The following is a 288,358-nucleotide window of genomic DNA, read 5'->3' as shown; positions in this document are numbered from 1 at the left end:
TGATGGTATCCTATAGGGCCTGAAGGCTTTCTTCATCCTTTCTCATTCTTTTTCCTTTGTTCTCCTCTGACTGGATAATTTCAAAAGTCCTGTCTTCTAATTCACAGATTTTTCTTCTTCTGATCCATACTTTTTGTTGATGTTCTCTATTGCACTTTTCGTTTTATTCACTGTATTCTTTAGCTTTCTGTTCTTTTTTTAATGATTTTTATCTTTTTTAAACTTCTCATTTTATTCATGTACTGTTTTCCTGATTTTGTTCCATTGTCTTTTTCTTGTACCTCATTGAACTTACTTAAAACAACTATTTTGAATTCTTTGAGTTTAATTGAAGATCTCCATGCCTTTGGGAGTTGCTTTCTGGAAGAGTATTATGATTCTTTGGTGTTGTCATGTTTCTTTGATTTTTCATGTTCCTTAAAGTTTTGTGTTGCTGTCTTCACATTTGAAGTAGCTGTCACCTCCTCCAGTTTTTTATTAACTGACTTTGGGAGAAAAACCTTCCATCAGCCCTTTTAGGGATTCTGAGGCTTTCCTCACCTTCTATGGATACACCTGCTTCACACATCTTGCTCCCTCTTATGACAAAATTCTGAAGCTTGTATGTCTTCTCTGGATCCTGCAAGGCACCAGGCCTCATACTGACGGCCTTCCTGTTGCTTTCTTAAGGGCAGAGATAAAGCTCAATTTTGTGCTCTCTCTGTAGCCCACATATTTCACTGGTTTTCTGCTTGTGTTCACTAGTCATCTGCCTAAGCCCACTCTCCCCATTGTCAGAGTGTTCTCAGAGAGCTGGCCATAGGGTGTGTGTGTGTGTGTGTGTGTGTGTGTGTGTGTGTGTGTGTGTGTGTGTTAGTGAGGTATGCAGAGTGCTGGAACTGTCCCATTGGTCAGCTGAGGTGATCCTTGGGTAAGGCATCCTAGTAGCTCATGGGTGATTTTCTTGATGGAGTCCATGATGCAGTCAGTAGGATCTATTTTCCTTTAATACTCTTCAAGAGTCCCAGCTGCTACACTCTCAGCATCTTCCCACCCATGACTCATTATTCTAGATGGGATGAGAGAAAGCCTCTAAGGCAGCATCCCACACAGCTTCCACTTTCCCCAGTGGGAGAAATCATGGGCTGAGAAGATTTATTTTGGCATTCAGCTATGAACTAAGGGATAATGTGAGTAAAGTCAAACAGTTCCTCTTACCCTCTCCAATACACCCAAACTTGTATATTTTTGCTCCAGTGCTGTGCTGGAAGTTTTCCCCTGGAAACCTGGATCTCCATAAAGCTTCTCCCATCTGTGGGTGGCTCTCTAAGACAGCATTCTCTAGGGACTTTCAGACCATGGCCAAGAGATGGTGGAGCCAGTTCATGGGCCACTTTATTGTCCAGAGCCAAGACCAAGGTCTGTATGCTTATTACTCAAGGCATGGGTGGATGAGACTTCTCTGAGGTCCCTTATTGTATGGTGCTGGATCCCACAGCTTCCACAAAGGCACTTTTGCCCACAGATGGATGCCAAATTGTTGTTGAGAGGGGAATACAATGAGGAACATCTTATTCAGCCATGTAGCCAACATTACTCCTTTAATTCCTCATTTTTAAGTAATTTCAAATAATAGAATGTCTTTGGTGCTTGGGCTGTTATAACAAAATACTATAGAAAGGGTAGTTTAAATAACAAATGTTTATTTCTCAAAGTTCTGAAGGATAAGGGGTCCAAGATCAAGGTGCTGGCAGATTCAGTAACTAACGAGAGCCCTCTTTGTGGTTAGCAGAAGGCTGCTTTTTTGCTGTATTTTTACATGTTGGAGACTGAAAGGGCTCTGGTCTCTTCCTCTTCTAATAAGGGCACTAATCCCATCATCAGAGTTAAACCCTCATGACCTTATCTAAACCCAATTACTTATCAAAGGCCCCAGCTCCAAATACCACTTTGCGGATTAGGGCTTCAACATATGAATAATGTGGAACACAAACATTCAGTCCACTACACAGGAAAAAAATATCGGCCATCACCATTCATTTAGAATGCTTTCTAGAAGATACACTGTGTTTTCTTACCGAGGAGACTTCGTTGGTCTACTTCATTTTAGACCTCTGAAGCACATGAGACTGCTAACTAAGGTCACCTGAATATGAGAAAGTGTTTTAGCAGGGTTAGGATGAACAGGGCGGGAGTCAGAAACTAAAAAAGGCAGTCTCATTGGCAAGTGGGTGGCTTCACTAGCAGATGTACTCTTTCCTGCTGGTGTTACTCTTTGCTCCTCCTTTTTGTGAGTACTATACATTGTGTATCAGTTACATATTGTTAAATGCTATTTAACAAACCATTCTAAAACTCAAATGTGGCATAAAACAAAAATAATCTGTTATTCCTCATAGTACTGCAGGTAAGCTGGGGATCAGCTAATCTAGATTGGACCCAACTATGTGGCTCTGCTTCAAGCTGTAGGTCTGGCTGGCTTGGTTCACTCAGTTCATTCTGACTGATAGGGCAGCAGGGATGCTCTTTTCACGGAGATGGCAGTTATATAAAGAGGGCTGTATAAAAGTAATAATGCCACTTCAGGTCCAGGCTCAGAATAAGCACACTGTCACTATTCTCCACAAGCAAGTGGACAATATAAGATACATGGCTAAAGTCAAAATCAAGGCATAGGAAAGAACAGTATGCTCCAGATAAGGTCATGACAAGAATATGGGTGTGGAAAGGAATGAAGAATTGGATACAAAATTTCAATCTATCATAATCTATACTCTGGCCACAATTATTCATTTGTGACCCCTCCCCCCAGGCAAAAACCAAAAAAACAGAAACAAACAAAAATCTCACCCTCTTCCCAGAGTCATTAAAAGTCTCATACCACATGACATTAGGCTCAAAGTTCAGGATCTTATAATCAACATCAGTCCAGATGAGGTCCTTTTTGATCTGGAAATCTATGAACTAAAATGGCAAGTCGTTTCCCCCAAACACAACACACACCACTGGAAGAGTGAAAGAATAGTTGCAATAAGCACTCCCATTTGAAAGGAGGAAGAGAGAATAATGAGACACAGGTACATAGTAGGCATTGGGCTATAATTTTGAAAACCCATTGGGAAAATGTTGCCAGGAAACCCCTTTTTAGAGATAGGGAGTGGTCTTAGATAAGATCCTAATTGTGCTTGCAGGAAGTGGTTCCCCAGTCAATCACTCTCCTGGTTTGTTGTTCTACCCTCTTGAATGTCCTTTTCTCCCAATTATCTTCTTTGGCCATTTCTGAAAAGAACTTTGTCACAGATAACCTTTGTGGAAGCTGAGCAACTTTCTCAGACTGTTCCCTGCTGTAGACAGCTGTGGGCTCAGAGGTCTTACAATTCCAGCAGGCCCAGTTCTCTCAGTCCTGGATTTCATCATTTTGCCAACCAAATATCTCAAGAATATTGTGTATCTTCTCTATATTTTTCAATGTATTTCATGGGCCCCCAAACAGCCACAATTTTCTTGAATGTGCACTTTTTTCCCTGCTCTTAATCTTGGACACAGTAGGCTTCTGTGGACTATGCCAGTAGTCTCACATTTCTCAATGTAACTATCTTCATATGTAGAAAATGCTTTATTTTGTGATGAAAAATAATTGTTCCTGAGTATCAAAACCCAAAGTATCTACCAATAATAAAATATTTAATCTTCTGGAAATATATAACCTGATTCTTTTATATAATTCAAAATGAATATGTGAAAAATTAAGCTTGCCTGATTTGTATAAAATTATTATCAGTGTTTTTATATGCTATTAAAAAACAGTTAAAAAAACCAATGGCCTCTTTTATCCAGAAAGCCTTTCTACAGATGCCCTTTTTTAGGGCTGGAAGAGATTTACTAGGCACCACCTTAATTTTTTCAGAGACCTTAACAAATGGTGCGAGAGCCAAACTCTGATTTGTTCTATGCCCCCAGGCTGTATGCTAATATTGATTTTATCTTTGCTCCCATCTTGTATCTTAATCTTCTACTGGCTGGAAAGCTGAGGAGGAGGAACAGTTTAATTTTCAAATCCAATAATTTCTGGGTTTATAACATTCTGCTTACAAACTGATAAATTATTTTCTGATATCATTTCTTTCTTGTAGAAATACATTCTATGCAGGTGAAAGAGATCAGCTCACACTTTTTATATTTTGCTTATAAACTATCTTGCCCAAGTCTACAATTTGGTGTGGTACATTTTTATCTTCCACCTGTTCCATATAACAGGTGAAAGTTTAAAAGTTTTTGCCTCTTCCCAATATGTTGTTATTTTTCCATATATATATATATATATATATATATAATTTTATTAAAATATAGCTGATTTACAATGTTGTTAATATCTGCTATACAGCAAAATGACTCAGTAATACATATATATATTCTTTTTCATATTCTTTTCCATTATGTTTTATCATAGGACATTGAATATATTTCCCTGTTCTATACAGTAGGACCTTGCTGTTTATCCATCCTATATGCAATAGTTTGCATCTACTAATCTCAAACTCCCAATCCTTTCTTCCCCCACTCCCCACCTTGGCAACCACAAGTCTGTTCTCTATATCTGTGAGTCCTGTTTCTGTTTTGTAGGTATGTTCATTTGTGTTGTATTTTAGATTCCACATGTAAGTGATATCATATGGTATTTATCTTTCACTTTCTGACTTACTTTGCTTAGTATGATAATCTCTAGTTGCATCCATGTTGCTGCAAATGACATTATTTCATTCTTATTTATGGCCGAGTAGTACTCCATTGTATTTTTGTACCACATCTTCTTTATCCATTCATCTGTCAAATGGACATTTAGGTTGCTTCCATGTTTTGGCTATTGTGAATAGTACTGCTCTGAACATAGGGGGGCATGTATCTTTTCAAGTTATAGTTTTGTCTGGGTATATGCCCAGGAGTGGGATTGCTAGATTATATGGCAACACAATTTTTAGTTTTTTGAGGAACCAACATACTATTCTCCATAGTGACTGCACCAATTTACATTCCCACCAACATTGTAAGAGGGTTCCCTTTTCTCCACACCCTCTCCACATTTGTTATTTGTAGACTTTTTAATGATGGCCATTCTGACCACTGTGAGGTGATACCTCATTATAGTTTTGATTTGCATTTCTTTAACAATTAGTGATGACAAGCATCTTTTCATGTGCCTGTTGGTCATCTGTATGTCTTCTTTGGAGACATGTCTATTTAGGTCTTCTGCCCATTTTTCAATTGCATTGTTTGGTTTTCGTTATTGAATTCTATGAGTTGTTTGTATATTTTGGAAATTAAGCCCTTGTCCGCCACATCATTTGTAAATATTTTCTCCCATTCTGTAGGTTGCTTTTCATTTTGTTTATATTTTCCTTTGCTGTGCAAAAACTGTAAGTTTGACTAGGTCCCATTTGTTTATTTTTGCTTTTATTTCTATTGTCTTGGGAGACTGACCTAAGAAAAAAAATTGGTAGGATTTATGTCAGAGAATGTTTTTCCTATGCTCTCTTCTAAGGGTTTTATGATGTCTTGTCTTACGTTAAATTTTTAAGCCATTTTGAGTTTATTTTTGTGTATGGTATGAGGGTGTGTTCTAACTTCACTGATTTACATGCAGCTTCCCAACTTTCCCAACACCACTTGCTGAAGAGACTTTTTCCCATTGTATATTCTTGCCTCCTTTGTTGAGTATTAGTTGTCCATAGGTGTGTGGGTTTATTTCTGGGCTCTCTGTTCTGTTCCATTTCTCCGTATGTCTGTTTTTGTGCCATTGCCATGCTGTTTTAATTACTGTAGCTTTGTAGTATTGTCTAAAGTCTGGGAGGGCTATGCCTCTGACTGTTCTTTTCCCTTAGGGTTGCTTTGGCAATTCTGGGTCTTTTATAGTTCCATACAAACTTTAGGATCATTTGTTCTAGTTATGTGAAAAATGTCATAGGTAATTTGATAGGGATCTCATTAAATCCGTAGACTGCTTTGGGTAGTATGGTCATTTTAACAATATTAATTTTTCCAGTCCAAGAGTGTGGTATATCTTTCTTTTCCTTTGAATCACCTTCAATTTCCTTTGTTAATGTTTTATAGATCTCATCATATAAGTCTTTCACCTCCTTGGTGAGGTTTATTCCTAAGTTTTCTTTTTAAAAAAAATAAATTTATTTATATTTTTGGCTGCATTGGGTCTTCATTGCTGCACACAGGCTTTCTCCAGTTGTGGTGAGCGGGGCCCACTCTTCACTGTGGTGCGTGAGCCTCTCACTGCAGTGGCCTCTCCCACTGCAGAGCACAGGCTCCAGGCACACGGGCTTCAGCAGTTGTGGCTCACAGGCTCTAGAGTGCAGGCTCAGCAGTTGTGGCACACAGACTTAGTTGCTCTGCAGCATGTGGGATCTTCCTGGACCGGGGCTCAAATCCATGTCCTCTGCATTGGCAGGCAGACTCTCAACCACTGAGCCACCAGGGAAGCCCACTGTTTTTTTTATGTGATTTTAAAATAGATTGTTTGTTTGCATTCCCTTTCTGATATTTCATTGTTAGTGTAAAGAAATGCAACTGATTTCTGTATGTTAATCTCGTATCCTGCTACCTTGCTGAATTCGTTTATCAGTTCTAGTTTTGTGTGTGGAGTCTTTAGTGTTTTCTGTATATATAGTACATCATCTGCGTGTAATGACAGTTGTACCTCTTCCCTACCAATTTGAATACTTTTTATTTCCTTTTCTTGTCTGATTGCTGTGGCTAGGACTTACAATACTATATTGAAGAGAAATGGTGAGAGTGGGCATCGTTGTCTTGCTCCAGATTTTAGCAGGAAGGCTTTTTCAGCTTTTCACTGAAAAGCTGAAATATAATTGAGTATTATAATGGTTGTGGGTTTGTCATAAATAGCTTTTATTATGTTTAGAGATGTTCTCTCTATACCCACTTTCATAAGTTTGTTTTTTTTTTATCATGAATGGGTGCTGAATTTTATCAAGTGTTTTCTCTGTATCTATTTAGATGATCATGTGGCTTTTGCCTTGTCTTTTGTTGTGGTGTATTATATTGATTTTGCATATGTTGAACCATCCTTGTGACCCTGGAATGAATCCAATTTGGTCGTGTTGTATGATCGTTTTTATGTGTTGTTGGAGTTTATTTGCTGATATTTTGTTGAGAATTTTTACATCTATATTCATCAAAGGTATTGGCCTGCAATTTTTTTTTTTTTTTTTTTTTGGTAGTGTCTTTGATTTTGGTATCAGGGTGATGGTGGCTTCATAGAACATCTTTGAGAGTGCTTCTTCCTCTTCAGTATTTTGGAGGAGTTTGAGAAGGATCACTGTAAATTCTTCTTCCTGTGTTTTGTAGAATTCCCCAGTGAAGCCATCTGGTCCTGGACTTTTGTTTGTAGAGAGTTTTTTATTACAGATACTATTTCACTTCTATTGATTGGTCTGTTCAAGTTATCTGTTCATTCTTGATTCAGTTTTGGTAGGCTGTATGTTTCTAGAGAATTGTCCCTTTCTTCTAGGTTGTCAAATTTGTTAACATATAATTGTTCATAGTATTCTCTCTCTTTTTTTGTATTTCTGCAGTATCAGTTGTGATTTCTCTTCTTTCATTTCTTAAATATTTTGTTTATTTGGGTCTTCTCTCTTTTCTTCTTGGTGAGCCTGATCAGAGGTTTGTCAATTTTGTTTCAAAGAACCAGCTCTTGGTTTTATTGATTTTTTTCTATTTTCTTTTATTTATTTCCACTCTGATCTTTATTATCTCCTTCCTTCTGCTGAACTGAGGTTTTATTTGTTCTCTTTTTTCTAATTCTTTTAGGTGGTGGGTTAGGTTTTCTTGAGGTTTCTCTTGTTTCTTAAAGAAGGCCTGTATCACTATAAACCTCCCTCTAAGAACAGTTTTGCTGTATCCCATAGATTTTGTGTGGTTGTGTTTTTATTGTCATTTGCCTCAAGGTATTTTTAAGTTTTTTCTTTGATTTCATCACTGACCCATTGGTTTTTTTAGTAGCATGTTGTTTAGTCTCCATGTAATTGTTTTTTTCTCATTTCTTTTCCTGTGGTTGATTTCTAGTTTCATGCCATTGTGGTCAGAAAAGATGCCTGAAATAGAACTCTTAAATTGGTTGAGGCTTGTTTTGTGCCCTAGTATGTGGTCAATCCTAGAGACTATTTCATGTGCACTTGAAAAGAATGTGTATTCTCTTTTTATTTGGATCAAATGTCCAGAAAATATCAATTATGTCTAACTGCTCTATTGTATCATTTAGGATCTCTGTTGCCTTATTGATTTTCTGTCTCAAAGATCTGTCCACTGATGTGAGTGGGGTATTAAAGTCTCCTACTATTACTGTATTCCCATCATTTCTCCCTTTATTTCTGTTAGTATTTTTTTATGTATTTGGGTGCTCCTATATTGGGTGCATATATGTTGACAAGTGTAATATCTTCTCCTTGTATTGATCCTTTTATCATTATATAGTGTCCTTATTTATCTTTATTTATAGCTTTTGTTTTAAAGTCTATTTTGTCTGATATGAGTATTGTGAACCCCACTTTCTTGTCATTTCCATTTGCATGAAATACCTTTTTCCATCTCCTCACTTTCAATCTATGTGTGTCCTTTGCCCTAAAGTGAGTATCTTGTAGACAGCATAATGTAGGCTCTTGTTTCTTTATCCAGTCTGCCACTCTGTGTCTTTTGATTGGAGCACTTAGTCCATTGACATTTAAGGTAATTATTGGTATATGTATTTATTGTCATTTTAGACCTTGTTTTCACTTGGTTTTATGTTTCTTCTTTGTCCCTTTTTTCTCTTTGTTTTTCCTTTTGTGGTTTGATGTTGTTCTTTTGTATCATCCTTATGTTCTCTTCTTTTTGTTTTTTGTGAATATACTGTAAGTTTTTGATTTGTGGTTGCCCTGTTTTTCAAGTAGGTTAACCCCTTCCTATATCTACTTGCTTTAGACTGGTAGTCATATAAGCTCAAACACATTGTAAGAAAACAATCTATATTTTCTTACTCCTCTCTCCCACACTTTATGATTTTGATGTCCTCTTTTACATCTTCATGTTCATCCTTTTGCTGTTCATTGTGATTATCATTGCTTTCACAGAACTTTTTTGATTTTTTTTTTAATCTGTGTACTGGCTTATTTAAGTGATTTACTTTCCAATTGTGATTTTCTCTTTCCTATAGATTCTTCTTTTCCATTTAGAGAAGACCTTTCAAATTTCCTTTAGGATAGGTTTAATACTGCTGTATTCTTTTAGTTTTGCTTGTCTGAGAAATTCTTTATCTCTCCTCCCATTCTAAATGATAATTTTGCTGGATAGATTATACTAAGTTGCAGATTTTTCCCTTTCAGGACTTTGAATATATCTTGCCACCCGCTTCTGGCCTGCAAAGTTTCTGTAGAGAAATCAGCTGATAGACTTATGGGGGTTCCCTTGTAATTAACTCTTTGTTTTTCTCTTGCTGCCTTTAGAATCATCTCTTTATCTTTAACTTTTGCCACTTTAATTATATATCTTAGTGTAGGTCTGTTTGGGTTTATCTTGTTTGGGACTCTCTGTACTTCCTGTACCTAGACATCTGTTTCCTTCCTTCCTTAGGTTTTGGAAGTTTTCAGCCATAATTTCTTCAAATACATTTTCAATCCCTTTTTCTCTTTCTTCTTCTTCTGGGATCCCTATTATGCATAGATTGACATGTTTTGTATTATCCCATAGGTCTCTTGTATTGCTTTAAAAAAATTTTTTTTTTGGTTTCTATTTGCTGTTCTAATTGGGTGATTTCCATTATTCTATCTTCCAGATCACTTATTCATTCTTCTGCATTATTCATTCTGATATTCATTGCCTTTAGTTCAGCTTTCATCTCTGCAAATGAATTTTCTAATTTTTCTTAACTCCTTCTTATATTTTCTGCTTCCTTTTTACAGTAATCTGCATGTCTGTCAATAGCTTTTCTTAATTCCTTCAGTATTTGCATTATATCCTTTTTGAACTGGATATCTATTAGACGGAATAGGTCTGTTTCATTGTTTGGTCTTCCAGGGGAATTCTCTTGATGTTTTAATTGGAAGTGTTTCCTCTGATTCTTTTTTTACTTATATTTCTCTTGCTCTATGAGTTTAGGAGAAACAATTATCTACTGTGGTCTTGGAGAGCTATTTTTATGTGGGAACATCGCTGCATAGCCTGCGTGGGTTTAATGTTTCTGGTGCAAGGGCTGTTTTTATTTTGGATGTCTGCTGCCTCTTTCCTCAGTGTATGCTGTCCATTATCCTCCTGATAAGAGGTGTGAATGGTGTTGTGGTGACCAGAGCCACATTGGATATTGAGCAGGGTCTCCTCTTTGCTCTGTGGTTGTCACTGCCCTCTCAGTGGCAGGGTCTGCTCCCTAGTTGTTCAGTGTAAGCCCACAGATGTTTCTGAGCAGTGGTGTAAAGTAGGCAGGATTTCAGTGCTCCCACTGGGAGAGGAGCCACTGAGTAGTCCTCCACCAGAGGTGTTCACTGGTGAGTGTGCTCTGTTGTGTAACATGTCACCCTTTATGTGGGCTCACAAAGTACACTGTTGTTGGCACTGCCCTCAGCCCCATCTCAACTGTGGGAATGCCAGCATTCGGCTCTGGTGTCCCTCAGGCATTGTTTTCACAAGGCCACCAGAGCAGATCCATTGAAATCAGGTCCCAGGACTACAGTAGTCATGCACCTGGAACTGCTGTTGGAGCTATGGAGGCAGCTCAGACCCTGGCATGTCCCAGCCCCCTGAATGCACATGCTCACAAAGCCCACAGCTGCTAAGGGCAGACCCATCCCAGCTGAGGGAGCACCCATTGTTTGTTTGGATGTCCCCCAGGTGCTGAATTCACAAAGCCAATGGCAAAAGTGTAAGTCTGTGGCTCATGCAGCCATGGGGAAAGATTTCAGCCCTGTTTCACAAGTCATGCGGCCCCTGGGGCTCAGATGTGGCCTCAGCCCTGCCTCTGCACATGGGCAACCTGCTGGTGTCTGCTCCCAGAGCCCACCAAGGTGAAGTGGTGATCACTGTGTGTAGAAAGAGGCTGCAATGGCAGTCCTGCCCTCTGAGTGCCACTAAACAGTGGCAGCTCCCTTCTATGGTGGCCCAGGCTTCTTCTGTGAACACTCCCAGTTGTGGTTGTACCACACTCCAATCCCTTCAGGCTGTGTTCATGCAGCCAACACCAGTTCTCTCCCTGGATCTGTCCTCTAAACCCCAAGTTTCAGCACCCAGCCCCTGCCTGTACCAGCAGACATACATCTCAGGCTGGGGAGTGTGGAGCAGTGGCATAGACCATCTGTGTAAGTCTCTGTTCTGCCTGCCACTAACCAGTTGTTGCATTCTCCTCTGAGCATTTGAAGCTGCCTTTCTGTCCAAGCTGATCTCTCCACCAGTGAGGGGGCTTCCCAGGATGCTGAAGTTCCCTCCCTGGGACGCAGATCCTGTCCTGCTTCCTTTTTATTCTCCTTTCATCCTACCTGATTACAGAGATCTTTCTTGACCTTTCATGTGTTTGAGGTCTTCTGCTAGTGTTCAGAAGGAATTGTTTCACTTGTAGATGTATTTTTGATGCATTTGTGGGAAGAGGTGAGTTCTATGTCCTTCTCCTCTACCATTTTGATTAGAGCTCCCCCAGATATTTTTCAATTTCCGTACCGTTTTCCCAGTCTTCACCCACGACTCAGTCCCAAATCCAATGGCATGTATTTCATGTTTTACTTACATCTGCTCTCTACTTCAGTACCAAGTTTGTATCAGTTAATTGTTGCTGCAGTGTGGCTGCTGAACAAACAACCTCAACTCAGAAGCTTAAAACAAGTTAATCATTTATTCTCAGAAATGTGAGGTAGGGCATGGCCTGGTGGTTTCTGCATTAAGCTGCAGGTCTAGCTAATCCTGATGCATCATTCAGGCCTACTCCAGGGCTCTGGCTGAAGGAATAATAGGTACCTAGGGAAACCTTTCTTAGGATGGTGGCAGAGGTACAAGGAGAATAGTGCAAACACTTGAGGCCCTTACCACCTACTCTTGGAACTGGCACTTTGTTACATTTCCCCCACCTGCCATTGACTAAGGAAGACCCTTAATTAAGCCTAAAGTCCCATAACAAAAAAATATAAACCACCCTTGATGAGACCATGGCAGAATATTCATGCAGGGGAGGATTGGAGTCAATTTTATATACTACACTTTCAGAGACCTGAATAGCCCTGAGTGCCACCAAGAATTATAAGTAGGGCCAGCACAAAGAGTATCTGCTTCTTTATTGCTAAATCCTTAATACTAGAATTATAATCAATTAGTCCATCATTATTCTATAGCTTCTAGTTTGACCCTGGTAAACAAGTATATGTTGTCAATTCATGCTGAAAAATACCTTCCATTACTTACCCATTTTCATGCTGGAAACTTTCATTTGAATGAACAAAATACTAACTTTCATCATAAGTCTTATCACCTCCTTTCTTCTCATTGTCATACTACTAGAACTGTCACTAGATTCTCAAAATGCACATCTTATCTGCATCACTTAGAAGCTTATATTTAGTCCCATGTCATCCTTCATAAATGCCCACAGATTTTGAGATGATGAAGTACTATGTGTTCCCATTGCTCTTGAAATTTCCACCAGACTTGATCTGAGAACCCCACTTTTTAGGCCAATCATTGTGTTAGCAATCTTGACAATCTTAGCTGAACGCCTATGGAACCAATTTTCTCATTGCTTCCATTAGTATTTGATAATTTTTACTCTGCCATCTAACACCAAAATCCAGTGACTCACTAAGAAATAACTCAAGACATTCTAAATTTGGAGTACTCTTTAATGATGTATTCTAATGTACTTATTCAGGGTACAATGATCTACATTTATCTATATTTTGGTTAGTATATTTATATTACCATAACAGGTTGCAAAGGGGTTACCCAACTTGAAAATTTTGCCATTAGTAAGTAGCTTTTATCTAGTCAAGTTCTGTCACCGTGTGTTTTGTTACATTATTACAATTTACCTAATTCTGGGACTTCCCTGGTGGCGCAGTGGTTAAGAATCTGCCTGCCAATGCAGGGGACATGGCTTTGACCCCTGGTCTGGGAAGATCCCACATGCTGCAGAGCAACTAAGCCCATGTGCCACAACTACTGAGCCCACGTGCCAAACCTACTGAAGCCCACGTGCCTGTAACCTGTGCTCCACAACAAGAGAAGACGCCGCAGTGAGAAGCCCGCACACCGCAACAAAGAGTAACCCCAGCTCACTGCAACTAGAGAAAGCCTGTGCATAGCAACGAAGATCCAACACAGCCATAAATAAATAAACAAACAAAAATTTAATTAATTAATTAAAATGAGCAAGAGTGTCACAATAACTTAAAAAAAACTTACCTAATTCCTTGGACTTGGAAGGGTAATTCATATAAGAATAAAATACTTGAATAAATTTAACAAAAGATGTGTAAATCCTCTATACTTAAAAATAAAAGTTGAGAGAAAGTAAAGGAGATGGAAACAGATGGAGAAACATAACAGATTTATAGACTGAAAGAATCAATATTCCTAAGATGTCAAATTTTCCCAAATGGATCAATATATTCAGTGTAATCCCAATCACAATTCTAACAAGATTTTGTGGAAAACAACAAACTGATTCACAGAGTACGATGCTAAAATGTGTGGTAGTATAGAATATTGGTTCAGGACTCAGATCCTAGACTCAAACTCTTGGCTGTACCATCTTCTATGTGTGACCTTTAACCAAATAAAGTTTCACAATTCACTGTGATATTTAATTTGTCTGAAATTTGGTGTGTCCCCTCACTTTGTAAACAACATTTATGATTTTCTATAAACTGATGTGTTGGTAGTTTTCAAATGGGCCATGAACTATGTTCCAGTAACACAGAGACAATATGAAACTCAGCTATCTCTGAACTTTTATTCTCTCATTTATATAGACAATAGCAATAGTAACCCACCTCATGGAATTTCTGTGAAGATTAAGTGAGATAATGCAAGCTAATTGGCAAAGTCCTGGCACACAACAGAGATTCAATAAATATGGATTACCTAAAGGGAAAAAAAGATAATAGATGAATGAGAGTTGGACGCAAACAGTGCTTTTATAACTCACACTACATTTGCTGTGGAATGATTAAACGAGACTAGTTCTTGAGCCTCAGATATAAAAAAAAAAAAGTCATCTTTTCAAATTAAAAAAAATACTTTTTCCCAAAATAGTAAGCCAGTTACGTATGGCATATCAGTTGAAGCAAGAAGGACCACTATGAGAGATAAGGAATAAGGGATTTATGATAGAACTGACTGAATTGTGGGAGCTGGTAATGGCACCTACGGAAAGACATTCTGTGTCTAAAGAGGGCTGAAGTCATGAATGTAAGCAGGGCACACATCTAAGATTAAAAGCTGGGCATGAAATGAGTGAAAGCAAAGGCAAATTGGAATCTAAATGAATAAACAGGAACCCAGAAGACAAACTGGAAACTGCTCACAGCTAGCTCTCATTGCATTTAAATCTGACCACACAGTGACCTGTATATTTTAAAGCTGGCACACTAGACCTCATAGCTGTGTAGGTGTCTGGCCCAGGTCTCAGAGAAGCTGAGAATATCCAGTGAGAGGCAAAGAAGCTGCAGATCCAGCTGCTGCAGGACATCAACAAAGTGTATCTGAAGATCAGCTACAACATGCGTAAGCTGCAGCTGTGTTTGAGGTCCTGCACAAACCTTCTGATCATAATTAGTGCTGCTTCACTTCCATCTTTCAAATCTTACATAAATTTTCTTGTAGGCAACCCTAACTTGGAACCATACAGGGAAGAGAATTCTGGAAAATGTATTTCTCAATAAGACCATTTCTCAACCCCTATGGTAAATTACCATGTCCTGTTTTTATCACTGAATATTAAATCCTGCTATAAATATATAAGAATAAATGCATGAGTATGATATTAAGAACAATCATATATTGATAAATGCATAAAAGAAATTAACTTTCTTTGAATACTCATTATGTATCAGGGATATTTCTCAACACATTTCACATTACCATAATAATCCTCACAACTGCATAGTAGTGTATTCTCTAATTTACCATGATTTCATTTAAAAAGTAGGCTCAGAGGTGAAATAAATACCAAAGAACACAGAATTTATGGCAAAACATGAATCTGAACATGGGTCTTTAAAGTCAAAGTAGAGATGCATTTTCTACAGAACTACAGTAAAAACAAAACAAAACAAAACAAAAACAAAACAAAAAACAAACAAAAAAAAACCCATCATGGTTAAAACTATTAAGAAAAAATACCAAACATTTTCAATGAGCTTGAACACAATAGTGGCAATTAGATGAAAGGAATGATGATTAGGTGGCTTGAAATAACTCATTTTAAAAAGGTATTACATCCAGAGAAGAGGAAGTTGAAAGGTAGAATGGTCTTCACATATATGAAAGATTCTTACTTATAGGATTGCATGGTTGTCAAAAATTTGATGATTCTGTGATTGACAGGAAGACACCAACACATATAGGCAAAGGATATGAGCTCTCTTTTGTGTGTGTGTATGTATGTGTATATATTATAGTTCAGTTTTACCCACTTTTTGTTTATTGGTATATAATTGCTTTACAATATTGTGTTAGACGCTGCTGTACAATGAAGTGAATCAACTATATGTATTCCTCCCTCTTGCACTTCCCTCTCACCCACTCCCCCCATTCCACCCATCTGGGTCATCACAGAGCACCAAGCTGAGCACCCTGTGCTTTATAGCTGGTTCTCACTAGCTATCTGTTTTACACATGGTACTGTATATATGTCAATCCTAATCTCCCAATTCATCCCATCCTCCCCTTCCCCACCCTCCATCCCCATGTCCACATGTCTGTTCTCTACATCTGCATCTCGATTCCAGCCCTGGAAGTAGGTTCATCTGTACCATTTTTCTAGATTCCACATATATGTGTTGATATATGATATTTGTTTTTCTCTTTCTGACTTACCTCCCTCTGTATGACAAACTCTAGGTCCATCCACATCTCTACAAAAGACCCAGTTTTATTCCTTTTTATGGCTGAGTAATATTCCATTGTATATATGTACCACATCTCTATCCATTCATCTGTTGTTGGATATTTAGGTTGTTTCCATGTCCTGGCTATTGTAAACAGTGCTGCAAGGAATATTGGGGTACATGTGTCCTTTGAATTGTGATTTTCTCAGGGTATATGCCCAGTAGAGGGATTGCTGGGTTATATGGTAGTTCCATATTTAGATTTTTAAGGAGTCTCCATACTGTTCTCCACAGTGGGTGTATCAATTTACATTCCTACCAACAGTGCAAGAGGGTTCCCTTTTCTCCACACCCTCTCCAGCATTTATTGTTTGTAGATTTTTCAATGATGGTCATTCTGACCAGTGTGAGGTGATACCTCAATGTAGTTTTGATTTGCATTTCTCTAATAATAAGTGATGTTGAGCATCTTTTCATGTGTCTCTTGGCCATCTGCATGTCTTCTTTGGATAGATGTCTATTTAGATCTTCCACTCACTTTTTGATTGTTTTTTTGATATTGAGCTGCATGAACTGTTTGTATATTTTGGGGATTAATCCTTTGTCCATTGCTTCATTTGCAAATATTTTCTCCCCTTCTGAGGGTTCTCTTTTTGTCTGGTTTATGGTTTCCTTTGCTGTGCAAAAGGTTTTAAGTTTCATTAGGTCCCATTTGTTTTTATTTTCACTACTCTAGGAGGTGGGTCAAAGAAGATTTTGCTGTGGTTTATGTCAAAGAGTGTTTTTCCTATGTTTTCTTCTAAGAGTCTTATAATGTTCAGTTGTACATTTAGGTCTTTAATCCATTTTAAGTTTATTTTTGTGTATGGTGCTAGGTAGTGTTCTAATTTCATTCTTTTACATGTAGCTGTCCAGTTTTCCCAGCACCACTTATTGAAGAGGCTGTCTTTTCTCCACTGTATGTCCTTGCCTCCTTTGTCATAGATTAGGTGACCATAGGTGTGTGGGTTTATCTCTGATTTTTCTAACCTGTACCATTGATGTATATTTCTGTTTTGTGCCAGTACCATACTGTCTTGATTACTGTAGCTTTGTATTATATTTTGAAGTTAGAGAGCCTGATTCCTCCAGTTCTCCTTTTCTTTCTCAAGATTGTTTTGGCTATTCAGGATCTTTTGTGTATCCATACAAGCTGTAAAATTTTTTGTTCTAATTCTGTAAAGAATGTCATTTGTAATTCGTTAGGGATTTCATTGAATCTGTAGATTGCTTTGGGTAGTATAGTCATTTTCACAGTATTGATTCTTCCAATCCAAGAACATGGTATATCTTTCCATCTGTGTGTTATCTTGATTTCTTTCACCAGCGTCTTATAGTTTTCTGAGTACAGGTCTTTTGCCTCCTTAGGTAGGTTTACCTGTAGGTATTTTATCCTTTATGATGTGATGGCAAATAGGATTGTTTCCTTGTTTTCTCTTTCTGATCTTTCATTGTTAGTGCACAGGAATGCAAGAGATTTCTCTGTATTAATTTTGTATCCTGGCAACTTTGCCAAGTTCATTGATGAGCTCTAGTAGTTTTCTGGTAGCGTCTCTAGGATTTTCTATGTATAGTATCATGTCATCTGCGAACAGTGACAGTTTTATTTGTTCTTTTCCAATTTGTATTCCTTTTATTTCTTTTACTTCTCTGATTGCTGTGGCTAGGACTTCCAAAACTATGTTCAATAAGAGTAGCGAGAGTGGACATCCTCATCTTATTCCTGATCTTAGAGGAAATGCTTTCAGTTTTTCACCATTGAGAATGATGTTTGCTGTGGGTTTGTCATACATGGCCTTTGTCATGTTAAGGTAGGTTCCCTCTATGCCCATTTTCTTGAGAGTTTTCATCAAAAATCGCTGTTGAATTGTGTCAAATGCCTTTTCTGCATCTATTGAGATGATCATTTGCTTTTTATCCTTCAATTTGTTAATATCATGTATCACATTGATTAGTGTATGTTGAAGAATCCTTTCATCCCTAGGATAAATCCCACTTGATCACTGTGCACAATCCTTTTAATATGTTGTTGGATTCTGTTTGCTAGTATTTTGTTGAGGATTTTTGCATCTATGTTCATCAGTGACATTAGCCTGTAATTTTCTTTTTTTGTGATATCTTTGTGTGGCTTTGGTATCAGTGTGGTAGTGGCTTCATAGAATGAATTTGGTACTGTTCCTCCCTCTGCAACATTTTGGAAGATTTTGAGAAAGATAGGTGTTAGCTCTTCTCTAAATGTTTGATAGAATTCACCTGTGAAGCCATCTGGTCCTGGGCTTTTGTTTGTTGGAAGATTTTTAATTACAGTTTCAATTTCATTAGTTGTGATTTGTCTGTTTATATTTTCTAATTCTTCCTGGTTCAGTCTTGGAAAATTGCACCTTTCTAAGAATTTGTTGCTTCCAGGTTGTCCAATTTATTGGCATATAGTTGCTTATAGTAGTCTCTTATGATCCTTTCTATTTCTACAGTGTCAGTTGTAATTTCTCCTTTTTTCATTACTAATTTTTTTTTTCTTTTTTTTTTTTCGGTATGCGGGCCTCTCACTGTTGTGGCCTCCCCCGTTGCGGAGCACAGGCTCCGGACGCGCAGGCCCAGCGGCCATGGCTCACGGGCCCAGCCGCTCCGCGGCATATGGGATCCTCCCAGACCGGGGCACGAACCCGTATCCCCTGCATCGGCAGGCGGACTCTCAACCACTGCGCCACCAGGGAGGCCCATTCATTACTAATTTTATTGATTTGCATCCTCTCCCTTTTTTTCTTGATGAGTCTGGCTAAAGGTTTATCAATTTTGTTTCTCTTCTCAAAGAACCAACTTTTAGTTTTATTGATCTTTGCTATTGTTTTCTTTATTTCTATTTAATTTATTTCTACCCTTAATGATTTCTTTACTTCTACTGACTTTGGGTTTTCTTTGTTCTTTGGGTTTTCTTTGTTCTTCTTTCTTTAGTTGCTTTAGGTATAAGGTTAGGTTGTTTATTTGAGATTTTTCTTGTTTCTTGAGGTGAGATTGAATTGTTATAAACTTCCCTCTTAGAACTGCTTTTGCTGTGTCCCATAGGTTTTGGATCATTGTGTTTTCATCGTCATTTGTTTCTGTGTATTTTTTGATTTCCTCTTTGATTTCTTCAGTGATATCTTGGTTATTAGCAGCACACTGTTTAACCTCCCTGTGTTTGTGTTTTTTACAGGTTTTTTTCCTATAATTTATTTCTAATCTCATAGTATTGTCATCAGAAAAGATGCTTGATACAATTTCAATTTTCTTAAATTTTCCAAGGCTTGATTTGTGACCCAAGATGTGATCTATCCTGGAGAATGTTCCATGTGCACTTGAGAAGAAAGTGTATTCTGCCACTTCTGGGTGGAATAACCTATAAATATAAAATCTATCTGGCCTACTGTGTCATTTAAAGTTTGTGTTTCCTTATTTATTTTCTGTCTGTATGATCTGACCATTGGTGTAACTGGAAGTTAAAGCCCCCCACTATTATTGTGTTACTATCAATTTCCCCTTTTATGGCCATTAGCATTTTCCTGATGGATTGAGGTGCTCCTATGTTGGGTGCATAAATATGTATAATTGTTATATCTTCTTCTTGGATTGATCCCTTGATCATTATGTAGTGTCCTTCGTTATCTCTTGTAACAGTCTTTATTTTAAAGTCTACTTTGTCTGATATGAGTATTGCTAATCCAGTTTTCTTTTGATTTCCATTTGCATGGAATATCTTTTTCCATCCCCCACTGTCAGTCTGTATGTGTCCCTAGGTCTGTAGTGGATCTCTTGTAGACAGCATATATATGGGTCTTTTCAACCATTCTGTGTCTTTGGTTGGAGCATTTAATCTGTTTACATTTAAGGTAATTATCAATATATATGTTCCTATCATTACCATTTTCTTAATTGTTTTGTGCTTGTTTTTGTGGGTCTTTTTCTTCTCTTGTGTTTCCTTCTTAGTGAAGTTCCTTTAACATTTGTAAAGCTGGTTTGTTGGTGCTGAATTCTCTTAGCTTTTGCTTGTCTGTGAAGCATTTGATTTCTCCGTCAAATCTGAATGATATCCTGCTGGGTAGAGTAATCTTGGTTGTAGTTTTTTTTCCCTTTCATCACTTTAAATACATCCTACCACTCCCTTCTGGCCTGCAGAGTTTCTGCCAGAAAACCACCGTATGAGAATTCCCTTGTATGTTTTTTTGCTTTTCCCTTGCTGCTTTAATATTTTTCCTTTGAATTTAATTTTTGTTTGATTAATACGTGTCTTGGTGTGTTTCTCCTAGGGTTTATCCAGTATGGGGCGCTCTGTGCTTTCTGGACTTGGGTGGCTATTTCCTTTCCCATGTTAGGGAAGTTTTTTACTATAATCTCTTCAAATATTTTCTCAGACCATTTCTTTTTCACTTCTTATTATGGGACCCCTGTAATTTGAATGTTGGTGTGTTTAGCTCTGTCCCAGAGGTCTCTGAGACTGTCTTCAATCCTTTTCATTCTTTTTTCTTTATTCTGCTCCTCAGCAATTATTTCCACTATCCTATCTTCCAGTGCACTTATTCATTCTTCTGCCTCAATTATTCTGCTATTGATTCCTTCTAGTGTATTTTTCATTTCAGTTACTATGTTGTTCATCTCTGTTTGTTTGTTCTTTAGTTCTTCTAGGTCTTTGTTATACATTTCTTGTATTTTCTCGATCCATGCCTCCATTCTATTTCTGAGATTTTGGATCATCTTTACTATCATTACTCTGAATTCTCTTTCAGGTAGGTTGCCTATTTCCTCTTCATTTATTTGGTCTTCTAGGTTTTTACATTACTCCTTTGTCTGTAACATATTTTTTTGTTGTCTCATTTTTTTTTTTGATGGGTGGGACTATGTTCCTCTCTTACTGGTTGTTTGGCCTGAGGCTTCCAACACTGGAGTTTGCAGGCAGTTATGTATAGCTGGGTCTTTGTGCCTAGATGAGGACCTCTGGGAGACCTCACTCTGATTAATACTCACTGGAGTCTGAGGTTCTCTATTAGTCCAGCAGTTCAGACTTGGTACTCCCACCACATGAGCTCAGGCCTGACCCCCAGCCCATGAACCCAGATCCTGCAAACTGTGCAGCAAAAGAAAAAAGAAAAAGAATAATAACAAGGAATAAAAAATAAAATTAGAAAACAGATATATTAGAAAAAATGAAAATATAAATGAAACAACAATTGGAATGTAAAACAGAACCACAATAACAACAAAAAAAGGGGGGTGCTGAAAAAGGCCTTGGCTGTGGGGGAATGGAGCTTAGGCAGGTGTGGGGTTTGGGGGGGAGGTGGGGTCTAGGCTCAGTGAAGCCAGAGAAGGTCTCAGTTTGCCTCCAGCCTTGGAGGGAGGAGAACCAGGCCCGGGACCCCAGAAGGCTCCCTGGGGCCCAAGTGGGCAGGGGAAACACTAGCCATGTTCCTTCCCTGATCCTCTGATTCCTGAGGGTCCCTCTCCATTCACCTCTACTCTTCCTCTTCCCCCCTACACGTTGCCAGAGAGGGCCTCAGAGGGCAGAGGACTAGGCCCGGGATGCCAGCAGGCTCCTTGGGGCCCGAATGGGCAGGGAAAATGCTAGCCACATTCCTCTCCAATCCTCAACCCCTGAGGGTTTTCTCCCTGTCCCTGTTGATCCCCTCATGGTGAGTGGGCCTCTCCAGGTGTGGGAACCCCTCCCCTCTCACAGCTGCCTCTCAGGGATGCTGGTCCCATCCCACCCCCACTTCTTATACCCCCACACTCCCCCCCCCATATCCTACCCAGTTGCTTGGGGGTTCCTCCTGTTCCCTTGAGTGTTGAGGTCTCCCACCAGCATCTGGTAGATGCCCTAGTTGTGAGGAGACACAAACTCTGTGTCCTCCTACTCCACCATCTTGACTCCGCCCCCCACCCCGAGGGGCAGAGTCAAGATACATATTTATCTCTTAATGCAGGTAAAATATATATATAATTCACTACAAACAGACAGCTATACAATCCAGGCAAAACACCAGCACATCCAGACAGAAAGGCAAGGCAAGCTCCTTTACCCTTCAAGTCTTCCCAAAGCAGTCTTTCTACTGGGATACTACTTAATCAGAGTGAGAATTCTGTCCCATCTTTCGAACAGACTTGACTTATCATTCTCAAAGGTTTTGTAACTCCTGGCTATTTCTAGCTGTTGAAACTCTGGCTATGTGCTTGACTCCTCGCCAGGTTCAAGAAATTTGTAAAAACCTCCACATGTGCATGAGTTGAATTTTTCCAGGCATAGCACACCACTAGCTTACCCAGACTTTAGGTTTGCCTATGATCCATTCTGCTAAGAGAGTTTTCTTATCCAAAAATGAATGGGTGGAAAAGAGGAAATGATCTTAAGCTCTGAAACTAGAGGTCTAATTTAGGTACAAAACGATATTTTATGATAGTGGGACTTTAAGAGACTGGAATGAGGACTACAGAACCCCTATGAGTTAAGTTTTTTTTTTTTAAATAGGTCCTTTTCTTTCTGGTTTGCTCTAATTGTGATTCTAGATGTCTCAAAATACTTCCCAAAATTTTATTCAATTTTATTCAATCAAATTTTATTTAATCATTCATTTAGAAAATATTTTTTGAGCACCCACCATATACCAGGTACTGCCTAGAATGTCAAAAAATGGAAGACTTGACTATCTAGGTTTTAAAAAGAGATTACAAAAACCCTTCCTGATGTACACCAAATAAAGTTATCAGACTTCTACACACTGTTCTATCAGAACAAATCCATAATTTAATACTTCCTCTTCTTAAGTGACATATCTGTTTTCTATAAGTAATTAAAAAAATATATATGTGTCAGGTGTACAGCATTACAGTTCAACATCTGTATACACAGCAGATACACTACAGAGAGATCATCACCACAAGTCTAGTTACCAACCATCACCATACAGTTGACCCCCTTCACCCATTTTCCCTATCCCCAATCCCCTTCCCCTCTGGAAACTACTGGTCTGTTCTCTATATCTATGAATTTATTTTTGTTTTGTTTGTTTTGGTTTTTGTTTTTTAAATTCTATATGAGTGAAATCATGCAGTAGGTGTCCTTCCTCATCCAACTTATTGTCTTTTTTTTTTTAACTTTCCTTTCTCTATGTACTGCTCTCTTGTCAAGGATTCCTAGTTTCATGGACCCCAGATCTGCCTCCTACTTTGCTTATACCCTTCTTTTGAAACACAGATTCTAGTAACTTCCTGAGAAAGAGTAAATGGGAGGCAAATTTTTGAGACCTTGCATGTCTGATGTTGTCTTTATTACCCTTATATTTGATTGAGAGTTCAGCTGGGTATGAGAATCCCATGTAGGGAGTTTTGAAGGCATTTCTTCTTCTTTTCTATTTTCCAGAGTTAGTATTGAGAAGTCTGATGCTATTATAATTCCCAATCCTTTTAAGAAACTTGTGTCTTGTTTTTCCTTATAAAGTTTTTGAATCATCTTTTTGGACCCAGTTGTGCTCTGGACTCTTCTTAATTGTCCTTTCCAGTCAGAAAACTATCTCTAAATTCTGGAAAATGTTTTAAAATAATTTATTCATTAATTTTCTTTCCTTAATTTTTTTTCCATTGTGCCTTTTTTAAATTTCTATTTTTTGAATGTTAATCTCCTACAGTGAACTCCTAATTTTATTATCTTTCTCCCTCCTTTCTATATCTTTTCCCACTTTTGGGGAGATTTGCTCAACTTCATAATTTAATACTTCAGATGAATGCTTTGTCCCTGCAGTTATTTCCAAGAGCACCATTATGTTCTTTCTTCTTTTTTACAGCCTCCTTTTCTTATTTCAAGGTTGCAGCAGCTTCACTATTTATTTGAAGACATTAATCATAATTTTTTAAACTTTTTTTGCTCTCTGAGTTGTTTAAAAATTCTTCAAAGTTCTTTTGTCTTTGCTTTATGTGTGTTCTATCTCCCATGTTATGGGACAGTTTTTTCTCATGATTGTCCATTCATATTTCAGTTGAAGTGCTAAGAAACTGCTAGGGTGCTCTGTGTCCATGGGCTGGGCTTATTTACTGGTTCTCTGCAATATAATGTGATAAAGCTGAACCACTTTACCAGGAGTTCTGAAATTCTTAATACCTCTAGGGTATCTTCTACCAAAAGGTATGCTTTACTTTCCTACATGGGATTTATAGTCTGGCTGCCACTGTTCTTTTTTTTTTTCAAGATGTTGGGGGTAGGAGTTTATTAATTTATTTATTTATTTTTGCTGTGTTGGGTCTTCGTTTCTGTGCGAGGGCTTTCTCTAGTTGTGGCAAGTGGGGGCCACTCTTCATCGCGGTGTGCGGGCCTCTCACTATCGTGGCCTCTCTTGTTGTGGAGCACAGGCTCCAGACGCGCAGGCTCAGTAGTTGTGGCTCACGGGCCTAGTTGCTCCGTGGCATGTGGGATCCTCCTAGACCAGGGCTCGAACCCGTGTTCCCTGCATTAGCAGACAGATTCTCAACCACTGCGCCACCAGGGAAGCCCCGCCACTGTTCTTAGATTCAAGTAGGGAAGGTATCTCGCTATTCAGAATGTAGATTTTCATGTAATCCCACTGTTTTCAGTATAAAACTCTCCACCTTCAGCTGTGTTTCTTTTGTACAAACTCATCAGAGATTAAAACTCCGATTTTCAACCAGTCTCGTGGATCATGTGACTTGGCTTCTAGGATGTAAAATGTGCTACAACTCTTGTAGCAGAAACACCCTGTCCAGGGGCTTTCCTGGTGGCACAGTTGTTGAGAGTCCACCTGCCAATGCAGGGGACACGGGTTCATGCCCGGTCTGGGAAGATCCCACATGCTGTGGAGTGGCTGGGCCCGTGAGCCATGGCTGCTGAGCATGCACGTCTGGAGCCTGTGCTCCACAACAGGAGAGACCACAACGGTGAGAGGCCCGCGTACCACAAAAAAAAAAAAAAAAAAAAAAAAAGAAGAAACACCCTGTCCACATAGGAGCAAGGTATTTTTGAGCAGAATTACAATTGACTCAATCTATCCACTGGGAAATAATGTCCTTAAACAGCTCTACATGGACAATTATAAGTCCTTACAGAATATGTTAGAAAGTTGCTAAATTAATATAAAATAATATCAGCAAATTCTATAACTACATAATGCAATGGACATCAAGTCACAAAAATACCACATTCTTTAAAAATTATTCTAAATCCCTCATCATGCCTCCTAACTCTGTTTCCATGAACTCTGTAATCCTACATCACCTGCGTTCTTGGTTCCTACAACTTCACTGGTTTTAGAGCTTCCTACTGGGTCTTTCCTGTTGGGTCCTTTGGTCTCCCTCTTAGTTATTGCTTTCTCTTAATCTCCAGGCAATGTCAACTCTCTCTCTCATAACTTCCATCTTAATGAAATATTTATTCACCTTCTGTCCATATCATAGTATTTATTAATATATTTAAAACAGAAAAATCTAATAGTATTCCTAGAAACAGGACAAAAATCCCTCTCAGTTGCAAGATAGGACAACATGCACACTAGATCCACATTTTCCTTTGCTGGTGAGGTTAGTTGTGTTTTATGATCATCTAAAATTCCCGTTCTTTGGAAGCCTTCAAGCAGAGGGGTGGGCCAAACTTTAACCTATCTCTTCTCTTAAAATCTCTATTCTAGAGTTGGTTTCCTGATCCATTTGAAGGTCCAGAGTTGTGAGGCAGGTAACTGCCAACATACACCATGGCTTTTGGTATTCTTTCAGACCATTTAAAATGCCACCTTAAGAAAGACCCTGAGTTCAAATCCTGCATATAGATACGACTCACAAATGTAGAGGACTGATTGGGAAAGAAAACAGGAAGATCTCCTCTCTCTCTCTCTCCCTCCCTCCCCCCTTCTCTCTCTCTCTCTCTCTCTCTCTCTCACACACACACACACACACACACACCCTCTGCCTTTGGCAGTTAAAAATTATGACCAAATGTTTCTCAGTAGCTCTCAGTTGTTATGAGTGTATAAAGGAAGACAGCTGATCTCTAAGATAACAAGGTAAGATAAGATAATAATAATATTATTATTTTAATAAAGCCTTATAAGGTCAACACTTAATTTACAATGGAATCATATCCTGGACTGGCTGTGAAGTGCAGGTGTTCCATACTTTCTATGACCAACAGCCATAGCCAAACAGGTTGTAATTAGAGCATGATAGTTCAACACTTCCAGCCAAACCCTCACTTTGGTCTCCTGATAAAGCTTTGCCTGAAATTGTAAATGTTTGAAATATAAGAGAAATTCAGACAGAAAATAAGGGGTCCTTGAGAAAGAGACTTCCATTTGTACCTGGGCTAGTGGGTCGGGAGTCAGGGTCATGCCCTTTCCTGATGTGTCTCTAAATAGAACTAAGGCCCTGATGCTAAACTTTTCATAAATGATAGGGTTTGTGGTGGTTTCCTTTCAGCAACATATTTCTTGCTATGCAGGATACAGTTATAAATAACTTATTATTCTGCACACTTATGTCCTTCTTTTTCTTTCTCTCCCTCCTCATTCATTCTTTCCATATCTTCAATCTCCTTCCCACTCGAATGCCCCATCTCCCATGGCAGAAATACAAGCACATAGTGAGAAAAACACAGAATTTAATGACCTCAGAAATGTCTACATTTAAGCTCAATTTTTAGAATCTAATTTTTAGGTTGGAGTCTCTTCTTCTAATCCACATGGAATTCAGAAAATATCAGGCCCAGAAATATTGAATACTAACCACATTTTGTTGGTGATAATAATTATGATAGCAAATAGCATGAAAATGCATTTTAATTACCAATTCTTTCATTTAATTCATCAAAAAGGATATTAATTATAACAGCCAACATTACTTGGGTGCTTACTATGTTCCAGGCAGTGTTCTAAGTGACTGATGTGTATTATCTCATTAAATCACTGTAACGGTCCTATGAGGGATACTTCCCACTTTATGGATGAAGAAAGGAAAACCCAGAAGAGCACTGACCTGATTGACAAGCAACAGGGCCAGAGTTGGAACACAGACATCGACCCCCCCAAGTCTGGATTCATAAGGAGTAGACTATAAGACCTCTCCACGTGACTGTGTACTGTATACTGAAAGAATCGTTAATCAGGGAAAGTTAGAATGAAAGGAGCTAAGAAACCCACTAGTCTACCCTCCCCACACATGGAGAAATGGAGGCGGCCTACAACATCCCTGAGAGGTTGCACCCAGCTTCTGTCGAGCTGACATGTTTGAAATTCAGCTGCTCTTCTATTTGGTCAGCCTGAGCCAGCTCTGGGTAGTATCAAAACAAGGTGGAAGAGGTTTCCTGGCAACTAGAACAGTAACCTTGGCCTAACAGCCCCAGTGCTCAGTTTTTCTTTCCCTCAATTCACTCAGACATGTCTTCCCTTTCTTTTTCAAATATCTTCTTCCTGCTTTCTACAAGATAAAAAAAGAATTAAACTTGTTTCATGAGGTCAGAAATGAATTACCTTTAGAATTTGATATTCAATTATTGTTATTTTTTTAAATGTTATTTTTTGAATTTCTACCCCTCCACTTCTTAACAGATATAGGCTGCATGTTTTTAAAAAGTAAATTAAAAATTGTATTCTTTTCTGTTTATCCTTTTGGAAAACGCGGGCATTCCCTTTGAGAAAAACTATTTTTCTGAAGCTCAGGTCAAAGGTTCCCATTCTAAGGTCTACTTCAGCTGGAGGGCTGTGATCCCACTTCACTGGGTTAGTCCGCAGCGCCCAAGGTGAGTAAAAATGGAGTCAAACATCAAGGACAAAAGAGGCACCTTAGTCCTGGTGCTGTTTTTCTTCCAGGTAAAATGAGAAATCAAATCCTCCCCTCTTCAGGCAGCACTGTCCTCTGAACATGACGTTAACTTCCACAAACGAGCCTGGTGGTAAAGGGGGTGATTAGCTAGATAGGTCTTAACAGCTGGGCTCCCGGAGCAGGCAGCGGGGTGGGGGAGGGGCATTACCAGGCACCAGGGCTTGTAGTTCTATCCGCAGCAGCGGCAGCAGCAGCAGATGAGAAGCTTCTAGAGGTGGGGGCAGGGGAAAGCCCAGACTGTAAACATCTCTTTCCTGTTGCCTAGAAGCAGTGGCAGCAAACAATCCAAAGACTGCTCCCAGATTTTCAACATTTCCTTTATACACAGGGCTCTGTTTCTTTTTAAGATATGCGGCCATTTCATAAGGTCATCAGCACACATGTGACATGTGTGTCTATTTTAATCACTTCCTAGCCACCCCGGGGACTTGCTTACCTAAAGTGGTCAATTATTGTTTAGTAAAACCTTGTTAATGTTAGTATATTAATTCTGGGGCTTTTATAAGCCTTTTAATGACTACTCTCTATTAGGCACTCATATCAGTAAGAATCAACAGAAACTTAAAAATATACTGCTTTGTTTAGAGGGAAAATTGAGAGTTCCTTATTAATAGTTTTCTGAAACAAGCTGTGATGAAGGGCAGGAGTTATGTATTATAAAGTTGTTGAAAATGTGATAACAGTAATGCTATAGACTGTCTTGCAGAAGTGAACTATGAAATATCTCACACACACACACATACACAGCAAGAAAAGGGCAGGGTAGTAATAGTGGAAGATTTTAATTACCTATGTATAGGACAGGATTACATCAAGTGGAGGAAGTAGGGCTGGATCTGGTGCAAAGCTGCTTTCTAATTTAATGTGTACATCAACCTGAAAAGGGAGGAAAGAATGTCAGGTCTATGATTAAATAATATTTAGGACTCAAAGGAAAGAGAATGTGGAAAACAGTGATTAAACCTCATTAAGCATAGGATTTAATCTCAGATACAAGGTAGAGGTGTTTAGAGACAACATGGAATTTTAGGAAGACAGAAAATTAAATACAGCATATAATCATTAACTCAGAAAGAGACATGCCACTGAATTAAGGTCAGGGTAAATAGCGGGGAAATGGTTTTTAAAAACACAGCATCACCCAGAATGCCAGTCCCACTAATAAGTGGTAAATTTGTTTAGCCTTTTACAAGATCACAGTGGAAAAGTAATGTTTCTAGAATGATGCAGCAAAGAAAAGGCTCCCCTACCCTTTTCCAAGATCCAGAAATCTTAAATAGAAAATCAAATCCTCTATACTTGGAAGGGAACTCTAAAAGGACCCAGGGGAGAAAAAAGAGGCAAAAAAATTACCAACTCAGAAGACAAACTTCTTTTATGACATTAAAAGCACACAACCCAGCAAGGCATCCATAGGGCCATTAAGGGGATGAGTGGGAAGTCAGTGACAGATGAGGCTGCCTTTGCTGAGAGCCTGAATGAATTCTCTGCCTGCGTATTTACCAAAGAAGCTGAAGGTCACATCCCGGAAATCGGGATACATTTTCTTGAGGGGAAAAGTGAAATGTTAAAAGGATTTTATGATCACACAAGAGCAGATAGCTGGACAATTAGAACTATTAAAAGTTGGCAGGTCACAAGACCCAGATTAAGTATGTCATAGAAATCGGAGAAAAGTGCAAAGGAAACAGGAAATGCCTTCAGCAGTGTTTCTTGATAGCTTGCTCAAAGGAGCCTGAAGAATTGAGCTGGGAGCTATTCTAGGACTAGGTGTTTTAAAGAAATCCTGGGACTCTTTAGAAATCTAGCCAACAATAATCTGAGTCATGGTTACAAAGCAGATAGGCCCACCCTCATTTTGCAGTTTTTAGAAATACATAATCTGGTGAAGAGTTAACATTAGCTTTATAAATCACAAACAATTGGTATTTTCACAGAAATGGGGCATTTATGCACTATTCCACACAGGTAAAAATGGAATTCACTTAACTGCGTCTAAATTTCCTAAATTATTTCTCATAATTTCATCTGTAGTCTGTCTGCATTAAATGCAGTAGTATGAGAGTAAATCCAAACTATCCCTAGACTCAAGGGAATGTGTATATGTGAAATGGAAAGGAAAGCTTTTGGAAATTACTGTTCGTTGTCACTTTCATCATCACCATCACTCTGCGATCATTAAACACATACTTGTGTACAATACTATAGCAAGGGAGTGGCTTGAAGGGGAGTCATTCTCTGTCTCAGGGTTTGGATCTCACAGTGATTCATCTATGCTTTTGGTCATTGTCTTACCAACTATCATGTCATCATATTATTTTAAAAAACAAAAAGATAAGAACAGTCCACTTTCTGAGGATGTGCTCAGAGTGGACGACTGCTCCGTGCGTCAGCCTCCAGCTGTGTTTCCATGAACCCATAAAAATAATGTAAATAGTCACAGAACTGTGAAGTTAAAATCGGAAGGGCAGGTGGCATTACTTAGTGTTCATTAATCACTTAAAAACTGCATTTTCTTTTCCTTTTGCCCTTCCTCCTTTCCGTCTGCCTACCTTTCTTTCTACCCTCCCTCCTTCCTTCCTGTCTGCAAATGTTTATTGAATCTCCTAGGCCAGACTGTAATATTTAACAATAACAACATGCAAACATGTATTACTGCCCTCAAATAATTCCCAGAGTAGTGACAATATTGACAGTGTGATAGAGGCTAAAAGAGTAAAAACCCAAAGTGTCCAGAATTATATAAGAGAGTACATAACACAGCCACGGGCTAGTCAAGGAAAAAGTGGGCTATAGAAGGAAACAAGAGGAGTTAAGTGAAGGAGAGGTGAGAAAGGATGCTGCAAACATAGAGTATATTTACAAAGGTTTAGAGAGGAGACAACACAGTGAACTGCAAAATGATGTGACCAGATTATTATCTCATTTTGTATTTTTATATTTTTTCTACCAAACTCTACCACACTAACTGCATTTATTTATTTATTTTTAAATCAGTTTACTGTTTTTATTTTTTTTTAATATGTATGTATGTATGTATTTATTTATTGGCTGTGTTGGGTCTTCATTGCTGCGTGCAGGCTTTCTCTAGTTGTGGCGAGCGGGGGCTACTCTTTGTTGCTGTGCGCTGGTTTCTAATTGCGGTGGCTTCTCTTGTTGCGGAGCACAGGCTCTAGGCGCACGGGCTTCAGTAGTTGTGGCACACAGGCTCGGTGGTTGTGGCTCGCGGGCTCTAGAGCACAGGCTCAGTAGTTGTGGCACATGGGCTTAGTTGCTCTGTGGCATGTGGGATCTTCCTGGACCAGGGATCGAACCATGTCCCCTGCACTGGCAGGTGGATTCTTAACCACTGAGCCACCAGGGAAATCCCACAGTATTTATTATTGAATTTAATTTCTTATATTTTCTTAAGAAGAAATTAGCAAAAGCAGAAAATAGAACAAAGTGAGTAGAGAGCTGAGTGATTTAGAAAAAGGATATCAAAAGTGTTCATAAATTTCAGAAATACATGTACTTTGTTTAACCTTTTCATTAATGACCAGGAAGGGTCTACTGCAAAAGTGCAATTTTGGTGGCTTACCAATAAGGATGATGCTGAGAGGTGGTGACACTGACATGATTGAATACATCAGGCTCTGTGGACCTAAAAAGAGCAAGAACAGTTTATGCAAGAAAGAGGAAAATCACATAGCAAGGGCTACTTATACGCATATGGAATAAAGAGAGCACAGTGGAAAATACGGACCAGGGTAATACAGTGAAGTTATGATCAACATGAAAATAATACCTCCTAATTTTTCCTAACAAGCCATCCCATTAGAAACTGGTGAAATCATTCTTGCAGAAGTACTGAAAAATCACTCTTGTAAATCACTCCCTTCTAGCTCTAAAGCTGTATTGCAGTTCAAGACCTGAACACACACCCACTGTTCCTCTTCCTGTGCCTACCGCAGAGCTCAAGCCAGGAAACTGGCTTTGCACTGATCACGTTAACTTTCTCCTTTACCATCTTCATTGGAATCTACAGTCACTGTACTACTCACATTCCTCAATCTTAGTGAACGCCAGCAAGCAGAACTCTCAGAATATGCGAAGTATTTTATACCCCCAAGTCTCCCTTTCCATCTTTCACGTTTTGCTTAATATTTCTCTAGTTTCCCTACTACAATGTAGCAAACCCTGTGTTTTGAAAAATACCTCTAATAATCATTTAACCATAGTGTATGGTATGCCAGCTTTACCTAGGTTATTCCCATTAAGTCATCACTAATTACAGAAGACAAATCTTTATTCCAAATGAGAGGAATTTTAAAAGCAAGCTAAGCAAATGATGGATATTTGCCTGGAAGAAGTAGGGAGAGGAAAGGGGACGCCATGGAACTTATTAGAGGCCTTGTAAATATGACGTTAAACATAAAAACTCCAATATCTCACTGGCCGTAATGCTGGAGCAGTATCCAGGACACATTGGCCAATGTTTATTTTTTAGTTGCTGGGTCACAGGGTAGCCATGTTTGTAAATCAAACTTATTTCATCTATCTTACCCAGAAAGTAGTCTCTCTACTGCAAAGAACATAGCCGGCATGCAAAAAAACAGTTTTTTGGTTTTTTTTTTTTTTATTTCCCTGATTTCAAAGCCAGAAGTGGGTTATACCAAATAGTATTGAAGTTTTAAAAAATGATATATGTCAGATGATTAATTGATTGATGATTTGCAAATAAAAACATGGTCTACGTGTCACTTTAATTCTTAAGGAGGTAGTGGAGGAGTAAAATATGTCAGCTGATCAATACATATAGATGATTAAGAACACTGAGCTGATTTCAGCAGATTGGAGCTCTGGGCCAAGAACTGCCTTTGACTTGCTTTCTGACCTCTGGCAAATCAATTAAAACTCATCTCTACACACTTGCCGCACTTTTAAAAATAGAAATAAAAAGATTCTCTGCCTACTCACCCAAACATTTGCTGCTGCAAAATAAGAGATGAACCTTAAAAATAACCTTGCAGTAAGTACCATGTGATGGGTATCACTTTAAAGCAGTGACACATACGGCAGAGGAGAACCCTGTAAATATTTGTGAAACAAGTATAAATTTCTGGAAACAGTACTTGAATAAATTTAAAAAGAATCTCTTGGAAGGAATGGAAACCTAAAGTCAAACTACTAGAGTAAAAATACTGGAGATGTTGCCACATATTTAGGCATGGTTTCTGAAGGAAAAGTTTCCATTATGAGGGACAACTTTTCACTTATTTTCAACCTCTCTTTCATACATCTCCCTTGTTTGCACTCCTGGCGATCACTGCTGCTGATAAGGCAGGATGCAGGATGATGCTTGAGTATTTGTATGTTCATTTCTTCAAAATATGGTTTTCCAGCAAGTACCATAAGCTTTGGTCATTTAATATCTCTTCCAAATTTATACTTTATTTACATAGACATTGGACACACTTTACTCTGATTTTATAAAGAAACAATAATTCATTTTCAGGTACTGAATGATATGTGTACATTACAAAAAAGAAATGATGTACTCAAAGCCTAAATGCAGTTAAAGTTGCTTTAGAAATATTTTAAAAACAATTTTATAAATTCTCCATAATTTTTAGCATCTGGATATATATAGATAGTCCATTTCAACTTATATTCCAAATGTCAATTGTGTTTATGAAAACTCGTATATAATTTACAGACATTTCTCAGAATTCAAAGAGTAATATTAGAAAAATAATTCATAACCGTATTCTAGAAAATAGCTAGGAATAATATGTGAGAGATGGAAAAAATAAAAGGCCAGAGTGGACAGTAAGCCTATTAATGTGAACAAAAGTTGCTTGTATTTATTTATTTTTTTTTAATTTTAAATTTTATATTGGAGTATAGTTGATTAACAATGTTGTGTTTCAGGTGTAGAGCAGAGTGATTCAGTTATACATATACATGTGTTTGTTATTTTTCAAGTTCTTTTTCCATTTAGGTTATTACAGAATATTGAGCAGAGTTCCCTGTGCTATACAGTAGGTCCTTGTTGGTTATCTGTTTTAGATATGGCAGTGTGTATATGTCAATCCCAAACTCCCAATCTATCCCTCACCCCCACCCTTACCCCAGGAACCATAAGTTTGTTCTCTAAGTCTGTGGCTCTGTTTCTGTTTTGTAAATAAGTTAATTTGCCTCATTTTTTTTAAGATTCCACATATAAGTGATATCATATGATATTTGTCTTTCTCTGTCTGACTTACTTCACTTAGTATGAAAATCTCCAGGTCCATCCATATTGCTGCAAATAACATTATTTCATTCTTTTTAATGGTTGAGTAATACTTCATTGTGTATATATATATATATATATATAGATATAGATATAGATATAGATACATCTTCTTTACCCATTCATCTGTTGTTGGACATTTAGGTTGCTTCCATGTCTTGACTATTTTAAATAACACTGCAATGAACATTGGGGTGCATGTATCCTATCGAACCATGTTTTTCTCCAGATATATGCCAAGGAGTGGGATTGCTGGATCATATGGTAGCTCTAGTTTTAGCTTTTTTAAGGAACCTCCATACTGTTCTCCATAACAGCTGTACCAATTTACACACCCACCAATAGTGCAGGAGGGTTCCCTTTTCTCTACACCCTCTCCAGTATTTATTGTTTGTAGACTTTTTCATGATGCCCATTCTGACTGGTGTGAGGTGATACCTCATTGTAATTTTGATTTGCATTTCTCTAATAATGAGTGATGTGGAACATTTTTTCATGTACTTTTCATGAGGTTTTGACATAGCAGTCTATATATAAACAAGGTCTTTTCAAGTTGCTGGTCTTTTAATTTCAAATGCATTTTCAATATCCTGCATTTGTGCTCTCCTCTTCTCACAGTTGCTGGTTTTGATATCATATTTGTGTGTGGATGATTTCCTACCTTTACTGTATGTTTGCCTTTACTGGTGAGTTTTTCCATTTGTAATTTTCTTGCTTCTAGTTGTACTCATTAGCAGACTACAGGAGGGCTCATGCCAATGAGTATTCCCCAGAACTACCACTGCCAGTGTCTTAGTCCCCACAGTGAGCCATAGCTGCCCCCTGCCTCTGCAGGAGACCCTCAAATACTAGCAGGTAGGCCTGGCCCAGGGTCTTACGAGGTCACTGCTTTTTTCCCTGGGCTCTGGTATGCACGAGATCTTGTGTGTGCCCTCCAAGAATAGAGCTTCTCTTTCCCCCCATCCTGCGGGATTCCTGTGATCAAACCCCACTGGCCTTCAAAGCCAGATTCTCTGGGGGGCTTCTCCTCCCATTGCCAGACCTCCAGGCTGGGGAGCCTGTTGTGGGGTTCAGGACTTTCAGTCCTGTGGGAGAACTTCTGTAGTATAATTATTTTCCAGTTTGTGGGTTGCCCACCTGGTGGTTATGGGATTTGATATTTTTTGCTTTTGAGCCCCTCCTACCTTCTTGTTGTGGCTTCTTCTTTGTCTTTGGATACAGGGTATCTTTTTTTGGTAGGTTCCAGCGTTTTTTTTGGTCAACGGTTGTTCAGCAGTTAGTTGTTATTGTGGTGTTTTCATAAGAAGAGGTGAGCTCACATCCTTCTACTCTGCCATCTTGTCTCCCCAACAGTTGATTTTAAAGTCCATTGATACCCACCTCCTTACATACATGCACACGCACACACACATGGATCATTTGGGTTGCATGCTATGTTATTTTAAATTTCATTCTACTTGTATGTGATACGGTTTTAAGAGCAGCTTTAAAATTAAGCAAAGTATATGTTGCTAATGTAGTATAGTTAAATAAATGCAGAACATAATGAGTCAACTGTGTTTAGATATAATACTTACAAGTATTTTGTAAGGCTCCATGGGATTGACTTTGTAAACCCCAAATTCAAAAAGTTACAACAAATTTTTCTTTCTTTTTTTTTTTTTTTGCGCTACGTGGGCCTCTTATTGTTGTGGCCTCTCCCATTGTGGAGCACAGGCTCCGGACATGCAGGCTCAGCGGCCATGGCTCACAGGCCCAGCCACTCCGCGGCATGTGGGGTCTTCCCGGACCGGGGCATGAACCCGTGTCCCCTGCATCGGCAGGCGGACTCTCAACCACTGCGCCACCAGGGAAGCCCACAACAAATTTTTCAAACTATGTCACTCTCTCATATTGTTAGAGAATGTTTAAGTCCTTAAAAAATATTCTACCACATAGGAAGTTAATTTTCACATTTATCTGGTCTTAGAAAGACCCCAGTGTAAGGAAAGGTCAAGGAAGAGGTTAAGATAAGTTGTGGGAAAGATGGCACATTTTCTTGCTCTAGACATAGGTCTCTATTTGAGTGAATGGAGGATCTTTCTTAATTGGCCAAACCTGGATGAAGGGCACAGAATTAGCAACTGATCTCAAAAACAAGGTAGAGAATGCCATTACATAATATCTATTAACATGGAAAGACATTTACAGTGTATTGTTAAAAAGAGAGGCAAATTATAAAACAATATTTACAGCAATTAATCATTCCTATGAGCAAGGAATAAAAAGGAAAATAAGTAGATATAAGAATGAATTCATAATGATTATCTCTACGTTATGGAATTGTGGAAGTTTTTTTGCTTTATCTGAAATTTCTAATATTACTCAATGAACAAGTACTATTCTGCCATAAAAGAAATGGTATTTTAAAATTTTAAACAGGGCTTCCCGGGTGGCGCAGTGGTTAAGAGTGCACCTGCCAATGCAGGGGACACGGGTTCATGCGCCGGTCCAGGAAGATCCCACATGCCGCGGAGCGACTGAGCCCGTGAGCCATGGCCGCTGAGCCTGTGCGTCCAGAGCCTGTGCTCCGCAACGGGAGAGGCCACAAGAGTGACAGGCCCGCGTATTGCAAAACAAACAAAAACAAACAAACAAAAAAAAAATTTAAACAAAAAATTAATTCTTGTTTTCTGAGATATTGTCTCAGATTTGATATTCTGATTTTGATTCATACATATTTGACATTTAGACATAAATTTTCCTTCATGTTACATGCATATTTGCATATAATCTATACATTACATAGATAAATGCATCTAGTAATTAATAACAGATTTAAGTTTATATAAAATTAACAAGACCTTTTAACCTAATTATTCAATGGTAACAAATTTTGCTGAGACTTTTAAGTTAATTTATTACATGTTAACAATAGGAATATATTTTGACTTATAAAATTAATAGGGTCATGTAGAATTAATAGTTACTGGTTTGTTTCCCCAGTTACATGTAGAGAGTCTTGGGATCATATAATGGTTTAGGGCTGCAAGGAATCATTCAGCTTAACCCATTAATTTTATAGATAAGGATGCTGAGGTTCAAAGAGACTAAGATATTACCCAAGGTCACTTGTTTAGTTCATGGCAGTGAGTATTATGACCAAGTCTTCAGATGTTGAGTCCATCTAAGTTCATAGTGTATACAAAAGAATGTATACAGATAGAATTTACTTCTTTCTTCTGAAATTCTTTGCTTTACTGTATTTGAAATTCTAAAGTTGCCTTTATTTAATTTTAAAGTACATAGTTTATCTCTTTAGAACTTGTCTTTTAATATTAATAAACTTAGATTTATTTGAAGCAATTTTAGTCACTCATAGTTGCAAAAATATACATTGAATATAAAAGTATGGCTTAAAAAAGTTTTGACTTTAAATCCTGATTCCACTTTGCTGATTTGTTGAATTTTCAAGAGCAGTTTTAAATATTTCAATTTACTGGTCAAGTAGTGTAAACTCACATGTGTCTGACAGTAATCCATATGAATGGTTCAAAAATACCTTAGTGTTACACATATACACACACATACACACATATACATTTAGTTCATTTTGATAAAACAATATTGAGTATGAAAATCTATTTTAACTAATATTTCATATGAGGAATCATTTAAAACATTAATCACATTTAGGAAGCAACATGGCACAGAGGAAGAGCTTTGGCATCTTTGTTGTTGTTGTTTTTATTTTGTTTTGGCTTTGGAGTCTTAAACACCAAAGTGGAGTTCCAATCAACCTACCAACATTCAGACCTTGAGGCAAATTGTTCAACCTTTCTGAGTCTGTTTTCTTATCTGAAAGTAGGATTTAAAACTTCGTAGAAGTATTTTTTGAATGATAAGAAATGTTATGTAAAGCACCTAAATTACTGAAGGACACAGAAAACATTCAGTACATTGTACCTTATTTTTAAATTAGAATTTATATAAAGAATGCATGAGCAATGCCCTTTTTAAACTCCAGTTAATCTATAATTTCCTTCCATTCATACTCATCCAGTGGCTCACTGTTACGGTAATAGGTTATAGTCTCATCTTATTCCACAGCTCAGCAGACCATGAAAGAGTAGATTCCGGGGAAAACTTGCTCTCCTCTGAGGAGAATAGGAACTTTTAGAAAGAGGATACAGTATTTATTTTATTTTTCTGGGATCATCTTTCTAAAAATTATTATTAGAGTATAGTTGATTTACACTGCAGCATTAGTTTCAGGTGCACAGCAAAGTGATTCAGTTACACATAGACAAATATCCATTATTTTTCAGATTCTTTTCCCATATAGGCCTTTACAGTGTATTGTGTAGAGTTCCCTGTGCTATACAGGTCCTTATCAGTTATCTATTTTATATACAGTAGTGTGTCTATGTCAACCCCACAATGTATATTTTATATTTAAGAAGTTCAATCATCTTATTCCATGTAGAGAAACAACCAGATTGTAAACAATTTCAAAAATCTCAGATTTATACGATTTCTTAAAAATTTTTGTTACTCATCAGACCTTCACATGATTGCAAACAATATATGTTACTGAGGATATAGTTGTTAACTGTCTGTATCTCTGGAAAAGAGCAAACAGCAGACCGTGGTAGACACAGCATCTACCTTCAACTATTTGAATGGCTTTTGTGCTGTATCAGCCAGGGTTGCTAGCTGCAAGAAACAGAAATGGATTTTGAATTGTTTAAGCAGAAAAGTAAATTGTGGAGTAGTTCACAAAATCACTGGTAAGGCTATAGAATCAGGCTTGGAAATAGGCACGAACAAAGAAGGTTTAGTAGCAGCCAGGATCCCATCCCAAATCATCCCACAAAACCAGCACAGTAAGCACATAGTGCTGCCACCCCACTGGACATGTGATCTCATGGCTTGTATTGCTGTCACCCTGGCTCTGAACCCTGGACACCACTGATGGTCTTCTGCACTACTGCCCCTAGAAACAAAATCCTTCAAGCTCTCTTGCCACTGCTTGCTGCTACAGTGCATTGTCTTTGGTCTGTTTTTTTCTTGGGTCACTAACACCAGATTTAAAGTTGAGCGAAGGAAGACTGGAAATAAATATTTCTGCTTTTGCCTCTCCCCACCCCCACTACCAGATTCACAAATTAATGAACTCTCTAAACAGAGGAAAGTTTCAACTGTTGGGCAGCCAAGGAAATATACAAAGTATCCACTCTCTAAGTGGAAGAGCAGACAGAGTTTTTCTGAGTTGCCACAACAGAAAGCAGGACTAAGAAAGAAGATGTCAGGGGAAGGGGAGGTTTGGTGTTTGCAGATTTAAACATGATAAGAAACTTTCCACAAAATAAAATTGTTAAAGAATGAGATAACTGCTCTAAAAAGTTGGGAGCTTCCTGCTACTACTGAAATTTAAGTAAATGATATATGGCCATCAGAAAAGAGAGCTATAGAAAAAAATCCACAACGTTTCTATGATTCTATCCTTCTGTTGAGATTGGGATTCTGCCTCAGATTATGTTTTTTTGTATGTTTCCACCATATTCTGTGTTATGGTCCTGTTGCAAATATTGCCAGGGCCTGGGACAGACAGAACTCCCCACCGACCTGTGCATCTCAATCAACTTAGTGAACTCCCAACTGATCCCAGTGAGCTGAAAAAATAGTATTTTTAATATCTGCTGTGACATGGATATGGTTGGGAAGCTGACTCTGAGGAGATAAAGATAATTATTTTTACAAATTTAACAATATATATTTCTGTGGTCAATATCTCTCTCTATATATATCATATATAATACATATGTTATATGATGTGATATCCATGATACTTGATATCCGATATAATCTATCTATCTATATATATATATGTATAATATTTTCTACTTAAAAGTAAAAGTGATAGTGGGAGTAGAACTGCAAATAGACAGTATAGGTTATAAATAATAACAGTAAAGCTAATAGATTGCCTACTGATATTTATACAAAATGTACAATCAGACCCCTGGCTTTTAGATGTGACTTTTATTTACAAGGTTTTGTAATTACATTTACTTCTGAATTTTATTAATTATAATAATGGTACGTTGATAATAATATAATTATTGTGCTGTTAAGTGCTTAAGTATATCAGCTAATTTAAACCTCACGGCAACACAATAAGTTTGTTATCCTCATTATCAGATGAAGACACAGCCTCAAGGTTGTCACTTATGTTGTCGAACTTTGCAACACTGGCTGGTGATAGAATCTGGGATGGAACCAATGCCAGTCTGACTGTAGCAACCCTGCTCTTAGCTGCTGCCTCTCCAGTCACCAATGCTTTTGCATGGTCAATGATAAATGTATCCCTACTCTTTTTGCTTTTTCCTCTCAGCCACCATTAGCTGCTCTATTTTTTGATGTATAAATTCAGTATGTGCTCAGTGTATTTCTGATGTCCACCTGCTTGCATCTATGTAACAAATAAATATTCAGTTTTGTAGTGATCATTTACCTATTTGTACAGATCTCTCCCAACAGAAAACAGTGCAATAAGCCTCCCATAATTTTGGGAGATCAGCTGGGCTCTAGATCCTCAGAGTTGGAAGTCCTGATGTTCAACACAATCCAGAGACAGGGCGGATGCAACATCTCATGAGGCTCCTGGGGTGTCAAAGTTGAACCTTAGGAACCCATGAGGAGAGGTTTTAGAGGAAATCAGGATGTTTAGTAACAGAAGAGAGAACCCTTAGCAGTAGCACACGATTTTGCAAAGATTAGATGCAATTATGGTGGTTTTAAAATGAATGTTGTCTTTAGAGAAGAGCTAACACCTATCCTTCTCAAACTCTTCCAAAATATAGTAGGGGGAGCAACACTCCCAAACTCATTCTGCGAGGCCACCATCACCCGGATACCAAAACCAGACAAAGATGTCACAAAAAAAGAAAACTACAGACCAATATCACTGATGAACATAAATGCAAAAATCTTCAACAAAATACTAGCAAACAGAATCCAACAGCATATTAAAAGGATCATACACCATGACCAAGTGCAGTTTATCCCAGGAATGCAAGGATTCTTCAATATATACAAATCAATAAATGACACACACCATATTAACAAACTGAAGGATAAAAAGCATATGATCATGTCAATAGATTCAGAAAAAGCTTTCAACAAAATTCAACACCAATTTATGAAAAAAACCCTCCAGAAAGTAGGCATAGAGGGAACTTACCTCAACATAATAAAGGCCATATATGACAAATCCACAGCCAACATCATTCTCAATGGTGAAAAACTGAAACAATTTCCACTAAGATCAGGTACAAGACAAGGTTGCCAACTCTCACCACTATTATTCAACATAGTTTTGGAAGTTTTAGCCACAGCAATCAGAGAAGAAAAAGAAATAAAAGCAATCCAAATTGGAAAAGAAGAAGTAAAGCTGTCACTGGTCACAGATGACATGATACTATACATAGAAAATCCTAAGGACATTACCAGAAAACTACTAGAGCTAATCAATGAATTTGGTAAAGTAGCAGGATACAAAATTAATGCACAGAAATCTCTTGTATTGCTATACACTAACAATGAATAATCTGAAAGAGAAATTAAGGAAACACTCCCATTTACAACTGCAACAAAAAGAATAAAATACCTAGGAATAAACCTACCTAAAGAAAAAAAACACCTGTATGCAGAAAACTATAAGACATTGATGAAAGAAATTAAAGGTGAAACAAACAGATGGAGAGATATACCATGTTCTTGGATTGGAAAAATCAACATTGTGAAAATGACTATACTACCGAAAGCAATCTAGGGATTCAGTGTAATCCCTATCAAACTACCAATGGCATTTTTCACAGGACTAGAACAAAAAAATTCACAATTTGTATGGAAATACAAAAGACCCTGAATAGCCAAAGCAATCTTGAGAAAGAAAATTGAGCTGGAATCAGACTCCCTGACTTCAGACTATACTACAAAGCTACAGTAATCAAGACAGTATGGTACTGGCACTAAAACAGAAATATAGATCAATGGAACAGGATATAAAGCCCAGAGATAAACCAACACACATATGGTAACCTTATTTTTGATAAAGGAGGCAAGAATATACAGTGGAGAAAATACAGTCTTTTCAATAAGTGGTGCTGGGAAAACTGGACAGCTACATGTAAAAGAATGAAGTTAGAATACTCCCTAACACCATACACAAAAATAAACTCAAAATGGATTAAAGACATAAATGTAAGGACAGACACTATAAAACTCTTAGAGGAAAACATAGGCAGAACACACTGTAACACAAATCACAGCAAGATCCTTTTTGACCCACCTCCTAGAGAAATGGAAATAAAAACAAAAATAAACAAATGGGATCTAATGAAACTTAAAAGCTTTTGCACAGCAAAGGAAACCATAAACAAGACGAAAAGACAACACTCAGAATGGGAGAAAATATTTGCAAATGAAGCAATGGACAAAGGATTAATCTCCAAAATGTATAAGCAGCTCATGCAGCTCAATATCAAAAAAAACAAACAACCCAATCCCAAAATGGGCAGAAGACCTAAACAGACATTTCTCCAAAGAAGACATGCAGATGGCCAAGAGGCACATGAAAAGCTGCTCAACATCACTAATTATTAGAGAAATGCAAATCAAAACTACAATGAGGTATTACCTCACACCAGTTAGAATGGGCATCATAAGAAAAATCTACAAACAACAAATGCTGGAGAGGGTGTGGAGAAAAGAGAACCCTCTTGCACTGTTGGGGGGAATGTAAATTGATATAGCCACTATGGAGAACAGTATGGAGGTTATTTCAAAAACTAAAAATAGAACTATCATATGTCCCAGCAATCCCACTGCTGGGCATACACCCTGAAAAAACCATAATTCAAAAAGAGTCATGTACCACAATATTCATTGCAGCACTATTTACAATAGCCAGGACATGGAAGCAACCTAAGTGTCTATTGACAGATGAATGGATAAAGAAGATGTTGTACATATATACAATGGAATATTACTCAGCCATAAAAAGAAATGAAATTGAGTTATTTGTAGTGTGGTGGATGAACCTAGAGTCTGTCATACACAGTGAAGCAAGTCAGAAAGAGAAAAACAAATACCATATACTAACACATATATATGGAATCTAAGAAAAAAAAGGTCCTGAAGAACCTAGGGGCAGGACAGGAATAAAGACGCAGATGTAGAGAATGGACTTGAGGACATGGGGAGGGGGAAGGGTAATCTGGGACGAGGTGAGAGGGTAGCATGGACATATATACACTACCAAATGTAAAATAAATAGCTAGTGGGAAGCAGCCACATAGCACAGGTAGATCAGCTCGGTGCTTTGTGACCACCTAGAGGGTTTGGATAGGGAGGGTGGGCGGGAGACATGAGAGGGAGGAGATATGGGGATATATGTAGATGTATGTGTATAGCTGATTCACTTTGTTATAAAGCAGAAACTAACACACCACACCATTGTAAAGTAATTATACTCCAATAAAGTTGTTAAATAAATACATAATAAAGAAGTAAAATGAATGTTGTCAAGTGTCATAGACCCCACAAGTAGGGCATACCCTACCCATAGGATTATCTCTTTCCACCTGAAGCAAAAACATCCTCTGCAACACCCATGACAGATGGTTCTTCACCTCTGCGTGAACACTTTTGGAAATGGAGAACTCTAGCTTATTTGGTGTTGAATAAATAGCTTCTTGTTGCTGCTGGCACTAAGTTTTTCAGGCCTAGAAATGTGAATTCATCAGCTCAGCAGGGAGTTTCAGAAAACAGAACCATATGCCTGCTGTTCTGGGCACCTTTCATTATCAAGGTATCTGGAAACTAAATGAATAATCAGAAGGATGCTTTCTAAATTTAGAATAATAGAAAATAAAATTACATATTATTATGAAATTTTCCCCTCAAGTCATGGAAAAAGCCTCATTAATTATTCCTGTCCAGCCACAGAGAGAGCATTTCTGATAAGTGGAATGTACAAGGTCTCTCTCTCTTTCTCTCTTTCCAGAAGAATGCTGAATAAATTCAATCCGATTTCTCAAATAACCAGTTTTTGTCAGCCACAAATCCATCACCTCATGCCAGAATTTTACTACGGTGATAAAGAACATGCTGGTGAGGATGGGTATTAGCACATTGAATATCTGGTAGTGGCCATCTTTTGCAGGCTGGTACTAGTAGTAGGAGATGCTGTTACAAAACTGGGCTCCCTAGTAGCAAGGGGGATGATGGGAACTAGAATAGCAGAGACTAGGGGCAGCACTTAACTTCAGAAGCAGAGTGGACAGAATTACTTTAAATGGAAGCAAAGTAAAAGGGTACTTTATTTTAAAAGAGCAGTACCTGGAATGGCAGTTGGGGGTGGGGTGGGGGGCTGCTGACCTCAGAAATCTATTGAGGTGGCTTATAGGGCATGATGTTTCTAAAGGTAAGAAAGATGAGAACTGCCTAACATATAATTAAAAGAGATCAAGAATGAATGCGCAGAAGACTGAGATCAGGTGACCTCATGAAAAGTCACGATCCTTCACTCAGTTTCCAGATTTATACCAGTTCTAAGACCACAAACCTGTCAACCAAAGAAGAGGCAAGATCTTCATGAAGAAGGACCCTGAAATACTATAGCATATATTTAGAAGTGTTTTCTCCTTTTTTTCTTGAAGGGATCTATGGCCATTTACTCAAGAAACCGTACCCAGGGCAAAGAGCCTGAGCTCAGCTCATGAGTGTCATGGTGTGGGGTAGAAGCAGAAAAGGGACTGCTGTTGCACTATCGGCCCTACTCAAGAATAACCTCAAGTGACAGCAGTGGAGACTTATCCTCCCAAAGAGCAGACTTTTGAGCTATACATCTGTTCACTTTCTTCTAGTGGAATGAAAAGTTGCCTGAGGTTACAGTCTCATGGGCAGTGGTGAATGACTTAACTTGCTGGTCAGGGCCGTTGAGAGGAACAAGATTCCAAGACCAGAAAAAGGCAGTTCAAGGAAATAAGTAAGTGGCTGGACTTATGGTTAAAAGCAAAGAGTATTAGGATCTTTGTGTTACACATTAATGTTCATAAAAGACATACACTGAAAAAGAGGCATGGAATAACCAAGCCACAGGATGATTTGGCCAGTAGGTGTCAGCCAGCCCCTCTCCTTGCCCATTTCAGTGCTTATACAATAGGTTTATGAATAAGGTAAGCATGGGGGAAAAGATGAAGCTATTTATGATCCCAAGAGCACAAGCTTCTTTTCACAAGGGCTGATTTACTTCTCATGAATGTCCAACCTGCCAGTAACAGAATTCAATATTGAATTCCCCATATGGTACCAAAGAAAACACTGAAGAAAAGTTGATTACATTAGGCCCTTTATATCCTAGAAAGGGCAATGTTCCATCATGACCTTGACTGACATGTATCTGCATATGAGTCTGTCTTCCTGCATAGAGTGCCACTACCAGAACCCTCCAAAGACTCACAGAGTATATGAGAAATTGGCATAGGGTCTATCATAATATCATCTTAAATTGGGGAACTCATTTTATGGCAAAGGAAGCATGGCATTGGACACATGACCATGACATGCACTGGTCCTAATCACATACCATAACCTTCAGAAGCTGCCTCCTGAAGGCTTTCCTGAGGCACAGCTAAGAGGTAACATCCTTCAAGGATAAGGAGGTATTCTTCAAGATATGGCATATACTTTAAACCAATGGTCATTTTATGGTACCATATACCCAATAAATAGAATATATGGATCCATGAAACAAAGAGTGGAAGCAGGAGTGGTGCTGCTTACCATTAATCCACTTAGTTACTTTGGAAAATTTGTTTCCTGTCTCTTCAACTTTAGGCTCTGTAAGTCTAAGTTTCCTGATTCCAAGGGAAGGGATGCTTCCACTGAACTTTTATGTTGTAGCTACCATCTTAACACTTTATGCTCCTTGTGCCAGTAAACTAGTATTGAAAGAAAAAAGTATTATCTCTGGCAGGTATAATTGATCCTGATCATCATGAGGAAGTAGGACTAATCTTACATAATCAGGATGGAAAGAAATATATTTGACACTCAGGTCATCCACTGGAGAGCATTCATTGTTATGCCCATGCCCAGTTGTAATCTGAGAAGGTAACCAGATCTTAGACCCATCAGGGTCAAATGTCTGGGTCAACCTACCAGGCAAGCCACCTAGACCAGCAGAAGAGGAAGATGATGAGTAGTAGTCTTACACTCAGGACCAACAGAGCAGTGAGAACTATAGTTTTTCTACTAACTCTTCTTATAAGCTTTCCCAGAAAATGTGACTAATCAGAAAATCTTGAGAAGCTGTGCCTGAATTGAGTAAACTGAATTAAGAAGCAAGTGGATCTGAGTGTTTCAAGGTGGGGACAATTGTAAATGCTGTTGATGACTCACTCTTCTTCATTAGCCACAGCTCCCATTCCGCATATGATATCATCTGATAGCTGCTCTGAGTGTTGGCTAATGACAACTCACAGCTGTCCATTCAGAGAATGATTCTTGGTCAAACAGAAGCTACCACATCCTGGACCTATGACCCACATGGGGGAGGACAAACTTTTGCCAATGATTGACATTACTGATGTACTGAATTAGTTTTGTCAATTTGTACAAGTCAAGTAGAGGTCTTCCTTTGAAATGTCATTGGTTAGGACTATTGTCCCAGATACCTACAAGAGCTTCCTAGCTTGTTGACATTTCCATAGTACCATTCCCCTCCAGCTCATCTTGCAAACTATGTCAGATGCATCTCCCTAAACCACATTTTTGTCATGTCAGCCTGCCCTTCAATAATCTATAATGATCGTTTAATTTTACCACATTAAGACTACTTATCACTACAGGTAAATTTAACAAATATTAGTTGAATATAGGCACTAAAGACACAAAAATGAATATGAAATGGTACTTACCTTCACATTTTCACAATCTGCTAGGGAAAAATATACTGCTTGTGTCTTAGAGGAGGACCAAGCTTTGCCAATATTGGTATCTTAGCTCATAGAAGACAGTGCTGCCTGAGAAACTTGGGGATGGTCTCAAGAAGGAGACGACAATTGACCCTTATCTTAGAGAATGTAAGAATAAGAGTTTTTCTTATGTAGACTGTGGTGTTGAGAAGTGTTTTCAATGAAGAGATTCCAGTGTGAGCCTGGGTGCAGAGAAAAGGGAATGCAGTGAGTTCCTGAGTGACTGGAGCAGCAGCTGTCACTCTACTGCAGACACACTGAAAGGTTGGGTGACAATCATTTGTGAGGTGTGATGTAACTTGTTACTAATAATATTTATTGATACATGCTGAGGTTTGTGACTGACTCACCTATTGAAATAAATTAGAGAGAATTCAAAGCTCTCCCTCAGTACTTTATTCCATTCTGACGTTTTGTGTAGTAAAGATTTGGGTTTGTCCCAAAGAGTAGTCTGGCCATCGTTCCTAGCCCCTGGGAAGTAATCTCTCTATTCTGTGTCACTCTATTTCTGAATGAGAGGAGTGTCTTTGTTATTCATGGTGGGCTTCTCAGACAAAATCTGACAGGTTTATTCTAACAAGGGGATTCCTGGTAAACCCTTTGGGTCACGTGATATCTGCCCAACCTCTAGTGGAACTGAGGGTGGTTGAAGACAGAGTTTAACTATTTGGACCATTAATCAAACAATCATGCTTACACTATGAAGTCTCAATAAAAACTCTGGGTACCAAAGCATGAATGAGCTTTTTAGGTTGGCAGTACTCTCTGTGTATTATTGCTCATTGATGCCAGGAGGGTGACACATCCTAAGGACACTGAAAGCTTTGCATTTGGGACCCTCCCCATGTGCCTCTTCCTTTGGCTGATTCTAATTTGTACCTTCCTTATAATAAGCCATAACTGTGAATACAATAGGATCCATTGAGTTCTGTAAGTCTTTCAAGTGGATTACCAAATGTGAGAGTCATTTTGGGAAACCCAATGTCAGAGGTGAGGGTTGTGTGGAATCTTCCGTCTAACTTTGTAGTTGGACCCTAACTACTTGCACTGTGTCAAAAGGCTTGGCCAGACTTGGAATCTGGAGGATTATACCTTTAATCCCATGGTTTGGCTCACTCTGGGTACTTTCTTAATTGGAACAGAAGAGGATAAAGTCAGTGTGTCAACTGATAATTATACATAACCCTGGGTCACTCATGAGCATGCCGTCCATCCTGTGTGCCCGGCCCAAAAAGTATGTGTGTGAGTAGATGTGGCAGAAAATGAGGTTACCAAAGGAGGTATTGTCTAAACCAGTAATTCTTATTTCATATAATAGTATTTGAAGTGGACAATCACATAGTCTGGTAAAAATGTATAATCTAGAAAATCCTGATTGTTTACTGGAAATAAAATGGTATTTGAAATCAGAGACCTACATGCTCTTTCTAGCTATGTGGGTTTTAGCTTCTTATTTAGTAACTGACTTTGTTTCTTTATATATAAATGAGGGTAAAGTAAGGCATAATTTAGAGAATTATGCAGTTTGGATAGAAAATTCACAGCATATGAAAGTGCTTAAAATGTTGATGATGTTAGTAAATAAGAAGGGTTTTGCTCCTCTTCTTCCATCAACTAGTCATATGACAAAATTTTAACTTTCTTCATGCTTAGTTTCCTGATATGTTAAAATGATAAGATCACTTCCACTTCTCTGAGTTCAACTTAGAGGAAGATGCTTTCATTATAATCTTTCTTTTAGGTATCAAAATTCTGATGTATTTTCTTTTTTTCTTTTAGAAAAGTAACTTCCTCTGAAGCCCAATATTCCTGATAGAGAGGAGCAATCGTAATGGAAAATTGATCATTAGGTTTATAACCCTCTATTTGCCAAGACAAGCATCATAATCTGGGCCAAAAACGTACTCAGTAGTAAGAGATATATGTTGCCTAAAGGAGTGAAAAGTAATATAAAACTTTGCCAAGCAAGAACTTTCTAATTAACTATTAGGGGAAATATTAATTAACAAATTATATTCATATAAGAATTATATAATTTCACACATCATTTGTTGTATTTTAAAGAAATGTAAGTAATGAAATTGATACAATTTCAGTTCCTTGTTTCCTTAATTTCTTCATGGGAGCCAAATTGTTGCATTTTCAGGGAACAACAGGTTGTGGTGGAGAGAGTCTGCAATTGATGATTAGTGATTCTGAGAACAAGATAAATTCATTCTTCCACTTAGCATCTCTTATATTTATTGTAGCTGGATACTGTTTTGAGATAAAATGTCTTTCCCTCTATTTTCCCCTTTCCTTTCTCCTAATTCAAACATGTGAGACACTGCTTATTGCAATGAGGAATGTTTGTGGCAGAGTGGAAAGCAGCAAAAGCAGTGTTTGTTTCCCAAACCTAAGGCCCAGGAGGGATAGGGAGTTATAGGTAGAGGCAAATGTCTTTAAGAAGCTTAAAAGACAAAGAATTCTTTCAAGCTAAAAAGGGATTCTGTCTGTTGAGAGGATGAGGGGACAAGAGAGATGCATTGGCTTGGTCTGGCTAGGGCCTGGGGTGGGAGGGGCACCCTGGCTTCCTGGTAGCCAGCAAGGCTCAGGTGGGAATAGTTGTGCATGATCAGGGGTCTCAAGTCTGTACCAAGATTCCTGTTCCCCAAGCTTGGCACAGAAACAGCAGAAGTTGGAACTGAATGGCCCATTAGGCAGGGGAAATAGATGCCTGCATGACAAACTGTAAGACCAGATACAAGATTAAAAGTCTTCCCTGCACAAACCCCAGTATGTTACCACTGAATATGATCCTGGAAGTGTGATACAACTACGGTGAAGCCCCAAGGTTATTGCTACTGGGGACTTAAGTCACACCAGACCAGCAGGAATTGAATTTGAAATATTTTTAAATACTTCAAGAGATGCATTATTTCAAGTGCACCTGGGTCTGTACTCAATATGATGAATAAATGTGCTCAATTTTAAACATTTCAGAAGTAATCAATAAATTTAAACCCCCAAATATTTGTCCAAATCAAGCCCTTAGAAAAAAACTGATTAACTAATTTCAAATTTTCCTGTTTTATTTTTCCCTTAGCATCACTTATATTCTGTTGTATAAGAAAGAGTAAAATTATCAAAATCTGGGCAGCAGTAGGGAGAAGGTGAGGAAGACAAAGACCTAGAGAATGAATAATCTAGATGTCCCTGAGTAAATTAAAATTAATTGGTAGCTTAAATGTTGAAGCAAAGGCTACTTTTTGGTAGAAATTGGTTTTGTGCTTTTTTTTCATTTGCATATAGGCATTGATACATTTTATGTATACAGATTTATATTTTATCATTCACTTAATGAAAATATCATCTTTCCATGCCTTTTCTTCAGTTTTTACAGGCACATGCCTACAAACTTTCTTCCAGGAAACATCAAGGCACTCACAGCCACTCTGCCAGTCCTATGACCTAGAAAGATTCTATTTTTTTAGCTTGAAGTTTCAAATAAGAGAGAGAGAGAGAGACTAAAATAGAAAGTGAATTTCAAAACTGGTATGAATACTAATATGAAATGACCTCTCTTTTCTTCCTCCCTACACTATAATGCCTCATTTTAAAATATATTCTCTCTTTTTCAGTCCTTTATTGTTTACTGAATCCCAGCTAACTGCCAGACACTATACTATGATCCAGGAATACAAATCTGGAAAAACCAGGATGCCTGCCCTCAAAGAATTCAAGTCTAGAGAGTGAGCAAAACTGTGTACACAACTACTTGTATCGACATAGAGCAATCTGGAAATTTATATGATAGAAAGATGTTCAAACTGCTGGGGGACCCCAGAAAAGGGCATGTTTGCTTCTTCCCAGAAAAAATAAGTAACAAGAGGGCATCAGAAGGAGATTCATTCATATAGTGGTTGTTGTCTGGGCTGGTCCTTGAAGAATGCAATGTGGGAGTCGGTTGTGGTTATGGGGAAAAGTATTCCAGGTGTAAAAATGTGCATAGCAAAAAGGCAAGGACACAGATGTGAAGATGAATATATTTGGGGAATGTTGACGAAACAGGACATTTATGTGACCCAGAGAAAGCAGGTAGGGCAAGACAGATGAATGAGGCAATACAAGGCTGGAAAGACAGAGTCTGGGTTTAAAATTATTTTGTTTCATTTCCAACATTTATTTCTCACTGTATGTTTCCATATATTAGAGCAGTTGACAAATTTTAGGTAAACAGGAATGCCTAGTTTAAAATTATTTAGGTCAATTTTTCTCACTTGTCATACTTCCTCTTTGGGCACTTTCAGAGGTCTGGCAAGGCAGGGACAAAATTTTCCTTAGACCTTCTTCAGTATTGATTTGGGAAAGCACCACACATTTGAAACCTGGTCACTGTTTTGTTTTGTGTTTTTTTGAAGTATAGTTAATTTCCAATGTTGTGTTCATTACTGCTATACAGCAAAGTGACTCAGTTATATATATATACACATTCTTTTTTCAGATTCTTTTCCATTATGGTTTATCACATGATGTTGAATATAGCTCCCTGTCTATACAGTAAGACCTTGTTGTTTATTCATTCTATGTATATCAGTTTGCATCTGCTAATCCTGAACTCCCAATCCATCCCTCTCCTACACCTTCCCCCTTGGCAACCATAAGTCTATTCTCTATGTCTGTGATTCTGTTTCTGTTTCACAGATAGGTTCATTTGTGTCATATTTTAGATTCCACATATAAGTGGTATTGTGTTATTTGTCTTTCTCTATCTGACTTAACTTCACTTAGTATGATAATCTCTAGATCTGTCCATGTTGCTGCAAATGGCATTATTTTTTTATGGCTGAGTAATAGTCCATTGTACATATGTACATTTTCTTTATCCATTCATCTGTCAATGGACATTTAGGTTGTTCCCATGTCTTGGCTACTGTGAATGGTGCTGCTATGAACATTGGGTGCATGTATCTTTCTGAATTATAGTTTTGTCTGGATATATGCTCAGGAGTGGGATTGCTGGACCATATGGTAGTTCTACCTTTAGTTTTCTGAGGAACCTCCATACTGTTCTCCATAGTGGCTGCACCAATTTACATTCCCACAAACGGTGTAGAAGGGTTCCCTTTTCTCCACACCCTCTCTAGCATTTGTTATTTGAAGACTTTTAATGACGGCCATTCTAACCTCTGTGAGGTGGTCCCTCATTGTAGTTTTGAATTGCATTTCTCTATTAGCGATGTTGAGCATCTTTTCATGTGCCTATTGGCCATCTGTATTTCTTCTTTGGAAAAATATATATTTAGGTCTTCTGCCCATTTCTTGATTGGGTTGTATGTTTTTTGTTGTTGTTCAGTTGTATGAGCTGTTTGTATATTTTGGAAATTAAGCCCTTGTCAGTCGCATTGTTTGGAAATATTTTCTCCCATTGTCTTTTCATCTTGTTTATGGTTTCCTTTGCTGTGCAAAACCTCATAAGTTTGATTAGGTCCCATTTGTTTATTTTTGTTTTTATTTCTGTTGCCTTGGAGGACTGAAGAAGCCTGGTCACTGTTAAAAATGACTGTCATTTGTTAAATCTTATCAATTTTGTTTTGATATGGCATTTCTGTTTCTATTCTTATCAAACACACATATCCCCCTCTCCATAATCGAGGCCATCTGTAATTCAAATATCATGGCTGAAATGGCTTTGGAAAGAATTTCCTGATATAGGAAGCTCTTGCCTTTCATTCTGTGCTACTCTAGCTTTTAGAAAAGACTAACAGTTATGTCTGTCTTATATCAGAAAATTGCTTATACACACACACACACACACACACGTCAGTACCACACCATTTTTTTTTTGTATTTTTCATTCCATTGAACTTGCAGTCATTCTGTCTTTACCACTGAATTGTAACCTCTGTAAAGATGAGTCTCACTTTACATTTGAGTCGGCTCCAGGGTGCCTAGAACAGCACCAGACAGACAGGGTTTCCAAAATATGTATGCTGATTGATTACTTGATCCTTACCCACTCTTCCTGTCTTCTATTTCTTGTTTATTTTAACAAACGCATGCAAGGAAAGATAAGTAGATTTAATATGGGTACAGGTTCGTTCAGGCAGTTTAGCTTTTTACTTTTTATTGTTTTTTGTTATTCCTCCCCCAACCCTGAAAGTAAACACTTAAAAATAGAGGCTGAGAGAGATGTGCAGGTAATGGTATGAAAATTGATATAGGAGAAATTCTGGATTCCTATTCTTCTGTCTGGGAAAAAGTCAAATAGCCTTACTTTACTTATTTATGCACATACTAACTTAAAGTTCAAGTAAAGGAAAAATGTACTGGGCTTTTCACATTCTCATTGGGATTTGAAACCCCAAAGAAATTCCCCACAACACTCAGCAGGTTTGCTGTGTCTGGCCTGGTTTGGAATGTTATTAAGTGCTTGACTCTTTCCGTGTGCTCTGCAATAATTTATAAACCGCTTTTTGCAAAATCCTAAGGGAAAGGGAAGACGTACTCTGGCTATTTTTTAAATTGCCAGAGAAGAAGGAAAGTCAGAGGAAAGAGAAAGAAACTTACGTTTGGGGTGCCTCCTGCCTTCCCTCATTTTTTTCTTCTGTGACTTTCCATTTCCCTCTTGGTTCATGACTTTTGAGAACATAAGTGCATATTAACGTACAAACTACATGCGGGAAGGAAAAATCACAAACATGTCTCCCAGGTGCTCAGAGTGGCACAGGTTTTAAGGTGGCACACCCCATCCTAACCTTCCTTGTCATCTCTGCTCTCTAAACTACAGGCACTCAGAGACTGGATTCTGGAACTGTGGAGTCTCTGATCCAGCCTCTCTGCACTCGCCAAGTCAAGGTCTCCGACCTCCTTTTATTCTTTGGAAAAAGAGTGTTCCTTCCTGACCCTCCTTTGACTCTGGCTGAAGCTGTTCCTGCTGTGTCGTCTGTCTCCTCACATCAGCTGGGCGGAGTGCCTTGGGGGCTTTGCGTTCCCACCTGGCTCCCCTCTTCCACCTTGATTGGACTCCTCTGGGAGCCAGCTTTGTGGACTGCTCCCTCCTGGTGAAGTGTCTGCACTCTCAAATCTCTCTGCTCTTTCTCTTTCCTTTCTCTTGGAAGCTGGCTTTCTGAAAAGCTCACATAGGACTTTAATTCTCACGTGTCTGTCATACCACTCCTTGCTTGGGGAGTTCTCATGGTCTTTCTATAAACATATAAAATATCAAAGCCCTACATGGCCATTTTACCTCATTCACACACTCCCCTTTATCTGAGATTATCCCTCCATCCAGACTCACAGTTTACTTACTGACCTGTCATATTCCCTCCCATTTTAGAACCAAAATAATCATTGATTTGTTAAGATAGGTATATTGTTCTCTTTAATAAAGAGAAGAACCATCTCTTGCTAACTAATCCCAGTGAGAATTTTGGGAATTTCATTTTGGGAATTCCATTTCCCACCAAAAGTGGGGCAGAGTGGTCATAAAGGGAAATCACTTCCTATCCTAAGTGTCGGGGTTTATACAGGAAACAGGAATTACCTCTGCTTTCCTTTTCTCCCTTATACTCTGTTGCTCTCAGGACATAAAATAGGCTGCTTTTGTACCTGAGCTTAGGTCTAGATTAAGGAATGAATCACTACAGACACTGCAGTTTTCCAGGACCTTGTGGTGCCACTAGGCATGACTGGATCACGTCATTTGGCTTCGATTTTACTAGCCAATGAACAGCCTCAAACAGCAGCACGATTTGCAGCTCAGATTAGCACTTTGCCCCGATCTTTTCCTACTTATTAAATTACATCCTTACTGAATCACCTGTAATTTTGAAATGTTTTCATGCATGTGCATTCATTCAACTACAAACATATTATCAAGTACTGTGGTAGATTAAATTCGTGGTCTTAATTTTTCACACCATTATAATATATAATGCATCCTTATCCTTTTCATGGCCTAATGGTGAGAGGAGTGTGTTTTTACTCCCCCTGACTTTTGGCTTGGCCACGCTTCTTGCTTTAGACAACAGGATACAGTGGTCATGATTTAACTAGTGCTTGTACTGCTGCCACTTCTACGAAAAGAATAACCACTGTTTCTCTATCCAGTGGACCTCAGAATTTGGTATATGGGGGAGGGTGTGTGTGTGTGTGTGTGTGTGTGTATGTATTATTCAGCCATGAGAAAGAAGGTCACCCTGCTTTTTGTGAGAACATGGATGGAGTGACTGTATCTTATATTCTTTTTTCTAAAAATTTTAATTTTATATTGGAGTATAGTTGATTAACAACATTGAGTTAGTTTCAGGTATATAGCAAAGTGATTCAGTTATGCATATGCATGCATCTACTCTTTTTCAAGTTCTTTTCCCATTTAGGTTATTACAGTACATTAAGCAGAGTTCCCTGTGCTATACGGTAGGTCCTTGTTGGTTATCTGTTTTAAATATAGCAGTGTGTATATGTCAGTCCCAAACTCCCTATCTATCCCTCCCCTGACTCTTCTCCCCACCATGTAACCATAAGTTCGTTCTCTAAGTCTGTGAGTCTGTTTCTGTTTTGTAAGTAAGTTCATTTGTATCTTTTTTTAAGAGTACACATATAAGTGATATCATATGATATTTGTCTTTCTCTGTCTAACTTACTTCACTTAGTATGAAAATCTCCAGCTCCATCCATGTTGCTGCAAATGGCATTATTTCATTCTTTTTAATAGCTGAGTAATATTTCATTGTATATATGTACCACATCTTCTTTATCCATCTGTCAATGGACATTTAGATTGCTTCCGTGTCTTGGCTATTGTAAATATCACTGCAATAAAAATTAGGGTGCATGTATCCTTTCGAACCATGGTTTTCTCTGGATATATGCCCAGAGGTGGGATAGTTGGATCCTGTGGTAGCTCTATTTTCAGCTTTTTAAGGAACCTACATACTTTTCTCCACAGTGGCTGCACCAATTTTCATTCCCACCAAAAGTGTAGGAGGGTTCCCTTTTCTCCACACCCTCTCCAGCACTTATTGTTTGTAGACTTTTTGATGATGGCCATTCTGACTAGTGTGAGGTTATATCTCATTGTAGTTTTGATTTGCATTTCTCTAATTGTGATGTTGAGCATCTTTTCATGTGCCTCTTGGCAATCTGGATATTTTCTTTGGAGAAATATCTATTTAGGTCTTCTGCCCATTTTTTGATTGGGTTGGGTTGTTTGTTTGTTTTTTGAGGGTTTTTTTTTTTTTTTTTGTATATTGAGCCACATGAGCTCTTTTTAAATTTTGGAGATTAATCCTTCATTGGTTGCATTGTTTGCAAATATTTTCTCCCATTCTGTGGGTTGTCTTTTCATTTTGTTTAGGGTTTCCTTTGCTGTGCAAAAGCTTTGGAGTTTAATTAGGTTCCATTTGTTTATTTTCACTTTTATTTTCATTACTCTAGAAGGCAGATTGAAAAAGATATTGCTGCAATTTATGTCAAAATCTGTTCTGCCTATATTTTCCTCTAAGAGTTTTTATAGTATCCAGTCTTACATTTAGGTCTTTAATCCACTTTAAGTTTATTTTTCTGTATGGTGTTAGAAAGTGTTCTAATTTCATTCTTTTACATGTAGCTGTCCATTTTTGCCAGCACCACTTATTGAAGAGACTGTATTTTCTCCATTGTATATCCTTGCCTCCTTTGTTGTAGATTAATTGACCATAGATGCCCGGGTTTATTTCTGGGCTTTCTATTCTGTTCCAATGATCTATATTTCTGTTTTGGTGCCAGTACCATACTTTTTGATGACTGTAGCTTTGTAGTATAGTCTGAAATCAGGGAACCTGATTCCTCCAGCTCTGTTTTTCTTTCTCAAGATTGCTTTGGCTATTCAGGGTCTTTTGTGTTTCCATACAAATTAAAAAAAAATTTTGTTTCAGTTCTGTGAAAAATGCTATTGGTAATTTGATAGGGATTGCATTAAATCTGTAGATTACCTTGGTAGTACAGTCATTTTGACAATATTGGTTCTTCCAATTCAAGAACATGATATATTTTTCCATCTGTTTGTGTCATCTTCGATTTCTTTCATCAGCATCTTCCAGTTTTCTGCATACAGGTCTTTTGCTTCCTTAGGTAGGTTTATTCCTAAGTATTTTATTATTTTTGTTGCAGTGGTAAATGGGAGTGTTTCCTTGATTCCTCATTCTGATTTTTCATTGTTAGTGTATAGGAATGCAAGAGATTTCTGTGTGTTAATGTTATATCCTGCAACTTTACCAAATTCATTGATGAGCTCTAGTAGTTTTCTGGTAGGATCTTTAGGATTTTCTATGTATAATATCATGTCATCTGTGAACAGTGACAGTTTTACTTCTTCTTTTCCAATCTGGATTCATTTTATTTCTTTTTCTTCTCTGACTGCCATGGCTAGGACTTCCAGAATTATGTTGAATAAAAGTGGTGAGAGAGGATATTCTTGTCTTGTTCCTGATCTTAGAGGAAATGCATTCTGCTTTTCCCTCATTGACTATGATGCTAGATGTAGGTTTGTCACATATGGCCTTTATTACGTTGAGGTATGTTCTCTCAATGCCCACTTTCTGGAGAGTTTTTATCATAAATGGGTATTGAATTTTGTCAAAAGCCTTTTCTGCATCTATTGAGATGACCATGTGGTTTTTATTCTTCAATTTGTTGATGTGGTGTATCCCACTGATTGATTTTCAGATACTGAAAACTCCTTGCATCGCTGGCATAAATCCCACTTGATCATGGTGTATGATCCTTTTATTGTATTGTTGGATTTTGTTTCCTAGTATTTGTTGAGGATTTTTGTGTCTATGTTCATCAGTGATATTGGCCTGTAATTTTTTTGTGTGGTATCTTTGTCTGGTTTGGGTATCAGGGTAATGTTGGCCTCATAGAATGAGTATGGGAGTGTTGCTTCTTCTGAAATTTTTTGGAATGGTATTTCAGGATAGAACTCTTCTCTAAATGTTTGATAGAATTCACCTGTGAAGCCTTCTGGTCCTGGGCTTTTGTTGTTGGAAGATTTTTAATTACAGTTTCCATTTCAGTACTTGTGATTGTTCTGTTCACATTTTCTATTTCTTCCTGGTTCACTCTTGGGAGATTGTACTTTTCTAAGAATTTGTACATTTCTTCCAGGTTGTCCACTTTATAGTAGCATATACAAGCATATGGTTGCTTGTAGTAGTCTCTCATGATCCTTTGTATTCTGTGGTGTCCATTGCAACTTATTTTTCATTTCTAATTTTATTGATTTGAGCCGTCTCCCATTTTTTCTTGATGAGTCTGACTAAAAGTTTATCAATCTTGTTTATCTTTACAAAGAACCAACTTTTAGTTTCATTGACCTTTTCTATTGTTTTCTTCATGTCTATTTCATTTATTTCTGCTCTGACATTTATGATTTCTTTCCTTCTACTAACTTTGGGTTATGTTTGTTCTTCTTACTCTAGTTTCTATAGGTGTAAGAATAAGTTGTTTATTTGAGATTTTTCTTGTTTCCTGAGGTAAGATTTTATTGTTATAAACTGCCCTTTTAGACTACTTTTGCTGTGTCCCATTGGTTATGGATGGTTGTGCTTTCATCTTCATTTGTCTCTAGGTATTTTTTGATATCCTCTTTGATTTCTTCAGTGATCCATTGGGTGGTTAGTAGCATATTGTTTAACCTCCATGGGTTTGTGGGGTTTCTTTTACAGTTTTTTTCTTGTAGTTGATGTCTAATCTCATAGCGCTGTGGTCAGAAAAGATGCTTGATATGATTTCAATTTTCTTATATTTACTGAGGCTCTCTTTGTGGTCCAGCATGTGATCAATCCTGGAGAATGTTCCATGTGCACTTGAGAAGAATGTGTATTCTGCTGCTTTTGGATGGAATGCTCTATAAATATCAATTTAATCCATCTGATCTAATGTGTCATTTAACATGTGTGTTTCCTTATTGATTCCCTGTCTGGATGATTTGTCCATTGATGAAAGTGGGATGTTAAAAAGTTCCCCAATATTATTGTGTTACTGTTGATTTCTCCTTTTATGGCTGTTAGCATTTGCCTTGTATACTGAGGTGCTCCTATGTTGGGTGCATAAATATTTACAATTGTTATATCTTCTTCTTGGATTGATCCCTTGATCAGTATGTAATGTCCTTCTTTTTCTCTTGTACCAGTCTTTATTTTAAAGTCTGTTTTTTCTGATATGAGTATTCCTACTTTAGCTTTGTTTTGATTACCATGTGCATGGAATACATTTTTCCATGTCCTCACTTGTAGTCTGTATGTGTCCCTAGGTCTGAAGTGGGTCCTTTATAGACAGCATATATAAAGGTTTTGTTTTTGTATCCATTCAGCCAGTCTATGTCTTTTGGTTGGAGAATTTAATCTGTTTACATTTAAGGTAATCATTGATATTTATGTTCCATTTTGTTAATTGTTTTGGATTTGTTTTTGTAGGTATTTTTTCTTCACTTCCTCTTTTATTCTCTTGTGATTTGATGACTAACTTTAGTGTTGTTTTTGGATTCCTTTTTCTTTTTTGTGTGTGTATCTATCGTAGATTTTTGGTTTGTGGTTACCATGGGGTTTTGATACAGCAATCTATATATAAACAAGATCATTTTAAGTTGCTGGTCTTTTAATTTCAAATGCATTTCCAATATCATTCATTTGTACCCTCCTCTTCTCACGATTGCTGGTTTTTTATATCATATTTTTATGTGGATGATTTCCTAGTTTACTTTATGTTTGCCTTTACTGGTGAACTTTTCTATTTGTAATTCTCTTGTTTCTAGTTGTGGCCTTTTCTTTTCTGCCTAGAGAACTTCCTTTAGCATTTGTTGCAAAGCTGGTCTGGTGGTGACGAATTCTGTTAGCTTTTGCTTTTCTGTAAAGTGTTCGATTTCTCCACTGAATCTGAATGAGAGCCTTGCTATGTAGAGTATTCTTGGTTGAAGGTTCTTCCCCTTCGTCACTTTAAATACATTGTGCCACTTCTTCCTGGCCTGTGTAGTTCCTGCTGAGAGATCAGCTGATAACCTTATGGGAATCCCTTGTATGTTATTTGTTGCTTTTCCCCTGTTACTTTTAATATTTTGTCTTTAATTTTCGTCAATTTGATTACTATGTGTCTCAGCATATTTCTCTTTGGGTTTATCCTTCCTGGGACTCTATGCTTTCTGGAATCAGTTGACTGTTTTCTTTCCCATATTAGGGAAGTTTTCAGCTATTATCTCTTCAAATATTTTCTCAGGTCCTTTTTCTCTCTCTTCTCCTTCTGGGACCACTACAATGTGAATGTTGGCATGTTTAATGTTGTCCTAGAAGTCTCTAAGCTTTTCCTCATTTCTTTTCATTCTTTTTTTTTTTTTAATTCTGTTCCATGGTAGTGATTCCACCACTCTGTCTTCCAGCTCACTTATCTGTTCTTCAGCCTTAGTTATTCTGCTATTGATTCCTTCTAGTGTATTTTTCATTTCAGTTATTGTATTGTTCATCTCTGTTTGTTCTTTAGTTCTTCTAGATCTTTGTTAAACATTTCTTGTATCTTCTCATTCTGTGCCTCTGTTCTTTTTCTGAGATCTTGGATCATCTTTACTATCATTCCTCTGAATTCTTTTTTGTTGTGTGTGTAGATTGCCTATCTCCACTTCACTTAGTTGTTCTTCTGGGTTTTTATCTTGTTCCTTCATCTGGGACATATGCCTCTGCTGTCTCATTTTATCCAACTTTCTGTGATTGTGGTTTCTGTTCTGCAGGCTGTAATGTTATAGTTTTTCTTTCTTCTGCTGTCTGCCCCCCACTGGGTTAGGCTGAAGGAGAGGCTTGTGCAGGCTTTCTGGTGGAAGGGACTGGTTTCTGCCCGCTGGTGGGCAGAGCTGGGTCTTGTTCCTCTGGTGGGCAGGGCCAGGATTAGGGGTGTGTTTAGCAATCAGCCATGTGCTCAGGAAGACTTTAATCATCCTGTCTGCTGATGGATGGGTCTGTGTTCCCACCCTGTTGATTGTTTGGCCTGAGGCATCTTAGCACTGGAACCTACTTGCTGTTGGGTGGGGCCAGGTCTTGGTGAGAAAATGGCAGCCTCCAGGAGGGCTTATGACAATGAGTACTCCCCAGAACTACCACCGCCTGTGTCTTTGTACCTGCAATGAGCCATAGCCACCCCCCACAGGAGATCCTCCAATACTAGCAGGTAGGTCTGGCCAAGGCACTTCTGAGGTTGCTGCTTTTTTCCCTTGTTCCTGGTGTGCCTGAGACTTTCTGTGTACCCTCCAAGAGTGGAGTTTCAATTTCCCCCATTCCTATGGAATTCCTGGGATCAAACATCACTGGCCTTCAAAGCCAGATTCTCTGGGGATTCCTCCTCCTGTTGCCAGACCCCCAGGCTTGAGATACTGATGTGGGGCTCAGGACTTTCATTCCTGTGGGAGAACTTCTGTGGTATAATTATTTTACAGTTTGTGGGTTGCCCACCTAGTAGGTATGGGATTTGATTTGATCACTATTGCACGCATCCTACCATCTCATTGTGGTTTCTTTGTCTGTGGGTGTAAGATATCTTTTTTGGTAGGTTCCACATTTTTTTTGGTCAGTGGTGTTCAGCAGTTGTTATTTTGGTGTTTTCATAAGAAGAGTTGAGCTCACATCCTTCTACTCCACCATCTTGTCAAATCCAACCTGGAGTGAGGGCATTATGCTACATGAGATAAGTCAGATAGAGAAAGACATATACTGTATGATATCACTTATATGTGGAATCTAAAGAAGCTGAACTTATTAAAATAGAGACTAGAATGGTGATTACCTGGGGCTGGAGAGTGGGAGGAATGGAGAGATGTTGGTCAAAGGGTACAAATGTTCAGTTATAAGATGAGTAAATTCTAGGGGTATAATGTACAGAATGGTGAGTAGAGTTAACAATATAGTATTAGATACTTGAAAGTTGCTAAGAGAGTAGATTTTAACTCATTATTGACCAGGGGATTTTTGCAGAAACTAATGCACGTGGCTGGTGATTTGTCATGTAAATCAATATTGAAACATTTCTGGTCAATAGCATTTGGGTAACAAAAGATGTATTAATATGTCTCTGGTCAACAGGTAAATAATTTGTTAAATGATCTCACCACCAAAAAGAAATGGCAATTACGTGATGTGATGCTACTGTTATGGTGGTAATCATTTCCCAATATATAAGTGTATCAAGTCAGTACATTGTATATCTTAAACCTACACAGTGTTATATGTCAATTATATCTCAATAAACCAGAAAAAATTTTACATTAAAAAAATTAAAGAATATGGTAATACAGTACAGAGATGCCCTAGCCAATCCACAGACCTGCAGATTAAAGCAGCACCCTCCCAGCTGGTCCACAGATGCATAAATAAAAAATAAATATTTATTATTACAGCCACTGAGTTTTGAGATGTTTATTATGCCATATAGCATCATTTTGGCACTAGTTGACTGACAAAGACTAAAAGCTAGAGCCATAAGACACGAAACCAAATATGTGGATTTTAACTTCCCCAGGTTCACAGTTTATTAACAAAGATATATATATATATATATATATATATATATATATATAATATAAAATATATATATAATATATATATATAATATATTATATATATATATAATATATATCTCATAGCAATAAAGTAATTTTTCAAAGAGGTATGAAAAAGCACATGGGAACACAGAGTTTAGAATACTTAATTCTGTTAAGAAGTTGGAGGAAAGCTGTCCATAGGAGAAAACAACATTGGACCATTTGGATAAAGCAGGGAGAGGAAGAGTGAAGATATTCCAGGCAGGAGAATATAGGCAGGACAGGGAGCCACTGGTTAAATTAGGCACATGCAGATCATAGAGAATCCAAGGAAACTTATCAGAGCTATAGTAAGGTGTGCTTTTGAGTATTGCTCTAAAAAGGGTGCTGAAACAGGTCAAGAATTCATAAGAAATAAAGGGATAGCTAACAAGAGTGAGGGAGTCCTCATATAACTGGGAAAATATAAATTGATCTCATTGGTGCCAATATAGACAGGGACCTCAAGCGGGAAAATAAATCCTTGCAGCATTGACCTTATAGACCTTGGCTGTACTGAATACATGTTGAACAATTTTTGAAGATTATCACTTTGAAGGACTGCCAAATCATTTGGCAAGGAGAGATGCCAAGTCTTGGCCTGGCCTTGGTTCTTAGAGATTATCTAACTCAACCTTTTTATCTTATGGATGGGAAAACTATGACTCCGAAGATAGAAATTTACTCAAAGTAAAAAACCTGAAGTCAGAACCCCAGTCTGATTAATCACTCCTGACTTCTTTCCATCATACTATACTTCCTGCCATAAATTAGCTATAGCATGCAGAGGACTGGGAAGTCTGCACTAATGGAAGAATCAGAGTTGAAGCTCAAGCATATGTATCACTTAAGAAAGAATTAGGAGATTTAAGAGAACAGAGAAGTTATACATGCATGGAGACATCCATAATATCATGGCATATTTATTAGGGATAAAAAGGGATGGGGCAGAAATTGATAGGTGCAGCTCCAAAGGAGCTAACTAGGAAGAAGCTATGGAACTAAGCTCTTACCTGGTTCTAACAGAGCAGTAGGCAGTAAGATGCCTTCTAGTAAGACACACAAAGAAGAAAACTGGACAAAATAAATGGAAACAACCTGGAAATAGTATCCTTCTGGAAAAATACAGAAGATGTAAGGTACTACCCTATGCTTTTCTCCTCTTGAAAACATCCAGTATCTTCTGTAAGGTTAAGTATTTTAGCAAAGGAACCAGAGCCCTCTTTTATAGCATGATAGAATATTATCTAATCTTACAGATGGTTTTAGATCCCTTCAGAGAATCCTTGGGAACAGAGAACAGGTTTTCCTAAGCCATAAAATCCCCATGGTATATATTATAGTGAGGTCCACTAGATGAGCAACAAATAAGCGTTAACTGAGAAAAAGTGCCCCCAAGATGGGGCATATGTCTTCCTGTTGCTGTGACCTGTTCACTTCACATTGTCATAAGGTAGATTCCTTGTCTTTACCACTCACGTCCAGTGGAGCTTGTGCAGGTTCTGAACCCTCATCTCAAAATGAAAGCTGAAGTTTCAATAAGTTCAGTCTGCAAAAAAGCCAAGTCTAGTTCATTCCAAGAGAAATGACCTTAGCTTTGAGTGAGTTAAATCAAAATAGAAAATTATGAAGAACTGTTGTCAGTACACTAGAATGTTGACTTTTTAAAAAATGGTCTTTTCCCAGAAAATAAAGTTTGAGTGAAAGCGTTTATTGGTTAAAAATAAAGTGGAGGCAAGCAGGAGTACTTAAATAATAGATATTGATCAGGAGCATACAGATCCAGGCATATCTTTAAGACTAAACTTCTGCTATGTGTTCCTTATGAGCCTGGTGAACCCCCGTAGGTAAGCTGTTATATTTTAAACTTACTTATCCCTGAAACGACCACAGAAAGGTTCACTCACATCCTCCTTTTGTATCTAACTTTTGACCTCAATGTTCTGTTCTAATTAAACTTGCTTCACCAGGTGTGGTTTTCTCAGCTTTATCTCATCCTTCTGTTAAAAAAAAAAAAAAGACTCACAGGTCTACCTCAACAGGGCCAATCTTTCTGATGCTGCTCTGAATCTCTCTGTGATCATTCCACCACCAAGTCAAATACAATGCATTCTACAAATAACAAGATGGTGGACTTTCTTCTCCCCCATGGCAGCTCCCAGCATGATTTCCTTAGAAAGGTTCCATATCCTTCTGTCCTTTACCTGGCACTACCTCTTCATGGCTCTCCTTCTAGTTCATGTCTTCATGTTTTCTTGACCTCTTCTTACCCTCTCAAGTTTATTATTCTCCATCTTTGTCCTTAAATTTATTTTGCTTCTCTTTACATTTTCTTCTTGACATTCCTTGACAGTCTAATGACTTCAATTCCATGTATTTGGTAATTAGATTAATATCTTCAGACTTTTCCTCTCTCCTAAGTTTTTGACCCACATTTCCAGTAATCTGCTAAATATCACTACTTGGCTATTCCACTTACACATGAAACTCAATAAGCCAAAATGGAACTTGTTTTTCTACACAAACTTTATCCTCACTGTTTCTGTCAATGTTTCATGCATTTGAAACGTCAGCACCCTCACAGTGATTGTTTTCTTTCCCTTGCTCCATGAACCCGACAATCCAATCCAGCCATTTTCTTAGCACTTTTGAATCTACATTTTTAATATTTCCCTCATCCACCCTCTTCTCTCCAATCTCATTGCCTATATCCTAGTTCAGGTCCTTATTATTTCTCTCAAGTTATTGTAAGAACCTCCTAACGGAATCCTCCATTTATACTAACTCATTTAAAATATGGTCAAAATATTTCTAAATAATGCACTTCTCTAATACTGTCATTCCTTCCTCTTCCCTCCAATCTCTCAGTGTGGCTCCTTTACATTACTTAGTCTAACATTTAAAGCATTAAGTCTCTACATGACCTCATTCCCAAGCTTATTTCCCACTAAGTCTCCTCATATAACCACAAGATAAACTAAACTTAACCACTGGATTGTTATTTGTTAGGATATAAAGCTGAAAGTTAAATGCTATTTTTTTTAACAATATTCTTTTTTCTTTTTTTTAAACCCCACATATGTTTATTTATTTATTTTTGTCTGTGTTGGGTCTTCGTTTCCGTGCCAGGGCTTTCCCTAGTTGTGGCAAGTGGGGGTCACTCTACATCATGGTGTGCGGGCCTCTCACTATCGCAGCCTCTCTTGTAGCGGAGCACAGGCTCCAGACGTGCAGGCTCAGTACTTGTGGCTCACGGGCCTAGTTGCTCTGCGGCATGCGGGATCCTCCCAGACCAGGGCTCGAACCCACGTCCCCCTGCATTAGCAGGTAGATTCTCAACCACTGCGGCAACAGGGAAGCGCAAATGTAATTTAGTTTTTATTTTTAAACATCTTTATTGGACTATAATTGCTTTACAATGATGCATTAGTTTCTGCTTCATAAAAAAGTGAATCAGTTATACATATACATGTGTTCCCATATCTCTTCCCTCTTGCATCTCCCTCCGTCCCACCCTCCCTATCCCACACTTCTAGGTGGTCACAAAGCACCAAGCTGATCTCCCTGTGCTATGCGGCTGCTTCCCACTAGCTATCTATATTACATTTGGTAGTGTATATACGTCCATGCCACTCTCTCACTTTTTCACAGCTTACCCTTCCCCTACCCATATCCTCAAGTCCATTCTCTAGTAGCTCTGTGTCTTTATTCCCGTCTTACCCTAGGTTCTTCATGACATTTTTTTTTCTTAAATTCCATATATATGTGTCAGCATACAGTATTTGTCTTTCTCTTTCTGACTTACTTCACTCTGTATGACAGACTCTAGGTCCATCCACCTCACTACAAATAACTCAATTTCGTTTCTTTTTATGGCTGAGTAATATTCCATTGTACATATATGCCACATCTTCTTTACCCATTCATCTGATGATGGACACTTAGGTCGCTTCCATCTCCTGGCTGTTGTAAATAGAGCTGCAATGAACATTTTGGTACATGACACTTTTTGAATTGTGGTTTTCTCAGGGTATATGCTCAGTAGTGGGATTGCTGGGTTGTATGGTAGTTCTATTTGTAGTTCTTTAAGGAATGTCCATACCATTCTCCATAGTGGCTGTATCAATTTACATTACCACCAACAGTGCAAGAGTGTTCCCTTTTCTCCACAACCTCTCCAGCATTTATTGTTTCTAGATTTTTTGATGATGTCCATTCTGACTAGTGTGAGATGATATCTCATTGTAGTTTTGATTTGCATTTCTCTAATGATTAATAATGCTGAGCATTCTTTCATGAGTTTGTTGGCAATCTGTATATCTTCTTTGGAGAAATGTCTATTTAGGTCTTCTGCCCATTTTTGGATTGGGTTGTTTGTTTTTTTGTTATTGAGCTGCATGAGCTGCTTGTAAATTTTGGAGATTAAACCTTTGTTAGTTGCTTCATTTGCAAATATTTTCTCCCATTATGAAGGTTGTCTTTTGGTCTTGATTATGTTTTCCTTTGCTGTGCAAAAGCTTTTAAGTTTCATTAGGTCCCATTTGTTTATTTTTGTTTTTATTTCCATTTCTCCAGGAGGTGGGTCCAAAAGGATCTCGCTGTGATTTATGTCATAGAGTGTTCTCCCTATGTTTTCCTCTAAGATTTTGATAGTATCTGGGCTTATATTTAGGTCCTTAATCCATTTTGAGCTTATTTTTGTGTATGGTGTTATGGAGTGTTCTAATCTCATACTTTTACATGTAGCTGTCCAGTTTTCCCAGCACCACTTATTGAAAAGGCTGTCTTTTCTCCACTGTAAATTCTTGCCTCCTTTATCAAAGGTAAGGTGACCATATGTGCATGGGTTTATCTCTGGGTTTTCTATCCTGTTCCATTGATCTATATTTTTGTTTTTGTGCCAGTACTATACTGTCATGATTACTGTAGCTTTGTAGTATAGTCTGAAGTCAGTGTGCCTGATTCCTCCAGCTCCGTTTTTCGTTCTCAAGATTGCTTTGGCTATTCGGAGTCTTTTGTGTTTCCATACAAATTGTGAAATTTTTTGTTCTAGTTCTGTGAAAAATACCAGTGGTAGTTTGATAGGGATTGCATTGAATCTGTAGATTGCTTGGGTAGTAGAGTCATTTTCACAATGTTGATTCTTCCAATCCAAGAATATGGTATATCTCTCTATCTATTTGTATCATCTTTAATTTCTTTCATCAGTGTCCTATAATTTTCTGCATACAGTCTTTTACCCCCTTAGGTAAGTTTATTCCTAGATATTTTATTCTTTTTGTTGCAATAGTAAATGGGAGTGTTTTCTTAATTTCACTTTCAGATTTTTCATCATTCGTGTATAGGAATGCCAGAGATTTCTGTGCATTACTTTTGTATCCTGCAACTTTACCAAATTCATTGATTAGCTCTTGTAGTTTTCTGGTAGCATCTTTAGGATTCTCTATGTATAGTATCATGTCATCTGCAAACAGTGACAGCTTTACTTCTTTTTGAATTTGGATTCTTTTATTTCCTTTTCTTCTCTGATTGCTGTGGCTAAAACTTCCAAAACTATGTTGAATAAGAGTGGTGAGAGTGGGCAACCTTGTCTTGCTCCTGATCTTAGTGGAAACGGTTTCAGTTTTTCACCATTGAGGACAATGTTGGCTGTGGGTTTGTCATATATGGCCTTTATTATGTTGAGGAAAGTTCCCTCTATGCCTACTTTCTGCAGGGTTTTTATCATAAATGGGTGTTGAATTTTGTTGAAAGCTTTCTCTGCATCTATTGAGATGATCATATGGTTTTTCTCCTTCAATTTGTTAATATGGTGTATCACGTTGATTGATTTGCATATATTGAAGAATCCTTGCATTCCTGGAATAAACCCCACTTGATCATGGTGTATGATCCTTTTAATGTGCTGTTGGATTCTGTTTGCTAGTATTTTGTTGAGGATTTTTGCATCTATGTTCATCAGTGATATTGGCCTGTAAATTTCTTTCTTTGTGACATTTTTGCCTGTTTTGGTATCAGGGTGATGGTGGCCTCGTAGAATGAGTTTCGGAGTGTTACTCCCTCTGCTACATTTTGGAAGAGTTTGAGAAGGATAGGTGTTAGCTCTTCTCTAAATGTTTGATAGAATTCGCCTGTGAAGCCCTCTGGTCCTGGGCTTTTGTTTGTTGGAAGATTTTTAATCACAGTTTGAATTTCAGTGTTTGTGATTGGTCTGTTTATATTTTCCATTTCTTCCTGATTCAGTCTTGGCAGGTTGTGCATTTCTAAGAATTTGTCTATTTCTTCCAGGTTGTCCATTTTATTGGCATAGAGTTGCTTGTTGTAATCTCTTATGATCTTTTGTATTTCTGCACTGTCAGTTGTTACTTCTCCTTTTTCATTTCTAATTGTATTGATTTGAGTCTTCTCCCTTATTTTCTTGATGAATCTGGCTAACAGTTTATCAATTTTTTTATCTTCTCAAAGAACCAGCTTTTAGTTTTATTGATCTTTGCTATCTTTCCTTCATTTCTTTTTCATTTATTTCTGATCTGATCTTTATGATTTCTTTCCTTCTGCTAACTTTGGGGATTTTTTGTTCTTCTTTCTCTAATTGCTTTAGGTGCAAGGTTAGGTTGTTTATTCGAGATGTTTCCTGTTTCTTAAGGTAGGATTGTGTTGCTATAACCTTCCCTCTTAGAACTGCTTTTGCTGCATCCCATAGGTGTTGGGTCGTCATGTCTTCATTGTCATTTGTTTCTAGGTACTTTTTGATTTCTTCAGTGATCACTTCGTTATTGAGTTGTGTATTGTTTAGCCTCCATGTGTTTGTATGTTTTACAGATTTTTTCCTGTAATTGATATCCAGTTTCATAGCATTGTGGTTGGAAAAGATACTTGATACAATTTCAATTTTCTTAAATTTACCAAGGCTTGATTTGTGACCCAAGATATAATCTATCCTGGAGAATGTTCCATGAGCACTTGAGAAAAATGTGTATTCTGTTGTTTTTGGATGGAATGTCCTATAAATATCAATTAAGTCCATCTTGTTTAATGTATCATTTAAAGCTTGTGTTTCCTTATTTATTTTCATTTTGGATGATCTGTCCATAGGTGAAAGTGGGGTGTTAAAGTCCCCTACTATGAATGTGTTACTATCGATTTCCCCTTTTATGGCTGTTAGTATTTGCCTTATGTATTGAGGTACTCCTGATTTTGGTGCATAAATATTTACAATTGTTATTTCTTCTTGGATTGATCCCTTGGTCATTATGTAGCGTCCTTCCTTGTCTCTTGTAATAATCTTTATTTTAAAGTCTATTTGTCTGATATGAGAATTGCTACTCCAAGTTTCTTTTGATTTCCATTTGCATGGAATATCTTTTTCCATCCCCTCATTTTCAGTCTGTATGTGTCCCTAGGTCTGAATTGGGTCTCTTGTAGACAGCATATATATGGGCATATATATGGGTCTTATTTTTGTATCCATTCAGCCAGTCTGTGCCTTTTTGTGGGAGCATTTAATCCATTTACATTTAAGGTAATTATCAATATGTATGTTCCTATTCCCATTTTCTTAATTGTTTGTGTTTGTTATTGTAGGTCTTTTCCTTCTCTTGTTTTTATTGCCTAGAGAAGTTCCTTTAGCATTTGTTGTAAAGCTGGTTTGGTGGTGCTGAACTCTCTCAGCTTTTGCTTCTCTGTAAAGGTTTTAATTTCTCCATCAAATCTGAATGAGATCCTTGCTGGGTAGAGTAATCTTGGTTGCAAATTTTTCTCCTTCATCACTTTAAATATGACCTGCCACTCCCTTCTGGCTCGCAGAGTTTCTGCTGAAAGATCAGCTGTTAACCTGATGGGGATTCCCTTGTGTGTTATTTGTTGTTTTTCCCTTGCTGCTCTCAATATGTTTTCTTTGTATTTCATTTTTGATAGTGTGATTAATATATATCTTGACATGTTTCTCTTTGGATTTATTCTGTATGGGGCTCTCTGTGCTTCCTGGTCTTGATTAACTATTTCCTTTCACATATTAGGGAAGTTTTCACCTAAAATCTCTTCAAATATTTTCTAAGTCCCTTTCTTTTTCTCTTCTTCTTCTGGGACCCCTATAATTCGAATGTGGGTGCATTTAATGTTGTCCCAGAGGTCTCTGAGCATCTCCTCAGTTCTTTTCATTCTTTTTTCTTTCTTCTGCTCTGCTGTAGTTATTTCCACTATTTTATCTTCCACCTCACTTATCCGTTCTTCTGCCTCAGTTATTCTGCTATTGATCCCTTCTAGAGTACTTTTTGTTGTTGTTGTTGTTGTTGTTGTACGTGGGCCTCTCACTGTTGTGGCCTCTCCCTTTGTGGAGCACAGGCTCTGGAAGCACAGGCTCAGCAGCCATGGCTCACAGCCCCAGCCACTCCATGGCATGTGGGATCCTCCTGGACTAGGGCACGAACCCGTGTCCCCTGCATCGGCAGGTGGACTCTCAACCACTGCGCCACCAGGGAAGCCCTAGAGTATTTTTAATTTCATTTATTGTGCTGTTCATCGTTGATTGTTTCCTCTTTAGTTCTTTTAGGACCTTGTAAATGTTTCTTTCCTTTTTTTTTTTTTTTGTGGTACGTGGGCCTCTCACTTTTGTGGTCTCTCCTGTTGCGGAGCACAGGCTCTGGACACACAGGCTCAGTGGCCATGGCTCATGGGCCCAGCTGCTCTACGGCATGTTGGATTCTTCTTGACTGGGGCATGAACCTGCATCCCCTGCATCGGCAGGCGGGCTCTCAACCACTGCGCCACCAGGGAAGCCTGTTAAATGTTTCTTGAATTTTCTCTATTCTATTTCCAAGATTTTGGATCATGTTTACTATCATTATTCTGAATTCTTGTTCAGGCTGACTGCCTATTTCCTTTCATTTGTTAGGTCTGGTGGGTTTTTACCTTGCTCCTTCACCTGCTGTGTGTTTTTCTGTCTTCTCATTTTGCTTATCTTACTGTGTTTGGGGTCTCCTTTTTGCAGGCTGCAGGTTCGAAGTTCCCGTTGTTTTTGGTTTCTGCCCCCAGTGGCTAAGGTTGGTTCAGTGGTTTGTGTAGGCTTCCTGGTGGAGGGGAGTAGTGCCTGTGTTCTGGTGGATGAGGCTGGATCTTTTCTTTCTGTTGGGAAGGTCCATGTCTGATGGTGTGTTTTGCGGTGTCTGTGGCCTTATTATGATTTTAGGCAGCCTCTCTGCTAATAGATGGGGCTGTGTTCCTGGCTTTCTAGTTGTTTGGCATAGGGTGTCCAGCACTGTAGCTTGCTGGTCGTTGAGTGAACCTGGGTGTTGGTGTTGAGATGGAGATCTCTGGGAGATTTTAGCCATTTGATATTACATGGAGCTTGGAGGTCTCTTGTGGACCAGTGTCCTGAAGTTGGCTCTCCCGCCTCAGAGGCACAGCACTGACTCCTGGCTGCAGCACAAAGAGCCTTTCATCCACATGGCTCAGAATAAAAGGGAGAAAAAGTAGAAAGAAAGAAGAAAAAATATAATAAAGTAAGATAAAAAATAAAGTTATTAAAATAAAAAATAGTTATTAAGAAAAAAAGTTATTTTAAAGTAAAAAAAAAAAAAAAAAGGACGGACAGAACCCTAGGACAAATGGTGAAAGCAAAGCTATACAGACAAAATCTCATACAGAAGCATACACATACACACTCACAAAATGAGGAAAAGGGGAAAAATAATATATCTTGTTCTCAAAGTCCACCTCCTCAGTTTGGGATGATTCGTTGTCTATTCAGGTATTCCACAGATGCAGCATACATAAAATTGATTGTGGAGATTTAATCTGCTGCTCCTGAGGCTGCTGGCAGAAATTTCCCTTTCTCTTCTTTGTTCACACAGTTCCCAGGGTTAAGCTTTAGATTTGGACCCGCCTCTACTTGTAGGTCGCCTGAGGGCGTCTGTTCTTCACTCAGACAGGACGGGGTTAAAGGAGCAGCTGCTTCGGGGGCTGTGGTTCACTCAGGCCTGGGGGAGGGAGGGGCACAGAGTGCGGGGCGAGCCTGCGGCGGCAGAGGCTGGCCTGATGTTGCACCGGCCCGAGGCACACCGTGTGCTCTCCCGGGGAAGTTGTCCCTGGATCACGGGACCTTGGCAGTGGCAGGCTGCACAGGCTCCCTGGAAGGGGGGTGTGGAGAGTGACCTGTGCTCGCACACAGGCTTCTTGGCCACGGCAGCAGCCTTAGCAACTCATGGCCGTCTTTGGGGTCTGTGCTGATGGCCGCGGCTCGCTCCCATCTCCGGAGCTCCTTTAAGCAGCGCTCTTAATCCCCTCTCCTCGCGCACCAGGAAACAAAGAGGCAAGAAAAAGTCTCTTGCCTCTTCGGCAGCTCCATACTTTTCCCGGACTCCCTCCAGGCTAGCCGTGGCAAACTAACCCCCTGCAGGCTATGTTCACGCCACCAACCCCAGTCCTCTCCCTGCGATCCGAACGAAGCCCGAGCCTCAGCTCCCAGCCCTGCCCACCCCGGCGGCCGAGCAGACAAGCCTCTTGGGCTGGTGAGTGCCGGTCAGCACCGATCCTCTGTGTGGGAATCTCTCCGCTTTGCCCTCCGCACCCCTGTGGCCGCACTCTCCTCCGCGGCTCCAAAGCTTCACCCCTCCGCCACCCCCAGTCTCCGCCCTCGAAGGGGCTTCTAGTGTGTGGAAACCTTTCCTCCTTCATGGCTCCCTCCCACTGGTGCAGGTCCCATCCCTATCCTTTTGTCTCTGTTTGTTCTTTTTTCTTTTGTCCTACCCAGGTACGTGGGGAGTTTCTTGCCTTTTGGGAGCTCTGAGGTCTTCTGCCAGCATTCAGTGGGTGTTCTGTAGGAGTTGTTCCACGTGTAGATGTATTTCTGATGTATCTGTAGGGAGGAAGGTGATCTCCGCGTCTTACTCTTTCGCCATCTTCCTTCTCCCCGCCAAACGTTATTATTGTATTGGTCATTCTGTTACACATGTTCTGTCCCATCATCTTTCCATATCCTGATACCAATAATTCAGCAGGGCCCAACTCATTTGCTTCCTTCTTTGTAAATGCTTCCCACAACTGGAAATAACTCCCACCCCAAAATTCAACAGTGTTTTTCTGTCCCCCTGTTTTGTATATTTGGTTTATCAAGTGTATCTCTCCTAGACCATAGGCTCCTAAGAATAGAACTACTTCTAGTGAGCAATGCATTCCTCAGAGAAAATACTCCAGCACCAGTAATTCGATGTTCCTGCCAATAGCAAGAATACAATAAATGTTTGCTTGCTTAATGTACAAATGAATAATCATAGCTAACTCTTTTTGGAGGAGTGGACCCATGCTATTTCATGGAAGTGTGACTTTTATTTTTTCTTAAGAAATTGGACAGCAAAAACCCTGAAGTTCAAAGTGGTTAAGTAACTTGTATAAGGTCACACATTAAATGTCAAGACTAGACTCTCAAAATCATACTTCTAGCATAGACCTCTCCTTGAGCTCCAGTTCCATATATTCAACTGCCTTCTCTATATTTCCACTTGAGTGGTATGTTTGGTATAGACTATCATGGACTCATATCAAGACTACTGATTTTGTTTAATAACTGGTCCCTTTACTCCATAGTTTTATTCAACTTGTCCTACATTTATCTTTCTAAATCACCACCTGTAATATTGCCGCCAAGCTGCTCCAATATTTTCAGTGGCTCCTTATGATGAAAATAAACCCCATCTTCTCTCTCTGGCAACCCACAAATTGGTCTCAGCTGTGTCTCCAATAAATGTCTCCAAATACTCCCCAACTTGTAGCCTCCATACCAAACAAACTAGTCTCTTCATTTCATTTGAATATACCATGTGTATTTTTGCCTTTTTTCAGGAATTATATACAAGGTTCTACTTCAGTGGAACACACTTCTTATTCTGATCCACTTATTAGAACCTAAAGTGACTGTACAATTTATCTTCCAAACGGGAACACTTTGGTGGGGTTGGAGTGAGGCACGTAGGAAGAGAAGTGATTACTCAGGGACCATCTCAGGTAAACCAGCATGTATAATTAACCTATTAATATCTATGTATATTTTCATATCTATATCAAACGATATTTATATCTATATCAAATCTCACCTTTCCGGAAAAGCTTTTAGACTCCCTGGGCTTAAGTAATCATTTTCCCTTTTTAGAGCACTTTGCACATACAAGTCAGAACCCAAAGATGAAGACCTGAACCCCAGTTCCTCTACTCATTAACTGTGTGATCAGGAGCAGGCCACTTAAACTCTTTGGATTTCTGTCCTCATTTGTAAGTAGGACTATTGTCTTCATTTCTTTTCCTCCCCGTAGTAGGATGATACATCCACATCCTTTGCCTTGTGACTTTGCATTGCTTGCCACTGTGGGTGGAATACAGTTCCTCTTCCCACTGATGTTGGCCTTGGCCATGTTACTTGATTTGGCTGATGGAAGGTTAAGAGACATGACATGAGCAGATACTTTAAGCGTGCTTCCATGGTTCTGTTTGCCTTCCTTTGTGCTCCTATGATCCACTCTGTGGATAACATGCCCCAGGAAGCTATAACTTTATCCTGGGCCTCAGAATGAAGACAAATGAAGCTGAACCAAACCGAAATGGAAGGCTGCAGTCGAGAGTAACCCACTCAAAGCCAGGCAAGCCCACATGACATCAGAGAACCAAAACCAACCCACAGATCAAATGTCAAGAGAAAAAATGCTTGAGGTGTAAGCCATTGACATTTGAGGATTGGCACGTAGCCTAGTTTCAGCCAAAACTGAATAATATAACCATCTTACATACTTTTATAAAATAATATATTTATGTGAAGACAATTTTAGAAATTGAAAATCACAATTCAAATGTTATTTATCATCATTGCTCCTCAGTATTATGAATTATTTTATATATATACTTCTCATCTCCACATTCTAAACTGTAAAATATTAGAGATAAGACCATTTTATATAAAAATAAAATAATTACATAGATGTATATATTACATAAGAATAACAACTATGTGAGAATTATATAAGAAATATAATTATTTCATATATTTGCCAAGGTACCCTGCACAGGGCCTTACATGTTGAGCATACTGGGAAGTGTTACATGGCTACTGTTGCTGCTGCTCCTCCTAAGTATGTTTGTTTGTGTCTTTGTTTTTGCTCTTTTAGACCTTTATTTTTTTATATTTTCACAAGACAGTATAAGATATGAAAGGGGTAGATTATCAAACCAAACAGGTGGATTTGAGACCTGCCTCGATGGCACCTTGGGCAAGTTGCTTAAACCCTCAAAGCTTTAACTTCTTTGTTTATAAACCAAATAATAATAGTAGTAGTAGTAGTAATACATTTCTGAATTAAAATTACAATAATTTAACACAGTGATTGTCACATCTTAAAGCACCAAGTAAATAGTAGTTTTTATTATATCATCCATATACACTCCTTTCTCATCTCCAGAAATTTCAAAGCAGAATTCTCAGACAATCCTACATTCTCTAGACAGGTGTAATTCTCTTTATTCTAGACAGACAGACATGTAGACACACACCCCCAGAACTCACAAGATTTTCCATAATTAGGTGGGGGAAAGGTGACAGGAAAAAGATGTCTTGAAAGTCCTGTGTTCTCTCTTTGCTTTGTGGCCTTGTTCCTGATATTTCCAATGCCCTGAAATAATTCACATTTCTATTTACCTAACTAGCACTTAATCAATCTTCTGAGTTCAAAAAAAGAAAAAATCTTCTGAGCTCTGCTTAGAGGACTCTGCCGAGTCTAGGTTAGGCATCTCTCTTATAAAACAACATCTCTCTTATAAAATCCTGGTAGAGGCAATGCAGGGGGTGCGGGTTCGATTCCTGGGCAGGGAGCTAAGATCCCACATGCCTTGTGGCCGAAAAACCAAAACATAAAACAGAAGCAATATTGTAACAAATTCAATAAAGACTAAAAATGGTCCACATTAAAAAAATATATATATAAAAAAAAAAAAAAAAAAAAAAAAAAAAAAAGATTATCCTAAAATCCTGGTAGAGGGCCCTTAAGCAAGGAATTGAAATTGCTTTTTTTTTTTTTTTGAATTTATTTTATTTATTTATTTTTGGCTGTGTTGGATCTTTATTGCTGAGTACGGGCTTTCTCTAGTTGCAGCGAGGGGTGGGGTTGCTCTTCATTGCGGTGCGTGTGCTTCTTATTGTGGTGGCTTCTCTTGTTGCAGAGCACAGGCTCTAGGCACGTGGTTCTCTGTAGTTGAAGCATGTGGGTTCAGTAGTTGTGGCTCAAGGGCTCCAGAGAGCAGGCTCAGTAGTTGTGGCACATGGGCTTAGTTGCTCCGTGGCATGTGGGATCTTCCTGGACCAGGGAATCAAACCCATGTCCCCAGCATTGGCAGGCGGATTCTGCCAACTGAACCACCAGGGAAGTCCAAAATTGCTTTTTGACTTGTCAGTCTTCTCAACTGTACTATAAGGTCTTTGAGGGCACAGGCCATGTCATTACTTTTCACCAGCACCTAGCACAGTCTTGACACATGCTAAGTGCTTAAAGACATGAGGTAAAAGAAAAAATGGAAGAAAGGAAGTGTTGAAAGGATAGAAAGAGAGAGACAGAGGCAAGAAAGAAAGGAGGAATGAAATAAAAGGTTATTTTTATTTTCATTCTTCCCTGAAAAGAATGTTCAAAGAACAAGACAGTTACTACAGCATCATCAAAACTCATTTCCACCCAAATGTACATTTTGCATCAAATCCCATGTCAGTGTGTTCTGTTCCTCTCATCAGAGTAATAGGGTGTTTTTAAAATGTCAACTCATCATAAAACCTATTTGGGGCAAAATGGACTCCAGGGACATTGACTGAAATTCCCATTCTTCTCCTCCTGGCTCTCCTTCTGCTTCCTGTTCATTTTAGGAAAAGGCTCTGATCTGTTAAAAAAAAAAAAAAAAAAAAAAGGTTGGCAGGGAACCTCTAGCAAGAGACACATATAGAACATGTGTTTCATCTGCTTTTTAATATTAAGTACAGGAAATTTTCAGCTTCATTCATTTAAAATACTTGTGCTTCACATTTATGGCTAGGTATTAGAGATGAGAAGCCCAGATCTGGTTAGTAATGGGGGAAAAAGATTAAAAATAGAGCCATAGAAAAAGAAAGATGATCCAATGGAAAGAAGAAATAGAAGTCGTCGTCTTAGAGTAATGTTTGTTCAGAGCTCTTCAGCTGTTTTAATCCTAAACTCTAAATGCTCCCTCTGAACATGAACAGAACAATCCAAATGATTCTCAGGTATGAGCTGGTACTGAGGAGTGGGACTGGAGTGATATCCCTCTGGAATTTGATGAAATCAAGTTGAAATTAAGATATGGTTATCAAACCAGCAATTGACATCTTTGGCTAAGGGTATGTTAATCAATAACATAAAGTAACAGGCTTCACTGTTCTTAATTTGACAAGTATTAGATAAGACTTCTCTGTGCTGCCTTTCTATTCTAAGTTTTTAAATAAGCATCTTCAAAACTGATTCAAAGAATTCAAAGAAAAAGGAGTAGCAAAAACAGTTGGGGTAAAAAGGAAGAGCTCAGCAATTTTAATTGTCCACATGGGTCATAAAAAATGGATTTTTCTAAGGGACAGCTATCCAGTGCATTGGCCACAAAATACACAGATACCCCTAGTGATGCTATGTCAATGTACATTAACTTCTGGTATATAGATGGACTCAGTTCTCTTCACATACTTACTTCTCTGGTGTGTGCCTGACAGACAGAAGTCTCTCAACAAATGTTAGTAAATGAATAAACACAAGACTGAATTAGTGATCTGCTTATTTATCATTAGGGCCAGGGCTGTTGCTGAATCCACAATTTGTACTCATAGTTGATTCCTCTGATAGAGGTAAAACTTAATGAAGACAACCTCACAGAGGAGGAGAGAGAGTTCCTCCCTGCTACCTGACAAGCTAAGCCACTTGTCTAAACCAATTCTGCAGCAACAAGTGCCCAGTGGATGAGGAAGACAGACGTACAGATGGCTGCCTGGATGCATCACGGGATGGGATTGCCACTACAGCCCATTGTTACATTTATTGCTGACAGTGTAATTAATTGGCTGACTCCTTGTTTTTCAATTGGTCACCCTCAATGGACAGCTGCACTGGGGGTTGTACTAATCGTGCCTGGGACGAGAGTATGCTCTGCGGGTGGGCCCAGCTCTGCAGCAAGGGCTTTGTGATGTCAACCCGGGACTGCTGTACAGAAGCCCGTGCTTCACTCTCCCAGGGCCCTGAACAGGCGTCCTCATGCCCAGGAAACACAGCATTTTTTTCTGAGTGTTCCTCTTTCTGAAGTATGATACAATGGAAACAAAACAAAACACTTCTTAGTTTCCTTTTCCAGTAAGTATTTCTTGAATATAGACTGAAATATCAGCTTTAATAATCACTGTAGAAAAAGATTACAGTAACTTCGTTAGATTTTATCCAAATTATCAAGTAAAAAGAGAAGCTAGAGTTCATGTGGAGGCATCAAAAAGCTCTTTTAACTCATCTTTGTGTCCAGCAATCATGTATATATTTTGATTTTTATACTGTGGAAAATGATCTTTATTTTGTGTGCAGTATGATGAGGATTAAATAACACTCGCAGGATCTTTTCATCAAAGAATTCTAAGGGTATTTTTACAGTGAGAAAGCCTCATATATCAAGCACAGGCTCATCAGGTATTAACACAAGACTGGAGTCATGGCTCAGGCAACAGTCTTTCCACTGGTCTCCTGCCCCTCTTTCTTCACCTGTAAAACAAGTCATTGCACTTCACTGACCTTACTTCCACCTGACTAACTTCCAGAAAGTCATGTGGCAGCTCTGTTCCCTAGGGTTTAATCTGTAAAATCAGAGAACTGAACTCAGTGAAGCTCTAACATTCTGTGACCTTACCTGGATATTGAGACAAATAGAAATTTCAATATATTCCACAAATTAATAAAAATATGTGCATATACATGATAAGGGCATGCATTAACTAAAAATGCAAGTAATTCTTGACTTCTTTTTTAATCACAAATATCAGTGTCCATGAGTTGACAGCTTGCTTATGAAAAAGTCCCTTACATGTTCCTTTTTATGGTTTGCTAATTTTCCATTCTGTATTCCAAGGCAGACCAATAATTGCAATGAAATCAGGTTAAACATTGATCTTCCACCCTGACATTGCATTAACTTTTCTAATAAACATCTTCACTGTGTCAGCCAGCACTGTGTTTACATATTGAGTCCAGCAACCAATTGTCTTGCTTCTTTTAGATGCTTTTGAATTCTGGAAGGAGTCTTCTCTGAAAGACTAGAATTATGCATCTGCCATGCCTTTCAATTTTGTATTTCGGATTAACTGCTCCTTTTCCTCCATGTTCTGAAGGTCTTCTAAGAAATTTCCTTCCCAGTTCATCTGGTAAGTGCCTGCTCTGGCTGTTACTCTTTAGTGAATTCATGTCTTTTTTCCTATGTTTCTTGTGCCACCCTTGTTATCTGGAATCAGGATTCTGAGCTCTGACCTCCTTCCTTGTCCTGCTGCCCAGGAGAATCGAAGGCAGACCCTCAGACCTCTAATATTCTAGATTTTTGAAGATCCAGCTTTGGCTGGGATGAGGCCAGGATTGGGGTGGAAATAAGCACTGAGTTTTTTTTTTTTTTTATTTATAGCCTTCTGAAAATTAATTAACTATTTCTGTTCAGATTCAGGGGCTGAGCAAAAGTATTAACCAGTAGATGTGCCTAAAGGTCCCTGATCAAACACTCTATTTTTAATGTTGTGAAGAATACATGCTTAGGGAATACTTTTCCTAGCAAATTGAGCCAATGCTGCTTGCTTCACTAGAACTACAGGCAAAAGATGATTACCAGAGAGGCTGGGGAGAAATTGCCCCATGATGTGAAGCAAAGCCTTCATTCATGAATGATTTCTTGTCTCTGAATGTGGAAAAACTAGATCATAAAGTGTGGGGCTGGGATTCTAAAGGATATTTAATACCTCATTCCTGGAGATATGGTCTAAAATTTAAAGACTGTAATCACTGGTCAGATGAGAAAAGATGCTCCAAGATTCCCCTTATTTTAATATGTATTTATTAATTTATTTATTTGGCTGCACCATGTCCTGGTTGCAACATGCAGAATCTTTGTTGCCGTGTGCAGGATCTTTTAGTTGCAGCATGAGGGATTCCTTAGTTGCAGCATGAGGGCTCTTAGTTGCAGCATGCAATGTCTAGTTCCCTGACCAGGGATCGAACCCAGGCCCCCTGCATTGGAGTACATAGTCTGAACCACTGGACCACAAGGGAAGTCCCTTCTCTTATTTTAACAAGAGTATCTAAGAATATCTGCCAATATCATGGATCTCTGGGAAAACATCCTATCCAGACCCACAGAATCAGATCAACCACCCACAAATCAGAATAGCTATAATGAAAAATTCATTAGACTAACTCGCACCACTTGCCAAGAGGGTATTTACACCAGGCACTGTACTAAGTGCTTAACATATCTCATGTGTGATCCTAATAAAGCTCTATCAGGTACACATGGATATTCCTATTTTATGGACAGGAAAGAAAGTCTCCGATGGACTAAGTAACTTCTCCAAAGTCACACATCTACCACAATTACCAGGATTAAGCCCAAATCTGCACGACTCCAAAAGTTCCTAGCCATTCTATGCTCCTGCAGAATAGCCACGCCAGTGGAGAGCAGGGCAGAATAGGGGTGCAGACACAATGGGAGTCTTATCATAGCATCCCATATAGGCAAAGGTTCCTTATTCCAAGTGAGCTTTGCTCCTGCCCTCATAGCACCTTGCATAGACTTATGTCAATACTTGCAACTCATGGTATTGTGGTTTATAGTTTGGGGGCTGGAGAGAGAGAAAAATGAAAGAATGGATTTCTAAATTTTGGTTCTCTTATTTTATTAGCTTGCCTTGAACAAGTTACTGAATCTCTCTCATCCTAATATTTTAACTACAAATGGGAATAAAACTACTCCTCAGTGTGTGCTTATAAAAAGATAATAAAATCAAAGGACTTTAGACTAATCCCTTTGCACATATAGGCACTTCTTTAATGGCCCCCTTCTTACATTTCAATCTTGCCCAATGTCCCATGACCTCTTCAGAGCAGGGACCATAGAGTATCCACATGCATGTCTCCAGATAAAATGCTTAGCACATATTTGGTGCTCAGTGACTTAAAATGATTGGTATATATTGAGAATTAGTTTGTTTGCAACTCTAAGGGCTGTTGTAAAACTTTAGGTTTTAGTGTATATATTTATTGATTTTTTTTAAATGCATTCTTCACATTCTCCCTTATATATTATGGTCAGTCTCTTGGGCTCTCTAGAAGAGAGCATTTTCCAGCTTTCTTCGAGTGTCAAGTCAAGAGAATTAGAACACCCCATAAAAATAACACAGGCATCTCTGACAAAGAACCTGCTTCTGCCAATAGGTTGATTTTGCATTTAACAACTAATTTCACATATCAGTTTATACTAAATCATTTATTCATCCATTCATTCACTAAACACCCATCCATTGATGTCTATATTATCCTAGTGATAAAAATGTAAACAGGACTAATCTCTGCCCTGGAAATGTTTATAGTTTAGTGATATGAAACACATATGAACAAGTCATTTAAAATTGAGTAAGGTCATTTCCACAACATATATGAAAAAAGGATTATGAGAGAAAAGGGCATATGGTAACACCTTCAGACTTTGTTTCACTTCTGTTACTGAAAGTTACTTTTTCATCCCAGAATTACATTTCTATTCTTCCCCCTGCCTCCATATTTTTCAGTAAACTTTTGATAATTCTCTTTTTAAAATAACTTATATGTAAGGATTTTTTTTCTTCTTTTTGTGCTTTTTCTCTTTAAATAACATAGAAAATTTGGCTTTTATCAAGTATCACTAAACTCTTCTATTTCTTTGCACATTAGGTATGCAACTGCACTGTGAAGAGATGCTTTCCAAAATTTTATCTCCTTTACTTTCAAATACCTAAAATGAAAAAATCTGTATCCTGTATGAGGATATTTTATTTAACTAGGATACATATATTAGCCAGGTATTTATCTTAAATTCCCTTTGCCATTGTCAGCCTAATATGTTTACTTCTATACTGGACTTTGTTTACCAAGTTCACACCCTGGTCAACTATTTCCATCACATATATATTTATATATCAACTGCTGCATAGAAACCTACCCCAAAACTTAGGGTCTTAACATTCTCTCACCATTCTGTGAGTAGACTGGACTCAGTTGGATGGTTTATCCACATGACATCAACTAGGGCTATAGTCATATGGGGGCTTGAATGCGCTACAATATCCAAGGTTGCTCCCTCACATGACTGGCAGCTGTTGCTAGCTGTTGGCTGAGAACTGCTGGCAAGTAGGTCTCTTAAGTTTTCCTCCATGTGACCTCTCCATGTTTCTGGCTTCTGAAAGGGAGTAGCCTAAGTGTGAACTTTTCAAGGGTAGAGAAGCAGAAACTGATGATCTCTTAATGCCTCCTTTTCTGCACTCTGTTGATCAAAAGCCATCCCAGATTCAAGGGGTGGAGAAATAAATGCTCCTCTTAACATGATATGCGGTTCATGGAGAGGAGGGAGTGGTTGGTCATTTTAAGATTGACTAGTATATCTATATACTAGTTAGTTTCTAGTATTTTCTTCAAAAATGATTCCCTTCTCCATTTTCCTTCTGTACATTTTCCTTCTATATGTGAGAATTTAAAATCAGTTATCTCTTTCTCTGTACTAACCTAAACATATAGTTGATTGTGTTTGTTTTATGTCTTTGATGAATATATTATGTTTTACATTTAGAATTCTAAGCTCTAACTCCCTCTTTATCTTCTGCTCTGTAATTAAAGAGAAGCCTTCAGACCTGAAATATACCAAAGGCTGCAATGGGCGGTATGGTAGGTGGATGGTGAGAATTTCTTGTAAGTATTACTTTTCTTTTTCAGTTCATATATTTTAAATTCTTAAAAAAAGATATAAAATGCTTTATTACATTTCTATTATAGTCTCAATTGTAAAAATAAATATCCAAACTCTAACAAATTTGGCTAAGTAAAATATTACATAACATTAATGCACAGGGGGTGGGGAGAAGGAGTACATTCTGGACTTCCCTTCTCTTTAAATTTTTTGAAAGGGAACACTGCCTGAAAGTCTGGGTGACCAAAGCATGGACTTCATTGGAGTAAACCAGTAAGCAAGATGTATAAAAAATGCTATCAAGATAATCAGATAAACTTATTAAAGAGGAAAAAAGATATTTTGTATCTCATTTGCATAGAGAAACATCTTAAATAAGCCCTCTGAAGCCTGAGAACCCCTAGGTGAGGAGAATATGCATTATTCCAGATCAGAACTAAAGAGTCAAGCAAGGAAGATGACCTCATGTGGCTTTCCTGTCTAGAGATATGTAAAAACAAATGTTACAACTATGAATTTGACATTAATCATGGGGAAATTTAACAAATAAAAATTACACATTACTGATGGATCTCTTTGTAAAACTTGTTGGATTTCCATGCCATTTTTTCATTCACTGATCATACAGTAAGGATACTGGGTCATTAATTATAGACATACACAACAAGCAGTGTTTCTACTGTGTAAGCTCTTACATGCTTTTTTTTCTTTTTTTTTCTAATGGGTAAGTTATACCTAGATATTATTTAAATTGCAAATCTGTGTTAGTGTATTGAAGCAACATTATGTCTGTTACCAGTATGGTAGTTATAATTAGAATTTTGTTACAAGTGGACAAGAAGGAAATATACATTATCATTATATTTAGACATGCAACCTATACAATAAGAAAGACAGTGATCATGGTAACTACATACTGCTTAGCATTGATTTCTTATTTGCTGCAAGGAGGGAAATCCAGAGGGGACTTAGAGATGGAACCTGGGAGATAAGAAGCCCACACAGTAAAAGATGAGAGCTTGAGATGAGGAGACTAGTCATTCAGCATTTGCTTTTACTAGACTACTTTAGAAAAGGCATGATACTACTGGTGGGAACAAATATAGCATAGTAATTTAGGGCACTGGTTCTGGAGACTACCAAATCACTTATTAACTCTCAATGCCTCTTTGAATGTCTATAAGATGGAGATAAAAATTTGGACCTCAAATTTTACATGATGTAAGGTGTATGAACAAAAATTGCCAAGACATTTACTATTTTAAAATAAGAACTGTAGAATCACAAATATTTCTGTGTAACATATCAACTTTAAAGAGAGAAAATCTTGAAAGAAGCCAGAGGAGAGGAAAAAAAAGAAACCTTCCTTACAAAGGAACAAGAGTAAGAATATATAGCAAATTTCTTCAGAAACCATGCAGGCAAGAGAGTGGGGTATTTTTTTTTTTAATTTAAAATGTTGAAAGAAAAAAATCACTAACCTAAAATTCTACATCCAGTAAACTTATTTTCCAAAAGTGAAGTAACATCTTTCCCAAATAAACAAAAATTGAGGTAATTCCTCTCCAGCAGAAGAATAGTGCTTACCTCATATTGTATGGGAACCAGAGGGAGTTGACATGTATTGGAAGATGTGCTAGAAGACTATTTTAGGAGAAGAGAGTGACATAGGCAAGAATCTCAACTCTACATAAAGAAAGGATAAAAGAGAAGAAATAATGAAGGTAAAATAATTATTTTCTCAATTGAGCTACAAAAAACTTTATTAAAGTAATAATAGCAATAATGTTTTGGGTAATTATAGCCTGTAAATAAATAAAAACAGCAATATCACAAGGAATGGGAGGGAGGAATTGTGAATACTCTGAAAGTTACTTGTACTATACTTGAAGCAGTATAGTGTTATTTGAAAGTGGAATTAGATTGGTTAAAAACCAATATACAAATATGCTAATAGAGGAGAGAAAATGGAACCATATATAATGTTCAATTAAAACAAGAAAAAGGCAGAAAAAGAGAGGAAAAAAAGAATGAATGTAACAAATAGAAAATAATTATAATCATGGCAAATATTTATCCAACTATATCAGTATTACTTTAAATGTGAATGGTCTAATAACACCAATTAAAAGACAGATTTTTAGAATATATAAAAAATAACCTATTTACCATCACATCAAAAAGAATAAAATACATAGGAATAAGGCTACCTAAGGAGGCAAAAGACCTATACTCAGAAAACTATAAGGCACTGATAAAAGAAATAAAGGATGACACAAATGGAGAGATATACCATGTTCTTGGATTGGACTATACTTGGACTATACTACCCAAAGCAATCTACAGATTCAATGCAATCCCTATCAAATTACCAATGGCATTTTTCACAGAATTAGAACAAAAATGTTTTAAAATTTATGGAAACACAAAAGACCACAAATGGCCAAAGCAATCTTGAGAAAGAAAAGCAGCTGGAGGATTCAGGCTCCCTGACTTCAGACTATACTACAAAGCTACAGGCATCAAAACAGTATGGTACTAGCACAAAAAAACCCAGAAATATAGATCAGGGGAACAGGATAGAAAGCCCAGAGATAAACCCATGAACTATGGTCACCTAATATATGATAAAGGAGGCAAGATTATACAACTAAGAAAAGACAGTCTCTTCAATAAGTGATGCTGGGAAAACTGTACAGCTACATGTAAATGAATGAAATTAGAACATTCCCTGACACCATACACAAAAATAAACTCAAAATGGATTAAAGACCTAAATGTAAGACCAGATACTGTAAAAGTCTTAGAGGAAAACATAGGCAGAATACCCTTTGACATAAATCACAGCAAGATCTATATCCAGTAAACTTATTTTCCAAAAAAAAGTAAAAACAAAAATAAACAAATGAAACCTAATTAAACTCAAAAGTTTTTGCACAGCAAAGGAGACCATAAACAAAACAAAAATACAGCCCTTGGAATGGGAGAAAATATCTGCAAATGAAGCAGCCAACCAGGGATTAATCTCCAAAATATACAAAGAGCTCATGCAGCTCGATAAAAAAAAAAAAACCAATCCAAAAATGGACAAGAGATCTAAATAGACATTTCTCCAAAGACATACAGATGGCCAAAAAGCATATAATTAGTGATGTTGAGCATCTTTTCATCAGAGAAATGCAAATCAAAACTACAATGAGGTATCACCTCACACAGGTCCAAATGGCTATTATCAAAAAATCTACAAACAATAAATGTGGGAGAGGGTGTGGAGAAAAAGGAACCCTTTTGCACTGTTGGTAGGAATGTAAATTGATACAGCCACTATGGAGAACAGTATGGAGGTTCCTTAAAAAACTAAAAATAGAGCTAACATTTGATCCAGCAATCCCACTCTTGGGCATATATCCAGAGAAAACCATACTTTGAAAAGATACATGCACCCCAATGTTCATTGCAGCACTATTTACAATAGCCAGGACATGGAAGCAACATAAATGTCCACCAACAGAGGAATGGATAAAGAAGATGCAGTACATATATACAATGGAATATTACACAGCAATAAAAAGGAATGAAATAATGCCATATGCAGCAACATGGATGGACATAGAGATTCTCATACTAAGTGAAGTAACTCAGAGAAAGACAAATATGATATTCTTATATGTGGAATCTAAAAAAAAAAAAAAGAAGGGTACAAATGAACTTATCCACAAAGCAGAAATAGAGTTAGAGATGTAGAAAACAAACTTATGTTTACCAGGGGATAAGGGGAGGGAGGGATAAATTGGGAGATTGGGATTGACATATACACACTACTATATATAAAATAGATAACTAATAAGGATCAACTACATAGCACAGGGAAGTCTACTCAAATCTCTGTAATGACCTATATGGGAAAAGAATCTAAAGAAAGAGTTGATACATGTATATGTATAACTGATTCACTTTGCTGTACAGAAGAAACTAACACAACATTGTAAATCAACTATACTCCAGTTAAAAAAAAAAAAAAAAAACACCTGTATGTCTTTACAAGAAACACACTTTAAATATAAACACTCATGTAAATTAAAAGTAAAGGAATGAAGAATGATACATCACCTTAACACTACTAAAGAGAAAGCTGGAGTATCTGTTTTAATTTCAGACAAAGCAAATCTCAGATCAAGAAAAGTTATCAAGGATAAAGAGAGACACTACATACCAATAAAAGCATCTCCAAGAAGATATAACAATTTTTGCTGTGTATGCACCTAACAACAGAACATCAAACTATGAAGGAAAACTAATAGAACTGAAAGTAGAAATACACAAATCCACTATTGTATTTGGAGACTTCATCACCTCTCAGTAATTGATAAGATACCACAGGCAGAGAAACCAATAAGAGCACTGTTGATCTAAGCAACACTATCAGTAAATTTGATCTAACTGACATTCATAGAAAACTCTACCCAGTAAGAGCAGAATACACATTTTTGTCAAGCTCACATGGATCAGTAAGATAGACCACATTCTAGGCCGTGAAATGCACCTTATTAAAGTTAAAGGCATAAGACTCATACAAAGTATGTTCTCAGATGACAATAGAATTATAAATCAATAACAAAAAATTCTCAAACATTGGAGATTAAATATATTTCTAAATAGCACATGGATCAGAAAGTCTCTAGAGGAATTAAAAAACATTTTGAACTAAATGAAAATAAAAAATACAACTTATCAAAATTTATGGGATTCAGTGAAAGTAATGTTTAGAGGGAAATTTATAACATCAAATGCATATATCAGAAAAGAAGAATGATATAAAATCAATAATATAAATTTTCACATTAGAAAACTAGAGAAAGAAGAGGAATTTAACCTAAGACAAGCATAAGAAAAGAAACCATAAAAATAAAAACAGAAACTATTGAAATATTAAAGAAAAACATTAGATAAAACCAATCAACCCCAAATCTGAAAAGGTTAATAGAATTGATAAAACTCTAGCCAGGCTAACAAAGAAAAAAGGAGAAAAGATGCAAATTATCACTACTAGAAATGAAAGAGAAATCACTAGTGATCTCATGGACAATAAAAGGATAACATGAATATTATGAACAATTCTATGCCCATAAATTTAATAACTTAATGAAATGAACTAATTCCTTGACAACACAAACTACCAAAACCTACACAAGAAAAAGCAAATAATATAAATATTTATATTAAATAAATTGAATAGTTAATAATATTTCAAAAAAGATAACACCGGTCCTAGAGTGTTTCACTGGTGAGCTCTAATAAACATTTAAGAAAGAAATGATTCCAATTCTCCACAATCTTTTCAAGAAAAAAGGAGAGCAAACATTTCCTAAATCATTCTATGAGACCAACATTACCCTAATACCAAAACCAGATAAACACATTATAAGAAAGGAAAACCACAGAATGATATCTCTCATGAACATAGATGCAAAAATCCTCAACAAAATTCTAGAAAATTGAATCCAACAATGTATAAAAAACTAAGTACTATGACCAAATGGGATTTATTTTGGGTATGCAAGCCTTGTTCAACACTCAAAAATCAGCCAGTACAATCCACTGTATCAACAGGCTTAAGAAAATTCATATGATTATCTTAATTGTTGCAGAAAAAGCATTTGACAAAATCTAACATCCATTCATGATTAAAAAAAAAAAAACCCTCAGCAAACTGGAAATAGAGAGGAACTTTCTCAGTTTGATAAGGAACATTTATAGAAAAACTAGTATCATACTTAAAGGTGAAAAACTGGATGCCTTCCCACTGAGATCAGGAACAAGACAAAGCTGTCCTTTCTCACTACTCCTATTCAACATCGTAGTGGAAGTTGCAGCTGGTGCAATAAGATAAGAAAGTGAAATAAAGATCTATAGATTGAAAAGTATGTAATAAAATTGTATTTGTTAATAGATAGCATTATTGTCTATGTAGAAAGTCTCAAAGAATCTACAAAAAAATTCCTGGATTAATGAGTATAGAAAGGTTACAGGATACAAGGTCAATATACGAAAGTTAATTGCTTTTTTATATTCTAAAAATTAACATTTAAAATTATATATATATGAAAGAAAGTATTAATTACCAGTATCAGGAAAAAATAGATGGATTTCTTTTACAGATTTTATTATAAAAGATAGAAACCTTGCAATAAACAACTTTGTTCTATATTTATTCAACAAATTGAAATTGAAACTAAAATCTTCCAATAATAACAAAGAAATGTAAGAACCAGACAAATTTATAACGATTTCTTTCAATTATTTTAAGAAAAATAACAACTATCCATACAGACTAGTCCAGAGAAATAATCAAAAAAAAAAAAAAAAGAAAGAAAGAAAGAAAGAAACAGTTCACAAGTCACTTTTTAAGGCTGATGAAATCTTGATACCAAATAATTAGTTCATTTTTAAGAATGAAAATTTACAAACTAATATCTTACATGAACAATGCAAAACCTGAAAAAAAATGAGCAAATCAAATTCAAATGTATATTAAAATTATATTACAACAGTTATATTTATTCCAAAAAGCAAGGTTGTTTTAGGATTCTAAAATTAAAATAATTAACTGCATTAACAGAATAAAGAAGAAAACTCATATGATGATCTCAATAGCAGCAAAAGAGGCATGTGAAATAATTAAACACCAAAATTAAAATACCTCAGAAAACTATAATTAGAAGAAAACTTACTTACGTGATACAGAGTATTTATAAAATTGTATCTACAGCAAACCTTGTATTAATGCTATATAGTATTAAAAGTTTTCCCCCTGAGACTAGGATGAGATAACATGTACACTATCACCCCTTATATTCTCCTCATGTTGTAGGTCCCTACTAGTATAATAAAGGCAAAAACAAAACAAGAGAAAAAAGGAAGGGAGGGAGGAAAGAAGGAAAGGAGGGAAGAGGAGAGGGAGGAAGAGAAGAAGGAAAGAAGGGAAATGCTCATGAATGGAAAATGAAGAAATAAAACTCATTCACAGTTTACATGATAGAACATTTAGAAAATCTAAAATGATATATAGCTAAATTATTAAATAAGAGACTTTAGCAATGCCTTTGCACAGAAGAACAATATAAAAAAAGCAAAAGGATTTATATGTATTGTACCACCAATTAGAAAATGAAACTAAAAATTGACATTTTAAATAGTATCAAAAACTCAAACAACAAAGAAATAGGACAAAATATGTAAAATTTCTCAACACATAAATCAATAAAATATTGTGAAAAGTATTAAAATGATCTAGAAAACTGAGAGGTTATGTCAAGTTTTTGGATTAGAAGACAGTATTTATAGGTTTCAATTTTCTTCAAATTGATTTCCCTATTTTATGCAGATCCTGTACAAATTCCAACAGATACTTTGTTTTTTTTAAAAAAAGGACAATCGGTTTCAATGTTAATGGAAATGTAAAGAGCCACAAATAGCCAAATTTGGAAGAACAAAGTTCGAAGGCTTACACTGCTACCTTAATTGAAGGAATATGATATTGACATTTAGACAATGAAAGCAAGGGAGCAAAAAAAATCCAGAAACAGATTTTCACCTACACCAACACTTGACTAGGGCAAAGATGACACAGCGCTGTGGAGAAAGGATGGCTCTTCAATAAACAATTCTGGGTTACCTGCATGTTCAGAAGAAAAAATGATTCTTGCACAATTCACACCACCCACGAAAACCACTTTTAGTTGGATTATAGATATAAATTTATGAGAGAAAATATAGCTTCTGGAAGATAAGAAAATAGCTTTATAATTTATTAGAAGCCAAATATTTCTTTGACAGAACACAAAATGTAGTATTAGAAAATTATTTATAAATTGTATTACATTAGAATTTTTTGAATTACATAAAATTATTTTAAAAATTACATAAAAATTAAAAAGCTAAGCTCATTAAAGACACCATTCAAAGGCAAGTAAATAAGGGGGAGAAAATATTTGCAATACATACAACGGATAAAGGATTATGTCAAGAATATTTTTTAAAACCTCACAAATTAATAAGAAAAAGACAACACAGTAAAAAAAAATAGGCAAGACTTGAAGAATCTTCTCATTAAATAAGTTATTGAAATGTCTGTTAATCACATGAGAAGGTGTTCTTCCTAATTAGTCATCAGTAAAATATAATTTAAAGCCACAATGTATTGATGATGTTCTGTTTATCGATGTGGATGGTGATTACAAATGGTGTGTTCATTTTTTGAAAATTCATCAAACTGTACATTTATGATTTGTGCACTTTTATATGTATATCATATTTCAATAGAAATGTTTATTTCTACAAGGGATAAGTGGATGTGGTAATAAGGGGAATTTGTCTGGTAGAAGGCAAAAGAAAAAAAGCTGAATGGTACTTAACCTCATATTTTCCACACTGTTCCCTTTTCTCATCCTTCCTCTTTTCTTTTTAACACACAGTCTATATTGGCAATGCTTCAGTAGAAGTGTCAGCTATGGCAATTAAGATCAGGATTAAAGAAGCAGAATGGAGTTTACTTCCACCTCTCCACCCATTTCCTCACATTTTAATTCTATGTTCCCTTCTGCATAATTAATACTAGAGCAGAAGGAGCTGGAGGATTACAAGTGGGAGCTTAAAGTGGAAGGACCAAACTTTTCTTTTATTCTATCCAAACCTCATCAATTATTCTTGCTCCTAGATGAACATTGGGATAGATAAGAAGCAGGATTTTGGTTTGGGGAATCACAGGCTGTTACAGGATCCACTGACTAGAAGGGGAAGAGTTAGAAAATACCTGGTAGTGGCAGTAAGGAAATGAAACACCTGTGGACACATCTGTGTTGTACATAATGGAAACAGGATAGCCCAACAGTGAAGATCATGGGCACCGGAGACAAACAGACTGGTGTGTGAATTCTGCCTCACACATTTACTATCTGATTTTGGACAAGTTACTTATTCTCCCTAAGCCTCAGTTTTCTCATCTGTAGTTTGTATAAAATACCAATGCCTATTTCATAAGATTGTTGTGCTGGTCAAATAAAAATTATTCACAGAAAATGCTTAATGGTGCCTGTTGCAGAGCAGGCACTCAGTACATGTTAACAAGGATGATGATGATATTGGTGTGTTAGAAACCTCCATCAGCAGTCTTCCATTTTATGACCTTTTTAAGTTAGCTTAGCTCTAACGCCAGCAATGTCTTCTTGGTTAAATATAACTCAGTCTCCTCTAATAGAGGTCTCTTCAGCAGAAGTATACATTCATGAGGTTCATAAGGTATGACCTGTTCTAGGTATCCAGTAATAAGACAGTTCCACTGATGGTAACTAATATTTCACCATTTAACATGTCAAAGTCTTTATCAGAAGCCTGCCCTGATTCCTTGCTTCATTGGTATGCTGTAGTACTTCTTCTAAACGTTAATTTCTTAGGCAACTAGTATTGAGCACCTATTATCTACCAGGTACTCTATTAAGCCTTGATAATTCAGAGTTAAAAGATAAATTTGGTGTTCTCTGGTAAGACAGATAAGCTAAGCCATGAATGCAATATTGGATGATAATGTCTTATGACAGACAAAAGTACACAGGAAGGATATCCAAAATCAACTAGCTGAATTGGGCAGAAGAATATTAAAGAAGGATGCCTGGAAAATGTGATGGCCAAGATGAGTTTTAACAGATGAACAGGAATTAGCCAAACTAGAACAAGGAGAGAGATCTTTCTAGGGAGCTTGTGTGGAGGCAAAGTGGTATGAGAGAACAGTCTGCATCTAGGAAACGCAAGTATTTCAACAAAGCCACCTACTTGCATTTTAAATAATGGATGCTTAAATTTTTTCAAATTTAATATTTTACATCCAAAGTATGACATGTCCATTTGCAGAGTTAAAACTGCATATGCTCTTATTGACCTATCATCAATAAAAGAGAGAATTGATAGCACATACATGATTTATCAGACCAACTAAATTCCATTGTGAACAGGAAGTGGAATGTTTTTAAACCTTACTTTTGCATTTTGCCTGGTAACCACACTCCTAATCAGTTGAGATATCCTGGGAGGCTAGGTGAGGAATATTTAGATTGCACTTTAGGAAATGCAGCAATTAGCTCTTAGGCCCACTCTGTCAAAGTGGTATCATATTAAACTTTTAATTCTGTCCCCCACAAAAATGATACCGTTGGGATGGAGAGTTAAGGAGCAGACCTAGGGCCAAGTTATTTCTGTCATTATTTTGTTCTGTGACACATGCATTTTCAGAAAGAACAGAAATTTCATCCTGGGAAACTGAGTGATTTTAGGTACAAAAACCATAGACTACAGCCTGTTTTATCCTATGCATTCAAGGATTATGTGAAACCCACCCAGAAAATAATAAACTTTATTCCATTCAAACACCATTCAGCCTGAGTAATTGTTACCTGTTTTGCAAATCTAAGCACCTGAATCCTAAGTGTAATTTTTAGTGTGAGTTTATGCAATTTAAAAACTCTCCTTATACATACCTACTTTTTAAACCCTTTTTTTAATCAGGATTTTTTTTTCTTAAATCCTCAAAATTACATGAGAATGAATAATTCCACAACACAAAATACAAATTATAAAAACTACATACAGGCCTTCCCTGGTAGCAAAATGGTTGAGAGTCTGCCTGCCAATGCAGGGGACACAGCTTTGAGCCCTGGTCTGGGAAGATCCCACATGCCGCGGAGCAACTAGGCCCATGAGACACAATAACTGAGCCTGTGCTTCTGGAGCTTATGCTCTGCAACAAGAGAGGCCACGACAGTGAGAGGCCCATGCACTGCGATGAAGAGTGCCCCCCACTTGCCACAACTAGAGAAAGCCCTCACACAGAAACAAAGACCCAACAAAGCCAAAAATAAATAAATTAATAAATTAATTAATTAAAAATAAAACTACATACAACTTATTAGGAGTGATAGATTTTCAAAAATTATTTGGCTGTATTTTCAAGAACTAGGAATAGTATGCAGAGTGATTCTGCATTAACTTCCAGGCTGTCCACATTAGGGAACTGTATTCTAAACCAGTTTTGTCTGAATGTTTACATTCTGAGTCTATATGTGTGTACCATGCCAATCTATACTGAACGTTGCCTAATTTCAGTCTCTCTGACAGAAAGATCTCAAACTTCAGATTTCACCAACAGTATTTCTATAGTTCTATGCCTGGTCCATGTCATCCTGAAATGTAAGGTATACTTTATTTCAATATGCTCTGCAAAATGCCAACCATAACTGCTTATTTCCTGGGGAATGACATCTTTTGTGCATTTTCTAATCTGTTCTATGGCGTTGAGTACGTGTTCACATAAGCACCTGGAGTTTTGGCAGAGAGACGGTACCAGATTGGCAATATAACACCTGAAAATAGCTGTCAAAAATTTTGGACTCCATGATGCTTCGTCTGTAACACTATCAAAGATACACTTTCACTACCATCTCTTCCTACTCCAAACTCTGCCATGTAATAGTTCCAAAGTTTAATGTCTAAACTTTCATGCCTGCTGAGCAGAATTCACTACAACTGTATAAACTCTGTATTTACTAATCAAAGATAAAACAGTTAAAATACCATATCTCAAAAGAAAATTACATAAACCAATAACGTGTAATTTGCAAAGTTGCCCAAATTAGAAGAAATAAAATAGGTAGTTATAAATCAAAGATGTCATTTTGTATAGTTCAGCTAATTTGAGAAATATGAATGTCCGTGAATAAGGATGCTGATTTTTTTATTCCATTAGCAAAATTTGTGACTTATATTATCCTTGCCCTAATCTACATTTGGACTGTCAAAACATCCTTCTGATCTGATCACACACCCTAGGACAGATGGAGACAATGATATTTTTATGAGTTTGTAGACAGAGAAAGGAAGGTGTTTGTTTATTTTGTTTTAAAGTGGAAAGGAGGCCTTTTAACACTGCAAATCCCTTCAGCCTAGTGAGGATAATTTGCATTGTTTACTTTTATTGGCCTCATCAATAGACCCAACTGTATTTCTGTTTAGCCCCTTTATTTTTCTTACTCACTTTCACCTTCCTTATCCGGTCCTTACTGATTTCATTTCAGTTTTTAACAATTACCTTATCTCTGTGATTAAAAACTAAAAAATTTCTGAGTGACAACTGTATAGTGTTAAAATCAATTGTTAAAAAGATGTACAATTAACATTTGTATCTCCAGTCAGACAATTTTAAGTATGCACGATGATAGCTGTTATCTACATAACCAAATCGTAAGATTCATCACTTTAAGGCCCTCTGCAAAATGCAAATGTATTAATAGTTATATGTTATCTATCTTTCTATGATTCTGTTTTTGGGGGATACATACTTCATACTGCTTAAATCCTGCATGTGTGGACATAAACCAGAATAAAAGGAGGGAATGCATATAAATTTAGATAGCTGATCCTTCAGTCTAGAGCAAAAGGCCACCTTCATGTCTTTTCAGGAAGGGAGCAAGAGCTAGTCCATGAAAACATCTCTGTAGCCATCCTCCCACCCTGAGCATGAAATACTAAGGTAGGTTCAGGGAATGATCAGAACATGTCATTATTTTGCTTTCAAATCACAAATTTTGCCACTTTATAGCCACAGAGGCAATCAGTACAGCTGAGCATAACTTCAGGAAGGCTGGCATAAAGCATTTAAAAAATCACTTTCTAGTCTGTATTAAATTCTATGAGAACACTTATGAAGAAACAGGAAGTAACTTTCCATCCTTCCTCAAGAACTGGCTCATGAGAAAAGGTAAAATATACAACTTGGGGTGTTCTAAAAATCTTTATACTCTGACCAAACAAACAATAAATAAATCACCTTCCTGGTAATATAATTTTCACTTTAGGGTTTCTTTAACCCTTAAGAGTCTCTTATTAACAGCACACTTTCTTCAGTTTTCTTTTATCTTAATTTTTCCATGATTAGTCTGTTTATTATCTTAATTTTCTATGACTAGTCTGCTTATTCTAACTCCAAGTTTATAGAACAAACCAACAAAAATCTTGGAATAAATCTCTGAAGCAAGGCCCTCTTTACACTAGGGACCAAGTCTCTCTGACTAATTTTGGGATTACTGATGGCCGTACACCCACTTCTCTATCCAACTCCAGCTCTTGGTCTTTCCAGTCCTACACACAGGAATATGCACACCCTGGCCTGCTTGTTCAAGCTCCATTCACACCTATGGCAACAGTTACTCAAGGGCCAAGGGGTGTGGTGCACACTGGACCAGGTCTTGAAGAAAGGGGTCTCATGGGACGTGGAAGATGGCTTGGGAAACTTGAGCATGAAAGTCCAGGGTCCTATGTAGTGAAATGTGATCAAGAAAGCAGTGCTCACAGCAAAGGAAACCATAAACAAAATGAAAAAACAACCTATGGAATGGGAGAAAATATTTGCAAACAATGCAATGGACAAGGGCTTAATTTCCAAAATATATAAACAGCTCATGCAACTGAACAACAACAAACAAAAAACCTAATTGAAAACTGGGCAGAAGGCCTAAGTAGACATTTCTCCAAAGAAGACATACAGATGGCCAACAGGCACATGAAAAGATGCTCAACATCGCTAATTATTAGAGAAATGCTAATCAAAACTACAATGAGATACCACCTCACACAGGTGAGAATGGCAATCATTAAAAAGTCTACAAATAACAAGTGCTGGAGAGGGTGTGGAGAAAAGGGAACCCTCCTACACTCTTGGTGGGAAGGTGAGTTGGTGCAGCCACTGTGTAAAACATTATGGAAGTTCCTCAGAAAATTAAAAATAGAATTACCATATCATCCCACTCCTGGGCATATATCCATACAAAACTATAATTCAAAAAGATACATGCACACCTATGTTCATGGCAGCACTATTCACAATGGCCAACACATGGAAACAACCTAAATGTCCATCAATAGAGGAATGGATAAAGAAGATGTGGTACATATACAATGGACTATTACTCAGCCATAAAAATGAACAAAATAATGTCATTTGCAGCAACATGGATGGACCTAGAGATTATCATACTAAGTGAAGTAAGTCAGAAAGAGAAAGACAGATACCATATGATATCACTTATATGTGGAATCTAAGCTATGACACAGAATAATTTCTTTGAATGAGGGGTTATTTGGACATACAAAGAAATACTAAGGGCTCATGTTCATAAAGGGACATTTACGTGAGGACACAGCAAAAAGGTGGCCATTGGAAAGACAAAGAAAGAGGACTGAGAAGAAGAAAACGTGCTGGCATCTTGAGCTTGGATTTCCAGCTCCCAGAACTGACCTCTCAATTCCCTCTTTTGAGCCTGAATGGATTTCTTCCTAGGGTTTTTTCCCTTGAAAGCAGACTTCACCTACAGATACACCAGAAATACATCTACACATGGAACAACTCCTACAGAACACCTGCTGAACACTGGCAGAAGACCTCAGAACTCCCAAAAAGCAAGAAACTCCCCATGTACCTGGGTAGGGCAAAAGAAAAAAGAATAAACAAAGACAAAAGAATAAGGATGGGACCTGCACCAGTGGGAGGGAGCCATGAAAGAGGAAAGGTTTCCACACACTAGGAAGCCCTTTCACGGGCAGAGACTGTGGGTGGCGGATGGGGGAAGCTTTGGAGCCGCGGAGGAGAGCGCAGCAACGGAGTGAAGAGGGCAAAGTGGAGAGATTCCCGCACAGAGGATCGGTGCTGACCAGCACTCACCAGCCCGAGGCTTGTCTGCTCACTCGTTGGGGCGGGCGGGGCTGGGAGCTGAGTCTTGGGCTTCGGTCGGATCGCAGGGAGAGGACTGGGGTTGGCGGCGTGAACACAGACTGCAGGGGGTTAGTGCACCACGGCTAGTTGGGAGGGAGTCCGGGGAAAAGTCTGGACCAGCCGAAGAGGCAAGAGACTTTTTCTTCCCTCTTTATTTCTTAGTGCGCGAGGAGAGGGGATTAAGAGCACTGCTTAAAGGAGCTCCAGAGACGGGCGCGAGCAGCGGCTATCAGCACAGACCACAGAGAAGGGCGTGAGACGCTAAGGCTGCTGTAGCCACCATGAAGCCTGTGTGCAAGCACAGGTCACTATCCACACCTCCCCTTCCGGGAAGCCTGTGCAGCCTGCCACTGCCAGGGTCCCGGGATCCAGGGACATCTTCCCAGGTAGAGCGCACGGCGCACCTCATGCTGGTGCAACGTCACACTGGCCTCTGCCTCCGCAGGCTTGCCCCGCATCTGTACCCCTCCCTCGCCCTGGCCTGAGTGAACCAGAGCCCCTGAAGCAGCTACTCCTTTAACCCCATCATGTCTGAGCTAAGAACAGATGCCCTCAGGTGACCTACACCCAGAGGCAGGACCAAATCCAAAGCTGAGCCCCGGGAGCTGTGCAAACAAAGAAGAGAAAGGGAAATCTCTCCCAGCAGCCTCAGAAGCAGTGGATTAAAGCTCCACAATCAACTTGATGTACCCTGCATCTGTGAAACACTTGAATAGACAACAAATCATCCCAAGTTGAGGACGTGGACTTTGAGAGCAAGATTTATTATTTTCTCCCCTTTTCCTCTTTTTGTGAGTGTGTATGTGTATGCTTCTGTGTGAGATTTTGTCTGTATAGATTTGCTTTCACCATTTGTCTTAGGGTTCTATCCGTCAATTTTGTTTTTTTTATTTTTTCTTAATAATTATTTTTTATTTTAATAACTTTATTTTATCCTTTCTTCCTTCCTTCCTTCCTTCCTTTCTTTCTTTCTTTTCTTTTCTTTCTTTCTTCTTCTCACTTTTATTCTGAACCGTGTGGATGAAAGCCTCTTGGTGCTGCAGCCAGGAGTCAGTGCTCTGTCTCTGAGTTGGGAGAGCCAACTTCAGGACACTGGTCCACAAGAGACCTCCCAGCTCCACATAAAATCAAGTGGAAAAATCCCCCAGAGATCTCCACCTCAACAACAGCACCCAGCTGCACTCAATGAGCAGCAAGCTACATTGCTGGACACCCTATGCCAAACAACTAGCAAGACAGGAACACAACACCACCCATTAGTAGAGAGGCTGCCTAAAATCATAATAAGGCCACAGACAACCCAAAACACACCACCAGACGTGGATCTGCCCACCAGAAAGACAAGATCCAGCCTCATCCACCAGAACACAGGCACTAGTCCCCTCCACCAGGAAGCCTACACAACCCACTGAACCAATTTTAGCCACTGGGGACAGACACCCAAAACAATGGGAACTATGAACCTGCAGCCTGCAAACAGGAGACCCCAAACACAGTAAGATAAGCAAAATGAGAAGACAGGAAAACATACAGCAGATGAAGGAGCAGGATAAAAACCCACCAGACCTAACAAATGAAGAGGAAATAGGCAGTCTACCTGAAAAAGAATTCAGAATAATGATAGTAAAAATGATCCAAAATCTTGGAAATAGAATAGAGAAAATGCAAGAAACATTTAACAAGGACCTAGAAGAAGTAAGATGAAACAAGCAATGATGAACAACACAATAAATGAAATTAAAAATACTCTAGATGGGATCAATAGCAAAATAACTGAGGCAGAAGAACGGATAAGAGACCTGGAAGATAAAATAGTGGAAATAACTACTGCAGAGCAGAAGAAAGAAAAAAGAATGAAAAGAACTAAGGAAACTCTCAGAGACCTCTGGGACAACATTAAATGCACCAATATTCGAATTATAGGGGTCCCAGAAGAAGAAGAGAAAACGAAAGGGACTGAGAAAATATTTGAAGACATTATAGTTGAAAACTTCCCTAAAATGGGAAAGGAAACATTTAATCAACTCCAAGAATCACAGAAAGCCCCATACAGGATAAATCCAAGGAGAAACACGCAAAGACACATATTAAACAAACTATCAAAAATTAAATACAAAGAAAACATATTAAAAGCAGCAAGGGAAAAATAACAAATAACACACAAGGGAATCCCCATAAGGTTAACAGCTGAACTTTCAGCAGAAACTCTGCAAGCCAGAAGGGAGTGCCAGGACATATTTAAAGTGATGAAGAAGAAAAACCTACAACAAAGATTATGCTACCCAGCAAAGATCTCATTCATATTTGATGGAGAAATTAAAACCTTTACAAAAAAGCAAAAGTTGAGAGAGTTCGGCATCACCAAACCATCTTTACAACAAATGCTAAAGGAACTTCTCTAGGCAGGAAACACAACAGAAGGAAAAGACCTACAATAACAAACACAAACAATTAAGAAAATGGGAATAGGAACATACATATCAATAATTACCTTAAATGTAAATGGATTAAATGCTCTCACCAAAAGACACAAATTGGCTGAATGAATACAAAAACAAGACCCATATATATGCTGGCTACAAGAGACCCACTTCAGATCTAGAGACACATACACACTGAAAGTAAGGGGATGGAAAAAGATATTCCATGCAAATGGAAACCAAAAGAAAGCTGGAGTAGCAATTCTCATATCAGACACAAAAGACTTTAAAATAAAGACTATTAGAAGAGACAAAGAACGACACTACATAATGATCAAGGGATCGATCCAAGAAGAAGATATAACAATTGTAAATATTTATGCACCCAACATAGGAGCACCTCAATACATAAGGCAAATACTAACAGCCATAAAAGGGGAAATCGACAGTAACACATTCATAGTAGGGGACTTTAACACCCCACTTTCACCAATGGACAGATCATCCAAAATGAAAATAAATAAGGAAACACAAGCTTTAAATGATACATTAAACAAGATGGACTTAATTGATATTTATAGGACATTCCATCCAAAAACAACACAATACACATTTTTCTCAAGTGCTCATGGATCATTCTCCAGGATAGATCACAACTTGGGTTACAAATCAAGCCTTGGTAAAGTTAAGAAAATTGAAATTGTATTAAGTATCTTTTCCGACCACAACGCTATGAGACTAGATATTAATTACAGGAAAAGATCTGTAAAAAATACAAACACATGGAGGCTAAACAATACACTACTTAATCATGAAGTGATCTCTGAAGGAATCAAAAAGTACGTAGAAACAAATGACAATGAAGACATGACGAACCAAAACCTATGGGATGCAGCAAAAGCAGTTCTAAGAGGGAATTTTATAGCAATACAATCCTACCTTAAGAAACAGGAAACATCTCGAATAAAAGACCTATCCTTGCACCTAAAGCAATTAGAGAAAGAAGAACAAAAAAAAAAAACCCAAAGTTAGCAGAAGGAAAGAAATCATAAAGATCAGATCAGAAATAAATGAAAAAAAATGAAGGAAATGATAGCAAAGATCAATAAAACTAAAAGCTGGTTCTTTGAGAAGATAAACAAAATTGATAAACCATTAGCCAGACTCATCAAGAAAAAAAGGGAGAAGACTCAAATCAATAGAATTAGAAATGAAAAAGGAGAAGTAACAACTGACACTGCAGAAATACAAAAGAACTTGAGAGATTACTAGAAGCAACTCTATGCCAATAAAATGGACAACCGGGAAGAAATGGACAAATTCTTAGAAATGCACAACCTGCCAAGACTGAATCAGGAAGAAATAGCAAATATGAACAGACCAATTACAAGCACTGAAATTGAAACTGTGATAAAAAATCTTCCAACAAACAAAAGCCCAGGACCAGATGGATTCACAGTCAAATTCTATCAAACATTTGGAAAGGAGATAACACCTATCCTTCTCAAACGCTTCTAAAATATAGCAGGAGGAGGAACACTCCCAAACTCATCTACGAGGCCACCATCAACCTGATACCAAAACCAGACAAGGATGTCACAAAGAAAGAAAACTACAGGCCAATATCACTGATGAACATAGATGCAAAAATCCTCAACAAAATACTAGCAAACAGAATCCAACAGCACATTAACAGGATCATACATCATGATCAAGTGGGGTTTATTCCAGGAATGCAAGGATTCTTCAATATATGCAAATCACTCAACGTGATACACTTTATTAACAAATTGAAGGAGAAAACCCATATGATCATCTCAATAGATGCAGAGAAAGCTTTCGACAAAATTCAACACTCATTTATGATTAAAAACCCTGCAGAAAGTAGGCATAGAGGGAACTTTCCTCAACATAATAAAGGCCATATATGACAAACCCACAGCCAACATTGTCCTCAATGTTGAAAAACTGAAACCATTTCCACTAAGATCAGGAAAAAGACAAGGTTGCCCACTCTCACCACTCCTTTTTTTTTTTTTTTTTTTTTTTTTTTTTGTGCCTTGCGGGCCTCTCACTATTGTGGCCTCTCCTGTTCTGGAGCACAGGCTCCGGACACGCCGGCTCAGCAGCCATGGCTCACGGGCCCAGCCACTTTGCGACATGTGGGATCTTCCTGGTCCGGGACATGAACCCGTGTCCCCTGCATTGGCAGGTTGACTCTCAACCACTATGCCACCAGGGAAGCCCCATCACCACTCTTATTCAAAAGAGTTTTGGAAGTTTTAGCCACAGCAATCAGAGAAGAAAAGTAAATAAAAGGAATCCATCAGAAAAGAAGAAGTAAAGCTGTCTCTGTTTGCAGATGACATGATACTATACATAGAAAATCCTAAAGATGTTACCAGAAAACTACAAGAGCTAATCAACGAATTTGGTAAAGTAGCAGGATACAAAATTAATGCACAGAAATCTCTGGCATTCCTATACACTAATGATGAAAAATCTGAAAGTGAAATTAAGAAAACATTCCCATTTACCATTGCAACAAAAAGAATAATATATCTAGGAATAAACCTACCTAAGGAGACAAAAGACCTGTATGCAGAAAATTATAAGACAGTGATGAAAGAAATTAAGGATGATACAAATAGATGGAGAGATATACCATGTTCTTGGATTGGAAGAATCAACATTGTGAAAATGACTCTACTACCGAAAGCAATCTACAGATTCAATGCAATACCTATCAAACTACCACTGGTATTTTTCACAGAACTAGAACAAAATATTTCACAATTTGTATGGAAAAACAAAAGACCCTGAATAGCCAAAGCAATCTTGAGATCGAAAAATGGAGCTGGAGGAATCAGGCTCCCTGACTTCAGACTATACTACAAAGCTACAGTAATCAAGACAGTATGGTACTGGCACAAAAACAGAAATATAAATCAATGGAACAGGATAGAAAGCCCAGAGATAAACCCATGCACATATGGTCACCTTATCTTTGATAAAGGAGGCAGGAATATACAGTGGAGAAAAGACAGCCTCTTCAATAAGTGGTGATGGGAAAACTGGACAGGGACATGTAAAAGTATGAGATTAGAACACTCCATAACACCATACACAAAAATAAGCTCAAAATGGATTAAAGACTTAAATGTAAGGCCAGAAACTATCAAACTCTTAGAGGAGAACACTCTATGACATAAATCACAGCAAGATCCTTTTTTGACCCACCTCCTAGAGAAAAGGAAATAAAAACAAAAATAAACAAATGGGACCTAATGAAACTTCAAAGCTTTTGCACAACAAAGTAAACCATAAACAAGACCAAAAGACTAGCCTCAGAATGGGAGAAAATATTTGCAAATGAAGCAACTGACAAAGGATTAATCTCCAAAATTTACAAGCAGCTTATGCAGCTCAATAACAAAAAAACCAAACAACCCAATCCAAAAATGGGCAGAAGATCTAAATAGACATTTCTCCAAAGAAGATATACAGACTGCCAACAAACACATGAAAGGATGCTCAACATCTTTACTTATTAGAGAAATGCAAATCAAAACTACAATGAGATATCATCTCACACCAGTCAGAATGGCCATCATCAAAAAATCTAGAAACAATAAATGCTGGAGAGGTTGTGGAGAAAAGGGAACACTCTTTCACTGCTGGTGTGAATGTGAATTGGTATAGCCACTATGGAGAAAAGTATGGAGGTCCCTTTAAAAACTACAAATAGAACTACCATATGACCCAAGGCATATACCTTGAGAAAACCATAATTCAAAATGAGTCATGTACCAAAATGTTCATTGCAGCTCTATTTACAATAGCCAGGAGATGGAAACAACCTAAGTGTCCATCATCGGATGAATGCATAAAGAAGATGTGGCACATATGTACAATGGAATATTACTCAGCCATAAAAAGAAATGAAATTGAGTTATTTGTAGTGAGGTGGATGGACCTAGAGTCTGTCATACAGAGTGAAGTAAGTCAGAAAGAGAAAGACAAATACCGTATGCTAACACATATATACAGAATCTAAGGAAAAGAAAATGTCATGAAGAACCTAGGGGTAAGACGGGAATATAGACGCAGACCTACTAGAGAATGGCCTTGTGGATATGGGGAGGGGGAAGGGTAAGCTGTGACAAAGTGAGAGAGTGGCATGGACATATATACACCACCGAACGTAAAATAGATAACTAGTGGGAAGCAGCCGCATAGCACAGGGAGATCAGCTCGGTGCTTTGTGACCACCTGGTTGGGTGGGAAAGGGAGGGTGGGAGGTAGGGAGATGCAAGAGGGAGGAGATATGGGAACATATGTATATGTATAACTGATTCACTTTGTTATAAAGCAGAAACTAACACACCATTGTAAAGCAATTATACTCCAATAACGATGTTAAAAAATAAAATAAAAGAAATAAACTATGACACAGATGAGCCTATCTACAAAACAGAAACAGACTCACAGACATAGAGAACAGACATGTGGTTGCCAAGTGGGAGGTGGAGGGGGGAAGGTTGGAGGGAGAGGTGGGAAGTTTGGAGTGAGAGGTTGGTGTTAGTAGTTGTAAGCCACTATATATAGAACGGATTACAATGTCATACTGTATAGCACAGGGGACTATATTCAGTATCCCATGATAAACCTTAATGGAAAGGAATATTAAAAAAAAGAATGTAGATATATGTTTAACTGAGTCACTTTGCTGTACAGAAGAAATTAACACATTGTAAATCCACTATACTTAAATAATAAAAAAAGTGAAAATATGCACAAAGAAAGCAGTGCTCAGGTGTGAGTGAGCACATCCCCTTGACCTCATGCACTCTGATCCCATAGATGAGGTCAGCAGAGAGGCAGGGTGCAGACCTCTAAGTGCAGGGCTCAGAGCTGGGCCCAGTGTCCCAGGTCACAAGGTAATACTGGGGAGAAGACTGATGGATACTATACATGTTAGAGAATAATCAATATTAGAAATAGGCTTATTCCTCGTTATGAAGGACAACACTAGGCAGCCCATATTTAATTATAAATGTGGAGTCAGAAAGGCAAATATGCATTTCATAAGCAATCATAAGCTAAGGAAAAATGAAATGAATGTAAAGAAAAAATGTAATGACAGTCCAAGAAAAAATGTAACAAGAAAAAAAATGTAATAAGACAGTCCAAGAAAAAAGTGATACTTTCATGACAATGAAGATGCTTTGAGAATTTTAAGCTAGTATTCACTCATTCTGTGAATATTTTGTAGGTTAACTATTATGTCTGAAATGCTGTACTAGGTACTAGAGATAGAGCAATGAATGAATGTAACAAAGTTCCTGTCCTCATGCAGTTTTCATTCTAGTGAGAGACAAACGTTAAAAATATATTTAAGGGGCTTCCCTGGTGGTGCAGTGGTTGAGAGTCTGCCTGCCGGTGCAGGGGACACGGGTTCGAGCCCTGGTCTGGGAGGACCCCACATGCCGCGGAGCAACTGGGCCCGTGAGCCACAACTACTGAGCCTGCGCATCTGGAGCCTGTGCCCCGCGACGGGAGAGGCTGCGACAGTGAGAGGCCTGCACACCGCGATGAAGAGTGGCCCCCGCTCGCCGCAACTGGAGAAAGCCCTCGCACAGAAACGAAGACCCAACACAGCCAAAAATAAATAAATAAATTTATTTTTTAAATGTATTTAAAAAGCAATCATGTGTATTATTGAAGTAATTAGAAATATCAATAAGTTCAAAAAATAATCAGTGGAAGATGAGCATTCGAGGCAGGGACAAGTCAGTGCACAGGTTCTTTGGCGGGAAATGGCTTTTCATGAAACAGTAAGAGAGGAGGTTGGAGGCAAGTGTATTCAGTACCTTGGAAACTAAGGATATGGGCTTTATTCCAGGAAGCATAAGAAGTCATTACACGATTTTAGGCAGGAAAGTTCTACCATGTGATTCACAATTTTGAAAAGATGGCTCAGGCTGTGAGGGGAGAGTGGCAGGGAGACTGGAGGCTCATCATCCTTGAGGAATGAGAGTCAAGAAAGTCATCATAGAGAACAGAACACAACAATTTATTCAAGAGTCTTACTAAGACAACATAGCATGTTTTTGGATGCTGCCATTTAAGTACCAGATCTTAAAACTCCGCATGAGCATTTCGCAATTGTGTTCATGTGCTGTTTGTGCGCATAGAATGTGCTTGTAGGAAAAAAGGCCAAGAACAAGTTAGCCTTCCTTCTCAGCCTCTGCCAATATGGCTTGTCAGCTGGAGAAGTGACAGGATTAGAGGGGTAAGACGGAGTGAGCTGAGTGGATTTAAACCAAGCCTCTATGTACAGAGTTTCTATGATCGCACTTTCAAACCCACCTAAAATAGCTGTGTTGGGACACAGATTTCAGCCAAATAAACAGACAAAGCTAGGATGAGAAGAACAGAACACAAGGCCAAATGTGCAAATTGTTTCAGATCTAGCTGATCCCAAGTTCCCTTAATTTTTTATGCTCCAACACCTGTTCCTCCTACCATCTCTTTTTATTCATTTTCCTGCCGTTATTTTCTGAATCTGTGATATTACCTGTTCTAGCTTGGTCCATCCTGGGTCAGTGCTTCAATTTCACTGGACTCCAGCTATTTGCAAAGCACTATAGCTTTTCCATGAAATCCCTACCTGGGCCTTCTCTTTTCCTTTTCTTCAATTTGAATGCAGACATTTCTGTTAAACTGTTTGTTAATTCAATTACAGGTAGTGAAAGAAGCCCAGGGAACAAACTACAAGCTGCCTTGTTTCAGCAAAGTCTCCTAATAGCATCCTCAACTCTAGAAAACTGTCAGTTTCAACTGAGGGTGCTATGACACGTACAAAAGAGTAACGCTAGAGCAGCTGAGAATGTGACAGTGAAAAAATACAGTATTTCCACTCACTGAGAAAAATAATTATTAACGTGTACCCCATAGCCACTGTCGACAGTATTATGTACTATGGAGGATGCAGCAGTAAATGATCTAGTGTCTGTTCTCATCCCATTTGCCCTGAGAACACAGCCTCATTAATTCCAGAAGACCCCATTACAAAGGTGGCAATGTTCTGTAACCTTGTTTCCTCACCCATTAACCACAGTGCCCTGACCACAAGATGGTCTTTTTCATGTAGGATTACATGACACCACTCTGACTTGCCCAAACATAGCTCACGTCATATAATAAGAAACCACTGGCTTTGGCCAAATGAGGCTTAGCTGTCTCTAGCCTGAGTGACACTCCTTCTTGTCACTAGGGAGTGATGATCTAGTTGGGGAACCAAAAAAAAAAAAAAAAAAAGTACTTACATGAAATACTCACTGAACAATTCCAGGTAACATAAAAATAAGACCTCTTTGTCCATTAATTTAGGCTATGAGAAGGACGTCTCAAGTGAACTCTTATTCTTTCTAGGCTCATCACATGCTGCTAATCAAGTTGAAACAGTTCAAAAACTGTTTCATTCCTTAGGTCAAGTCCCCATTTTTTTCCCTTGAGGAAAGTCTAGAAAGATGCTGCTAGTAAAGCTCTCAGGACAGCTGGAGACCAGACCTCCATTACTCATTGTACTGTTCTTCCAAACACAACCTTGATTCACCGTGGATAAGTGAACACAGAGGCAGCCAGGTTAGGGAGTGAAACTTTGAAATTAGATATGATCATTGCCAATAAATCTATTTTGGCAACTTAACCTCTAATATAACCCTCTCACAAAGACAGATGCTGTAGATAGAGATGTAAAGAGAGGCATAGATATAGATGCAGAGATACGGATTAGATACAGATATAGTGCCTACCACACATACAAAGCTTTGAAGCTCCAACAGGGAATAGAAGAGGCACACTTCCTGCCCATTCTGTGAGGGGAAACAGGCATTAAGTAAATAAACATACAATTAAGTATATAATTAATATTATGTGCCTTGAAGAAGAAATACAGGTGCTTTGAAAATGTATAATGGTGGGCTTCCCTGGTGGCACAGTGGTTGAGAATCTGCCTGCTAATGCAGGGGACATGGGTTCGAGCCCTGGTCTGGGAGGATCCCACATGCCGTGGAGCAACTAGGCCCATGAGCCACAACTACTGAGCCTGTGCGTCTGGAGCCTGTGCTCCGCAACAAGAGAGGCCGCGATAGTGAGAGGCCTGCACACCTTGATGAAGAGTGGCCCCCACTTGCCACAACTAGAGAAAGCCCTCGCACAGAAACGAAGACCCAACACAGCAAAAATAAATTAATTAATTAATAAACTCCTACCCCCAACATCTTAAAAAAAAAAAAAAGAAAATGTATAATGGTGTTTTGATCTAGTCTTGGGGACCTGAATTAGCTGTTAGGATTGAGTTTCGGCACCAATGAATGAACTTCTCATCACTCACCTGGAATTATTCTGCCTCTCTGCCTGGTGATGACTCCTCTAGCCTACACATTGGCTACAGAGGAGCTCTGCCAGGCTTCTGTAGGACTTTCACATACCATCTTCTGAGCAACTGGGGGAGACTGGTCACCAGAGGGAGTATAATCAGGACCGTCAGCCTCATACCTCACCTTATCAGTTTACCTGACTCAGCAGAACCAGCCCAAATCTCACAAGTTATTTATCATTATAAGGACACTTGTCCCTATCTGGTTCTGTACATTCCCTAAAATCTGACCCAGTCTTCCTCTCCTCCCTAAATCCTTGGCTAGTGCCTTCCAGAAATGAGTCTGTTATCAGCTAAGCTCTGTATCTGCAGCCTCTGCTGAGCATCCACACTTCTGCACTCTCACTGAAACTTGACCCTCCCTAAGGTCACAGCTTCCTCTGAAGCTTTCTCAAGTGGCATCTCTTTTCTCTCCAACACCTCATGTCTTGCTGGGCCTTGCTCTTTATTGCTCATTCCTGGATGATCCCTGATAAAAAACATGCTTACACGCTTACACACACACACACACACACACACACGCACACACACACACTCTGAAAATCCCACCTCACAGTTTATTCCACAAGCTAATAGCACTTATATATTGATTACTCTTTGCCAGGCGTTGATCTGATTTAATCCTTACAACAAAGCTGTGAGTTATGTATATGTTGCTTTCCTTATTTTACAGATGCATTTGAGGTAACTGGGATGTTAAGTTAGCTGTCCACAGTCAAACAGCTAGAAAATGTTAGAGCCAGGATTTGAACACTGGCAGTTGGCCTCCAGAGTCCATTCTCTTAATAACTGTGTCATATTGCCTCCCATCACTTGGTGCCATTATCTTCTGTCTTTCAAGTCACTGCCACTCATTCAGTGAAGATTTTAACTCCTAGCTCACTGTTTGTTTGTTTTTTCCCTTGCATTATTAGTCCTGTTATCAGTCTTGGTGATTGCAATAGATATGGGAAAGATCCATTCAGTACCAAGGCCTCACAGTTCCTTGATGCCATCCCCTCTACCATGCACCTCTTTGAGTGCCCACTAGATTTTGTCATTACCAGTAACTGCCCCATATTCCCAATCTGTTTCAAATGTCCCACAGTGTAATCACTACCTCTCATCTTTCCATTTCAAAGTTCTAGGACCTCCACTCCCACAATTTTTCTACCACACCACTGCCCTACTTTCTTCTTATTTGCTGGGATTCCATGCATTATTATTACAATTGCTCCCCTGAATACACCCTCTATTTCCTTGCCCCTTTCATTCTCAGTCTTTCTTGCGTGACACAATTCTAATCCCAGTTGAATCTAGTTCTTCACCTACGCTTACAAGCCTGTGAAGCTGAACCTGAAGCAAATATGTAGTCGGGCTTACTTTAAATGAAGGCAAACCTCAGCACTGTCTAGTAGTTCTACATTTTACTAATCAGTTCTCTCTACCAGTTCAAGATAATGATTTCATTGACTTTCCTCCCTCCACAAACCTGAAATATCACCTACTTCATCCTGCATGGGTGATAATCTTGCCTCTTGTTTCCTGAACAGTAAGAATCCATAAAAATAGACCATCCTCACCCTTCTACCTGCAAACCTCCAACCTATTTGCATCCCTGCACACTACTCTGCCTCTATTCCTTTCAAAAGGGATGGCAATCTAAGCCCACTTCCAACCACATTTTTTCTATTTCACAATATAATTAACTCTCAATATCATTTAGAAATCCAACTATATATCCTAAAAATTTAAACAAAATAAAACCAAATGAACCTATATCCAATGTTTTTTTTTTAAATTTTCAGCTGTTACTGTTTTCCTCTCAAGATCTATCCCAGTAGTTTTATTCTCCCCAAAGTAACTGTGCACCTATCAGCACAATTGATTGCAGAAATAAGTAATAGACATAACATCTTCACTTTCTTATTGGATTCCCATAATAAATTCTGCATTTCTCAGCATATTGAGTTTTAAATTATTAATCATGTACGTAGTCCAAAACCACATCCATAACATACAACATATAATATAGAGAGAACAAACTGTACCCTGGTGTCCAATGTTTCCGGTGGCAAGACAAACCAGAAGAGGAAAGCTAGAGCTGTCTGCACATGTCACCCAAGATTAAAAGATGAGAAGAATATTTAAAAAGTAAGTGATCTTATGCAAACTTTTATGCATATTTACCTTCTGGATAGTTTGCTATGATCAATAACAAATAATTTCTTTCATTTTTCCATCTCATTCTTATAAAAGGAAGCATTAGTTTAGTTCTTCTAGAATGATGGTCTATGGCTATTTAAATTAATATTAACACCAGTGTGTGATCAGACCACCCAAGATGGCTTTTTACTTTCTCTCGGTACATCCCCGGCCCAACCTATACCTACACCCCACTCACAGGACTGACCTCTCCCCTAGGGCCTAATCAGTTAATGCCTACATACTTGTCCCCGGGTCCCAGCCAATGATTGTTTTAGTCTTTAGATCAGAATGATAGTTTAACAAAGGGAAGACCTCCACCCCATGAAGTCACTTAGCCTGAGGAGCTAGGAGGGCCGTGCCCCTCTGCTGGTTTCCCTGGTAACTAATGAGCCAACCTGAGGTAATTCCCCTTATAACTGGAAATCTCCCCTTCCCTCTGGGAGGGAAGACTGCTGATGCATCCTGCCTGCCATCCGCATGTCCAAGGTGGGTTGCCTGCTTTCGTGACAGATGCGTGAGATCTCCTTTCTGTCTAATAAGGTCAGTATCCTCATAACCATACGAAAATCTATGTTTTCTGAGCCTTTATAACTCTTTTTTCTCACTTAAGGAGCATTCTTCACCACTTCTGCCTCTTAAATTTCAGCCTGTCCTTCAAGGCCCAGCTAAGACCCACTATCACCATGTTAGCTTCCTATTTGCATCCCTTGTTTCCCTCTCCTCTGTGCTCCTGTGACACCCATGGCCTGTACCACATAGATGAGCACATGTCCACCAAACTTATTCAAAAGCTCATTCAACCATTTTCGTTCCTCCAATTATCCATTCCTAAGAGGCAGGAACTATATTTTATACAGATTTCATTGCACCTGCTCAGTAATGAATACATAGCAGGAATTTATAGACAGACACCTAGGATATTTATAGACCCTCTCTGTGCTGATTTATGTTTCCTAAAAAGCATACATTTAAATAAGTTAGTATAAAAACATTTATCTATTGTTTAATATAATTTCAGTATGTTATTACACATGAGTATGTAATATAAAACAAATTTATAGTCTTTATTTAAAGGATCTTTCTGGAACTCTCAAAAGAATCTAATAAGCACTTAAAGTGATAATTTCTCTTCTCTTTTTCTTTCTGTATTAAAAATCTTAGCAGTATCCTGGATTCAGTACTAAGAGCAAAAGCTAAGGGAGGTATTTATTATGTGGCCTCTAGATAACAGAAAATGTACTGCACTGAAAACTTATGATTTACTTTGCGTCTTAGACAAAGCCAGACAGGTAAGATTTTCTCTATCATTGTCCCTAGCACAGGCCTGGGGGTGTAAGTGCTCAATAACTTCTTGTTAATTGATTGAATTTTTGATCATTCACTCAATAGAAGATTCCATTTCTGAAATATGCTCATAATATCTTCAGGAATTAGATCTAGGTGGTATTTCCCAAGACAATTCCTCATTCTAACTTTGAGAAGTGATGTGATTAATGGGAAAGTGATATTCTAATTTCCCATTTTTAGATTTGACTATTACCTTGAGAGGTAGCAGGTCAAGAATCTTGCTGCCACACTTCCAGTAATTTTCCTTGGGTGGCAAAAAGTTTTAGAGCTGGAAAGAGTTTTAGAAACCATGTATTCTAACCTATTCACTCTTTGGATGAGGATGCAGACCCAGAGAAAACATAGATCAGGTCATATAGAGAAGCCAAGGCAGGAATCAAGCTCTCTTAATCCAGCAACTACCTTATCTTCATATAAATAATGAAGGATGGCAAAATACCATCAAATCCTGGAACTGAATACAACTTACAGATGGTTCATTATTCTTTGCTTTAGCACTTCCAATAATTGGCAAACAGCTCTTTCTACAATGAAATGCCTCTAAAAATTAGAAACGTTCTTTGAAAGAGTAATTCTCAGTGTCTTATATTGAGTCAAAATTTGCCTTTCCACAACTCTGTAGCAATAGTCCTAGCCTTGTATTCTCGAACAGAAACAACGATCCACTCTCCCTTCCATGGGGCAGATGCTTCTAAACAACACATGTGACTTAAGTTTCCCTCTTCTCGAGTTCTTCTAAACTTTCTTCGTATGGCATGGCCTTCCTCTGTTCTGACAATAATCTTAGAATTTTGCCCTTGGATTTGTTAGAATGATTTCAGTTAAAGGTGACTAAAAAACAAACAAACAAAATACAACAGCTCAATCTGGCTTAAAGAATAACTAAAAACTCCAGCCTCAGGGCAATTTAGGCGTAGTTTGGTCAGAGCTCTGAGTCCATTTTCCATTGCTTTGCTCTTCTCTGCCTTTATCTCTGTGTTTGTGAACTTTCTCCTCAGACTGATGACTTCCCTCATAGTTGTTGGATGCCTGACAGCAGCAATCAGTGCTGCCTGATTCCTCATTCAGCAGGACGGGCAGGTTGCTTCCCGTTAACTGCTGGGAAAAAGAAAACACTGAGATTTACATCAATTGGCCACCCCTGAACCAATCCTTAAAATCAGGCAAATGCCACACACTGATAAGCTTAGGCTTGGATTAATTAAACTAATTACAGTGCAAAGGAAGATGGAATTTTCCTTATTGGCCTTCGCTGGATATTGCCTACCCTTGAAGCTGGAGTGAGGTCAAGTCCACTCAAACTTTACTGCTGGTATCAACAAGGCAGGTGGAATGGACATTGAGGAAATAGCCATATCTTGCATCTGTAACTGTATGTGATACTCAAGATGAGTCTGACCAGAGTCCAAGTTCATTGAAATATTCGAAATCAGTCTTATTGCCACTCCCCTCATTTGGAAACTGTTCCTCTATTAATACAGTCTTAGCTTGAATTCACTTTTGTTTAAGCAGGTACAACTGTTGGATTTTGTGGTTAACAAAAGGACCTAGAGTTTCCTTTTGCTTTGTATTGCTTTTGAGATGAACTTTAAAAAGCTCTTAGGTAACTGATTTTCAAAGCCAAAACTTTACCTGCATTTCTGTTGCTAAATCTCAAAGTCCAGATTTTTATGTGTTGTTCTAAGGCATTTTTGAATTCTATCAGTCAATATATGAACTTCCTCCTTCCAGACTGTCTCTTCAATCAGATTAGTTTTAAAAATGAGACCAAAACAAGGCCAAGGACAAAGCCATGAAACACAGCCTGAGTAATTTCCCTGCGAGCTAACCCCAAATTATTAATTACACGCAGTGTTCAACCAACTACATATCCGCCTATCCCTACTGACATATTTATATACCACTCCACAAGGAGGACATTCTGAATGATTTCATCAAAATCCTTAATTAGATACAAATAGTGCAACCTCCCAACCTCCTGAAATCTCCCAGGTAACTCAACCTATGGAAAACTGATGGATCCTACAGGTAGTTTCATTAGTTTCTAAATACTCACAATTCCTTGTTAGAGTAATCCATTCTAGAATGCTATTAAAGATCAACGCTGCTGATCTAATAGTTTCTAGAATCTACTGTTTTACCTTTGAGAGAATTGGTGTGACATTCACTCAGATCACATCTCCTGGCAACACTCCCTTCCTCCATGATTTCTGTAGATTGCTGGAAATCATTCTGTGATTACATCTGTAAGCCCTTTCAAAACTTTGGGATGTAATTTATCTATGGCTACAAGTTAGAATTCATTTAAAATGTCTGGGTGACTTGATAATCTATTTTTTCTGGGACTGCAATTCACTTTTAATGGTGTTTTTCTTTTCATTCTAGTTTGATAATAACTTTTCCATAATGACAAGGACAGATGCAAAATAGGAGTGGAATGATTCTGCCTCCTGTCTGTATTTGCTAGCATCTCACCATCTTTTCTAAGCAGTGGGAAGATCTATTGTATATTCATAATTATGATTCCTAGCCTTTACATAAATCCTCTTCATTGGGACCACTCTTCTTGTTCTCAACCTTCTTGTTATCTTTTATTCATCCCTCAGACCTTAGAAATAATCTCCTTGAGAGGGCTTCATTGATCCTCCAAACCTAAACTAAGCACCTCTCCTACATCCTACATTCCCTCATGATAGCCTTCTGTGAAATTTAGCACACTGTATTGTAATTGCCTGTTATCGTATCTGCATTCCCCATTTAACAATAAGACATTAGAAGGCAAGGGCTTTAACTTATTTTTTTTTTCTGCAGAGACTTTCAGTGCTTAGCACTTAAGAGGTACTTAATATTAACAATTACTAAATTAATTGAAAATGTAAAGGTCCTTGTTAATGTTAGCATTTTTTCCAATTCTTATATTTTTTCCCAAGATTTATTTTATGGCCATGTCACCATGAACAATATTCCTTGGTGATCAAAACTAAATCCAGTGTAACATTTTTTTCAGAGCTTTTCCCAATAAAAGGGTACTTGTTGGGCCTCTAAGGTGTTTATCAAAATAATATTTCTTATGAAAAAAGAAAGGAAAAAATCTAGTATCCATACCTAGTCAATCAGAAAGCCATGACTCATTATAAATTCCTTTTTGAGGCATGTGAAGTGTATCCTTACAAATGGGAACATATGAAAACAAAAGTGAGGTAACTATTTTTGCAAAGACAAAAATGAAACAAATCTCCTGGTTTAGAATTTTTTAAAACACTTTTCAGACATTAAGACAAATTTAATATTTGAAAGCTTGAAAAATACATTTTTTAATCAAATGCTCTTGGTAAATTTTACATAGTCTTTAGTTTTCCTATTTTACCGAGGGTATTTCTTACTGATACACTTTTCTTACAACAATAAACCTCCTTAGCTTATCCAATTTGTCACCTGTTCACTAGTTTATAAAATTTTAAAGCTAACGGTATAACAAACTCAAATAATGATATTTCATATTTATAAGTGCATCCTGGGATGAATAAATAATAAAAACACAGTCAGTTTCTATTAAAAGTGTAGGGTGTGAATGTTTAAGAAGTTATCTACCAACAGGAAAGTGGAATAGTCCTGATTTCATCTGATTTTAAAATTTAAGTAGACTTCAGCCAGATTGGTTCTTGAACAATTGATAAAAATATCCTGTTTGGATACTTTTTTTTTTTTTTTTTTTTTCTGTTCAACACTGGCATACAGCAATTGTCTTGATCTACTGCCACAGATCACTTGCTCCAGTATCTTTTCAAACTATCTTGGGCTATGTCTACATGCTTGATGACAACTTGCCTGGCTATACTTATCAGTCAAAGGCCATTTACAAGCAACTACAATTGACTGAGATCCAGAAGTATGTTTCTCTGATTAGGGTTACGAGAGAAAAATTGTTGCTGATTAGTACAATTGAAAGTTATTGTACAAATTATTCTGCAACAATTCTTTAGCCAAGTGTAATGACAAATCCCAAAAGAGAAGACAAAAAAGTTGTCTTTAATTTTTTAAGTATTACTAATATATTTACAATTCATTTTGTACCTCGTACTAATACAACCATGAATTATCTGGACAATCTGGGGCAAATCAACCTCTCTAAGTCTCAATTTTTCCATATAAAACATTAGGCTCTCCAAAAGTTGCAATTTATGAACTTTGTAGTAGGGAGTCCTTGAGTTATTTTTAATACGTCAACAAACTCTTAGCAACCTTCTACTTAACCACAATAGAGATTTACAAGCCAGAATAGTTTCTGATACATTAAAACCACTCCATAATTAATGAATTCAGGAATGAATAGGAGAATGAATGAAAAAAGTAAATGAATGAATTAAAAAAAATAGAACATTGGCTTTTGTCTACATCAACCCTGTAGTCTATTGTTAATTTTTTGCTGATCTGATGTCCAATTATGTATGCCTTTGACTATGGAAAAGTGAATTGAGTTTTTCTTAAGTTTGAGGAATAAAATATTTTTTTTTTTTTTTTTTTTTTTTTTTTTTTTTTTTTTTTCTTTTTGCGGTATGCGGGCCTCTCACTGCCGTGGCCTCTCCCGTTGCGGAGCACAGGCTCCGGACGCGCAGGCCCAGCGGCCACGGCTCACGGGCCCAGCCGCTCCGCGGCACATGGGATCCCCCCAGACCGGGACACGAACCCGCATCCCCTGCATCGGCAGGCGGACTCTCAACCACTGCACCACCAGGGAGGCCCAATAAAATATTTTTAATACACAAAGTTGTGGGTATTAATAATAAAAAATGATCCTCAGTAGCAAATTAGAAACTACCAAAAGAGAGGAAATATTTCCACCTATACAAGTACTGTTAATCCTTTTCATTGTCTCTATTACACCTATGAATTCTTAAACCTTTTCACAGGGATCTTTGTCTATTACTTTCATCACCTTGTGACTTTGATCCTATTTATAACTCCTGCTTAACCTAAAATCTCAACTGATCCTTGAAGAAAATCAATAAAAAAAATATTTACATACTGGTTACAACTAATATAAGCTCAATGTTACTTCATTTAAAGCAACATTTTCCTCAACAGTCCATTCATTCATAATGATAGAATCCGAAAGCGAGGCATAATTCTTCTCTCCACAACAAAAGGATCTAATTAAATGAGGAAAAGGTAGAAAGTTTTCTGTCCCTCTTTTTTTTTTTTTTTTTTTTTTGAGGTACGCGGGTCTCTCACTGTTGTGGCCTCTCCCGTTGTGCGGCACAGGCTCCGGACGCGCAGGCTCAACGGCCATTGCTCACGGGCCCAGCCGCTCCGTGGCATGTGGGATCTTCCCGGATCGGGGCATGAACCCGTGTCCCCTGCATCGGCAGGCAGACTCCCAACCACTGCGCCACCAGGGAAGCCCCCCTCTTTTACTTAGGTCAAATTATTTGACGTTCTTTTTATGTAAAAAAAAATTTTAAACATTTTTTTATTGTTCTTTGAAGTTATAAACTTTTAAAGATTAGTACTCTGTGTTCTAACTTGTCCCTAGATATGTTCCTGAATCCATAACTCTACACACTCTATTTTTATTATAGCTGAGTGGGTAATAGGCTCCAATTTTGTTGTAATTTACCTACATTCTATGTCAAGGGCCTTCATTAAACTGTTTTCTGTTTTGTGTTTTTTGACTCATAGAATTTATTTCCTAGTGTGTCTGATATTTTTTACTACATTCTAGACACTGTATTTGAAAAATTATTTGGGAAATATTTTGAAGACTACAATAATGGTACTTTCCTCCAAGGAGAGCTTGTGTTTGCTTGGGGGTACTGCCAGTTCAAGTCCAGAGATTGCATAAAAACTCATGACCTGGGCTGTGACTTACCACAGGCTGTGTTATTCCAATGAATCTCACCCTGAGGTGTGGCACTTCGACACTTCAGCTCACTGTAGAGAGAGTCTCTTGTTTGACTCTGAATTTTATCAGAGATCTAAGCTTTGCTTTTGAGTGCTTTATTTCCTAAGCATCTTATAACAAAGGTTTTCACATTCTGGGAAAATTCAAATGCAGTTGGATCAAAACACACTTCTATTAACAAGCTTTTGCACTAAATGAACAAATAGTACAATACCCATTTAGAAACAAAGGTTTTTGTATGTTATCTGATCTTAAGTAGATGCCTTTGGTGTATATTTGTACAAACTATAAACGGTTTTTAAAATTTTTGTACAAGTGAATTGACTAGTATCCTAGTCAGTTCAGGCTGCTATAACAGGTTGTCTATGTACCATAGACTAGGTAGCTTATAAATAACATAAATTTGTTTCTCACAGTTATGGAGACTGGAGGTCCAAGATCAAGTTGTCAGTATGGTCAGGTTCTGGTGAGAACCCCGTTGTGGATTGCAGACTGCTGACTTCTCCTTGTATCCTCACATGGGCAAAAGAGAACTAGAAAGCTTTCTGGGGTCTCTTTCATAAGGAACTTATCCCATTCATGAGGGCTCCACTCTCATGCCCTTACTCCCCACAAAGCCCCACCTCCCAATACCATCACATTGGGGGTTAGGATTTCAACATGTGAATTTGGGGGGGTACAAAAACATTTAGTCCATAACACCTAGGATAGTGGTCCTGTTTTAAGAATCTGAGTGCCATGAAATTTAAGCTCTGAGCAGGTCTAAATCCTGTTTAAAATAATTTTTTAAATTATTTGTGTTTAGAAGTACATGCATTATAATAGACTAAAAAAAGACTATCCAACATAATCCTGTTTTCTTAGTTTATAATTAAAAGTGAGAATTTACTGTCCTGTCAAAAAATATTAATTTAGCCCCTAAAGTAAATCAAAATAGCATGAATGAGATTGACACAACCTTATCATCTATGTTTTCTATTGTCTAGCACTCCAAGCCAGATTGATCAATGCACTGACCTCAGTTGTGAAACTTAAATCTTTGCAGGTCAATTTACTTTTAAGAGTGAAGTTGAAAAATACTAGTTTTCATTCATAATCTCAGAGTAGAAGCAGAGATAAAATTCAAGTACAAAAGAAAATCCAATCAATAACGAACATCAAGTCAACAAACTGTAAACACATGATAGGCAATATGGAGTTTTCATCCTAAAAATTATTTGGTTCCATTGCTTTTGTTTCATTCTTCTGAGGGTGAAAGTAGAGTTGTAGAGCAGTCCAGCAACAACCCAGATCCACAGTTTAGTCAATCTTCCTAAACAGTAGTATTAAATTCCTTCACTATATGGCCCAAACTGAGAGTAGCCTTTGGAAAAATTCCAAAATAATAAAAGCCTTTCTACTAGAAACTAAGCAGCACATTTTCTGTGATAAGCAGCAATAGAGTGGACTCCTTCTAAACAGCTTAATGAGATAAAATTATACCATAATATCCACTCATTTAAAGTTCAATGGTTTTTTAGTTTATTTACTGAGTTATGCAATCATCACTATAATCTAATTTTAGGATATTTCCATTACCTCAAAAAGAAATCTATGTCCATTAGCATTCACTTCCCATTTGCCCTTATTCAACCTCCCCACCGCCAACCCCAGACAACCACTAATCTGCTTTTTGTCTTTATAGAATTGTCTAGTCTAGACATTTCATATAAATGGGATCATGCCCTCTACGGTCTTTTTTTTTTTTTTTTTTTTTTTGCGGTACGTGGGCCTCTCACTGTTGTGGCCTCTCCTGTTGCGGAGCACAGGCTCCGGACGCTCAGGCTTAGCAGCCATGGCTCATGGGCCTAGCCACTCCGCGGCATGTGGGATCTTCCCAGAATGGGGCATGAACCCGTGTCCCCTGCATTGGCAGGCAGACTCTCAACCACTACACCACCAGGGAAGCCCCCTCTATGGTCTTTAATGACTGGCTTTCTTTACTTAGCATACTGTTTTCAGGTTCATTCAATAGTAGCAGTTATCAGTACGCCATTCCTTTTCATTGCCTAATAACATTCCACTGAAGAGATATGCCACATTTTGTTTATTCCTTCAGCAGTTGTTGGAAATTTGGGTTGTTTCCCCTTTTGGGCTATTATGCATAATGCTCCTGTGAACATCTGTGTACAAATTTTGATGTAGACATGTGTTTCTTATGAGTAAATATTTAAGAGTGGATTTGTAGATCATATGGTAACTCTATATATAACATTTTGAGGAACTGCCACACTGTTTTCCAATGTAGCTGCACCAGTTAACATTCCCACCAGCAATGTTTGAGAGTTTCAATTTCTTCACATCCTCACCAAATTTTTACTGTCAGTTTTTTTTTTCTACAGCTATTATAGTGAGTTGTGAAGTGGTATCTCACTGTGACTTTGATTGGCATTCCTGTGATGATTAATAATGCTGAACATCTTTAATGTACTTATTAGATGTTCCTGCATCTTTATGAATATTTTCCATTCCTTTTTTGTTAATGAGTTTCATATATTCTGAATACAGGTTTCATTGAAAACAGGATTTGCAAATATTTTCTCCTTTCAATATTTTGATGATGTCATTTTGAAGCACAAAAATCTAAAATTTTGATGCTATTCAGTTAATCACTTTTTCATTTTTTTGCTTGTGCTTTTCATCTCATAGCTAAAAAAAATCATTGTATAATCCAAAGTCACAAAGATTTATACATGTGTTTTCTTCTACAAACTTTATAATTTTGACTCTTACATTTAGGTCTTTGACCCATTTTGTGTTAAATTTTGTGTATGATGTGAATTAAGCATCCAGATTCAATATTTTGCATCTTGATATCTAGTTGTCCCACCACTACTGATTGAAAAGACTACTCCTTCCCCATTGAATTGCCTTGGCATCTTTGTTAGAATCAATTGACCACAGATGTAAGTTGTAAGTGTTAGTTTCTGGACCCTCATTTCTGTTTCATTGATGTATATGTCTATGATAGTACCACACCTTTTGATTACTGTAGCTTTGTAAATAAGTTTTAGAACTGAGTTCTACAACTTTTTTCTTCCATTTCAAGATTGCTTTGTTATTTTTGGTCTCTTGAATTTACATGTGGATTTCAGAATCAGCTGATGAACTCCTCTAGAGCAACATTTATGTGTTAGCTCACATAAATTCAATTTCAGTGCCATACCTTTTTCAAAATGTTTTCTAATCAAATGTTTCATTTATTCAACCTCCACCTTTCCATTGGCCTCTTCTTTTTTTTTTTTTTTGCTGTACGCGGGCCTCTCACTGTTGTGGCCTCTCCCGTTGCGGAGCACAGGCTCCGGACGCACAGGCTCAGCAGCCATGGCTCACGGGCCCAGCCGCTCCGCGGCATATGGGATCCTCCCAGACCGGGGCACGAACCCGTATCCCCTGCATCGGCAGGCGGACTCTCAACCACTGCGCCACCAGGGAGGCCCTTTTGGCCTCTTCTTATTCTCCTAACTTCCATAACTAATCATGCTTAGTTATCCCCATTCTTGAAAAAAGATCATTTCTTGACATTGTCTCACTCTTCACAGTCCAAATTCTTCAAAGAGCAGTCTCTAGTTTTACTTTTAAGTCTCTCTTAAAGCTGTATGAAGAAAAGTTATCAATGACATTCTAATTGCCATGCAGAACAGCACATTTTCAATCCTTATTGCAACATTTTATAGCAACAACCTTATATTTTTCATCCTTTTCTCATTTGTTTTTATGATACTACCGTAGTCTCCTCTTATCTAGTTCTATTTCCTCTTGTCTATGTCTATTTTGCTCAACTCTTGCTTCTACTCCTTACATGTTGTTTTTACCCAGGATTTTTCCCTCAGCTTTCATCTTTTCTCATTTTATAAAATTTTACCAATCTCTAAACTCTAATCACAGACTCCCTTTTACAGGTTTTATTTATCTTCACATGGTTATTCAATATGTATCTCAAAAATGCAAAGTTGAACTCAATATCTTTCTTGTCAAAACTTGTTCCTCATTCTTCCTTCCATATATCAATAAATAAGCAACCTAAATTTAAAAACGAAGGATTTTGAAGTCATTTCTAACTCTTCCCCCTGCCCTTTCTCACATGTAAATGGTAAACTTGTCTTGTAAATTGTATCTCTAAAATTTCTCTCTCATTCATCCACTCCTCTTTATTCTCTAACTCAGCTCAATTCCTCATCATTTTTTCTTTGGACTCCAATAAAAACTTGCATGCTATCTTTCATGGTTCCAACAATTTTGCTATAAAATATAGAACTTATCACATCACTCCTATTCTTAAAAAGCCTTCACTGACTTCCCATTACCTGGAGAGTAACTGAATCTACTTAGTTTAGTGTTAATGATGCTGCAAAACTCAGTCCAGCTTAATTTTTCAATCTTATGCCCAGTGACACAATTGTTCCTTTAACAATCTCTACCTTTTCTCTGTTGTTTCATTTCCCAGATATACCACCAAATATACACACGGCTGTTTTAGGCATAAAAGACTTGCTCACTGTAAACCTCACACATTGCTCATATGTTTATATGAAAGGGAAGCAGGAGAGGGAAGAGAAGAAAGCCAAACAAGAGTATAATCTCAAAGACCTGTAGAGCATAGCTTCAGCCTGATCCTACAGAGGAACTCTGAAGTTACACTTCTCAGATGTCTAAGGCAAGGAAACTAAGCTGTCATACTCCTGTATCTGTCAGCCACTGGGCAAGGGCTATACAAAAAGGGACTATATCCCCAGAGACTTCTAGATTTCTGCATGTGTGGACAAAGAACCTCAGTAGAAAAGTGGAGTTCCTAAAGTAGAGGCATATTTCAAACTTGCCAGATTTTAGTCAAAATAGCTTTTGTACTTGCTTACTTCTCTTGGTTCTTATTTTCCCTTCAATTTTGGCTTGTTCTTATCAACTCTGGGAATATAAAAATAATTTTAATATGTAATGCATTTTTTAGTTGTCTACAATGAGAGGCTTGGTTCTAATAACCTAATACATTTTTTTTGTAATTTTAAGCCCCATTTTTATTCTCACTTTTCACTATCTTTTATTTGAAGTGTTTCTTTTATATTTTGTATATTGTTGGATGATGTTTTTCTAATTCATTCTAAAGATCTGTTTTGTCAGTGAATTTAACACATTTACATTTATTACAACTGTTGCTAGCACTCATTTCTCTCTTCATATTGTATTGATTTCTTTCTATTACATATTTTCTATATATTAATTCTCCTTTCACACCTTCCATTGGACATTATCAAGTTTCTTCTTATTGTATAGAAGTTGACATTGCATTCAATTTCTTATGTTGGTTACCATGAAAATGACATATGTCAGCATTAATTTTTTTACTTTCTACCCATTTGTTATGCCTATCAATATCTATATCATCTAAAGTCTCTCATGACATGCTCTCCTCACTCCCACCACCAAGTTTGTATTTTTTACATTTTAAACTCTGAGATTTATGGATCTTTTATGGATTTTAGGTTTGTTTTAGCAACAAGAAAACTTACTAAGTTATTTCCTCACCTCTACATTCCATAGAGAGTAGATCTTTCCAGGTTTATTTGACAACTTACTGGTACACTTCTGAAAGAGTTTTCAAAAGAGCCATTTGCTTAATGAAACTTGAGTTGTTTGTCTAAGAATGTGTCAGTATATTTCCTTTACATTTAAACTACTATTAGTTGAATATGGTAGTCTAGATTTAAAGTTCCTTTATTCTGACTCTTTAACAATGTTACCCCTCTTATCCACAAAACAAAATATTATATGCATTTTGCATATAAGATTTACATTGAGAAGTATGTTACTGTCCATTTTTTGTGTTTTTTTAAAATAATCTGCTCTTTCTATTGGGGGCTTTAAGAGAGATCTTTGATGTTTTAAAATTCTCTCTAATATGTTTGTATTTTTTGTTGTCCTAAAGCTGTGATACTATGAAACTTGTCAATGTTTACTATGAAACTTGTCAATGTTTATCTCTCTTTAATTCTTAGAAATTCTAGGTCATTATTTCTTCAAATATATCCTTCCTGCCATTTTTTTTTCCAATTGGTTTTCTGGAAAACCTTTAATGTGGAAGTTAACACTTGCACACCCTTCCTTCACATCCCTAATTTGTTTTACTATTTTTTTTCTTGTCCCTTCCTGATAACTTTTTTGAATTCCTCAACTTAATGTCTAAAGTCACTAATTTGTTAACCAGTTGTACTCATTCTCATGTTTTAATGAGAATTAAACTTCTACTGAGTACTTTATTTTATTTTTTCCTTTAAAATGTTATTCTGCTTCTCTTTTCCAATATTCTCCTTTATGTCTTTGAGAATGCTAATTATGCTTGCCTCATACTTAACTTTTTGTTTATATTAAGTTTTTGGTCCACTAACTCTCCATTATGTGGTATTAGGTGGAGGGATTCACCTCAAGTTTGTGATTTTCTAACTTTACAATCTGAGCTGAACCACTCTTTGCATATCTCTCCCCACAGTCAGCAACTCCACTCTTGGGGGATCCTCCTTTCCTCCTGTCTGGTCCTGGCAGGGATAGTGGGGAAGAGGGGATTCTCAGGAGCCAGCCAAAATGCCTGAGAATCTGTTGTTATTCACCTTCTACCCCAGCTAAGCACGAATTCCATTCTGCTATTTTCCCACCATCTGTCACTGGTGCTGGGCTGGTGGTGCTATTTTTTTTTTTCTTACTGTAGACAATAATCCATGCAGCATAATGTGAGTACAGGTAGGAATTACAACTTAAAATTCCTCCTCAAAATTCTGTTATCCTTCTACCCGGCTCTTTTCATATCTAGGTTGTCTTTCCATACATGAAAAAAAATCAGCTTATGTCTTCATCAGAATTCTCAGTCTGTTAATTTTAGTTTCTCAGAATCAACCAAACATTCACTTCTGTCACACCTACAGAATTATATCTAGAGGAAAGGATCCAGCAATACCCATTCAGTTATCAAAAACTAGGGGAGGTTTTCCAATTATTCTATATTTTACCCTTATAACAAAGATCAACTTTGCTACTGTATCTCCCTCTTCAACATTCCATTTTTGGCTATCTATTACAAACGAATTCAGTTCCACAAGATTCTATGTACCTAGCACAGTGCATTGGGCAAAAGTGTGTATTATGATCCCAAACTTCTAAGAGAATTTTCTATTTTGCTGGAGAGGTCAATTTATCAAGACTTATATAAATCTCTGAGGAATAACAAAGTTGTCGAAGTTGTAAGTTAAATAGTCCTGAACTTAATATGATAAAACCCCTCAGTATTACACATTCAGGTAACAAGGAGACAAGAAATAAGTAAAGAGCTTAACCAATGCATCCTATGAATGTATAGGAGCAGATAAGTGAGGAAGATAGAGTATCATGAGTCTTCTAGCATCTCAGTATCACACAAGTGCTGTGAAGCAGTTCATGGTTTGGCAGTATCTTCTCTGAAAGAGAAGAACAACCTCAACACTGACCTTGAACTTCTTTCTAATTCTCCAGAGTACATTATAAAATGAACTTAAATAAGTTGAAAATTGCTTCTCTATCTCTCAGGAAGATTAATACAGATAAAGTATTCCTTTTAAATCAGATTTATTTATATATATTTACCAATGCCCATTTTTAAATCATCCCAGAAAATTTTACTTTTTACCTTTATGATCCCTATGTCATGGCAGAGCTGTATCTGTTGATATTAACAGTAATTAACTTGAAGAACTGTTGTAAATTACCTCTCCCATTCAGAAGTCTGTAACACCTCTAAAATGAGATTGTCTTCCTCCTACATGCAGTGTTATTTCTTTTAGCTCCTCAATACTTTAAAGCCATCTATTTGGCCACTGAAGATCTTCGAGGATTAATTGAACAAACAATTTAGTGAAGACTTCTGGCAAATTACCACAAAAGACAAATCATAGTAGGTGGTTGCAACAGCAGAAACACTCTTTTAAGAAAAGACTTTCAGGGACTTCCCAGGTGGCACAGTGCTTAAGAATCCACCTGCCAATGCAGGGGACACGAGTTCGAGCCCTGGCCCAGGAAGATTCCACATGCCGCGGAGCATCTAAGCTCTTGCACAACAACTTACTGAGCCTGCACTCTAGAGCCTGTGAGCCACAACTACTGAGCCCGTGAGCCACAACTACTGAAGCCCACGTGCCTAAAGCCTGTGCTCTGCTACAAGAGAAACCACTGCAATGAGAAGCCCACGCACTGCAAGGAAGAGTAGCCCCTGCTCACCACAATTAGAGAAAGCCCACGCACAGCAACAAAGACCCAATGCAGCCAAAAATGAAAGAACGAAAGAAAGAAAGAAAGAAAGAAAGAAAGAAAGAAAGAAAGAAAGAAAGAAAGAAAGAAAGAAAAGCCTTTCTGCAGACTCTAAGAGTCAGAAAGAGTCAGAGTCAGAAAGAAAAGCCTTTCTGCAGACTCTAAGAGTCAGAATCTCCTACCAGTTTTGCAAATAGCAGCTCTGGTTGCAAATCAAAGGCCCGACTGTCGGTACACAGAGCTCAGCTCAGGTGGTAACTGGAACAAAGGATCAGCCCTAAATGAAACTGTGAAGTAAGTGATTCGTTTCAGTGCACACAGTGGTATCTTCCTCCTTCACCTCTCTTCCTCTGAAAACTTTCTCAATGCTTGAAGCTTTCCCCTTCTCTGACTACACAAACTCATTTAATCATGTATTCATTTAATGAACAAGTTGTAAGTGTCAAGTGCCAGATGCTAGACTTATTAAGACACATAAGGCATAAAGTATAAACTTAAAAGCTCATAGTCTAATGGGGAGAAAGATACAACGTAACTGATACAATAAATACAATACTTAGAGTTTGATACTACGCATAAACATGAGTCATAGAAGAAAGATATCAACTTCACTGAGAAGATTCAGAGAAGGTTTTAAATGGGAAAAGACACTTAAACCAGGTCTTGAACGATTAGGTATGGGAGAAAGAGTATTCCATGAAAATTAACTGAATGTTCAAAACAGAAAAAGTTATAGCAAACTGTTTCACATTGAGGTGTGAAATTGCTAGGATAAAAGGCAAAATTTTAGGTCCAAGGAATAAATCCCTAAAGTATGAACTTATAGAACCTGATAAATTAAGAATATTATTTGGCTTTGGAGGGGAAACCTGTCTAGAAACCCAGGCAAATGATCATTATCAGTCTTCACAGTTTGTGTGTCTGTCTCTCCCTCATCTCCATCTCTCTGTTTTTCTATCTCTATCTCCATTTTAGAACATACTCACATATACACACACTCATTCTCACTCACACACATGCATAGTATTCAACACCTGAAGTGGACAGAGTACTATAGAATATGTCATTCTACCAGGTTGAAAAGAGTGGTCAGACCATTTGTTTGCCACCATGCTGATGGCAAAAAGTCTAATCAGATTGTTTTCCTGCTTTGATTCTTGGACAGAGTTAGGGAAAGGCCAGAAAAAATCTAGGGAAGAAATGTTTTGAGCAGCCTGAAAATAGCAGGCATGACTGAACGCTCTCAGTAAGTCCTAAAGATGCTGAGAATCGGGTCTGTGGCTTCTCTCATTTAGGGCCCTGTTATGCAGACATGTCCCCTCCCACCAGCTATCCAGAAATGTTCCCTCACACCAGGTCTGGGCTGCTTTTAAGATTTTTAACAACTACTGTCACATGTACCAATTTATACTTTGTTATAACTTCCTCTCTGTTTTGCTGTTAAAGACACATAAGCTAATGGTATGATTTTGCAAGTCTTTTTCTTTCTATCTACAGCCATATTTTATCATCTCCTCTGAAGACCATATCCTTTATGAAGTTCTGGTTAATGCACTCTTCATTGGCTGGTTCATTGTGGATCTTAGAAAACACAGAAAAATAGTCCAATTACAGAGTGTTTAGTATAAAAGTAAGCGAATCACTTCTTTATTTCACTGCAACGTTTAGCAGTTTGTATTGAGCCACATGTGCTTTGACAGAAATTTGTTGACCTGTGCATTAGGCAGATAGACCAAAAGACAATCCATTTGCACTGGAAACTAAATTGATTATGCTGCTGAATCAAGAGTAAGTTCAGAACATATCACTGTTCAAGACAACCAGATATCAAGGAGTCTGCTAGTTTTTCATTTAAAAACACATGGTGTATATTTCCCACATTAGCAAGTATCAATCTTAAAAAATTATTTAATGGTTAATTAGCATTCCATCATATGCTGTTCATACTTATTTATATATATATTATATAAATAAGTATATTGCGCATATGTGTGTTATTGCCCGTTATTTTTTACAGGCAAAATAAACAATGTTTTTTATTTAGTAGGTATTCAGTTAGTGTAGATCAATCGTAAAAATGGTTACAATAATGTTTTCTACCAAAAGAGGGGATAAGCCAGTGGATTTAATTATTGGTATTGTAAAACTTCAATTTTATACTGATAATTCTCTTTTACTAAATGTTCAATTCAAAATGACTCCATTAGGAACTGTTACCTGATGCTGTTATTCAGAATTGTGGAACTGAGACTGAAATGTAAATTTCATAATATTTTTCCTAATAAGGTCTTAATAGGGTTAAGGGTTGATAAATATTAGATCTCACAATAATGCACCATTTCACAATGTAGAATATTCAGCAGTATCCATAACAACCATGATTTTTTAAAAATATTTTAATTGCAACATTCTTTGGAATTGTTGATGGTTTACTGTGACAAAATGAAGACAACTTATTTATTGATAATGGGTTTCTAACCAAGATGATGGAGAATAAGCTTTATATTCTGCTTTTCTGACAAGGCAATGGTTGTATCTGAAAGGAAAGAGATGTAAGACATTGCTTCTATGCTATCTATTTGAGTAAAAGAATTATGTCAAGCATATGAAATAAAAAGAATGTCACCTTCATGCCCCAAACAATTGAATCTAGGAAACCTTAAATTTAAATATACATATATTGATCAATCAGCCAGAAAACAAAACACTATAAAAAATCAAAATCATTTCAGATTAGAATTTTAACACTGGTTTCTTTTGTTGGTTAACATGGCATTGCACAACACAACTAAATGTGGCCAAAAATTACTCCCATATTCAAAACAACAATATTATTTTTCTGTGCATGACAGAATGTATATAGGTCATCTAATTAACACTAATTAAAGTTCTATTTTTTTTAATATACTCTGAATCATTGGGTAAGTGTAACTGATAGACAAGTCACAAAAGTACTGGGAATAGGGATATAGCTTAAGGAAAAGATGCTAAGGAGTCTACTGGAAGCCTTAAAAAATTCATAAAGAAAGAATAAGATAGTAGAAATGGAGGGAAATACTCTGTTTAGGGGTATGGATGAAGGATGAGTAGAAAGGAGACGGAAAAATCAAGTATGAGGAGTAATTCAGGATACTAAGATCACTGAAGCTAGAAGATAAAATAAATACAGTTTATTGTTAGTTTTCTTATGTGAAACTAAGAAAAAAAAACTATAAAAAGGTGACTGACATCTGTGTACAAAATAATATCATGTAAAAATCCAGACTCTCCTACTGAGCAGTTTGTTATAATGTGTATCTCTACCAATATGAAAACACTTCCTCCTAGACATTGCCAGTGTTGTTGGCAGTCACCTTATATCAATGTGCCTGAGATCTAAAATTCCATGGTAAAGAATTCATGAAAAAATGTACTTTGGGAAGAATATCACCAAAATCTGTGCTAAATGTAATCACCTGATGTAAACTTTATCAACATTTTTCCCTGATCAATAAGAATTCCCCAAAACTATCTTGGTAAATGATTTTTATTTCTATATAAAAATTTATTTTCAGGGGCTTCCCTGGTGGTGCAGTGGTTGAGAGTCCGCCTGCTGATGCAGGGGACACGGGTTCGTACCCCGGTCCGGGAAGATTCCACATGCCGCGGAGCGGCTAGGCCCGTGAGCCATGGCCTCTGGGCCTGTGCGTCCAGAGCCTGTGCTCTGCAATAGGAGAGGCCACAACAGTGAGATGCCCACGTACCACACACACACACACAGAAATATATATATATATATATATATATATATATTTATTTATTTATTTATTTTCAGTTTCTAGGAAGTAAATTTGCTTCAAACAATTTCATTATTATTGGTGCAGCCATAAGATAGAAACTTCATTTTGCGTGGTTCCTTGAGTATTCATTTTAGCATATAGTTCACGTTTCACCCTTTGTGGCCGACTGGCTAGACGTTATCAGTCCTGCTTCCTCCCCTGGCACATAGAAAGACTCTGTTGCCCAAAGTCCCTTGCGTTCAGGGTAGGGTTGTGCTCCTGCCTCCTGTTGGAAGAACATGAGTGGAAGTATTCTATACCTCTTCCAGGGCTGACCAAGAACTCCACTCACTCACTCTTTGCTCGTTGCCAGTTCATAGCAGAGAAACCTATGGAGAATTTTGAAGAAGGCCTAGAAGACAGCAGTGCCACAGATGGAAAGGGCTAGGATCCTTTAATCATCATGCAAAAGGCTACACATCAAATATCCAAACTGTGATATAATCCAGAAATAAACACTTACTTTACTAAGTTACTGAGATTTGGGGGTTCTTATGGCAGCTAACATTGATCATCCCTGAATAACAAACCTGCCCTTAAAAGTTTTTCTGTTGACATTACTGATTTTGTGTTTTAAGTGTTAGGTTTGGTAGTTTGAGGAGCATTTTGTGCCGATTGTTCTCTGTAGGAATTTAGGAGATTTTATTATTGAGTTCAAAAGAAATAACTAAAATAATAAATGGGTTGCTCACACCATATTATTAACTGAACTACCTTGTAATCAATGAAAGACTCTACATATTTATTCCTCCTAAATATCAGTTCTCTAAACTACCTCAAAACTTGAATATTCTGAAATATGTTGCTTCATTCAGTTCACAGCTAAGTGATGCTAATACTCACTAGTGCTTTGATTACTCATCAAAGCCAGCAGCTTTACGGAATAGAGAGAACTGCTTTCCTTTTTTTTTTTTTTTTTTAATGGTCAAATACTGTATAAAAGAACTGTAGATATTTTGGAATTGGAGTGAACCTTAAAGACTATAGAATTATGACACTTTTCAGATGAGCAAACTGTGCTTTATGACAGGTTAAGAGATTTGCATAAGGACTCAGAGCTGGTTGGCAGCAGAGCTGAGATTAGGACTATCATCTCCTGAATGCTCAATTACATTCTACCTGCAACTGTTTTTTGACAGCAGTGTTAATCACAGGACTTCCAACACTCACAATCCATTCTAAGGGATACCGGCCAGCCCACAGACAAATCTTGTTCAATTTGACTCACTGGCACTACACTCCTTTCCTATTCGTCCCAGCTGAGTAGTCAAAGGGTGGACCCCAACACAAGAACAGCCAATCTATATATTGACCAGCAATTTATTTAGATTGAGATCTGGTATATAAAGATTAAGTGGGTCATGGTCTTTGGAATCTGAATAGGCAAACATGGAGAGCTTCAGTCAGCAAATGTGAACAGTCTATATAAAGAGAGAGAGAATGAAGTAAGTGGAGGTCATGTGGGATCATGACGAGGCCAAGTTATAGGGGGGAATTTATACTTGGAGATACTTGAAATTCCACCAGAGGGAGATGCTAGAACCAGCGGATTGCCAGAGCTCCCTACATTCCTGATGTCTCCTTTGACCCATTCTAGTACCAGTCAATAAACCCTCTGTATCTCATGGTGACCTAGATGAGAAACTGTCTTTACAACTGAAAAACAAAAAAAGTTATATATGAATGAGAAACACTTAAATACATCCTTCAACTAAATGCTTGTGAAAAAATATATAATTCTATGTGGAAATAAATCACAAAATAAAATATCAAAATAAACATTTACATTTTTAAATTTAATGCATAGCAAAAATATAAATAAAATTTAAGGGCATACAAATTGAGTATGAATATTTACTAAAATCATATCACAAAAAAGGTAAATAACTTTACTGTGTAAAGAGAACATACATATGGATAAGAAAAATACTAATGCTGCAATGAGATAATATGAAAAGATAATGGACTAATAGTTCATAAAAGATATAGAAAAATCTGACTAGCATATGAAAATATGCTTTAACCTCACTAATAAGGAAATGAGAAATAAGTCAATTAGGAAATATTTTTACTTATAAAATTATCAAATATTTATCAAATGTTAATAATATGCTAATAGTGGTTTGGTGAGAAATGTGATCTTAACACACTCCCAATGCATTCGTGAATTGAGAGAATCATTCTGGAAAACCATTAGGCAGCACACAGCTAAAGTCTTCAAAATGTTTTTTCACACTGACCCAATAATACATGATTAGAAATGTAAACATAGATTTATATCAACATTATGTTAGCAATTATCATACTTTATTGTACTTGTTTGTGTTTATAGGTTATCCTCCTCGTTTATTCACTTTGGTACCTCCAAAGCCCAGCTTTAAGGCTAGCACAGTGCCTGGCATAAGGTACCTGACACATAAAATGTGTTTGATAACAATTTGTAGAAAGAACAAATAAAGAGGAGGGAAGACAGTTGCCACAGTACTATTTTAAACAATAAAGAATTAGGGGAAAAAAAGTATCCTATGAATGGTTCAATAATTTATAGTACACAAAATATATAAGCATCAAAATTATGTTTTATGAAGTTCTTAATACAAGAAATTATTTAAAAGTAAAGGGAAATGAAAAAGTAAAATATAACACTTTATGTATCATATGTTCTCAACTATGCTAAAACATGCATGTTTATATGAAGAAGAATAGAAATGTACTAATACATAAATACTCATCAAATTTTGGTCAAATATTATAAATAATGGTCAAATATAAGTGAGAGTCTTCTGGATGACTTTTACTTTCTTCTTTATGCTTCTCAATATTTTCCAGTTTTTTATACTATTATATATTACTTTCTTAATTAGAACATAGTTATAAAATTTATTTTTAAACTGCTTGTAAGGCAGTGCCAGCCCTATTCAACCAATTTAACAGAATGTTCACACTGGCACTTTTTCTGTGAATATTTGGTAAGTGCTAATTGGTGATGATGGTCATTAAAAAAAATTTTTTTTTGGTATGTTCAAAATGACAGACTTTAAAATTACAGGGACTTTCAGCGCAGCTTAAAGGGCAAAGAAGACTTTATCAGGTGATACTTCAGAGCAGCTTTAAGGCTAGTGTAGGAATAAAGCGTTAAAATGGCTTTTTTATGTATTAAGATAGAATATGTAGAATACATGACAAAGTGTAGCACACAGCATACATTTAATATATATCAATCTTGTTTCCTTATTTGCCCTCTTGCTAATCAATTTAGTTCCAGTTTGATCCAGGACTCTCACTGGTCTCATTGACCTTCTCCCTATACCTCCCACCCTTTTACCTCCCAGATACCAAGTCTTGCACAAAGATATGTATATAAGGCAGTGCCACATCTATTCAACCAATTTAACAGAATGCTCAGAAGTGTACTCTTTCTGTGACTTATTGATTATGCTAATCGATAATGATAGTTATTAAAATGGCCTTTTCTTGGTATGTATGTCAGTATGCTCAAAATGAGAGACAAAAATATTCCATGGACTTTCAGCACAGAGGGATATAATATATCCCTCCAGAACCAGGCACTGGGAACTCTGGAAGATGGTTGGTCAGAATCATGGTGCTCAGATTTGGATTGCGGATATTATCCTTCAACATGGTACCTCTGTAGGAACCTGCATTTCCCTTACCATTGTGTGTGTGTCCTTTTGCAAATTAGCTGCTACCCATAGTGTTCAGCTTTTTAGCTATGTAGGTGTGATACCTCACTCCAATTATCCCACCCCTATATATTTGACTACATTTCTTCTGCATAATCTGTTACTTTGTTTCCAAGGCCTCTAACTTCATCTACTCACAGATTTATACTAGGTTGAATGTACCATTACTTTTCTCCTGTTGTGTGTCAGATATTCCATGTGAATGTCTATAAATAATCTCTGTTCGATAGACTTCTTTTAGAAAGAAAATGTCTCATTTCTTCCTAATGCATTAATGGAAAAAATAATCATGATTAATGACACAGATGTCCCAAATATTCAACATACCAGTGGTATCTGATGCCATCTGTGTCTATTCACCCAACTTGAAGCATGTAACCATGACCAGTTGCCTTACCTTCATCATTCTAGATTGCACCCTTAATTGAAATTCAGTACAAAATGACAGTTGTTTTATCAATATGGAAAAAAACACAAATAAGCACTTGAATACTATTCATCATGGATGACATTGTCATCATGCCACCTCTATCTACTTCCCATTCTATCTGCCTGTCCCCATAAATTTGACTGTTCATGTTGTCACTTGTATACATTTGCATTGTTTAGCATACCAAATTTCTTTCCTTCTTACAATATTTCAGCTATGGTATATTGTCTTCTTGGTAAATGGTAAGTGTTATTATTTTAAAATCATGATAAAAGTCTACAAATTTCTTCTCCAGGCTTTGCGTACAGCACAGCCTTTATCCTTTTGTTTCTCTCTCTCTGGATTCCCTCCATTCCCTTCCATTACCACATCTTTTATTACCTGGCTTGAGAAGTTGAAGTGACATCACTGAGATCCTAGGCTTAGAAGAAATGGCAGTACCCATTGCATACTTCTTCATTAGTACAAGGAAGAAGGGTATATGTGCCCCTAGGGGAAGGCCCTCATCACCAACTCACAGAACATTTCAATTACTTAACCCTAATCCTGTAACCCCAGTTAATTATATCCCAAATGCTTGCCACTGTTCAAAATAAAGATACTCCAAAGGGAGTGTATAGACAAGGGAGAAATGCCTATGTAGCCAAGAAGGAGGGAAGAATCCTCCTAGAGTTCTATCATCAAGAGCTTCCTGTCTATCAAGAGTGGTAGGTGTCACTGCCAGAATCCCTCACATACAAAGGAAACTTCCACATGTAGTTGGATCATCACATATGCAATATATCCTACTAGGAAAATTGTAAAGCATGGTTCATGAGTATCCTCAACATAAAATGCCTACTCAGTCAAAGCTTAAATAACCCATAAATAGGCATATTTGGCTCTCCCTGAAGCATTTCTCTGCTGTTGTTATGACTCCTTGAGCATGAGAAGAATTGCTTCCCCTAGGTTGAGTTCTGGGAGGGTTAAGTATCTATCCACTGATTTATTGTGGCTTATATCAGAAGACTGAACTTTTGGTAGATTATATTCAAGTAGACACTGCCTGCTGAAAATTTAACAGCCAAGCAATAGATTGGTCTGTGGTCAAGGCCTTAGAAAAGTGACTGGTGGCCTTGTAGAGATGCAAGCCACTTAATCAATAAATAAAGCTCCAGAAAGCCAAACAGGAGACAGCTGGCACCTTGACATTCTATTTTGATAGTAGTTTCATTAAATTGTGGAAAATGCATACTTGACTTAAGCATTAGTTGTTGAGTGTTGAATGAAAGAGGCAAACACACTATGTTTGCTGTGTGCTAAAAAAAGTATGTCTGGTGAAATACCTGATTCTGTAATAATAACCACAGTGTACACCCAGACGTGAAAATGAGTAGTTAGATTTATAGGTTAATGATAAATATATGCAGAGAAATTAGGATACTCAGCCCACACATCATTTTCTTTTAACTAACAGGGCACTTGCTGAAACTCCTGCAAGCATGTTTCCTTGAGTTCTTATTGAAAATAATTTGGTTCATTTTCTAATTTACTTTTCTCACAAGTCAGAGGAAATTTACCTTGCTAAGGAAATCATACTTACCATGCTAAAAAAATTACAATGTATAGGATAAACTGAATAATCACCTATTCTTTAGTAAAAGAGAGAGCTTTACTAAATAGGATCAAACCAATGTACTTTTCAACCAAACATTATATTTATAATATTAAGAATATGAATATGCATGAAATCTATAGGTAACTAAAGATTGTCCACAGTTGCTAATATGTTTTGACAGGACTATAAGTTTGCTATTCCTTGACAAGAGTTAGGGGTAGTCATGAAGTACAAACTGTGTGTTGGCTACTTAATATGTTGTACAAAGAAAAATAGAAAGCAGAACAATCTCATTGAATCATGATGAAAAAGCATAGATTAAGCGTATTTAGTCCTTAGAAATGAGCTAGTTCTCAAAAACACTTTAAAAAACTGAAAATAGAGCTAATTCTAATTATTCATATGAATGAAGAAAAATTAATAGTTAAGGTAAATCGTAACAGTTAGTAGATATGCATAATTATGTATGTCTTGTATTGATTTCTATATGCTCTTATGAATGCAGACAAGAACATGCAGGGTTCATTTCTCTTGCTAAGTAAAGTTGATTACATAGTTACTGGTATTTTTAAATTATCTCACTTTCATATTAAAAATCAGTGTAGTTTTCCTTTTTTTAATCATAAAAATAATACATACAAGTGAAAGTAGTTAGAATATATATACAATATGAGTACAGTTGTTTATCATCACACTAAAATCTTATTTTTGCACCAGGATCTCTTAGAATGAGAATATTCCTGAGTTACATAAGGGTTAAAAGATGGAAATACTCTTAACAAATCTCTATTCCCCCCCCCCTTTCTCTCTGAAGTAATCAGAAAACTTATCACCTGTCAAAATAAACATGTAAGGTTAGAAAGGATAGCATTGACCAGTGATATACATTTCTTTTTCTGGACTAAACAACTTTAAAGACATACTTAAATTCTTGGCCATTATTCAATTCACCTTGGTACTGACTTATTCTCATATAAAAGGACCTACTTGACAGTTGCACCATTGTATAAAAACATGAAAACTGCTACTACTACGAATAGCTAATATTTGAAAATGTAGCCTATGTCACGTACTCTTACATACTCTACATATGTCTTGTTTACTCAGCCAAACACACTATGAGGCGGCACTCTTATTATCCCCAATTTGTATATGAAAATATTTAAAATATAGAGTCTAAATAACTATCACAATGTTACTCGACAGAATCTAGTTAGAACCTAGTCTTGGAAATTCACACAGTCCAAGGGACTCCAGGATCACACTTTTAACTACTGTGCTACCATGTGGTAGATAAAATATGCTGCAGATACAATATTTAAATGTAAAAAAGCATTCACTTAAGGAATAAGCTGCACTGAAGTTGTTTTCGGATATGATGAAATTAAGAATGATGAGACCTAGGACTTCCCTGGTGGTCCAGTGGTTAAGACTCCGCACTTCCACTGCAGAGAACACAGGTTCAATCCCTGGTCGGGGAACTAGGATCCCACATGCTGTACAGCAAGGCCAAAAAAAAAAAAAAAGGAGTAATGAGACCTCAAATCATGGAATCTTAGAGTATTAGGGTCTGGAGAGGTAACCAAGACCAACAAAGTTTTACTGATTCTCTGTCATGGGTCAGACATTGTCCTAGGAGTGAGTGGTAGTGATTAAAACAAAGTTCTGCTCTCATGAATCTAATACTGTAGTTAGAAAACAAGTAAGTAGAATGGATGATTTCAGGGAGTGATCATGGTTATGGGGAAAAGTAAAATAAAGATAAATTACAATGACAAGAGAGAGTTCCTTTGGTTTGAGTAAGGCCTCTGTTAGAAGGTGACATTTAAGTTGATGCTAAATAACAATCAGGAGTCAGCAGTGGGAGCATTAGGGGTCAAAGCCAGCACAAAGGTCTGAAATTGGGAAGGAGTCTGGCATATTCCTAGAGAAGAATAATGGCCAGTATGGCGGGAACACATGGAACAACAGGGAAGAGGAGGGCAAAAGGTAGTAGGCAGGGACTGTGTCATTTAGGGCCTTGGAGGCAAGGTAAAAGAACTTGAATTTTATACTTTCATACTAAGTAAGAAGATACTAGAACGGGTTTAGGCAGAAAATGCACAACATGATTTTGTTTTTAAAAATATCTCTCTGGGGCTTCCCTGGTGGCCCAGTGGTTGAGAGTCCACCTGCCGATGCAGGGGACACAGGTTCGTGCCCCGGTATGGCAAGATCCCACGTGCCATGGAGCGGCTGGGCCCGTGAGCCATGGCCGCTGAGCCTGCGCGTCCGGAGCCTGTGCTCCGCAACGGGAGAGGCCACAACAGTGAGAGGCCCGCATACCACAAAAAAAAAAAAAAAAAAAAAAAACTCTCTGGCTGCTCTTTAGAGGGTGGATTAGAGTGACAAAAAGAGTAGAAGCAGAAAGACCAGACCAGGAAGTTTACTGATGCAGTTGGTGTGAGTGATGGTGGTGTCTTGGCCTGGGGAAGGGAAGTGGAAAGAGCAGAATATGCAGTAAAAGTTGAGTCAATAGGATTTACTTCCTTAAATTGAGTTACGAGGGTCTCCACATAATCTTCACCCACTGACTCGGTCTGGACCTCTAAGGAAATGCAGAATAGATTTAATCCCTTCAAGTATGGAAAAGCAGTACACACGACCTTCCTGAAATCTTTCCATATTGAAGAGCCCTCCAACTATCTTCTGATATCTTTTTAATACTCCTGAATAACCTGAACACCTTCTACTGGTTACTTCTTTTTTGACAATGTCCCCTTTAAAAAGTGGTGCCAGCACTGACTGAAGCACTTCTTTTGGGTGTTCCCTGACCACTGTAGAGGACAGTAAGGCTACTTCCTCCCGATGTACTGCATTTCTTTTAACAGATCCTAATGCACATGAATTGCATGCATAGTGAAGAAAAGAGGTGAGGGATATAGCTTGAAGGGTCAGAACCAGGACCTTCTCTTGTCATCCTGTTGTTGCAGAATACCTGTGAAAGTGATTCCTGTAGATAAAGGGAACAGAGCTGGGGAGATGATGGTTTTCTTGGCAGATGATCATCTTAAGAGAAGGTGCTAAACTGATAATTAAATGAAGCTGATGTTAAAAAGATCTGCTGGGTGTGGGGTACAGTGAGGAGAGCAGATAGAGAAGCAGGATAGGAAAGAGAGCAAAGCAAGGTTAATCGTGAGAAAGCATTCTGAGGTTTTCTGTTCAAGGAATAGGGTGAGTGAAGTGGAAATTTCAGGTGAACAGAGAACAATGTTTTTAAGTTGGAAGCAATGGTAAACATGATTTTTGGAGTACAGTTCTCTGGGCTCTTTAACGACCTTAATTGGTTTGACTCCTTGTTTTTCATGAATCACAAATATAAGGTGAACCAAATTTTAATCAATCACTACAAAGGAGGTGTCTTAACTCTGTTTCAGCTAACTTGTTTCCTTATCAGTTCTTTCTGTACCAGGGTGCCACAGGACATACATTAAGTCTATTAACTTTGCAGCCGTCTTAGAATATGATAATTTGTGCCATATTAGAACTGCCTCCCAAATGCCAGATCTGATTTTTCATCTTTGTTACATTTCATTTTTTTTATTCCATGCAGAATATTGTCCTATTCTGTGAATGAGCATCTGAAATTAGGGGAACACCATGAGATGGTGGAGAGGGACATTTTGAAGAGGAAATTAACTTAATCCTTAAGAGGAAATGTGCCATATTCAATGAATGAAAATACGTCATTCCATTTATCCTCCTCATTCAGGAAGGGGGACATTATGAACACAATTCTCTTCTTGGTAAGAAAAGGGATGAGAAGGAAAAATAAAATCATAACAGTTAATATTGAACTCTTGTATTTCTTATAATTCATGTTGAGAATGTTGAGTTGGAGGTAGAAATAAATAGGAAGGCCACAATCAGGGCTTCCAAAACAGTCCTCTTTTGAGACCAAATAATCCTTTTGATATTCACAATCTAGATTATAGAATACAATCCAAGAACCAAAAGACATATCACTACAAGAACCAAACAACAGCTGAATCTCATTTTTAAAATGTTTTCTAGGATTACTAAAGATTTTACAGAAATTAATGCATTCATTTTTACAGCTTCCTGAAGAGTAAATTTAAACAAAACGAATAGTTATAAAGGCTAGCATCTATTAAGAACTTACTATGTGCTAACCTCTGTGCCTAGTGAATTGCCCTGATGCTTTACAGACCACTGTAATCCATCCTTAATCCACCACTTAATCCACTGTAATCAGACCTAAAGAGACAATATTTCAAAACATTTATATAAAAAAAATCATCTAAATTCCTTGATAGGATACCCACGTACCACATTTCATTGGACTTCCTGAATAACCAAAGCATCTATTTGTTAAATTCTACAGCTTTACCATGCCACATCAATTCAATGTCTGTAAGGAGACTTTATTATTGGCTAAAGCTTTACAGATGTTAAAGGGTAAAACTAGGCTCTTATATGAGGGAAAAAAACATTGAGTTTAATGTAGTTAAATATTCAAAGTATTTTTGGCAAAGCTCTTCCCCAAAGGTTAAGAGTACTATTATACAGATCAGAAACTAGTTGAGATTTACAAAATAAAGAGTAGTTAAAGACTTTTGTTGGGACTTCCCTGGTGGTCCAATGCAGGGGGTGCAGGTTCCATCGATCCCTGGTGGGGGAACTAAGATCCTGCATGCATGCTGCACAGCACGGCCAAAAATATAAATAAAATAAAAATAAAGACTTTTGTTATTTAACCTGAACTGGGACAATTTTTATTTAACCTTTTATAAATTAACTGGAGGGAGCTCATGAGTTACAGATAACACTAAGCTCGTCTAGTTAGTGGTGAAAGAAACAGATGGGAATATGTTGTAGCAAGATAACGTGAGACTGTGAGATGGCATAAAAATGGTAGCCAAGCTCCTATGGGAGCAATTGCAAAGCAATGCATTAGCCATCAGTTACATCCTTTTAAAAATACTAGACCTGAGTATATGTGTAGAATACTCAAGACATTGGAACATGGTTAAAAAAGTAAAATCAAAGAGCAAATATTATTTTACCCATTTATAAAGTAAGACCTATCCTTTACTGAAATGGTATACAAGGCAATAAGTAACTATTGTTCTACTGAAAATAAAGCCAATGCGTTACTTGGAAGTAGGATATGTGGTTTCCAGTCCTGGCTCAATTGCTTATTCTTTTACTCAATAAATCATTCATTTAGTCATTCATTCAAAGCAAGATTTATTAAGTATTTACTATGAGTCAGATACTCTGCTGGGTATAAGGAAGTGATGTGTAGATGATGAAATTACATTCCCTAAACTGAAAGATCTCATAATCTAATAGGAGAGATACACAAAATAGCAAACAATTATAGTGATATATTAAGTGATTAAACATAAATTTATGGAGCAAAAGTAATGTACAAGATGAAATTATTTCAGATGAGGGTAGGAAAGGTTTTGCTAGTAGTTCAGTGTGGTCAAAATTTAAGGCGGGAGCAGACTGGAATAGTCTTGATAAAACTGAGATAAAGCAGGGAAGAGCTGGATTATGAACAACTTACTGTGTTAGGCTAAAGTGTTTGCTTATGTGTTCTAACAACTGTAAGGCAAGCAAAAGTCAGAAAAAGGTAAGGAGAGATGGGTGAAAGGCAATTGTTAAACTTATGTTTCAAATAGATCAATAATGTTATGGAGACTAAATTGGATGAAATTTAAACCTGGAGACAGGAAATATTAGAATACTACTGAAAAATCAGGGTAAGAAATAAGAAAGACTGTTTATGGTGATGAAGAGAAAATTGGTGGATTTGATGACCTATTGGAATGGGAGATAAGTAAGGAAGGATAAGTAAGGAACCACATATTTCTGGATTGGGCAACTGGGTAGATAATGAAAATAATACTCATCAAAATAAGAGGAGTAGATCTGTTATAAATAATTTGGAGACCTATTAAATTTGAAGAGCCCACACCTCCAAGAGAAGAAGTGCAATAAATATTTGAGTGTACACAAAACCCTGGACATAAAATAGATATCTATCCTGCAGAGACAGGTTTTACAGTTCTCAAAATGTATATGATAGATGTAGCCAGGAGTCTGCATAAGAATGAGAATAGAAGATTGTCTGGTGATGGAACCTTGAGAGTCCTCAACATTCTACCAACAATAGCACCATAATATAGATACAAATGTATTTATACACACATTTTACAATTCCACATTGGAAATTCATACAAAGTATGTTCTCAGATCATTATGGAACTAAAGAAGCAGTCAATAACAGGAAGATACATAGAAAATTCTAAAGTATTTGGAAATTAAAAAATATAATTCTATGTAACACATGGGTCAAAGAAGAAATCTCAAGAGAAATTAGAATATATTTTGAACTGACTGAAAATGAAAACACAACATAGCAAAACTTGCAGGCTGCAGCTAAAACAATACCTACAGGGAACTTTATAGTATTAAATACTATATTAGAAAAGTAGAAAGTTCTCAGTCAGTAATCTAAGTTTCTACTTTAAGAAAGTAGAAAAAAGAGGAGCATGTTAACCACAAATTAAGCAGAAGGAAGTAAATATTAAAGTTAGTAGCAGAAATCAATGAAATTTATAAAAATAGAAAAAAGAACAATGAAAACAAAAATTAATACTGTAAAAATCAATAAAACTGATAAACCTGTAACCAGACTTTTAAAGGGAAAAAAGAGAGAGAAAATAAAAATTACAAATATCAGAAGTAAAGAGGTGATATTATTACAGACTCCATAGACCTTAAAAGAGAATACTAGAAACATCTATATGCACACATTCAAAAACATAAATAAAATAGGCCAATTTCTTTAAAGATACCAACAATCAAAACTCACTTGAGAAGAAATAGATAACTTTTTCTACTGAAGTTTAAAATCTTAAGAAAAAGAAAAGAGCAAGATCCAGAACATGCTTTCACCACTGAATTCTACTAAACATTTAAGGAACAAATAATTACAATTCTGTACAATCTCTTCCAGAAAATAGGAGATAACAACTCACAACTCATTTTGTGAGGCAAGCATACCCTAATTCCTGAACCAAACAGGCATAACAGGAAAAGAAAACTGTAGACCAATAAACCTTATAAATACAGGCATTAGCAAATTAAATCCAATAATATATAAAAAGGATAATATATCATGGCCAAGTAGGTACTTTTTCCAGGAATGTAAACCTGGTACAATATTTAAAAATCAAACACCATAATTCATCGTATTAAGAGACTAAAAGAAAAAATACATATGATCATCTTTATACATGGAGAAAAAGGTTTTAATAAATTTCAACATCTATTTGTGATAAAAGTCTCAGCTAACTAGGAATAGAGGGAATATTCTTAACCTGAAAAAGCCTACCTTGAAAAAAAAAAGTTACCATGATACATATGAAAAACTTAATGTATTCTTCTTAAGATCTGCAACAAGGTAAGGATGTCTTCTCTTATCATGCCTATTCAATAACACACTGGAAGTCTTAGCCAGTACAAAAAGGCAAGGAAAAGAAACAAAAGATATACAGCCTGAAAAGATGAAATAAAATCTGTCTCTTTTTGTAGATAACTTCTCAAAGAATCTATACAAAAGCTCCTAGTAAATGAGCTTAGAAAAATTGCAGGACACAAGTTCAATATACAAAATCAACTTTATTTCTGTATGCTTGCAATGAATTTGAAATTTTTCAAAATACCATTTACAGTAGCACTGAAAAATAAAATTTTAGAAATCTAAAAACATAATCTCAAGGTCTGCATGCTACAAGTTATAAACACTGATGAAATAAATCATAGACCTAAGTAAGTGGAGAAAAATACTGTATTCATGTGTTAGAACACTGAATACTATTCTACTTAATTTAATCCATAGACTTAACACAATACAAATGAAAATTGTAGTAGACTTTTTGTAGATACCAACAAGTTGATTCTAAAGAAACTAGAATAGCTAAACAATTCTGAAAAAGAAGAACTAAATTCTGGGAATCACACTATCCAATTTCAGGACTTACTATAAAGTTACATTAATCAAGAAAGTATGGTATTGGTGAAGGATAGTCATATAGATCAATGGAACAAAATAGAGAGCCCAGAAATAGGCCCTCACAAATAGTTAATTCATTTGTGACAAATATGTAAAGGCAATTCAATTGAGAAAGATTAATCTTTTCAATAAATGGTGTTAGAATAATTGGATATCAACAGGAAATCCATACCTCACATCTTACACAAAAATTAATGTAAAACATATCATTGGCCTAAATGTAAATATAAAACTTTAAAACTTCTGAAAGAAAATATGAGAAGATCTGAATGACCTTGGTTTTGTTGATAGACCTTTTAGATATACCACTAATAGCACAGTTTGTAAATGAAAATATTGATAAATTGAGTTTTATCTAATTAAAATCGTTTGCTCTGCTAAATATACTGTTAAAAGAATGAAAGGGAGAGAACATTTGCAAATCACATTTCTGACAAAGAATTTGTGTTTATACTATAAAACAAATTCTCCAAACACAACAGTAATAAAACAAACAGCCCAATAAAACAAATTGGCAAAAGATCTGAACAGGCACCTCACCAAAGAGAATATGTGAATGGCAAATAAGCGGTTAAATAAGGAAATGCAAATTAAAACTATGTGATACCACCCATTCTTATTAAAAAGGAAAATAGCACTACGAAATTCTGACAAAGATGTATAAAAACTGGAGTGCTCATACATTGCTGGTGGAAATTTAAAATGAACTATCACTTTATTTTTTTTTATTAGCTTCTGCTTTATAACAAAATGAATCAGTCATACATATACATCTGTTCCCACATCCCTTCCCTCATGCATCTCCCTCCCTCCCACCCTCCCCATCCCACCCCTCCAGGCGGTCACAAAGCACCGAGCTGATCTCTCTGTGCTATGCGGCTGCTTCCCACTAGCTATCTACCTTACGTTTGGTAGTGTATATATGTCCATGCCTCTCTTTCGCTTTGTCACAGCTTACCCTTCCCCCTCCCCATATCCTCAAGTCCATTCTCAAGTAGGTCTGTGTCTTTATTCCCGTTTTACCCCTAGGTTCTTCATGACATTTTTTTTTTAATTCCGTATATATGTGTTAGCATACGGTATTTCTCTTTCTCTTTCTGACTTACTTCACTCTGTATGACAGACTCTAGTTCTATCCACCTCATTACAAATAGCTCAGTTTCATTTCTTTTTATGGCTGAGTAATATTCCATTGTATATATGTGACACATCTTCTTTATTCATTCATCTGATAATGGACACCTAGGTTGTTTCCATCTCTGGGCTACTGTGAATAGAGCTGCAATGAACAATTTGGTACATGTCTCTTTTTGCATTATGGTTTTCTCAGGGTATATGCCTAGTAGTGGGATTGCTGGGTCATATGGTAGTTCTATTTTTAGTTTTTTAAGGAACCTCCATACCGTTCTCCATAGTGACTACCAATTCACATTCCCACCAGCAGTGCAAGAGTGTTCCCTTTTCTCCACACCCTCTCCAGCATTTATTGTTTCTAGACTTCTTGATGATGGCCATTCTGACCGGTGTGAGATGATATCTCATTGTAGTTTTGATTTGCATTTCTCTAATGATTAATGATGTTGAGCATTCTTTCATGTGTTTGTTGGCAGTCTGTATATCTTCTTTGGAGAAATGCCTATTTAAGTCTTCTGCCCATTTTTGGATTGGGTTGTTTGTTTTTTTGCTATTGAGCTGCATGAGCTGTTTATAAATTTTGGAGATTAATCCTTTGTCAGTTGCTTCATTTGCAAATATTTTCTCCCATTCTGAGGGTTGTCTTTTGGTCTTGCTTATGGTTTCCTTTGCTGTGCAAAAACTTTGAAGTTTCATTAGGTCCCATTTGTTTATCTTTGTTTTTATTTCCATTTCCCTAGGAGGTGGGTCAAAAAAGGATCTTGCTGTGATTTATGTCATAGAGTGTTCTGCCTATGTTTTCCTCTAAGAGTTTGATAGTTTCTGGCCTTACATTTAGGTCTTTAATCCATTTTGAGCTTATTTTTGTGTATGGTGTTAGGGAATGATCTAATCTCAAACTTTTACATGTCCCTGTCCCATGTCCCAGCACCACTTATTGAAGAGGCTGTCCTTTATCCACTGTACATTCCTGCCTCCTTTATCAAAGATAAGTTGGCCATATGTGCATGGGTTTATCTCTGGGATTTCTATCCTGATCCACTGATCTATCTTTCTGTTTTTATGCCAGTACCACACTGTCTTAATTACTGTAGCTTTGTAGTATAGTCTGAAGTCAGGGAGCCTGATTCCTCCAGCTCCGTTTTTCGTTCTCAAGATTGCTTTGGCTATTCGGGGTCTTTTGTTTTTCCAAACAAATTGTGAAATTTTTTGTTCTAGTTCTGTGAAAAATGCCAGCGGTAGTTTGATAGGGATTGCATTGAATCTGTAGATTGCTTTGGGTAGTAGAGTCATTTTCACAATATTGATTCTTCCAATCCAGGAGCATGGTATATCTCTCCATCTATTTGTATCATCTTTAATGTTTTTCATCAGTGTCTTATAATTTTCTGCATACAGGTCTTTTGTCTCCTTAGGTAGGTTTATTCCTAGATATTTTATTCTTTTTGTTGCAATGGTAAATGGGAGTGTTTTCTTGATTTCATTTTCAGATTTTTCATCATTAGTGTACAGGAATGCCAGAGATTTCTGTACATTAATTTTGTATCCTGCTACTTTACCAAATTCATTGATTAGCTCTAGTAGTTTTTCGGTAGCATCTTTAGGATTCTCTATGTATAGTATCATGTCATCTGCAAACAGTGACAGCTTTACTTCTTCTTTTCCAATTTGGATTCCTTTTATTTCCTTTTCTTCTCTGATTGCTGTGGCTAAAACTTCCAAAACTAAGTTGAATAAGAGTGGTGAGAGTGGGCAGCCTTGTCTTGCTCCTGATCTTAGTGGAAATGGTTTCAGTTTTTCACCATTGAGGACAATGTTGGCTGTGGGTTTGTCCTATATGGCCTTTATTATGTTGAGGAAAGTTCCCTCTATGCCTACTTTCTGCAGGGTTTTTATCATAAATGGGTGTTGAATTTTGTCGAAAGCTTTCTCTGCATCTATTGAGATGATCATATGGTTTTTCTCCTTCAACTTGTTAATATGGTGTATCGCATTGATTGATTTGCGTATATTGAATAATCCTTGCATTCCTGGAATAAACCCCACTTGATCATGGTGTATGATCCTGTTAATGTGCTGTTGGATTCTGTTTGCTAGTATTTTGTTGAAGATTTTTGCATCTATGTTCATCAGTGATATTGGCCTGTAGTTTTCTTTCTTTGTGACATCCTTGCCTGGTTTTGGTATCAGGTTGATGGTGGCCTCGTAGAATGAGTTTGGGAGTGTTCCCTCCTCTGATATTGTTTGGAAGCGTTTGAGAAGGATGGGTGTTAGCTCTTCTCTAAATGTTTGATAGACTTCACCTGTGAAGCCATCTGGTCCTGGGCTTTTGTTTGATGGAAGATTTTTAATCACAGTTTCAATTTCAGTGCTTGTGATTGGTCTATTCATATTTTCTATTTCTTCCTGAGTCAGTCTTGGCAGGTTGTGCATTTCTAAGAATTTGTCCATATCTTCCAGGTTGTCCATTTTATTGGCATAGAGTTTCTTGTAGTAATCTCTCATGATCTTTTGTATTTCTGCAGTGTCAGTTGTTACTTCTCCTTTTTCATTTCTAATTCTATTGATTTGAGTCTTCTCCCTTTTTTTCTTGATGAGTCTGGCTAATGGTTTGTCAATTTTGTTTATCTTCTCAAAGAACCAGCTTTTAGTTTGGTTGATCTTTGCTATCGTTTCCTTCATTTCTTTTTCATTTATTTCTGATCTGATCTTTATGATTTCTTTCCTTCTGCTAGCTTTGGGGGTTTTTTGTTCTTCTTTCTCTAATTGCTTTAGGTGCAGGGTCAGGTTGTTTACTCGAAATGTTTCCTGTTTCTTAAGGTGGGATTGTATTGCTATAAACTTCCCCCTTAGAACTGCTTTTGCTGCGTCCCATAGGTTTTGGGTCGTCGTGTCTCCATTGTCATTTGTTTCTAGGTATTTTTAAATTTCCTCTTTGATTTCTTCAGTGGTCACTTCATTATTGAGTAGTGTATTGTTTAGCCTCCATGTGTTTGTATTTTTTACAGATCTTTTCCTGTAATTTATGTCTAGTCTCATAGCACTGTGGTCAGAAAAGATACTTGATACAATTTCAATTTTCTTAAATTTACCAAGGCTTGATTTGTGACCCAAGATATGATCTATCCTGGAGAATGTTCCATGAGCACTTGAGAAAAATGTGTATTCCGTTGTTTTTGGATGGAATGTCCTATAAATATCAATTAAGTCCATCTTGTTTAATGTATCATTTAAAGCTTGTGTTTCCTTATTTATTTTCATTTTGGATGATCTGTCCATTGGTGAAAGTGGGGTGTTAAAGTCCCCTACTATGAGTGTGTTACTGTCGATTTCCCCTTTTATGGCTGTTAGTATTTGCCTTATATATTGAGGTGCTCCTATGTTGGGTACATAAATATTTACAATTGTTATATCTTCTTCTTGGATCGATCCCTTTATTGTTATGTAGTGTCCTTCTTTGTCTCTTCTAATAGTCTTTATTTTAAAGTCTATTTTGTCTGATATAAGAATTGCTACTCCAGCTTTCTTTTGATTTCCATTTGCATGGAATATCTTTTTCCATCCCCTTACTTTCAATCTGTATGTGTCTCTAGGTCTGAAGTGGGTTTTTTGTCGACAGCATATACATGGGTCTTGTTTTTGTATCCATTCAGCCAATCTGTGTCTTTTGGTGGGAGCATTTAGTCCATTTACATTTAAGGTAATTATTGATATGTATGTTCCTATTCCCATTTCCTTAATTGCTTTGGGTTCATTATTGTAGGTATATTCCTTCTGTTGTGTTTCTTGCCTAGAGAAGTTCCTTTAGCATTTGTTGTAAAGCTGGTTTGGTGGTGCTGAACTCTCTCAGCTTTTGCTTGTCTGTAAACCTTTTAATTTCTCCATCAAATCTGAATGAGATCCTTGCTGGGTAGAGTAATCTTGGTTGCAGGTTTCTCTCCTTCATCACTTTAATTATGTCCTGCCACTCCCTTCTGGCTTGTAGAGTTTCTGCTGAGAGATCAGCTGTTATCCTGATGGGGATTCCCTTGTGTGTTATTTGTTGTTTTTCCCTTGCTGCTTTTAATATGATTTCTTTGTGTTTAATTTTTGACAGTTTGATTAATATGTGTCTTGGTGTATTTCTCCTTGGATTTATTCTGTATGGGACTCTCTGTGCCTCCTGGACTTGGTTAACTATTTCCTTTCCCATATTAGGGAAGTTTTCAACTATAATCTCTTCAAATATTTTCTCAGCCCCTTTCTTTTTCTCTTCTTCTTCTGGAACCCCTATAATTCGAATGTTGGTGCGTTTAATGTTGTCCCTGAGGTCTCTGAGACTGTCCTTTGTTCTTTTCATTCTTTTTTCTTTATTTTGCTCTGCAGCAGTTATTTCCACTATTTTATCTTCCACCTCACTTATCCGTTCTTCTGCCTCAGTTATTCTGCTATTGATCCCATCTAGAGTATTTTTCATTTCATTTATTCTGTTTTTAATCAATGATTGATTCATCTTTAGTTCTTCTAGGTCCTTGTTAACTGTTTCTTGCATTTTGTCTATTCTATTTCCAAGATTATGGATCTTGGAAATAGAATCTTGGATCATCTTTACTATCATTATTCTGAATTCTTTTTCAGGTAGACTGCCTATTACCTCTTCATTTGTTAGGTCTGGTAGGTTTTTATCTTGCTCCTTCACCTGCTGTGTCTTTTTCTGTCTTCTCATTTTACTTATGTTACTGTGTTTGGGGTCTCCTTTTTGCAGGCTGCAGATTCGTAGTTCCCGTTGTTTTTGGTGTCTGTCCCCAGTGGCTAAGGTTGTTTCAGTAGGTTGTGTAGGCTTCCTGGTGGGGGGGACTAATGCCTGTGTTCTGGTGGTTGAGGCTCGATCTTGTCTTTCTGGTGTACAGGTCCACATCTGTTGGTGTGTTTTGGGGCGCCTATGGCCTTATTATGTTTTTAGGTAGCCTCTCTGCTAATGGGTGGGGTTGTGTTCCTGTCTTGCTAGTTGCTTGGCATAGGGTGACCAGCACTGTAGCTTGCTGGTCGTTGACTGAAGCTGGGTGCTGGTGTTGAGATGGAGATCTCTGGGAGATTTTCGCTGCTTGATATTATGTGGAGCTGGGAGGTCTCTTGTGGACCCGTGTCCTGAAGTTGGCTCTCCCACTTCAGAGGCACAGCACTGACTCCTGGCTGCAGCACCAAGAGCCTTTCATCCACCCGCAACTCGGCTCTCTCTCCAGTTACCTCAGGACTGCCTGAACTATCACTTTAAAAGTCAGTGTGGCAGTTTTCTTATAAAGTTAAACATATATATACCATATGACCCAGCAATCTCACTTCTAGGTATTAACTTAAGAGAAATAGAAACAGTTTCACACAAAAACCTGTATATAGATTTTTTAGCAGCTTTTTTCATTATAGCAGCTTTTGAAAGACATAATCATCCATATGTCTTGCAAATGATAAATGGATAAACAAAATGTCATACATCCATACAATGGAATACTGCTCAGCAATAAAAGGGAACAAACATGCAACATGGATGAATCATAAGTTCATTTTACCAAGTGAAAGATACCAGACCCCGAAGACTATAAACTGAATGATTCCATTTATATGACACACTGGATAAAGCAAAAATACAGATACAGAAAAGAAGTAAGTTGGGAATGGGGAAGGTACTGCATATTAGTTACAAAGAGGCAACAAAAGAATTTGGGGGTGATGGAACTCCTCTGTAAGAAAACGTTGTGTCAGATACCTGACTCTATGTCACACAGGGAACTCTACTCAATACTCTGTAATGACCTATGTGGGAAAATAATCTTAAAAAGAGTACACATATGGGGCTTCCCTGGTGGCGCAGTGGTTGAGAATCTGCCTGCCAATGCAGGGGACACGGGTTCGATCCCTGGTCTGGGAAGATCCCTCATGCCACGGAGCAACTAGGCCTGTGAGCCATAACTACTGAGCCTGCGCATCTGGAGCCAGTGCTCCACAACGGGAGGGGCCGCGATAGTGAGAGGCCCGTGCACCGTGATGAAAAGTGGCCCCCGCTTGCCACAACTGGAGAAGACCCTCATACAGAAATGAAGACCCAACACAGCAAAAATAAAGTAAATAAATTAATAAAGTTATGAAGGCTACCAATATAAGAATAATTATAGTAATAATAAAAAAGAAAATAAACAACAATAGTACTGGATTTTAACTCATAAAAGAAATATCCATGAGTTCATACTAATATAAATAAAAATGTGAATATGTGAGATAAAAGGTATAATGTTTCCTTATAAAAATTACAAGTAATAAATAAGGAAAATTCAAAATCACCATTAGAAGAGCATGGTACAAATTATGCAGGCAGGATTCACTTATGGATGTGAAAAGTCATGGTGAAAATTTAAACATGGTATTTGCAGATTCTCAAAGCATCTTCCTCCATATGTTTATGAATCAAAAAGGGGAAAACAATAAGCTTACAATGAAGAAACTGGCACACACTTTAACCAAATGGTCAAAGTTATCATCAAGATGAATGTATTTCAACATCATTAACCTGATTTGATGTCCTGAGAAGGGAACATCATCCCTGCAGCTTTCTTCCCAAGAATGCATAACCTTGATCTAATTATGAAGACATATTTGAGAAACACAAATAAAAGGATATTCTACATATGAATCCACCAGTACCTTTTAAATATGACGATCATGAAAGACAAGGTCACCAAGTAAAGGAGAAACTAAGGAGACATGACACCTAAGTGTATTGTGGGACCTTGGATTGGATCCTGGAACACAAAAGGGACATTAATAGAAGGGCAAGTAAGGCCTAGTGAAATCTGAATAAAATGGGTAGTTTAATTACTAGTATTATACCAAAGTTCATTTTTTACTTTGATAAATACATTATGATTTTGTATGATGTTTACTAAAGGGGTATCTAAGCAATAGATAACAGGAACCTCTGTCATACTTTTGCAACTCTTGTGTAAGTCTAAGATTATCTCAAAAGTAAAAGTTAGAAAGAATTGAGGATATTGAGCAACTCATACACTGATGTTCATCATCAGTATAAAATATAAATTGTTACAAATACTTTGAAAAACCACTTAGCCTCTTCTCAAAATAATCCTATACATGCCTTATTTTGCAATAAGTCCACTTCTAGGGATACATCATACAGAGATGTATACATATGTGCTCCCAAAATCTATACGATAATGTGCTTGGTAACATTATTTAAAATAACAAAAAGCTTGAGAAAGGCCCAATGTCTATCAATAGTAGAACGGATACATTTTCATACATTCATACAGTGAAATACTACATTGCAATGAAACTGAACAGACTACTGTTAAATTAAACAACATGGATGAATCTCATATGGGTAACGTTGAGTGAAAGAAGCTAAACACAAAAGAATATGTACTGCATGATTTCATTTACATGAAATTCAAAACTAGACAAACTAATCTATGGTGTTCCAGATCAGGATAGTGGCTCCCATAGAGGAGAACAAAGGGTCTCATGATTGGGAGGGGATACAAAGAATGCTTCTAGGATGCTGGTAATCTTCCAATTCTAGAGCTGGATAGTTGTATGAATGTATTCATTTTGTAAAATTCATCAAGCTGTACATGTGAGGTCTCTGTATTTTTCTACGTGCATATTATAAATTTTAATACAAGTAAAGTTTGTTTTTTTTAAGGCAAATGATTCCTTGGTTGCTCTACTGTGAATTGACCTGAAGGATGCCAGAATGGAAGCAGGGTGATCAGTTAGACAATTCCACATTATAAAATATTAAAATATTTCATTTACAATGCTTTTATAAAAAGGAGAAAGACAAAATACTGGATCACAATAGCATATAAGTGATGAGAGATGATCTGAAAGTGGTCTGAAGTCCTAATGTTCTTTGGGAGTAGATTAAGATTGATTAACCTTTGTTAATCATGGATGTTAAAATTTCAAGGATAATTCCTAAAGGAATAAAAATAGATTTTATTCTTCTAAAGAAGTAGAGAAAATGGAATGAGAAAACAAACAATCCTCAATCAATCAAGAAAAAAATGCACAGAAAAGTGAGACAATTAGGAAACACAAAGTAAGGTGGTAGAAACAAATCCAAATATCAGCAACCATAACCGAATGAACTAACTTCCTTTCAAAAGAGAAGATTTTCAGCTTGGGAATAAATCCAACCTTACACTGTTTTCGAAGAGACACACCTAAAATACAAGCTGTTAAAAGGTTGAAAGTAAAAGGATGCAAAGAAATATTCTAAGCAAAGATCAAGTAAAATAAAGCAAGGGTATCTATAGTAATTTTATGTCAAAGGAAGAATTAGTGGAATTAAAAAAAGGGGGACTCACAATTTAATGATAAAAGTTTTAACACGGAAGATTAATGTACTCAAAACTTGTAGCACCTTATAAAACAGCTTAAAAATTACAAAACAAAAACATACCAGAACTACAGAGGGAAGTAGTTATCCCACTATCATAGTGGGAGGTTTCAACACACCTCTCCACATTATTCTTAGGTAAAGAAGATGGAAAACTTGGTGAAGATAAAGAATACAACAATCTTGATCTAAAGGACTTATATAGAACCCTAGGTCTAATAGCTAAAGAATTTCCATCCTTCTTGGATACACATGAGCCGCATTTTAAAAGTGAGGCGGGGCAAATACTAGGCAATCCTCTACTAAATTTCAAAGAATATGTGTCATCAGAATATCTACTCTGACTACAATGAAAATTTCCAATGCAAAGCAGATATATTTTAAAACATACATTTAAAAAATTTTTTAAAAGTTCTAAAAATTCATTGATCAAAATGAAATCATAGGGCTTCCCTGGTGGCGCAGTGGTTGAGAGTCCGCCTGCCGATTCAGGGGACACGGGTTCATGCCCCGGTCCGTGAAGATCCCATATACCGCAGAGCGGCTGGGCCCGTGAGCCATGGCCGCTGAGCCTGCGCGTCCGGAGCCTGTGCCCCGCTACGGGAGAGGCCACAACAGTGTGAGGCCCGCGTATCACAAAAAAAAAAAAAAAAAGAAAAGAAATCATAACTGAAATGATAATTTTGAGCTGAACAATAATAAAAGTACTTCATATCAAAACTTAGAAGTGCAGTGCAAGTAGAAATTTGGGGGAAATGTTTGTCTTAAATGCTCTAAATGCATGAGGCTAAAATTAATTACCCCCCCCAAAAAAAAAACTATTTGAAAAAGTAAGAACAACAGAATACAACCAGATCAGTTAAGAGCAGAAGTAGGTGATGAGAGAGAAAGAAGTCTCAATAAAGGTAGATTTTGCTATTATTTTTATTATTTGTAAAAAAAAAAAAATGCTGAGTATCTATAGAATTGCCAATTACTGAAGAGAAGTCAAAGATATGAAAACCTGCTCCTGCCTTCAAGGAAGATTATACAAATCACAGTGAAAAATAAAGATTAACCAGCAGGAGCAGAGATTTATGACAAAGCCTGAGAGTGGCAGCTCATTTGGGGTTTTGGGGGCTGATGAGACAGGGCAGCCCTCACCAGCAGCTCTTCAGGCTGAGGAGATCAACTCCTGGTCTCCAGAGATGGGTACAGGAGAAAGGTGTGTGTCCTTAAGGGAGATTCCGGCTTCAGATAAAGAAGAAAGTGGAAGGAGCTTTCTAAGAAGAGACTGAGGGTGTGGGAAGCTTTGTTTACTGTGTTACAGAGGTACCAGAGGAAGGGAAGAAGGAGGGAGTAAAGAAGTGGGAGAATGAATCTGGGAAGAACCACATGACAGTCCTAGAATGAGTAGGCGTGACAGGAACAGGCAACAGAGACTTTCATAATGACTTTGGACAAGAAAAAGAGAATGTGAGGCGTGAGGCATTTTCCCTTCTGAAGATTCTAAATGAAACTCAGGAGGAATGTTGTATTAGTGCTTCTGCAGGCTAAAGCTTCTAAATTGCTGTAAGCTTGGTGATTCTGGCAAAATGTAGCCTTTGGCTAAAGTTCTAATGAGACAGTTTTAAGAAATGATTAAGGCCTTTCTGAAGTTCTTCTGGCAAAAAACAGCAAGTCATAGGAGGCCAGTGACAGTTAAAATTAGACATATCAGAAATAATCCACTGTGCTGCATGGCTAATGGTTAAATTGGTTTCTAGGAACCTTTCCCAGCATGGATCTCTGGCAACAGTTGATTCTGGCCTCATTTAATGGAGCCAGGTTGGATTGTTCCAAAACTTAACAGTTGTGTGGCCCAAGTTGAAGTAGTTCTTGAAGTTCCTTAGTTTTTTTGTTTTTTTTTGTTTTTTAACTCCCTATATATAAAATTGTGAAAATGATACAGGGATCTTGAGATGATTACTGATAATGTAAAAAATTGCCTAGCACAGTAGGCATCTGCCACATCGTAGGTAGTTCATAAATGGTATCTCATCATTATTATTGTCACTTATTCCAGATCACCACTGTATCTACAAGTTACAAGCATATCTAAGTGCTTTTAAAATCACCAGTCCTTTATCACACAGGTACATAAAAACCTCTACCTCCTGGCCAGAGTCCACTAGATCAGTGATTTTACTTGCTTTGCTGCCTCCTGTGGACCAGTTCCAGCTTCCTCTTCAAAGTTGCCTCATGTTGTCCACATTGATACTGCCTACCATCTCCCCCATGGGACGTGGGTAGGGGTAGTAGGAGAGCAGGAAGCCTTTTATGCTGTCCTTTATATGCTTGCTCTCATTCTTTAATGCTGCTCTCTGCTTTCCTCTCTTTTATCCTGCTCTTGACTCATTCATTTATCAAATGTTTACTGAGTGTCTAGGTACTAGGTTGGACACTAGCGATACAAAGTTGACAAAGGCACAGTCATGCCCTGAAGGATATTACAGTCCAGTGGGAGAAACAGATGTGAGCAGATACCCACAGTGCAATTAGATAAATGGTAATGGGAGGGTTTCCATGGTACTATGGGAACACAAATGATGAGGCATCTAATTCTTCTGGGACAGATGAAGTTTCACAGAGGTATCTGAGCATCTTTTAAAGAGATGATTAAGGGGCCACCAGTCCATGAGGTGGCAGTGAGGATAGGGAAGGAAGAGAGAGAGAGAGGAAGAGAGAGAGTCACTACAGACCGAGGGGTTGGGTGTGTGTGTGGTGGAGCAGGGAGGGGGGTGGATTCCAGCAGAGAAAACCTGGGTATTATCTTAGCTGCAAGATTTTATGGGGAGGCTTAGGAAAAACAAAATGAAATTCAGGGGAAAATGAAATAATATTTCTCAAAGATGCTTTGCATGGACTAAAGAAAAAAAAAATCTTTCCACAAATGTCTAAGATTGCTCAAGGCAAGAATATAGGCTGTCCCTGTAATTCCTACTGAAAAGATGAAATCTTTGAGATTCATGTCATACTTTATAGAGATATTGCAGTAAACAAAATTATCAAGACACCTTTAAGCATCATCCAGGGAAGAAGGATTAGGTTAGGTTAGTTTGAAGTGATCACACTTTCTCTTGTCTTTCATCCACCTTCTTGTGGTGCAGTTCAGAAGGCCTCACTGCCTTCTCCTTTCCTTGTAAGAGTGACCTTGCAATAGGAAGAAAGGACGACGACGGCTATGGCAACCCAGTGTCTGCATTTGCATCTCGAATGCCCTTATATCCATTCCCAGATTGGGAAAAGATTAAAATAAAAAAAGTTCTCAGCACCTCTTCTGCCTCAACAAAAAAGTAACATTATAGCAAAGCAAGCCCTACCCAGTGAAGACAACCAGCAAAAATGCAACCTTTTGACTTCGGCTTTAACTCACCATCCCAAGACCAGTGGGTTACACAGGAGGTGCTGTCGGAAAAAGCTTCCCTCAAGGGTTATTAGGAACAGAACCATGTTTTAGGATAAAGTAGAAAAAAAAATGTTCTGGGAGTGTGTAAGTGCAGGAGGAGTATGTTAACTGAGATGAAAAATGGACAAACCAAGTACTTTTTTGACAACTCTGCCAGGCTCCTTCCTTGACCCTAGGTTCTCCCTCCAGCTCTTAAAACATACATATTTCCTAACAGTTTCTATCATTTCCTCATTCCTGAGGGAACAGATCTAGAAGAGGTGGACTTTTCCTTAAGTCCCAAAACTCTTTAGAGCACCTTGGTAAGTCAGACCAAATAGGAGAGGAAAGCAGAATACATTTGTTTATGATGTTCTCACAAATATTTACAGGTCAAACACTCTAATACTGCTGAGGGGTATCTTGTGTGGGCATAGATAGTTTGGATTTGTTTCATCTCAGGTAAAGACTGGTGTCAGCAATTTTAGTGAATATCAGAAGTGTGTCAAACTAGCACAACATTGTAAATCAACTATACTTCAATATAAGATAAAAATTAAAAAAAAAGAAATGTGTCTGTTTCTAGATATGGTACAGGCCATGCACATACCACATCTCCTTGTCCTGTGGAGCTTTATTCTTTTTTTTAAATTGAGGTGTAATTGACATGCAACATTGTATTAGTTTAAGGTGTACGACATATTGATTTGATATTTGCATATATTGTGAAATGATCATCACAGTAAGTCTAGTTAACATCTAGTTAACCTATGTTACAGGCCATGCACACACCAGATCTCCCTGTCCTGTGGCATTTTATTCTAACACTGATGTTGAGACAGTCAACAATTTAAAATTTAAATTTTAAAGAGTTAAGACAACAAGGTACCAAAGATAACTATCTAATGAACAAAAGCCCTCCCTTCTATGTTGAAACGGAAATTAAGAGAGGTTGAACTATTTGGTTACCTTAACTTGGTATCTCATATCAAGGAACAGTAAATGGTTTAATGTTAATGCTGTGTGAATTACAAGAGTTTCAGAACATTTAAAGAGAGGAGAAGAGGACATTTTAATTACTGTGAAGTTACTCATGAACACAGAACAAATATTTTCTTACTATTTTGTAAATAACACTGAACCCTTTTTATCTCCATCAGCCCCAGCCACTGTGGTACCATTTTGCATGCAGACCAGTCAGGCTGAGGAGCATTAAATTTAATTTGTGCAAAAGTTGAAGGTGGAAGAGCGTGAAATTAACTTGACACATTTTTACGGCATTTTCTATCTTCTAGCTTCCCTCAGCCTTTCCAATCCAGAACGATTTGGTTGGCTGTGTCAGGATCTCCTCATCCCTGGAGCTTCCCTCTCCTCTCTATTCATTAAGATTTGAGGGCATCTGTGTATGTGTAGCTTATTCTTCCTTAGTCCACAGGCAACCCAGCTGAAGGAAATGCTGATTTAGTTGGCTTGTTATTTACCTTGGCAGAGCTTCAGTCTGTGCTCAGGGTTCACTCATCTTGGTGACTCATCTCTTTCAGGAGTATGTGTGTGTGAAAACAGCCAAAGATGAGTCAACTCATTCAAGAAATCATTCAGCATGGCCCAAATGGTTTGCACACATTTTGAAAGAAAATGAAAACTTTTATAAGACTGTATAGTACGTAGCAACTTAGCAATCGGTTGCTAGTATAATACCTATAAACTCGAGAGGTTATTACAGACACACCTCAACCGATGGGGATAAAGCTACGATATCCCATATTGTATCAGTAAAGGAAGCACTTCTACGTGACTTTAAAAACACATAGAATAAGAACTAATTGAAGACAATTATGTTTAGAAAGAGAGATGCAGATGGAAATGAGATTGTGGGTTGCCTACTGTAGATTTTATTTAGTGACTAATTGTTACAAGAAATGCCTGCACCACGCAGTATAAGCACTCCCCTCATTATTAAGAATCTAGGAAGATGTTCTATCAATTCTGTTCAACTGCTGACATGAACATTCAAATAGTACATATTATTCAAATAACATGGCTGTGCAGAGATTCTGAAGTTTTATCAGGAGAGTTTTGTGAAGGAATGTATTTGCAAATTACAAATGAAGATGGATAATACAAACAAAAAAGAAATGTATAAACACCGCAGATTGCAAATTCTACCTTATTCCATTATGCCCTTATTATTTAAAAGGTAATGATCAAAGCATATTTTGTGCATATTTATAGAAATAACCATGTAGTAATTTTTTAAAGGTGCCTATTTAAAATTTCTTCTGTTCATGAAAATGTGCCTTTTCCAGAGCTGGCCCATTATCCTTAATAGAACCTCTTCTACCACATTAAATAATTTATCTCTTTTTCAAGAGAAACCAGGTGTTTCTCACCCCACACAGGACTTGTACTTCATTTGCCAATATCCAACACAAAACCAGATCATCTACATTAATTAATTTTGTCCACTCTACATGGATATTTCCATGGGTGCTGGGCTCTGATGGTGCAGGTTTTATGAAGCATCGCACATTTATATTTGATAAATAGAAACACAAAAATGCACATTGACTCCTACCTTGATCCTATGAAATATAAATAAAGGTCTTCCTATTTCTGAAAGGACTATAGAAAGAAATAATTAAAATGATTCAGAGGATTTCAAGAAAAGGGGACAAATAATAAACCTGTAACTTAGGAAAATATAATTAGCTTTCTTTTTATTTGAAACAATAAAAACACCGAAGAGATGGAGAGAAAAAGTGGAAGTGAGAGAACCTTTATGTGTTGGGAAAGAAGGCGTAGATTTGTTTGTCCTTTCCAAAAATGTTTTAATACTCACAGAAACCCATAAGATAGGGATTTTCAACCTCATTGCACAAATGAGAAAACTGAAGATCTGAGAAATTGTTACTTGATGAAAGTTATACCAACAGGATGTAATGGAGCTGAGATTGAACCCGGTTGTAACAAACTCAGAACTTAATTCTTGTAAGTTTAACCAAAGCATTTCAGAGAAGGTGATGTCTGTGCTGAATTCTGAAGAAAGAATTGAGCCTGTTTTATGAACAGGTGAACATTGGAGAAAGAATACTTTAGACAAAGGGTGAGTAATCATAATAACAGCTATCATTTAAAGCATTTACTATGTGTTAGATTCTTAATGTACAAGTACATAACTATCAAATTAACATAACTTATATGGTTCTCATAATGATCTAATGAAGTAGGTGATACTACATTCATGCTAAAGAAGAAAAGATGGAGTCAAGGAAAGTTTTGAGTAACCTACCAAATGTCAGAGCCTGGTTTGAAACTAAGACCCAAGCATCTCTAAAGTCTCTGTTCTTTCCAAAGTCTTAGGATCACTGGTGAGGTGGATCAGAGTCAGGGGGGATGCAAAGTGGTGGGATTGAGCCTGGTGAATTGAACAGACACAGGTCACAAAAAGCTGTGTAAGCCAAGTGAGAGTGTTTACACCTTATTCTTAGTTGACAAGAAGCTTTTGAAAGATATTAAAAGAGGAAATGATATGATCATATTGTAGCTTTAAAGTCATTCTGGGTAAGGGGTAAAGTATAGAAGGGGGAAGTGTAAGGAGAAGCAGAGAGACCAATTAGTAAACTAGCTAAATAAACCAAAGCAACATATAATGCCCATCTGGTTAACTAACCATGGAATTGGAGTAGACAAGGATGATTCTAGACATATCAAAAAGGTGAAAATGACAAGATAGAGAGACCAATATATTTCCTTGCTAAGAACAGAGTCTATAATGATTCCCAGGTCTCTGATTAGGTTACTTACTAAATCAAAGACATACTAGGAACGAACTCTACAATCATGGGGAAGCAAATAAACAACATCTAACAAAGATCCAGTTATCAGGCTAGGTTTAAAATTCATGGTAAAGTTTTGTTGTGGTAAAGATTAGAAAATGCTAACATTAGAATAAATTTGAAGAGCACATGAAAAAGCGATTTGGATTTTAAACTATGCGATGGGTGATTTCTGTATTTGAAAGCATTTTATTTGTTTTCATGTTTAATTTTGCCTACCCCACATTCCTAAAATGTAAACTTCTTGAGGGCAGGGATTTTATAATTTTTGTTACCACTCTAAATCCCACACATAGGATAGTCCCCAGTACAGAGTAAGGGCTCAATAAATATGTATACACTGGATGACAGCCCACTGAATATGACTGAGATCCTGATTACAGGAACCCTCATAGTTTACATAGCATCTTCATCTAAGTATTCATGTGGTACTTTGCTTCCTGCCCTGTCAAATCAATGAAGTTGGGGTCATTTCTGACATTCTGAGAGGATAGAAATGAGAAATGTAATGACAAAACTCCCTGAAATCTGGCTCTACCTTCTTCCTCCAAATAATGAGCACCAAATTAATTTTCAGATTGGACACTCTTAAAATTCCCTAGAAAATCAATAATGCAAAGTGATAAGACTAAGTTTAGAAGATAGATTTATCCATTGATTTTTCTTTTAATATTTCTGGCAAGAGATGGTCACTTCAAGGCCACTGATGACTACCTCAACTCTTACTCCTTCCCCTAACCTTCAGTCTCCTCATTGCTGCATTTAACATTGAGGACTACCCAGTATGGCTACAGAAAGATCTCAAATCTTCCAGTGCAGTCATCTCTAATTGGGGAGAACTGAGGGTAAAGGTAAGGTCAGAAACACTGAGTCTAGGATATGCCTGCAAGGAAGAAGAGTCAGTGAACAGGAACAAGCTCAGAGACAGAAAATCCAAACAAGGTTATCAACCCAAAGTCAGAACAGCATAGAGAGAATCAGATGTTGGTTCAGAGGCAAGAATTGCAAGAGAGAAGCAGATCTTGGAAGGAAAGGGAGGATTACATTCACCTGACTCAGAGCCTTCCCCTTTCTTTTACTCAGGTGCATTTCCATAGGAAACTTCTGGAAAAGCTTTTCATTCTGTGCATGCCCTTTCTCTTTTTTATTCTGTGGTTTTCCTTATTCTGTGCCTGATCTTTGATAGTCCTCTAAGGTTTCTTCTCACCCCTTGCACACACCCCTGGAAAACCTTATACTCTTAACAATTTTAGGTATTCTCATAATGTTAATTATATTAAAGTGCCTCTTTCTCTCTGTTTTTGTTGTTGTTGTTTTGTGGTTTTAATGGCCATGCTATGAGACATGCTGGATCTTAGTTCCCCAACAAGGGATCCAACACATGCCCCGTGCCTTGGGAGCACAGAGTCTTAACCACTGGCCCGCCAGGGAAGTCCCTCTTTCTCTCTTGAATCCCTGTTTCATAGTATTAACTGCATACAAAACATCTTCATTTGAAACACTTCAAATTCACAATATTTTTTAAAAAATATTTTCCACCTCTGTTTTTAAACACATCCCCATCATTACTCCCTGCATCTGAGTGGTCCTCACCTTGGGTTCAGATGACTGCCATTCATTCTCATCTGGAAATTCTTCCTTCAATCTCTTCCACTTCAAAATCCAACTTGTACCTAACTTCGAATTAAAAAGAACCCAAATTCCATTTTTATCACATTATTCCACTGACTTAAAAGGAAAAAGCTTAATTACCTTTCCAATATAACAAAGTTTCTTAACCTATCTTGTACAGGAACTCTTGTTTCTCTGATATCTCAAAAGCACTAACTAGGAGACTGTATCATCACTAGACCCAATCCTGGATCGTGCACTTCAAGATACCACTTGGCCCTCCTCTGACTATGTCTTCCCAGAAATTCCCCACCCTCTACCCCCAGCAAGAAATCCATAGAGCAGGACAGTTACCCATGGAAAGCTTTTCATTCCCTAATCTGAACTCCAGATACCTGTGACCCTGATGGTTCCTTCCCAAATAGCCTAGGGCTTGCTTCTGGGGCCTGTGTGGCCCTCTTCCCTGAATCTGTCCTCCTGATGAAGTCATGAAGCAAATTTTTCCAAGTCTAGGTCCAAAGAGTGGCCAAGGAATAGGTGTTTACAGAGGGTGTGAGTAAAGTTGAAACATGTATGCTCAAGTGCCCCAGGTTTCACAGTGAGGGATGGAGCTAGGGGTAGGAAGAGAAAGAGTATGAGCTCTAGACCCACTACTCTCCTGTTCTGAGCTAAAACACTAAGGGTGTTGTAGTAGTTTTCAATTGCTGCATAAGCCAATTACCACAAACTTACTAACTTAAAACAACACCAATTTAGTATCTCACGGTTCTGCAGGTCAGAAGTCCAAGTGGACTCAGATGGATTCTCTGCTTAGTGTGTCCTAAGGTCAAAGCTATGGTGTTGGCTGGGCTAGGGTGTTACAGAGGATCTGGGGAAGGATATGCTTCCAAGTTCACTCAAGTTTTAGCAGAATTCAGTTCGCCATGGTTGTAGGACTGAGGTCCCAATTCCTTTCTGACTGTCATTCAGGGGCCTTTCAGCTCCTTAAGGCCCTCTGCATTCCTCCTCACATGGCCCCTCCATCTTCAGACCAGCAACAGCTCATGGAGTTTTCATCTCTCTGACTTTCTTTTCAGCCAGCAGACAAAGAAAGTTCTGTGCCTTTAATGGCTCATGTGATTTCCTTGGCCCACCAAGAAAATCCAGGATAATAGCCCTATTTTAAGGTCATCTGTGTCCCACAAACTTACATGACAAGTGACATCTCATCATATTTACAGGTTATGCGGATCAGGGCCAGACACGTTTGGAAGCTATATTAGTGCCCAGGCTGCTGCAGCACAGTACCACAGGCTGGGGACTTAAACAATAGAAATGTATTTTCTCAGAGTTCTGGAGGCTGAAAGTCTGAGGTCAAGGTGTCAGCAGGGTTGGTTTCTTTGAAGGCCTCTCTCAGTGACTTGGAGATAATTGCCCTCTGCCTGTGTCTTCACATAATCTTCTCGGCATACGTGTCTGTGTCCTAATTGCCTCTTCTTACAAAAACACCAATCATAATGGATTAGGGCCCACCCATATGACCTCATTTTAACTTAATTAACTCTTTAAAGATACCATCTCCAAGTACAGTTACATTCTGAGATACTGGGGGTTAGGACTTCAACACATGAATTTTGGGGGGACACAATTCAGCTCATACTAGGGACTATTTTAAGAAATCTGCCTACCACAAGAATTAGAACTGTGAACCCAGACTTGAAGGTTTCTATGAAGGCATATTTGTCAATGTAGGAAGATAGAGCATATTTTATTTAACAGTTTTCCAACTTTACTATTTTAAGTATTTAGATATATGGTATATATGTCTTCAATTGTATTCCTGCTCCAACTTTGCAGATCTGGTGGATGTGCCTGGACAGAGAGGTGAGGAATCTGAGAGGAAATGAACAGAGCTGGAGGCTGCCCTTCAATGAAAAGTAACTGTGTTGGCAGCAGCCACATTGGAGTCTATGAGGTGAAGTCTAAGGCTCTACTGATGTAACTAAGCCTATGATCAGGGAATAAAGCTTATTTTCCTTAACTTGTCATTACTATGCATATAGATGGTCCATCAGACATTCTTTGCTCATCCTTGTAAGATGCAGTACCATGCTCCATGCCTCCTTCCCCTCCCCCAGCCTCTACTCCATACCACACCCACACACAATCTGACTGCTTTGTTTCTTCCTGCATAGCCCGAGACTGTCCAACTGTCTTAGTCCATTCGGGCTGCTATAATGGGTGGTTTATAAACCATGAAGACTGGGTGGCTTATCAACAACAAAACTTTATTTCTCATATTTCTAGAGGCTGGAAAGTCCAAAATCAAAGTGCTGGCAGATTCAGCGTTTGTTGAGGGGCTGCTTTCTAGCTAATAGACAGCTATCTTTTCTATGTTACACCTGGCAGAAGAGGCCAGAGAGCTCTCTGGGTGTGTTTTAAACAGGTACTAATTGCATCCATGAGGGCTCTGCCTTCCAAAGGTACCACCACCAAGCACCATCACATTGGAGGTTAGGTTTCAATGTGTATTTGGGAGACACAAACAATTCAAAGATGACACCAAAAATCTACTTCCTGTACTACTCCTCTCAACTTCCAAAGCATGTGCTTGCCTCTCAGTCATTTGGAACTTAGCATTTATAATTTTATACAACTTTAAAAAATTTTTAATGTCATGAACAAAATACAAGATCTCTTCTAGATTGTGATCTTGTTGAATTCAAGTACCATGGCTTACATATCTCCCCTAGTGTAGAGGGAATGCACCAAACTTGGTAAATACACAGATGAAATGAATTAAGATCATTTTCCTAGTGTTTGTTCCTTATGGATGCTGCATGACAAATAATTTGGTATTAAAATAAGTTTGGACAGATTTTACATTGTTAAAACATGTTTCTTAAAGACATCTCAGAGTCTTGAATATACTACTGCATATGGTTAATATCTAAAGGAGAGATAGTCATGAAGACTTTACCAAATTTATTGACCTTTTATTTCAAGAGCATGTTATGCAACTGGTGTTCCTGAATATATACTTTTTAAAAGGCTGGCTTAAGAATTATTCCTGGGCCTCCCTGGTGGCGCAGTGGTTGAGAGTCCACCTGCCGATGCAGGGGACACAGGTTCGTGCCCCGGTCCGGGAAGATCCTACAGGCCATGGAGCGGCTGGGCCTGTGAGCCATGGCCACTGAGCCTGTGCGTCTGGAGCCTGTGCTCCGCAACAGGAGAGGCACAACAGTGAGAGGCCCGCATACCACAAAAAAAAAAAAAAAAAAAAAAAAGACTTATTCCTCACCCAACTCTCTTTCTAAATATATAATATTATTTATATGCAGCATATAAAAGAATTACACATATCTATATGTATTCAAAAGTCTTTATTCTGACCATCCCCACATCAACTACGGGCAATTGTTCAGGTTATATGAAAACTCCTATCTGATATGAAAATTTCCTGCTCATTCAAGGTCTTCAGGGATATAAGTTCAGGTCTTTCCCACAAAGTTTAGTGATGAGCTGAAGTGCATGTCCTTTGAGGAAAGATCCAGAGTAAACAGCTTTATATCAAAATATAAAATATTAAGATTCCAGTTATTAACTGGAATGTGTTAAGGAGGGAGAACATGGAATCTTTGGCTCTGGAGAGCACTTAACATTTCATTACTATAAATGGTTTTGACATCTGTGAGGTTGAACTTATCAGGCTCTCTTAGGTTGTAAACACTGTTCAGATGGACACAGTAGCTTTCTTAAGTTTCACAGAGTTTCTTAAGAGTATATTGTCTAAAAATGTTGATGACAGCAATGAACAGGATGATTTTCCCTCACAGACATGCTGTGAAAATTAATAACAGACAGTCTAATAAATACTTTGAGCTCTTTGGGGAAAACCGAATAAAAATTAAAGTACTTTCATATAATAATGCCTTTGTCAACATACCTAAGCACTTGTATATTAGATGATTTTAAAACATAGGGAGGCATTAACCTCTTTGAAATGCAGATGGATAAAGTTTAGGATCGGCATGAGTGTCTGAACAAAACAAAGCTGGGTCCAGTGGGTAAACCCTTGACTAAGTAGTCCTGATTTTCATTGTTTACAAATATCAAAGGGATCAAAGTTTTAGGATGTAACCTCTAGAGTCAAAAAGAACTGGCCATCCCAAAACCATTCCCCTATTATCTTAGCTGACCTGCAGGGAACTATGTTGTGGAAAACTTTATCTAATTTGTAATAATGCTGTGGGACTGAATTTTCCATTAGTACTCTCATATATTCTATTTTCCTCAAATACTTTCACTTTTTTTTCTAATTGAATTTCTCGCTTTTGAAGCCAGAGTTTCTTTTGTCAATACTGTTATTAACATTTGCATTCCTATTTTTAACTCCCATTTCAAGGCATGCCTTGAAAACATTTTGTTGAAAGCAGTTATTTGCCATGTTTAGAGCGCCGTAGTTCAGCAAAATTGAAAAATACCTCTACTGCATTAGTAACATAAGAACAAAAATGTATTTTATCACTTTGAGTATGTAAACACACAGAGAACAGCAAATCAAATAATAGAACTAAGAGGAGACATAGTCTAATGGACTCAGCAGAGAATTAAGAGCCAAAAATATCTGAGCTCCAACCTCAGCTCCAATACAGGGTCCTATGTCCTTGGGTATGTTCCTTTGTCTTCATGGAATAAAAAAGAACTTTAAAAAAAAGGAAAAAATAGAAAAACAGAAAACCTCACTGTAGTAAAAATAGGGGAAAGTGGTCAGAAACATGACAGTTATTTCAGTACTATCTAAAGCAAGATTTTCCCCTTAGCCATGACTGTTTTATTTCCATCAGTTTCTGTCACAAACGTGATACTGTTTCTGTTTATGCCACTTTAATTCTAATTGTTTTGTCTCTGTACCCTTTGAACTTGGGTACTTCCCGGCCATAAGTAAGTCATTTGAAAGCCTTAAATCAAGCAGCCTTACCCTTCATTCTTGTTATAAGGGTGTGCAGTTATATAAGTCTTTAAAGACACAACTAGATCAGGAACCAGAGTATGCATACTTTGTGGTCTCAAGTTTCCCTAAGGGTTTAACCAGGTTGAACATATTCTATTACATGCAATCACCATCTGTGCTGTTTGGCCAGGAAATAGAATGCATGGCACCTCACCAGCAACTTGTATCAACTTGTCATTTTAATTAGTCAGAGACCATTTGTGTGAGGGCTTACACATCACCTCATGAAAAACAGTGATCTCCTCACATCAGCAAACATCCCAAAACACAACCTGAATGCAATACCATGTGCTGCTCCTCTGATTTTTCCAGCATCTTACAAAGTGTTTGATATATAAAGGGCCAAATAAGTGTTTGTTAAATTGACCTGAATGAGTTGAAGTTTCTCTTCTTAACTGTACAAGTAATACTATTTCCCTCAGGTATCACTTAGGGAAAAATGAATGGGTGAGAACCAGGATTCAGTTCCTTTGCTGTCCATTTTCATCACTGTGGCTGTTGCTGGTACATCCCATCATCCCCACAAACACGGATGGACTGGACCACAGCCTGGATTCTACCCCAGGGGAGTCCTTCTCCAGATGCTGTATCTTGGTGTCCTAGACAAACTGCAATGGAAGTCACCTCTTCTTCTAACTCTTCCCACTCCTCAAGGCCTGACTTACACAGGAAGGGCTCCATCTCTCTTCCCACAGTGGGCTTCTCAGAATTTCTTTGGGCAGCGGTGGAAATCTTCCCTCAACTACCCCAACCTTTCTCTACCTTGTGAGTTAACACTACCAACACTTCACCATCCCCCACGCTAAATGGCCAGACTGCCCCCTCCACCAGAGTCCTCCTCCAGCCACTTCGATCCTCTTTGTTGTGAGTCTCACTGCTGTGTGAAAGATATACTTTCAGTAAACCACTCAGCTACTGCCCTGAAAGTATCCTCTTATCTGAGTTTTTGCGTAAAGTCACCACCACATCTCTGGAAGATAAAATATGTGCATACTTCCAAATTAAATTCTTTTTAAAATTCATGAGGTTCTTGAGGTTCTATATATAAACTGGAACTATTAGGGAATAGACTTTCTTCCCAGAATATTCCTTTGTTGGACCTCTTTCCTTCCCTGCGTCACCCAAATGAGACAAAGGCAAAATGTAGCTGTCTCCCACAAAGCTTAATTTTATCAAATGTGCAAGTGGAAAGCCCCACATAAACTTCCTTTCCCAGACAGAAAGGTGAGTGTGATACACAGTACTTTTAACAGGAAGTAAGTCTGTTTTGGGGTTAACTGCTGTCCACAGGAAATGAAAAGTGAACATTCTCCAGTCAGAACAATTCCTTAGCCTTTGGCCCAGTCTATCTTTCAGTGTATGTAAGGTATGGAGAGATGGGAGAGAGGTTGGCATTTGGCACAGAAATTTTCCCCATCTAGCTCTGCAATTAGGTGCTGGCTTGGGGGATCATAAGTTGAAGGTTGAAGAAACAAGAGCAGACAGGACCTGTAAGCTTAGTAGGTAAAGGGGAATGAATTAAGAGAGACAGCATTTCACTTGGAAAAACATTGATATGATGGACTTCATAAATCCACTTTGGAAGAGCTTTGACATTTTTCCTTACACTCCACACTTTGACAAGTGAAGTCCTGTTTTATTTTCAGGCTGGGACCTCAAAAGAAGATAAAGCCTGCAATGTTCACAAGCTGTTAAGCTCATGTTGTGGACTGAATGTCTGCATGGCCCCAAACTTCATATGTTGAAATCCTAACCCCCCAATATAATGATATTAGGAGGTGGAGCCTATGGGAGGTGATGAGGTCAGGAGGGTGGAACCCTCATGAATGGGATTAGTGCCCTGATAAAAGAAGCCCAAGAGAGCTCTCCCACTCCTTCTGCCATGTGAGGACACAGTAAAAAGACTATGAATAGGAACTGAGCTCTCACCAGATACAGACTCTGTCGGCATCTTGCTCTTGGACTTCTCAGCCTCCAGAACTGTGAGAAATAAATGCTGTTGTTTAAACCACTCAGTCTGTGGTGTTTTGTTACAGCAGCCCAAACATACTAAGACAGTATATATGGACCAAGAGAAAGATCTAGAGCCAAAAGGAAGTAGAAATTTGAAACCACTTACTCAGTGCCATGTAAAACATTCAAAACAAAGAGTGACATAAAACTAGAGATCTGACAAAAATTAGCAATGGACACTAATCACAGTAGGATAGGCCACTGAAATACTGTGCAAGGTTTCAAATAGATTATAAGAAAGTATATCAGAGACTTGGAAAGGCACAGAAATGGCAAGAAAATGATAAATAGTGTCAATGTTTATAACTGCGATGGGGGTGGGGGAATTAGCTTTATGTTCGTTAGAAAAAAAGAGATTAGAAGGGATAATTACTGAGGTGTCTAAAACTCCGCTGCGTATTGAGAAGGGAGAGACAGGAAATGGCTCAAAAGCAAAAGAGGACATGAGCAGAAAGGAACAAAGAACTGTGCTTTAAAGGGAATTCAGAAGCAATGTATTTATAGAGTAATTACTGCCGCCTGCAGAAAAGGCTACCGATATCAGACAGGCAGTACCCTAACCCTGGGTGTATTTTTACAGTGAGTTAAATGAGTGCTTTACGGGGTGGGGTGGGGGGGCTCTACAAGGCGCACGACCTGCACGGAGGGATTGAGTTTGTCAGGCCAACGTGGCTGCTTTCCTTCCTGAAATGCGAGCTGCTCTCTCTCATTAAGTTAACACACTGATCTGGCAGAGCCACATCCTGGAATCCTAAAAACATCAGCTTCCATCTAAACTTTTCATTTCTTATGTGCTTAATTTGGCTTAGTCAGCTTGATGGCAAGTTTGCAATATTATAAATATGCATATGGCCTGGTATCTGCCACCCGCCGTCTGATCCTGACTTATTTGCCTATGGGAAGAAGCATAAGCCAGATAGGATGTGCAGCTGGGCAAACCTCCAGGTCTGGAATTCGGGTTCAGTCTTGCTAAACATCAGATAATGTTGAGTGCTTATCTAAACTGGTCAGTCCCATAGAGCCTCTGACCTTCTTCCAATCACCTGACTAGTTCTTATTCTCTGGAGGGAGGGTAGAAATTCAAAAAAATGGCCTATACAAATCAGTTTTACCATGCTTTGGTCTAATATTGTTATGAAATATTTTGACACCCAACTGTCTCATGGTTTAGGGGCAAACCAACATTTGTTCTTCTTTATGGGGATGTATATGCTCTAGGTTACACTCTCCCTGAACACTGAAAGGTGTTAAATCCAGAAAACAGCCTTAACACAGTGGATGACTGAGCCACCTTGGTCCATCCACTGAGTGGAAGTTCAGTCTCATGGAAAGAATTTTTCTGCCTCCTTCCAAACAAATTCAACCTTTGTGTTTCCTTAAGACATTGCTCTGTTAAATTTCTCCTCCCTTCTAAAACATCAATCTCTTTCTTTCCCTTCAACCTGTAAGTATGCTCAAATATCTCCCCACCAAAAATGTCCTCTCTAGTTACAACTGTATGCCATCCCTTTATAAATTCTCTCTGGGGGTGGAGGGGGGGGGAAAGGCACAGACTCATGGGCAATGCTTCTCCACAGCCCCCAGACCTCATTAACTCCCAAGCTTCAGCAAGTTGCCTTCTGGCCTCACCATTACAGTAAAACTGCTTCGGTAAAGGTCACTAATGGCCTCCTGATAGCCAAACACAAAGAGCATTTTCAGTGTGGGGTTTACTTCTGCTTCAAACTCTTGTCTTTGGCTTCAAAGACATCAGGGCCTCTTCAATGTCCTTCCAACTGCTCTGTTTGCTCCTCTTTTTTGTTTTTGTTTTTGTTTTGTTTTCTTTCCCCCTGTGGATTCCTCTTGCTCTATGTCCTCTTTCAAGTTGGTGTTTCCAAGATGATCTCATTATTTTTGTTTCTTTTCACTCTATTATTTACCCTGAACTTCCCTATCTAATTATCATCCACATTCTGAATGTCCCAAATCTGTATTTCCATTCCAAATCTTTGCTTGAGTTCTAAAACCTTATATGAAACTGTCTACAAATACATTGTCTGACTGTCCCTCACATACCCCAAGCTTATTACATGCATGACTGTAACTCATTGACCTTCAATCCCTTTGCCTATCTGCCAACCTCCTCCTCTTCCCATTTTACCTCTGTGAATGAAAACTCGTAAATGGAGAGATAATCTTAGATTTTTCTTTTTTCTTCAACATCCACATCCAATTGGTCAACAGTTTTATACATTCTACTTCAAAAAAAATAGGTTTATTTTTAGATTCAGTTTCCATCTCTCAGCTTCATAGCCTTAGTTCCTGCTTCAAGAATATTTCACTCAGCCTACTGAAATAGCAACCTCATTGATATTTCAGACTCCAATCTACCCATTAGCAAAGTTTTCTATAAATCAAATCTGATTACATTACTGTCCTGATTAAACTGGGCCATTTACTGTATCACCCCCAGAAAAAGTGCTCTAAAGTCTGCTTCCATATTGTCTCATCCCCTGCCATTACCTCTTGTGCTCCATCCAACCTGTCCTGAGCCTTTTAATGTCCTTGAGGACAATGCATTCTCTTGTGCTTGATGACACTGCAAAGGTCCTCCTCTGCTTAAATAACTTTTCTCCCACTCCAATTATTTACCTGGAAAACCTTTCCTTATACTTCGAGGCTTGGTTTCAGCATTATCTGTGGCCCATCTTCCTTGATCCTCCCTAGCCAGCACCAAAGTTAGGCATACTTTGAACTACCACACCCCAAAACCACTTTGTAAAAGTCTCTATTACAGCACAATAATTGCTCAGTGACACCAACGGACAGTTTTGTTAAGTATTTCCCAGGAGTGGAATGTTCAAGTTCCCATGGTACCAGTTGTTGGGAAAGAGCTTAGGTGGTTTCTTCTACCATGAAAAGTCAAGAAGAAGGTGGGAGTGGATGACTTTGTGCAGGCTAGCTGGAAAAATTCCCATGAATTCAAGTCACTAGAAAAACGTTTTTAATCTACTCTCCCCCTCTGAAAAGTGCAAAGAATTCAAGTTTTCGAGCAAATGCTTACTAACCAACCCCAGAAGGTAGTTTAGAGGTGTCTAGATCTGAATTTTCTCAGAGAAGTTTAATAGTAGCAACACATGTGGTATATGTAGCATTTTTTTTCTAAATGTTTCCATCTTTATCTTGGCATATATTCTCAAAAATCTAGCCAGCAGATATGAGAATATACTGAGATTTCATTTAGCATATGAAGAAACCAAGGACTCAAGATGTTAGGCAATTTTCTCAGAATTATACAGTGTGTCACCAACTGATTGATATCCAGTCTCCCAAATCTATGTTTCATGTTCTAGAAACCTGAACGTGTTGTCTTCTCTCTAAAGGGTCTTCCTTTCTCATGTCATTTCTTTCATTAATGCATATATTCATTTTTTACACAAAGATTTTATTAAGAGCTATGATAAAATAGAAGTAATAATCAATTTAGAGTCAGGAGGCCTGACCTTGACTTCCTCTTAGACTCATGTAAATATTCAAAGACAGCAGAGCATAATGAAGAGAGGAATTGGATTTGGAAGATCTGGGCTTGATCCTAGCCTGACTGCTTTCTAGCTAGGTGAGCTTAAGCAAGCCACCTCACTTCTCTGAACTTCACCTCCTTAATCAACAAAGTTGGAATAACAATACTTATGTGGATCACTCTTTCAAGACACAGCACATGAAACCACTTTGTAAAGTAAAAATGTTATACAGTGATACTCCCAACATTTTACTGAGTGTTTACTATGTGCAATGTGATGCTCTAAGTATTTTACTAAGATGGGCTCATTTGAATTTTCACAATGATTCTATGAAGTAGACACTATTGTTATTCATACTATATAGACGAGAAATGAAAGGCATGCAGGAGTTAACTAACTTTTCAAAAATCACACAAATAAGAAATGGATCTAGGACTGAACCCAGACAGTGAAATGCCCAAGCTCATCTCCAAACTACTTAATGATGCTGGCTCTCCAGCTAACATACTGAGTACTTTCATGTTTTATGATCTTAGTGCATATGAACTCAATTGCCCTTTATATGTATTATCTCCCTCAGTCCCCTCTACAACTTTATAATTTTATCCAGAGGAGGTAAATAAATATAACGAAGGTCCATGCATACTCCTCGAGTCTATTCTGAACACATCAGCCAGAGCAAGCCCTCTTTGTTCAAAACCCACTAGTGCTTCCCAGTTCATACAATGTACAGTCCAAAATCTTTGCTATGGCCAAGAAGACCCTGTAAAGTTAAGCCTTTGATGATGCTCCTACCACTCCCCTCATTCCTCCCTTCCAGCCAAACTGCTCTCTTTGTTATTGCTGAAAATGTTAGACATGCTCCTGCTTCAGGGCCATTGTCTCGACTGTTTCCTCTGCTTGGAATGTTCTTACCCAGATAATCACAAGGCTCAGTTCCTCACTTTATTCATTTCTCTGCTCAAAAAATAACCTATCAGAGGCTCCTTGGGCTATTCTAAGATGGGAACTACCAGCCCCTTCAGTCACTCTCAAACTCATTACCCTGGTTTTATTTTTCTTTATGGCACCCATCATCAGTGGCATCCTCTTATGGCACCTAATAAATTTTATATATATATATATATATATATATATATATATATATATATATATATATATATATATATTTCCCTCCTGCCATAAACACCCTTAAATTCTCCCTCAACAAACACACACATATACACACACAGTGGAATACTAGCTGCTTACCAAAAGTTCAGGTTTTGTTTTCTGCTATTACCCCCCAGTACCTAGAACTGTGCCTGACATCTAGCAAACGCCTCAAAACCCATAAATTTTGTCAGTAAGTGTGAATAAGTGATTCTATGAAAAGGCAAAAGAGTCTTGTTAAAGACTCCTCAGAAACAGCTGATAGTGACAGGAAAATCTTGGATATTTTTTATTCTATTTCTTTAAAACGTTTTGGAGCTGCAAACACAGTCTTCTGTTATAAAATAAGGTTGAGTAAATATTACAAAATAAATATATAAATTTAGTTCCCTTCCACGGAAGTGCCTCCCTTTTGGTTCCAGCCAGATAGTGGCTTACTTTACTGTCAGGGGCAAATAAAGGATTAAAATTCACCTGATCCTAGCCAATTCTGGACTAGGAAGTAAAGCTGAGTCAAATGCAAAAGGATTTTTTTTCATTTCTGCTCTATTTTATGAGAAGTTTTTGTTTAATGAGAAACTACAATGCAGTCATGTTACCAAAATACCTTATGCATCATTTTTAATCCAGGAGAAGGTAAACCCTAATTGACCTATTATGGTTCCCCTCCTTTTTCTCTGATACCATTTATCTACCTGGCTGTTTCATAGTGCCATACAGCAAGTGAGGTGGGAAAGTAGGTGTCTCAAGAAAATTCTAGCAAAGCAAAGCATGGATGGAGGGGAGAGGAAATCTCTTGAGAGGAAGTGTTTATGCAAGTTTTAGAAGGACTGTGAATAGGACAGAGGTAGAGATGTTAAGTTTTTTACTGGTTCTAGTTACCAGTGTCCACTATATTCGACAACCCTGAAATGAAATATAGTGATGTTATCACCACTACTTTGAAGAATTGCTCAGAAACCAGGGAACTGGAACCTAAATCTCCATCGTTCCCTGGTTAGGTCATGTACCTCAATTTCTTTTTTTCTATGAGGCATTAGGAGTCAGTGGAAAAAGTGTGGGCTTTAGAATCAGACAAAATTCATTTTAAATTTTGGATCTACTACATATTAGCTGTGTGATGTCAGTATGCTACCTAACCTTCCTGAGCCTGTTTCTGCCCATCTAAAATTGCATTTATAATACCTACTCACTAGGACTTGTGTGAAAATTCAGTTAAATTACTGTGTAGTAGCACACCCAAGTGGTCTTGGGGCATGAAAGTTTATTACTACCTCTCTTTGTCTTGATAGAAAAACACAAAAAATACTTGTAGCTAATTTTTATAAAGTATCCAATGATAAAAATATCACTTTATCATTTGCTTTTTGAAGTGAAGATTTCAAATATTTCTCCAGAAATGTCTAGGGATTTGAGAATCCAGGGACTCTAATAAAAAGGCCTAAGGGCCAAACAAAAAGGTTAGGGATGAATGAAAACTCCTGCATTTACTTTCTATACATCGAGTAAAGCATTTAAGATCCAATGGACGATGGATGTCCTTGCAGCGTCCGTCCCTTAAATCCCGTCAGAAAAGAAGAGCTGCTCAAATTTTAGCTTATGGGAGGAGATATAAGATAAAATGCAAGAAGACCTTTGGTATAAAAAGGAGCCGAAAACAGGATTTGCCCCTAGGGAACGTCAGCTCTCCTCTGACTCTCTTCACTCACACACACAAAAAAATGCTGAGAAATTTCAAAGTCCCTGGGTTAAAAGAAAACTTTAAAACATCCGGGGTACCTACAAAGCAATCCCTATTCTGCCCTGAGTTATGTAGAGAGCAGCTTGGATCTTCGCATACCTAATACAGGGTCAGAGCCCAGCCAGTCCCCGGATTGTCATGAATCTTTTATGAAGGCTAAGCATGGCTTCAGTCCACTGCCATTTGGGGGTAGGAGCTGGAACACCAAATTTAGCCCTGTGTCTTGATCATGTCTCAAGGGGGTGGGAGCACTTGAATGAGTTCCTTTGATTGCTCAGGTTGATATTCACAGAATTCAGTAGTGAAATTGGTATCAAGAGCTAGCAAAAATAGAAACTCTGATTCTATGAGAAAAAAAATGGACATAATTATACAAGGAAGAACAATAACATACTATGAAGCTGTATGAAATATTTTCTTAAAAATCATGCCATGGTCCTTTTGGAAGGGAAATAGAGCTAAATATTAGTAACATGTTTAGTTTTTTGTTGAATTTATTTAATTTAAAATGTTTGAAGCCACCAAAATAAAGTTGGAGACTGATTTTAAAGAAATTTATGTATTTTTAATTTTCTATTTTAAATATCTATTTCTCCAGACTGCTTACTTGCTGTAATTTAAGGGCTTGATTTATGAAAATCACTTGACTCTACAAGTACCCAAAGTATTAATGATATCATAGAGGTATCTTAAGAATGCACCCAACAAGATGAATGCTAATGTACCCTAAAAGATTTTTTAAAAGCTTAGTGAGTTTTTGTATATCAAGTGTATCTGAGCAACTTCTATCTTCACAAAGAATGAAGTTAGGATTAGAGGTTACATTAGGCAAGAATAAGACATTGCAATAATTATAATAATATTTTACTATCATACAGTATCCACCTCATTTGAATATTTTTTTTACACACAGTTCATTTTATTGTTTCTATATAACAACAACGCTGTGAAGTGAAATTCTCCTTTATACAGATGAAGAAATCGGAGCTCAGAGAATTGAAGGTTCTTTGCCAAGGAACCTGGCTGGAAGAAAGTAAAGCCAGGGCCAGAAGTCAATTCCTCTCGGCTCTGAGAGTAGTAGTCTAGACCAGTAGACAATGAAAACGGACCCAGTACCCAATCTACATTATTTGAAAGATTTTTTTTGAGATCCGAGAATTTTTCTTTCTTGCTTTCTACTATAAAAGCAACATACTTTTCAAATGTAATTGTGCAATTCAGGGAGAAAAGTAAAAATGTTTACTGGCAGGGAATTTGATAAGATAGTATTAAGATCATTATGTAAACATCTTATAGCATGTAACATTTTTAGTTTTATTGGACTTTTATATTTAAAATAACTTAATAACTATTTTATGTAATACTTTAAAAATATACATTCAGCATATTTCTACACAGAGGGTGGGTATTTTCTGTTTTTTAAAGGTTACCCTTGAGTCCAGAATGAAAAGTTCTACAACTTTTCTCAAGGTCACTTTTTATGCTAGAAAAGGTCTTAATTTTTTTCATTTCATTCTAAATAAACAGAATAGTAAAATACAAGAAATTTCATTTTTTAGTTTGTGTTAACTGGGGAAGGGACATCTGTTTGTCTTGTAGTCTTGCGCTTTAGGAATCAAAATTATAAACATGCAGACTTTTTTCCAGAACTTATAAATTTCCTTCATATTTCGCAGAAGCCTACTCATATGCAGATAAACAAAATCAGATTTTACCTAACTAGAAAACCAAGTATTCCATAAAGAATTAAGAAAATGTACAGTCTGTAGGATCCAGGCCTGCCATCTGTTTTCTTTTCAACTTTTTGGTAACTAGGAAGCAGGGGGATTTTAAGAAGTAATATTCCTTTCAGATATTTAATTTGGGAGGTGGGGGGTACATACAGCTGACCTCCATCACTGCACCCAGGGTCCACACAAAATGATTTGTATAAATGTTAACCTCCCCTTCCTGACCTCTCCTGTATAGGAAATTAGAGAGGTCAGAAGTGGTAAGTCAGAACTCCAGGGCTGTTATCAAGAAGGAAAACTCTACTGAAAAATGAAGAAGGAGAGGAGAAAAATCACTAGAAAACTATGTGAGGATCTATTTCAAAATACTGTAGTAGATAAAGATCAGGACTCAAAATAAGAAGGAAGTATCCTCAACACTGCCACTCAAGAACTTTTTAATAAATAGTATATTGTCTGTCTTGATAATTAGTGAACATCCTAGGTTTTCACCCACTCTTGGAGTACCTACTATGAGTCAAGCACTCTGCCAGGTGCTGACAATGAGATGGCTCACTGTCTTTCCTCAAGAAGCTGACAGTCCGTATGCAATATTATAAGTGCTGTGCTAGAGGCTGGATGGAGGAAGGACTCTTAATCCAGCCTCAGGAGAGAGGGAAGATTTATTATTGGATTACTAGCTCTATATCAACTAAGGTTGTGTCTCCATAACTTCTACACCCTCACTCAAAACCAACCACTATACATACCCCTAATAGATTCCCAATGAATTTGATGACAATCTCTGCTGAGACTTATAGAATGAGCAAGAGTTATACAGGTTATGAGAAAAGAAATGACTTTTCCTGCATGTCCAAGAGTAGAGGCTCTAGGGTAACCAAAGTTCTAAGAATTGTAAGGCAAATTTTAGATATGGCTGAAAAACTAAGTGTTGGTGGAGCCATGAGGCCAGACAGATATGCAAGAGCATACCTTGAAGATTTTTGTAGGCCATGTTAAAAAAATATAAATATTTTACAGAGGAACATCAAAGTTCTTACTTTAAGAGGTTAAATAAACCAACAATCACAGTAAAATGTATGCTTCGGTTACTGCTACAAGAGTGCAGAGGAGAGGCCATATAATCAAAGTTGGCTGTCCAAGAGGCCTTGTCAAAAATGTCACGCTTGACCTTTGGATGAGCAAAGTGAAGAGAGATCATATTCTAGGGGGAAAAAGTGCACATCTGAAGACATGGAGGTGTAAAGTAGCATGGTGCTTAAACAAACAAATATGCCTAGAGTTATGGGTGATGAAACTAGAGGAATGAAAGTGACCAGACCATGCTGGTTTCTGTGTGCTAAGCTAAATTGTTGAACTTGACCCTGAAAGGAATGGAGAAACACTGAAAGACTTGAAGCAAGAGAATTACATGAGTAGATTTCCATTTTACTAAGATCTATACGTGGTGTGGCTGAAAAGTAAAAAAAACAAACAAACAAACAAAAAAAAAACAGTGAAAATGGTTCTCAGAGGGAAATTACCACCCTTGAAGGCAGTTTGAAAATTTGGGGAAGTTTTTGTTGCCACAGTATTAGGAGGCATTATGAGCATTTAGAAGATAAAAGGACAAGGATGCTGGAGGTCTCCCAATGCCAGTAGCTCTGAACAAGGAAGATTGTTCCTGTACCAAACACTACTTCCTAATGTCCCATTGGACAATCACATATTTGAAAAATCTTTTCCTAATATCTGAATTAGAATCTAACACCATTTTACATATTAAAACAAACTGGTTTTCACTGCTTTAATTTATAGTGAATTTTGCATGAAGGCAGGTACCATATAAACTGAGGTAAAATTTTATTTTGTTTTCTTTGGGACTTCATCAAGAGTTGTTCACCATTTCAGAGGGAAAAAAAAAATGCATCACGGAAACACTTTTCGTTACCGATGTAGCACACCTGAATTATAGCAGTTGTAGTGACTATGCTTCCATGGGCCCAAGCTTCCAGACCTGAGCTTTGACATCTTTTCTCTCACAACAGCCTTCTCTATGGCCCAGCCCCAGTTCCAGCCACAAGTCCTGCTAATGGTACCTCACCAGGATCCAACCCTCCTGTAAGGAGTGGCCTTAAAGAAGATCTAGAAGTCATGAGAGACAATGTAATAGTTGAATTGGAAAGAAAATTGGATTTGAACAGTGGCTCTCCAACTCCAGTGTACTTGTACATGAGGATGAGAATTACCCTGGGAGGTGAACTTAAAAGGCAGATTCTCAAGCTTTACCCTCTGAGAATCTGGGTCTGCTCAAGGAGTAAGACCAAGGAGTTTGAATTTTTAACAAGGTCCCCAGGGGACACTTGCAGACCTTAAGGCCTTAGAACACCTTGGAGAAGCACTACATGGGATCATGTCTAAGATCTCCTCTAAGCCTAATGTTCTCTGACCCACTGAAGACTATGGCAATGGGAATGAGGGGCTTCTATCCATTCCCTGACTAGGAACACCAAAACTCTAAGCACCACCATCCTGACTTTGGCTCCAACATAAGTGACCACATGAGTCACATGTGTGTTAATGACCACTTAACATATGCTCTAAGCAACTGACAAAGTAACCACCTTGTCATTATGTACACAAAGTACCACCTTTAGTATTCACACACATCTGTGAAAAGGTAAGTGTTTAAAAAAGACTCAAAATGTGTAATGTACATTATAGCAGGTGTATAAGAAATAAAGTTTTACCAAACTGTACTAAAATTTACTCCATAACAAGAGCAGTGCATTTTCTCCATGGCTGCCATAGAGTTCATGGATCCCGAGAAACCGAGCCATTTTTAGAAATCCCATGAAATTTACCTTTTCACTCAAATCCACATGAAATCAAAATTTTTCCCTACGAGTCCCCATAAAATTGGCACATTTCCTCAGAAGACCCCATGAAATTATAAAGAATATTGCAGATTCTTTGCTCCTGGCCCTTGTTGTGCATCTTAAAGAGACAGGTTAGATTACAGAATTATTTCATTTTTCTGATAAAAAGATGAAGTTGCCCCAATTTTTTCCTTAAATAATCATTGTTACCCATTTTTCTAATCATTCTTTAAAAATAGAATGTATCTTTACTTTGAAGGAGTAAGCATTTCTTGAAAATCACCTGAAGTTAGGAAGTTATGAATTAAGGGACTATCCCAGTTGTTTTCACATTCACAAACTATGCAATATTCAAGTCAAAATATTATGTTTCCCAAAGCAAAAAGTCTCATCTCATTGTAATATACAAATTTACAATGGCAAACAACATCTTTTATAAAGTTCTACTTCATCGGATATTGTGAGAATCAAATGAGATCATGAATGTACAAGTACAGTTAGTAATGTGCTTTAGAAATATAGAATGGTAAGGTGGGATAGTTTTAGAATTAATGAGAAAAAATTCATTATTATAGTAAATGAAAATATAGACATTTCTGATAAAAGTAGCACATGCATTCCAATTAATACAAAATGAATACTCAGACTTTTTTGTTCACAAAGAAAAATTGAATGAGAAAAAAATAAAAAAGGGATCACGGCAACACAAAGCAAAATTGCAGCACATAGATGGCTTTAAGTTATGACTATTTATTTGTTATGAAAATGAAAGGAACACACATATTTCATATTCTTATAGTAATCATAAAATCTTACCCTCCTGGTTTTACCTAGATCTTGATTCCCTCAGGTTGTTAAGCAAAACAAGCTCTCAGTTCAAGTTGGTAAGGCCGCAGTTAAAATGTCATTTCCTGAATGTGAGCCAGTATTCCATTCAAAGGAGGAAGTTTTGCTGCAGACGTATCCTTCTAAATGGTAATCGATCTAACAGAAATTCTAAGCTGCCCTCGTACTTTGACTTTGAATCATGTGAATATTGAATCTTTTATTAGATTCATCATCCAACAATCACAAATCCAGAAAGATGCTGGGGATGACCACAAAAAATCAGTATAATGAAGAGAGTTACTCCAAGATGTCAGCCAGAAATTTTAACAATATATCTAACTACCATACAAAATAGACAGATGCAACTACAGAGAGGAAAAAGTCATTTAACTTGTTCTGATATTTTGAATTCTGATTTTGATCCAGATGCGAGAGACTGGGCTGTCCTGGTAAAAACATCAGTGTAGAAAGAAAAGCACTTCTGGCTCTCTACCAACATTGATTGGATTCCCCTTTAGGTTAATCAATCTGCAGCTGAATTAACTTTCTTTCTGTTGTGATAACCTTTCAAGTTTTCTGCCAAGACACAGCAGATGGAATCTGGGGTTGAAAAGCAGAGGAATGGGATTCTAATCCTAACTTTGCTATTAAATAGTGATGTGACCTTGTGTGCCTCAGTTAACCTCTTTGAGCTTCATTTTCCTTATCTGTAAAATGGGGACAGTAATCCCTCATCTGACAACTTTTCAGAGTTTTAGTAAACCTCATAGCACATTTTTAATGGAAAAGAGCTGTACACTTGTAAAAGCATTTCTCAGAAGGGAATTCAGTGAAAAGGGGACCTCCAGGAGCATCCTTCTGAAGCCATAGCTAGGGGATACCCCTCAAATACTTTCCACATTCAGGATGTTTGGACTGAGCAGAGGAGGCATGTATATCTGTCAGCAAACCACTCTTTATGCCTTGGATTTCTAATCTACAAACAACCTGGGTAGTGAAATTGAAACTGATGTTTTTCATGTTATAATGTGTTCTGAACATTGAGTGCTTAAAACAAACACACCTTTGGTCAAATGTCCATAATCCAGAGCTTTTCACCTGTTGATAAATTAGTTTAGTCCTTGGCTCTCTGTTTAATGAACTCATGTGGTAAGTTATATTACTTTCCTTACTTTATTGATGATGAAACTAAAATGCAGAGATGTGGTTGACTGTCCTAGGGTCCTCAATTAGGAAGTAATGGAGCAGGGCCTTGAATCCAAGCAGTCAGTCACCTGTCCCATGAGGCCCTCGTCTTTGTTTCCATTGATACTTTAAAGTGGCTTCTAAAAAGCTTTGTTAACAAAAAGAGTTGTCTGTAAATTTTTTTTTTTTTATTAACAGACAATTTGGGGGTAGAGAGTGGAATTTAGGATTGGTTAAGGAAAACTTATATAAAGGTAAAGCAAAAATACTAATTTACAAAATGCAGTTTACTTTTTTTTACTTTTATTAAAAAAATAAGAATAAACCAGTAGTGTTAGAAATTACCACAATAAGAAATTTTTGTGATTGGTCAAAAGTGAAATTGTTTTTCCATGTTCCCCTGCCTAGAGAAAGCAAATACACAACAACAACAAAACTCACATACTGCCCTGAAGATCCCAGTGGTCACATGTAGAAACTCTAGGCTCTAAGAATTGAGGTGAAATGGAGTGTGGACTGTGAACTGAATGGCTTAGAGAAATGTCACCCATCCTGTTGCCAGGGACAACTGGTGTTCCTTCAAAGCTATAAGACTACAGTTGACCCTTGAACAACTTGGGGATTAGGAACACCGATCCTCCACACAGCTGAAAAATGCCATCTAATTTAGTCAGCCATCCATATCCGAGATCCCAATTCAACCAACCATCCATCATGTAGTACTGCTGTATTTACTACTGAAAAAAATCCACATAAGTGGATCAGTGCATATAAGTGGATCAAACCTGTGCTGTTCAAGTGTCAACTATATTTATATTTGACAACACGTTTAAGTAAAGTGATTACCTGGCTGAGGTGTCCTGAAATCTCTCTGTCACACAGTCTCCACGACTCACTTTTCCCAAAATTGATAAGCTTTATAAATGGAGCATAAATATTGCACAAATAATACTCAATTCATCTGAAGTATCATAGGATTTCATATGTGGAATTTTAAAAATATTAAATAGTAGGAAAAAAGTTGGCTACTATACTTCAACTAAATGGTTACATTTCTTTCTTTATAACATCATCAATATCCTGGGATTTTTCTGCACCATAAAAATGCATTTGTTAAGTTATCTACTCACTAATTTTACAGCTATTTAATGAACCCCTGCTCTGTACCAGACACTAAGCCTGGTTCTGAAAATTCAGCTATGACCATGATCCCCTGCCTCTCCCATGCTCAAGGTGGTTTCAGGGTAGTGTAGTAGAAGTCAGCCATCAGGCAATTGAAATAGGATGTGTAATTAGAACATTGCTTGGTGCTATACCAGTTGCCTCAGGAGTGGATTAGCAATAATTGTTGCCTTTCCTATGGCCTAAGAAGTAGCTGGGCTTAAATCAGTATGCTGATACCACACCTAAGAAGTCTAGCAACTGGGCAAAAACACCCAGGCATCTAGAGGCTGTAGGATGGTGGGGGTGGGGTTTCATCAGGAAGGAGCTGAGGAGAGGTCAGAAGTCAAGCTAGAGTGGATCCTTGTGTCACAAAATTGAGGACGCTCTTGAAGTGTCCACATGTGAACCCCAAAGTAGTGTAATCATTTGGGTACTTTGCCCCGCACATGGTGTCTATGACCAGTTGAAGATTGGGTTGGGGGTGGGTAAGAGCAGTGACTGATAAAGGTCTACAGCAGGAGCCATTAAAGAAACAGAACCAACCTACTGCGTCAAATCCCTCTCCACCTGTTTCAATACAAAACCAAATGGAAATCGGAGTTGAGTAGATAAGCTCCACTCCTGACTCAAGCTATTAGTCAAATCTGGGCTGGAGAGATGGGAGTGTTACCCTGGATATGAGGTTAGAATTTTAAATTTGATGGGACTGATCTTTTTTATAACAACTGAAAGTGATCAGACAACCATGGGATTTACCTGAGATGCTACTGAATGTGAAAACCATTTGAAGGGGGTCATATGACAATAAGAAAACTGTCTCTTCTTTGTAACTCTGGGGGAGTTAAGACTATTCAAAATCATAGCTATAAGTGTGATAAATAAGATAGATGTGTCAACAAGGATATGGTGAGGGCACTTAAAAGAGACAACTGATGTAATACTGAGATGCTAAAGGGGTCTCAGAAATGTTTATAGTTATGAGCAGACTCTCACCTCTGTTAGAGTCTATAAGCCTCTCTTTTTTTCCTTTGTGAAGTTACTTTGTGAAGTCAAAGTCATTGAGTCATGTTTATTTTGGTCTTAACTCTAGATCACTGGCTTTTAAAAATAGTAAAGGCCTTGCTTTGCACAATTCATAGTCTGGTGAATTATTATTATTTTTTTTTAATAAGTGAGCTCTACTTTGGACCATGGTGATCTCATTCCTTTAACTGGCTGACTCACCTTAAAGCATCTTGAGGACAGAGAAGTTTGTTCTTAGGTTGTAAAGAGAAACATGAGTGCCTTATAGAAGCACAGATTTCAAAAACCATATCATTTGCCTTACTTGTATTACTCAGGTAGGGAACAAGGAAGAGAAGCAGAACAAGAGAATAGTAAGTATAAGCCATTCTGAGGAGCACAAGAGCCAGGCCTTCAACTGACTTCCCGTGGGGATGCTGCAATCTCATTTGTGCTACGATGGAAGCTGGCATCAAGGGGAGGGATGCTAGGCCTGCCTCACTGCTCACCACCAGGTGTGACTGAGCCGCTCACACCTCCACTCTCACCCTCCCCTGCCTGACCTGTTGCAGAGTGTGCTTTAAAGAGAGAGGTCCAGGAACTGAAACAAAAAAGCTTCCTTGTTTCTTTTTTAGGTTCTTCTGCCTGATTTTATCCTCAGCCCCTTTTGTCTCATACCATGTATACTAAGACTATAAGAAGTGAAATGCAAACCCTATGGAACTAGAGTATTTTAAGGGAATAGATTCTCAAACCAAAAGCAGCCATTTTATTCAGGAAGCTGTTAACATGCTTTTCTCTGACAATGCTTTTATTTTTATATAATTAAGAGATTTAAAAACCTGGAAAACGTGAATGGTTTTTGCTCATATGTATGCTCATATGTATGCCCATATATACACAGCACTCACAATGAATGATATGTTATTTTGTGCAACCAACCAAAAAGTATTCCTTTACAGTTTAATCATTTTCATCTTTACTTGTTGCAAAGCCTGGCCCAAGTTGTACACTGAATGTTCGAAAGTGACTTTATGCTACAATTATTTAAACTGAAAAGAAAGACTTTTCAAGTGGGAATAATAAAATTATCTAGTTTCACAAACTGACACCTATTCCACCAATAAAGTGCTGTTACATTTTTGAGCATCTACTGAAAATTATTACTTGTAATTTAGGAAATTGTTATCATTTGGCACTTGGTTATATGGACTAGTAATGATTTTTCTTCATCACAGATAATTAAAATTTAGTACAAATTAGATTATATAATCATATAGCCACTTTTTCTAAAATTATTACATTTCAACAGCATAGTTTAAATGCACAATGTGAATAATATACAAATATTTGAAATGCAATATAAAGAAAGTAAATGTAAGATACAAATGAGGTACATTTTCCTATAACTGTTACCAGATTTATTAAGTGAAAACCAACCTGGTTTTAAAGTTTGCACACTTATAGCTTATAAGCCTTTAAGCCTTCTTATATTCTTGCTCTTGGGTTTTGTTTTGCTTTGAATTTCTTGGCAAAAATTTCAAAAAACCATAGTGACTCTTGCATCTCTATTTATAAGTATGGGAAAAAGTGACTCAATTGACTTTAGTTGTTAAATTTAATCACTTAACCAATACACATTAAGAGAAAACAACTTCAGTAATAACGATCAACAACAACAGAAAGGAAACTTCACGTTACACGTAGTTTTGCACTTTGGAAAGTAGATGGGAATTTCCTAAAAAGTTAAACATGCATTTACTATATGACTCAGCAAATCTACTCCTAATTATCTGTCCCGTCCCCCAAAAGAAAAGTGTATGTCCACACAAAGACTAATGTGAATGCTCATAGCAACATTATTCAAAATTTAAAAATAATAGAGACAATTTAAAAATCCATTAACAGTTGAATGGCAAAACAAACTGTGGTATATCCACATGATGGAGTACTACTCAACAATGGAAATGGAATGAATTAGTGGATACATGCAACATGAAACCTCAGAAACATTACACTAAGTGAAAGAAGTTTTACACAAAAGACTACTTACAGTATGATTACATTTATATGAAATTTCTAAAAATAGCAAAACTGTAGAGACAGAGAGCAGATCAACGTTTACCTGGGCCTGGTGATAGGAGTGAGGATTGGCTAAACTGGGCATTAGGGAATTTGTGGGGATGATGAAAGTGTTGTAAAACTAGATTGTGTTGCTGATTGAACAACTTTAAATTTAATAAAACTCCACCAAAATGTATACATAAAATCAATGGATTTTATGGTAAATTACATATAGAGAGAGCTTTTAAAAACCAAGGCTTGGACTTCCCTGGTGGTACACTGCTTAAGAATCCACCTGCCAATGCAGGGGACATGGGTTCGATCCCTGGTCTGGGAAGATCTCACATGCCATGGAGCAAATAAGCCCGTGTGCCACAGCTACTGAGCCTGCACTCTAAAGCCCGCGAGCCACAACTACTGAGCCTGCATGCTGCAGCTACTGAAGCCCGTGCATCCAGAGCCTGTGCTCTGCAACAAGAGAAGCCAATGCAATGAGAAGCTCACTCACCACAACGAAGAGTAGCCCCCCTCGCCACAACTAGAGAAAGCCCACACGCAGCAACGAAGACCGAACACAACCAAATAAATAAGTAAATAAATAAATAAATAAATAAAATTGCCATCCCTCAAACCACTAAAAAAAAAAAAAAACGTTTGAAAAAAAAATCAAGGCTTTTTCTATTCTCCTTCTACTAATACTTCATATATTCCTCTGCTTTTTATTCATAATCGGAGTAGAACATTTTTCATTCTGTGATCTTCTACTGAAAACTCACCCAAATATAGCGGCTCTTCATATCTCCCTCCTTCTGTCTGCCTGGCTTATTCATTCATTCTGTCATTCAATTATTCAACAAAACTATATTGAGCATCTACCAAGTATCAAGCCCTGCTCTAAGTGCAAGATGAATAAGTCATCTAATGCTCCTCTTTTCTTCTCATTACAAACTTTCTTCATTTCAGAGCCACTCTTTCCCCATCTTCCCTATTTATACTTACTATCCTATATAGGTCAGTGATTTGCAAGTTGGTTCAGTGCTTTGCAGATGTGCTACTTCACTTGAAAGTGTCAAGCTCTTCTGCTTTAATAAATATATCTTTAAAACACCTAACCAATTCAAAATTAATTAATTTATTAAAATATTTATTCAGTGGTTTCTTCCAAAAAACACACCAGGCAACACCAATGGTTTGGGACAAAGGACTTTCACTTTGCTCAGCAGTATCAACTTAACTGTCTCCATTATTGACAGCTAAGGCAGTTCTGGAATTGTGTAAAGGATACTGTCCACTCTAAGAAGAGATTTCTAAGCCTGCTTTGGAGACATCCCTAAATCCAAAACTGACTTTTGAACTGGTATCCATTTTCCAGACTAAGTGTGATGGACTTATATAGTGTCCAGAAACAATTTATGACAGTTTAGTTTCCTAGATTCATCCATTCACTCTTCCTACAAAGTCGTCTATCTTGTAACTCTTGTGCACCAAATATCAAGCCATACACTGGTGTGCAAGATGAATAAGGCCTAGAGTTTGACCTCAAAGTGCTTACGGTATGAGAGACAAACAAGTAAAATGACAAGACTGATAAGAGCAAAACAATGAAAACATATACAGAGAATAGAGACTATATATACAGTGATATATATATATATATATATATATATATATATATATATATGTTTTTGTTTTGTTTTGTTTGTTTTGTTTTTCTGAAGGTGAGTGATATTGAGCTGATTTTCAAAAACTAAGTCATGGTCTGACCAATATAGTAAGAGTAGGATGGTAAGGCATTCAAGCTAAAGGAACAATGTATGCAAAAGTCATCTTCAGGGAATTATATATAACACAAACAGATGCAGTGCATGGTGTAACTGGGGAAGTAGCTTGACAAAACTGAACATTTATTTCCTCAAGAGTTGAATAATGAATGAATTTATATACTAGTCATGATATTGTGATTAATAAAAAATATATATTTTGTCATTCAGATGACCCAAATATATTTCTCATACATATTTGGTCTTCATCCACAGTTCCTGGCTCACAGCTCCCCAAATCCTTGGAATTGCCTAAATGTTGAGAATGATAAAAAAGTGTCTTTTGTTATGTTAATGAGCTGACTTTTGGAGAACAGCTAAGGGTGGGGGCTGGTTGCCAGTGATTAGAGGGTTGGAACTTCCAGTCCCACGCCCTGATTTCTGGGAAGGAGAGAGGGGCTTGAGGTTGAATCGACTGCCATTGGCCAATGAGTTGGTCAATCATGTCTATGTAATGAAGCCTCCATAAAATCCTTCCCGAGAAAAGCTTTTTGGTCCTTTTTTGCACAGCATCCATGTTGGGAAACCAGAATGCTTCTATGTGCCACCAAGCCACGTCCCATGCTCCAGGAGGACAGAAGTGCCTTTGTTCAGGACCTCGCCAGATGTATGTCTTCATCTGGCTCTTGATTCATATCCTTTAATATCCTTTTATAATAAATTGATAATCTAGTGAGTAAATGGGTTTTCTTGAGTTCTGTGAGCCTTTCTAAACAACTAACTGAACCCAAGGAGTGGGTCATGGGGACCTCTAATATATAGCCGGTTGGTCAGAAGTAGAGGAAATAACGGGCTTGTGACTGGAATCTGAGTGGTGGGTGGTTTTGTGAGACTGATCCAACTACCTGTGGAATTTGATTCTATCTGCAGGTAGATAGTGTCAGAATTGAGGTGAATCCTTGGACACTCTGTTGGCATCCAATAATTGGTTTGGGTGAGACTAAACACACACACATGCTGGAATTGGGTCTAGGAACTCTTTTTCACCAGTCAAGAAATTATACTTTGTCTGATAGATAGTAAGTGTTCATGGAAGTGTTTTAATAGGCAAGAAACATGAAATACACCAATTTTATGGAGGTATGGGGGACTGGGGAATGAGTGGTTTGAATTTTTTAGATGGTAAAGGAGAGGAAGAGATGTGGGATGATTTTTCCATTTCCCTGGCTTTTCCAAAACTGATCATGACTTAGTGGGTAAGAATTCTGGTACCTCTTATACTTGGAAAGTAAGTGGCCCTCAGATTTTTGTTAAATAATGCCCAGAAATATTAGTATGCCAGCCTTCAGAATCTAGATTAGCAATTCAAGTCTATTTTCTCTATGCATAGATTTTTTTTTCCCATTTCTGATTTCACTCATGCTTAACAAAGACATGACTCTCTTCAGTCTTCTATAATATCATTTGCTGGAGAAATCACTTGGTGACCAATACTGCTATAAACACAAACACAAGGATTGTATCAAAGAGAAAATAATTCGCTCTCCAATATTTAACCAAATTTTTTTTTTTTTTTTTTGTGGTATGCGGGCCTCCCACTGTTGTGGCCTCTCCCGTTGCGGAGCACAGGCTCTGGACGCACAGGCTCAGCGTCCATGGCTCACGGGCCTAGCCGCTCTGCAGCATGTGGAATCTTCCCAGACCGGGACACGAACCTGTGTCCCCTGCATCGGCAGGTGGACTCTCAACCACTGCGCCACCAGGGAAGCCCTAACCAATTTTTTTTTCAATACTCTGGCCCTTTTTTTTTTTTCATATAAAATGATTAACTTAATAAAATTTAAAGCATTTTCAATTTAAATATATATCTTTAAAAATTTCATTTCTGGGCCTCCCTGGTGGCGCAGTGGTTGAGAGTCCGCCTGCCGATGCAGGGGATACGGGTTCGTGCCCCGGTCTGGGAGGATCCCATATGCCGCGGAGCGGCTGGGCCCGTGAGCCATGGCCGCTGGGCCTGCGCGTCCGGAGCCTGTGCTCCGCAACGGGAGAGGCCACAACAGTGAGAGGCCCGCATACCGCAAAAAGAAAAAAAAAAAAAAAAAAAAAAAATTTCATTTCTGCAGAGGCTTTGTGAACTCTGTTCCTTCTCCATCAATCCCAGCATTTTGAGAAATGAGGAAGAAAATTTTGGACTAAAGGATGTGCACTCCAAAAAAAAAAAGAAGCACACGAAGAGCAGAAGTCACTAATGTATGCAACACCACCCCTCCCACATAAACACCAGGCTTTACCAGGTCCAGTTTCGATGTTTGCCTTTACCCAGTCATTCAGTGACAAAAGAGGAGACTATGTTGATTTGAAAACTATTATAGCATACAAAAATAATTCTCTTGCAGTTATTTATAATAAATCTTTTATTCTCTTATTGTTCAAGGACTTTTTTTGTTTTGTTTTGTTTTTTTCCTGAAACTGCTCCTATCTCATCTTTTAGTGTTATTTCTTTGTAGTGAGCAGTTTGGTTTCTGTAAAACTATCATCTGTACACACTGATGTTTTCATTTCACGTGGTACATGGCCCTTTGACCCTATCTTCCAACCTGGTCAGAAACACAACGTCAAGTGACAGAAGTATGCTCATTCAGGGTCATTGATCAAAGTAAAAGTCTTACATAAATCAGACTCCCATAAATAAAAAATAAAAAATAAACTGAAATTTGGTGTCATCTGTGAAAATTGTCTCTTTGGTTGAATTTGTATGGAAATATCTTAAATTCAGGCTCTAGAATGGTGTTTTGCTTCCATCATCTTTAACACACCTGAAGGTGTGGGTCCTGGGAAAGATTTCCATTAATGGAAAGACTTTAGTATTGGCTGCTGTGACCAAACACTTCATTTAAAAAGAGTTCTAACATGTTATGTTCAAAATATGTCTAAATGTAAGGAAGAAAAAAGTTTGGTCCTGCAAAGGACTCAGATTTAAAACTGGGAGTGGGGATGAATAAAACCAGGTTTCCTTAAAAGCACATAGGAAATATAATATCAGAGTTGTGTATTCTAAGTAATACTCATTAGTAGTCATTAACAAGGAAAAAAATGAAGTGAGAGAAGTGATTTTTAAAAAGATAAATAGCAGGAAATTTTCTCTTCATCAGCAATAATATTGTGAAAGTAGCTATTTTTTAAATGGAGGTAAGTTATCATGGGTTCTTTGAGAACTAGGGAAGAAAGAGCAGAAGGATGGTACCCTGTCTATATATTTCTATTCTGAGGTGGAAATGGGAAAGATAAGAATATAAGGTGATTTAGAAACACAGCAGGTATACAGAAGCCTTGAGATGAGTTGCCCTTTCACAAGTACTAACTGGATAGAGAGACCCAGGTAAGAGGTCAGTGGCTTTTCTCTAATAAGGAGCTGAAAAGAATAATGAGGTGATGCCTGAAGCAAAAGCTGCAGGAGTCAGGCTCCGCGTGTCACAGAAATATTAGCATTTGTGAGCAGAGCAGCGAATAGGTTCAATGCAATGCAAAGGACAATAGATCAACATTTCAGGTTGGACTGAAACAGAAATTAAAAATAGATTAAAAACATACTTGGGTTTAGGTATTGGTATTTCTTTCAGTCTTGCCTCCCAAATATGAGAAATGAACTCTTAAATGTAATTTGCAGAGTAGAAATTAGATTCCTGTTGTCTAAATCAAAATTAAAATAACAGTGAAAGGTGACATCAATATATATATATATATATATATATATATATATTGTGTGTGTGTGTGTGTGTGTATTTTAAAGAACTCATACTCTAGCCTGAAAGTGTGACATTTTTTCTCCTCTATCTCAAGTTATCGTACTAGGAAAAGAATAACTCATTCAGTCTGAGTTCCACAATCTATAGCCAATGCTGTCTACTTCAGATCCGCTACCTACAATGCAGGAATTGTGCCTAGAAGGAATCGGTCAGCCTAAACTGAAGATACCCTATTTTTGTAATGACATTTACAAAACTACTGTCATTTTTGAAAGTTAGAATTAGGTTTTGAAAGTTTTAACATTTGTACACAACAATTTAAAAAGAGAGGCCATATTATGAAGAGATGGTGGGGAGAGTCTCTGTTAACTAGGGGGAAAGTCATTCTGATAAATGTTCTTAATGTTAGTTATGAAATTGGAAGTGACTTCCAGCCATTCAACATGCAGGCAGAGGAGCGAGCCATAATTCAGATGTTCCTGGTGTCCTATGGTAACTAGGTCTGTTCAGAGGAATTGAATACCCTCAAGCCTGTCTTAATCTACAAGTACTCCCCAAGGACTAAATTTGACCTAGAAAATTTTGGCACACATATGGTTAGTAAAGTAAATACATCATTCAAGGTGAGCAGTCCTTCCTGTCCCTGATAGCATTCAGCATACCACCTCTGGCTAAAAGACTCATTTCTAAACCTCAAAGGCTACTCCTACCCTCTCAGCAAACTCTTCCCCATTTGCATTGGGCTTTACTACGTTCCATATTCCTTTCCTTCTGGAACCTCAGGCTGTAGCATGGCCACATACTACTGTGCTGGCAACCTAGAAGGGGGAGGAAGTTACTGTTCAACGGGATACACTTTGAACAGTAAGCAGAGGGATCCAGAAGATAAATTCCTCTCCCCTCCTCCCCTCTGCAGACTATACAAGAAACCATGGTTCTACATGGTTCCCCAGAGCCACCCCCAAAGACTAGTTAAATGTCTGTGTCTTCTTTTGAAGCTGTGGCCACTTCGATAACATGTCGTGTTACATCTGCTTTCCCTTCATCTCTTGCTCACTTCCTTTTTCCCTTCACTCTTGCCACCCCTGAACTGTACTCTACAATAAAGCATTAACATATAGATTTCACCTCAGATTCATTCTGTTGTCTAAGGCTAAGAGCGGATGCCTGATAATTTTCATTATTTTGATTGAATGCCATCATGAGCAGAAATTATTGGCCCATGATAATATCTAATCAAAAGTCTTTACCTAATTCAGAACACTATGGATCAAGTGTACTCTATTTTTTATAGAAACACAAAAGCATAAAAAGGACAAACACAAGGTTTTCAGTTGTGGATTTACAGATGGTACAGATGCTACCCTGATTTTATCTTCAGGAAAGGACAAGAAGACTTTGACATATCTCAATTTAGGAAATTAGTGATTGCCTATTAATCCTATATGTTATGTGAGATGGGAAAAAAGTCATTACACTGTGGTTCCAGAAGTATTAGGCCCCATAAGAGACTTTCCTGAAGGTGTCATTTAAGGTGTCCTACACATAAATTCTGGATATATCGAACTTCTCCAAACACAACACTATAAAGCTCTCAGACTTCCATGTCCTTGCACAAGCTATTCATTCCCCCTGAATATCCTACAAACACACACACACACGCATGAACACACACAATTTCTACCTTGAAAACTGATGATGCAAATAAAGACCTTTTTTGTGACTTCCTCAACTGTCCCTCCTCCTCATTGCAAAATAGTTTCTGCCTCCTATATATACTTCTATTCCAAAACCTCGCTCATAGACAGCACCTATCTTTCTATGGCCTTTTTTTTATTTTTTGAATTTTATTTTATTTTATATATTTTTTATACAGCAGGTTCTTACTAGTCATCAATTTTATACACATCAGAGTATACATGTCAATCCCAATAGCCCAATTCATCACACCACCATTCCCACCCCCCCACCCCCCGCAGCTTTCCCCCCTTGGTGTCCATACGTTTGTTCTCTACATCTGTGGCTCAACTTCTGCCCTGCAAACCGGTTCATCTGTACCATTTTTCTAGGTTCCACATACATACGTTAATATACTATATTTGTTTTTTTCTTTCTGACTTACTTCACTCTGTATGACAGTCTCTAGGTCCATCCACGTCTCTACAAATGACCCAATTTCTTTCCTTTTTATGGTTGAGTAATATTCAATTATATATATGTACCACATCTTCTTTATCCATTTGTCTGCTGGGCATTTAGGTTGCTTCCATGACCTGGCTATTGTAAATAGTGCTGCAATGAATATTGGGGTGCATGTGTCTTTTTGAATTATGGTTTTCTCTCGGTATATGCCCCGTAGTGGGATTGCTGGATCATATAGTAATGCTAGTTTTAGCTTTTTAAGGAACCTCCACACTGTTCTCCATAGTGGCTGTATCAATTTACATTCCCAACAGTGCAAGAGGGTTGCGTTTTCTCCACACCCTCTCCAGCATTTTTTGTTTGTACATTTTCTGATGATGCCCATTCTAACTGGTGTGAGGTGATACCTCTTTGTAGTTTTGATTTGCATTTCTCTAATAATTAGTGATGTTGAGCAGCTTTTCATGTGCTTCTTGGCCATCTGTATGTGTTCTTTGGAGAAATGTCTATTTAGGTCTTCTCCCCATTTTTGGATTGGGTTGTTTCTTTTTCTAATACTGAGCTGCATGAGCTGTTTATATATTTGGAGATTAATCCTATGTCTGTAGATTCATTTGCAAATATTTTCTTCCATCTGATGGTTGTCTTTTCCTCTTGTTTATGGTTTCCTTTGGTGTGCAAAAGCTCTGAAGTTTCATTAGGTCCCATTTGTTTATTTTTGTTTTTATTTCCATTACTCTAGGAGGTGAATCAAAAAAGATCTTACTGTGATTTATGTCAAAGTGTGTTCTTCCTATGTTTTCCTCTAAGGGTTTTATAATGTCCAGTCTTACATTTAGGTCTCTAATCCATTTTGAGTTTCTTTTTGTGTATGGTGCTAGGGAGTGTTCTAATTTCATTCTTTTACATGCAGCTCTCCAGTTTTCCCAGCACCGATAATTGAAGAGACTGTCTTTTTTTCATTGTATATCCTTGCCTCCTTTGTCATAGATTACTTGACCATAGGTGTGTGGGTTTATCTCTGGGCTTTCTATCTTGTTCCATTGATCTATGTTTCTGTTTTTGTGCCAGTACCATATGGTCTTGATTACTGTACCTCTGTAGTATAGCTGAAGCCAGGGAGTCTGATTCCTCCAGCTCCGTTTTTATCCCTCAATACTGCTTTCACTATTCGTGGTCTTTTGTGTCTCCATACAAATTTTAAGATTTTTTGTTCTAGTTCTGTAAAAAATGCCATTGGTAATTTGATAGGGGTTGCATTGAATCTGTAGATTGCTTTGGGTAGTATAGTTATTTTCACAATATTGATTCTTCCAATCCAAGAACATGGTATATCTCCCTATCTGTTGGTATCATCTTTAGTTTCTTTCATCAGTGTATTATTGTTTTCTGCATACAGGTCTTTTGTCTCCCTTGGTAGGTTTATTCCTAGGTATTTTATTCTTTTTGTTGCCATGGTAAATGGGGGTGTTTCCTTAATTTTTCTTTCAGATTTTTCATCATTAGTATATAAGAATGCAAGAGATTTCTGTGCACTGATTTTGTATCCTGCAACTTTACCAAAATCATTGATTAGCTCTAGTAGTTTTCTGGTGGCATCTTTAGGATTCTCTATGTATAGTATCATGTCATCTGCAAACAGTGACAGATTTACTTTTCTTTTCCAATTTGGATTCCTTTTATTTCTTTTTCTTCTTTGATTGCCATGTCTAGGACTTCCAAAACTATGTTGAATAATAGTCGTGAGAGTGGATATCCTTGTCTTGTTCCTGATCTTAGAGGAAATGCTTTCAGTTTTTCACCATTGAGAATGATGTTTGCTGTGGATTTGTCATATATGACCTTTATTATGTTGAGGTAGGTTCCCTCTATGCCCCCTTTGTGGAGAGTTTTTATCATAAATGGGTGTTAAGTTTTGTCAAAAGCTTTTTCTGCATCTATTGAGATGATCATATGGTATTTCTTCTTCAATTTGTTAATATGGTGTATCACATTGATTGATTTGAATATATTGAAGAATCTTTGCATCCCTGGGATAAATCCCACTTGATCATGGCGTAGGATCCTTTTAATATGTTGTTGGATTCTGTTTGCTAGTATTTCATTGAGGATTTTTGCATCTATATTCATCAGTGATATTCGTCTGTAATTTTCTTTTTTTGTAGTATCTTTGTCTGGTTTTGGTAACAGGGTGATGGTGGCCTTATAGAATGAGTTTGGGAGTGTTCCTTCCTCTGGAATTTTTTTGTAAGAGTTTGAAAATGGGTGTTAGCTCTTCTCTAAGTATTTGATAGAATTCACCTGTGAAGCCACCTGTTCCTGGACTTTAGTTTGTTGGAAGATTTTTAATCACAGTTTCAATTTCTTTACTTATGATTGGTCTGTTCATATTTCCTGTTTCTTCCTAGTTCAGTCTTAGAAGGTTATACCTTTCTAAGAATTTGTCCATTTCTTCCAGGTTGTCCATTTTACTGGCATAGAGTTGTTTGTAGTAGTCTCTCAGGATGCTTTGTATTTCTTTGTTGTCTGCTGTAACTTCTCCTTTTTCATTTCTAATTTTATTGATTTGAGCCCTCTCCCTCTTTTTCTTGATGAGTCTGGCTAATGGTTTACCAATTTTGTTTATCTTCTCAAAGAACCACCTTTTAGTTTTATTGATCTTTGCTATCGTTTTCTTTGTTTCTATTTCATTTATTTCTCCTCTGATCTTTATGATTTCTTTCCTTCTGCTAACTTTGTGTTCTGTTTGTTCTTCTTTCTCTAGTTCCTTTAGGTGTAAGGTTAGATTGTTTATTTGAGATTTTTCTTGTTCTTGAGGTAGGCTTGTATAGCTATAAACTTCGCTCTTAGAACTGCTTTTGCTGCATCCCATAGGTATTGGATCATCGTGTTTTCATTGTCATTTATCTCTAGGTATTTTCTGATTTCCTCTGATTTCTTCAGTGATCTCTTGGTTATTTAATATCATAGTTATTAGCCTCCATGTGTTTGTATTTTTTACATTCTTTTCCCTGTAATTCGTTTCTCATAACATTGTGGTCTGAAAAGATGCTTGATATGATTTCAATATTCTTAAATTTACTGAGGCTTGATTTGTGACCCAAGATTTGATCTATCCTGGAGAATGTTCCATGTGCTCTTGAGAAGAAAGTGTAATCTGCTGTTTTTGGATGGAATATCCTATAAATATCAATTAAATCTATCTGGTCTATTGTGTCATTTAAAGCTCCTGTTTCCTTATTTATTTTCATTTTGGATGATCTGTCCATTGGTGTAAGTGAGGTGTTAAATTCCCCCGCTATTATTGTGTTACTGATGATTTCCTCTTTTATAGCTGTGAGCAGTTGCCTTATGTATTGAGGTGCTCCTATGTTGGGTGCATATATAATTGTTATATCTTCTTCTTGGACTGATCCCTTAATCATTATGTAGTATCCTTCCTTGTCTCCTGTAACATTGTTTATTTTAATGTCTATTTTATCTGATATGAGTATTGCTACTTCAGCTTTCTTCTGATTTCCATTTGCATGGAATATCTTTTTCCATCCCCTCGCTTTCAATCTGTATGTGTCCCTAGGTCTGATGTGGGTCTCATGTAGACAGCATATAGATGGGTCTTGTTTTTGTATCCATTCAGCAAGCCTGTTTCTTTTGGTTGGAGTATTCAATCCATTCACATTTAAGGTAATTACCGATATGTATGTTCCTATGACCATTGTCTTAATTGTTTTGGGTTTGTTTTTGTAGTTTCTTTTCTTCTCTCGTGTTTCCCACTTAGAGAAGTTCCTTTAGTATTTGTTGTAGAGCTTGTTTGGTGGTTCTGAATCTGTTAGCTTTTGCTAATCTGCAAAGCTTTTTATTTCTCCATTGAATCTGAATGAGATTCTTGCCAGGTAGATTCATCTTGGTTGTAGGCCTTCCCTTTCATCACTTTAAGTATATCATGCCACTTCCTTCTGGCTTGTAGAATTTCTGCTGAGAAATCAGCTGTTAACCTTATGGGAGTTCTCTTGTATGTTACTTGTCGTTTTTCCCTTGCTGCTTTCAATACTTTTTCTTTGTCTTTAATTTTGGCCAGTTTGATTACTATATGTCTCGGCGTGTTTCTCCTTGGGCTTATCCTGTATGGGACTCGCTGCGCTTCCTGGACTTGGGTGGCTATTTCCTTTCCCATGTTAGGGAAGTTTTCGACTATAATCTTTTTAAATATTTTCTCGTGTCCTTTCTCTCTCTTCTCCTTCTTAGACCCTGTAATGTGAATGTTGTTGCTTTTAATGTTGTGCCAGAGGTCTCTTAGCCTGTCTTCATTTCTTTTCATTCTTTTTTCTTTATTCTGTCCTGCAGCAGTAAATTCCACCATTCTGTCTTCCTGGTCACTTATCTATTCTTCTGCCTCAGTTATTCTGCTGTTGATTCCTTCTAGTGTAGTTTTCAATTATTGTATTTTTCATCTCTGCTTATTTGTTCTTTAATTCTTCTATGTCTTTGTTAAACATTTCTTGCATCTTCTCGATCTTTGCCTCCATTCTTTTTCCGAGGTCCTGGATCATCTTCACTATCATTATTCTAAATTCTTTTTCTGGAAGATTGCCTATCTCCACTTCATTTAGTTGTTTTTCTGGGGTTTTGTCTTGTCCCTTCATCTGGTACATAGCCCTCTGTCTTTTCATCTTGTTTATATTTCTGTGAGTATGTTTTTTGTTCCACAGGCTGCAGGATTGTAGTTCTTCTTGCTTCTGCTGTCTGCCCTCTGGTTGATGAGCTCTACTGGTCTTTTAACCATAGTGGGAATTCCCTAAATTTTCAGATTGTGTTGCCTTTGCTTTTATATCCCCAATATGTTTCATGACCCTTGAGACATGATAAGGACTGGGCAAAAAGGAACCAAGAGACAGGCCAAAGAGGTGAACAAGGACAAAGAGAAGAAGGAAAAAAGCCCCACAGGAATGTACTCTATCAGTCTCCTTCCTTTCCTTCTTTCTCCCCAGATTTTGGCTTTGAAGAAGAGAATCCAAAGTTAAAATAATGCTACATATTTTTGAGAGTTTTAGAAACATCACAATATTTCATGCACTGTACCACAAAATATTTTAAGTCAACCCTCTGGAGATATTTTTCTGATTGAAACATGCTTTCAAGAGTACAATAAAAATCAATCAGGTATCACCTCACACTGGTCAGAATGGCCATCATCAAAAAATCTACAAACAATAAATGCTGGAGAGGGTGTGGAGAATAGGGAACCCTCTTGCACTCTTGGTGGGAATGTAAATTGATACAGCCACGATGGAGAACAGTATAGATGTTCCTTAAAAAACTACAAATAGAACTACCATACGACTCAGCAATCCCACTACTGGGCATATATCCTGAGAAAATTATAATTCCAAAAGAGTCACGTATCACAATGTTCGTTGCACCTCTATTTATAGTAGCCAGGACATGGAAGCAACCTAAGTGTCCATTGACAGATGAATGAATAAAGATGTTGTGGCACATATATACAATGGAATATTACTCAGTCATAAAAAGAAATGAAATTGAGTTATTTGTAGTGAGGTGGATGGACCTAGAGTCTGTCATACAGAGTGAAGTAAGTCAGAAAGAGAAAAAACAAATACCGTATGCTAACACATATATATGGAATCTAAAAAAAGGGGCAGGACAGGAATAAAGACACAGACATAGAGAATGGACTTGAGGACACGGGGAGAGAGAAGGGTAAGCTGGGACAAAGTGAGAGAATAGCATGGACATATATACACTACCAAATGTAAAATAGCTAGTGGGAAGCAAGCAGCATAGCACAGGGAGATCAGCTTGGTGATTTGCGACCACCTAGAGGGGAGGGATAGGGTGGGTGGGAGGGAGCCGCAAGAGGGAGGGTATATGGGGATATATGTATATGTAGAGCAGATTCACTTTGTTTTAAACCAGAAACTAACACACCATTGTAAAGCAATTATACTCCAATAAAGATGTTATGTGTATATATATATATATATATATATATATATAAAGAGAAGTATAAATTTAAATATAAATGGGGTTTAATTATTGAATTTTCAAATTACAAAAAAACATTCAATAAAGAAAATGTTGCTTTCCAGAAACTTGTTTTGAGGGAAACTGTCCTGAAATATTTCAGATCTATAAACAGATATTTGTATTAAATCCTTAAGTTTGAGATGCAGAAAATGGACACCATGAATTAGAATGGATCATCGTGTAACGTCTAATAAGCCTGCTCATTCTACAGAAGAGATAGAAACTTGTAAATACAGTGTTTTTAACAATAAATTTGATTGAGCACTAACAGACAAATCTCCTCCTGATCTTGAACCTCAAAGAAATCTTCCCTAAGTGGAATATCTGTGCCATACCCAGGCTCTCAAACACTGTGAGATAAGCATCATTTCCAGAATGGGACTGTGGTACCTTGACATATTTTAAAGACTGAAGAGGCAATTACTATTTTTGATTGTGTTAACCTGTGTATAATTATGTAATTACCTACAAAATTTAGGCAGAGTGTTACAGATCTAAATCATTAACTTTAACAATTAACAAGCTGCTTTGATTAGTATTTTCAGAGTGTAAGATAACATACTTTTGTCAGCTTTCATATGATTAGTGATGATTGGGAATTTATTTATGTAAAATGTTTTACTGCCTGTTTGGAGAAACAGAGCTGGAGAGTGAGGGCAGGGGAGTCACATACCTTCCTCATGGTTCAACTCAGGAAATGTCAGTGATGAGAAAACACCAAAGAGGTCTTCATTATCACCCCCAAATGACATAAAATTGTAATGTCGGATTAGAAGAGTATCCAGAGAATTCAATTTGGGAGAATTGGACTCTCCTTTGGCAAATTGGACTAACAAGGACATCAGTTTATGTGGCATCAACTCAGACTGTCATACACAACCCCCGACTTGGCCAGGCAGCCCCTCTAACAGCATTGATCCATGCAGCTGCTCTTCTAAGGAAAATGCATGTCAATATATTTGTTATTTACTTTCTAGCAGAAACCCAGCAGCTGCAGCAATTTTTGAGAGAATTCTCTGACACATCTCATTTCCTATCAGTCTTAGGTGCTAGTGGCTGTACACACATGTTCCTATTAGGCTAACATCTCTGAATGCAGCTAGCTATTGGAAGAGAAAATCCTTTAATTTCTTGGCTATGACAAGGCTATATGAAGCCAAATTTCAACTCTCTATGGGAGACAGGAAGTCCTCAGGACATGAAGCCTTTCTTGTCTCCCCAGGCAAATTGGCTGGGCTCATTTGTTTAAAGGAACCTATTACAAAAAGTGGCTTAGATAAATTTTAAAGTAAAATTAAAAATAAAAAGTCTTTCCCTTTTGAGGAAAAGTGTTTGGGGTGGAGATGGGAGTATTCAAAAGGGGCCAACACAAGTAATACATTCAATTGGGAATGAAAAAAAAAGTGTGATTTGTCACTGTGATCAGAAGGTGAGTCCATCCTTCCAAAAGAATTTGTGGAGCAAAATAGACCCTTAGCTCTTGTTAATCTTTCCTTTCTCCCTGCATTTTTATGGCATTGTATTCTAGTGAAAATACCTAGAAAGGAATAGTTTCATATGATTGTCTTTCATTGTCTCCCTACAAAAAAATAAATAAATCACATTCTAAATGCAGTTTGTTTGTCAAGAGGAGCAGAGAACGCTGTACCATGTGAGAGATTTTTTTCTTTATCAGATTAGGAATGTCAAACTCCACAATCGTAAAGTATTGATCTCTCCAAATCAGACATCTCTGTTGTCATGTCTCACAAGCATGACATCGGCTCCATCTTTCACAATAAGACTTTTCCCCACAATCACACAGGCTACTGTCTTTGAGATGCAGGCTTAATTATACTGTTTTTAAACCTTCATGATTGAACACACATGCAGCAATGCCACCCCCTTACTGCGTCTTTAATCTTGTCTTTCCGTCTCTCTAAATATATTTTAAACGTAGGACTTTTTACGAATTTCAAATCACCATCCAGCCTTATAATTTTTCTCCTACTTGGTACTAATTCTACCTTTCTTGACCATCACTCTCTAATAGTTCTTATCAATTTAAGAAATATCTATCTTTCTGAAAATTTGGAGACTGAATCCTACTCTACTTCTCTTCTCTGATAACGTAAGTTATCTACTCCATTATGCAAAAAAAGGAAAGTTGTATGACGCTTTATCATATTCTTTTGCTTTCTAAATAAAATAACCACTCTTAATTTTTATTATTAATTATTTTTGTGTCTCCTTTCCATGGCCTACATAGATATGAATGTTTGCAGCCCATTTGGGGGAGGCAATATGCATTTCCTGGGTCAGAGCATGCCTACCCAACAATGCAAAATACCAGGAATGAAAAAGGAGCCAGAAGTCACCTAGGTATTATAGGTAGGATGTGTTGTTGAAGAGTCTTCCTTCATAGGCACATCATATTCAGTAAGGCCATTTTGCAGCCTAAAGGACTAAACCATTTGTCTTTCTTTCTTTTTTTCTAAACACAACGCATTTGAATCCAATCCCTCAGTTGAAACTCAGGTATGAGATGATGCTCAGGGATGGGGTCAGGAATGGGATACAATGGGCATTTGGAGTGGAGAGAGATTTGCGGATATTATGGGGAATGATGTGAGACTCAGCAAAGAAGGGAGGAATGGGGTAAACTCTAGGATGGTGTTAAACAAGGAGTGTCTTTGCACATATTACTTGGTAACAATAAGCTGTATTTATATCTTAATATGGCTGTTTGGGACATTAAGATGACTGTGTCAAAAAAAAAAAGACAAATCAAATTTCTAAACCAAGATTTCTTTGTTGTGATGACTATCCTGTGCATTGTAAGATGTTTAGCAATATCTTTAGCCTCTACCCACTAGATGCCAGTAGGCTTTCATTCAATTGTGGCAACCAAGAAAGTCTCCAGGCACAGACAGATATCCCCTGCCTGGAAGGCAAAACTTCTTCCATTTGAGAACCACTCTTCTAAAAATCTTAAAATGTCTCACTTTACTTTTGACTTCACAAGCATCCCTAACATTACCTGCTATGGTTTTCAGGGCAAAGGCAAGGGTCCTTAGAGTTTAAACACTCCATATTTCTAACCCAATAGTAACGGTTAAACAGCTGCCTGCTTGCTCAGAAAAGGAAGTTGATGGCCCAGCTTCATCACAGATTTATAAAGACCAAGTTACAACTCTGTTCTCCACAATAGAATCTAGATGGTGAACAAGCAAAGCAGACCTGGAACACTTTTGGGACACTCTAAGAGGACATGATGCTCTTTACCTACAAGACATCCTTTGTTATATGTAACACTCTATTGACAAAAATCTCAAGAATGCTTGAGGTTGAGGTTGGAACCCAGAAGAGGGAAGTCAGTCCTCTGAGATATTCTCTTAGAGCATGCCAGGTTTTTTCACAGAACAAAAGAATAGTCTTGTATCTGGATGAAATTACTATTATTTCTACTTCAGCACATTCAAAGGTCCATGATAAGTTTCTTCTTCATTTAAAAATTAACAATGAGTGCCTTCATATTTCTACAATTCTTAGTAATATAGTCTTTGATTAAAGGGTCCAAACAGAATTGTATAAGGACAGCAAAATCTATCTAATAGAATTTTATTAAAGTTTTATAAGCAGCAGATGTGCTTTTAGATTTGAAAGGTATGTTACTATCAAGCTTATAGAAACAATACATTCTACCTAATTTTACATTTCCAAGGATATGCTGGCCTTTCTTTTTCTGATCTCATAAACTTTTCTAAATTTCTTAGGAAATGAAAGATTCTAAAAATCATAAAAGTTCCTCTTATTTCCTAAACAGCATGCAAAGCTGTTGCATAATCTCAGAAAAAGATAGACAGGACAGACCTTACAAATATATTTTAAAGCTCTGAAATGTAGACAAGAATATGTAAATTGAAAGTAAATTTATTTTAGTGAACTGGCAAGAAGGGAAAAAATATAGGGCCATATGTTACCATCAGTTTTGCTATGCATATTTGGGGGGGGAAAGTTTCTTAAGCCAGGCATTTGCAGTCCATAAAATGCCTTCCATAGGTAACCACAAGCTGGCAGAAGTAGCAGGCAAGTGTTGAAAGTTAGAAATGAGGACAATGCTTTTATTGGTGGCAGAGCGGAATTGGGAACTTGGTCTAAGAGGAATGGAGATGAGGGTATGATAATTTTACGTAAGTGAAAATGGTACAAGTGAGTAAGGAAACTCTTAGCGGAAGCAGAAGTTCTTTGCTTCATCTCCTTTCCTCCGGTTGATCTCCCTACTCACAGAGAAACAATTTTGAAAATCACCTACAACGTAAAGAATGTGTATTCCAACTCACCTCTCTGTTCTAGGCACTAAGTGACTTCTTCTTTTGTTCTTTGCTTAATAAGCACATCACAGTCCCCAGGGGGTCAGTTCGAGTTCTAGCCATAGGCACAAATAACAAATTACGTGGATTTAAATATAAATAATATGCTTCCTGAAAGCAAGGCTTTATCTGTTTTGACTATAATCTGCAATGCTGTAAAAATGCCTGGCATACAATAAGTACTCAGTAATTTTTATTGAATGAATGAATGAATGAATACCATAAACAATAATTATTTTGTGCATGACACCTGGAGCTTATGTATTTTAAGTTAATTATTTTTCTCTGTGTATGTGTTTGTGATTATATTTGAACTTCACATGTTTCCACAATATATTAAAGATTGCTTGATGATGACATGATTTTATATATGTGTACCCCTTTAGCATTTATAAAGCATTTTCCCATGTCTTGTAATAAATAAATTCGGAGGACAGAATCCCAACTATTTCAGAAGACAGCATTCTATTTTCTAACTGACACCATAAGCAGACAAGTGACTGAATCTCTAAACTTCTGTTTCTTAATCTATGAAGTAACAATAACACAGCTCTCCTAGGGTTCCTGTGAGAATTAAATGGACTGACATGCATGAAATTGCTTGGCAGAGTGTAAAGTACTGGATAAATATAAGAAGCATTACTGAAATTATTCTCTCTTCCCCATTTCATACTTCCTAAACCACCACTCCTGTTCCTTGGGATCACTTCCCAAATTAAGCTACCTGAACACAAGCCCTTGTCTCATGCTATGTTTTGCTGATAGATCACAGACTTAGAAACAAGTCTGGAAAGCAGACCCTCAGGGTGGGATTTTGGAATGGAATCATTCACCAAACACACTGAAATAAAGACCTAATCATTGTAGTAGCAGGTGAAGTCCTGATAACCCTTAGCATGCTGTACCCTCACCATTATTGAAGCTAGCACCAAAATTTAGTTGAGAGGCTATATAAGTCATAAGAATCCTAGGGAAGTATTTGGGCTCTTGTCTTCTGCATCTGCAAAGCAGACTTTGCTCCAGTCTGAGCCCTGCATTTAATTGTAAGCAGACTGAACTGCAGGGTTTATATAACTTTTATATACCAATGTCAAAGACATGATAGAAAAATCAATGGTATTCCAGGATCTGAGATTGGGGAATTTCACACCAGGAGGTTAGATTGTAATGCTGCATGAAAGAAAATCTACTGACATCAAAGCATTCATGTTTTAGGATTTAACATTCTAGCAAAGAAACCTAGAACCAGTCTCAATATGCTGCTAGGATGGCACCCTGAAGCTTGGTCTACAATAAATAATATAGAGATATCCTTTGCCTTAGCAAAGGACTGAGGAAGGAGTCATAAGCCTCAGAAAAAAAGAAATAACAGAATGATTTTTTTTTTTAATGTGAGACCAAAGAATCTACACCTGTGAACCTGCCACATCAACAAAAATTTAGGGGTCAAAAGGTCTGGGGTGGGCTTCCCTGGTGGCGCAGTGGTTGAGAGTTTGCCTGTCGATGCAGGGGACATGGGTTCATGCCCCCGTCCGGGAAGATCCCACATACTGCAGAGCGGCTGGACCCATGAGTCATGGCCGCTGAGCCTGCGCGTCTGGAGCCTGTGCTCCACAACGGGAGAGGCCACAACAGTGAGAGGCCCTCGTACCGAAAAAAAAAAAAAAAAAAGGTCTTGGGCAAGCCAAGGCATCCCCAAACCCTAACCTAATCCTGTAAGGCAAAGGACAAGGTGTTGGACCTTGCACCTTCACTACCAGTATAGATGTACAGCATCTAGTAAGCCTATTTGGATGCTGGAGTCAGTGTACACTGTGCTTGGAAATACTCCTCAAACCCATTTATCTGATGACACAGAAAGTTGCCAGTTTTGAGTAGATTTCAGAGCAAGAGATGGCATTACAGAAGTTCCTCACTCCAGTGCAAGCTGCCCTGACCAACGGGCCATAAGACACAGTGGATCCAATGATTCTAGTGGTGTCTCTGGTGGGTTCTGAGTTTGAATGTGGGGTCTGGTAGGTTCCATTAGTTGAGTCTTAATGCAGAGAACTCTTCTTTTGAAAAGCAGTTCCTGGCTTGCTACCAAGCATTAGTAGAGATAGAACACCTTGACCATGGAGCACAGTGAATATGCTACCAAAGCTATCTATTCTTAGCTGAATATTATCCCAACCATTGAGCCATAAGTTTAGGTAAATGAGGCAGTGATGGTTAGGTGGATTGTGTGTAAGCAGGTCCAGAGAGTACAAGGAAATTCTATGAACATAAGGCCCAGAATCTTATTTCTCCTACTTTTGTTCAACCAACACTTTCCCTCAACTAAGGCCTAAGACCTCCTGGGGGTGTTGCCAATGTTATAACCCAAATAGCAGAAGAGAAAAACATGTGGACCCAGTTCATCAATGGATTATCTTGATATGTTGTTACTTGTCAAATATGGACCACTGATGTACTACAGAGCCCCACGCCAGGAGATCCCGAGGTGAAGGAAAATCCCTAAAGTTCTTTTCTGTTCTGATGTTCTATAACAGAACAGGTATATTGGAGCACTTGTAGCAGTATCCAGAATGGAGGACTGTATTTAATAAGCATGTACTGGACTTCTCTTGCACCCTTCCCTTGGCCTATCTTGTACGTTAGCCTTCACTGCCGTAACCAAAAACACAGAATCAATCCTGACAGCACCTTGTCTCAACGACTCCAAATATCACTTGCTTTAGGCTCTGGGGCTTCAGTGACTCCTCAGCAGCATAGGACACTTTTGGGAACTGCCAGACCCCCACAAGAGAGCAGTCTGGAAGTGAAAGGGACATAATGTCCCATTACCAACCCTTTTGTTAACTTCTTAAGAACCTTGAAAAAAGAATAGACAACCTCAGATTAGCTAATTATAAACTCAAATCATGCTATGAAGGTCAGAAGGCCTCCAAGGTAGTGTTTAAAGAGACCCACTAGGTATTAACACAAACACAGCTTGGAAGTGCAAGAATGTTATGGCCTCAGGAAATCACTTCCCAAAACGCACTACCCCCAATCAAGCCTTGTTGTAGATTCTTTTCCAGCTGGGAAAGCTAGACTAGTCCGGAGAGGTAGGAATAGGAAGCATAGTTCCTTAATTGGAGACCTGGCTCTGATATTCAGTAATTCATGAACGTATAGATTTAACACAAGAAATGGCATTAAACACTCTAGCTGATATCTTGCACCTTAGCCAAGAAATTTTGCTTTGTCTGCTTTGCAGTGATGATGGCAAGGGGAAATTCCTCAGGGAAATGTGGGGCAGGGGATAACAGGCCTACCTAGAGTAAACTTTACCAGGCTGTCACAATCTATGATGCTGACCCTCCCCATGCTAGACTGATTTTTAATCCCTAGCTTAGATGAAACTGCATTATATCTCTTCAAGGCTTTCTTGAGTAATCCCCGTCTTCTTATAACACCTTGACATTTCCCATATTGGATTTGAAGAGGGAGCCAACAGCCTTGGTTAGTTAACCATCTTATCTGAAAGATACTTTAATTTTCAAATCAAAAATAGAATTTAACCATGTATCATCTATATGATCTTGAGAAACTCATTTATCTCAGTATCCTCATCTGTAAAGTAAAGGGTTGTTATAAAGATTACATGGTAGTATCTAGAGTTGTGTCTGATACATAGTCGTGCTCAATAAGTATTAGCTGTTATTATTAATATAGATGAATTAAAGTTGTATAATACATATATTCAGTTGATTTATAATGAATAAAGGTACTCCCTAGTGACTGGGCAATAGAAGGACCTACTCCAAAATTAGGTACATCTCACTGTGGCCCTGTCACTGACTCTGTAAGAGTACAAACCCAACAGAACAGGGGAGCCCCAAAATGGCAGCAGGACTACATCAAACACTGAAGACTTGCTTCAGAAGGATACAAGTTCCCTAAAAACTTCTTCTGTGTGGCAGGAAATAAAGTCAAATACACCATGTAAGTGCTGGAAGAAGCAGGGAGGAAATCAAGACCAGCAAATCTCTTCAAAATTTTTGAATTCAATTATTGTAGAATTTGAAACTTGGGCTTTGGAAACATTAATTTTTTTTTTTTACTTTTTAAATTTTCTACAGCTTTTTTTTTCTTTTCTCCTTTATTACCTGAAGGTTTTGTCTGTTTCATTAAACTCTGGGGAAAAAATAGTGTCATCCCTAGAGACTGTTCTACAGGGTGAAGTGAGTCAGAAAGAGAAAAACAAATATCGTATATTAATGCATATATGTGGAATATAGAAAAATGGTACAGATGAACCGTTTTGCAGGGCAGAAATAGAGACACAGATGTAGAGGACAAACACAAGGAGGGAAAGTGGGGCGGGGAGATGGTGGGATGAACTGGGATATTGGGATCGACATACATACACTAATATGTATAAAATAGATAACTACTAATAAGAACCTGCTGTATAAAAAATCATAAAATTCAAAAAGAAAATAATGTCATTTAAGGTGAAGTGTAAACAAGATAGCAATCCTATCCCTATAAGTCACACATGATCGAGGCAGTTTATCAAGATGAGGCACCCTCAAAAAGAAGGGTACAGATTGAGGAGGGGTGGCCCAACTAAATGCCTTATTTAAGGCCACAGAGACCTCTACAGAGCGACCTCTTCAGAGAGATCTTAAACCTTGGAGATTTCTGTGTGAGTTTATATAAAGGAAGCCAATGTCTTTTTTGTTTTGTTTTAAATTTCATTGTTTAAAAAAATTGTACATATTTAAGGCCTCATGATGATTTGCTATACACAGTGAAAGGATCACTACTTTCAAACGAATTAACATCTTCTCCTCACATACTTTCCATTTTTGTGTGTGATATAAGCACATGAAATGTTCCCTCTTAGCAAATATCCTGTATTCAACGTGGTATGGTTAACTATAGTCACCATGCTGCACTGGATCTCTGGACTTATTTATCCTACATAACTGCAACTTTGTATCCTTCTACCAACATCTCCCCATGTCCTCCATCAGTGGCCCCTGATAACCACTGTTCTACTTTCTGCTTCTATGTATTCAACTTTGTTAAGTTCTACATATAAGTGAGACGATGCAGGGTTTTTCCTTCCTGTGTCTGGTTTATTTTACTTAACATAATGTCCCCTAGGTTCATCCACGTTGTTGAAAATGGCAGGATAGTAAAGGGGGTCAATCTCTTAAAACAGCATCAGAATCAGGCATCTGTCATAACTGCCACTTCTAAATGCCAAGGCCAAATACAAGTCAACACTTCCAAGATACACACGGAAATGTAAGACTCCGTGGCTACTCTATATTACCCTAAAATGGCACAGTGTTTTATATAAGGATCATCTCTAATACTCATCAGTTCATTCATTTTTGCATAACTACTGACATTAGCATATGCTTATGTCAGTGATGTCAATAAACAACAAAGAAAAAGTTCAGAAACTTAATCAATTTTATATTATCTTCCACAATTATTACCAGCTCTTTCACACAGTTGCTTGTCTACATTAGTTCTTCAACCTCATAGGGAGCTCCTGCCTCAGGATCCTTTTTTATTTCTTTCTTATGGACACCCTCATCTCTTTACCTCCTTCCTTATTAAGCTTACATTTCTTAATCCATCATTTAAATCTTTCTGTTGTCAATATAGAGAACAGACTTGTGGTTACCAAGGGGGAGAGGAGGGCTGGGGAGGGACGGATTGGGAGTTTGAGATTAGCAGATGCAAACTATTATATATAGGATGGTCCTACTGTATAGCACAGGGAACTATATTCAGTGTCCCGTGATAAACCATAATGGAAAAGAACATGTAAAAGAATATATACGTGCAACTTTTGCTGCACAGCAGAAATTAAACACAACATTGTAAATCAACTATAATTCAATAAAACTTTCCAAAAATCCTTCTGTTGTCAAAAATCTACAAGTCTCATTCTCTATTTTTCCTTCCAAGAAAGTAACAAACAAAATCCTGGTTTCAGAAGAATCCAACTTTCCATCCTTCCATTCTGTATCAGGACTGCTGAGTGCCACAGGCATCACTCAATTCTGTAAGCTGCTGTTGTTATAGGCCTGAGGTTTCCAATGTGTGCTGAGTCCTCAACACTGCCTGACCACCACTTACATCAGGGATTCTCAACCCTGGCTACCATTAGAATCCTGGGGAGCTTTTTTCAAATCCTGATACCTGGGCCTCACCCCAAACCAATAAAATCAGATTCTCTAGTGGCAAGATTGAGGCATCAGTAATTTTCAAAGTTCCCTAAATGATTCTAACACAGTCAGGATTTACAGCAGTGTTCTCAGCCTCGTTAGCAGATAATAAGCACATGAGAAGTTATTTAAAGTACTGATTCTGGGTTCCCCTCCTCACATATTCTGATTTATTTTGTCTAAGGTACAGTATGGGAGTTTTGACAACTCTCCATGTGATTCCAATGTGTAGACAAGAGTAAGTCCCATTGGTTAGAGACACAGTCCTCAGTTCTACAAACTTCTCCTTCCAACTCACAGCAGATGATGGTCTTCCCTCCTTCTTCACAGAGAAAATAGAAGCTATCAGAAAAAAAAAACTATTTTATCCCTCCTTTCCGCCATTAAAGTCACAGACAAACCTCCTCCTAGCTATGGTTAGTCCCTGCACTTCTCTTCTAGCTCTATCCCTTCCCACACTCTCTGTAATTTCTCTCCACCAGTCACTCCCCTCTATTTGCTCTGTCCACTCCCCATTGGTACTTAACACACTCCACTCTCTTTTCTTAATTTTTATTTTATATTGGAGTATAGTTGATTAACATTGTTGTGTTAGTTTCAGGTGTACAGCAAAGTTATTCAGTCATACATATACATGTATCTATTCTTTTTCAAATTCTTTTCCCATTTAGATTATTACAGAATATTGAGCAGAGTTTCCTGTGCTATACAGTAGGTCCTTGTTGGTTATCTTTTTAAAATATAGTAGTGCGTATATATCAGTCCCAAAATACCAGTCTATCCCTCCCCCCACTCTTCCCCCTGGTAACCATAAGTTCATTCTCTAAGTCTTTGAGTCTGTTTCTGTTTTGTAAATAAGTTTGTTTGTATCATTTTTTCTAGATTCCACATATAAGCAATATTGTGTGATATTTGTCTTTTCCTATCAGACTTACCCCTCTTAGTATGATAATCTCCAGGTCCATCCATGTTGCTGCAAATGGCATTATCTCATTCTTTTTAATGGCTGAGTAATATTCCATTGTATATAATGGGCTGGCCAAAACATTTTACTGAAAAACCCAAATGACTTTTTGGCCAACCCTATATGTACACATCTTCTTTATCTACTCTCGCTCATTCCAAAGGAATAGATAACAAACAAGGACCTACTGTATAGCACAGGAAACTCTACTCAATATTCTGTAATGGCCTATATGGGAAAAGAATCTAAAAAAGAGTGGGTATATGTATATGTATAACAGAATCACTTTGCTATACACCTGAAACTAATACAATATTGTAAATCAACTATATTTCAATAAAATTAAAAACAAAGGAAAATTTTCCCCCTGCTCACATCTGCTTTCAATTGCTGTCCTATCTCTATCACCTGTTCAGAAGCAAACATCTCAAAATTGTCATGCACCCTGGCTGTCTCCTCTTCTTCACTGAGTGGTGACTCCTTTACATGTTGCCATCTGTTTTTCCCAACAACTCCAACGAAATCAGTGACCTCATTGTCACGAAATCCAGTGTGAACCTCTCAGCCTTAATCTTCATTAAATCCTCAGCAGTGTTTGGCCCTGCTGACTTTACCCTAACTTCTTGAATTCCTCCACCTCCCCTTGATTTATATAACTCCACATTCGTTAGGTTTCCCCCTTGTCTCTATGGATGTGCTTTCTACTGTAGTTGCAGGTGCTGCTCCCTCTGTTCTTTTAAATGCTGCTGTCCCTCAGGTTGCAGCCACTGGTACCCTCCACTCTCATGTCACATGTTCATTGTCTCCCATGGCTTTCATCGTATGTGCTAATCACTCCTTTGTGGGTGTGAAACTCAACCTACAAAAGCAGGCAGTTAAGAATTACAACTCATTTGAAATTCCATCTCAGAGATGTTACTCTATAGACTGATTAAAAAAACAAAACAAAACAAAACAAAACAAGTTTCTTTAGGGGTCCCTGCAAGTAATGCTGCCTCTCTGAGGTCATAGGCATTGGGGTTGGAATGGAGAGCTAAGTAGCACATCCCTTACAACTGGACCTCAAGATTTCTAAAAAGATCTCCCTGTACCTAGCCTACATTTGCTGTTCAGGGTCCATAGCTTTTCTGCTGTTTCTGTTTCATTACACTTAGGACATAAGGACTCCATTGTCCTCCTACTTGCAGGGTCCATTATCCCCTAGAGCATCTCTCTTCCTCTCCTGTGCAAACTGCTCCTCTGCCACCTTCAATTCCATTTCTTACCTAGCTGACTTCTTCTCATTGTATTTCTCTAGGAAAACTGTCCTCACCCCCCTAAGTGTTTCTGCAAATTAAATCACTGTATTACAGCTAATAATGAGGCAATCAGGAAAATGGTGCCCAAGAATAAACTTTGACTCTAAATTTGATAAAACCAGACAGCAAATTAGTCAATAATATTTATAAAGAATTTATAACAGGGCTTCCCTGGTGGTGCAGTGGTTAACAATCTGCCTGCCAATGCAGGGTACGCAGGTTTGAGCCCTGGTCCAGGAAGATCCCACATGTCACGGAGCAACTAAGCCTGTGCGCCATAACTACTGAGCCTGCACTCTAGAGCCCACGAGCCACAACTACTGAGCCCACATGCTCTAGAGCCTGTGCTCTGCAACAAGAGAAGTCACTGCAATGAGAAACCCGCACACTGCAACGAAGTGTAGCCCTCATTTGCCTCAACTTGAGAAAGTCCACACGCAGCAATGAAGACCCAATACAGCCAAAAATAAAAAAATTAAATTAATTAAAAAAAAGAATTTATCACAGTGATAAACACATAGGGAGCAATTAATAAATGATAGCAATTTATATTTCCCTATTTAAAAATAATTTCTGATACCATATGTAAAGTAAATGATTGAAACAAATATTAAAATGTGAATGTCAAGTAATGGGTTATTTAATGTTTGGCATAAGGATTTCATACCTAATGACAGTTTAAATGGACCAAAAAAATCCAGACAGAAAAATCATTCAACTTCTATAAATGTTTTATGCTGAAAAGAACATGAGTAAAGAGTCACATGATTTTGTGTGACTGTATGTAAAGCACTTAGAAATATCTAGCCTGGTTTGCTGACTAGTAAAATGAGAAACCAGACTTGTTTATTTCAGAGGTCCTTTCCACCTCTAAAAGTATCTTATACCATAAAAATAATTTCAAAGAGTCACCAACCAGCTTACTACAGAGAACATTACTAATAACACTGAATCTCTGCCATGTACCCGCAGAGACCTCATTCTCCTCCCTTCCACGAACAGATAGTCTTGATTCTAAATGATCTTGTGAATGAATCCATGAATTTCTAAGCAATATAGTGCTTACTTTTGTGTTTTGAACTTTCTAAAATTATATCATGCTGCGTGCAGTTTCTAAGTTGGTTTTTTTACTTATGCTTAATGAGACACATACGTTTGGATGTGTAAAAATGATGGGATTTTAACATCTATATTCATCAATGAGTTAGCTCTATAATTTTCTATAATTCTTTTTTTACTGAGTTTGGGTACTAAAGTTTATACTATGTATATACAAATAATTATATATAAGTATTATATATGTTATATATAATAGACATTTATAATTTTATACATGCTTATGTAAAATGAGGTAGGAAGTGCTTGCCATTTTATATTTTCTAGAAGAGTTTTTATTTATTGGGAATGATCATATCCCTAAATGTTTGGCAGAACTCACATAAAAATCAGTTGGCCTTGGTATTTTCTTGGTAAGAAGACTTTAAAATACGGATTTAATTTCTAGATTAGTTAGGGTTATTTGGTATTCCTGTTCTTCTGAGTCACTTTTGGTATATTTTTCTAGTAATTTTATCCATTTTATCTAAGGTTTTCTATTTATAATTCACATTGTTCATATTATTCCTTTATCATTTTAACTGTTTACTGTAACTACAATTATGTTCCTTTTATGTTAATATTTTATGCTTTTTTTTTCTTGATCCATTTTGCCAATGATTTATATATTTCACTAAATGTTTCAACAATTTATTTTTAACATGTGTATTCCATATTTTTTTTTTGGTTTATATCACATTAATTTATGCTTTTATCTTTACTGTTTCCTTGCTCCTATTTTCTTTGTGGTTATTCTATTGACATCTTTTTCTATCTTACAGTGAACACAAAGCTCATTAATTTTAAGCTTTCATTCTAATATAAGTACTTACTGCCATACATTTCTCTCAAAATGTGGTCTAAATCTATTCCAGAAGTGTTAGTGCATATGTTTTGTGTTGTGGTGACCGTGGAGGTGCGCTGCTCATCTCTCCTTTGAAAGGCTGTGCTGTGAGAACACGGCTGACTGGCAGCTGCTGCACCTTCTGATACCCTCCCAGGCTGCTCAGAACCAAGGACCAAGCACAGCTAGGGTGCCAGAGCAGGCCCTCATTTGCTGGATATGGGACTCTTTCAATGGGCAGCCTTGACTTGGGGACTCCCATCAGCTTGGCTGAGGCTTTCTCAGAACTGTGACTGTGAAGTTCTTCCCTCCCAATCCTCCTTTCTTCTGTCTTTTCACAGACGTCAGTCCTGCATCACAGTCTGAAGGCTCTGGTGGCCTACTCCTTCCCCATCCCTCTTTATTCTTCAAGGGCATCTCCCCAAAATAGCTCATGTACATCTCATCCTGTATTGGTGTCTGCTTCTCAGAGGACTTAAACTGACACAAGTGTTTTTGTTATTATCCATCCTAAAAGTTTCCAAACTCCTATTAAGATTCCTTCATTTTTATTTATGAGGTTCTTTTCCCAAAATGTTTAAGAGAGCTTTCACCTCCTAGCTTAATTTCATTGTCTAATGTTCACAGATTGTATCCTTTGAAATCTGTATTTTTTTCATGGTACTTGAAGAAGAATGGATATTCTCTAATTATTGAGCCCAGAGTTCTTTATAAGTTCACTAAAACTGTTTGTTGTGTTATTCAAAAATAAATAATATCCTATAATGTGAAAGGTGTAAATCTCCCATTCTGATAGTGGATTTGTTCATGTCTCCTTTTAGTTCTGTCAAGTTTTACCTTATATGTTCAAGGCTATTTCATCAGGTGTACACAGGTTTAGAATTGCTACATGTTCCAAGTGAACTGGAACTTTATCACTGTCTAGTGAGTCCTTTCCACCTTGGTATTGCTTTTGACATAAAATCCTGAGTTATTCTTATCTAAATTTTTCAGGCTAGTTTTGCCTTTTTTCCCATCTTTTACATTAAAATATTTGCTTACCTTTATGTTTTAGGTGTGTCCTTGGAAAACAGCTTTTGCTATATGTTGGCATTTTATACAATCTAGAAATATTACCATTTTCATTAATGAGTTTAATATTTTGTTCACTTACATTTATAGTGATTGCTGGTACATTTTTTTCTACTTTCTTATTTTGTGTTTTTCATCTGTTCCACTTTTTTATGCTACCTTTTCCTCATTTCCTCTTTCTTTTGCTTTGATTGCATTGATTTTTTAAAATTTCATTACACCATTTGACCTATGTTCTTGGTGGTTATCTTTGAAAATTTACCTTGTATCCTTAACATTTAAAAAATCCCTTTATTGGGCTTCCCTGGTGGCACAGTGGTTGAGAGTCCACCTGCCGATGCAGGGGACATGGGTTTGTGCCCCAGTCCGGGAGGAGCCCACATGCCACAGAGTGGCTGGGCCCATGAGCCATGGCCGCTGAGCCTGCGCATCCGGAGCCTGTGCTCCGCAATGGGAGAGGCCACAACAGTGAGAGGCCTGTGTACCAAAAAAAAAAAAAAAAAAATCCCTTTATTATTCCTCTTGCCAGACAATAAAAAGACTTTAGAATATTTCAACTTTCATACTTTAACTCTGATTGTCTCCATTGAAAATTACCTTATATTACTGTCTAGTATTTTAGTTCTCTCTTGTTTTCTAGTTAATCTTAACCTCATACATTGGACATAACCGTTTCTTTTTTTTATACAATGTACGTCTACGTTTGTTGGCATGCTCACTAATACCTTTGTTCACTATTATTCCTTACACTTCAGATCTTCTATGGTTATTTTTCTTTTCTATTATATGCATCCTTTAGAATTTTTTTTGCTTGATGAGGGTAAATTTGTAATGAAGTCCCACATTACTGGAAAATATATTTCTATTGTACATAAAATCTAAATATTTTTTTTCTAGTTTTTAATTTATTGAGGGGGAAAATCCTTGGGGATTTAAAAAATGTTCCTGTGAGTTTATCAATGCATTTAAAAGTATGTTCATTTAAAATCTAAATTGATTTGCACTGGAAGGCTTTTAGAATAATCTTGTCTATTATTACAGTCTTCCTATAGTCTAGTCTTCCTATAATTCTGGAAGCAGTAGTCTATTTCTATTATTTTACCTATAAACATAATTAAGCTTTATGAATACTACAATATATAAATTGATGGATGTGCCATCACTTATTGCACACATTCTAAGGTCAAAAGTCACCTACAGAACATGAGGTCCTAAGGAAAGAGAGGAATCTGCTCAATTTACATAAGAGTTGATAGGGATCCCTTCATGAATGCATTTTTGCTTAAAATATTGATATATATTACAGTCAACAATTAAGTAGCTTTATGAATTGTATTATCTAGTTCCAATGAAATAAACCCCATAAAAGGGACAAGAGTCTTAAAAAAATTTTGTAGAAAAATCACAGATTGCAAGTTACACTAAATTGAAGCATAAAAAACAATGTATAGTAGCAGAGCTGACAGTTCTCCTATACCCAGTATGAGTTCTTTGTTGGCCACTGTACAAAGTAAAAATAATGACAGTCTAATTAGATGTGACAAGAAGCCAGCCAAGAACCTTAACCTAATGAAGAAGTTGATTTTATATAAAGAGTAACAATTATCATTGTTAAATATGAAACTGGTCTAATTGATTATTGTGGCTTTAAGTAACAAGTTTTTTTTTTTTAAAGGAATTTTGCCTTTTTTAAAAAAAATTTAATTAATTAATTAATTTATTTATTTATTTATGGCTGTGTTGGCTCTTCATTTCTGTGCGAGGGCTTTCTCTAGTTGCGGCAAGTGGGGGCCATTCCTCATCACGGTGTGCGGGCCTCTCACTATCGCGGCCTCTCTTATTGCGGAGCACAGGCTCCAGACGCACAGGCTCAGTAATTGTGGCTCATGGGGCTAGTTGCTCCATGGCATGTGGGATCTTCACAGACCAGGGCTCGAACCCGTGTCCCCTGTATTGGCAGGCAGACTCTCAACCACTGCACCACCAGGGAAGCCCCTAAATAACAAGTTAATGATAGATAAGGGTACAACTATTAGCAAAAAATTTTTTTTTCTTTTTTTTGCGGTACGCGGGCCTCTCACTGTTGTGGCCTCTCCCGTTGTGGAGCACAGGCTCCGGACGCGCAGGCTCAGCAGCCATGGCTCACGGGCCTAGCTGCTCTGCGGCATGTGGGATCTTCCCAGACCGGGGCACAAACCCGTATCCCCTGCATCGGCAGGCGGACTCTCAACCACTGTGCCACCAGGGAAGCCCCAGGAAAATATTTTTAAAGTAAGATTTATTTCATCTTTATTTTACCCTTTTTAATTTATATTATACTTATTTTTTACTGTGTATATGTTACATCCATAAATAAATTAATATACTTTTATTAGGGTTGAGTGCTCAAAATATTTTTCCTAATAAAGATATGTAATTTTAAAAAAATTGGGGGCACCAATTTACTACCAAATAAGCAACTTGAGGGCTTAAATCATTTAGGATTTATCTTTATTTCCTCCAGAGGCTAAATTTGAGCTTTGCACATGGTAGTAAACAAATAACTATTTATAGAATATTTTGTTCATCTTACATATTTTAAAAGTTGTTCTTTCCATTGAGTCTATTTTTGTACATGGTGGGGAGTTTTTTTGTTGTGACCTCTGCCGTTGCGGAGCACAGACTCCAGATGTGCAGGCTCAGTGGCCATGGCTCATGGGCCCAGACACCCCGCGGCACGTAGGATCCTCCCAGACCGGGGCACGAACCTGTGTCCCCTGAATCAATGGGCAGACTCTCAACCACTGTGCCACCAGGGAAGCCCAACATGGTGGGGATTTTGACAAGTATTCCCTCTTGGATCATCTAATCTATTCCCAGAATATTGGTAGAATTGATTTTTATTATTCCTAACTTATACCTGATGTATGAGTGTCAAGTGCTACTTTGAATATTATTAGTAAAGGTGAATTCATTATTTCCCTTGATAATCTGCATCGTTGTTTAATTGTTCTCATGGTTAAAAAGTTTTCTTTTATTTAACTTAAATTTCCCAGGTGCAGTTTAAGCCCATTACTTCCTGCTCTGCTCTCATTGACTAATGAGAATTGGTCCCTGTCCTCCTGGGAATATCCGTTAACATATTTTCAGATTCTAACATGTCTCCCATTAGCCTTCTTTTCTCCAGATTGGGAAATTGCCAGCTCTATTAATCTTTTATCATACATCGTATCCTACCTGAATTTCTCATATTTTGTGGTTTTCCTCTTAACTACATTAATTTATCCATAGAGAGAAAAAATGCATTCAAAATTTAGTAATTTCCTGAAAATGAGAAAAAAATAAATAGCACCATGTATAATTTACCTAATTTGATAGAAAGTAGGCATGAAATTCTACTTGGGAAATAGGTTTGCTTAAAGTTAATTCTTATTCACAGTTTCATAACAGACCGTGTAAGATTATCTTTCTGTTTCTACCCTTATTAGAGAAAGATTTCAAGGGTCTGAAATTTTATGCAAACTTGTGTACATGCACCCATATGCACAAGGTTACATGTGCAAAGTCCATTTTTCTGGAAAACCCACTCATAGCTTTCATAATGGAGCTCTACTTCCTTCAAAAAGGTAAAATCTGACTGGATTCTAGCCCTGAGACAAAACTAAAGTCAATAGAAAACTAATGGGTTTAATTTTTCTGTTACTCAAATTTCCTTGCTGAAAATGAAGTAATTTATAGCAATATACTTGAAGTAAATAAAGTAATATCTATGTCTAACAGTTTTAAAAGAAATCTGAAATAAGTAGTGACCTGTAAACCAGGACTTGTTCTTAGCATTATTTTCAGTTTATTTTTATCCCTCTGCACATCTTCACTAGGGCACCAATTCAGAGCATCCTCTTTCTGTCAGTTACAATGTTGGCAGCTATATTACCAGCTGTTCTTGGCCACTCCCAAGTGTGTAATATACAGCCATCACATTTGTGAGTGATCCTTGTAACAAGGCACAAATTCTCCATAAATATTACTCCCAAGAAAGGAATCAAAGGAGAGAAGAACTGTACTTCCAAGCATGCTCTACATTCTCCCCTCTACAGGTATGGACCACGAAGCCCTCCATCCATCTTACAATGTCCCCCATGCATCACCCTTTGGTAGCAGAAATCCCATCAGCAATATCCAATAGGGAGATAATTCCAATAAGTAGGAAGTTGTCTTCAGTGCAGAGACTGAGCACACACAGTCTCATATCCACGAGGATATGCTTAGATCATGTATGTTTACAGAAGGAAATAAAGGAAACAAAGACCTTTGTATTAGACACCAATCTTCCTTCTCTTCAGATCCTCATCTTGGCATCCTTGTTCCAGCTCTCCATGTGTTCTAACCAAATACACACAGATGTAACCAGATGATGCCCCATCTTCCACCCCTTCCATGTATGTATCTCTGTCCTCCTATCCCGGGGCTGCCTTGCAGGTGATACCACAGGACTCTGCTAAGTTACCATACCCTGTATGCACAATGTGCAAGTCTGGGGGGCACTATTATGTCATGAGGTAAAATTTACCAATGGCTTACAAGAGCTAGTGGATAGATTATTCTACATTCTCCCTTTCCTCCACAGGAATTGTTCAGAGAGGCAGTTTATAAAATAGCTGCACATTAGCCTTTTGCTTTGGCTCTGCTTTCTGGGGAAGTCAATCTAAGAGACTCTCTTAACTCTTTTGACCAGTGATACATGATAGAAGACCCCAAGTGTTTACTGTAATTTTCCTCATATAACAGATATTCAGTATAAACCTCTCTTTCAAATTAGAGACAAGACATCCTCTATCTTGATCAGTAAAGATAACATATTGAACATGGTGAATATATCTATTGACAATTCAACAACTATTACTGAGCTTCTAGAAAGTCTCAGATTTTGTGCTATAATATGGCTTTCTGTCCACAAGCTGAGGATTGAGAAAATTTTCATATTATAACAGGAAATGTTAGCTAACTAATCTTAAGGACTTCCCCCTCCCAACTTCTGTAACTATAGCCTTTCTTTTCTTTTTCTTTTTCTTTTTTTTTTTTTTTTTTTTCTGTACACGGGCCTCTTACTGTTGTGGTCTCTCCCATTGTGGAGCACAGGCTCCGGACACGTAGGCTCAGTGGCCATGGCTCACGGGCCCAGCCGCTCCGTGGCATGTGGGATCTTCCCGGACCGGGGCACGAACCCGTGGCCCCTGCATCAGCAGGCGGACTCTCAAACACTGTGCCACTAGGGAAGCCCAACTGTAGCCTTTCTAAACAGCAGATCAGTAAAACTGATTCCAAGAGATCAGATCAGTAAAACTGATTCCAAGAGAACCAAGAAAAATAAAATGTGAACGTCAACTCTGAACCCCAATAAACTTGTTAAGAAGTTCCCTTGGAAAACTCCTCAAACCCCAAGTGACAGTGCAACTAGAACTAATACAAACAAAGGGAAATTCTGCTGAAAACAAATCCATTAAAAAAAAAGTGAGAGAGAGAACACAAGCAAAATCAAAGTTTCTCAGAGAAGAGGGACATAAAGAAGGAAAATTTGCTGTTTTTGCAAAAAAAAAAAAAAAGAAAAAGTAGAAGTGATGACTGACTCTATTCTTCTGATATCCTTATAGTGTTAATAAAAAGAGAAAGATATTAGGACAAAGGTATTCCATAGTTATAGCTATTTCTGTATGCTTTTAATTACAATTATGAATGTATTGAGTATAGTAAGGAGAAACCTCTTTGACTTATTACATGCTTTCTTGAATCCAATGTATACAGAGAGTCTATAAGAGGTGAGAATGGTAATCACTGCGAAAATGTGGGTAACTGAAGCTTTCAAGGAATAAGCAAGGTTGTCTCCCAGGAAACCAGATTACATGGGTGGTTGTCAAGAGGATTTGCAAGAACAGTGAGGTGAGGTTGAGGGCAAGGAGTATGTACTAAAGAAACAAGAAGATTGATGGCATCTAGTTTGGAATCTAAAAAGAACTGAAGGTATGAACTGGTGGAGGCAAATGAAAAGGAGAACCAGTGGGGAGACAGAACAGAGGTCTGAAGTGGTCCTTCTCAAACATTTTTCATTCTGCATTCTTCATTTGCTTAATATAGGGAGAGGAGCCAAGAATACCAGCTACATGAGAGTTGATGCTAGAAAAATAAAATGGGCTTATAGAAAAGACCCAGGTGTGGGTTTTTAAAAATATTGTGCATGACCATGGGAGATCCTCTTCCATGTAAAGTACATTTCAGACATTAAGAAACCACTTTAATGAAAAATAAGAAAGAGTTGGTTGCAAAGATAGGGAAAAAGGTGTCGCTTTCTTGACTGCTAGGACACCTAGATAGGGTGACCATGCAACCTGAGTATGGAAGTAAAGAGAGGAAGAACAAAAAAGAGAGGGAGAGTGATTTCTGCAAAGGTAGAGTTCTCAGGAGACAGCATCAAAGAGGTATGCACATTTATATCAACTCACTTGGAGCATTATGACAAAGATGCAGGTTCTAAACCAACATCAAAGGTTCTACATTGCCAGCTAACATAGGCAGAAACTTACTCATTGACTCTACAGTAATTCCCTGTCATACCGCTAACTGTCCACAGCCTCCCAAGCAAAATCCCCTGTTCTCTTCATCTCCCCTCATGTCATAGGAAACAAATTGTTTCTACACATGTTCACTCAATTTATTAAAATCAAACTTCTCATCTGAAGAACACTGACAAGGTTAGCCTGCTCTCACATTTTTAAAAGTGTGTGTAAGTACATATGTCTGTTTTAATGCAAATTTTGAATACTTCATATGAATAAGTCATATCTATTGTAGTCAGGGTCTATACCCAACCATATGGGAACATGCCCTTATGCGCTACTAGGACTAAATGGAGAAAAAGACAGCTCTGACCACTTTAGTCTAATACTGCTACTTAAATTTCTTATTTGAGATTTTGTGAGAGTTTTATAAAATCAACTTAATTAGGTATAGTTTAAATACAGTAAAGTGAAGCAACTTTGACTGTACATGTTGGCAAATTTTGACAAGTGTATACACTGAAATAACCACCAAAACAATTTTATAAGGTGTTTTCATTGCCTCAAAAATTTCCCTCGTGCTCTTTGTGGTTAGGTCCCCACCCTCACCTGGCCACAGATAATTACTGATCTGCTTTCTGTTACAAAAGACTATATTTGTCTGTTTCATAAAATGATATCATAAAGTATGTATTATTTTGGACTCGACTTGTGACTCAGTATAATATTTTTGAGGTTTATCCATAGTATTGAGTATACTAGTGTTTCATTTCTTTCTTACAGTGAAATAGAATAAATAGTCATAGTACAATACATACGAATAGTATGTATAGTATGGCTATAACACAATTTGACCCATGACCTGCTGATATACATGTGGGTTCTATTCAGTTTTGGGCTACTATGAATAAAGCTTCTAAGAACATTAGTGTTTTGTTCTTTGTATGGACCTATGTTTTCATCTCCCTTGGGTGAATTTCTACTCTGTTGAGGTAGTTGTAACATGTTCGTTATGCACAAGCAATGTGTGCATCACATCCTTGACGAAACTTGACATTGTCAGACTTGTTAATTTTAGCTATTCCAATGAAAATATTGTGGTAACTTGCTATTTTTAAAGTGCAATTTCATTACATTAATGATGTCGAGCATCTGGCCATTTGCATATCTTCTATTTTAAAGTGACTGTTAAAATATATTGTCCATTATTAGATCCTTTTTCTTATTATCATTGAACCGTAAGTTCTCCTTACATATTGTGATCCAAGACTTTTGTAGCTATTTGTTGCATATATTTTCTCCCCATCTGTGACTTGCCTTTGCAGAAGTTTTTAAATTTCATGAAGTCTAATTTATTAATTTTTCTTTATGATTAGTTTTTTCTGTTTCAGCTAAGAAATCTTTGCATTTCAACAAGGTCAATACCACAACTAATCAAGTTCAGGTGAAGTCATTAGGGAGGGCCCTAATTCAATATGATTGGTATCCTTATAAGAAGAGGGAAAATTTGACCCAGACACCTGGAGAGAATGCCATGTGACAATGGAGGCAGAAATTGAGGTACCGCAGCTGAAAGCCAAGGAATGCCTGGAGCTTCCAGAAGCAGGAAGAGTCAAGGAAGGCTCTTTCCCTATAGACTTTGAAGAGAGCATGGCCCTGTCAAAACCTTGATTTTAGATTTCTAGTCTCCATAACTCTAAGAGAATAAATTTCTGTTGTTTTAAACAAATTTGTGGTATTTTGTTATAGCAGTCAGGAAATTAATACAACGTCTTTGTGTGATTCTGGAGTTAGTGTAATTCCTGCCTCAATAAAATGATTAAGGCAGTGTAACATTTTTGTATAGAAATGTTATCAATTCTTCATAATGTCTTCTCAGTGTTACAACTGCTAGTAAAGACACAAGGGCCTGAAGATTTTTAGTTTGGGAAGATAATTACAAATTTTTCTTTAAGTGATATAGAACTATCTGGAATTTCAATTTCTTCTTGAGTCAGTTTTTACAATTTGTGTCTTTCATGGAATTTGTCCACTTTGTCTAGGTTTTCAAATTTATACTCATAAAATTATTTGTAATATTTAATTATTATACTTTTAATGTCTGTAGAATATTTAGGATGCTTATAAAACACAAAGAGGTGTAGCAGGTCCTATGTTTCCCTTTTTGGTGAAAGAGGATGCACTATGCAGCAATTTGTCTGAGGGTTTTTTTTTTTTTTTGGAGTGGATATAGCTGTACCCTAACCACCAAACCCTTAAAATTTTCACTGAAGAAGCAGGTCCCTGAAACTACACAGAATTTTTTTCCCAAACTCTGGTGGAATGTGTCTTTCCAAAGTTTCCAGTTCATTAGCCAAATCTTATTCATCCTGTCTCATTGGCATGATGTCATATATTTCATGGATCTGTATGAAGACTGGAGGGATGACCAAACAGTTCAGATTTCTTCAAACTATAGTATAACAGAGAAGAGAGTGTTAAAGTAACCTAGTGGTAAACTAAATGAAAATTGTTGTGTACCCTACATTAATGCAAACTATTTTAGATCTACTTTTTAACTTAGAATGAAAAATAATGAATTTGCCAAAACAGTGGTTATATAACATGCACCCAGGGCCTTATTAATCTCCTCTAGCAACACACACATGTAGAAAAACAGATGTTATAAGGGCAACTATTTGGTCGAGATTGGTGTAATCTATAGTCATTTGCCAGGATGCTCCAGTTTTTGCAGGGACAAGAATAACAAATTTGGACGTCTCTGCTGTGCAGTGGTTAAGAATCCACCTGCCAGTGCAGGGGACACGGGTTCAAGCCCTGGTCCGGGAAGATCTCACATGCCGCAGAGCAAAAAAGCCCATGCACCACAACTACTGAGCCTGCGCTGTAGAGCCCATGAGCCACAACTACTGAAGCCTGCATGCCTAGGGCCCATGATCCACAACAAGAGAAAGTCACCGCAATGAGAAGCCCACACACCGCAATGAAAAGTAGCCCCCACTCTCCACAACTAGAGAAAGCTCACGCAGCAATGAAGACCCAACACAGCTAAAAATAAAAAATAACAAATAAATAAATTTATTTAAAAAAAAGAATAACAAATTTAACAGATTTGATAGGGACCCCTACTGCTCTCTTCGGGTCTTTAATGGTCTCACTAATCTCTACCATCCCCTCAAAATGTTATAGTATGTTTTATTTACAATCTTAACTGGAATATTGGGAGAGGAACAGCAAAAACACTTCAGAAGTTCCTGCTTGACATTTCCCACTATGATAGTGCACAAGCAATGTGAGGGTTGCTCCAACTACCAAGTATATCAACTTCCCATTGATAGGAAGGGGAAATGACTATTGGGTGAATCTGGGGATCCAAGGAGCCTACCACGAGCCAATTTTACTGAAGACTCCATTTACTATCTGGCCTCCATATGTTTCCATTCTTAGAGCAAAATAATAATAATTCTTTGAGCCTCTAGGTATACATATCAACTCATACCTTGTGTCCAAATGTCCTCAGAAGTCTGGGTATTCCTTTGTAGTAAGCAGAATGGACCCAAAAAGATACTCATACCCTAATCCCTAGAACCTGTGAATAGATTTCATTTCATGGCAAAAGGGACTTTGCAGATGTAATTAAGGTTACAGACTTTAAGATAAGGAAATTAGCCTGATTTATCCAGGTGGCTCAATCTAATCATATAAGCCCTCAAAAGCAGAAGACTTTCTCCAGCTGGAGTCATAGGGACCATAAGAGGTAAGAAAGATTTTAAGTGTGAGAAGAATTCAGTGCACTCTTACTGGTTTAAAGACAGAGGGGGCAACATGACGAGGAACAAATGTTGCTTAAAAGAGCTGAGAGTCTTCTGTCTGACAGCCATCAAGAAAATAGGGACCTCAGCTTTATGACCATAAAGAAATGAATTCTGCTAATAGCCTCGTGATACGGAAACATACTCCTTCCCAGGAAGAAACCTCCATAAAGGAATGTGACACTACCAACCTCTAGATTTTGGTTTTGTGAGACCTTAAACTGAATCAGCTGAGTCACACTGTATTGACCTTCTGACCTACAGAACTGTGAAATAATACATTACTGTCATTTTAAAGTGCTACGTTTCTTGTGGTGTGTTATGGCAGCAAAAGGAAACTAATACATCCCTTTTCCCTAATGTGCAGTCACCCAAGCAAACAGCCATCAGTCCCTTTGGGAAAGGAATGTGAGAGTACTACAGCATACATGTGCCATGCAGTTACACAGTATTTCCTCCTATGCATCCAGTCCTCTTTTCAGTCAAAGAGTTCTAGATCTGGAAATTGGCTCAGGTTCAGAAAATGAGCAAGGGGTAGAAACGTTTTATTGGGCTGACCCTCCTCTGCCTACTGCTCTTTTGCTCACTTTTGGTTATAGATTTAAAATAGCACGCTTGTTGGTTGCCAAGCTATTTTGCCCCAAGGGACACCATGCTCTATTAACTATCTCTATCATTTTCTGAGGGACAAGTCCCCTTGGCTGCGCCTTTGATCTCGCTAGTAATTAAGGTAATTGCAGAGGCCTCATTTCTGATGATTAAGTGCCACCTCCTGGCCTCCATTACTTCAGGGCCATTCTGAAGTGTACACAATGTCCCTGCGTACACTAACGAGCCCAGTTTTATGACTGCCTCTCCTATCTTCTGCGAAGGATCACCACCACAGACCTATTGGTGTTGGTGTGTCTCTCGTCAACACGTTCCTAATGGCCTTAGTGAGGACTTTGGTCTCTGAGTCCTCCTGTGGAACTAACCCTTTGAGGGATCTTCTGGTTTCACACCCTAATGCAACACACCCACTCCCCCAGCATCTTTAATCCTTCTTTTCAGCACGCCAGGACACTTCCACTTCTCTCAGTGTTGACAACTGTTTTTCTTAAGAGCAACTCCATTGGAGAGTTTGCCCCTTCCCTTAGGGTCTTTGCCAGGATAATAAACCCCATGTGCTGAGAAAGCGTTCCCAATTAATTATTTTTTACTTGTTCCCTCTTTCATCCCAGGCTTCTTGATCAAGTGCCTATCAGCATGGCAGGCAAGAGACAAGGTAGGAGCAGCCTCTTATGGGGGTACCTGCTGCCTTGTGGGTGAGAATTCTCTGCAGCATTGTCCATCTTAGGAAAAGTACTAGCTCCAGAAAGAGTGGGCTACCTCCAAGTTCTGAGGATCTAAGCGAGGAGGGTGAGTCCACAGTCAATAAATTCTCAGGGGTTTCCAACCACTTGTCTGCATCCCATGTTTCAGGGTCAGCCCCAGACTTTCCCAGTCAGGGCCCTGACGTTAGCATAATAGGTCAACCTTGGATGAGCATTCGAACAAACCTGGAACTCTACAATTCTAAGTATCAGATTCTTAACTTACTTGGCTATGTCTGCTCTTCCACTGCAGGAGAGAAGGATCTCTTTGAAACTCCTGCTTTCACACTTAGTATTAAACTGCTTATTAACAATCGTCCATTTCTGATGATTCCTCTATGTAACATAAATACAACTCAGAGAACAGTGAACTCCACTGTCTTTGTAGAAATGTTTTTGCATATCTTTCAAATGACCCACAGAAACTACAAGGGCATTTCCCTCCACTGGTACACTTTCTTGTTCAACAACGGTGAAATCTTTATCAACCATGCCACTACCTTGTGCCAGGGACAATTCATGTCCAACCTACCATTCAGGATGGATTCCATTTTGCCTGCCCTTCAGTGAATGAGCTAGTCTCAACTCCCTATTTATCACCTGTTTATTTAGACTATTCCTGGTACCATTTGTATTAGTTTGGGTCTATTGCAAAGCAAATGTCAGGATGGGTTTTAGGTATGCAAGAGATTTAATGTTGGAGAGAGCAATAGGAGGTGTGGAGAGCCTTTAAACCATGATACAAATCTGATATTTATAGAAGAGATAAAAGGAAGGGAGAAAAATCTTGGACGGCAGTATATTTCAAAAAAAAGTTCAGTAAAGTCAATGGGAGAGTTTCAGCCAAAGTCACCCATTCAAGAAGTCCCAGCACTTGCTGGAATAAGCCCACATTGGTGCTCTCACCATGCCCAGGCTTGGGCTGTGGACAGCCTGAGGGCAGTGTGCCTTCAGCACAGAAACAAAAGTAAATCCAGAATGATAGCCTGTTCCCTGTTGCAAAATATCTGAACAGTACCTTTTCATGTCCTCCATAATTAATTTTCCACTTGGCTATGATTCCCATTTTATGCCTATCTGTATGTCTAGTAATTTTTATTGAATATTAAACATTATAAATTTTACATTTTTGAAGACTGCATTTTGTTTTATTCTTTTAAGGAGTGTTGAATTTTCTGGCAAAGAGTTAAGTTCCTTTTAGGTTCTTTTTCTGTGTATCTCCATAATCTCAAATTCTCTGTCCCATGCATTTTAGCCATCTCAGTCTCCCTGTCTTCTCAATTTATGAGATTACCAGACCATGTTTTGGTTCTTCCTTGCTGCTCCATAGTCTAGAAATTACTTGAAGTTATAAAACCCGGGTAGTCATAGAATTCACTTCAGTTTTTTTCCTTTTCTCAGTCCTGTACTTCCATTGTCTAATTCCTGAAATATTTGTTTCTTGTATTTTTGTCCAGTTTTTTTAATTGTTTGTAGTAGGAGATTAAATCTATACCATCTTATTCCCTCATGACTTCATCAGATGTCTGAGTTTCTCAAAAATTTAAAAGAAGCATTATATTTTTAATTTTATGTAAACGCGTGCTCAGCTTTATCATTCGTATTATTTTATCTGAATGAATTTTATTTCCTCCCTAGTACAGGGACCATGCTTCTTCTGTTCCTTGGCTTTCCTGCTCTTCCCTTCTGTGTGTTTTTTCACCTATCACACAGTTAGGATTGCAGGGCAGACATCTATACAAATGTATGCCCATGAACAGTAGCCCTGAAAGTGAAACTGGATAAATTACAGAGGAAAAGTGCAGATTAAGAAACTAATATAACATTGTAAAGCAATTATACTCCAATAAAGATGTTAAAAAAAAATGCTTATTGAACCATAACTCTAAGTGCTCTAAACATTTTCAAGATTCCTTATTATTTCAGATCCCTTGTAATGCACACATAAGAAAGCATGAAAGAGTTAAACACAAACCAATCTACAGTGAAAGAGAAAATGAATAGCATTTAACCTTAGCTACTGAAAGAAGTGTAGAAATTGATAATATCACACAGGAAGTAAACATCATGTAATGATCTTTTAAAAATGTGAGGAAAGATTTCTGATAGCATCTGTGTTAGTGGTGTGCTGTTTCCTACCAAAAGCAATGGGCTTTTGAAAACTCTTCCTGTACAACAACACAGAAAACAAGGCACTTTAAAATTTTTGCAGCAGGCATATTTGCAGAATTTGAAGATAGTAAAACCATTAACAACCACAAGGATGTGTATAAAAGCAAGTAAAAACTAGAAATAGCTCCGGTGAGACTATAAATACTTTGATATCAGCAAATGTCTTATTCATTTTGTGTATCTTTTAAATATTCCACACAAATTGGGAACCCAATAAGTACTGATTGAATTAAATTGCCTTAACTTGGGTTTTTTTTTTTTTTGAAATTACAGAAAGTTTCATATATATGTGGTGTACTTGAGTTGATGGAAGTACATGTTAGGCTATAAATTTCCAAGAACAGGAGAGAAATAGATGGAAAAATAATAGAGAGCACTAGTTCATCACAATGGCTGACTTCCTCTTTTTTCTCCCAAAAGATAGAAGGAACTGCCATAGAATTTCCTAAAAAAGATAATTGTGTTCCCAGAATTTCAAAAGATAGGTGAGGAGGATTCTTCCCCTACTATGAAATGCATTGGAAAATCTGAAAAATACAATTGGGAAAGAATGTTCAATAAGATGGACAATGTACAAAATATCAGATTAGAAAATGTCAACAAATCAAAAATAAATGCCACTTTTTAATGGTATTTTTATTTTGGAATACTTGCCATTTTTAAGACTTACTGTTCAATGTTAAACTGAAAAAAAGAAATCCAAGCAAGAAAAAGCCAAAAGGAGTATTTACTGTGGATTACGTGGGGGAAAGAATTAACTGTCACTCAATACCATTAATGCTGATGTCAACTGTAGTGTGTGAGTATTCCCAGTTATTCCCAAGATGGTATTCTTCCTCCAAAGTGTTTATATCATCTAAATCTAAAATCTGAGATAATAAATATGGAAAAACTATTAGTATTTTTATTAGGGTCGTTTAAAAATACATATATATCAACCTATCAGTTTTCTGAGGTTTCCCTGCTTCACTGACATCACTACCACTTACGAATGTTAGTGTTCTTAAAATTTTTACTTTTATTGAATTTCTCAGTAGTAAAGTCTGACTCATCAAATTTTACTTCATAAAAAAGAGAAAGAGAATTATTATTGAGACACAGAAGTTTTCTTAATCTAACAAAATATTATACTTTCTAATGAAAAAAAGTAGGACCTTAATAAATTATTTTTTTTAATTTCATGTAATGTCTGAAATATTTATATTAACATATTTCCATACAAATAACCCAAAGAAAGTTTAGTATTAGTTTTTTCTTTGAATTTTTGAATTTTATTTTATTTATTTCTTTATAAAGCAGATTCTTATCAGTCATCAACTTTATACACATCAGTGTATACATGTCAATCCCAATCGCCCAATTCATCACACCACCATCCCCACCCCCTGCAGCTTTCCCCCTTGAGCTCCATACGTTTGTTCTCTACATCTGTGTCTCAACTTCTGTCCTGCAAACCAGTTCATCTGTACCATTTTTCTAGGTTCCACATACATGCGTTAATATATGATATTTGTTTTCCTCTTTCTGACTTACTTCACTCTGTATGACAGTCTCTAGATCAAGCCACATCTCAACAAATGAACCAATTTCATTCCTTTTTATGGATGAGTAATATTCCATAGTAGGGGCTTCCCTGGTGGCGCAGCGGTTGAGAGTCCACCTGCCAATGCAGGGGACGCGAGTTCAAGCCCTGGTCCGGGAGGATCCCACATGCTGCAGAGCAGCTAGGCCCGTGCGCCACAACTAAACAGCCTGTACTCAAGTGTCAGTGAGCCACAACTACAGAAGCCCATGAGTCTAGGACCCATGCTCAGCAACAAGAGAAGCCACTGCAGTGAGAAACCCGTGCACCGCAACAAAGAGTGGCCCCCGCTAACCGCAAATAAAGAGGGCCTGCGCACAGCAACAAAGACCCAACACAGCCAAAAATAAATAAATAAGTAAATAAAATTAAAAAAATATATATTCCATTGTATATATGTACCACATCTTCTTTATCCATTCGTCTGTCGATGGGCATTTAGGTTGCTTCCATAACCTAGCTATTGTAAATAGTGCTGCAATGAATATTGGGGTGCATGTGTCTTTTTGAATTTTGGTTTTCTCTGGGTATATGCCCCGTAGTGGGATTGCTGGTTCATATGGTAATTCTATTTTTAGTTTTTTAAGGAACCTCCATACTGTTCTCCATAGTGGCTGTATCAATTTACATTCCCACCAACAGTGCAAGAGAGTTCCCTTTTCTCCACACCCTCTCCAGCATTTGTTGTTTGTAGATTTTCTGATGATGTGCATTCTAACTGGTGTGAGGTGATATCTCATTGCAGTTTTGATTTGCATTTCTCTAATAATTAGTGATGTTGAGCAGTTTTCATGTGTTTCTTGACCATCTATATGTCTTATTTGGAGAAATGTCTCTTTAGGTCTTCTGCCCATTTTTGGATTGGGTTGTAGGTTTCTTTAATATTGAGCTGCATGAGCTGTCTATATAATTTGGAGATTAATCCTTTGTCCATTAATTCATTTGCAAATATTTTCTCCCATTCTGAGGGTTGTCTTTTTGTCTTGTTTAGGGTTTCCTTTTCTGTGCAAAAGCATTTAAGTTTCACTGGGTCCCATTTGTTTATTTTGGTTTTTATTTCCATTACTCTAGGAGGTGGATCAAAAAAGATCTTCCTGTGATTTAGGTCAAAGAGTGTTCTTCCAAGAGTTTTTATAGTGTCCGGTCTTACATTTAGGTCTCAAACCATTCTGATTTTTTTTGTATGGTGTTAGGGAGTGTTCTAATTTCATTCTTTTACATGTAGCTGTCCAGTTTTCCCAGCACCACTTATTGAAGAGACTGTCTTTTCTCCACTGTATATCCTTGCATCCTTTGACATAGATTAGTTGACCATAGGTGCATGGATCTATCTCTGGGCTTTCTATCTTGTTCCATTGATCTATGTTTCTGATTTTGTGCCAGTAACATATTGTCTTGATTACTGTAGCTTCGTAGTATAGTCTGAAATCAGGGAGTCTGATTCCTCCAGCTCCGTTTTTTTCCCTCAAGACTGCTTTTGTTATCTGGCGTCTTTGGTGTCTCCATACAAATTTTAAGAATTTTTGTTCTAGTTCCGTAAAAAATGCCATTGGTAATTTGATAGGGGTTGCATTGAATTTGTAGATTGCTTTGGGTGGTATAGTCATTTTCCCAATATTGATTCTTCCAATCTAAGAACATAGTATATCTCTCCATCTGTTTGCATCGTCTTTAATTTCTTTCATCAGTGTCTTATAGTTTTCTGCATACAGCTCTTTTGTCTCCTTGGGTAGGTTTATTCCTAGGTATTTTATTCTTTTTGTTGCAATGGTAAAAGGGACTGTTTCCTGAATTTTTCTTTCAGACTTTTCATCATTAGTGTATAGGCATGCAAGAGATTTCTGTGCATTAATTTTGTATCCTGCAACTTTACTAAATTCATTGATTAGCTCTAGTAGTTTTCTGGTGGAATTTTTAGGATTCTCTATGTATAGTATCATATCACCTGCAAAGAGTGACAGTTTTACTTCTTCTTTTCCAATTTGTATTCCTTTTACTTCTTTTTCTTCTGTGATTGCCATGGCTAGGACTTCCAAAACTATGTTGAATAATAGTGGTGAGAGTGGACATCCTTGTCTTGTTCCTGATCTTAGAGGAAATGTTTTCAGTTTTTCACCATTGAGAATGATGTTTGATGTGGGTTTGTCATATATGGCCTTTATTATGTTGAGGTAGGTTCCCTCTATGCCCCCTTTCTGGAGGGTTTTTATCATAAATGGCTGTTGAATTTTGTCAAAAGTTTTTTCTGTATCTATTGAGATGACCATATGGTTTTTCTTCTTCAATTTTTTAATATGGTGTATCACATTGATTGATTTGTGTGTATTGAAGATTCCTTGCATCCCTCGGATAAATCCCACTGGATCATGGTGTAGGATCCTTTTAATGTGTTGTTGGATTCTGTTTGCTAGTATTTTGTTGAGGATTTTTGCATCTAAGTTCATCAGTGACATTGGTCTGTAATTTTCTTTTTTTGTAGTATCTTTGTCTGGTTTTGGTATCAGGGTGATGGTGCCCTCAGAGAATGAGTTTGGGAGTATTCTTTCCTCTGCAATTTTTTGGAAGAGTTTCAGAAGGATGAGTGTTATCTCTTCCCTAAATGTTTGATAGAATTCACCTGTGAAGCCACCTGGTCCTGGACTTTGGTTTGTTGGAAGATTTTTAATCACAATTTCAATTTCATTACTTGTGATTGGTCTATTCATATTTTCTATTTCTTCCTGGTTCAGTCTTGGAAGGTTATATCTTTCTAAGAATTTGTCCATTTCTTCCAGGTTGTCCATTTTACTGGCATAGTGTTGCTTGTAGTAGTCTCAGTATGCTTTGTATTTCTGCGGTGTCTGTTGTAACTTCTTTTTCATTTCTAATTTTATTGATTTGAGTCCTCTCCATATTATTCTTGATGAGCCTGGCTAATGGTTTGTCAATTTTATTTATCTTCTCAAGGAACCAACTTTTAGTTTTATTGATCTTTGTTACTGTTTTCTTTGTTTCTATTTCATTTATTTCTCCTCTGATCATTATGATTTCTTTCCTTCTGCTAACTTTGGGTTTTGTTTGTTCTTCTTTCTCTAGTTCCTTTAGGTGTAATACTAGATTGTTTATTTGAGATTTTTCTTGTTTCTTGAGGTAAGCTATATAACTATAAACTTTCCTCTTAGAATTGCTTTTGCTGCATCCCATAGGTTTTGGATCATCGTGTTTTCATTGTCATTTGTCTCTATGTATTTTCTGATTTCCTCTGTGATTTCTTCAGTGATCTCTTGGTTATTTAGTATCGTATTGTTTCGCCTCCATGTGTTGGTGTTTTTTATATTTTTTTCCCTGAAAGTGATTTCTAATCTCATAGCATTGTGGTCAGAAAAGATGCTTGATATGATTTCAATTTTATTAAATTTACTGAGGCTTGATTTGTGACTGAAGATGTGATCTATCCTGAAGAATGTTCCATACACACTTGAGAAGAAAGGGTAATCTGCTGTTTTTGGATGGAATGTCCTATAAATATCAATTCAATCTATCTGGTCTAATGTGTCAGTTAATGCTCTGTTTCCTTATTTATTTTCATTTTGGATGATCTATCCATTGGTGTGAGGTGTTAAAGTCCCTCACTATTATTGTGTTACTGTTGATTTCCTCTTTTATAGCTGTTAGCAGTTGCCTTATATATTGATGTGCTCCTATGTTGGGTGCATATGTGTTTATAATTGTTATATCTTCTTCTTGGATTGATCCTTTGATCATTATGTAGTGTCCTTCCTTGTCTCCTGTAACATTCTTTATTTTAAAGTCTATTTTATATGATATGAGTATTGCTTCTCCAGCTTTCTTCTGATTTCTATTTGCATGGAATATCTTTTTCCATCCCCTCACTTTCAGTCTGTATGTGTCTCTAGGTCTGAAGTGGGTCTCATGTAGACAGCACATAGATGGCTCTTGTTTTTGTATCCATTCAGCAAGCCTGTGTCTTTTGGTTGGAACATTTAATCCATTTATGTTTAAGGTAATTATCGATATGCATGTTCTTATGACCATTTTCTTAATTTTGGGGGGTTTGTTTTTGTAGGTCCTTTTCTTCTCTTGTGTTTCCTACTTAGAGAAGTTCCTTTAGCATTAGTTGTAGAGCTGGTTTGGTGGTGCTGAATTCGCTTAGCTTTTGCTTGTCTCTAAAGCTTTCGTTTTCTCCATTGAATCTGAATGAGATCCTTGCTGGGTAGATTCATCTTGGTTGTAGGTTATTCCCTTTCATCACTTTAAGTATATCGTGTCAATCCCTTCTGGATTGTAGAGATTCTGCTGAGAAATCAGCTGTTAACCTTATGGGAGTTCCCTTGTATATTATTTGTCATTTTTCCCTTACTGCTTTCAATACTTTGTCTTTAATTTTTGCCAGTTTGATTACTATGTGTCTTGGCATGTTTCTCCTTGGGTTTATCCTCTATGGGACTCGCTGCACTTCCTGCACTTGGGTGACTATTTCCTTTTCCATGTTAAGGAAGTTTTTGACTATAATCTCTTCAAATATTTTCTCAGGTCCTTTCTCTCTCTCTTCTCCTTCTGGGACCCCTATAATGTGAACATTGTTGCATTTAATGTTGTCCCAGAGGTCTCTTAAGCTGTCTTCATTTCTTTTCATTCTTTTTTCTTTATTCTGCTCTGCAGCAGTGAATTCCACCATTTTGTCTTCCAGATCACTTATCCGTTCTTCTGCCTCAGTTATTTTGCTATTGATTCCTTCTAGTGTAGTTTTCATTTCAGTTATTTTATTGTTCGTCTCTGTTTGTTTGTTCTTCAATTCTTCTGTGTCTTTTTTAATCATTACTTGCATCTTCTCGATCTTTGCCTCCATTCTTTTTCCGAGGTCCTGGATCATCTTCACTATCATTATTCTGAATTATTTTTCTGGAAGGTTGCCTATCTCCACTTCATTTAGTTGTTTTTCTGGGGTTTTATCTTGTTCCTTCATCTGGTACATAGCCCTCTTCCTTTTCATCTTGTCTATCTTTCTTTGAATGTGGTTTTTGTTCCACAGGCTGCAGGATTGTAGTTCTTGCTTCTGCTTAATAAATTAATTTTTTAACTGCTACTCTCTGTTCTATAATCCCTGTTGGGTCATTTGCTATTGATTATATATTTATATAAACTTATATACCCACCAGTTAGTAATTTCTATTTTTTTTTCAGGAAAAGGAAAAATAAAGTCTACAGAAAATGAATTTAGACAACTGAAACTAAGTGGTAATACAGCCTTCAACATCAAGCATTTAAGCTACTTGACTAGTATATGCAAGTAATTCACATTTGTTTTATTTTCAGTTTTGTTTTTCTTTTAAGCTCATGTTTTCTTCGAGAACACACTTATAGCTAGATATTTTAAAAATCATGGTTTGCATTGTCTACGTGTTTTCTCATACTTTCTATGTGTTGGCAGTGGAAGGGGAGTCCAGGACAATTCGTATCACCATGTGATCAAAACTGGAAATTGTTATATTGGTTTAATATATATATTCTTCCCAGAGCTGTTTGTATCCTTAGAGAACATTAGGCCTACAAAATAGAGATCACTCCTTAGAAGTTTCCTGTTCCTTACAATCAAGATACTCTTTGTCTTTAGTTTCCTGAATCAAATGCAAGCCCACCTCCATCTTGGGTTGTCAAACAAATCTGAGTACCCTCCCCTTTCCACTATCTGTGAACCAGCCTCATGACTGTGCTTAGGATATTTGTGTGTGTTTGAGATGGATGTGTGTGGTGACTGAGCTGGAGCACTTTCTTGCTTCTCTTTTTTCCTTATTGTGGATTCACTTCAAGTTGCAACATTCACTTATCTATGCATGGCCTAAATAGTTATATCATACCAGGAATTTTTGGTTCAGAGTTCTATAACTGGGCCACTACAGAGGTACAACTGTGGAAATCTATTCCCTGGAAATTTTTCTGTACTGTAGCTGATGTCAAGATGTGAAATAATTGCTAAAGAAACTTAGACCATATTTATAAACTCACATCAGAAAATGTGTATGTTTTGTGAACTGCGGATCGGTGATTATGGCAGAAATAGACAAATTGTTAATTGAACCCATTTCCCTTTTTTCCTGCTACACAGGGGCATTTCCTTGTCTCCCTTGCAGTTAGGTGTGGTCATGTGATTATGTTCTGGCCTATGGAAAGTGGATGGCCAGTAAAAATCTCCTACATCATTCTCTGTCTCTCAATTCTAACATCTGTAGTCTATATGACAATATCTATATCAATTTTTGGAAGCCATATATTGAAAATGGTAGACATTTCTGAAATTTCTGTATCTATACAATTGCCCTCTTTGCTCCTACATCACTCCTCACCTCTCACCATCAACTGTACTTTAGAGAAGCAAATAATAAATTTCTTTTGTGTTCCATCACTGAGTTACTTATTACAGCAGCCAATCATAACTAATACAGTAACAGATATTTAAAAGATCCTATATGTTGACTGCCACCTGCCTTATTTTCTCTACTAATATTGCTTTTATGTGGGTGAGTAGTTCATCATTTCTGAGAATTACTACCAACAGAACTTTTAATGAAATTTACCTCTTACACAAGGATGTTATAGGAATTTTTGCAATATTTTTATAAATCTTTCAGGGGTCCATGAAGCAAAGATTCCATATAAAGCAAAATAATGATGCTAATTTTATTATACATTATAATTTTAATGAATAATACTGCATAATATGAATACAAAACAACTATTTCCAGAGACAATTGTTTCTCTGAAGTGAACACTGTTTTTGAATACATCAGAATAATTTTATGGAACAAATTAAGAAAGCACTTGGTACAATCTATCAATTTTGTACTCTTCCATTTTCATAGTTATGAAGTTAAAATGCTTAGAAAAGACTAATGATTACCTCTGGTAACAAAGAAAAGTAATCCTTTTTTTAATCCAACCCACTTCACCTCCAATAAAAGCAACAGGGAATTTCTGGCTATGATCTGCACCTTCTGCCCATCCATTAAAAGTAGATAACTTCCTGCTCTGACCCTCTTTTCTAGGTCCAAAATTGCTTTCTATTACTGGAATATAATCTCCCAGGGTCTCTAGATGCCCATGTTCAGGATTTCCATTTTCATCATAATGCCAGGGCCACCATCATGATGTGTATCATGGAAAGGCCTGTCTTCTGAACAGCTCTGAGAAAGCAGAAAATGCATTGTCTCCACAATCAGACACTTTCTCACTTTTAAGCCTTTGTTCCTGCTGGTCTCTCCATTTGTAAAGGGTTTATCCCTGTCTATAAATCAAACTGTTCCTTGTACCACAAAGTACCACTCTTATATATTATGAAACCTGTCCCAGGTGGATTTCATTTCTCTTTCTTCTCTGTTCAGAGAGCCTCTAATCACACAGTAATCTGACTTCCCACTTAGGTAACTAGAAGAACCATATGGCAATACCTGCCCAGACTCACACAAATAACACCCAGTCCAGGACCACCATGGGTGGCTACACTGGTGTGCAATGCATACCTCCAGTGGGCATCATCCATATAGATTCTTGTGTAGACTAAACTAGCATAATAATCATTCATATATAGTAGTCCCACACAGTACCATATTCTTAACTCTTTCATGTTCTGAGTTCCACTGCCCTTCATCTACTCCATGGTTATAATTGGAGGCTTTTTCTCTGTTATTTAGAATTACTACAACTCTGAAAATATCTCCAATGATGATACATTCTTTGACTATAATTCTTGTTGGGTTTTTTTTTTCTAGCTTTCTCATTCCTCTATTCTCACTAAATCTGTTCTTCAAACTCTCAAGACTTCTATTCCCTGTTCCTTTCATTTTTTTCCATTTTTATTATTCCTCTTCCCTGGCCTCATTTTCTTTCCTACCCAGCCTAGACCCCTAGTCAATTACCTCAGGAACATTGTCACAGATACCCTCCACCATCTCCCTAGTTCTAAATCTTTCTGCATCACGGACTCCACAACTCACTAAACCTGGATCAAGTCTCTCCTGCTATGGCCAGTTTGGTTCAGTTTAATTCAAACACACATTCTACTGAATGCCTGCTATAAACTAAGCACAAATACATGATTTTTTACTGTGCCTTGGTGAATGCCAGGAGCAATATAAGCACAGGGCACTCACAGAAATAATAGGAAAGAAGAACTCAAGAGGGCTATAAATTCATCATAGGTGGTAAATGCAGTAGGGAAAATCCAGCAGGCATGCAGATTGGTGTCACCATATATGTGTGGGCTTGGGATTCTTCTGAGCTCTCAGTGAACTCAGTAATCTTCTGCTTGCTCATGGATAACTCTTGTACCCATTACCCTCAGTATTACTCCAAACAAATGCACTGGTCTCAGAATTAACCCCTGCCAGACCCCTTCTCAGCAGCCATCATTACTCCCTACTTCACAGAGAAGATAGAAATCATCACCCATCAACTCCCTCATTTCACCACTTTGAATCCTATTTTTGCACCATGCTCTATTATTCTCAGTGTCAGAGAAAGATTGGTCCTTCCCAAACTCTCCAATCATACTTTGCTCTCAACCTCTCCTGTCTCCCTCAGAGACCTTGCTTCATTAATAATCATCTCCTTTGTCATACTACAAACTGTATTAGCTTCTTCCCTTCTGCTAACAGTCTAGCCAAGTATTATCACCTTTAAAAGGAAAAAGAGCTAAATCTTTTGTTTGCCTTTAATAACCCTAACTCCTTTCATTCTTTTTCAATCAATTTTCCTTTAAAAAAATATCTCTTCTGTGACTTACTTCTCTTCCTAAGCCATGATAACTAGTCTCACACGAACTCCAGTCCTGGACCGTTTGTGGCCAGCTCAGCATCACCATCACTCATCCCTAAGCCTGGGAAATTCACATCCCAGAACCCTTTACTTTATATGGTTCTAGGTTAGAGTTTATCAGTGTGAGAAACTCAGGTGAGAATTAGGTGAAAGTAAAGCAGAAACTACTATTCTTTGGAGCAGGCAACATATGAGACATATAGAGAGATGATCGAGTGGCTGTGGCTTTGGGGGAAGCTCTGAAGACCCATCAGTTTCCCCCAACAGACAGAGACAGTTTCTGGGGGCTTTCTACAGATTTTCAAGACTTGAAATAAATTCTGGCAAGCTTTTGAGAACAATTTACTTCAGTGTTTCAGACTGAGATCTTCCATGTCAATTTCTCTGACATTTGGGCAACAGCTCCCCTTATCCTGAATGGTAGCTTCCCTGAGTTTCAGTCCTTCAGTGTTTCCAACAAGTTCTGTCAATCCATGATTCTATATTAAACCTTCTATGCACAGAATACATGGACTATATTACCTGAGTGAATGCTGATAAACACACTCAAATACCCCCCTGAATCTATACTAGCAAATATCACCAATAACCTCCAGATTTCCAAAGCCCAGATATTTCTGTCTTTATTTGATGTCTCTGAAACTGTTGCCAATGTGGCAACTGCTTTCTTGGAACTTACTATCCTTATGGAACTTAGGGAATAGTAGAAGAGATATTTACAGGTATAATAATGTATGTAATAAGATAAGCTGTAAAAAGAAACAAACTTCTATGAATGTAAAGAGCAAAAAGCAACTTGGTCTTTCTTAGGGAATTATGATGAAGGATTCCCTCTGAAATCTCCTGACTATACTGAACTCTTCTGGGGCCTCCAAACAGTACATGCGGCCTCTTGGGCAGTATTAACATGCTAATGACGTTTCTTCCTTTCTCCCTTTTTCTTTTATCCTCTAGGATATAACTTGACTATGTCTACAAATAAATGCTCTTATTTTTCTATCCTACACATTTTTGTTTCTAAGGCTATAAGTAATGAACAAAGGGAAAAGTGAGCAAAAAAGAGAGATTTTATGTGAGTAAAGAAAATCCATTTACAAAATTCTGTCCAGAGTTTACAGGCTCAAAAGCCTAGATATAATCATATACATTTCTCTAAATCCAAAAGCAAATATCTAAAGTTTTTCCACCATTAGAGCCCTTTAGAGAGTAATATCAATTATATATAAATGTATATCCACAACTACTACTTAAAAGAAAAGCAATTAAGTCAAAAATTTAGATACAAGCAAAAAACAATCTTATTAGTGTTTTTTCAGAAAATCAAGGGCAAGATCCTCAACTACTTTATATTTTAATACGTTAATAGATCTAACAACAACAATCAATTTACTGTGTGAAATCCACTCTTCCGTGATATTTTGACTACAGTGATATTCTACAGCTGTCAGCATGGATAGAAAATTTCCATAATTTTAGAAAACTAGGTCAACATCATATAGATACACTACTCATAATCCAGCCTATTCTGTCGATATCTTAACTCTAGCAGGAATGTGAATTCCATAATGCTATGAAATGAAACAGGAATTTCTAACATAAAGGCAATTGGGAAATGCCCTATACTTCCAAGTTAAATTCATATGTGGAAAATCTGCGTGTAGTACAATAGATTTAAATAAGGAATGCTGCAGATGAAATAAACAAGAATTTGGGTATGATAGTCATTTTAGTTGATTACATCATAGCCTGAATTTAGAAAATCTATGATGTTACTATGGAAACTGTTTTTGCTTAAGTGTAGTTATAGATATTCTTTAAGTACAAATTAAATTAATTGAAGGCAGGAGTAAAATGTCAGAACAATTTAGATGGTTAAAGAACAATCTACTTACCTAGAAGAATTAAAAAGAGTGGTAGAAAAGTGAAGAATACATAAACTAGTCTCCTAAAATGAACAGTATATACAGAATATTTTCAAAGCAAGCTGTACACACTTTGAAATCCAATTAGAATAATATGAACTCCAAATACTATCCAATCCAAATTCAACCTGATGTTTACAATCTAGTGGGACTAAAACCATAAATTCTCTGATGCCTACTTTTAGTTTCTAAAGCTCAAGTAGAAGAATTAATCTTCCTAGGGATTACCTGGCACATAGTCGACACTTACTAAGTGTTTGTTGCCTAAATGAATGAATAGAGGAAATAGCCTAGAATGCAACAATGATACAGTGACAATGCTGCGATTCAATAAGGTCCAGTAAATAGTACTCTATTTCCTATTTTTTCCTAAAATAGTTAAAAATAAGAAAGATAGAAAAGCAAATGAAAGATGCTATGGACAGTTTGTTTTCCTGCAATATTCATACGTGCAAGCCCTAATCCCCAATGTGATGGTACTTGGAGGTGGGGCCTTTGGAAGGTAATTAGATTTAGTGGCAGTCATGACGGTGGGGCCTCCATGATGGGATTAGTGCCTTTATAAAAAGAGAAAAAGATCACAGCCCTCTCTCTCTCTCTACCATGTTAAGATACAGCAAAAAGGTGGCTGTATGTAAAATAGAGAGCTCTCACCATTCAGCAAATTTGCTGGCACCTTGATCTTAGAATTCCCAGCCTCGAGAACTGTGAGAAATAAATGTCTGTTGTTTAAGCCACCCCGTCTATGATATTATGTTATAGCAGCCAGAGCAGACTAAGACAGAAGACAATACAAATATCTCCTTTAATACTGAACAATCTCATAAGGGAGAACGGGGCTATTGCAAGCAAGTTTCCTAATTTTGAGCTCAGATTTTAACAGACACCAACCCAGGCACAGGCAGCATTAGGACATCACAGACCTTCTCATGTGGTAGCTTGCATTTGTAAACCTAACACATAGAGAAGCACAGTTTCTGCGAACAGGTTTGGACCCAAAGAAAAAGACAAAAAGAAGTCACTGAGCTAGAATAGTAAACATATTCTTCCAAAACTAAGTCACATAACACATCCAACTCCCCAAGAAAGCAGCATGTGAGGGTGGAGTGACAGTCCATGATGGTTATGTGAATGAAATACACTCCAAAAGAAAAGAATAATCAGGCTTGTGAAAAATTATTCTATGAATACCAATTATGGAAAGACTTGCGTTACCTGACAATCAGTTAATCACAGGATAGGTTCAGTATACTCTTATTAAATAGGTTAAATTAGGGCACTTCTAATCACTCAGTCATTTAACAAGTATTCATTGATACCTACTTGGTCTGAACATTCTTGTAGATGTTGGGGTTATGAGGAATAAGAAGGCAGACACAGTTTCCATCCTTATGAGGTTTATAACTTACAAGGAAGACAACAATTGAGTAAGCAATTATAATTCAGAATAATATTAGAATAGAGGAAGTCCAGAGTGCTCTGGAGGCTCATAGTGAGATTTTAACCTTACGAAGTTGAAGAATTCTACCTGAAGGAGTCAACTTTGCAGCGAGAGCCAAAGCCTTGATAAGAATTAGCCTGACAAAGAAACTGATAAAGAGTTTCTCAGGCAAATAGGCAGTAAGTTCATAGGCCTAGAGTAAATAGTGAAAAGGTGATAGAGTCAGCAAACCAAAAGAAATTCAGGAAGGTTAGAATGTAGTGTAAAGATGAGAGAAGAGATGGATTTCATTAAAGAAGCAAGAGGAAAGAGAAATGTCCAGGTTCACATTTTAGAAAAATCACTTTGGCTTTAGAGGGGAGAAAGAGCTAAAAAATAAAGTTATGGACACTTGGTAAAAATAACTGCAGTAATTTAAGGGGAAAAAATTAATGGCTTGAACAAGGGGACTAGAAACAAAAATGGATAGAAATAAATGTGCTTTAGAAATATTTCATAGGTAGAATAACTAAAATTTGGTGATCTTGAGAACATATCCAATATGAGGATAAAAGAAAGGGAGATTAATGTATTCTGCCTCCAATAGCTAAGTAGATGTTGGTGTCATTCAATAAAATAGGAACTCACGTGAAGGTGGTTGGGAAATGGGACTGCAAAATGACAAGTACATTGTGGTACATTTTAGATTCAGCTTGAGGCTATAACCATTTTAGTAAGTGGATGGAACTTGGTATTGTATGATCGGCAAACAGCATTTTTTTTTCTTTTTTGTCCATGCCACGCACAAGGCTTCCAGGATCTTAGTTCCCTGACCATGGATGGAACCTGGGCCCCCGGCAGTGAAAGGGCCGGGTCCTAACCACTGGACCGCCAGGGAATTCCCAAACAGTGTTATTATTTAACTACCAAATTCCTTCAAATGTAGTCTGTAAGATTTCCCTTCTTTTTCTTTTTTCTCTTACAACATTCAACATCTTTGCTAGTCCTGTGGCTTTTAATCATTTTCATTTATGTAACAAATTACGTTCCTTTAAGTCAGATGTATAAATTCTACATATATGGAGAATTTTTCTGTAATACTTTGAGTGTGCTCTATTATAGATGTGACTCTAATCTAAACATTATCTATGCTTCTTATGAGAAATGAGACTGGGAGAGGGAGAAAAAGAGAGCACTGAAAAACTAGTGAAGTCTGTCATAAAAGAATTCTGTCTCAGATCTTGGGGAAAAAAAAAGAAAATGGAATTATTCAGCATAGTACTTTACTTTTATTTTTTTTTAAACATATTTATTGGAATATAATTGCTTTACAATGTTGTGTTAGTTGCTGCTGTATAACAAAGAAAATCAGCTATATGCATACATACATCCCCATATCCCCTCTCTCTTGCATCTCCCTCCCACCCTCCCTAACCCACCTATCCAGGTGGTCACAAAGCACAGAGCTGATCTCCCTGTGCTATATAGCTGCTTACCATTAGCTATCTATTCTACCTTTGATAGTATATATAAGTCCATGCCACTCTCTCACTTCGTCCCAGCTTACCATTCCCCCTCCCCATGTCCTCAAGTCCATTCTCTACAACTGCATCTTTATTCGTGTCCTGCCCCTAAGTTCTTCATAACCTTTTTTTTTCAGATTCCACATATATGTGTTAGCATATGTTTTCCTCTTTTTTTACTAACTTCACTCTGTATGACAGACTCTAGGTCCATCCACCTCACTACAAATAACTCAATTTCATTTCTTTTTATGGCTGAGTAATATTCCATTTTATATATGTGCCACATCTTTATCCATTCATCTGTCAATGGACACTTAGGTTGCTTCCATGTCCTGGCTATCATAAATAGAGCTGCAATGAACACTGTGGTACATGACTCTTTTTGAATTATGGTTTTCTCAGGGTATATGCCCAGTAGTGGGATTGCTGGGTCATATGGTAGTTCTATTTTTAGTTTTTTAAGGAACCTCCATACTGTTCTCCATCATGGCTGTATCAATTTACATTCCCACAAAGAGTGCAAGAGAGTTCCTTTTTCTCTACACCCTCTCCAGCATTTATTGTTTGTAGATTTTTTGATGATGGCCATTCTGACTGGTGTGAGGTGATACTTCATTGTAGTCTTGATTTGCATTTCTCTAATAATTAGTGATATTGAGCATCCTTCCATTTGTTTGTTGGCAATCTGTATATCTTCATTGGAGAAGTGTCAATTTAGGTCTTCTGCCCATTTTGGGATTGGGTTATTTGTTGTTTTGATACTGAGCTGTGTGAGCTACTTGTATGTTTTGGAGATTAATCCTTTGTTAGTTGCTTTGTTTGCAAATATTTTCTCCCAATCTGAGGGTTGTCTTTTCATCTCTCTATGGTTTCCTTTGCTGTGCAAAAGCTTTTAAGTTTCCTTAGGTCCCATTTATTTATTTTTGTTTTTATTTCCATTTCTCTACGAGGTGCATCAAAAAGGATCTTGCCGTGATTTATGTCATAGAGTGTTCTGCCTATGTTTTCCTCTAAGAGGTTTATAGTGTTTGGCCTTACATTTAGGTCATTAATCCATTTTGAGTTTATCTTTGTGTATGGTGTTAGGAAGTGCTCTAATTTCATTCTTTCACATGAAGCTGTCCAGTTTGCCCAGCACCACTTACTGAAGAAGCTATCTTTTCTCCATTGTATATTCTTGCCTCCTTTGTAAAACATAAGGTGACCATATGTGCATAGGTTTAGCTCTGTACTTTCTATCCTGTTCCACTGATCATATTTCGGTTTTTGCGCCAGTACCAAACTGTCTTAGTTACTGTAGCTTTGTAGTATAGTTTGAAGTCAGGGAGCCTAATTCCTCCAGCTCCGTTTTTCTTTCTCAAGATTGCTTTTGCTATTCAGTGTCTTTTGTGTTTCCATGGAAATTGTGAAATTTTTGTTCTAGTTCTGTGAAAAATGACATTGGTGGTTTGATAGGGATTGTGTTGAATCTGTAGATTGCTTTGGGTAGTACAGTGATTTTCACAATGTTGATTCTTCCAATCCAAGAACATGATATATCTCTCCATCTGTTTGTATCATCTTTAATTTCTTTCATCAGTGTCTTACAGTTTTCTGCATACAGGTGTTTTGTCTCCTTGTGTAGATTTATTCCTAGGTATTTTATTCTTTTTGTTGCAATGGTAAATGGGACTGTTTCCATAATTTCTCTTTCAAATTTTTCATCATTAGTGTATAGGAATGCAAGAGATTTCTGTACATTAATTTTGTATCCTGCTACTCTACCAAATTCATTGATTGGCTCTAGTAGTTTTCTGGTAGCATCTTTAGGATTTTCTACATATAGTATCATGTCATCTGCAAAGAGTGACAGTTTTACATCTTCTTTTCCAATTTGGATTCCTTTTATTTCTTTTTTTCTCTGATTTCTGTGGTTAAAACTTCCAAAACTATGTTGAATAACAGTGGTGACAGTGGACGGCTTTGTCTTGTTCCTGATCTTACAGAAAATGGTTTCAGTTTTGCACTACTGAGAACAATGTTGGCTGTGGGTTTGTCATATATGGCTTTTATTATGTTGTGGTAAGTTCCCTATGTGCCTACTTTCTGTAGGTTTTTTTTATCATAAATCGGTGTTAAATTTTGTTGAAAGCTTTTTCTGCATCTACTGAGATGATCATATGGTTTTTATCCTTCAATTTGTTAATATGGTGTATCACATTGATTGATTTGCGTGTATTGAAGAATCCTTGCATTCCTAGGATAAAACCCACTTGACGATGGTGTATGATCCCTTTAACATGCTGTTGGATTCTGTTTGCTAGTATTTTGTTGAAGATTCTTTCATCTATGTTCATCAGTGATAGTGGCTGTAGTTTTCTTTCTTTGTGACATCTTTTTCTGCTTTTGGTATCAGGGAGATGGTGGCCTTACAGAATTAGTTTGGGAGCATTCCTCCCTCTGGTATATTTTGGAAGAGTATGAGAAGGATGGGTGTTAGCTCTTCTCTAAATGTTTGACAGAATTTTCCTGTGAAGTCATGTGGTCCTGGGTTTTTGTTTGTTTGCAGATTTTTAATCACAGTTTCAATTTCAGTGCTTGATTTTCATCTGTTTATATATTTTATTTTATTTTATTTTATTTTTTTGCGGTACATGGGCCTCTCACTGTTGTGGCTTCTCCCGTTGCGGAGCACAGGCTCCGGATGCGCAGGCTCAGTGGCCATGGCTCACGGGCCCAGCCACTCCGCGGCATGTGGGATCCTCCCAGGCCAGGGCACGAACCCATGTCCCCTGCATCAGCAGGCGGTCTCCCAACCACTGCACCATCAGGGAAGCCCCGTCTGTTTATATTTTTTATTTCTTCGTGGTTCAGTCTCTGATGGCTGTGCTTTTCAAAGAATTTGTCCATTTCTTCCAGATTGTCCCTTTTATTGGCATATATTTACTTGTAGTAATCTCACATGATCCTCTGTATTCCTACAGTGTCAGTTGTTACTTCTCCATTTTCATTTCTAATTCTATTGATTTGAGTCTCCTCCCTTCTTTCCTTGATGAGTCTGGCTAATGGTTTATCGATTTTATTTATCTTCTCAAATAACCAGCTTTTGGTTTAATTGATCTTTGTTATCGTTTCCTTCATTTCTTTTACATTTATTTCTGATCTGATCTTTATGATTTGTTTCCTTCCGCTAACTTTGGGGTTTTTTTGTTCTTTCTCAAACTGCTTTAGGTATAAGTTTGGGTTGTTTATTTGAGATGTTTCTTGTTTCTTGAAGTAGGACTGCATTGCTATAAACTTCCCTCTTAGAACTACTTTTGCTGTATCCCATAGGTTTTGCGTTGTGGTGTTTTCCTTGTCATTTGTTTCTAGGTACTTTTTGATTTCCTCTTTGATTTCTTCAGTGATATCTTGGTTATTTAGTAGTGTATTGGTTAGCCTCCATGTGTTTGTAATTTTTACAGATTTTTTCCTGGAAGTGATATCTAGTCTCATAGCTTTGTGGTCAGAAAAGATACTTGATATGATTTCAATTTTCATAAATTTACCAAGGCTTGATTTATGACCCAAGATATGATCTACCTGGAGAATGTTCCATGAGCACTTGAGAAGAAAATATATTTTGTTGTTTTTAGATGGAATGTCCTATGAATATCAACTAAGTCCCTCTTGTTTAATGTATCCTTTAAAGCTTGTGTTTCCCTATTTATTTTCATTTTGAATGATCGGTCCATTGGTGAAAGTGGGGTGTTAAAGTACCCTGGTATGATTGTGTTACTGTTGATTTCCCCTTTTATGGCTGTTAACATTTGCCTTATGTACTGAGATGCTCCTATGTTGGATGCATAAATATTTACAATTGTTATATCTTCTTCTTGGATTGATCCCTTGATCATTATGTAGTGTCCTTCTTTGTGTCTTGTAATAGTCTTTATTGTAAAGTCTATTTTGTCTGATATGAGAATTGCTACTCCACCTTCCTTTGATTTCCATTTGCATGAAATATCTTTTTCAATCCTCACACTTTCAGTCTGTATGTGTCCCTAGGTCTCTTGTAGACAGCATATACATGGGTCTTGTTTTTGTATCCATTCAGCCAGTCTATGTCTTTTGGTTAGAGCATTTAATCCATTTACATTTAAGGTAGTTATCGATATCTATGTTCATATTACCATTTTCTTAATTGTTTGGGCTTTGTTATTGTAGGTCTTTTCCTTCTCTTGTGTTTCCTGCCTAGAGAAGCTCCTTTAGCATTTGTTGTAAAGCTGGTTTGGTGGTGCTAAATTCTCTTAGCTTTTGCTTGTCTGTAAAGGTTTTAATTTCTCTATCGAATCTGAATGAGATCCTTGCTGGGTAGAGTAATCTTGGTTGCAGGTTTTTCCCTTTCATCACTTTACTTATGTCTTGCCACTCCCTTCTGGCTTGCAGGGTTTCTGCTGAAAGATCAGCTGTTACCCTTATGGGGATTCCCTTGTATGTTATTTGTTGCTTTTCTGTTGCTGCTTTTGATCTTTTTTCTTTGTATTTAACTTTTGATAGTTTAATTAATATGTGTCTTGGCATGTTTCTCCTTGGATTTATCCTGTATAGGACTCTCTGTGCTTCCTGGACATAACTATTTCCTTTCCCATATTAGGTAAGTTTTCAACTATAATCTCTTCAAATATTTTCTCAGTCCCTTTTTTAAATCTCTTCTTCTTCTAGGACCCCTATAATTCGAATGTTGGTGTGTTTAATATTGTCCCAGCAGTCTCTGAGACTGTCCTCATTTCTTTTCATTCTTTTTTCTTTATTCTGCTCTACGGTAGTTATTTCCACTACTTTATCTTCCAGGTGACATATCTGTTCTTCTGCCTCAGTTAGTCTGCTATTGATTCCTTCTAGAGAATTTTTAATCTCATTTATTGTGTTGTTCATCATTGTTTGTTTGTTCTTTAGTTCTTCTAGATCCTTGTTAAATGTTTCTTGTATTTTCTCCATTCTATTTCCGAGATTTTGGATCAACTTTACTATCATTACTCTGAATTATTTTTCAGGTAGATTGCCTATTTCCTCTTAGTTTGTTTGGTCTGGTGGGTTTTTACCTTGCTCCTTCATCTGCTGTGTTTTTGTCTTCTCATTTTGCTTAACAGACTGTGTTTGCTGTCTCCTTTTCACAGCCTGCTGGTTCGTAGTTCCCATTGTTTTTGGAGTCTGTCCCCAGTGGGTAAGGTTGGTTTATTGGGTTTTATACACTTCCTGGTGGAGGGGATTGGTGCCTGTGTTCTGGTGGTGAGGCTGGATCTTGTCTTTCTGGTAGGCAGGACCTTGTCCAGTGGTGTGTTTTGGGGTGTCTGTAAACTTAGCATGATTTTAAGCAGCCTCTCTGCTAATGGGTGGGATTGTGCTCCTCTCTTACTAGTTGTTTGGCATAGGGTGTCCAGCACAGTAGCTTGCTGTTCATTGAGTAGAGCTGGGTCTTAGCATTGAGATGGAGATATCTGAGAGAGCTTTTGACATTTGATCTTACTTGGGACCTGGAGGTCTCTGGTGGACCAGTGTCCTGAACTCAACTCTCCCACCTCAGAGGCTCAGGCCTGACACCCAGCCGGAGCACCAAGACCCTGTCAGCCACATGGCTCAAAATAAAAGGGAGAAAAAATAAAAGATAAAAAGAAGGAAAAAAAGATAAAATAAAATAAATTATTAAAATAAAAAAATATTATTAAAAATAAAATTAAAAAAAGAGACAGCAGAACTCCTACAGAACACCTACTGAATGCTGGCAGAAGACCTCAGACCTCCCAAAAGGCAAGAAACTCCCCATGTACCTGGGAAGGGCAAAGCGGAGAGATTCCCACACAGAGGATCAGTGCCGACCGGCACTCACCAGCCCGAGAGGCTTGTCTGCTCACCCGCCGGGGCGGGCGGTGCTGGAAGCTGAGGCTCGGGCTTCGGTCAGAGTGCAGGGAGAGGACAGGGGATGGCGGCGAGAACTCAGCCTGAAGGGGGCTAATGCACCACAGCTAGCCTGGAGGGAGTCCGGGGAAACTCTGGAGCTGCCGAAGAGGCAAGAGACTATTTCTTTCCTCTTGGTTTCCTGGTGCACATGGAGAGGGGATTAAGAGCGCTGCTTAAAGGAGCCCCACAGATGGGCGCGAGCCACGGCTGAAAGCGTGGACTCCAGAGACGGGTGTGGGATGCTGGGGCTGCTGCTGCTGCCGCCAAGAGGCCTGTATGTGAGCGCAGTTCACTGTCCATGCCGGCCTTCCAGGAGCCTGTGCAGCCCGTCACTGCCAGGATCCCGTGATCCAGGGATGGCTCACCTGGGAGAACGCATGGCACGCCTTGGGCTGGTGCAATGTCACGCCGGCCTTTGCCACTGCAGGCTCGCCCCACACTCTGTGCCCCTCCCTACCCCCCGGCCTGAGTGAGCCAGAGTCCCCGAAGCGGCTGCTCCTTTAACCCCATCATGTCTGAGTGAAGAACAGATGCCCTCTGGCGACCTACATGCAGAGGCATGGCCAAATCCAAAGCTGAGACTCGGGAGCTGTGGGAACAAAGAAGAGAAAGGGAAATCTCTCCCAGCAGCCTCAGAAACAGCAGATTAAAGCTCCACAATCAACTTGATGTACCCTGCATCTGTGGAATCCATGAATAGACAACAAATCATCCCAAATTGAGGAGCCAGGAGTCAGTGCTGTGCCTCTGAGGTGGGAGAGCCAACTTCAGGACACTGGTCCACAAGAGACCTCCCAGCTCCACATACTATCAAACGGTGAAAATCATCCAGAGATCTCCATCTCAACACCAGCACCCAGCTTCACTCAACGTCCAGCAAGCAACAGTGCTGGACACCCTATGCCAAACAACTAGCAAGACAGGAACACAATGCCACCCATTAGCAGAGAGGCTGCCGAAAATCATAAAAAGTCTGCAGACACCCCAAAACACACCACCAGATGTGGACCTGCCCACCAGAAAGACAAGATCGAGCCTCAACCACCAGAACACAGCCACTAGTCCCCTCCACCAGGAAGCCTACACAACCCACTAAACCAACCTTAGCCACTGGGGACAGACACCAAAAACAACGGGAACTACAAACCTGCAGCCTGCAAAAAGGAGACGCCAAACACAATAACATAAGCAAAATGAGAAGACAGAAAAACACACAGCAGGAGAAGGAGCAAGATAAAAACCCACCAGACCTAACAAATGAAGAGGAAATAGGCAATCTACCTGAAAAAGAATTCAGAATAATGATAGTAAAGATGATCCAAGATTCTATTTCCAAGATCCAAAATCTTGGAAATAGAATAGACAAAATGCAAGAAACAGTTAACAAGGACCTAGAAGAACTAAAGATGAATCAAGCATCGATTAAAAACACAATAAATGAAATGAAAAATACTCTAGATGGGATCAATAGCAGAATAACTGAGGCAGAAGAACGGATAAGTGAGGTGGAAGATAAAATACTGGAAATAACTGCTGCAGAGCAAAATAAAGAAAACAGAATGAAAAGAACAGAGGACAGTCTCAGAGACCTCTGGGACAACATTAAACGCACCAACATTGGAATTATAGGGGTTCCAGAAGAAGAAGAGAAAAAGAAAGGTACTGAGAAAATATTTGAAGAGATTATAGTTGAAAACTTCCCTAATATGGGAAAGGAAATAGTTAATCAAGCCCAGGAGGCACAGAGAGTCCCATACAGAATAAATCCAAGGAGAAATATGCCAAGACACATATTAATCAAACTGTCAAAAATTAAACACAAAGAAATCATATTAAAAGCAGCAAGGGAAAAACAACAAATAACACACAAGGGAATCCCCATCAGGTTAACAGCTGATCTCTCAGCAGAAACTCTACAAGCCAGAAGGGAGTGGCAGGACATAATTAAAGTGATGAAGGAGTAAAACCTGAAACCAAGATTACTCTACCCAGCAAGGATCTCATTCAGATTTGATGGAGAAATTAAAACCTTCACAGACAAGCAAAAGCTGAGAGAGTTCAGCACCACCAAACCACCTTTACAACAAATGTTAAAGGAACTTCTCTAGGCAAGAAACACAACGAAGGAAAAGACCCACAATAACGAACCCAAAACAATTAAGAAAATGGGAATAGGAACATACATATCAATAATTACCTTAAATGTAAATGGACTAAATTCTCCCACCAAAAGACACAGAGTGATTGAATGGATACAAAGCAAGACCCATATATATGCTGTCTACAAGAGACCCACTTCAGACCTAGAGACACATACAGACTGAAAGTAAGGGGATGGAAAAAGATATTCCATGCAAATGGAAACCACAAGAAAGCTGGAGTAGCAATTCTCATATCAGACAAAATAGACTTTAAAATAAAGACTACTAAAAGAGACAAAGAAGGACACTACATAATGATCAAGGGATCGATCCAAGAAGAAGATATAACAATTGTAAATATTTATGTACCCAACATAGGAGCACCTCAATACATAAGGCAAATACTAACAGCCATAAAAAGAGAAATCGACAGTAACACAATCATAGTAGGGGACTTTAACACCCCACTTTCACCAATGGACAGATCTTCCAAAATGAAAATAAATAAGGAAACACAAGCTTTAAATGATACATTAAACAAGATGGACTTAATTGATATTTATAGGACATTCCATCCAAAAACAACAGAATACACATTTTTCTAAAGTGCTCATGGAACATTCTCCAGGATAGATCATATCTTGGGTCACAAATCAAGCCTTGGTAAATTTAAGAAAATTGAAATTGTATCAAGTATCTTTTCTGACCACAATGCTATGAGACTAAATATCTATTACAGGAAAAGATCTGTAAAAAATACAAACACATGGAGGCTAAACAATACACTACTTAATAACGAAGTGATCACTGAAGAAATCAAAAAGGAAATTAAAAAATACCTAGAAACAAATGACAATGGAGACACGATAACCCAAAACCTATGGGATGCAGCAAAAGCAGTTCTAAAAGGGAAGTTTATAGCAATACAATCCTACCTTAAGAAACAGGAAACATCTCGAATAAACAACCTAACCTTGCACCTAAAGCAATTAGAGAAAGAAGAAGAAAAACATCCCAAAGTTAGCAGAAGGAAAGAAATCATAAAAATCAGATCAGAAATGAAGGAAACGATAGCAAAGATCAATAAAACTAAAAGCTGGTTCTTTGAGAAGATAAACAAATTGATAAACCATTAGCCAGACTCATCAAGAAAAAAAAGGAGAAGACTCAAATCAATAGAATTAGAAATGAAAAAGGAGAAGTAACAACTGACACTGCAGAAATACAAGAGATCATGAGAGACTATTACAAGCAACTCTATGCCAATAAAATGGACAACCTGGAAGAAATGGACAAATTCTTAGAAATGCACAACCTGCCAAGACTGACTCAGGAAGAAATAGAAAATATGAATAGACCAATCACAAGCACTGAAATTGAAACTGTGATAAAAAATCTTCCAACAAACAAAAGCCCAGGACCAGATGGCTTCACAGGCGAATTCTATCAAGCATTTAGAGAAGAGATAACACCTATCCTTCTCAAACTCTTCCAAAATATAGCAGAGGGAGGAACACTCCCAAACTCATTCTACGAGGCCACCATCACCTTGATACCAAAACCAGAAAAGGATGTCACAAAAAAAGAAAACTACAGGCCAGCATCACTGATGAACATAGATGCAAAAATTCTCAACAAAATACTAGCAAACAGAATCCAACAGCATATTAAAAGGATCATAGACCATGATCAAGTGGGATTTATCCCAGGACTGCAAGGATTCTTCAATATACGCAAATCAATTGACGTGATACACCATATTAACAAATTGAAGGAGAAAAACCATATGATCATCTCAATAGATGCAGAGAAAGCTTTCGACAAAATTCAACACCCATTTATGATAAAAACCCTGCAGAAAGTAGGCATAGAGGGAACTTTCCTCAACATAATAAAGGCCATATATGACAAACCCACAGCCAACATCGTCCTCAATGGTGAAAAACTGAAACCATTTCCACTAAGATCAGGAACAAGACAAGGTTGCCCACTCTCACCACTCTTATTCAACATAGTTTTGGAAGTCTTAGCCACAGCAATTAGAAAAGAAAAGGAAATAAATGGAATCCAAATCGGAAAAGAAGAAGTAAAGCTGTCACTGTTTGCTGATGACATGATACTATACATAGAGAATCCTAAAGATGCTACCAGAAAACTACTAGAGCTAATCAATGAATTTGGTAAAGTTGCAGGATACAAAATTAATGCACAGAAATCTCTGGCATTCCTATATACTAATGATGAAAAATCTGAAAGTGAAATCAAGAAAACACTCCCATTTACCATTGCAACAAAAAGAATAAAATATCTAGGAATAAACCTACCTAAGGAGACAAACGACCTGTGTGCAGAAAATTATAAGACACTGATGAAAGAAATTAAAGATGATACAAATAGATGGAGAGATATACCATGCTCCTGGATTGGAAGCATCAACATTGTGAAAATGACTCTACTACCCAAAGCAATCTACAGATTCAATGCAATCCCTATCAAACTACCACTGGCATTTTTCACAGAACTAGAACAAAAAATTTCACAATTTGTTTGGAAAAACAAAAGACCCCGAATAGCCAAAGCAATCTTGAGAACGAAAAACGGAGCTGGAGGAATCAGGCTCCCTGACTTCAGACTATACTACAAAGCTACAGTAATCAAGACAGTGTGGTACTGGCATAAAAACAGAAAGATAGATCAATGGAACAGGATAGAAAGCCCAGAGATAAACCCATGCACATATGGTCAACTTATCTTTGATAAAGGAGGCAGGAATGTACAGTGGAGAAAGGACAGCCTCTTCAATAATTGGTGCTGGGAAAACTGGACAGGGACATGTAAAAGTATGAGATTAGATCACTCCCTAACACCATACACAAAAATAAGCTCAAAATGAATTAAAGACCTAAATGTAAGGCCAGACACTATCAAACTCTTAGAGGAAAACATAGGCAGAACACTCTATGACATAAATCACAGCAAGATCCTTTTTGACCCACCTCCTAGAGAAATGGAAATAAAGACAAAAATAAACACATGGGACCTAATGAAACTTAAAAGCTTCTGCACAGCAAAGGAAACCATAAACAAGACCAAAAGACAACCCTCAGAATGGGAGAAAATATTTGCAAATGAAGCAACTGACAAAGGATTAATCTCCAAAATTTATAAGCAGCTCATGCAGCTCAATAACAAAAAAACAAAGAACCCAATCCAAAAATGGGCAGAAGACCTAAATAGACATTTCTCCACAGAAGATATACAGACTGCCAACAAACACATGAAAGGATGCTCAACATCTTTACTTATTAGAGAAATGCAAATCAAAACTACAATGAGATATCATCTCACACCAGTCAGAATGGCCATCATCAAAAAATCTACAAACAATAAATGCTGGAGAGGGTGTGGAGAAAAGGGAACACTCTTGCACTGCTGGTGGGAATGTGAATTGGTACAGCCACTATGGAGAACGGTATGGGGGTTCCTTAAAAAACTACAAATAGAACTACCATATGACCCAGGAATTCCACTACTGGACATATACCCTGAGAAAACCATAATTCAAAAAGAGTCATGTACCAAAATGTTCATAGCAGCCCTATTTACAATAGCCCGGAGATGGAAACAACTTAAGTGTCCATCATCGGATGAATGGATAAAGAAGATGTGGCACATATATACAATGGAATATTACTCAGCCATAAAAAGAAGCGAAATTGAGCTATTTGTAATGAGGTGGATGGACCTAGAGTCTGTCATACAGAATGAAGTAAGTCAGAAAGAGAAAGACAAATACTCTATGCTGACACTTATATATGGAATTTAAGGAAAAAATATCATGAAGAACATAGGGGTAAGACAGGAATAAAGACACAGATCTACTAGAGAATGGACTTGAGGATATGGGGAGGGGGAAGGGTTAGCTGTGACAAAGCGAAAGAGCAGCATGGACATATATACACTACCAAACGTAAGGTAGATAGCTAGTGGGAAGCAGCCGCATAGCACAGGGAGATCAGCTCGGTGCTTTGTGACCACCTGGATGGGTGGGATAGGGAGGGCGGGAGGGAGATGCAAAAGGGAGGGGATATGGGAACATATGTATATGTATAACTGATTAAATTTGTTAAATGAAAAAAAAAAGAAGAAAGAGGAAATGCTACAGAAGCTGTATATGGCCCACAAAGCCTAAGGTATTTAAAAAAAAAAAAAAAGAGAGACAGCAATCCGACCAAAAAACAAATCCACCAATGATAACAAGTGCTGAAAACTATACCAAAAAAAAAAAAAGAAAATCAGACAGACAAACAGAACCCTAGGACAAATGGCAAAAGCAAAGCTATACAGACAAAATCACACAAAGAAGCATACACATAGACACTCACAAAACGAGAAAAAGGAAAAACAATAATATATATATAAAAGGAAGAGAGCAACCAAATCAATAAACAAACCTACCAATGATAATAAGCTCTATATACTAAACTAAACTAAGATAAACATGAAACCAGAAACAAATTAGATGGAGAAAAAAAGTGTGTAGTTGCTCCCCAAGTCCACCACCTCAATTTTGGGATGATTCATTGTCTATGCAGGTATTCCACAGATGCAGGTACATCAAGTTGATGGTGGAGATTTAATCTGCCTCTCCTGAGGCTGCTGAGAGAAATTTCCTTTTCTCTTCTTTGTTCACACAGCTCCTGGGGTTCAGCTTTGTATTTGGCCCTGCCTCTGCGTGTATGTCACCTGAGGGTGTCTGTTCTTCACTCAGACAGGACGGGGTTAAAGGAGCAGCTGACTAGGGGTCTCTGGCTCACTCAGGCAGAGGGAGGGAGGGGTATGGAATGTTGCGCAAGCCTGCGGCAGCAGAGGACAGAATGACATAGCAACAGCCTGAGGCGCGCCGTGTGTTCTCCCAGGGAAGTTGTCCCTGGATCACAGGACCCTGACAGTGGCAGGCTGCACAGTCTCCTGGGAGGGGAGGTGTGGATAGTGACCTGTGCTTGCACACAGGCTTCTTGGTGGCTGCAGCAGCAGCCTTAATGTTTCATGCCCGTCTCTGGTGTCCACGGTGACAGCCGTTGCTTGCTCCTGTCTCTGGAGCTCACTGAGGCAGTGCCCTGAATAGCCTCTCCTCACACACCCCGAAACAATGGTCTCTTGGTTCTTAGACAGTTCCAGACTTTTTCCCAGACTCCCTCCTGGATAGCTCAGGTGTACTAGCCCCCTTCAGGCTGTGTTCATGCAGCCAACCCCAGTCCTCTCCCTGGAAACTGACCTCCGGAGCCCGAGCCTCAGCTACCAGCCCCGCCCGTCCCGGCGGGTGAGCAGACAAGCCTCTCGGGCTGGTGAGTGCTGGTTGGTGCTGAACCTCTGTGTGGGAATCTCTCTGCTTTGCCATCCACACCCCTGTTGCTGCGCTCTCCTCCGTGGCTCCGAGGCTTTCCCCCTCCACCACCCGCAGTCTCCGCCCACAAAGGGCCTTCCTAGTGTGTGGAAACTTTTTCTCCTTCACAGCTCCCTCCCAGAGGTGCAGGTCCCATCCCTATTCTTTTGTCTCTGTTTCTTCTTTTTTCTTTTGCCCTACCCAGGTACGTGGGGAGTTTCTTGCCTTTGGGGAAGTCTGAGGTCTTCTGCCAGTGTCCAGTACGTGTTCTGTAGGAGCTGTTCCACATGTAGATGTATTTTTGATGTATTTGTGGGGAGGAAGGTGATATCCATGTCTTACTCCTCTGCCATCCTGAAGTTTCCCCCCAGCATGGTTCTTTAAATAATTGTAGAAAAATATCTTAAGATCATTAAGAGAAAAACAGCACCCATCTCTTGGGTCTCTTCTATCTTCTAGATGTGATTCTTCAAATAGCAATAACTTTAAAAAATAACAAAGCACTTCATTGCAAAGGAAAAATTAATGAAGAACTATCCAGAAATGTTTGAAACAGGCTCAGATGTTTAAATATAAGGATGTTTCCATAGACACTAAATTTAGAGTTCTAGAAATTAATGTGAAACCTTCAATTAATTATCCTAAGCAAAGCTTGAGAACACCAATAGGAAAAGAGAAAAAAATGCATCTTGCAAAATATTTGCAGTTGTTGTCACACTTGTTTGATACTGATGGAATGTCCATAGTGTATAAGGTGTTAAACTTACCACATCTAAAGCAGCTCTCGATCCCCAGAGTTTTCATTTTACTATGTATATGAATAAACAAGTGCAACATCTATGTAAATTGACTTTTTTGACTCTAATATTATATTTTGGTCTTATTCCCAACCCTTATTTTGGCTTTGTTTGACAGACCAACAATGTCTGAAGAACTATAATCTTAATTTTGTCCATTATATTTTCCGATTTTGATTTTTTTGAGATTGCTGATGTTCACTTTTAGGAGGTCATATTTTGAACAAAAGGAGCCCCATCCCACCTTTCAACACCCTCCTCCAGTCATGGCTGAGTCTGTCAGGTGTGGACTCCTAACCCATCTGAAGGAAGCTATTTCATAAGACAGACAGGTATCTATGATCCCACACACAGACATACACACAAAATGAGCAGGGACAGTCACACTGCCTCCAGAAACTAAATTGGATATAAAAAGAGAATGAGTTACTGAGAAACAAACCTGAAAAATAAATACATAAAGAGAAGCCCTGAGTGGAGGCTGTAAGGAATCCTAAAAGCCAAAGTTATGGTAAATTATAAAGTTTAAAAGAAGCTACAACATAATGCTTTGTTCTGTTTGTTTTTAATATACACAGAAAAGAAGGAGCTTATTGGTACTAAAGAGTAGAAACAGACACAATGAGCAAGGTGACATGAGGAGAGACACTGAGTCATGTTAATGACAAAGCTCTAGGAAGGATATCCAGGAGTTCCTTCTACTGGGAGCCCAGTGTTACAGTGGATTCAGAACTAACTTTCTAGATATGTAATGGTTCTGGGATTTCTGTGAGGTTTTGTTTTCCTTATCTAGGGCCACAGTGAATGTTTGTAAGGTTGAGCTTTTTTTTTTTTTTTACATCTTTATTGGAGTATAATTGCTTTACACTGATGTGTTAGTTTCTGCTTTATAACAAAGTGAATCAGTTATACATATACATATGTTCCCATATCTCTTCCCTCTTGCGTCTCCCTCCCTCCCACCTTCCCTATCCCACCCCTCTAGGTGGTCACAAAACACCAAGTTGATCTCCCTGTGCTATGCGGCTGCTTCCCACTAGCTATCTATTTTACGTTTGGTAGTGTATATATGTCCATGCCACTCTCTCACTTTGTCACTTCTTACCCTTCCCCCTCCCCATATCCTCAAGTCCATTCTCTAGTAGGTCTGTGTCTTTATTCCTGTCTTACCCCTAGGTTCTTCATGAGAGGGTCAAGTCCAAGATGGAAGACTACAGTGACACACAACCCACATTCAGAGCTGTGGTGACCTGAACAAAGGACACCTTTGTATGATTCATACATCCAATCCAGTTCCTTCTAATTTGCACACTGTGGTCCCACCCTTATCACCCCAAATGAAATGTTAGAATAAACTCCCCCTTTATTAATTGAACTTATTTTTGAAGTAAAAAAAAAAAAAAAACAAACTTAAACAGTGTGTTACTCTACCTTTACCTCATGTGTATAAAAAAGTGGGCTCTCACAATGAGATATCACCTCATACCTGATAGAATGGCTATTATCAAAAAGACAAGAAATAACAAGTGTTGGTGAGGATGTGAAGAAAAGGGACTACTCATGCACTGTTGGTGGGAATGTAAATTGGTGCTGCCACTATGGAAAACAGTATGGAAGTTCCTCAAAAAGTTCAGAATAGAACTACCATATGATCTGGCAATTCCAGTTCCAAGTATTTATCTGAAGAAAACAAAAACACTAATTCAAAAACATATATGCAACCCCCATGTTCATTGCAGCATTATATATAACAGCCAAGAAATGGAAACAACATAAGTGTCCATCAATGGATGAATGGATAAAGAAGATGTACATTACCTCCCAAGGACTTATTTTATAAATGGAAGTTTAAGCCTTTCGACTCTCTTTACCCATTTCACCCACTTCGCCAGAGGCCAGAGGTAGGGGTGTGAAGTGGGTGACTATAGTTAATAATACTGTATTGTATTTTTGAAAGTTGCTAAGAGAATAGACCTTAAAAGTTCTCATCACAAGAAAAAGAAAATGTGTAACTATGTATGGTGATGGATGTTAACTAGACTCACTGTGGTGATCATTTCACAATATATACATATATCAAATCATTATGTTGTACAACTAATATAATGAAACTAATATAATGTTATGTTAGTCATATATCAATTTTAAAAAAAGAAACAGGAAAGAAATGTCGTCTCTAGTAAGTTTGCCTGTAAGATTCCTTCAAGTGCTATTATCTGTTCTTTCCTTAAAATTTAATGTGATTTTTTTCAGAATTTAGACCCTGTGATTGCGTTGTTTACATCTAGATGATTTAATCCTATGTGGATCTGCTCACTGCAGGAAGCATGAGATTTCTAGATTCATATTTTAAACTTACTTTAATTGTCTCAAATATATATGATACAATTATATATATATAATATATATATATAAAATTTAGACCAATGTTTGTCATTCTCTGAAGTATAAAGAGTACAATGACAAAATAGTCTCCTTCTTTAATCTACATGTAATTTAAGAAGGAGACTTAAAAAAATAATTATAATAAAATGGAGGTTATAACATAAATAAACACACAGTGTAATAGAAGAATTTAAGATTGTTGTCAAGCCCAAATTTGGGGATTAGGGATAAGGAAAACTTATGGAGAAGATAACACCTAAGTTGAGTTTTAAAGAAGAGAAGAGAGCCAGTTAAGGGAAAAATCAGACAGTCATTGTAGGCAAGAGAACAGATACAGAAAAGAATCAATTGTTGAGAGAGAGCAGAGCTTTACAGCAATGCTGATTGAACATTTTTTTCAAATTACAGTCCACTTGTGTAGAATATAAGACCTACGGCCCTCTGAAGACAATTTCCACTCCCTAGTAAAAAAGTATTTTAAAAAAGTAAAGGGACTTAAGATAACTGAACTTCAGTAAACTTTTGATGTTATCATGTATGAATTATTCTCATAACAAGATAAAAGTATCAATACATATGTAGTTATATAGTTAAATAATTGACACATTTTATATTAACCCTATAAATCATTACACTTACTTTAGCAATATAATGCCCTTTACATTTTCTTTATTTTGCTTTTTTGTTACAGATTATATATGTACATGATAAAAAAGAAAAAGAATATTCAATGAAAACTGTATCTCTCACTGTCTCCCCAAATCTCTACAAATATTGATAGTTTCTTTGTGTCCTTCCAAAGCTAATATATATATTCACAAACACATATATTTCCACACACATACACAACTGGTGAACTTTTATTTTCCAGATTTAAGTATATATCTTGGAGAGTTTTCCAGACTAGTTCAATGTTTTTTTTTCTTTTTAATATTTTTAACATTTTATTTTGAACTAATTTTAGACTTATAGAAAAGTAGCAAAAAATATTATTAATTTCCTTATATCACTGACTATGCTTTTCAAAATGTTAACATCTTACATAAAGAGAGTAAATTATCAAAAATAGGAAATAAGGGACTTCCCTGGTGGTGTAGTGGTTAAGGCTCTGTGCTCCCAATGCAGGGGGCCTGAGTTCGATCCCTGGTCAGGTAACTAGATCCCACATGCATGCCACAATTAAAAAAAGTTCACATGCCACAACTAAGGAGCACACCTGCTGCAACTAAGACCTGGTGCAACCAAATAAATAAATAAATAACAGGAAACACTGTTACGATATTGTCACTTAAGCCAAAGACCTTATTCTAATTTCAACAAATTTGTCACTTATGACCTTTCTTTCTTTCATGATCCTATCCAGGATCCCACGTTATATTTAGTCATTATTTTCCCTTGGTCTACCAGTCTGTAAGAGTTCCTCAGTCTTCCCTTGTCTTTCTTGACCTTGATACTTGAGCAGTACTAATCAGTTATATTTGCAGAATTTCCCTCAATATGGTTTTGTCTAATGTTTTCTCATAACTGGAATGAGATTAAGTGTTTCTACATGAATGCCACAGAAATGGTGGAATCATTAAGAAGTTGTTGATTCCAGGACCAGGACAGGAAAAACACAAGGTAAACCTGGAATATGTGGTGATGTAGGAAGGTAAGAAAATGCTCTAAAAGATGAAGGTTTTCTGGAAGGACACAAAAGCCAGCATGGCTAATGATCTAATGTCCAAATGGCCCTAATGGCCAAAGTGGGATCATTGAGCAACAAAATGAAAAAACAATGGTACTGTATTTTAACCTATAGAATAAATTAAATATTCATAAGTATGTAGTGATATAAATGAATAATTGAGTAAATAAATAAATGGGGAAGTGAATAGCTCTTAAAATAAAGTTCCACTTAGTGAATTTGGAGAAACAGAGAATCGACATTAGGCAAACACCACAGTAACAATTATTTCAGATAAGATCCACCAACGAATCCCAAAATTAATGGGCAAAAGTATGAGAAAGGGGAATTGCCTAGTCTCAAACCATCTCCCCTATTAGCTATAAAAGAAAAAATATTAACTTTGCTGTGGAGAAATCTGATACACACCAACTTAACCATATGATCACTGTAGCCATTATTTGTCATACAATATATGAGCTATTTGATGTGATGCATGGAGAAGGATACAAGATCATAATTTAGTTTTCAACAGATAACTTTTTATATAGATAACATATTTATGAGACTTTAAATTTTTTAATATTAAAAATTTAAAACAATACAGTGCAAATCTTTACACTTACATTAATAGTCTATTTTATACATGATTTTCAACATGTGTATGTCTAGAACAAATTTCCAGAAATGAATATTTAAGTAATTTGTTATGTTAACATCTATAAACAAACTGCCCTCCATGCAGCTGATGCCAATTTATATTCAACACAATATTTGTATATCAGTCTCAACAACAGAATGTGCTGAGCATTTAAATGTTTACAAATGTTATGGGTGATACATAGTGTTTTAGTCTGTTTTTTTACTTATGTTTCTCTTTATATATTTTCTTGGGCTATTTTTACTTTATAACCTAAGAATTATATTTTCATATCCATTATCCTTTTTAACGGAGTAATTGGTCTTTCTTCTTTTTATTAACTTATGGGAGCTCTTTATATATTAGGGAAATAATTCCCTCATCTGTAATATGACTTGCAAATATTTTACCACATAAAAAGTTATTTAAATAGCATATATTCTGAGGAGTAAGTTCTATTAGTGGGTCATCATTGTTGTTAGTAGTGATTTTCCAACTACTTTTATTCTCACAATTAGAACCAGTATGTTTGTATCTTAAAAGTGATAGAATATCAAATGTTTTAAAGATTAGCTGCTTCCATTTTTTTCTAATATTTCTTCTAATAAATTTAAACTTTAGGCATGATACATAGAAAATTTGCTCTATATTTATTGGTCAAAAAGAGCTATATAAATCAGGACTTCGTTAAAAAAACACTTCATAGGATTTTAGATCTAGCATATTATTTTTAAGAGCTAGCATTTTTTAAATTGGTTATGAAATTAGAGATTTTGCCAAAAAATACAGTTATCATCTTTCCCACAACCATAAAATCTCTGGGTTTATTTGACTCAATGTCAGGTTGTCAATTTTAGCATACATGTATAGTGGTTTAAATTTGTTAACCTGTACCCCCAAGGGAAACAACTTTATCAACTGGATTACAGTGTTTATTACATCCCTTTCTCCTTTAGGTTTACAATCTTCACTCGTTTCCAAATGTACATAGGTAAACACCTTTTCCCCTTCCCCTTCAGGAAAGATGCTTCATACATTTGTAGTACAGTTAAATTGTCTTTTTTTTTTCTTCCATTTGCATTAGATTCTGGGATCCTTCAGCATCCTAAATGATTTTCTATTGTATTATAATTTAATTTTTAATCTTTAATTTTTAAAATTGTCTTTCTTCTTCCTGTTTTGAGTTTAGTTTACTCTTCTTTTTCTAGTTTGCTAAGGTGAAAGTTTAGGTTGTTATTGATTTTTTAGATCTTTCTTTTCTAATATGTGCATTTCATGTTATAGTTTTTCCTCTAAGCACAACATTCACTGCATCACACAAATTTTGATAAGTAGTATGCTCGCATTTTGTTGATATTTCTCTTGATATTTTTTCTTGCATTTTGTGTTATTTAGAAGTGTGTGGTTTAATACTCAAATATTTGGGATTTTCCACATATCTTTCTGTTAATAAATTCTAGTTTAATTCCATTATGGTTAGAAAATATACTTTGTATGATTTCTATTGCTTTAAATTTGGTAAAGTATGTTTTATGGTCCAGAATGTGATCTATTTTGAGGAATGGTTCATGTGGGCTTGAGAAGAATGTGTATTCTGCTCTTGTTGAATGAAGCATTCTATAACTGTAAAAGAAATCAATTTGGTTAATAATGCTGTTCAGGTCATCCATATTCTTATTGATATTCTGCCTGTTTGAACTGTCAAACGGGTTTTTAAATTTTCAATCTATAATAGTGGATGAGAGTTGTCTGTTCCTCTTCTCAGTTCTTGCCTTCTGTTATTTGACATTCTGTTGTTAGGTGCCTATGCATTCAGGATTGTTGTCTTCTCAGATAATTGACCCCTTCATGATTCTGTCATCTCCCTCTTTACTCCTGATAATCTTCCTTGTTCCAAAGTCTGATTTGTCTAAAACTGATATAGTTATTCCAGCTTTCTGTTTTTTCCCAGCTTTCTTTTGATTAGTGTAGCATAGTGCATCTTTATCCCTTTTTTTCTCTTTTTTTTTCGGTATGCAGGCCTCTCACTGTTGTGGTCTCTCCCATTGCGGAGTACAGGCTCCGGGCGAGCAGGCTCAGCGGCCATGGCTCACGGGCCCAACCACTCCACGGCATGTAGGATCTTCCCAGACCAGGGCACGAACCCGTGTCCCCTGCATCGGCAGGCAGACTCTCAACCACTGCACCACCAGGGAAGCCCTATCCCTTGATTTTTAACCTACTTGGGTTTCTTTAAATTTAAAGTGGGTTCCTTGTAGAAATCATACTGTTGAGTCTTTTTTTTTTCATTCCACTCTAACAATGGCTGTCTTTTAATTGGTGTATTGAGTCCATTCATTCATACTTAAAGTGATAATAGATGTAGTTGAATTAATCTCTACTATGTTTACAACTGTTTTCAATTCACTGACTTTTGTTTTTTTTCCCCTTTCACTCTATTTCTGCCTTCTGACTTTAATATTTTATATTATTCCATTTCATCTATTGCCATATAGTAATTATACATTTTTAAAGTTTTGTAGTTGCCTTAGAAGTTATAATATATTTTAAACTAATCTGAATCCACATCCAAATAACACTATAGCACTTCACAGGTAATATAGTTCCCTTCCCACAGAGTATTTCCAATTCCTCTCTCCTGTCCCTTGTAATATACCTGTCATTCATTTCAATTTTCCATATGCTATTATCACCCAATATATTGTTATTATTAATGTTTGAAACAGTTATTTTTAGATCAATTAAGAATAAGAAGAAATTTTAATAAATGATTTTATTTTACTTCATTTATTCTTCCTCTGATGTTCTTCTTTCTTTATGTAGATACAGGTCTCTGCTTATATCCTTTTCCTTCTTCCTGAAGAAAGTCTTTTAACATTTCTTTCTGAGTATAATTCTAGGTTGGCAAGTTTTTTTCTTTCAACACTTTAAATATTTTATACCACTCTGTTTCTGCTTTCATGGTTTCTGATAAGAAGTTCACTGTAATTTTTATGCTGCTCTTCTATAGACAAGATTATTTTTCTCCTCTGGCTTCCTTCAATATTTTCTCTTTGTCTTTGGTTTTCTGAACTTTGAACATGATATGCCTAAGTGTGTTTGGGTGTTTTTAGTGATTATCTTAGTTTTCTCTCAGCTCTTGAGCCTGTAGTTTGGTGTTTTAAGTTCTCAGCCATAATTACATGAAGTATTTCTTCTGCTCCATTTTCTCCTCTCCTTCTGTATTCTAGTTATACATGCTACACATTTCAGTGTTGCCCCCCAGGTGTTTTTCTTTTCTCTCATTGTATTTCAGTTTTGGAAGTTTATACTGACCTGTGTCCTTGAACATTTTTCTTTCCATGTCAAGTCTACTGGTATGCCCATCAAAGGCACTCTTTGCTTGTTAATATGGGGTTTTTTTTCTAGCACTTTCTTTTGATTCTTAGTTTCCACCCCTCTGCTTACATTTCTCATCTATTCTTACACATTGTCTATTTCCCACTAAAGCCTTTAAGATATTAATCACAGTTATTTTAAATTCCCAGTCTGATAATTCCAACATCTGTGTCATACACAAATCTGGTCTTGATGACTCTTTGTCATTTCAAAGTGTTTTTTCCTGACTTTTGCCATGCTTTGTAATTTAAAAAAAATTCAAATGTGTTGTTTTGGGCAATAGCAACTGAGGTAAATACTCCTTTAGTATGAAGATATATGTTAATCTGCCAAAGATTTGGGTCATGTAGTTCGTAAGTGTAATAATATTGTAAATTGCATTTTATTTCAATTTCCAGTTGTTTACTATAAGTATATAGAAATTTGAGTTGTGTGTATTGAAATTATACCCTACAAAACTGTTAAATCCACTTATGAGTTTGATTAGTTGCTTTGCAGATTCCTTATAATTTTCTACATAGACAATAATGCCACCTATGAATAGAAGTTTTACTTCATTTCTAATCTTTCTAACTTCCCTTTTTCTTTAGTGCTTTCAGTAGCTAGGAATTCCAGTACACTGTTGTACAGAACTGATGAGAGTAAATATCCTTCTGCTGTTCCTTATCTTAAAAGTATTGCATATTTCACCATTAAGTATGTTGGCTAAAAGTTTTACATAGATACTCTTTATCAGACTGAAGAAATTCCCTTCTACACCTAGCCTGCTGAGGTGTTTTTAACATCAAAAATGGGTATTAAATTTTGTTCGTATTTTATCTACATAGTCAGAAATAATCATAAGATTTTTTCTCCTTTATTTTGTTAATATGGCAAATTGTTGCAGAAAAATGCCATCCTTAGATAAATGTCAGTTAGTCATGGCTGCCTGTCTGGTCCACCACCACATTCACTCAACGCCATGCTTGCCACAGCCCATTACTGGATACACTGAGTACTAAGGCAGATCATTTCTGGCAAGACAGGGGATTGATCCAAAAGGCAACTTTGGCTCAAAAACTCCTCATTCGCCTGGCCAAAACTTTCTTGAACTGTATCTAATACTCTTCTACCCAATCTTCTTTCCTTCACTCTCTCTTTCCATGTGTTTTGGATTTTCATACCCTGTTCTTGCACACACTTATTTTGCTTTTTTCCCCAATAAATCTCTTGCACATCTAATTCCATCTTGGAGCCTGCTTCTCTGAGACCGAAACTGATGCAGAGAGGTGTTAAAACCTCTAATAATTATAGCAAATTTGTCTTCCCCCCCACCTTTGCTTTGTTAGCTTTTGAAACTCTATTATTAGGCAAATTCATATTTATGTCATTCTGAAATTAAGAGATAGAACGTAATCTTTTGTATTTACCCACACATCTACTATTTCTTGTGGTCTTTATTCCTTCTTGTAGATCTGAGTTTTCATCTAGTGTGATTTCTGTCACAAGCAAGGATAAATAAAATTAAAGAGGGCACAGGCACACACACACACACAAAAAAAAAACCTTTCTTAAGCATTTATCATAGGACAAGTTTACTAGTGATGAATTCCCTCGGTTTCTATTTAGCTGAAAATGCTTTTATTTTACCTTCATTATTAGGTATATTTTCTCTGGATATAGAATTCTACACTGACTTTTCTTTTTATTTTTCCTTTTAGTATTGTAAACATGTTTTAACATTATCTTTAAGTTTCACTGTTTCTGATAAAAAGTCAGCTATCTTTCATATCACCGGCTACTATACGATGTGTCATTTTTCTCTGGTTGCTTTCAGGATTTTCTCTTTTTATCTTCAGTTTTTAGCAGTTTGACTATGTTGTGTTTTGAATTTTATTCTATTTAGGGTTTGCTGAATTTTTTTAATCTCTAAGATATTTTCCTCCAAATTTAGAAATGTTTCAGTCATTATTTCTTCAAATATTTCTGCCCCATATTCATTATTCTATCTCCTTACTCTTTTCCTCCCTCCCTATCTACCCCCTTCTGTTCTCTATTTCCCTATCTCCTTATCTCTACTCCAACTGTTCACATACTTGAGTATTTCCTACTGTCCCATATGTGATTGAGGCTCTGTTCATTATTTTCAATCTTTTTTTCTGAGTTCTTCAGACTGAACAATTTATTTGATCTATTTTAAAGTTTACTGAACCCTTCTGCTATTTCCAATATGCTCATAAGCCCTTCATTAAAGTTTTTATTTCAGATACTGAACTTTTCAGTTTAAAATTTTTCATTTGAAACTTGTTTATAGTTTTCATTTATTGGCTGAGATTCCCCATTTGTTCATTAATTATAATTTCTTTTAAAGTCTTGAACATATTTTTAATAGCTTCACTGAAGTCACTGTTTGCCAATTTTACCATTTGTTTCATCTTGGGTTTGATTTATATGAACTGCTTTATCTCACTGCTAGGAGTTACATTTCATTGTTTCTTCACGTGTCTAATAATTTTGTTAGTGTTCTGGACACAGTTGATATTACATCTTAGAGTCTCTGCATTCTGTTATCTTCATCTGTATTTATTTTTGTTCTAGCAAGTAGTTAGTTTGGTTGGACCCAAATTCAAAACATGCTTCCACTGTGGTAGGCAGCAGCCGAAATCTCTGCTTTAAGTGTTTCATCCTTCAATCTATTCTTTCTTACTAGCCTCCTTACAAACCCCTCATCCCATTTTCTCACGTGTAGTCCAGAATCAGGCAAGAATTTGAGTGGAGTTACTTGCAAATATCGGGGCTTCCCTTTATATGGTTCCTTTCTGGGATTTTCTTCTTACTTTTTACCTGCTCAGACAGCCCTGACTCCATCCTCTGACTGCTCAAGCCATTAACAATATAGCTTATTGCTTAAGTTTAGCTTTTCCATGCTTCATAGGCTGGAGTGTTTTCTAAGACCAAAAGCTATATAAAATCAAATACACCCAATGCAGCATCCTATTTTCAAGAATTGACTTTCCTCTGGTTTTGGCCTTCAAATATTTGTTGTTATTACTGTAAGTTTTGCCCAGAGTTTATCATTATTATCTGTGGGAAAGCTACTCCAATACAAGATACATTGGTATTACCAGAAGCTGAACTCCCTCAATGCATTTGAAGCTGACTGTGTGTGTTCAATTTAGCAGGCACCAGGCAAGACCAGAGTATATCCTGGAAGCCCAGTTTTATTAGCACTACAATAATATTGGTATGCATGCATGTGTGATATTTTTAAATGCATTCTGAGGTACACAGTGTAGCACATTGACCAAAAATGAAAACTTTCAAGACACTCACCCAAGATTAAAATCTAGGCACTACCATTTACTCACTCTATGACTTTGGACTATTAAGGTTTCCTAAATCTTAGTTTCTTCATTTATACCATGAGGATAATAAACTACGTACCTATGGTATATTCATGGCTAATATTCTATAGATATTCACTTCCAATTATTTGCAGCCAGTTTCCACTCTAGTTTATCAGTGTCTGTGCACTAACAATTACTTTTAAATTTACTTTTTCATAGTAATTGTCGAACCCCTCCTCTTTTGCCTTTCTTACACCTAGGAGAGGTAAGCAAAAGTTGATGGAGTGTTTCAGAATAAGTTTTGCTTCCTGATGAAAGCAACAAACATGATTGGTTTAGCCCTTCCATCTTATTCCTGTGTTAAGTACAAGCATAATATTCAGAGCTTCTGCAGCCATTTTAAATCCATGAGGGAAAAAGCAAGAGAATCTCAGTGATGCTATTCCTCACAACACTGAGCTCTCAAATAATGTCAGTAGCTACTTTTCACTAGACTTCTTGTTATATTAAGATAAATACTCTCACCTTTGTTTAGGTCACTATTAATTAGATATCTAACTACTTTCAGCTGAATGTATTCCTTACTATACACTACTACTTCATGGATTTGTTTTGAACATCAATTGTGATAGTTCATGTAAACTATTTAGCTCACAGTGAATCCCATAGTGAGCAAACAATAAATGTAAACTGTAATTTTTATTTACTTATTTATGATCTAACTTTCTTCCAGAATTATTTGAGATGGCTTATGGAAATACAATTCAAAAGAGTCAGAAAGAAAAACAGCTTAAAAAATAGAATTACTAAAGTTAAGACACAAAACTTATTCCCAGAGATACATAAAACTGCTACAGGCAGTTCTCAAATTTGATTTGGGTTTCCTAGAAGGTAAAGTAAAAAGAAAGCAAGTCCTGGTATTAAGAACCAGGACAAAATTTTTTTTGCTAAAGGTCAAGTAACAGTAAAATGAAAGAGAGGAATTAGAACTTGTAAATACTGAATTTCCAAGATATAACCTAAGCTTCTGAGTTACTGCACACTGCATCATGTTAGCAGGCTTTAATAGGGTACCCAGATTTCACACAACATCATTATCCCACACCTAGTAGAAAAGGAAAAATTCACTATGATAAAAGTGAGTTTTCCCACAGGGAGAAAAATGTATCTGCTCCAAACTGATAACTAGAAAAATCTTAAAAGTTGTCTACCATGATAAGTTCTTGCAATGGTTGTTTCCTTTAACATTTATATTTGCATCTTGAAAAATAAAATCAGCCTGGGAAGTTTCTGAAAGACTCTAACATACCCAACTGCTTTATTTTTAAAAACTATTTATAACTTTTAAAACCCTTGCAGTAACCAAGAAAATCACAGTCATGTAAGAGACAGAGAAATATGCATCATAAATACCCAAACATTGAGGCAATCTTAGAGAGAGACAGAGAGACAGAGAGAGAGAGAGAGAGAGATGACTCTCAAGAGAAGCAGTAACATTTTCCTATTGGTATATGTCCCATTTATTGTGAAGTATATATTATCTAACAGAGTTGTCAGTCTGAAAACAGAAAATCTGCTTTAGGAAAACAGTAGCCTCTTTTCTTAAAAGTTCAAAACTCTCAAGAGCAAGAGAGTATTTATAATTTTTGATACGTTCCAAAAGAAAATTTTAACATTTATTTTAGAAATTTGGGTGCATTTCTATAAAAGAGGAAACCAACAGTAAAACAGTAAGAGTGGGGGATTTTAACACCTCACTTACACCAATGGACAAATCATCCAAACAGAAAATTAACAAGGAAACACAAGCTTTAAATGACACAAGAGATCAGATAGATTTAATTGATATTTATAGGAAATTCCATCCTATAAAACATCAGATTACACTTTCTTCTCAAGTGTACAGAGAACATTCTCCAAGACAGATCACATCTTGGGTCACAAATCAAGCCTCAGTAAATTTAAGAAAATTGAAATCATATCAAGCATCTTTTCAGACCACAACAATATGAGATTAGAAATCAATTACAGGGGAAAAAACATAAAAAACCCACAAACACATGGAGGCTAAACAATACGTTACTAAATAACGAAAAGATCACTGAAGAAGTCAAAGAGGAAATTTAAAAAAATACCTAGAGACAAATTACAATGAAAACACAACAATCCAAAATCTATACGATGCAGCGAAAGCAGTTCTAAGAGCGAAGTTTATAGCAATACAAGCCTACCTCAAGAAACAACAAACATCTCAAATAAACAATCTAAACTTACACCTAAAGGAACTAGAGAAAGAAGAACAAACAAAACCCAAAATTAGCAGAAGGAAAGAAATCATAAAGATCAGAGCAGAAACGAATGAAATAGAAACAAAGAAAACAATAGCAAAGATCAATAAAACTAAAAGGTGGTTCTTTGAGAAGATAAACAAAATTGATAAAACACTGACCAGACTCATCAAGAAAAAGAGGGAGAGGACTCAATCAATAAAATTAGATATGAAAAAGGAGAACTTACAATGGACACCGCAGAAAAACAAAGTATCCTAAGAGACTACTACAAGCAACTCTATGCCAATAAAATGGACAACCTGGAAGAAATGGACAAATTCTTAGAAAGGTATAACCTTCCAAGGCTGAACCAGGGAGAAATAGAAAATATGAACAGACCAAACACAAGTAATGAAACTGAAACTGTGATTAAAACTCTTCCAACAAACCAAAGTCCAGGACCAGGTGGCTTCACAGGTGAATTCTATCAAACATTTAGAGAAGAGCTAATACCCATCTTTCTTAAACTCTTCCAAAAAACTGAAGAGGAAAGAACACTCCCAAACTCATTCTATGAGGCCACCATCACTCTGATACCAAAACCAGACAAAGATCTCACAAAGAAAGAAAATTACAGGCCAATATCACTGAGGAATATAGATGCAAAAATCCTCAACAAAATATTAGCAAACAGAATCCAACAACACATTAAAAGGATCCTACACCATGATCCAGTGGGATTTATCCCAGTGAGGCAAGGATACTTCAATATATGCAAATCAATCAATGTGATACACCATATTAACAAATTGAAGGGTAAAAACCATATGATCATCTCAGTAGATGCAGAAAAAGCTTTTGACAAAATTCAACAACGATTTATGATAAAAAACTCTCCAGAAAGTATGCATAGAGGGAACCTACCTCAACATAATAAAGGCCATATATGACAAACTGACAGCAACATCATTCTCAGTGGTGATTTCCTTTAGGATCAGGGACAAGGCAAGGTTATCTGCTCATGCCACTGTTATTCAACATAGTTTTGGAAGTCCTAGCCACAGCAATCAGAAAAGAGAAAGAAATAAAAGGAATCCAAATTGGAAAAGAAGAAGTAAAACTGTCACTCTTTGCAGATGACATGATACTATACATAGAGAATCCTAATAATGCCACCAGAAAACTACTAGAGCTAATCAATGAATTTGGTAAAGTTGCAGGATACAAAATTAATGCACAGAAATCTTTTGCATTCCTATACACTAATGATGAAAAATCTGAAAGAGAAATCAAGGAAACACTCCCATTTACCATTGCAACAAAAAGAATAAAATACCTAGGAATAAACCTACCCAAGGAGACAAAAGACCTGTATGCAGAAAACTGTAAGACACTGATGAAAGAAATTAAAGATGATACAAACAGATGGAGAGATATACCATGTTCTCAGATTGGAAGAATCAATATTGTGAAAATGATTATACTACCCAAAGCAGACTACAGATTCAATGCAATGCCTATCAAATTACCAATGGCATTTTTTACAGAAATAGAACAAAAAAATCTGAAAATTTGTATGGAGATACAAAAGACCCTGACTAGCCAAAGCAGTCATGAGGGAAAAAAAACGGAGCTGGAGGAATCAGGCTCCTGGGCTCCAGACTATACTACAAAGCTATAGTAATCAAGATAGTATGGTACTGGCACAAAAACAGAAATATACATCAATGGAGCAGGATAGAAAGCTCAGAGATAAACCCATGCACCTATGGTCAACAAATCTATGGCAAAGGATGCAAGGATATACAGTGGAGAAAAGACAGTCTCTTCAATAAGTGATGCTGGGAAAACTGGACAGCTTCATATAAAAGAATGAAATTAGAACACTCCCTAACACCATACACAAAAATAAACTCAAAATGGATTAGAGACCTAAATGTAAGACCGGACACTATAAAACTCTTAGAGAAAAACATAGGAAGAACACACTTTGACATAAATCACAGCAAGATCTTTTTTGATCCACCTCCTAGAGTAATGGAAATAAAAACAAAAATAAACTAATGGGACCTAATGAAACTTAAAAGCTTTTGCAAAGCAAAGGAAACTACAAACAAGACTAAAAGACAACCCTCAGAATGAGAGAAAATATTTGCAAACAAATCAACGGACAAAGGATTAATCTCCAAAATATAAAAACAGCTCATGCAGCTCAATATTAAAAAAAGAAGCAACCCAATCCAAAAATGAGCAGAAGACCTAAATAGACATTTCTCCAACGAACACGTACAGATGGCCAAGAAGCACATGAGAAGCTGCTCAACATCACTAATTATTAGAGAAATGCCAATCAAAATTACAATGAGATATCACCTCACACCAGGTAGAATGGGCATCATCAGAAAATGTACAAACAACAAATGCTGGAGAGGGTGTGGAGAAAAGGGAACCCTCTTGCACTGTTGGTGGGAATGTAAATTTATACAGCCACTATGGAGAACAGTATGGAGGTTCCTTAAAAAACTAAACATAGAATTACCATATGACACAGCAATCCCACTACTGGGCATACACCCAGAGAAAACCATAATTCAAAAAGACACATGAACCCCAATGTTCATTGCAGCACTATTTACAATAGCCAGGTCATGAAAGCAACCTAAATACTCATCGACAAATGAATGGATAAAGATGATGTGGTATATATATACAATGGAATACTACTCAGTCATAAAATGGAATGAAATTGGGTCATTTGTAGAGATGTGGATGGATCTAGAGACTGTCATACAGAGTGACGTAAGTCAGAAAGGGAAAAACAAATATAGTATATTAACACATATATGTGGAACCTAGAAGAATGGTACAGATGAACTGGTTTGCAGGGCAGTAATAGAGACACAGATGTAGAGAACAAACGTATGGACACCAAGGGGGGAAAGCGGTGGTGGGGGTGATGAATTGGGAGATTGACTTGACATATATACACTAATAAGTATAAAATGGATAACTAATAAGAAACTGCTGTTTAAAAAAATAAAATTTAAATATTAAAAAAAAGAAGAAATGTGGGTACATTCCTTGTACTCAGGAATCCACAAGGCAGGAAGACCTGGTAGTTTATGATGACTCATTAATTCAAGGTAAATGTGAGCAAGAATATGTTGGCCATGACATACCTTGGGGGCAAAAGCAAAGAGGATGACTATGAGAACCAAAGCAATGGCGAAGGGAAAGGACTAGGTCTTATTTTTGTTCCTGGAGTTTTCTTCTCAAGATGAGTGCATAGGAAAGCCTCCAATTTGAGCTTGTAAGAGAGCTGTAAGCCCATTGCATGGAAGCTAGAGCACATCCCCAAGGCCCTACTTCCCAGGCAACTTGAAAAATGTACTGTCCTGCCTGATACTAAACAAAGCTATAATACAGCTCCAAATTATGGGTTTTAATTAAGTTTTCAAAATTGTTTTTTTTTAGTCATTAGATATAGGGGGTCAATCTTTGAGCACAGAGCTATATTTGAATAAATAAATGAAACAGATACCTACTTATTCTATTTCAAGTTTGCTTCAGTGCCTAAGGATTAACTGTAAGGACAGAGTTAAAATCTGCACAAGTCTTAAAACATAATTTGGAAACGATTCCCTCTCACTTATCGTAATTCACGAGATCAGGATTCTCAGGGCAGAGACAATTTGGTTTTCCTGAAGCCATGCTGTGAGAACAAGAAATGCTCATGTTTAGTTGTCATGGCCTCCCACAGGGGAGATGAGCAACCTTGAACTCTGGTGTCAGCTGCTCCAGACACATTTGTTCAGTTTTATGAATGAATGCACTAACTAAAAAGTATCTTAATCTGTTAATTATTTGTAAACCACTTTACATACCCTGTATTCCTAATTTAGGTTTTGAAGCAATTCCACTGTCACTGAAATTCTATAGTTCACCCTTTAGATACATTTTTTTTCACCTTCAGAGAATACAAGGAGTGTTTCAGCCTACATTTTTAAATATGAAGAAGCAAACGTGTGAAGTGAGGAAATAAAAATACACTGTTTTTTTTTAGAACATATACTTACATACTTTCAAAACATGCCTATATTTTAACGAGAAGTAAGCTCTACAAGAATACACCCCTGGCCTATCTTATACATCAGCATAGCCCCAGTACTTGTATCAGTGTCTGGCATAGAGTACACACTCAATAAACATTCCTGGAATACATAAATAAATATATACTTCTTTTAGGAGATTCATTATTATGGACCTAAATCATTTTCCCATTCATGCTAACCATGGTGTTTTAAAAAAATAAATTATTTTGTCTGCTGTAATAGCCAAGAATGAGCTCAAAATTCCTCCCAACTTCTTCTGACTACCCATCAGAGACATGAGTATCATCTGTCAGGTGGCTGTCAGACCCAAGCTGAAATTACTGTTGTCTTCTTCATCAACTTACAGCTTTTATGCTTCATACCTTTCCCTTAATTTGAGGAAGCTAAGTTTTGTTTTTTAAGTAAATAAAGAATTAAAATGAAAGAGATAAAGAGTAGTCCCATCCAAGAATTTTACCACCTATCTTGCTTAAGGATGCCAATATGAGCTTTAAAGAAAGATGGATCAAGAATAATAGAGATGGCTGGATTTGTTTTTGTTATTGATGTGCTAAAGGGTACTGGTAAAATCTTTGCAAGTAAAAACCCTCCACACATTTTTAGAGAGGATATTTTAAATGTACTTACATGTATAGTTAAATAGATTCCTTGCTATCTGACTCTGAAGCTTCAGGCTGTGGTGGAGTATTTAATTTTAGGCACCTTTCAAACTCTATACTATAATAAGTGGAAAACGATCCCAGCGGTTACGAACCTAAACCCAGATTAGTCCCCGCTGGTTTTGCTGGGCTAACTCTGACTTCACCTTTACAACTTGTGTTTCACCTTCCAAGAGACATCCCCTCCCCGCCACCACCAGCCGTCTCCCCCCGCTGCCTTGGAGATACATGAGGGCATGGCTTTGAAATCCCACTTGGGTTTAGCCTTGTGGAGCTGGAGCTCTATCAGATGTGCTCTTCCTTCCTTCTCGCTCCAGCACAGGCAGCTCAAGCAGTTAACCACCTTCCAAGTGTCCTGTTAATACATTCCTGCCGTGATACCCCTCAGCTCTCCAGAATTGAATTTCTGAAAATGTCTGTGCGTGGAGACATTCACTCCCCTGCTCAACAGGAAGGGCTGCAGTCAGGGCTAAGGAGAGTAAAATATGAGCTTACAAATGTGGGGCAGGACATGCGTGCCTTTCTTTTTCTTTTTTTTCTTTTGACTCTAAGAGCTCAAGCTTCTGTGTGACAGTTGGAGACTCGGGCAACCAGCATTCCTTAAAATGCACGTGAAGGATGACAGTTTGCTCCCTGAATACCACTGGCTGGCAGAGCCCCTAAACAAATTATGAGAAAGTGTCTGGGATGGAGGCAGGATTTACTCTCAATTACGAACCTATTGGCAGCTGTATACATGCAACTATTATCTATATATTCATCATTGTATCTCCAGTTTTCTCCAAGCGCTGGCATTGAACGAGTTAAAAGTCAAATGACTAGCAATTAAGGGTGTAAGTAAAATAATCTTAAGGTATTTGACTGAAGGTATAAGCTTGCTCTGTGTGCTGAGCAGGAAGAACACAGGGAGGCTGAAAAAGAAGACAGTGGGTTTGAGAGAGTGCATTAAGCCAAAATAACACACTTGTCCTGACCATCCTGGGTACTGTGTCTCAATAATTAGGAGGAGCAATACCCTTCTGTGGGATGGAAAAGCCAGTAAGAAGGAGACTTAAGTTAAGCTAGCATACATCAAAAATAATTGACAATGGTTAGGCTTCACTGTAGAGAAGACTGCACTGGCGTTGCAGCCACCAGCCCACCACCCACCTAAGAATTATTATTTGAAAAGGATGTCAGAGGATTATAGAAGATCCTTGTGTCTGCTCCAATTAGGATCAACACTTTTGCCGCTTGCTCACTGAGCATTCAGTATGTAATGATGAAAACATATTGACCCCTGCTGGAACTGCGTAGAACTGCAATGTTTTCCTCCTGCAAAATTTGACCTAAAAGGCAGGCATCTTTGTACTATCATTTGCATGCGCCAAGCCTAAGGGGCTGTGTTTGCTTATTTGAAAGAAGCCTCTATATCACAATACCAGTATCAAAATAATTTATTAGTTGCAAAGATAACTTCAGAATACTCCATGAGTCCAAGACAATTAAAACGTCTAATAATGTAGCCTTCTAATTTTCTGTATGGTGTTTATCATTTTCTTGGTTCAAATTGTGGCAACAGCCAATAAGCATCAAATTTGGGTCCTCCCTATTATTTTTTAGACTCCCCATAGATTCATTGCCTCCAAAATACAGTATCATTTTCAAAGAAACTTAAAATATGGGAAATACTCTAAAATTCTGGGTAATTATTTTGTTTCCACTATATCATCCCAGAGTTTGAATCGTGATGGCAAATTCCTTCTAAGCTATTTTCCATATGAATAAGTGTTGTAAACTTATGTTATTGTAGAATATTACTGGGAAATTTTGTCCCTTAAGAATTCTCAGAGAAGAGCTCAGGGGAAAAGACCTTTTCCAGCATACCTGGGGTTGCCAAGTTGTTTTCCAGCTACATGATTACAGGACATGGAACAGTTAACTCACAGAATACACAACTTGTTATTTTGTGGGATGTATTAAGATGGCGTAGATATTATTAGAATTCTTGCTCTGTGTTGGGGGTTAGAAAGAAGAAGTATTTCTTGAATAAGTTAACAGAACAATTATATCAGTGTCAACAAAGTCGGCATAAGCTCTCCAGCAAAACCTAGGCATGGTCTCCTGGCATGCTTTATTAGCTGGCCCATCATGGGGTTCAATGCTTAGCCAAGGCTCAGAGGCCATTCTCTGTACAGATCATTTAACCTGGCTCCATTTAATGGTTGTCACAGTGTCCCTCAGCTCAACCAATTGTTCTGAAAATACACACTGTCAGTCAAATGGAAACACCTGCAAGCTCCATTCTAGCTCCATATAAAGAAAATGTGTACATGGTATGTATAATAGTTCAGTAGTCACCCTAATATGATAGTCTTTTCTTACAAAAAGGATCTCCATGTTTAGGGTAACTCACACTAAACTGATTATGTACATGATGTCACAATGGTTTTGTATTTTTAGCAAAAAAAAAAAAAAAATTGAGTCAATAAAACCCCATCTTGGAATATGAACTGTATGAAAGCAGAGACTTTATATATTAACTCCTACCCCAATACCAAGGCCATCACTCTACATATAACAGGCACTTATTAAATATTTAAAATTTGTGAACTATATATTTTTTAAATAATAATGTTACTCAGCTTGTGCCCTGACTTTCCCATTTTCCAAAAATATCACCATGGACAGATTACTTACTTAATTGCTCTAAACCCTGATTTCTTCAGCTATAAAATGAAGACAATTACAACTACCATCTCAAGAAAATAAAATGAGATTAAGTTTACAGAGATACTTTACAAATTTAAAAACATAACACAACATGCATTATAAGTACTACTGGGCACATGTGAAGTCTTAAATAAGTGTTTCTTTCCTTAGAGTCAAGAAAAATTCCAAGGTAAAGGAAGAATTAGGAAAAAGGGTTCATAAAGGTCATAGAAGCTGAACCAAACAGCAATATATGGAGTTAAATAAGAAAAAAAGAAAAAAGAGGGCTTCCCTCGTGGCACAGTGGTTTAGAATCCATCCGCCAATGCAGGGGACGCGGGTTTGAGCCCTGGTCCGGGAAGATCCCACATGCCTCAGAGCAACTAAGCCTGTGCACCACAACTACTGAGCCTGTGCTCTAAAGCCCGCGAGCCACAACTACTGAAGCCCGCGTGCCTAGAGCCTGTGCTCTGCAACAAGAGAAGCCACCACAGTGAGAAGCCCGCACACCCCAATGAAGAGTAGCCCCCACTCGCCACAACTAGAGAAAGCCCATGTGCAGCAACAAAGACCCAATGCAGTCAAAAATAAATGATAATAAATAAATTAAATCTTTTAAAAAGTCTTATCTATAAAAAAAAGAGCTGATACCATTTGTTAAAGAAAAACAATTTCAAAGGAGTCACATGGATTATTATTATAGATTAACTTAATAAGAGACAAGGACATACAGGAGTGGAGAAGGAGGATGAGTAATCCTTTCAACAGGGAAAGAAAAATAGTAATTAGCTTGATTTCCCAGAAATAATGCTGTCAGAAAGGCAGAAAGAAATATTGCTGTCAGAAAGACAGCACAAATAGGAAGCCTGGGCTACAGTGGCTCTGCGTCACAGGGGCAGCCATTTTTAAAAGTCCCTATCCATGACATTGATATCTCATATTTGTTCTAAGAAACAAAGCCTTTGAACAGTAATATACAGAAAGACATTCCAAGCCAAATTTATCATTTAGGATGGAAAACATCAATTAAAATATCTATTTGTCTTTCAAGGAAAACTGTATAGGCTTAAAGTCAAAGCAAAATATTTCTCAGAACCTCTCTGGGTTGCCATGTGATTTCCTGTAACTCATTTTCAATGACAGACATATAATTTAAAAAAAAAAAAAGATGTAGCAGATGAAAGAATGAGTGGGAGAGTTGTTGTAATGTGTTTTAAAATGCCCCTCCTGCTCTGAGCAGGTTGAGGTAATGCAGTCATACATAGTACACTAGCTTCATTTAGAATTCTGGAACCTCAGTGATACATTTCAGAAAACATATCACTCACTGCAAAACTGCCAGAACACTTAGCCGGGGTGGTGACAAGACCTGGCCATCTCAGTCAACCAAAGTCCTAGCTATCATTCCTTAAAATCTTAATTTATTTCAGTGCTTTGTGGCAACCTAGTTCATCCTTTAAAACACATGCCGTTTTGCATTACTCATTATTTTCAAAAGGAGATTTAATTTACCTCCAAATGTTATCCAGAATGTCTAAATGTTCATGTTCCATAGACATTGGCTGTCTCCTATAGATACAATCCATCACCAGTTATTCAATAAACAGCATGCCTGATACTACAGAACTATAAATCTCCAAGATTTCTTTTTCTTACATAAAACATACAGTGGCAGACACCATACAGGCAACTGGGCTATTAAAGTTATATTTAATAGGTTAATCACTTAACTGCTAACTAAATAAAACTTATGAGAGAATGTAAAAAGCACATGGAATTTTTAATTATAATTCACACTTTTTTTTTCCATCTACATGTAATTATTTAACATCTATTACACACAAGGAATGGTACTAAGTTCTGTGAGGGATATAAAAAGAGAAGTCCAATAAGATCTCTGCTCTCAAACTCCTTAGAGTCTAATTAGGGGCCCAAGACATAAATACAGAACCTTAAAGAACAATACAAGAGTTAAATGAAGCCAAAGTAATCAACATTAAAAAAATGCCAAACATTTCTCACAGCAGTTAAATTTCTCTCAACGCTTGCAGGTAGACAAATGACTTGACTCTTCAGGAGAATTACCTGTGTGAATAATAATGAACAGAAGCAACATTCTGGAGGGCTTACTATAGGTACAGCATTTGTAAGCCCTTTACCCATTATTTTATTTAATCTTCAGAAAAGTCACAAAAATGTAACAAAAATCTTAAAGAGCGAGGCATGATTCAGGTTTAAAACTAGATACTGCAATAAACACCACTCCTGTAAAATTCACACGTTTTTAACTACTCCACAAGTCAGAATCATAAAAACTGCAAAATTTATCAAAAAGGATGGTATGATCATGACATTAAAAAATGAATAAACCAAAGAAACCCAGTAGCTTTAAGCCTCAATTTCTGAAACCAGTCACTTTTCCAATATCATTCTTCAGGCTGACCCTAAATCATTCATGCTTCACCTGGATAATAACAAACATTATTCAGCATTCTTCACTTTTAATTCTTCTCTATTGTCAAATTTAACTGTAATATATTGTTATAACCTAGTCATTATTTAAGTGACTTCTTTGATTAGGAGTTCAGGGAGGCCTGGCATAATTCACATTTAAGCAAAGTGTAGTACCTGTGCTATAGTTATTTTAAACTGATGGTCAAAATCATTTCAATAAAGAGAAATGTCCCCTTACATTTTTACTCAATTACTCAATCATCACATATTTTGTGTTTACCTGAAAATTTTGACCACCGTATCTAGTAGGGAAAGTACAAGAAAAAGTGAAGATTTGCTTAAAAAGGGAAATTAACCATAAAAATTGCTCTATTTCAGCATCTTTTATAAAGCAACACTTTGAAATACATACACACACACACACACACACACACACACACAGAAAGTCCATATCACCTCTATCATCAGGTCCTGTCATTTTATCTCTTACATATCTTTTGAATTCCTTCTCTTCCTTCCATGCCCACCTGCAAGCAGACACAGGTGACTTCTATCTCTTGTCTAGGCTTCCCCAGTAAGTTCCTGCTGGGACTCCCCTGTTCTAAGCTAACCACCCCCGACACCTTCCCATCTCCCCCCTACACCCACCCACCCAAACCAGCTCCAGTCAATTTTCCTCAAGGCAGCCAGAGGGATGTTTCAAAAGGCAAGGCAAAACCCAGTTCAGTCACCTACCTGCTTCACGTCTTTCAATCCTTCCCACCATTTTTAGGATCAAGATAAATTCTTGACATGGACTATAAGGACCTGTGTTGTCGGCTTCCTACCAATCTCCCCAGTCTCCACTCTCCCCACTGACATTGCTCACCAGCTCACTATACTCCATCTCTCCTCCTATTTCCATTCCTTACCTATCCACTTACTCAACTTACAGATCTCATTAGGCATCTTCACTGAGGAAATTTTTCCTGACACCACAACTATTTCAAATCCCCTTATTCCAAGCTCTCCCAGAATCTCCCCTTCAGAGCCCTTCTCACAGTTGAAATTTCATGTGTTTATTGATAAACTAATGTTGTCTTTCCTTCTAGAATACCAGCTCCAAGAGGGCAGAGGCAAATGTTGGCTTTGTTCACCATTCTATCCCCAGGACTTGGCAAAATGTCTGGAACTCAAGAAAATTCTCACTGGAAAATTTTTGAATGAACACATGAATTCAGATTACCTAATCTCATGTCTTAACCTATTCATCCACAACCAACCTGTCTTAAGTTTGTGAAGTCTTACTGTAAAGTTGTTTTTACAGTCAAGAAAAACTAAGCTCCATTCTTTTTTTTTTAAATACATCTTTATTGGAGTATAATTGCTTCACAATACTGTGTTAGTTTTAGTTTCTGTTGTACAGCAAAGTGAATCAGCCATATGCATACATATGTCCCCATACCCCCTTCCTCTTGAGCCTCCCTCCTACCCTCCCTATCCCACCCCCTAGTTCATTGCAAAGCACTGAGGTGATCTCCCTGTGCTATGCTGCTGCTTCCCACTAGCTATCTATTTTACGTTTGGTAGTGTATATATGTCAATGCTACTCTCAGTTCACCCTAGCCATGGCAATCAGAGAAAAAATAAAATAAAAGGAATACAAATTGGAAAAGAAGAAGTAAAACTGTCACTGTTTGCAGATGACATGATACTATACATAGAAAATCCTAAAGATGCCAACAGAAAACTACTAGAACTAATCAATGAATTTGGTAAGGTTGCCGGATACAAAATTAATGCACAGAAATCTCTGGCATTCCTATACACTAACAATAAAAAATCAGAAAGAGAAATTAAGGAAACAATCCCATGTATCATCGCAACAAAAAGAATAAAATACCTAGGAATAAACCTACCTAAGGAGGCGAAAGACTTGTACTCAGAAAACTACAAAACACTGATGAAAGAAATCAAAGATGGCATAGGCTCCATTCTAATATACACAGAAATCTTTCTCTCTGGTTCTAAATCTCCTCAAATATAATACTTTAAGATTTTAGTTAAGAAGGTTTGCCATCTTACTTTTTGTTTTCTATTTAAAAAAAAACAAACAAATGCTTGACACAACATGACTAAAAGCTTGATGTTACTCTTTTTTTTAAATTAATTTAGGGAAGGAATAAACATCTTTTCAATGTCTATTTTCTGTTTGCTTCTGTTACTCAACTTCAATATTTACTCTAAAATAGCTAACCCTAACCCTAGCCTTGCAACGAATGCTCAAATTTAAAGAAATATGAGGTAGAATAGCTCTGAGATTTAAATTTATTAAATATGCCACATATGAGATACAAATGATTCCAATACTAAAAAGGGATTCCACGTATTTTTTTGTTCTTCTGCAAACAACAGTAAGTATGTAGGATCAAGAATAAAATATTATTGGGGCACACAGGGCCTCAAAGTGACTTGTAGTCCTGAAGTTTATTTCCATCCCATCCCGATGTGGGACCACACACTAGCAAGTGTATATATATTTGGTTTTTTAGCATTGATGAAGAGCATTAAAATGCATTACAAAAAAAGTTAAATTAATCCAGATGACTAGGAGAGGTGTTGACTCCAAGATAGGATATTTGCATTAAAAACAAATAATTTTCCTGGTATCAATCTAGTCTATTCCTTGGATGAACCTTTGTCTTCTCAATCACTATTTTCTCCTTCTGGCTTGGAGCTACTCGATTCTTCCCTGTCACCTCTTTCTAGTGATAACATTCTTTCTGCCATCACAAAGCTCTTCTTATGCATTACCTCTTAGACAACTGCTCTTTAAAATTTTTTCGTTTGGTAAATTCAGGAGACGATCTTTTAAAAGATTACATATATTCTCCCCTATATATTGTAAAATATACAAAATTGCTAAGACTTCCTACAGAGAAACACAGAAATCTATGACTCATAGTTTATACTGTCACTCAAATCCATTAATCCCTGAATATTATAACTGAAGATTTGGTAGCATTTTACATCATTGTAAAGGCACATCTCTGTTGCATCCTTCATTCCTGTCAGTATCACATCACCATACTTTTGTTCTCTAAAAAATATTTTCATTTTATTCTTTGCCTAGAATATTCTAACTTGCTTTTCCTCCAACTCTCTCCTTGGTTAAATCATCTAAACATGCTTTTCTGAAAAAGGGGAAAGTAGACAAGAGGAATTCCTATGATTTGGAGACATTCCTTATTAAAAACATACACACTTCCTCTAAAAGAAATATAAAAGTTGAATTCTTGAATATGAAAGATGCAGTAATAAAATAGAGAGGTGTAATATATCATCTTTGACAATGATAGAAATAGAAAACAACACTAGAAGTCCCTACTGACAAAGATCTAACTTGAAACAAGTCAATTAAGATATATTCTCATAGGACGGAGTTAGTTGGTGAATGTTCGGAAGAGTTCTGTCCATGATTATGGAAATCATACCTGTAATGTGAGATATCTTTTTCTTTCTTTTCAACACCAAGAGCATTGTGTGTGTGTGGTGGGAATTGGGTGAAGTGGGGTAGGATGGGGAAGCGGTTGTGGGTTCTGATGATTTCATAGACAATTTAGAATGAATTCGTGACAAAACTGTGGAGTGTCCATTACTTCAGCATATATTAAATGTTGAGGTTTTCAAATGTTGTACTTTTTCTAAGCCTTTATACTGAAGATTCTTCTAGTTCCTTTTTATTTGTATTAAAGATGATCTTATCACATTAAGGACCATTAATCTACAAATGAAATCAATTTATGTTTTCTTAAACTTTTGCATATTAACAGATATAAGATGATATAATTTTTGTTATTTTGTTTTCTAGGCACCTAGAATTATCTATTAAGTAAAGGTTTGGGGGTCAAAAGGTACAAACTTCCAGTGATAAATTAGTCATGGGGATGTAACGTACAGCATGGTGACTATTGTTAATAATACAATTTTGTATATTTGAAAGTAAGAGAGTAGATCTTAAAAGTTCTCATCACAAGAAAAAAGCTGTAACTATCTATGGTGATGGATGTTAACTAGACTTATTGTAGTGATCATTTTGCAATATACACAAATATCGAATCATGATGTACATTTGAAACTAATATGATATTATGTCAATTCACCCCAATTAAACTATGTATTTTTAAAAAGTGAAGGTTTATCTTTTTAACATAATATTTTCATTCTATTTCTTACTATCTTCACAAAAATATATTTTTTCACAGCTGCCCATACAGTTTCAAATTTACTTTCTGTAGGAAATGCTTCCAATGTGAATTACATCTTCATTTGGGCATGCTCTGTTGATTTTAATAATCTGGGTTATAAGTACTCATGGTCACTTATGTATTGTTTGGCAAGCATTATTTCATGTGTT

At 37.3% G+C, this 288,358-nt stretch overlaps 2 long non-coding RNA genes across 3 annotated transcripts; one reads left to right on the top strand and one right to left on the bottom strand.

The window, feature by feature from the left end:
- Positions 1–27,410: 27,410 nt before the first annotated feature.
- On the bottom strand, positions 27,411–28,150 carry LOC309796101. The gene is made up of 3 exons (XR_014292426.1): positions 28,090–28,150; positions 27,901–28,005; positions 27,411–27,536 (listed from the first exon to the last, which is right to left on the bottom strand). It is a non-coding gene; the product is annotated as an uncharacterized lncRNA (long non-coding RNA).
- A 51,924-nt stretch (positions 28,151–80,074) lies between these two features.
- Positions 80,075–224,985, top strand: LOC309792447. Of its 2 annotated transcripts, none has more exons than XR_014291717.1 (3): positions 80,075–80,248; positions 83,733–83,804; positions 224,933–224,985. It is a non-coding gene; the product is annotated as an uncharacterized lncRNA (long non-coding RNA). The 2 variants fall into 2 exon arrangements; XR_014291718.1 differs by lacking the exon at positions 224,933–224,985 and adding an exon at positions 106,439–106,717.
- Positions 224,986–288,358: the final 63,373 nt, after the last annotated feature.

The sequence above is a fragment of the Mesoplodon mirus genome, assembly GCF_964341445.2.
Source record: "Mesoplodon mirus genome assembly, chromosome: 2".
Classification (NCBI taxonomy): Eukaryota; Metazoa; Chordata; class Mammalia; order Artiodactyla; family Ziphiidae; genus Mesoplodon; species Mesoplodon mirus.
The sequence above is the reverse complement of the archived record's forward strand: the minus strand, read 5'-3'. Positions and strand labels throughout refer to the sequence as shown.